The sequence below is a fragment of the Borostomias antarcticus genome (assembly GCF_949987555.1).
Source record: "Borostomias antarcticus genome assembly, chromosome: 10".
Lineage (NCBI taxonomy): Eukaryota > Metazoa > Chordata > Actinopteri > Stomiiformes > Stomiidae > Borostomias > Borostomias antarcticus.
Window position 1 is genome coordinate 3,489,621 of NC_140243.1, and position 257,500 is coordinate 3,747,120.

The 257,500-nt window shown below is 44.1% G+C and overlaps 5 protein-coding genes across 6 annotated transcripts in view; 2 read left to right on the plus strand and 3 right to left on the minus strand.

The window, feature by feature from the left end:
• The first annotated feature begins 17,549 nt into the window (after nt 1-17,549).
• dnajc19 (DnaJ (Hsp40) homolog, subfamily C, member 19) lies at nt 17,550-21,811 on the plus strand. Its single transcript, XM_084444295.1, has 6 exons — nt 17,550-17,655; nt 18,836-18,887; nt 19,179-19,252; nt 19,414-19,493; nt 19,582-19,652; nt 19,737-21,811. Exons 1-6 carry the CDS (start codon nt 17,653-17,655, stop codon nt 19,805-19,807), a joined length of 351 nt encoding a protein of 116 aa, XP_084300421.1. The 5' UTR covers nt 17,550-17,652; the 3' UTR covers nt 19,808-21,811.
• A 136-nt stretch (nt 21,812-21,947) lies between these two features.
• Nucleotides 21,948-34,969, minus strand: fxr1 (FMR1 autosomal homolog 1; the record flags this gene model as incomplete). Its single annotated transcript, XM_084445021.1, has 16 exons — nt 21,948-22,133; nt 22,482-22,567; nt 23,457-23,657; nt 23,760-23,984; nt 25,096-25,342; nt 25,763-25,855; nt 25,940-26,049; nt 26,169-26,247; nt 28,560-28,730; nt 29,977-30,093; nt 30,589-30,682; nt 31,463-31,611; nt 31,774-31,845; nt 32,095-32,188; nt 32,612-32,664; nt 34,901-34,969. 16 exons carry the CDS (start codon nt 34,967-34,969, stop codon nt 21,948-21,950), a joined length of 2,046 nt encoding a protein of 681 aa, XP_084301147.1.
• A 7,403-nt stretch (nt 34,970-42,372) lies between these two features.
• Nucleotides 42,373-57,263, minus strand: ttc14 (tetratricopeptide repeat domain 14). Its single transcript, XM_084444153.1, has 12 exons — nt 56,459-57,263; nt 56,128-56,252; nt 53,744-53,943; nt 53,142-53,226; nt 52,793-52,922; nt 49,088-49,243; nt 48,921-48,992; nt 46,482-46,601; nt 45,065-45,187; nt 44,667-44,784; nt 43,942-44,051; nt 42,373-43,767 (listed from the first exon to the last, which is right to left on the minus strand). The coding sequence occupies exons 1-12, from the start codon at nt 56,590-56,592 to the stop codon at nt 42,927-42,929; spliced, it is 2,214 nt and encodes a 737-aa protein (XP_084300279.1). The 5' UTR covers nt 56,593-57,263; the 3' UTR covers nt 42,373-42,926.
• Nucleotides 57,264-64,342: 7,079 nt separating this feature from the next.
• On the minus strand, nt 64,343-186,776 carry elavl4 (ELAV like neuron-specific RNA binding protein 4; the record flags this gene model as incomplete). 2 transcript variants are annotated; one of them, XM_084444949.1, is made up of 8 exons in its annotated part: nt 64,343-64,670; nt 69,972-70,010; nt 76,079-76,304; nt 86,591-86,744; nt 99,227-99,330; nt 116,906-117,146; nt 125,734-125,820; nt 186,729-186,776. In XM_084444949.1, 8 exons carry the CDS (start codon nt 186,774-186,776, stop codon nt 64,343-64,345), a joined length of 1,227 nt encoding a protein of 408 aa, XP_084301075.1. The 2 variants fall into 2 exon arrangements, with proteins under 2 accessions (XP_084301075.1, XP_084301074.1); XM_084444948.1 differs by having other exon boundaries at nt 86,552-86,744.
• A 10,823-nt stretch (nt 186,777-197,599) lies between these two features.
• Nucleotides 197,600-257,500, plus strand: part of agbl4 (AGBL carboxypeptidase 4) — a gene marked incomplete at its 3' end in the record, with an annotated part of 242,260 nt that continues 182,359 nt past the window's right edge. Inside the window, exons 1-3 of the mRNA XM_084443882.1 lie at nt 197,600-197,637; nt 198,747-198,865; nt 204,117-204,241. Of these exons, the coding sequence (XP_084300008.1) occupies nt 197,603-197,637; nt 198,747-198,865; nt 204,117-204,241 (279 nt within the window). The 5' untranslated portion in view covers nt 197,600-197,602. The remainder of the gene's footprint in view (nt 197,638-198,746; nt 198,866-204,116; nt 204,242-257,500) is intronic.

Here is a 257,500-nt window from a genome sequence, read left to right on the forward strand (position 1 = left end):
TGTGCGAGACATCTCTCCATCTTCACTCTCAAGACAGCACTCTGAGCTACTGCTACAGGTCTGGTTCATGATGTCATAGACTAAGGTAGGCTACATCCCATTTCCACCAATGAAATGCCTTGTTTTTAGTCCCGTAGTTTTAATCTGGTAGTGGAAGGAAGCAGACCAGTGTATTTGTTTTACAGACGAGATCTTCCTGTGCTTTGATGCTACTGCAGGGGGCACTGCCTCCTCACTAATGTGCATTAGACACACACACACAAACACACACGCACTCACTCACTCTCACTCACACACTCACACACACTCTCTCTCTCACACACACACACACACACACACACAAACACACACGCACTCACTCACACACAAACACACACTCACTCTCTCTCTCTCTCACACATACACACAAACACACACACACACACTCTCTCTCTCTCTCTCTCTCTCACACACACACACACAATCACACTCATTCACTCACTCACTCACTCACTCACTCACTCACTCACATACACACATACACACAGAACACAGTAGCATGCACACACACACAATCACACTCACTCACTCACTCACTCTCGCTCGCTCTCTCTCTCTCACACACACACACACACACACACACACACACACACACACACACACACACACACACACACACACACACACACACAGAGAGAGTAAAATGACAGGTTAGGCCATGTTTGCAAACTGTTCCTTTTACATCTCCATAAAGCACCATCTTCATAAACATTTCTCAAGGTTAAGCAGGTGTTACGTAAAATGCCCCCCCCAAAAAAGTATACGACACTATCAGCTCAAATACCTCAAAGAGAGAGGTCTGCCTTCACCTGATGAATGACATATTCCTCTGAGCGGAGTGGAGGGAGGTGTGTGTGTGTGTGTGTGTGTGTGTGTGTGTGTGTGTGTGTGTGTGTGTGTGTGAGAGAGAGAGAGCGAGAGAGAGTGAGAGTGAGTGAGTGAGTGAGTGAGTGAGTGAGTGAGTGAGTGTGATTGTGAGAGAGAGAGAGAGAGAGAGAGAGAGAGAGAGAGAGAGAGAGAGAGAGAGAGAGAGTGTGTGTGTGTGTGTGTGTGGTGAGGGAGGGGCAGCAGCTGCAGGAGTACCTCAAGGTTGGCACAGAGACTGTCAAACACACGGCAGAGAGCGTCCTTCCCCTCCAACGGCGGGGCTCACATGCTCGTCTGTTCGCTGGTAACCCGCCTGACCCTGTCAGCTTGGAGAGGGGGGCGAGGGACACAGGGACGCTCTGCACTTCAACACCATACTCAGTACACTGTAGGGCTGTCAACTGAGTTCACAATTGATTTTCAACTTTCTCTCTTAAATATTTTCTGAAAATCAAATATTCAATTATTGGTATGGTATTATATAAAAATAATGCATACAACGGAACCAGTTCTAACCACAAGAGGGCACTTGCCGCCTATTGTCAAGAACAAGCAACGAAACTATTATTTTGTGTCCATCTCTGTGTTGGTATTCTAGTAATACCCAGGCTACTTCAGAATCATATGGTTATACTTTTTACTACCAGTACGTACTACAGACTATGACTTAACATAATATTTGCCCATATCCGTCAGTCCATAAAGCAACATTCATCCACAGCTGTCGCAACTCGCACATTTGAAGTAATTTCCGCTGCGCACAGGATTGTGGGTCAGAATAGCCACAAAGGTCTGCTGGCTTGCATACTGCAAAATACAACTGGATATAGTAGGACATCCTTGTATTTTTGCCATACTGCATGTGGGATATTATGTATTGGGACATACAACATCCTTTTCTGGCATACCATATAGTATGTAAATACTATATACATACAACACTAGGCGTGTTGCGATATACCAATATATCATGATAATCATGATATTAAAATGAAAATACTAATATCATGTAAATAATCCAGTCATGAACTATATCATATTTAACAACAACAATGACATTTTAAGTTAAATTGTAATGTAAATCAAAAATGAATAATGAATAATTGTAATCAGTTGTTTTCAGTTTTTGAAGAGAAAACACTGGAGCAAAATAAAGTTAAAAATGCATTTTAAGTGATCACATTATTCTTTTTAATGATTAGATATCATGATAATATCGTTATTGTGATATTTTTTGCCATGATAAACGTGTTAATGTTGATGTCGTGACAGCCATACTAAGCACACCAAATCTCCATATGATATGCAAACCGTGTGTGTCTTATGCACATACTGTATGTGTCAAATCTACTGGCAATCGCAGGAGCAATGTTCAGAGTAGTAAGTTAATGTTATTTAATAAAGCACCTTTCACAGATCAAAGTTCACTAAGTGCTTCACAAAATCATCAGATAATTAAAGACATTGGGAATTGCCCTACAGCTGGGTCTATCTCTACAGCAAGATCTATCTCTACAGCTGGGTCTATCTCTACAGCTGGGTCTATCTCTACAGCTGGGTCTATCTCTACAGCAAGATCTATCTCTACAGCAAGATCTATCTCTACAGCTGGGTCTATCTCTACAGCTGGGTCTATCTCTACAGCTGGGTCTATCTCTACAGAAGGGTCTATCTCTACAGCTGGGTCTATCTCTACAGCTGGGTCTATCTCTACAGCTGGGTCTATCTCTACAGCAAGATCTATCTCTACAGCTGGGTCTATCTCTACAGCTGGGTCTATCTCTAAAGCAAGATATATCTCTACATCAGGGTCTATCTCTACAGCTGGGTCTATCTCTACAGAAGGGTCTATCTCTACAGCTGGGTCTATCTCTACATCAGGGTCTATCTCTACAGCTGGGTCTATCTCTACAGAAGGGTCTATCTCTACACCAGGGTCTATCTCTACAGCATGATCTATCTCTACAGCAAGATCTATCTCTACAGAAGGGTCTATCTCTACAGCTGGGTCCATCTCTACAGCTGGGTCTATCTCTACAGAAGGGTATATCTCTACAACAAGATCTATCTCTACAGAAGGGTCTATCTCTACAGCTGGGTCTATCTCTACAGCAAGATCTATCTCTACAGCTGGGTCTATCTCTACAGAAGGGTCTATCTCTACAGCTGGGTCTATCTCTACAGAAGGGTCTATCTCTACAGCAAGATCTATCTCTACAGCTGGGTCTAGCTGGGTCTATCTCTACAACAGGGTCTATCTCTACAGCAAGATCTATCTCTACGGCTTGGTCTATCTCTACAGAAGGGTCTATCTCTACAGAAGGGTCTATCTCTACAGCTGGGTCTCTCTCTACAGCTGGGTCTATCTCTACAGCAAGATCTATCTCTACAGCAAGATCTATCTCTACAGCTGGGTCTATCTCTACAGCAAGATCTATCTCTACATCAGGGTCTATCTCTACAGCAAGATCTATCTCTACAGCTGGGTCCATCTCTACAGCAAGATCTATCTCTACAGCTGGGTCCATCTCTACAGCTGGGTCTATCTCTACAACAAGATCTATCTCTACAGAAGGGTCTATCTCTACAGCTGGGTCTATCTCTACAGCAAGATCTATCTCTACAGCTTGGTCTATCTCTACAGAAGGGTCTATCTCTACAGCTGGGTCTATCTCTACAGCTGGGTCTATCTCTACAGCTGGGTCTCTATTCTCTCTACATCCTACAAATCCTACATCCTACAAATAGAGGCTAGTTTTCTGTAATGGGACTGAAAAGAGAGAGAGGCAGAGAGAGAGTGTATGTGTGTGTGTGTGTGTGTGTGTGTGTGTGTGTGTGCGTGTGTGTGTGTGTGTGTGTGCTGTGGGAGTGGGGAGACCTTGGGAGAGCCACAGACACACCAATCAACAGCAACTCTGCCGGTTCAATACCACACACACCCTCCCTTCCTTCAAGCACACTCAGCCCCCCTAAAGTCACCACAACCACGCAAGTACAGAACCAGCCCCCCTAAAGTCACCACAACCACGCAAGTACAGAACCAGCGCCCCTAAAGTCACCACAACCACGCAAGTACAGAACCAGCCCCCCTAAAGTCACCACAACCACGCAAGCACAGAACCAGCCCCCCTAAAGTCACCACAACCACGCAAGTACAGAACCAGCCCCCCTAAAGTCACCACAACCACGCAAGTACAGAACCAGCCCCCTAAAGTCACCACAACCACGCAAGTACAGAACCAGCCCCCCTAAAGTCACCACAACCACGCAAGTACAGAACCAGCCCCCCTAAAGTCACCACAACCACGCAAGAACAGAACCAGCTACGGAGGACTGTCAAGAGGAGAGTTAGATTCTTGAAGGAAAGTAGATTCTTCACAGAGAAACTATTTCAGCTGTGGTGTTTAGTGTTGTGAATCACTGTTGATGTTCTTGTCAGAACCCTGTGTGTTTAATAATCAACAAAATATTAGCCTCAACAAGAAAGTGACATGTAAGTGCAGTCAATCAACCCTATCTTAGGCTTTTCACCACCATTTAATGAGAGACAGGGGGTCGCTAAAAAATCAATTTGGGCCGTAAGTAACTTCACAAAGCATTGCCCGTCCCGAGCCCAGTGCTGAGGAGCGTCCTCCTGCCTCTCAAACAGACCGATATTCAGACACCAGCCATTTGGCTCCAACCACCATGTCAGAGCCACATTGTGCCGACTGTCACACGCGATCAAGATTTATGACCGACAATTACAGCGTCCGCTGTTAGCGGGACCTCATAATCAACACTATCATTTATGGATCGGGGGCAGTGGTAAATTGACTGCTACTGCACTTGATCCTCTGTCAGCCAGGCGTTGAGGAGCGGCCCAGCCCCCAGCCTGCCTGTCCGCACCCCCAGTGTGCCGTCTCTTAATGGTGAGGGACCACGGCCTCTCACGGGGGGAGGGATGGAGGGATGGAGAGAGAGGAGGAGAGGATAAAAGCCCAGAGTGGCCCAATTACTCCCTCTGAGTGATGCCTTCCCCCGTCCCCTCCTTGTGTGTGTGTGTGTGTGTGTGTGTGTGTGTGTGTGTGTGTGTGTGTGTGTGTGTGTGAACAGAGAACCCGCACCCCCTGCCCACTCACATTCACACACAAACATACAAATGAGATGTGTTTTAGAAATGTGTTTGTTGATGTTTTTCGTGTCAAAGCGGCCGGGTGTGGTGGAGGGATATTTAAGCCACGCCCTCTACTATAGAGAGGTGGAGGAATATGGACGCCAGGTCCATGGAGGATAATGGTCCCATCTCACACCAGGGGGTCTGCAGGACAGAGACTGCATGAGAGAGTACAACTCATCAAGTAGGGGGACACCTGCTGGCTTATTACCCCCCCCCCCTCTCTCTCTCTCTCTCTCTCACACACACACACACACACACACACACACACACACACAAACACTCATAAATAGACACACACAGGCCACACACTGTACTGTAACTATAAGGGAGGCCCAAACAACCGTATTCTTTGTACTAGGGCTGCGCGATTATGACAAAAGATAATAATTGCGATTATTTGCTTCAAAATGGTAATTGCGATTAATAATTGTGATTAATATTTAATATATAATATTAATATATAATAACCAAAATTCTCCCAAATCACGGACGTTGATCCCTTTCTTGCTACTAACTCGTTTTCGCTCATTTTTTCACTACTCACGGCTGCGGGTACTCTTGTGACACTTGTCTTGACCTACTGCTATCTGTCTTCTCTCAGTGAAATTGCTGCGCACAGCGCACTTAGCGGGAACGCATTTGATTGGTCAGACAGCATAAGCGCCTGTGATTCGTCCGTGTAGTCCTAGCACACTCAATTCAAAGCAAAATTATTAATCACATTAATTGCGGCCTTTTGCGATTAGTTAATCGCGGAGGTCATAATTGCGATTTTGACTAATTCACGATTAATTGTGCAGCCCTACTTTGTACTTTGTATGGGGGGGTCAGTTTGTCAGTCAGGGACAGACTGTGTATCAGCTCTGGAGGTTCTCCAGCTGGGCCTTGAGTCCCCCCCTCTTCCCCCCTGGACATATCCGTCCTCATGGCCCCTAAAGCCCCTCATCTCCAGTCATCCATCCATCCCAGGATTAAGACAAGGAGGACTTGGGAGAAGTATTTTACCCACTTTAATTGTAGCTTCCACAGGCGATAGATAGATAGATGGACTGTGTGACTCTTAAGTCAGGGCTTGGTCTCCTTCGCTGGGGTCTGTCCATAAACCGTTTTAATTTCCCCCTATCAGAGGCCCTGTAGAAGGGGCTTAGGGGAGTTACCTCCACACAGCTTTAAGACAAAGTGGCCCCAGGTTAAGCCCCGAACCTACAGGGGAATTAAACATATTAGGATATATTTAAATGAAGGACTACACCTTACTATTGTGACCCTGCCTCCCTGTACACACACACACACACGTGCACGCGCGCCCATGTACACTGTACACACACACGCGCGCACATGTGCACACACACACACACACACACACAAACCCGGTAAAGAGTTCACTGGTCTCCATTGTGTGTTAAAATGCAGAATACGTTCACCCAGAGTTCACATGTGATTAAGGGTACCCAGCAGCTTGTCCATGTGGAGGGTTAGGGTTAACCACAGACTGAGCCATGCTAATCGCCCGGGCTGCTGCCATAATGACGGGGTCGATGGCTACTGGTACGGCGGAGGGCTGCTGGCCTTCCTGACTGACAGGTGCTCTGCTAAATGCCTCCTAATTGGAGGCCCGTCAGAGATCCTCCAGGCCCGCCCACCACTTTACCACACCATTAAACGCTCTCACTGGAGGACCGCCGAGAGTGCCTCATCCAAGCAGTCTCATTGGCTTAACCTATACTTTCACCTTGAGGGACATTAGTCCATGCGCAATATTCATACACTGTAATTATGTAATTGTGAGCAAAGTTATAGACAATTAATGACAAAAAAGCAACAATGTTTTATGTGCCGAGTATGCGTCTGTGAAAAGCCTCAAAACCTTACAGTCATTCCTTATTGATACAGTACCTCTCACAGAACACTTTCAATCAATCAATCAATCAATCAATCAATCAATCAATCAAAGCTTTATTTGTATAGCGCATTTCATACCCAGAGGCAACACAATGCGCTTTACAGAGAACAAGGGAGGTGGGCATACGACCCACCCCTACATATTCCAGAGGGAAGCAAAAAAAATCACCCGGGGGCCAGATAAGTGAGCTGTAAAAATTCTTCCCTGACCCCTCTCAACAAGGCGATCGAGCAAGCTCCAGGAGTATGTTTGTCTACCGGCTAAGAACATTTATAAAGCAATAAATAACATTAAATTACATTTCAGAGTAAGAGAGGCTAAAAAAGCATCATAGGAGAGACATGGCAAATACTGGTGTGTGTTTGCTATGGCCCAGGCCTAAAGCCAGAAGTGGGCTGGTGTATGTCTGTGTGTACGTGTGTGTGTGTTAACTAAATGCTACGACATCCACAGCAGACTTTGTTACCAGAAAGTTGCAAAAGCCAGTTTTATCCTAGTGTACAGGCTGTGCAGACGGGGTTAATCTACAGGCCCGGGGGTGTGAATATGAACGCCGGATGATGTCGTACGTGGCTGATAGACAGAGAATAGAGAGTCTTGGCATCCCTGTTAAAAACCTACACTTGACTGATCCCAGCCTACTCACACTCACATGCATACACACACTTGTGCAAACACACGCACTCACGCACATACACATGGACGCCGCACGCACGCACACACACACACACACACACACACACACACACACACACACACACACACACACACACTGTGTACCGGCTGACTGACTCCAGCTCCCAGCGGAAGCCTGACTGCCTGCTTGTTATTGGGTGGCAGCAGAGAGTTGACTGATTAAATATTCTATTGAAATTGAATTTTGACCGCGGTATTTGTTCCAGTGCAAATTTTGACATTTCAATATGTCAAGTGAGAAATGAACTCATACAGTATAAGAATATACTGTAACTCATCTATTGTTAGCTGAAAAATGGGAGGAGAGAAAACTCCAAATGCTCAGAACTTTCTAGATAAAATGGCCTCCTGAAAGAGTCATCCAACTTTTTGGACATTAAACGCCTTCTGCATAATCACCACAAAATAATCGTAACAAATTAAGGATGAGGCTCGGGGTATCTGAAGAGAAAACGTCACAGGAAAATATGGGACCAGTGACTGATGCTAGAAAACTGACCAGTCCTAAAAGAAAATGATCTTACAATACCTCGAATCAGGTTTGACTCATATAGAACATTTGACCTGTTCCTTTCCGTCTTCCATTGCTTTTTACAGTGTCTCTGCTGGGTAATTAGCATAAGATATACATCCCAGAGCTCCATATGACTGACTTTAGAGAAGCTGTTCCAGTGAGGACCTACACTGCCATTAGCTGTTAGGTGTTAATTAGGCAGCAGTGCATTAGTGAGCTCTCTGTCTCAGACCAGACCCTGCTGACCTCAGCGTTTTCACTCCTGTCATTCATCCACCCAACCCCAGTCAATACGTCAACACCAGAAACACCTGCACCGCTGACCACAAGCAGCCTAAAGCCAAGTTATGAGCTCAGTGATTTACCTGCTGACTATACGATATCCTGCAGTGAGGATAGAGGCCCCCTAATATACACAGTCATCTGCCCGTCAATGTAAACACTGTTACAGGACGTAGGCATTCCCAGAGGACACAAGGAGACGGTCAGGACCACTCACCACTCAGCCTCCCAGATGAAGGCTATCGCGGCTCGTCCTCCGTCTCTTCGGGGGGAAAAACTCCATCCTCCTGTCCCTGGGCTCGGGTCCCTCTCCGGCTACGTCAACATCAGAACCTTGACGTTCCCTCCTGCGTTCTCCTCCCTGGCGGTTCCACCCTGGAACCAGCAGGTAAAGAGAACGGTGCTGGCGGTGAGCTGGTTCCGTACCTCCGGCTCCTCGTCTTCTCCTCCTCGCCCCCCGTGGAAGGTAAGCAGAGGACGGCAGCCCTGACACTCCTCACAAAACAAACACACGGGGGTTTTCACGCTGTAACCCTGAGCCGGGCCCTGCCTTTGAAATGCTTTCTAGCCCACAACACAAGACGCCTTTCATTATCTTCCCTGCCGCAGCGAGGCCTAGCTTTAAAAGCTACTGATTTCTTTCTTCCTTTAGCCTCCCGCACAAAGGAAGGGCATTTTGTAAATTACTTGCTCGTTTCAGACCAACAAAAGGTACTTTCATTGAACCCCCCACCCCCCCAACCTCCCCCATTTGATTTTGCTCAAATTTGATTACAAGGCCTGAAGAAGGAAGAGAAAAAGCCAGGATATAAAAAAAAAACAGATGGCGTCCTCATTCAGCAGTGAATGGCTTTATCTTTATCTGTGAGCCTTTATAAACTGTGGCAATCCATCGCCTTTCAGTTGGCTAAAAAAGAACTTGAGAAAATTATTGGTTTGTGGTTTCTTATACAACTGACAGGGGGAACTCAAAGAAAAGCCTTTTCTCTCCAACTCTGTCTCTCTCTCTCTCTCTCTCTCTCTCTCTCTGTCACCCACACACACAATCTCCTGCCTAGATCAAAATAAGGGAGATTAGGTGTTTCATTATAAATTATGGATATAGAGCAGGCTGTCATATTAATAGCAACCTGCCCTTGGCCTTCAGCGCTATTCACCTAGACAATGGAGGCCAATGGTGGTGGTGGGGTGGGGGGGGGGGGGGGGGGGGTAATCGAGCCTCTGGTACAAGCTGATCAGTTCTCCATCATTGAGACATGATGAGATATGCTGGAGAGAGGTTTAACAAAGATATACACACATGACTGGCCTACATACACAATAGCAAACAGTTGAAACTAGACAAACCATTTCACAACACAAAGGGGAAAAACACATTATTTCATCAGAGACAAGGCTGTATGTCTGTGGCCACAATGGGCAGTTCAGTCTCTACTTGTTTTTCATCAGCAGATAATTATAGGGCTGTATCCAGCACACACACACACACACACGCGCACGCACACACACACAGGCACTCACACACACACTCACTCACACACACACACACACACACACACACACACACACACACACGCGCACACACACACACACACACACACACACACACACACAAACAGACACTAATGCACACACAATTTGAGAGAAAGAGAGAAATAGAGATGAGGAATGGGAGCAGAATAACTGACATGTGATTGGTTGTGAGACACCTACGTATGGGAGGACTGCATGGTGCTCCAGGAGTTGAACCTGACACCACAGCAGATCTGCTCTGACAGATGGACACAGACTAATGTCTGGATCTCTGTATCAGCTCAGCTGAGTACTCTGGCTGGGTATAATACTGTAGCAGTAGAAGTAATGTATTGATCGTCGGGGGGGACGTTGCACTGTTACAGCATCAAAAGACTATGAAGTAAACAATCCACACTAGATATAACATTTACAACAGATACAAAATATAAAGAAATACAAATCAAACCGGGTCTCCTGCATCAATGTCTACAGTCCGGCTCAGACTTAACCTTAACCCCCTGACCTCCTCCTTACCTTAACCCCCTGACCTCCTCCTTACCTTAACCCCCTGACCTCCTCCTTACCTTAACCCCCTGACCTCCTCCTTACCTTAACCCCCTGACCTCCTCCTTGCCTACATGGAACATCATGGCACCCTCGGGTGCCTCCAACCCCTGGCTGATCACATCTCAATGCTAAACTTAGCAGTATATTATTAGCACGGTACAGTACATTTCATACCAGTGAGCCCTATGTAAGCCACCTTTCCTGTACCTTACTTCATTCGACCAGACAAAATGTCCATTAAAACTGCCTGTTATACACTGAAAGTGATTAGCTAACCCTAACCTAACCTCCTTGACCTTCCAGGACTCCAACCATCAGCTCGCAATACTCTAGGTATAGGTATAGGTACTGCATTTGTAATGCGCTCCCCATCCAGTTGTTACACTGGCCCGGAGCACAGCCCATCCAGTTGTTACACTGGCCCGGAGCACAGCCCATCCTGTTGTTACACTGGCCCGGAGCGCAGCCCGAGGGCAGAAAGAAAGGGAGAGGAAAGATTGCACAAAAAGGGAGGACAGTTCACAAGGACAGTCTAGCACTCAAGCACACAGTGTGGGGGTAAAAAAAATTCACACAAACAACTCTCACACAACACAACAGCAAGTGAACCTAGGAGTCCGTTATGGTGAACAAATGGGTTTTTAACAATCCTTTAAAAGTCCCTACGGTGGGAGCAGACTTGATGTGAATGGGGAGTTTGTTCCACAGTTTTTGAGCCAACACAGCAAAGGTGCGAACTCCCAGCCTTACTGTGTTGGACTGTGGAGGTCTCAGACACATGTGGTCGTCTGACCTGAGTCCACGCGAGCTGGAGGTTTTGACCAGTAAATCCATGATGTAGGCTGGGGCAGGGCAGTTCAGTGCTTTGTAGACAAAGAGGAGGATCTTAAAAGATACTCTTACTCTGAGGGACATGGACAACTGACTGTTCCAGATGTCCCATTTTAATTAGAGTTCTCACATATTCACTAGTATATCCACACCCAGCTTTATCATTTTATTCACTACTATAGACATTTCCTGTGATTACTTCAGGTGGAAAAAACTCTATGAACATACAGGCTTAGAGATGACAAGGACAAAGTATATAGTAAAATTAGTTGGGATCCCCCAAAATGGCCCTTGAAGGATTGCAAGATCAACCAATATAGTGCAGCCCTAAAATGTACAAAATGCTGACAATGAAAGAATTACATTTCAAGCAGATTACCATATTTCCTGAAAATATTTAAATGGTTGTCATTACTTGAAATTGAACATTACATATCCCACGATAGTCAACCAAGTATTACAAATTTCAGGAGACGCTAAGCAGTGAGCAACCCCCCTCCCCTTGCAGAGATGTCTATATGGGCTTGAGACCTGACTCAGCAATATGCATGTCAAAAAGAAGTCATTATTGTCTCGGAAGATAAAAAGGAGAGAGGACAATTTTGAAAAAAATAAAATAAACTAGAATGACCTTAAATGTATTTCTCTCCCTTTCCAATATATGACGACTTCATCGGAGGGTTTGATAAAGGGATTAGACAGGCCGCATTATGCAGCACTAGTCAAATCTGGATGTGGAATGGCCTACATTTGATAGAATAATTCGTGTTTCCTTTTTCGCTAGCCTGGCAGTCCTGTCGTTTGGAAACTCACATTCAGCATAATGGCAGATTTACAGTACAAACTGTCTAGTAGAGTAGTGGGCTCCTATACCCACAGACCCAGGGCCGGAGAGACTCCACAATAACACACGGCTGGTCTGATCAGAGCAGGAACCATTATACACATCACACACCCAAGGCAGAGCCTGGCCTAGCGTCTGGTATTTGATCCTGGGGTTCATTTGTATATCTGAGCAGCCTGACACTCAAACATAGTCATTACTACCTCAGAGATTCATTCAGAGGCTTCCTGTCCAATCTGATGACAGAACCTCTGGCAGTTACTGGAATAGAAGGTGATGGTGGTGAGGGGGATGAGGGGGAGTGTGTGTGTGTGTGTGTGTGTGTGTGTGTGTGTGTGTGTGTGTGTGTGTGTGTGGAGGGGGGGGGTCAGGGGGCAGGCATAGCTGTATGGTAGAGACGAGGATGGGGGGCCGGTTTGGGGGGGGCAGATATAGCTGTAGGGTAGGGATGAGGGTGGGAGGGCTGGTTTGGGGTGGGGGACAGGTATAGCTGTAGGGTAGGGATGAGGGTGGGGGGCTGGTTTGGGGTGGGGGACAGGTATAGCTGTAGGGTAGGGATGAGGGTGGGAGGGCTGGTTTGGGGTGGGGGACAGGTATAGCTGTAGGGTAGGGATGAGGGTGGGGGGGCTGGTTTGGGGGGGGGGGTATAGTTGTTGGGTAAGGATGAGGGTGGGGGGGGGGGGCAGGTATAGCCGTAGGGTAGAGATGAGGATGGGGGGGCAGGTTGGTGGCGGGGGGCAGGTATAGCTGAAGGGTAGGGATGAGGGTGGGGGGGCAGGTATGGAGGGACAGGTATAGCTGTAGGGTAGGGATGAGGGTGGGGGGACTGGTTTGGGGGGGGGGGTATAGTTGTAGGGTAAGGATGAGGGTGGGGGGGGCTGGCTTTGGGGGGCGCAGGTATAGCTGTAGGGTAGGGATGAGAGGGAGGGGGCAGGTTTGGGAGTAGTGCAATCACATTTCTAAATCATCATCTATGATGATGCAAATAACATATAGCATTATCTTTTCTAATGAACATGAATCTAAAGTGATTAGGAATATTGTCAACAGCTAAAGTGATATGATCACGAGAAAGCGTGAAACCAGCATCTTCTCAAAGAGGAAGCTTTAGCCACTAAACAAAACATGTTTATTATTCATGGGATCTCCATCCTTGCATTGTTTATACCATGTACTAAATATTGTGACTTGACAAAAGTAGGTAATATTAGTTGCTCATAATTTAGCTGTTGCTCCTCTGTACTGTTTAACTCTCTTGCCAGACAACCCCTGCCAAAGAGTTTTTAACTCAACAAAACAAAAACTACAAAATCATCAAATAAAGATGAGAAAAAACTCACCCTTCACCATGATTTCTACGCTATGTGGTACAAGGAATCTTTTGAAAAACATGCAGATAAAGCTTATTATTATTATTATTACTAATAATATTTTTTTTTTAAATAAAGCCTAGCAATAATAAAGCATCTTACACTTCAATCAAAAATAATCGACTCAAGAAAAGGACTTCAAGAAAATGTAGCAAAAAATCAAATTCAAAGCTCATACTTAATTCAAAGAGTCAATTCAAAGTATCCAAAATACTCTCCATGATTCTTCTCAGGAGATGCAACTAGTGAGCCCAGACTCCCCATCACCTTGGTCAACTACAGGTCCCTTAATCAAACACATCAGGCTCTCACACTTGCAAACACACTCTTGAATCCGTGACATTCACACTCTCAAAAACTCTTGATAAAAAAACAGTACAGTCCAACTAGATCTGAAAACACATCTAAAAGAAGCCAAGCAGGGAGTGAGTGCTTCTGAATATTTCCCCTCCCCAGGTCCCAAACATGTCAAGAGTTCACCCGCTATTCCTAGTGTCAAATAAATTCCCTGCTGTCCCTGAAGTGCCTTACTGTCACGCTCGTCTGTCTGCTTCATCAAGAATTCTGAACTTTTATTGTGTCTCTCTATTTATGCGTGTCCCTCAAGGTATTGCCTTTAGATTTCCCCTCCTAGAAAAGGGAAACAAATAATTATGAAAACAAAAAACCTGAAATACCTTTTGGATGCCCAGAGGAAGGCTGTAGGGACAGATGAGGTGATATTCCTCTCGTTCAGTCTCAGGCAGCTAGCTTCCTCTCTCTGCAGCTGAAAGTAAATGCTCGGAGCCTGTGGCATATCTAATTAGAAGCAAGCTGTTTGCACTATCAGACTATACGATCTACCTCTCCAATCTCTCCTGAGTCAATCTTCCCCATCTCTGATTTTCTTTTATATTTATGCTGGAATATTTAATTGTAGACAAAAGGTTACTCTGGCTGCATTCATCGCACAGAGGCAGAATAATCTGCTTTAAAAGGCTTGACATTTCAGGCTTTTCAAAAGGGCTGAAAAAATTATATCCCTGCTTTTGTTAATCAATGAAGTAGAACTCCCCTGAACAAAAGAATTAAATTGCTTGGTTGGTTTAATAAAACCAACAGAAATAGCTGCTTCCTCTGAGCTTTGTGTGTGCTGGCTCCCCACAAGCAGCCAGCGCTGTAATTCCATATGATTTTGGGGCAAAAACTCTAATTTCTCCACACAGTTGGCTTTTTAAATCCTATTGAAAGCCCAGCCAGTGTTCCTGCCTGGCTGCATAGAAGAGCACAGAGACACTCCACCATTAAACCTGACTTCCACAGAAGGTCCACTACAATTTACAATTTCTATACAGCCCTTGCCTTTGGAAAACATTGTAATTATGCAAATGATAGGGGCAATAATTAGGACCTTCCAAGTCCTATTGTGTTGCTACAGTGTGCTCCATTCCAATGGCTGGAAGACAGAAAGCATGTTCTGTTTTAAATTGCTCAGACACACAGGCTGCAGATGTTCAGCTCTCAAGTTCAGCTCGGCCCAAACACCATACTGCTATAGGCTACCATTGTGATTGGACATGATCCCATTCCCAGGTATAGCTCTCAGGTGTTGAGACTAGGTCTTTGTGAATTTGGTATAATGGCCATCTCCCTCCTGTATGGACATTTGCAGGCCTAGAAGTTAGAACTAAACTCACCATTATCCAACTGTGTGTAGCCTGCCTTATATTTCCAGTCATGGTGCTGCATGTAGTAATGCTTTGATATAACTGTAGGCCTATACTGGTTGAGTAAAGCTACCTCAGTGCAATTGAGCACATTCTCTGTTTGGTTCTTCAACAGCGAGATGCTGCATCGTGGACAGAAGCAATACAGCTACGACCTGTTAGAAGGATGGTAATGTCCAGTTCCCATAAACGCATAGGCCATTTAGGGTTGAGGTTAGGGTTGGGTTAGGCACCTGTCTCTGCATTTATGGGAACTTGCCTTGTACACAGGCCGTAGCTGTATGAGCTGTATCCATAGACATTATAAAGAACTAGACTGGCCATTGTGCTGTAGAATTCCAATGGACTCACGTCCGACGTGGCAGCCATCTTGTGCAGGGCATCCCGCTATGTGACGTCAATGATCCCACAGATTCACTGTGTATATAAATGGTAGATGTTAGATCATCTGGGAGAAAGTCCCTGTAATTGTGCATAAGTGGCATTTCCTATCACTGGGATTAGCTGGAATGCTTGTATATTTATATTGTGACAAAAAATGTTTTTTATTGTGACTTGCCAAGAGATTATAGATGCAGCCCCCCCCTCCCCTGCCAGTATACTGTTAAGGTCTACTCTGTATGTATTCTCCAGGGTTCCCACTCATTTTTACCAATAAAAATGACAACTTTTCCATGATTTTTCCATAACGTCTTGATGACCATGGGAACCCTGATTCTCACTAGCATCAGTATCAACTAGAAAAACCACGTAGCGGCTAAATACCTCCGCTCAACAATGCAAGTTGCAGTTAACATTCAGTTGGTCTTGAGAGAGGGCCCCTGTGTTGATGTGGATGGTGCTTGTGTACGCTAGCTTGCTGGTATTCTAGCTGTAATGCTAGCTAACACTAATGCTAGCTAGCATTACAGCTAGAATAGCTAACGCTAATGCTAACGCTAGCTAATGCTAATGCTAATGTGTTAGAACTAGCATTAGCTAGCTAGCATTAGAATTAGCTAGCTAGCGCTAGCTTTATTATTAGCGTAAGCTATCTAGTTAGCGTTCAAAAGTGCCATTTGTTTGACCTTGACCTTTGACATTTGAATACCAAAATCTAATCCAAATAATCTAATTAAATCCAACTGGACATTTAGGCCAAATATGTACAAATTGTGTAACCGTTCTTGAGATATCATGTTCAGCCAAAAACACCTTTTGTGATGTCAGTGACCCTTGACCCCCACAATGTAATCAGTTAATCCTTGAGTCCAACTCGACATTTTACCTAAATATGAACAAATTCCGTTAAGCCGCAAAATACAAGTTTGACAATTAGCTATATGAGGGACTATCTCTATACCACATAAAACAAGATACTACATTATATAAAACTGTGTTAATAGTCGATGTGAGTGGAATAAATTACGTTATCCGTGTAATGTTATCTTAGGGCAGCTAGACTAGTCTGTTATCCTAACTATGCAATTTAATTGTGAGATAAGTAAATAATTAACATTACAATACCCATATTAGGCTACCATTCTCTTCCCGCAAACGCCTGAGTATTCATAAAACCTTAAAAGGCTAGTCTAACTGTATTTAGGCTCTGTATTTAGGCTGACACTAAAATATAATAAGAGTCACTTACCGAACAAAACGACGGGCAGCTCTGAAGCCCAACAGTAACATGTTCCAAATGATGCCCTGCATAACATGTTCCTAATGATGCCCTGCATAACATGTTCCTAATGATGCCCTGCATAACATGTTCCTAATGATGCCCTGCATAACATGTTCCTAATGATGCCCTGCATAACATGTTCCTAATGATGCCCTGCATAACATGTTCCTAATGATGCCCTGCATAACATGTTCCTAATGATGCCCTGCATAACATGTTCCTAATGATGCCCTGCATAACATGTTCCTAATGATGCCCTGCATAACATGTTCCTAATGATGCCCTGCATAACATGTTCCAAATGATGCCCTGCATAACATGTTCCTAATGATGCCCTGCATAACATGTTCCTAATGATGCCCTGCATAACATGTTCCTAATGATGCCCTGCATAACATGTTCCTAATGATGCCCTGCATAACATGTTCCTAATGATGCCCTGCATAACATGTTCCTAATGATGCCCTGCATAACATGGCGGTCTCTCGGACGAGTCTAAAGGGGGCGTGGCCAGGCTGTATCCCTAGCACGGCCACAAACCTGCTGCATGAGATGCTGATGTTACGATACTTTACGACACTTATCTTCACTTTGCGACCGAACCATCTTGGACACAAGTGTGGGATCTAAACATGAGAGGTCAGGCGTGACATTGATCAGCGAAGACAAGTTCACCTGAAATTATGTTTTAGAAACATGGTACGTTTAAAAGGTTGTGTATTTTCAAAGTAAATCATGGGATGGATCTGCATGCCTAGCCTACCACTTAGCTAGCACTAGCTACTGAAATCGTTGTGTTGTCTCTAGCTATGTTGTATTTTCTATGAAATATATATATAATATACTGAACAAAGTGACCGTATTTAATGTCATCTAGCTAAACTGACTGATGTACACTGACTACAGCTAGGCTAGGGCTAATGAATGTCAGTTGTAGTCCCACTTTGGGACAGATAGTGCTAGCTACGGATAGCCTAAGGATAACCTAGCAGTTATACTTTATTCAGCTATCCGTCAGTTTATCTAATCGTGATGACAGTGGAAGGGTTAGGGTTTGAAAGGGTTAGGGTTTGAAAGGGTTAGGGTTTGAAAGGGTTAGGGTTTGAAAGGGTTAGGGTTTGAAAGGGTTAGGGTTTGAAAGGGTTGGGGTTTGAAAGGGTTAGGGTTTGAAAGGGTTAGGGTTTGATAGGGTTAGGGTTTGAAAGGGTTAGGGTTTGAAAGGGTTAGGGTTTGATAGGGTTAGGGTTTGAAAGGGTTGGGTTTTGAAAGGGTTAGGGTTTGAAAGGGTTAGGGTTTGATAGGGTTAGGGTTTGAAAGGGTTCGGGTTTGAAAGGGTCGGGTTTTGAAAGGGTTAGGGTTTGAAAGGGTTAGGTTTTGAAAGGGTTAGGGTTTGAAAGGGTTAGGTTTTGAAAGGGTTAGGGTTTGAAAGGGTTAGGTTTTGATAGGGTTAGGGTTTGAAAGGGTTAGGGTTTGAAAGGGTTAGGGTTTGAAAGGGTTAGGTTTTGATAGGGTTAGGGTTTGAAAGGGTTAGGTTTTGATAGGGTTAGGGTTTGATAGGGTTAGGGTTTGAAAGGGTTGGGTTTTGATAGGGTTAGGGTTTGAAAGGGTTAGGGTTTGAAAGGGTTGGGTTTTGATAGGGTTAGGGTTTGAAAGGGTTAGGTTTTGATAGGGTTAGGGTTTGAAAGGGTTAGGTTTTGATAGGGTTAGGGTTTGAAAGGGTTAGGTTTTGATAGGGTTAGGGTTTGAAAGGGTTAGGTTTTGATAGGGTTAGGGTTTGAAAGGGTTGGGTTTTGATAGGGTTCGTCTGCAGCCAGCAGTTAGATCGTTGCTTGATTCTTTACGTCATCGTCACTAATGGTGTGTTTGTTTGATACCACAGGCCAGCACCGCGGTGGCCGTGGGCCTGACTCTAGCAGCGGCTGGATTTGCAGGTTAGAACACTAGCTAGCTAGCTACACATACTGCATACACCTATGTTGACATTGCTAAATATTAGGCAAGTCAGTCACATGAACACTACACTGAGACTATTTGCCAGGTGCTTAGATTTCAGAACAGTTGACCTGATGGACATTTCCCCTATCCATTGTGCATTGAGGTGGGTTCATGTAGCGGCATGTGGGACTTGAGCTAACATCACACAAACATCTGAGATTCGAGGTATCTTACAAGCTTGAAATGTGTCACCCATTGTAACCAAGGTGATGTCACCCTCCCTCTAGGTCGCTATGTCATGCAGGCCATGAAGCACATGGAACCACAAGTGAAGCAAGTGTTGCAGAGTTTCCCCAAAACGGTGAGGTGTATGACCTACACAACACCATATAGTACTTCTACTGCACACAGCAAACAATATTTTCTTCACCTATCAGGATAACCAGCCTACTTCTATAAAACTACATGCTCCAGAAGGCAACTGTATGAAGTCTCGATGTTGTGACTACGGTCTCGTTGCAGGCCTTTGGAAGCGGATACTACAGGGGTGGATTTGAGCCAAAGATGAACAAGAGAGAGGCCTCTCTCGTGTTAGGAGTCAGGTAATGTGTGTGTGTGTGTGTGTGTGTCAGTCAGCAAGCATCATTGAAGTTCCTTTTGTTTAATAAAATCCTGTTTTTTTTCCTCTAGTCCCACAGCCAACAAGACGAAGATCAGGGAAGCTCACAGAAAACTGATGATCTTAAACCATCCGGACAGAGGTGTGTGTAGTGAACCTTTCCAGTGTGTGACACCTCTGTGATTGTGTGCCAGCCTCTGAAGGTGTACCGTGTGCTTTGTCCCAGGTGGATCACCCTACCTGGCGGCTAAGATCAACGAGGCCAAGGATCTACTGGATCTACAAGCAAAGAAATAGATCACATTTCACATTGTTGCCCTCGATGGGTCTGGTTTTGTGCGGGTCTTTTCTAATTCATTGTGACCAATTAAATGTATTATTATACAAAGACACAAATGGTAAATGGACTACACTTATATAGCGCTTTTCCACCTTAGCGGCACTCAAAGCGCTTTACAATGGCCTCTCATTCACCCATTCACACACATTCACACACCAATGGCGGTAGCTGCCATGCAAGGTGCTAACCTGCTCATTGGGAGTAATTTTGGGGTTAGGTGTCTTGCTCAAGGACACTTCGACATGTGGACAGTCGGAGCTGGGATTCGAACCACTGACCCTTCGATCATTGAACGACCCGCTCTACCAACTGAGCTACAGCCGCCCCATACACAAGTGTCTAGTCCACCTCTGTAGCTGCAGTTGAGGGATTTCAAAGGTTGCCCTCTACTTGGGATGTAACGACAACCAGTATAATGATAAACCGTGAAACTATTTGATTTAATTTCATGATTAAATTATTAAAACTGTGTTTAATTCCTGCTCTTTGAAAAACTCACTGTAAATACTGTCTAGCATCAATCAAAGTTAGCAACAATCTCCAATACATTATTTTAATGTTTATGCAAACAAAAAGTGCATAGTGCAGATAATTTTGTGTGGTTTTCAATATGAATCTTGGTGAAATGATTTCAGTGTCTGTATTGGTAGTTTTGTAAAACTTTCAGCACATTTTAACAGTACCGCGATAATACCGATAACCGTGATCATTTTGGTCACTATAATCGTGATGTGAAATTTTCATAATGTTACGTCTCTACCCTCTATCAGGATTCACTCTATAGCTTTCTGCTCATGATACTCATTATGTGCACTTGTGACACAAAATAATTTGCCAACAGTGCTGCTGTGCACTGATGGGTTTGGCCCAGCACAGTAACATTTTGACCTCCAGAACCATAGTTAATTTTAAATAATTTGGTTGTGGAAGTGACTTGCCTGTTAAATAAATGTAAAGAAATAACATTTCTCACAACAGCATTGTAACAGACACCGTAGACAGGTGATTTTAGATCCAGATGAAAGATCAGGTTTTATTTAAGAACTACCTGCATACAAAACATATTGCACATCAAACAACCAGAATGATCATTAAAAAAAAACAGAAAAACGTAGTTTGACCCAACAAAATCTGGAAATTGATCTCTCAGTAGTCCAAATTGTTACCTGCATGAAAATACATTTAGGCCAGTTTTAGTGTCAAGAAGATTTTTTTTTTAAATACTGTACATTTTGTGTGAAAAATAAATAAACCAAATTAAACTCCTACAGTAGGTGTCACACTGTAGGTGAAAGGGTGACCAACAGTCTTCAGTGGATCATGAGTAACTCAACCTCTTTTTCTGTCAGACTTTCTCTGAGGAGTGTGGAGTTCCGCATAGAAATTAACAACAATGCCAACAGACCAGTTTCCAGACTAACATTATTTTTTATGGAAAAGAAATGATTCAGTGCAAAACATTTGTGTTCCTCTTCCTTTTCCAAACTGCATTTCTATAGTAGTTCCTCATATGAAGAAGTGGTTGCATATTAAAACGTAACAAAAGCAGCTAACTCTCCATTACAGATGTTAGGATAACTGGATTCTTCCCGTCTCTGACTCAACACTCCCTACAGCCAGACAACTTCATGTTGAATTTACTCTCAAGGCACAACATTGATAATGTACTGTACGTGAAACATACTCTGGGTTTCGATCCAACCTATCGCGGTCATGACGCAGTCCAAACAAGTTCCCATTTCTTATTCATGAAACAAAGGTCATGTCCCCTGGGAAGAGATCCCACTAGTGTATGGCCCAAAAACACCTTTGTGATTTAATTAGAACAAAACAAAAACGAGCGACCGTGTCAACACCACGGTATACTGTTGGATCGAATCCCAGCCTGTTTTTTTGTTTTTGTTTGTTTGTTTTGTTTTCTGTTTCTGTACTTAACCCCCCTCCTTTCCACGTAGTCCCAAGGCCAGTGAAAAGTGCAGTAGAAGATCTGGAAGTCCATGTGTGTGTCTATCTTTGGCAAGCTCGTACGAGGACTATTGTATAAACGTAGTACAACTGATGAGTGAGAGTGGAGGAGGGGCGAGGGTGTCTGGAGGATTAGGAGTCCCCGTTGAGGACAGGTTGTGGATTTTCATCCCCCTGATGGGAGCCTTTGGCGGGCTTCTCTGTGGAAGACCTGGGCGCCCTGACAGACTGCTCTCCTCTGGCGCTGCCAGGGGTGTTGCTAGAGCCGTTGGTGGTCGCCGTGGACGGGCTGTGCTCGGCGATCAATTCCACCTGTCCCTGAAACACACAAGACAGCAGGAGGGTTAATGGTGCGTTCGTTTATAACTGGGAGGTGGCAAATTGCGACTTGCTACTAGGAATGATTAAATAAAACACCGCATGAACTCGCACTTCCTCGTCGCAAATTCGGATATGTTTCGCACTAGATATAACTAAGTAACTGTGATATAATGGTATATAGCTCGAATGCACACAGGTCGGAGGTAGGTATTTTGTCACTTGCGACTTGCCACCTCCGACCACAAACGAACGCACCATAACCAGGGGGCCCATCACTGGCCTTCATCAATAACAGATGTATGGTCAAACATAGACATGGCCTCATTACTGTGGTGTCCTACTCACCATTTCCTTCTTGTTCTTCTTCAGATCCTTGATGTTTCTCTGTCTACTCTGGGACTCAGCCCGGGATATGTAGTCTGCCACTGTAACTGCATGCACGCACAAAAACGTTAACCACGGGCTGCAGCGAACAACAGCAGGTGTTCAAGCCAATGGCGATGTCATGACAGCTGTTAAAACACCCACGCACACAGAGAGGTAGACATGTTGGAGCAGAAGTCATGGCAGTGTGCAGGTGAGGAGATGAGACATCCACACCAGTTGCAACACGGCAGACAAACAGACAGCACTTTAAGTTTTACATTCGTTTGTCTGTACCACTCACTGACATGCTAGGCAGACTTGACTATTTTGTTGTTTGGAGACATGTTAGTGAATATTAGGTAGGGGAGTGCAACTTGAGAGCACTGGAACGCGTCCACCTGCGTCGACACTACCATCGGGGCTAGGCTTCCCAACACTCGGGTCATGCAGCTGTTGATAAACACACGGCACGCCCACTAACCACCGGTTACCTGGCTGCCTCTCCTCTGGTGGGTGGCGGCGGCGGCTACGGTTACGCCGCTGAGGTTTAGCCTCGGGCTCATCTATGAGGGGGAGGAGGGGTCAGAGGTGGTGGAGCGAGAGGTTACCCCTCAGGAGTCTAGAGGGACTGGCCACCTATGACAACGTGGCCCGTTCCATTCCAAAAACATGTTCCCCTTCTATGCACCCTTGTTCACTCCCCTTCACAGATCTGAAGCGACTAGGCATAGCTGCCGGATTCCAAGTCGTCGTTTCTAAAGAGCTGTCGGCAACAACTGGAGGGAACCAGGGCAAAAGGGAAAGCTACTTCCTGGACCAGGAATAAATCTTATGATGACTTGCCTCAAGTCACTTCCTTCACGTGGCTCTTTTATACACTGGTTCATTTTTATTTTTTTGTCCCCGAAAACCAGCCAGCTTGTGTTGGGGGGTGGGACGGTGGACGGGGCTTACCGAGGCCATTCTCGCTGAGCGAGGCGTTGTCCGATTCGCTCATGCCGTCGATGAGCGTGGCGTCCTCGTCGGTGCGCCTGCGGCGAGAGCGGCGCCGGCGGTTGGTGTTGATCTGGGAGTCGCTGGCGTCCGTGTCGGCTGTCTGGTCTGTGTCGGCGTTGTCCAGAGCGCTGTAAGGATTGGCCTCCAGGTCCTTCACAGCTGGACAGGCAGGGAAACAGGAAAAACAGTTGTTACCAGGCCGGCTTAGAAGTGGGTGAGGTATCAGGTGTGTGTGTGTGTGTGTGTGTGTGTGTCCGGTACCAGTGCTGCTGGTGGCGTTGGAGGCCCCTCGTCCTGCCCCTCGGCCCCGCCCCCCTGGGCCTCCCCTGCCCCTCCCCCCCCCAGCCCCTGGCCTCTTCCGGCTGTCTCTTTGGGGTCGCTGACCCCTCTCCCTGTCCGGCTCCTCTCCTGCCAGGGACCAGTCGCTCAGCTCGTCCCTCCTCTCAGAGTCCGTCTCCGAGGCGTTAGACTGCTCCGAGTTGGTGCCTGATGGTCACACAGGGACAGACTGTTCAAACAAACATCAGGTGACTATGATGATTATTGATTACTTCTATAACAGATACACACGCAGTTCAATGGCCACGCCCACATGGGGGACAAGTGGGGTGTGAAAGGAAAGATAAAATATATATATAGAGCCAATAATAACAAAATTGTTGGTTGCTGTTGCTATCTAGCCTACACTTGAGGCTTGGTTGACAAACGTTACCTAATAAATTGCTTTGTGAGGGCAGGGGTTGTCTTGACGACCAATAGACCGACTGTTAGGCGACGCTGTTATTGTTAGTTTAGCTGGCTAAATTATATTTATATTTAAATTATATTGAAATATATTTAAATTAAATTATATTTAGCTGGCTACTATATATTTATATAGTATATAGAATATTTTCTTTACAAGGTGAGTGACTTGAGTATTATGCAGTTGGTTGATGGCGTTAACCGTTAATTATGCCAACAGGGACACAACAAACATGCGGAAAATTTATTCAATCACAAAAAAAGCAGAGGTATTGTAGGTGGCCAAAAGTACAGAAACTCCGTTCATTAAAATGCGTTGTCCCTCACGCGGGCGGGGTCATTAAATTGCCGTGTGTATCGGTCCTCGGTTCCAAATTAAATTATATATCGGGAATAAAGAGCCACAGGTTTGCTCCCCCACCCCCCCAGTTGGTGTTTTCCAGTGCGGTATCTCTCCACCTCACCGCCATCTTGTCTCCACCCGGTGCAACCACACTAACAACCACATTAGCGTCCACACTAGCGTCCACACTAGCGACCACGTTAACGACCACACTAGCGACCACGCTAACGACCGCACTAGCTACCACGCTAACGACCGCACTAGCGACCACCCTAACGACCGCACTAGCGACCACGCTAACGACCGCACTAGCGACCACCCTAACGACCGCACTAGCGACCACGCTAACGACCGCACTAGCGACCACCCTAACGACCGCACTAAAGACCACATTAGCGACCACACTAACAACCACACTAAAGACCACACTAACGACCACATTAGTGATCACACTAGCGACCACGCTAGCGACCACGTTAGCAAATACGGACAGTGCTCTGAGCTGCTCACCGTATCCTGAGGTGTGGTTGGGGCCCCGGCGGCCTCGCCCACGGCCGGTGTAGAAGCGACTGCCGTGCTGGGCGGTGGTGGAGGAGGCGGCGGCGGCGTTGTTGAGGCTGTCGTCGGTGGCGTATCCCCCCCGGTTGTCCCGGTCGCTCGCCGCGGGTCGGCCGGTCGCGGGCCTGTGGCCGGGCGCCCCGATCTGCCTCAGCTGCTCGTCAATCTGCAGGCGCTCCAGACGCAGCTGCTCCACCTCCTACGGAGAACGAGCGACCGGTAGACTCATTATACATCCACTCCTACAAAAAGCACCATTACACACTAACGTACACACTAACACACACGTAAATGGTAAATGGACTACACTTATATAGCACTTTTCCACCTTAGCGGCACTCAAAGCGCTTTTCAATGGCCTCTCATTCACCCATTCACACACACATTCACACACCAATGGCGGTAGCTGCCATGCAAGGTGCTAACCTGCTCATTGGGAGCAATTTTGGGGTTAGGTGTCTTGCTCAAGGACACTTCGACATGTGGACAGTCGGAGCTGGGATTCGAACCACTGACCCTTCGATCACTGAACGACCCACTCAACCAACTGAGCTACTGCCGCCCCTACGTACACACAAACACACATGCGTGCGCAACGCGGGGAAGACGGCGGCCATACGTTGAGGTAGGAGACGTGGTACTCTAGCAGGACTTGCACGTTGCCGATGCTCTCCTTCGTTCCGACGAAGGTAAACGGGACCATTCCCTCCGTCTGTACAGCAAATAAACCATGTTAGTATGCATGGATACCGGGTGTGAGCGGCGTCGCGCTGACCTGGGAGGGGTTGGGCCTTACTTCTTCGCGAGGCTGCTTGTTATCCTTGTCCCCCTCTATCCGGACCCTCACCACTCCGGACTTGTCCACGAGCTCCTGGATCACCTTGCCGTTCTTACCGATCACTTTGCCTGAGAGGGACAGAGAGAGACGCCCGTCAGCTACCTGGACACGCCGGTAGCCCCAACGTCATCCTCGTCCTCATCAACACACGTCTTCTGTAAATGTTAGGCTCCAACGGTGTACATACCAACCAAGTTCCTTGGGATCTGGACGGAATCCTCCAGAAACTCCAGAAAGTTCCTGGCCTTCTGAACAGCCTCAGTGCTCTACAGGTAAAAGCACAGACACACACAAACAAACGTGTTGGGTAAAAGCACAGACAAACACAAACAAACGTGTTGGGTAAAAGGCACAGACAAACACAAACAAACGTGTTGGGTAAAAGCACAGACAAACAAAAACAAACGTGTTGGGTAAAAGCACAGACACACACAAACAAACGTGTTGGGTAAAAGGCACAGACAAACAAACAAACGTGTTGGGTAAAAGGAACAGACAAACAAACAAACGTGTTGGGTAAAAGGCACAGACAAACAAAAACAAACGTGTTGGGTAAAAGGCACAGACAAACACAAACAAACGTGTTGGGTAAAAGGCACAGACAAACACAAACAAACGTGTTGGGTAAAAGGCACAGACAAACACAAACAAACGTGTTGGGTAAAAGCACAGACAAACAAAAACAAACGTGTTGGGTAAAAGGCACAGACAAACATAAACAAACGTGTTGGGTAAAAGCACAGACAAACACAAACAAACGTGTTGGGTAAAAGGCACAGATGGTTTGAATACCGACAGTGTTGTTGTGCATCCTAGTTCTCAGCTCTGTCCACTAAGCCGCAGCTGCCAGGTGGCAGATGGATGGACGGTTGAGTTGGGGTCGGCTGTAGCTCAGTTGGTAGAGCGGGTCGTTCAATGATCGAAGGGTCAGTGGTTCAAATCCCAGCTCCAACTGTCTACATGTCGAAGTGTCCTTGAGCAAGACACCTGACCCCAAATTGCTCCCAATGAGCAGGTTAGCGCCTCGTATGGCAGCTATCGCCATTGGTGTGTGAATGTGTGTGTGAATGGGTGAATGAGAGGCCATTGTAAAGTGTTTTGAGTGCCGCTAAGGTGGAAAAGCGCTATATAAGTGCAGTCCATTTACCATTTAAGTGTGTGCGTCTGGGTGTTTTTAAATATGCGCGAGCCTGCGTCTGTATGTTCGTGTGCGTGTGTGTATGCGTGTGCATGTTCCTTGCTTAGGCCACATTGGGGGACAAAGGTTGGACATGAAACCAGTTGATTGGGGACGGCATGTCAAATTGGGGAAAGAATTGGTGTCCCCAATTGGGTTGATAAAGATTCTGATCTTTATTCATCACATGTAAATGTACAGTGTACAATTACAGTGAAATGTTGCTGTCAGCTCTGTGATGTGCTCAATTACTGATTACACATACACACCCCAACACACGTGCAATGAACGACATACGGCAACACACACAAATGCATTTTGGGTCGCCGATGAAAAGTTCTCTGCACTTAGCCCATCCCTTCACCCTTCCCGCAGACAGTAGGCAGCGTGCAGGAGCCGCACCCGGGAACCAATCCAAGTGCTCGGACAGTGTTAGCAATCTGTATGTCTGCATGTTTTTCATATTGGGTTCTTTATGGAGGAAACCCTTGCGAACACAGGGAAAACATGCGGGAGATACCCCACCTGAGTACCTGACAACCCTGAGAGATACCCCACCTGAGTACCTGACCACCCTGGGAGATACCCCACCTGAGTACCTGACAACCCTGGAGAGATACCCCACCTGAGTACCTGACAACCCTGGAGATACCCCACCTGAGTACCTGACAACCCTGGAGATACCCCACCTGAGTACCTGACCACCCTGGGAGATACCCCACCTGAGTACCTGACAACCCTGGGAGATACCCCACCTGAGTACCTGACTACCCTGGGAGATACCCCACCTGAGTACCTGACCACCCTGGGAGATACCCCACCTGGGTACCTGACCACCCTGGAGAGATACCCCACCTGAGTACCTGACCACCCTGAGGAGATACCCCACCTGAGTACCTGACTACCCTGGGAGATACCCCACCTGAGTACCTGACAACCCTGGGGAGATACCCCACCTGAGTACCTGACAACCCTGGGAGATACCCCACCTGAGTACCTGACTACCCTGGGAGATACCCCACCTGAGTACCTGACAACCCTGGGGAGATACCCCACCTGAGTACCTGACTACCCTGGGAGATACCCCACCTGAGTACCTGACAACCCTGGAGAGATACCCCACCTGAGTACCTGTCAACCCTGAGGAGATACCCCACCTGAGTACCTGACCACCCTGAGGAGAACATCCCCAGTGTCGACATCGTCCCAAGCGGGAATCGAACCCAGGACCTTCTTGCTATGAGGTGACAGTGCTAAGTACTGTGCCACCGTGCCACCGGGGTTGGGGTTAGGCGTTGGGGTTAGAGTAAGGGGATATGCAATGTCCCCAAAAGTTGGCTTAGTCAAGTGTGTGTGTGTGTGCGGTGTGTATGTGTGTGCGGTGTGTGTGCGTGTGCCCACCTCTCCGTAGATCCTGAAGGTTCCAGTCTCCTCGTCCAGTTCGATGGCGGTGACGCCCGGCACCTTCCTGGCCTGCTGGATGTTGCTGCCATGGCTACCGATAGCCAATCCCATCAAGTCCACCCTGACGGTGAACTCCTCCTGGGAAGCAGACGCTAGCTGCTTGGTACTCTGGGAGACAAAGGAGAGAGTCATTGATTATTAATCCTACTAAAAACTATACGCTTGCAATTAAAAGTGTTTACACCTGGGGTAGTCTGAAAACAGTTGTGAAATACTGCTAAATGTCAGAGTGTGCTGGACGAACATAAATTTAAAAGTCCTATAAGCGCAAACTGGAAGGTAACCCAAATTAAAGGTCTATATATTTAAATCCCGTCCTGTTTTACTGGTTTACTGGTCTGGTCTTGGTGTATGGTGTGAGGGCCTGGTATTGGTGTATGGTGTGAGGGCCTGGTCTTGGTGTATGGTGTGAGGGCCTGGTCTTGGTGTATGGTGTGAGGGCCTGGTCTTGGTGTATGGTGTGAGGGCCTGGTCTTGGTGTATGGTGTGAGGGTCTGGTCTTGGTGTATGGTGTGAGGGTTCAATGGGTGTTCAGTCTGGTCTTGGTGTAATGTGTATGTATGGTTGGTGTGAGGGTTAAATGGGTGTTCAGTCTGGTCTTGGTGTAATGTGTATGTATGGTTGGTGTGAGGGTTAAATGGGTGTTCAGTCTGGTCCTGGTGTAATGTGTATGTATGGTTGGTGTGAGGGTTAAATGGGTGTTCAGTCTGGTCCTGGTGTAATGTGTATGTATGGTTGGTGTGAGGGTTAAATGGGTGTTCAGTCTGGTCTTGGTGTAATGTGTATGTATGGTTGGTGTGAGGGTTAAATGGGTGTTCAGTCTGGTCCTGGTGTAATGTGTATGTATGGTTGGTGTGAGGGTTAAATGGGTGTTCAGTCTGGTCCTGGTGTAATGTGTATGTATGGTTGGTGTGAGGGTTAAATGGGTGTTCAGTCTGGTCCTGGTGTAATGTGTATGTATGGTTGGTGTGAGGGTTAAATGGGTGTTCAGTCTGGTCTTGGTGTAATGTGTATGTATGGTTGGTGTGAGGGTTCAATGGAGGCCTCGGTGCAGGGACATTGAAAGGGAGCATCAGAGACATTCTATCCACAACTATGAGCCAAGTGAGGCTTAGCTAACATTCCATAGATGTGGCTCCTATGTGCTGTCTCGAGCCACACCTTTCTGGAACGTCCTGTATATGTTCCTTGGGCGGAGCCTGCCTGGGCCACCTCTAGGCCTTAGAGTTAGGGTCTGACCTCCAGGTGTTTTTGTGGGGGGGGGGGGGGGGGGGGGGGGGGGGGGTTAGAGTTAGGGTCTGACCTCCAGGTGTTTTTTTGGGGGGGGGGGGGGGGGTTAGAGTTAGGGTCTGACCTCCAGGTGCTTGGTGGCCTCCTCGTTGCGGGACATGAGCATCAGCTTGGTGCGGATGCTCCTCAGGTGCATGTCACTCAGGAGGGACACGCGTTTAACCGTGGCCTCGTTCATGGACTGGACAGAGAAGACGAGAAGGAGGCACAAATAAATATAATTATCTGGACTTAAATAAGATGATCGTTTTAAGGTTTTGTGTGTATTGCATAGATTATACGTTAACAGGGCTTTTCCTGCATAGAGGATTTTTTGTCCCCTAAAGAGATTTTAGCCAGAGCCAAAGGAAAATCACCAGTGCCAAAATGCTAAAAATTGAGAATAAAAATAGCAATTCAAATCCTCTCCAAATGTGTTTGATAGCTTGTTTCAAGTGCAGCCCATCCCTCTTTCTTGCATTTTCCCTGGTTTGGACCACTAGTAATCGAGATCAAAGAATATAGGCCTATATGCTGGTATACATTTTTTTTTAAAATATATGCGCATCACCCCCCAAAGACCCATTATGAGCCAGGAAAAACCCTGGGTAAGGATATGCCTCATACCTGTCTGGTGTCATGTTATACACCCGATAAAAAACCTGTTGAGTGGCTGGACAGAGAAAGGTTCTCTCACCAGTATGACCAAGTCACTGGTCTCTGGACAGTAGACGATACACGTGGCTCCCACAGCCTTCTTGAAGTCTTTATGGGCAAGTTCGCTCTGACACCTACAAGAAAGACAGAAAACAATGTATCACGACTCGGAACTCCACTGACACAATGTTCTGTATGTCTCTCAGCCCCACATCCACAGAAAGCTGTAAGATAATTAAAAGGGGCATAGTCAAGCTTGTTTATTTAGTTACTAGGACTGTGCCCTGTGCACTGTTACTTATGATCATATACAATGGTTCAGATCAAAAAGTTGACAAAACTAGCACTTTTGAGAAAATCTGATAATTGGTAGGGCAATTATCAGACTTTCTCAAAAGTGCTAGTTTTGTCAACATTTTGATCTGAACCATTGTATATGATCATAAGTAACCTTAAAACAGGGCTAAACATGATTTTCCCTTTACTACTCCTTTAATCTATGAATCTGAGTCTGTCTGAGGCTCTCTGGATGAACAGTAAAGACGGTGAGGGTAAGGGTAAGGTAAGGTGAGGGTAAGGGCGGGGCTAATCTGAGTACCCAGAAGCTCTCACCTCGGCGAGAACTTCTAGGAAAGAGCATTGCTATTCGTGGTAACCAATGACAAGACTCTTGGATTTTACGCGAAACGCATTGATTGGCCCGCACAGATGGTAACTATAGGGTCCCGATGACATTATGTTCAAATGCAGCTGGATTTGAAAGGGAGGGACTGGCTCGGCCCCTATGCCCATGTTTGGTTGCACTTTATTCCAGACTGAAGGGTGAGGTAGGGTTAGGGTGGAGTAGGGTTAGGGAAGGGTTAGGGTGAGGTAGGGTTAGGGTGGAGTAGGGTTAGGAGGGGTTAGGGACATACGCTGCTCTGAGATCCTCAGGGACTGTCACAGTGCACTTGTAGAAGGAGCTCTTGGTGACGGCCTTGTTGTCGTTCACAGGCCGGAGCCGTTCGAAGGTCACAATCTCGTTGTAGGTGGCGTCGCAGGCGGCGTACTCGATCACATAGAACTGAAACACATGAGACACACCAACATCACAACGTGGGTAGAGACCGAGAGGAAGAACTGAAACACATGAGACACACAAACATCACAACGCGGGTAGAGACCGAGGGGAAATGAGGCTCTCGCACGACGAGCGATCAGCGGTGCATCAAGGCCTCCTACTCACATCTCCTTTCATCATGCGTATCTTAGCCAGCCACCAGCCACATGGCTCCTGCTCATTGGCCCGTGAGAAAATCTGACAGAACAGAGAAAGACAATCAGTTCATGATAATGATGATGATAAAACAACTCTCAACCCTAGACAGGCACTGGGTGTTCAGGTCTCTTGTAACAGCGATGGAACCATTCCATCTGATTCAGCTGATCATGATCCAGATCAACAGAACAGGACCACAGCCTGCCTTGGCCTCGCGGCAGCCAGCTCCCCAGGCCCGGAGCTGGAGGACAGGTGATATTGGTACTGTTCCTGTGAAGATGCACTAACCTCAACCTCCTCTCCCTCCACAATGTCCTTCTTTCCATCAGCTGGAGGGGGCAACCTGACGTCATTGAAGGGGACTTGTCTTTCTGGCTGCCAACTTCAACAACAAACAATAACAACAACTTTCAGACTGCTCATTCTGCAGAGTAGGTGTAAGGCTGTTGTAAACATGGTTGCAATCCAAGTAATGTTTTACTATGAAGACAAACTTTCGTGACATGAAGTGCGAATGAGAAGCACAGCCCTATAGTAAATGGACTGCACTTAAATAGCCCTTTTATTCAAAGCGCTTTACAATGGCCTCTCATTCACCCATTCAAACACACATTCATACACCAATGGCGGCAGCTGCCATGCAAGGAGCTAGCCTGCTCATTGGACGCCATTTGGGGTTCAGTCTTGCCCAAGGACACTGACATGTGGACTTGAGCTGCCGACCCTACGATAATTGGACGACCCATTCCACCTCCTGAGCCACAGTATGTGGTTGCTCTAAGTGCAGCACTGAGAAAACACTCACTTGTTCTCAAAGGTGATGGTGAGTGAATCATCGTGGATATCTTTGACAAATCCCTAAAGACAAAAAGATGGTTCAGTAGGGTGTATTGTACTCCAGCAACATTTAAAGGATAGCAAGCCCACCCTAACCCTAAGAAGGGTACACAGTTTTTCTTCACCCCAATTATTGATTTCTGTTAGTCTTACCAGTAAAAGTCACTACTATACAACCACTAATCCCATAAATAAATAACAGAGTTTCAACACTGATCATTTTAAACTATGCTTTATGAACGTGAAAAGATTCAAGGTGACAACTAAAGGTTGGTGTGGTATCCATTTAGTGACTGCGTCCAGAAATAGCTCTAGTGTGAGTAGACACACAGCCTGGCGACAGCTGAAGACTGACAGAGAGCAGCTGTAGTGAGCAGAGACTCTCCAGCATACATGGCATAACTTCAGCATGATGCTAGCATCAAATAATACTACCCAGCTCCCTTCCTCATGAGATATCCAACCAAATAATACTACCCAGCTCCCTTCCTCATGAGATACCCAACCAAATAATACTACCCAGCTCCCTTCCTCATGAGATATCCAACCAAATAATACTACCCAGCTCCCTTCCTCATGAGATATCCAACCAAATAATACTACCCAGCTCCCTTCCTCATGAGATATCCAACCAAATAATACTACCCAGCTCCCTTCCTCATGAGATACCCAACCAAATAATACTACCCAGCTCCCTTCCTCATGAGATACCCAACCAAATAATACTACCCAGCTCCCTTCCTCATGAGATATCCAACCAAATAATACTACCCAGCTCCCTTCCTCATGAGATACCCAACCAAATAATACTACCCAGCTCCCTTCCTCATGAGATATCCAACCAAATAATACTACCCAGCTCCCTTCCTCATGAGATATCCAACCAAATAATACTACCCAGCTACCTTCCTCATGAGATATCCAACCAAATAATACTACCCAGCTCCCTTCCTCATGAGATATCCAACCAAATAATACTACCCAGCTCCCTTCCTCATGAGATATCCAACCAAATAATACTACCCAGCTCCCTTCCTCATGAGATATCCAACCAAATAATACCAACCAGCCACCTTCCTCATGAGATATCCAACCAAATAATACTACCCAGCTCCTTCCTCATGAGATATCCAACCAAATAATACTACCCAGCTCCTTCCTCATGAGATATCCAACCAAATAATACTACCCAGCTCCCTTCCTCATGAGATATCCAACCAAATAATACTACCAGCTCCCTTCCTCATGAGATATCCAACCAAATAATACTACCCAGCTCCTTCCTCATGAGATACCCAACCAAATAATACTACCCAGCTCCCTTCCTCATGAGATATCCAACCAAATAATACTACCCAGCTCCCTTCCTCATGATATCCAACCAAATAATACTACCCAGCTCCCTTCCTCATGAGATACCCAACCAAATAATACTACCCAGCTCCCTTCCTCATGAGATATCACACCAAATAATACTACCCAGCTCCCTTCCTCATGAGATACCCAACCAAATAATACTACCCAGCTCCCTTCCTCATGAGATATCCAACCAAATAATACTACCCAGCTCCCTTCCTCATGAGATATCCAACCAAATAATACTACCCAGCTCCCTTCCTCATGAGATATCCAACCAAATAATACTACCCAGCTCCCTTCCTCATGAGATATCCAACCTCTAAGCTCTAAGCTAGCTAGCTAACTTCAATTAGTTGTGCTTCCTAACGTTACATAAAAACTGTCTTGATATCAAGCTGCTATGTGACTTATCCAACACAGAGTATTAGCAGCTACGCTCACTTTGTTTTAGGACCCGTATGTAAACGCAGTTAGCTCCTAACTTCGTTAGCTCACTAGCTAGCACGCACTAACTACTCTGACAGCTGCCTCTGTTGAGCTGTGTTACTGAAGCTAACGGTACTTGCTGGAATGAGCAAGCTTATGCGTTACAAATTAGCACATTAAATATGCATCTACTCTATCTGGCATGCAACTAACGTTGGTATAGATCTCTAGCTCATCGATATCAAATCACAACCGGGTTTGTACACATCGGACAGTGGAATGTGTTAGCTCATGACATTAGCTAGCCAGCTAATTAACGTTAGCTAGCGAGCTATCCAGGCAGTTGAGACGTAAAATAGCTGTTAAAAGTAGCCAACATCAATTGGATTCGACTTGTCACATACATACTGTGTGTAGCTATCGTGCCCCGTTTAGATTAGTTGTGATCCGTGTGTGAGGAACTGGTATTTACCTTATAATAAGCTCCGTTGGAGCCACGGACCTCCACAGTCAGTTCCTCCATGTTGGACATGCAATGCATGCTGGGGACTTCTAGGGAGTTGTAGAAGTGGACCAAGATGAGACAAAGTTGTGTAAAAGCTTCCTTCAGATCTGTGCAGTAGCCTAATACTTTAACACGGTCTATTAAATTTAGTGTAAACCCAATTAGGACAGACTGGGAATGTGATATTTCACAGGTTGGATTCAGATGTTTATTCGTCACATGTAAATGTAGGGTAACAGTGTTCAATCACCCTGAAACGTGTCTGCCGGTCCTGCCCTGCGGCTGATGAAGTGTGAGGGACTTTTAAAAAATAAAATCTGACAGGGAAGACAGCAAATAGTATTTTCATTGAGGACTGAAGGACCTTAGAACAAGAGTTGGGTTTCATGTCGTTGATGAAAACATTTCAGGAGAAGTCTTTTGTGACATCTAGTGGTGGTGGATGGTTTATAGCAATTACTGTCTGGCAAAGGCAAAGCTAACACTGGTGTGATGTGCAATATGGCTGTATGTAGCTCCACTCCACTCCCAATCACATTAATATTTAATTATAAATTATCTTGTTTTATCCTTAACCTTGTAAAATTTTCAACCTTGTAAAAATTTTCAAATGATGTTTTTCATTTTATTTATTTGAACACGGACAGTAGCCTACACATTAATCAACCACAGGGGTAAATGTGAAAATTTGTATATTTGATTGATCTAGTAATTGTGAACCCTAGTCATTTTTCAAGGGTGTATAGCCTACAAATGATGTGAAAACCGTCACAGCATATACACGTTTCACAACACAGTTTTAAAGAGTATAATTATCACCCTGCAAACGAGGAAGAATATTAATGCATGAATGTCTGCCTCAGAGAAATGTAAATCAAAGCTATGGGACATAGGGCAGGCTAGCCTATGCTTGTGAAAATATTTCACTGTTGAGGTACAAGAACCATTACCATATAACCATTTAAGTTCCAGCAGATAGTCTGTCCTCACTTTCAGATTTAAACCAGTTTACCAATTCCATTATGCTAAGCCTCAACACTGGTAGAAATGATAAATGATTATGAAATACGTAATCTCCTATGCTACCGTCACTGCAATGTGACAGCCAAATTTCATTCATCCTATCCAATTTCTTCCTTATTTAAGAAAGAAAATGACTAACCTTAGTAATCAGATATAGTGCTGTCCACAGACTTAAGCCAACTTCTATTAGGCTTTCAACCTCTCTCACATTAAGTGTAATTCATGCACACAGAGACACATGTTCACTGTGTCTTGCTCTTCATAGTTCACATATTCTCTTTCCCCTGAAACACTTAGGTTTGGTTTCGGTATTTTGTAAACCTCACAAGTTGTGTAGGCTACTGAATGGTTTAAATACTGCAGCTCTTTTGCCCAAACCAAGGTTGTTGAAGCAGCTCGACCTTCCAATATTGCGAGGCTTTTCAACATTACATTTGAATAAGCCAGGAATAATAATTAAGTATTTTGGTAATTTGTAGATCAGTGACATATTCCCAGTTCATTATAAAAACATGATGAGACATACTTTCCCTTTCTCCCCAGTATCTCCATGGCCCATGCAGCCCTGCAATATATCAAACAGTCAGGTAGGACTGCAGTCTGAAGCACTACCCCATTCATCCATAAACACACACATTAATGGAGGGATTATTGGCTCTTAGGAAGCTCTCTTCTCTGTTCCATAACCAAATCTGGGAGGTGAGAGAGAGGGAGAGAGAGAGCTTAAAATCTATTACTGTTTTCTCTCACGCGTCCAATTTTCCCTCCGATCTGTGATGCATTATAGGTATAATTGAAAATTAGTAGTACATCTTTTTTTGGAGGGTAATTTATCATGTCTCATTGTTACTGGATGACACTTGTACCCTGGCTCTAACAAGGCGTCAGTAGCTATAGGGCTGAGCCCTGCCTGGAGAGCAGTTCTGCTATAGCCATGCATTTTCCCTGCTTTGTCGCTAATTGTAGCGTCCTCACCATTGAATGTTGAGTTGGGTAAAAGAGCTTGTTGGCTCGATGCAGTGAGGCTGGCTGGGCTCCTCTCGCTATTATCAAAGATACTCTTGATCTTTTCAAAAGCAGGAAATAGATTTTCTCCCCCCTGTTCAATTACAAAAAAGAGGTAATTTACAATGCGTCCATTAGTTCTTCATTAAAGCAAGATTAAATTGCACCTCAAATCACATCTGCCTTTCCAGGATTAAAGGGTGGCATTTTTGGACTCAAAACTGATTACTAACCCAAATGAATGAGAATGGGAAAAACAGTCATGTTTTTACATGAGACAGTGTGGTTTATAATTAGATTTAGACTAATTCTACTATGGCCCTTTCATTCACAAACTACAGAGCTTGTTTTTGTATGAGCACTCTCTGATCACACTGATGTCCCCATATTCTGAGGTGTCACTGACCGTTTTAGCTACCACCAGAGTGACATCACTACAATGTAGACAAAGGTGTAGATTCTGGATAATGCTGCTGTTTACTGTGTGTGATCATGATAATCCAGTAATAATCGGGGCCACAGCACTCAGAACCAATATACAAAAACCTGATCAAAAATAAAGAAGGGGCCGCACTCAACTATGTTTATGCTCTTTAATTCATAATGGTGGACAGACCTGACAGACGCGTTTGGGCTCTGCCTTCTTCAGTGTTTAGCCTCATGATAATCCGCAACCTGACATCTAGCACCAATTTTTTAACAAGTCCATGAAGTTCCTGTTACAGAGCCCCTCTCTGTCTCACGAATGACAGAATATCACCCTGTGGGGGAAGGATGGCCAGATTAGAGTCAAACCTGGGAGCAGAAACACAAACAGGATTAACCATGTTCAGGGGAGATGCCCCCCCTGCCCCTGATGCACTGAGGGAAAGTGATGAGACTTGTAAGCATAACATGCTTATGTCAGTTATGGCTGATTTGTCAAGTGACCCTAGAAGTGCAGCTACACAAGCTTGTCATGTATGCATTTGATAACGGTGCTCAAAGTTAAGGATGTTTGCTCTCATAATGAGTTAACAATGATCTCAGCATTAACCCCCCAGAGCTGTAATCTCTTAATGCACAGTTGGGAAGTTCTCAACTGATTAGCTCTCTGTAGGCGGTTTCCTCACCAAATTTTTACATGCAGTGCATTTTTCATAAGGACCAAACCTCCTCTCCTTGCAAAAAAAATATGCAGTAGCACTAATTTTTAAGCACAGGAATCGTTCTATTTCTGCTGAAATGAGATTTCCCTGCACAGACCATGGTCGTTCCAGAAATTCAAACCTCATAACATTTCAGCCAAAGCTTATACTAAGCTTGTTAGTATTTCTGATTCTGTAGCTGATATGGCTCTGCATTAAATCAGCAGAATTAACTCTGATCTTCCACAGTATGTTTAAAAACTGTCCTACAGAAGTTTGCAATGCTGCACAGAATATTATGATAACATGCAGTAATAAATGTTTATAATCTACTTACGACCTGGGGTTCAAACACATTTAATATTCAGTCTTTTTCCAGATTAGAAATATTCTCCCACAGTTATGGCCCATGCACATTAAACCAATAAGGGAACCATGCACTTTTAAGCAGGAATATGAGGATATGGTTTGGTTACATGATGTATGTATACTGTAGATATTCAGTGCCTATTCATCACATTATGAGGGCAGAGTCATATTGTGAATGTCGGGTATCAATGTTTAGAGTTATTTTGTAGCTGTACGCTTCCTTTACAAATACAGTACAGTGCACAGATTCGGTGTACATAAAGGCAGTTGTGTTTTGAAAAACATGAAACTACTGTCAGTCAGGACAACTTAATAGACAGGGGAGAATGAATAGGTGTTTAAATCGGGCTGTCATGAAGGACCAAGATTGCTCTTTGGTGCATTCCTGGCTTTTAAGGCTCCAGTGTTGACATATATACATATCACATAGTAGGATTAGCATTCCATTTGCTGTAACAAATGTTTCTTTGAAAACCTGGAATCTATACTGGAGGTGCCCAGCCAGAAAATAGCATACTTAGACAACAATGGCTTGGTAAGTACCTTAGCTGGGGATCAGTGCCGACAGTCAGAAACACATTACAAAACAATACCAGCCAGGCATCTCTATGTAGCTTTGCTGTTTGCTGGAGCACAAAGATGATAACACACATACACACTCACACACACACACACACACACACACACAAACACACACACACACACACACACAAACACACACACACACACACTCACACACACACACACACACACCATCATCATCACTCATCACCAGAATAGTGTGAGGTGTGTATAGCTGGCAGGTCACATCTTATGATCCCTTCCAACACCATCATAGCCCTTTAGAGTACAGACAGAATGACAGAACCACAGAGGAGTTGAGGTGAGATAAGACGACTCTGTGAAGAAGAGCAGTGCTGCAGGTCTATACCTTAACCCTAAGCCTAACCCTTAATGCACAAGAGTCATAAGGAATAATGTATAAATAAAACCATGTATTAAAAAACCCATAGAACAATTGAACTAATCTAGCCCAAGTGTAGGGGGTTAGAAGTAAAGAAAGGGGCACTCGTCTTTCTGCTGATTCCAGGCACACTGGTAATAATAATTATGATAAATATAAAACATAAAATGGCTTATTTTTAAGTATAATTTCCCCTTCCTAAATATCATTTTAATATCATGCATCAGACACATTCATGCCGTAGCATTGGTCAAATGAACAGAAATTGTTTAATGTCTGCTCTGGAAAGAGGGAGATTACAAAGTAGGGGGTGAAGGCCAGGACTAATGATTTAACAGAGCGCATCTCCGGAAATCTGAAGAGAAATCCTAATGTCACTTATGTCCCTCTTTAATGCAAACCAAATGACACTGTGCTGTAATAAGAAGCTTCCCAGAATTAGTTTCCATGTGTAGAAAATTGCACAAAAAGCTGGTACTTTTATCTATGAATTTCACTCCAGCATAAGCAAAAAAAAAAAAAACCTCATACATTATTTGGTTACGTTCCATCAGTAGCAGAAATAACATTGTGCAAATTCTATGCATGTTAATGATAAATAGAAATCCACCTGCTTTCAGATAAAATGAGTTTAATTTCCCCATGCCCGGTGCCTGGTTGGCCTTTCATAAATTACTTATGCACAGCTATTATTAAAATAGGGGGGAAGCAAATGAGAAAGTGCTGCTATCTCGGGGCTGGGAGTTGACACACGGGGGCTGAGGTTCCCAGTCAGCGTTTCTCTCTCACTCAGGCTCCCGGAGAGATCCTCTCCTCTCCTACACACACTGTCCGCCGCTCACCAGCCCCTGCCCTGTGTTTACTAAACTAACCCAGATCTTTTTGGGGGGCTTGTCAGGCGTAATGGAATTTGCAGAGTTCTTTTTCCCTTCAATGTGTGTATCAGAGGAGGAGGTTGTTTTGTCGGGGCCTGATTCAAACGCCCGTCGCCCCCCCTCCCCTCCCCTCCTCTCGGCCCCAAGCTTGTAGTGATTGAGTAAACACATGCAAAATGCTCTTTGGCTGAGAGATGTCATTCAGGACTGGGGGAATTTGAATGCTTACGTTCTTATGACTGACAAAAAACAAACAGTTGGGATGGACAGAAGAGAGGAAGGAAGGAAAGCAGGGCAGTATTCAGTGATTTTTTTTACATGCAGCCTATTGTATGGTACGAGAAGAGGAGCACATTCCTCTGAATCCCCGGTGGCCTTGTACAGTTCAACAGTACGCAGCCTTTGTATACAGGATGCCTACTGTACTCAGAATACCGTATTGTTGAAGGATGTTCTGCTAGCCTCAGCTAACCCGGACCGACTCTTGGAGTCCTTGAATCAATGGATGTAGCCTAAGAAATGAATATTGGAATTCAAAGGCATTTTGGCTATGCAGAAAAAGCGGCACAGTTGACAGAACAAAGTCCCTTCAGGTCAAGTGTGGCCCGAATGTCGAAACTGTTTTGGAAAATTCAGGAAAAGTTATTCCTGTGAAATATGAACTGTTCCAATTCACTAATACTAACCTAAAAAGCAAACACCCACAGTTCCACTCTATAACTAGTCAACAAAATGGTATTACCTATATGGAGCTACGTGCTGTTGAGGTTCATTTAGGATCTGTAGAGGTGCATGTTTGATTGAACACCACTCTGGGATAGCCTACCTTAAGATTCTAATTATCCAGGAACTGAAAGACTCCACTTTCATTGCCTTTTCATTTTCAAACTCACCATGTAGTCACGGTCTGAGAATTCAAGGTAGTGCTTTTATTGTAAAATGAAAAGGTCTTTTTTTTCCCCTAACCTATACTAATTCAAAATGTCTCACCTCGGGATGTTCAACTGTCTGACTGCCCCGATGGAGGAGGACCTCTTAACAACTGAAACCCTCTTTTGAAAAGGACTCCAGGTCTGAGAGAAGAGAAGAGAAAAGAGGAGGAAGTGATTCACAATTGGCAGAATCTGCAGCTTCATCAGAGAGCAGTCAAGCCCGTAAGTCCCATCCTCCTCGCTGCTGGGCAGAGACGGGCCTCAAGGACTGATGGTCCTTCATAACCTCCCGACAGCCGCATGTCACATTCACCGCTAAAACCACAGAGAAATGAGTGGTAGAATGTTTTACGTTTTTAGTACGACTTTAGGTCGTCCTCGGAACGGATATCATAAATATTCTAATTAATTATCTTAACATAAACCTCCTTACTGGCAACAAAGAATTCACACAAAAATTTGATTTGATACACATTTACATATCAACTTGATTATTCATATTGTTCAGAATGTTTAAGATGGATGTCAACCAACTGACGAGCAGCAGCACGTTACCACAACAATCCTCTCACGCCATCCTTCAGCACGGGTCATTCAATATAGAGCAGATAAAACCTCTTTGCAGTGGTACTGTACTCCCACCGTGTGGACAATATCTGTATTGCAAAGAGGCAGAATGGGCACGGTAGGGTAAATATCTGCCTTTAAATTAGTAACTAATCTCCAGTAACAGGATGAACTGCAGACATCAGTCTGTGACATGCAGAGTAATGACTGAGTTGGTGACACGGTGATGCTAAGCTTTTGGGCTCACTCTAAGGCCTGTATTGTCAAGTTATTAAATCATAAACACGACACGAAGTAGCTTACCCATAACACACTGGGGCTAAAGACGTCTGAGAGAAACCAGAGGAGATGCAATGTTGGACACTCTAGACAAGGCTACACGAGGGGATTCTCCATGATGACAGTTTCAAACACTTTCATACTCTTTATCTGAAGGAATGCAGGTTTCAGCTTCCTAATAACTCCCTCTGCCGTTGTGAGTTTGAGCAAGGCACTATTCTCCTTCTATGGTATAGTAATATTGATACCATAACTATGACTCAGAATCACCATAACCCATGACTCAGACAGCCTCAGAATCCTTGGTTGATTAGTTTATTGTCAGAGTTGCACATGTGAAATATGTTTGAATCAATGCATGTGATCTCAATCAATTAACGGTCCGGAAATAAAAGGCATGGCACATAATCATCATAGACCCAATTGGTCTATTTCATGTAAACGTTCAACTATTACAGTAGGCTATTAATTACACAACAGATGTAATTAAGACTTGCTACCATGTGCTAGTTTTATGATATTCCCCTTCCTCCTATCAGTATCAGTTCAATTCAGTTCATCTTAATATGTTGTCACATTTAACACTAACACTTGTCATATTTAAGGCAGTATTTCAAATTGATATTCATCATCTGTTGATTCAGCAACGCAAATTAAACGATCCAATCTAACAATATACATTTAAAGCTGAATCCTCATCTAACACAAAATTAACAGATAAATGCTTAACTGATATCGCCACAACTTGATAAACTGATACTTTTGCACATTTAGTTTATGCTTTTTTCTGCAATTGCCATGACGCAAGTCCCTTCGCTCGTTTAAGATGAATGATCACAGAAAAGTAAATATTCATTTTTTCTGCTCGACATCTTTCTCCTTCTCAAACTGGGCGATCTGGCTGAAGATGTCCAGGAGATTAGCAGGAAGGGCTTTCTTCTGGCTTCCTGCAGAGGCCCCCTGGCCATTCCGAGGGGCACCGTTACCTCCCTCGGACCTCCGAGCCGCCCTGATCTCCGCTTTTCCGTCCACCCTTCCCGCTCGCTCGTACCTTCCGCTATCCGACCTCCTGGAGGAGACGCTATCCCTCCTGCCGCAGTCTGACCTGGCAGGTAGTCTGGAGGAGGAGGAGGGCGGGGCCAGGGACGGGAGGTCGGATTTGCGGGAGTATTCTGAACCGGCCGAGGAGGCGGACAGCTTCCTGGGTCTTGGGCTCCTCCTCCCGCGTCCCCCAGAGGCCTCCCTCTCTCTCCCGTTCACCTCCCTCTCGCTGCTCCTCCCTCCTCCTGCCCTGCAGCTCTCCTCCGCCCAGTCCTCGGACGTACCTCCCCTGTGCTCTGCCAACTGGGGGGAGGAGCCTGGGGAGTGGAGGAGGGGGGAGGGACAGCGGCCCGTCCCGTCATAGGCCCCGCCCTCCAGACCTACCTTCCCGCTGAGGAAGGAGGCAGAGGTGTTGGCCGGGGCAGGGTACCACTCCACCTCCTCCTCCTCCTCCCTATTCTTCTCCTCCCTCCTCCTGTCGTCATGCGAGGAATACCTGTGGCGGCGTTTACTCCCACGGGACGAGCGTCTGCGCTTCCCCTTCCGTTTCTTTGACCTCTGATGACCAGAGGAGGAGGAGGAAGAGCTGCTCGAGGAGGAGGAGGAGGAGGAGGAGGAGGAGGAGCTTGATCTTTTTCGTTTTTTTTTCATCCTAGAGAGGGAGAAAATGAAATCCTAATCCTTTTCTTCCAAGAAACAGTAACAACTCTTTAATTAATGATAAACTGATACTGATTATTGGAGTGTAGTTCCTGTGTGTGTGTGTGTGTGTGCGTGTGTGATGTGGTTACCTTGTTTACCATGGCGTTTGGAATGGAGTGTTTACCTTTTATCCTCTTTCAAGATCTTACGCAATTTCTGTGCGCTGGTCTCTGCAGTCTTAGCTTTCTCCTGCTCCTTGGCTGCTGCTGCGGCTTCTTTCAGTTTGATTGATTTCTTTAACGCAGCCAATCAACAAAGTACAATAGCACCCCGCAGCCCAGATTCAAACACATGGAAAGCCACAGGTGCGACAACCCCAACAGGTTTCATCCATTCGTTTGGCAGATGAGAAAGCGTGAAGAGTGAAGATTGATGGTACATTCACACAAACAGGTTTTTTACCACAGCATGAGAACCACAAATCAAGTTTCATTACGTGAAATAGTTTTTAGAATTTACCGTGTGGAGACCAGGTTCAGGTTACCAACCGTCATCACAGTTTAGAATGTTTTTGTTGTTTGTTTGTTTGTTTCCCCAGGCAGACAGGCGACAAGCACAGCAGCCAGGTGGTCAAGGGGCGGGGTCCCAGGTCACGGACACACGAACAGAATGAAACACCTCATCAGTATTACACAATACATAAACAGTACTATCCAGTGCTACTACAGCCAGTACGCATGCTAGTAAGATCAGTGACTGGGACATACCATGCTACACTGAAAATGTATCTTTGGAAGATGGTGGGTCCTTTCTAGGGAGTTGGGGAGCATGTGGTGTTGTTGGCAGAAAGGTAGTGGGTAGGTGGGGTGTGTTGAACCGGCAGGTCTGTGTTCGTCGAGCCCAGCTCACCTGAATGAGCAGCTGGATCTTCCTCAGGGCCTCCTGGGCGTCAGGGAAGGACTCGTCCAACACCAGGGCTCTCCTGTACAGACCCTCCGCCGTCACCAGCTTCTCCTGCTCTTCCAGCCTGAGGCACGCACACACACACACACGCACGCACACACACACGCGCACACACGCACGCGCGCACGCACGCACGCACACACACACGCACACGCACAAATACACGGAAGCACGCGCACAAACAAGGTTGATACGGAAGCTGGCTTTCTTCGAACCCACCTTTCCTGAAAATCCTGCACATCTGGGTCATCAATGCATCATTCCAAGTCACAAGGATTAAGTCAACAGTATTAGCTCAACAAGTGCACGAATGACAGGCGAAGCAGGAAGTAGAAGGGACTTACTGGCCCCCTCGCTCCACGAGTGTTTGGCACAGGTACTTCTTAGCGTTCCTGTGGGTGGGGCAGCTTTCCAACGCCAGCTCAAAGTCGCTAATCGCCTTCACTAGACTGCCTTTGTTGGCATACCTGAGGAAGACACATATTCACCAAAATCGCTTATTCGAAAGCAATTCAATTCTTCAAGACTACAGAGAAGACAAACTGGATATCCCACTCCGGAGAAGCTAATGAAGGAAATGACCTCAAACAAGCGTGGATTCACAATAACTGTGAGCACATACGCGCGTGTGCTGCATGGGCAGCGTGCATGTGCAGTCAGACCAACTAACCAACCAACCGACTAACTGAGCAAGCTATGGAGCTGCTAGTCGCAGCTAAAAAGAACAGACGGAGAGATTAATTTATGGTCAAAATGGTCAAATTATTTTCTATTATATTTAAATTATATTTAAAGCAATACATCGCGATATTTGGACCTTTACAAAGTGTAAATCATTTGGCTAGGCTAAATGCTTAGGCCTATCCTGTTTGTTCATTATGAGCCAGACCTGTAGGCCTACGTGTGTTGGTGGTGCGGTTTTGTAGCCTATTCCTAATTAAACCCAGTGGTTTGTTCTAATTCCGTGTGATCATTGACTCCAAACATACCAATTCCTAAATATTGTTCAATAATTACAGATCCAATTACAGATCCAAATATTATTCCCGATTATACTGTACAACATAATTGAGCAATTAACTTTTGCAATTAGACAGACATCTGTTTGAAGGCCTGTTAACCTACAGTAAATCATACACATTAGAGGTGAGGAGAGTGGGGTTTAAAATAGTAGGCCTACATGTATCTCTTGGTGATATTATGTTAATCAAGAGTGACACCATGCAGGACACGGACAGACGTGAGCGTATTCGTGAACACATTCACACACCCTAATATTTATTCAATAGGACTGTCACAGCAGTCAAACTTCTCAAAACTAGAATCTGTCTCCGCTTCTGCGCCAGAACTGCTGACAAACACCACACGTCCCCTCATAGTGAAGTGGTCATATTCAGGGAGCTCTAGCCTATATTATTGTGAAGTAGGCCTATAAGGGAGAGGTAATGTCACTTATTTTACACAATGGTATAGGACCTATCAATTTCACAGCTTTTCGAGTCTCATCCTTCTGCCATCGGAGTCGCAGTTTGTCATTTCTCCAGAAATGTACTTACGCGTGGTTCAGAGTGTGTGGAAGCGTACATTTTCCGACGTTCTCGCTTCAAGTTTATTTTTAATAAATACCGAAGGTTGCTTATAAAGTGCCGTACGCATGCTTTTGTACTTACGCAGCGTTTACTGTATAAATGAGACCCCAGATCTCTGATCCAATACATATGATGGAATTGTTCAGGGTGTGATTTTAGGACAGGCACTCACAGGGCACCACGTGCGACCAGCGCCTCGGTGTTGTTGACATCCATCTCCAAAGCCTTGTTGTACTCATTCATCGCCTCAACGTGCCGGTTGTGCTTGAAATGGTCCACGCCAGACCTCACACTGAAACACAGGGACAGACACACTAAAGACTGGGACACAGCACAGCACAATGGTCCACGCCAGACCTCACACTGAAACACAGGGACAGACACACTAAAGACTGGGACACAGCACAGCACAACACACGTTACAAGGGTCTGTATATGATGGATGGATGGATCCTCGGGGGCATGTGGTCAGCGGTGTCCCAGTTCTATAGAGTGCCCAAGCAGAAGCAGGAAGAACTCTCCCATGGCTCCTTATTTCGGAAAAAATATGTACACTAGTCAACGGCGATAAACATATCATTTCTTATTTATGTTTTAAATTATTTAAAACATAATTTTGCATGTCGAGAAAGTCGCAGTTTGTCGTAAAACTGTAAAGCAGTTATTACAGAGAGTTTTAAATTATTAAAAGAGGTGAAAATCACTATTAGTCTGGCCATGATGAGTGCTGCAGGAAAGCGAAAGGAAAGTTAGATTGTTCTGTAAGAGCTGGCATTTGGGATTGGCTTTACAAGGTTTTGGTGAGTGTTCAATGAGTGTAATGTCAGCTAGCTAATATTAGCTATCTTGCGAGCTAACAGAGATGAGTAAAATGTATGTTTTAAATTGACAAACCTCATATGTTATGGTCATGGCACAATTCAAACGGGATCAAGATCTCTGGCCGTTCACTACCGTTAATATTTTTTTCCGATTTAAGGTCCCATAGGGGTTTTCTCTTCCTGCTTCCGCTTAGGCACCCTATCTCTATCTAACTATCTCTATCTTACTATCTCTATCTAACTATCTCTATCTAACTATCTCTATCTAACCATCTCTATCTAACCATCTCTATCTAACCATCTCTATCTAACTATCTCTATTTAACTATCTCTATTTAACTATCTCTATCTAACTATCTCTATTTAACTATCTCTATTTAACTATCTCTATCTAACTATCTCTATTTAACTATCTCTATCTAACTATCTCTATCTAACTATCTCTATTTTACTATCTCTATCTAACGATCTCTATTTAACTATCTCTATCTAACTATCTCTATCTAACTATCTCTGCTCAGTTCTATCTCTATCTAACTATCTCTATCTAACTATCTCTATTTAACTATCTCTATCTAACTATCTCTATCTAACTATCTCTATTTAACTATCTCTATCTAACTATCTCTATCTAACTATCTCTGCTCAGTTCTATCTCTATCTAACTATCTCTATCTAACTATCACTATCTAACTATCTCTATTTAAATATCTCTATCTAACTATCTCTATCTAACTATCTCTATTTAACTATCTCTATCTAACTATCTCTATCTAACTATCTCTATCTAACTATCTCTGCCCAGGTCTATCTCTATCTAACTATCTCTATCTAACTATCTCTGCTCAGTTCTATCTCTATCTAACCATCTCTATCTAACTATCTCTATCTAACTATCTCTATCTAACTATCTCTGCCCAGGTCTATCTCTATCTAACTATCTCTATCTAACTATCTCTATCTAACTATCTCTATCTAACTATCTCTATCTAACTATCTCTATCTAACTATCTCTGCTCAGTTCTATCTCTATCTAACTATCTATATCTAACTATCTCTATCCAACTATCTCTATTTAACTATCTCTATCTAACCATCTCTGCTCAGTTCTATCTCTAACTATCTCTGCCCAGGTCTATCTCTATCTAACTATCTCTATCTAACTATCTCTATCTATCTAACTATCTCTATCTAACCATTTCTGCTCAGTTCTCTCTATATCTAACCATCTCTATCTAACTATCTCTATCTAACCATCTCTGCTCAGTTCTATCTCTAACTATCTCTGCCCAGGTCTATCTCTATCTAACTATCTCTGCCCAGGTCTATCTCTATCTAACTATCTCTGCCCAGGTCTATCTCTATCTAACTATCTCTATCTAACTATCTATCTAACTATCTCTATGTAACTATCTCTATTTAACTATCTCTATCTAACTATCTCTGCTCAGTTCCATCTCCATCTAACCATCTCTAACTTACTATCTCTGCTCAGTTCTATCTCTATCTAACTATCTCTATCTAACCATCTCTATCTAACTATCTCTATCTAACCATCTCTGCCCAGGTCTATATCTATCTAACTATCTCTATCTAACTATCTCTGCCCAGGTCTCTCTCTATCTAACCATCTCTGCCCAGGTCTCTCTCTATCTAACCATCTCTAACTTACTATCTCTGCTCAGTTCTATCTCTATCTAACTATCTCTATCTAACTATCTCTATCTAACTATCTCTGCTCAGTTCTATCTCTATCTAACCATCTGAGGGTTGGTTTTGGTCTCTCATACCACTTCAGAGCCCAGGAGGCAGACTGTCTCTTCCTGATGGAGGTGGCAAAGTCTTCCTCCAGGAAATGTTTACTGAAAACAACAGATTAAGAAGTATAGTTAATGTGAAGCGTCATTGTTGTTATTTTAGACATTTTGTGCGTCTCTCTCTCTGCCCCCCCCCTTACCTCTGTAGGCCCCTCATGACTGAGGGTGGCTGGGCGTCATTGAGCCCCACCTTCCCCAGGAGGAACTCTACGATGGAGGGGTTGGAGTAACCCAGGGAGCTCCTCATCACCCTCTCGTAGGTCTCTGTGCTGTCATTGGCCACGCGCAGACTGCGGCTGGGAAGAGAGAGGACACACACACACACACACCACCGTTAGACGCGCACACACACCTGGATCACAGGAGACCAGCAAGGCAAACAGGTTTCAGCAGACTAACGCTGAAACTACACCCACTCCAGCACGTGACCGTGATGTCACCTAGCATGAGTTGCAGGCTAAACTTCTTAGTGATCTATGAGGAACGTTATGCGGCACATGCAAGCACCATGTTTGTGAAACGAGGCTCACAGAGACAGAAATAAGCACATAATATGAAATATACATTTGCAAATAATCTCAATAATCTTAAATAATGGGGAAAATTGAAGACATTTCCCTGCACACATTAAACTTTGAGTATTGCATTTACATGGTTAAACAGCCACTACTGTTTGGCCTGTAGCCACGACGTGTCCAGTAAGCACCCTGAAAAGCATGTCCATGGATTCAAGGATGAGTACAAGAGACAGATACCATGCAATGAAACACTTATCAATGGAGGTGTGATGGAACACTGGTAACAGCGTTGGTAACAGTGTCACTAACGGGTGTCAATGTCATTTCAGAGAAAGTCTATCAAAAGTGCGAATATGCATTTTTGTTTGTAGTTTCAATGTTTAGAGGACTACATTCTACCTCCTATTCAAACTTATGGTGCGTTCGTTTATAACTGGGAGGTGGCAAATTGCGACTTGCTACTAGGAATGATTAAATAAAACGCCGCATGAACTCGCACTTCCTCGTCGCAAATTCGGATATCTTTCTCAGCCCCCAGTTGCCGGCTGATGTCAATATCATATCATCTCATCATCATATCATTCGCTATAGCTTGAATGCACACAGGTCGGAGGTAGGTATTTTGCCACTTGCGACTTGCCACGTCCGACCACAAACGAACGCACCATTACACTTCTTATCCTGACAACTGGAAGCATCTTCCTAGCTGTGAGGAGAGTCAACCGATCTAGTATCTGGTAGTGTGATAGTATGTTTAGTGTTCTTACGTGTAGTGTGATAGTAGGTTTAGTGTTCTTACGTGTAGTGTGATAGTAGGTTGAGTGTTCTTACGTGTAGTGTGATAGTAGGTTGAGTGTTCTTACGTGTAGTGTGATAGTAGGTTGAGTGTTCTTACGTGTAGTGTGATAGTAGGTTGAGTGTTCTATCTGGTAGTGTGATAGTAGGTTGAGTGTTCTTACGTGTAGTGTGATAGTAGGTTGAGTGTTCTTACATGTAGTGTGATAGTAGGTTTAGTGTTCTTACGTGTAGTGTGATAGTAGGTTGAGTGTTCTTACGTGTAGTGTGATAGTAGGTTGAGTGTTCTTACGTGTAGTGTGATAGTAGGTTGAGTGTTCTTACGTGTAGTGTGATAGTAGGTTTAGTGTTCTTGCGTGTAGTGTGATAGTAGGTTGAGTGTTCTTACGTGTAGTGTGATAGTAGGTTGAGTGTTCTCACGTGTAGTGTGATAGTAGGTTGAGTGTTCTTACGTGTAGTGTGATAGTAGGTTGAGTGTTCTTACGTGTAGTGTGATAGTAGGTTGAGTGTTCTTACGTGTAGTGTGATAGTAGGTTGAGTGTTCTTACGTGTAGTGTGATAGTAGGTTTAGTGTTCTTACGTGTAGTGTGATAGTAGGTTTAGTGTTCTTACGTGTAGTGTGATAGTAGGTTGAGTGTTCTTACGTGTAGTGTGATAGTAGGTTGAGTGTTCTTACATGTAGTGTGATAGTAGGTTGAGTGTTCTTACGTGTAGTGTGATAGTAGGTTGAGTGTTCTTGCGTGTAGTGTGATAGTAGGTTTAGTGTTCTTACGTGTAGTGTGATAGTATGTTTAGTGTTCTTACGTGTAGTGTGATAGTAGGTTGAGTGTTCTTACGTGTAGTGTGATAGTAGGTTGAGTGTTCTTACGTGTAGTGTGATAGTAGGTTGAGTGATCTTGCGTGTAGTGTGATAGTAGGTTTAGTGTTCTTACGTGTAGTGTGATAGTATGTTTAGTGTTCTTACGTGTAGTGTGATAGTAGGTTGAGTGTTCTTACGTGTAGTGTGATAGTATGTTTAGTGTTCTTACGTGTAGTGTGATAGTAGGTTGAGTGTTCTTACGTGTAGTGTGATAGTAGGTTGAGTGTTCTTACGTGTAGTGTGATAGTAGGTTGAGTGTTCTTACGTGTAGTGTGATAGTAGGTTGAGTGTTCTTACGTGTAGTGTGATAGTAGGTTGAGTGTTCTTACGTGTAGTGTGATAGTAGGTTGAGTGTTCTATCTGGTAGTGTGATAGTAGGTTGAGTGTTCTTACGTGTAGTGTGATAGTAGGTTTAGTGTTCTTACGTGTAGTGTGATAGTAGGTTGAGTGTTCTTACGTGTAGTGTGATAGTAGGTTGAGTGTTCTTACGTGTAGTGTGATAGTAGGTTGAGTGTTCTTACGTGTAGTGTGATAGTAGGTTGAGTGTTCTATCTGGTAGTGTGATAGTAGGTTGAGTGTTCTTACGTGTAGTGTGATAGTAGGTTGAGTGTTCTTACGTGTAGTGTGATAGTAGGTTGAGTGTTCTTACGTGTAGTGTGATAGTAGGTTGAGTGTTCTTACGTGTAGTGTGATAGTAGGTTGAGTGTTCTTACGTGTAGTGTGATAGTAGGTTGAGTGTTCTTACGTGTAGTGTGATAGTAGGTTGAGTGTTCTATCTGGTAGTGTGATAGTAGGTTGAGTGTTCTTACGTGTAGTGTGATAGTAGGTTTAGTGTTCTTACGTGTAGTGTGATAGTAGGTTTAGTGTTCTTACGTGTAGTGTGATAGTAGGTTGAGTGTTCTTACGTGTAGTGTGATAGTAGGTTGAGTGTTCTTACGTGAAGTGTGATAGTAGGTTGAGTGTTCTTACGTGTAGTGTGATAGTAGGTTGAGTGTTCTTACGTGTAGTGTGATAGTAGGTTGAGTGTTCTTGCGTGTAGTGTGATAGTAGGTTGAGTGTTCTTACGTGTAGTGTGATAGTAGGTTTAGTGTTCTTACGTGTAGTGTGATAGTAGGTTGAGTGTTCTTACGTGTAGTGTGATAGTAGGTTGAGTGTTCTTACGTGTAGTGTGATAGTAGGTTGAGTGTTCTTACGTGTAGTGTGATAGTAGGTTTAGTGTTCTTACGTGTAGTGTGATAGTAGGTTGAGTGTTCTTACGTGTAGTGTGATAGTAGGTTGAGTGTTCTTACGTGTAGTGTGATAGTAGGTTGAGTGTTCTTACGTGTAGTGTGATAGTAGGTTTAGTGTTCTTACGTGTAGTGTGATAGTAGGTTGAGTGTTCTTACGTGTAGTGTGATAGTAGGTTGAGTGTTCTTACGTGTAGTGTGATAGTAGGTTGAGTGTTCTTACGTGTAGTGTGATAGTAGGTTGAGTGTTCTTACGTGTAGTGTGATAGTAGGTTGAGTGTTCTTACGTGTAGTGTGATAGTAGGTTGAGTGTTCTTACGTGTAGTGTGATAGTAGGTTGAGTGTTCTTACGTGTAGTGTGATAGTAGGTTGAGTGTTCTTACGTGTAGTGTGATAGTAGGTTGAGTGTTCTTACGTGTAGTGTGATAGTAGGTAGAGTGTTCTTACGTGTAGTGAAGAGGGAGGTCCTCCCTGCTGATGACTCCCAGCTTCAGGTGCCTCAGGCTGGAGGAGAGGGACGAGGGCTGGAGGGAAACACTGATCTTCTCATGGTAGCGGTCAATGTCCTTCACTCCAGCTAGGGGGCGCCAGAGGGCATAAAGGTCACTCTGATGAGCCTCTTATTTTAAACTCTGTGATATGAAGTGACCTCTTCACACATTTTCACACATTACAGACAATTAGTTTATAATACAGTGCAGCTGATTCAGCCTGATCCAAGCCAAGCCCAGGACGCTTCATCGGTGAGAAAGTCCAGCGATGTGACCAGGAAGCTGCTCGAGCCGTGAGCATTTACCTCTGATCAGATCCCCGATCTGGTAGTAGGACAGGGCATCGTCATGGCTACCGTTGGAGGGTACTTCTCGCGTGGGACACAGGGCCTGGGGATGGGGAGAGACCAGAGGTACAGGTTAGGGGATACCACAAGCACCACAAGCTGAGATCCATTCAACACGCCAGCAAAGTTTGCCAGAAAGTTTCCCAGGGCAGGACTCTCTTAGTATACAGTACTCCCAGGGCAGGAGTACTGTATACTAATAATAATAATAATAAAACTATTAACGATAATAAAAATGATAAGAATAATAAATGGTAAATGGACTGCACTTATATAGCGCTTTTCCACCTTAGCAGCTTACAATGGCCTCTCATTCACCCATTCACACACACACTCACACACCAATGGCGGTAGCTGCCATGCAAGGTGCTAACCTGCTCATTGGGAGCAATTTGGGGTTAGGTGTCTTGCTCAAGGACACTTCGACATGTGGACAGTCGGAGCTGGGATTCGAACCACTGACCCTTCAATCATTGAACGACCCGCTCTACCAACTGAGCTACAGCTGCACCATAAGAATAAGAATAAGAATCATATGCAGAATGTTGTGACAGTTGTACCGAGAGCTCCAGGTCTTCGATGTCCCTCTCCAGCCCTCCAGCCATGCAGATGAGGGTGAGGAAGAAGCCAAAGTCGCGGATGTTGTTGATCCGTCCAATCACAGCGTCTCCTCTCTCCACGTCTCTGTACAGCAGGTTCCGCCTCTCGTCATAGGAGACCTCCATGAACAGCTCGAGCGGAGGCATGATGGCATAGGGCTCTGTAAACACATGGGGTGTCATCAGGTGTCATACATACCCGCATGCCCTTGACCTGACACAAAGAAGCATATACTGAATTGACACACATCCCACACTCATTAAATTAGTCATTTTAGCAGATGCTTTTATCCAAAGCGACTTACAATAACTGCTTTTAACGTAGGTAGTCAGTGTACTACTACTCGCTAGAACTCACAAGTGCATCTCCTTTCAAAACAAGTGACTAAAAGTATAATCTAGAGCTAAAGCGAAAGTGCATGAATAGCAAAATAAATACAATAAGCACTTTTGAGAGGGAGCATTCTGGTAGTACTTCTTGAAGAGGTTTTGAGCCTGTGACGAAAGATGGGCAGCAACTCTGCAATTCATTTCACCACTGCAGGGCCAGGTTAGAAAATAGCCGTGAGCGTGTCGATCGACCACAGGGGCCTAAAAGTGACAGGGCAACCAGTCATCCTGAGGTAGACCTAGGCAAGAGAGCGTAGTTGTCGGGAGTGGGTGTAGGGCTTGGCCACGGCCTGAAGGTAGGAGGGAGCTGTTCCATTCATTGCCCTGTTGGCTAGCACCAGTTTTAAACTGGATGCGGCTGCTACAGCGAGCCCGTGTAGAAAACAGAATATAGAATACAGGTACATTGGAATTAGGGATGTCATAGTGTAGATTTTTTCCTACCAACTGGTATTGCCGGTAACACCATCTAGTCTATGAGAGCACTTACTTTAGTCTTTAGCATTAGACCTTTGCTTTATGTTGAACAGCACTGTTGTGTATTTGAATTTGGTGTTGTATGCCTCTCTACAGCTTGCCTGCAAATGTTCAGATTAAGGTAAGATAAACGTTACACTCTGTCCTGTGCTTCTTTATAATCAGAATTTGTTTATTGCTATGCAGTTTTCAACATAGCCTACAAGGAATATGCACCATGTCCGAAGCAAATTCCTATGTTGAAAAACTATATGGCAATAAACTAATTCTGATTCTGACTATAAAGAAGCACAGGACCGAGTATCTTAATCTTACCTTACTGTGTTCGCACATTTGCAGGCAAGCTATGGAGGCATACAACGCCAAATTACCTCTGCAAATCACATTGTCATCAACGGAACGCTGCTAGATTCGGCGAGAGACTAGGCTGCTAGAATTATGGCAACAGTCACTCCGGAGGCTAGGTTAGCTGAACATTAGCTAGGTTAGCTGAACATTAGCTAGGTTAGCTAGCCACAAGAGACTATAAGCCATAACACTCCCCTCCCTACTCTCTTCAAGTGAATTGAAACTGAAATCTGATTCCTCTAGACCATGGGTTCCCAAACTCCATCAATGTGGGCCTCCCCTCTGAAAACAATGACACTCGTTCAAGGGAGGATGAAGGCATGTTTTGATCCATTCATCTGAATTGTCTATTTTCACTGTCAACTTTTCTTTTGGCCACCTTTGAACATGCCAGCTACACAGGAAATAACTAGGAGGATAAAACTAATGTCAGGTTAACTACTAGCTAGCTAACTGCAGACGAACGTCACGACATTAGAACGAACTAACATTAGCTGCACTGTCAACTCATCTGTGCTGCCAATTCACATGACCCCAGTGTTGCCAGATCAGATTGACAATTTCCCAACTGCTCAATATCATCAAAAGTAGCCCGCATAGACGGAAAACCTCAAAATCTGGCAACACTGCCAACGCAAACCCCTTTAAGCAGAGGACATTGGAAGTGCTGCTTGCTTGCAGGGGAGAAAGTGGAGATTTTTGACTTGTTGCATTGCGGCGATGTCTCTGAAATAATACCACACTATGAAAAGTAGGCTTATATTTGCTCAGAGGATGGATGATATAGGCAGGGCAATTAAAAACAGTGAGAATGGAGAAGGGAGGTTGTGTGAGAGAACTTGGAGTGGTTGAACACCAGGCGAGCTGCAGCTTTCTGGACAAGCTCCAAAGGTTTAATGGCTCACACTGGCAAGGAGGAAGTTGCAGTAGTCCTGGCGGGAGATGACAAGAGCCTGGATGAGCACCTACGCGGTTTTGTCAGTAAGGAAAGGGCACCTGACATTGTTGACCAGGAATCTGCAGGAGCGTGTAACTGATGTGCCCACTCAATCTCCATCTCTCACCTCCGCCCCCCTCCAAACACACAGACTGTTACAAAAAATGACTACTGTAGGCCGAGTTTACACAACCTTCTGCCTCCTCATCCAGCTCCTGCTCCACTGGTACAGCGGACCTCCATGACGGTGAAAACAGGATGTCTGCTTTCCTTGCAATGAACTGCTCCACCATGCTATTTGCTACCCCTCCATCTTTCCTGTAAAAGACAAGCAAATACCGACTGAAGCTTAATAGCTCTTATACAGAGATGTTTTACACCTCAAACAATACATTTTACATCAGTGTATATATGTATTCTACAGGGTTTTATAACAAAGGATGTTAGAACAGAGGATGCCAAGCACATCGTCGTCGAGAGGAACATCATTAATACTGTTATCTTACCTTTCATAGTTGACTTACCTTTCATAGTTGACTTTAGACAGATCTGGGGCAATTACTTTGAAGTCTGGATTCTCACTTTGCTCACAAGCCAGATGGGAGTACAGGGACTGTCCGTGATAAGCCAAGGACTGCTTCAATAGTTCTCTATCCATGTTACTGCTCCCTACACGGGGCGTGGGGCCAGACTCAGGGCTCAGGACTCATTTGTTTGCTAGCTAGGACTAACTTTAGCTAGGACTAACTTTAGCTAGGACTAACTTTAGCTAGGACTAACTTCAGCTAGGACTAACTTTAGCTAGGACTAACTTTAGCTAGGACTAACTTTAGCTAGGACTAACTTTAGTTAGGACTAACTTTAGCTAGGACTAACTTTAGCACTAGACTAGTTACCCAGTTAGCTAGCGTTAGCGTCACACGTAGCTCATGCGCATGTATTGGTTAGCTAGACTATCTAAACGAAATGATGTATTTGAGAACTTCACAGCTAGCTAATGTTACGTTGCATTCTTTGTATTATTGTTGAAGATTACCGATTGCTACCTACGCGCTACACAACTGAACTACAAGCTAGCTAGCTAGCCTAGCCTAGCCACTTCCAGCTAGCACACTGGGATCTAGCTCACTAGCTAGCTAGCCTAGCCACTTCCGGCTAGCACACTGGGATCTAGCTCCTACTAATTTATTAACCGAGTTCTGGTATTTCGAATTCATGCAGTAGCTCACCCAAGTCTAAACCGAATAAGTCTGTTGAAAGGTATCTCACATTTGACATGGATGCATTAGATAAATATCTCTGCCTGAAAGGTCTTTAGCGCGTTAGCTGTCCAGCTATCTAACAGCATTGTGTGTGTTACTTCTTCTTCTTCTTTGGTTTATGGGCGGATCGCGGACCAGCGTACGGTGCATACCGCCACCTACCATACTGGAGTGTGCAACAACATGGCTGATATATCACGCAGTAGACTGAGACCAGACCTAGTAATAATAACAATATTAATGATAATAATAATAATATATAATAATGAGAATAATAATTGTGGTTTATGGGGGCCCCTGACAGTCCAGGGCCCTTGGAATCATCCTAACTCCCCACCCCCTTATGGCCCCCCTGAGTGCTTGTGTTACTTAGGCAACAATGTCAGCCTACACTGGCTCCCAGGAACTAAGTCCTCCGACCAACCCTTGTATCTGCTAGAAAATTAAACAGTGCCTTACAACATTCCCTCATGTTATTATCACCCATCCCCAGAATCCCGCACACATTCCACCCCCGTCCCATCTCACTGGGATAGTTGTGTCAATGGGAGGCACTACTACGGCATCCAAAGGTCGGTTGCGGTCACGCCTTTTTAGTGGGAGATGCAGGAGGGAGGAAGTAATGCTCACCAACAGTATAGCCCTCTCAACATTGTATCCATTACACTGCAGAAGCACAAACACAAGCACACACCTCACAGTCACCCGACTCGCACTTAGCTAAAAGGTGAAGGGTAGACCTAAGGCCAGTACGGTCGAACCGTAACCTGGTGAGAAGAATACGCTCAATCTGAGACGGTTCAGGTGTCAGCGAGTGGGGGCAGGGTCATGCACACAGCTCAGGTCCCTGGACTGGAGGTAGTTGGTCCACCCAGGGGTGGTGGCGGGTATTACACAAACGGTACAGCTTAGTATACCGTCTTAATAAACAATATTTTGTATGTGAATCGGCACAGGTCCATGTCTTTAATCAAAAAGCACTACACTGGTTACCAGTCAACTCTAGAATAGACTTTAAAATACTATTACTAGTCTATAAATCCCTCCACAGTCACTCACCAGAATATATTTCAGACATGCTTGTTAAGTACATGCCCAACAGACCACTCAGATCCTCAGGTACTGAACTCTTAACAGTTCCAAAAGCCAGGACCAAGAAAGCTTTTAGTTTCTATGCCCCCAACCTCAGGAACACCCTACTGGAGTGCCTAAGAAGGGCCGAAACAACAGAGGTCTTCAAGCGAGACCTCAAGACGTACCTTTTCGACCTAGCCTACAAGGATAAATACATTGGTATTTATCCTGCTATGCACTGTATGTATATCAAGTAGTGTACAGAAGCTGGTTACCCTGAAACAAGCTTGTTCTGTTCTGACAGCTGTGTTGCTTCAATGGCTCAGTGTGCTACTAACCGTTTTCTGCCTCCCCTAGTGCCTCTCTCTCTCCCTCCTATCCTCTAACCAGGTCCAGTGTCAGCTGTGGAGCTGTGGATGTCGTAGTATTTAGTACACACACACACACACACACACTAGGGTCCTAAACGCACCCAAACAGAGCCTCAAGGCCCTGAACTGAATCCGGTCAAGCCTGGCCAGAACACTCTTGGCAGCCGTTCCATAGACCACGCACCCATAATCAACGCAGGAGCGAATCAAGGCCCTATATGTCCAAGGGTGACTGCCTGTCCGCACCCAAGCCATAGCCACAGACAGACCGAAGCAGGTTCAGGACCTTCTTGCACCTGGTTTCCACCTGCCTGACATGAGAGCCCCATAAACACTTCTCATCAAACCATAAACCCAGGTACTTGAACTCCTTTACCCTCTCCAAAGTACGCCCATACAAGGTCAGTGCAGCACTGCACACAGCACACACATCTCCTCCCCTGCCCTGCCCTTTCCCCATCCAGAGTGCCCGAGTGATGACAGCTAACCAGCCAGGTAACACATAAACCAAACGAGTGTATTGTTTGCCCCCCTCAGTTGCCAAACTATAACTTGCATTTACAGTATCTGTCTCTGTTGTGAAGTAAGTCTCATACAGCGCCAAACAGCTGAGCCTAAATTAGCCGACTGCCCACCTGCTTAACAAGCTAGCTAGTCATAATCAATTAATGGATTTAACGTAATGATGACCACCACACGACCAATGTCGGTAGAATTTGTTGTTGCTACAGCATGTGAAGCTTAAAGTCGCACTGAAATGAAAAAAGCATTCTGTCCCATTTTGGTTCACATAATTGGTCATAGTGTTCACCTATTCAACGACGTATGCCAAAAGAATGACAAAATTCTACTTTTGTTGTAATCTTATATCAAAGTATATAATTTCTTACTTCCTGGAAAACGGTAGGTCACGTGCAATGACGACAACAGGTACCTTAGATTTTAGGCCAATAATCTCACGACATCCACCCGTCAATCAACGCTATCCTTCTATCGAATCTGTCTAAAGTTCTTAAAACCCGTCCACTTGTCAATGTTCCAATCAAATTCCTCTAAACATATGTCCCACCCTCATAGCTTGTTTGCGTCGGAAATACGTCAAACTACGGAAGTTAGATGATCTCAAACGTCCGTTTCAGTGCGACTTTAAGCTATCAGTATACTTAAGCTGAATATTTAGTATTATGTAGTAACCTTAGCCCCCCCTGGTCAACCACTCGCGCGACAATCAAACAAATACAAATGATCTATTATTATGTCCTTCATCCCAGCAGATCAGGCGCCCGTTTGCTGTCAGTGAGTATGGACCTGACTCTGATGTCCAGCAGGTTCTGATGTGGGGTGGGTCTGACCGTGTGTACCTCTCACATGGAGATATGGCCATTTCAATATTCTTTAATCTAGGACTGGGCTTAGCATACAGTATATGCAGGAAACAAACAGTGTATACTACATCATTTGAGTGTGGTGGTCATAGTGTAATGCGTCATGATGAGTAGTACCCCCAACAGACATGCAGGGGGTGCTGTGACCTCACTTTTGAGTGTCTCCACTTGGCACCCTTCCTGTAGTTTTACAGGACAGGCTAAACAAAGTGCTGTGCAGAACCATTGGTAACTGTGGAAGAACTCTGTACCTTTTTCAGGTACTAAGGTTCCAGATAGAATCCTGTTCAGGTTTATATCAGTTGCTATTTGGAACCCTAAATGGTAAAATTATTGTGTCCATCTTACAATAATGCAGTACAAAGTAATAGACAATAAAATTATATCTATTTTAAAGTAATACATTGTTTTACCCCTTTTATTCTATAGCAAATGTGAGGTTTGGAGTAAGTACAATTTATATAAGGATGAGGTTTTAGTAAAGCTAGATATGAAAAATGCATCAAACTTCACAAAGTTCTCGACACCTGATTTTATTGTCCCAACATTCAAAAGTACAAATAATTCAAACACAACAGTCTTATGAAAAAAAAAAAAAAAAAAACATTTACAGCAAGATTTTTATTTTATTACCATTTTCAGAAATGACCTAAACTAGCAAGGATAACATGAAGTCATTCATCGCAGTAATTTGATTAATTATAAGAATAAGAATACTACAGTAAGAATAATACCAATAATAATCATAATCAGTAATTCATAATTGATTAGCAATAAATTAATTAAGAGAGGCCAGTTAGGGCCTGTGAACATCTTTTTAATCTTTTTTGTCTTTAAAGATAAGTTAATAGATTTTTCAGATAGTAAACAAACAATACGTGTCAGAAGGAAGATGAGAACGGACAGAGAGCCTGCTTCCTGGGATCACCCTCCCTCCTCCACTACAGGCCTGGTAGATATCTCCTGGCAGGAACTATAAGGCGCTACAGGGGAAGGTGTGAGCCATAGGGGCCGGGCATAATGCGAGGTGATGCAGCCCCATGTTTCAAACACCCTTCCATGCACACACTCACACACTCACACATGCATGCACATACACACACACACACAAACGCACACACACACAGCTTTTCAATCACATGCACACTTACATTCGCAAACAGACACACAAGGTCTGGACGGAACACATCATTAAGAGTTTAAAAGACACTGGAAATGTGTTCAAACGTCAGAACGACATTCTTCCGGGTTAGCATTGTTGCATAATTCAAGCTCCTGTCGGCGAGGGAGCCTGAAGGGGTCTGGTGATGTTGCATGTCAGAGGTCAGGACTGTCGGTGGCTGGATTATTGTTGTAAGATTGTTGTAAAATGGTTGTGTGATGGTTTGATGGGGCGGAGGTGTGAGAGTGAAGGTACAGTCTGAGTGTTTAACGTTGTTCCCCAACACCCCCTCATATTTACTCATGTCTCCAGAAAAATCTAATTTAAATATACCCTATACCTTCAATATATACATATATATATATATATGTATTCTATAATAGTATATAAAATATAGAATGGGGTTAATCCATTAAATACCATTAAGGTTTGAAAACCTAAAAGCATTTTTAGGTTTGCATATCTAACTGCCATAAGTACAGTTGGTGTAATTGTATCTCTCAAGTAATGTTAGTGATGTTATTTGAAAACATGGGGAAATAAAATAGATTTGACTCTTTTGAGGTGATTTGGCTGACTAGTCCAGTGCAATGAATGACCCTCAAACACAATGGACATTTGCTTCTCAAACACATCTGCCCAAGCCACCACAAAACAGGATGTTATGACAACTGAAAACTATGCTTCAGACCCACATTTTTGCATAAAGTTTCGTCACAAAGCGGTAGTGAGTGGAGGGAGGGTGCTGAGTGGCTTTTATAACTACACAAACTTATCACAGGTTATATTAAACCAGAACGACTGTTAACATTCTATTAAGACTAAACTTTACTGAAAAAGATTTAAGGTTTTTTCTTTAACAAGACGAGAAAAGCAATAGCAAATTGAACTATCAACTAGGTTATGCATAGCGAGTAACTGTTTCTAGTAATACAGGAAGAGTGTCACCAACCCTCTGGATATTTTTTTTATTTTCGGCTTTTTGATTTTTTATGTTGTCATTTTGATATATTGGTACAAAGCACAAACATAAGAAACGTTCTCTCAGTGCATTGGACTAGCAGGAGAGCTCCTCCCATTTTAGTCACTTTGTTCCCTTTTTCTCAAATATGCCCCCAACTCCCTGTACCAGTATCACGAAAATACACAGACAACAGAACAAATAAATACATATATAAATAAATACATAAATTAATACACAGTATAAATCAATCAATAAATAAGTACATAAATATATAAATAAATAGTTGATTCAATGAAGCAATCAATTGATTCATAAATAAATATAATATATTATATGCTTTTGCTCGGTTTCTTTTGCCTTGGTAGTTGAAATTAAATTTAATTCAAATTTCTTTTTTCACAAGCGACATGACAACATATTAAACAGGATTCCTCACAAGTTTTCTAAGTAACTGTACCACCACTTCATCAAGTTGTCATATGAAAAAGACAAGCTCAAACAGAAAACAGTGACAACTCAGATATACAGTAGATATTATAAAACAAATGTAGACTATATATTATCTATTTGTACACAACAAATAAAGACACAATTGTATTAGATCCCTTTGGGAAACAAATTTCTAGACTAACAGAACTAGCTAATCATTATTGAATTCTGACAAATGTTTCACGCTCAGTAAGTAACCTAAAAGTCAGCTACCCAAGGAAAACTGGTTAAGTGATTCTTATAAGGCCCTAATTCAGCCATCTAGCGATTTCCTCAGAGAGTAGACTCTGGACCAGATGGGGGCCAACAATAAACAAAGAACATCAGCACAAGTCAATGCCAACATTGAAGTATTTTTTTTCTCTCTGAACAACACATAGAACAACAAACTTTGATATTTAAGATATGTGAATAATGTAATATAGCACCTACCTTTGACAGCTAAAACAAAATGAAATACTTTTCAAATGTAATTACAAAGAGAGCAAAGAAAATGATAGATAATGCACTCTAAATGGATAGATGTGTTTATATGAATTTACTGATATCCCATAGACTGACTAACAGAAGAGGTCTTCTTGCTTTGGGCTCTGGACTATGAGGATGGTGAAGCCGTGGAAACGCCTCTCTCCCTTCCCTTTTGGGTATCGCTGTTGAATAATATTACGCTCTATATGAAAACACCTGCCTTACTTTTGCAGTCCTTTGACAAATCCTTTCCATCTACAAAACCATAGCTGATCTAATTCTCCTGAACACAAACCTTTGATGCTAAAAAGTACCACAGCAGAACGAACACAAGGTGGTGACCCCCCCCCCCCCCTCGGCCCAGCTCCCCTAATTAGCCAGTCAAAATATTTTTCTAATTACTTTTTCAAATCCAGATTCATGTAAAAATTCATCAATAATTATAATTTTATCATTTATAAAAATATATTTTATTCTCTTTATTTTTTAGCTTTTTTTCTGAATGCATTTTTCAAGCAAAGAGATTTTCTCTTTGGCAACAGTTTATTTTTTTCTAAATCTTAAATCACTTAATGTGTGTCATTAGGAAAGCTATCCCATCCCCTCCCTCTCCCCTTCTCCCTAACCTTAGTGAGGAAAGGACATGTGTTTTGTTTGCAATACAAAACAAAATAATGTTAAAACTTATTTTTTCGGCATCAGAGTTACGAGGATGATGTCTTGGTTGATAGGGTAGATTAATATACACTGACATGAATGAAGGTTACCGATTTAAAAAATAGACCCCTCCCTTTTACTGACTTTCGGGAGGTTTACTTCTAATGACAGTGGATCCGGATTTAACAAAGAAAGATCTCCTGAATCAAGACCAAGAAACAGTTCAATCTAAAAAGGACATTCTCTTCTTAAACTTAAGGGGACAGGGTTTTGCTACGGTTTACATAGAAGAGAAAATCATTGAACAACCACAAGAAACAGAAAGGCTATACAACAGGGAACCTGCATTATCACAGGGCGGCCCAAACTCATGTTGGATATTTTCATCTTTGTACTTAGGCAACATTGGCTTATAGGTCCAAACTTATAATATAAGCCATATCTCTAGTCCTTGTTTTTGTTGGGTTGGTTTGTGTCCCTGTGTGAGTTGAGTTGCTATGTTGGTTGGCTGTAAGATGCTGCTAGTGGTCATGATGAGGAGGACTTGGAGCGTCACAGGGTGGAGAGCGGACCGGTTCAGGACTTGTGGGTTTTGTTGGTCTTGAAGGAGACTTGCAAGACGCGGTCACCCAACCGGTAGCCATTGAGACTGGCAATGGCCATGGCCGCTTCGTCGTAATTCGTCATAGTGACGAAGCCGAACCCCTTACATTTGTTGGTGTTGAAATCGCGGATGACCTTAACATTATTGACTGCTCCAAACGGCCCAAAGAGCTGCCAAAGGACGCTCTCATCGGAATCTGGAGACAGATTGTAGACAAAGATGCACCAACCAGTGCCCGTGTGACCAGGGATGTTCATGCCCACAAGGCTGGTCATGCTGTCGATGGTGATGGGAGAGAACCTGGAGAAGGTGGAAGAGAGAAAGAGAGATAGTGGAGTGGGGTAGAGAGGGAAAAAGAGAGAACCCAGTCAAGCTAATAGCCAGTTAAGCAACAGAAGACAACCAGTGTGTGTATGACCCTAAGGCCACATGTCCACTAGGCAGTGACGTGCGAACCCCCTTTTGCGTGCCCTCTGTCTCACCCACGATTTAATAGCTTGTGGGCGTTATCAGTCAACTCAAATGTGTCTGTAAGATTGTTAATATGACACTTTATTAAGTTTTCATGTCATTTCAGGCCAGTAAGTAAGGATGTAGATTATCAATACAGTGTGTGGTCAGTTTATCAAAATAAGCCCTGACTTCCACGTTTGTGGAGATTGCTAGCCAGGGCCTGTTTGCCTCTTTCACTTTTACCCTCTCCTGATTGGACATGCCACGCGAGATTCGCCTGGAATCTGCATAAAATAGAGATCCATCATATTTTATGCTAATTCAAAGCGTCTATGACCTCACACGTTGCGAGCGAGTACATCGCCACCGGAACTTGCAACATCCACTTTCCAATTTCGTGCCTACATTGGTTTTGAATGGGCTCGGGATTATCATTGCGTGTCAATTGTGCTAGTGGGCATGCGGCTTAAAGCCTAAAACCATCTAAAACATGTTAAATCAACAACAATACCCATCACCAAGTAAATGAATAAGGGCTTAACTATAGTTATGTGGGTGCATAACAAGCTCCAATCTGCTGTCACAACATATGGCCGTGTTATATAAACCACAAAAGATATTTCACAATGGCTGTGTGTGTGTGTGTGTGTGTGTGTGTGTGTGTGTGTGTGTGTGTGTGTGTGTGTGTGTGCATGTGTGTGTGCGCGCATGTGCCTTTTATCTCTCTCTGTTCTGCGTAAATGGCCTTCTATCTCTCCTGTGTCTGCAGGAGTGCATGCTGTGGTAGGGTTGGGCCCTTTCTCTTCTCCCTCTCTCGTTCTTCCTGAGTGCCTCTACTGGAAGATGAATTATAGGAAGTTGCTGAATTAAAACCTCTCTGAAAAGTCATCAGAGATTGAGTATCGAATGAACTAGATCTGCACTAATCTTTTCCCTTTTCTGTGATGCAGAGATTTGAATGCTCAGTTGACTTCGTTTAATTGCCTTTCCGCTTAAAGGGAAAATGTTCCAGCTTTAAATAAAAGCTAAATGGGATAAAAGGGTAATTTCCTATGCTTGCCTCTCCAGGAGCAACTCTAGGCATTATTAGCTGTGCTTTAATTGAGATTTCTGCTTTACTGCAGCTGTCTCTGAGAAGCCTGCCTTCTTAAGGAAGGGAGGAGGGCATATAAAGGGAGGAAGGAGGGGGAGGGCATGAAGAGCGGGAGAGAAAGAGGAGAGCAAAGTAAAGAGATAAAGGAGGGAAGGAAGGATGAATAAAGTAGGGAGGATGAACGATGAAGAACAGAGGGCAGAGAAAGGTCTCTAGGAGGCTAAATAGAAAATGGAAGCACTTTCCAGCCCATAGCATTAGGAACAGGCATTATATCACCCACTCCTGCAGACAATCTAGAAGACACTGTAGGTATTGCACTCTTGTACAGCTGAGAAGCATCTAGCTGCAGAAAACATGGCGGACCTCCACAAGAGGAGCTCAGCAGTTGACAAGAATCTCACCAGTGGAAGTTGGTCTTTGTGTCATTTTTGCGTGAACATCTATCTGCATTGCGCATGTGCCATATTCATTTAGCCTTGCCAGCCTTGTGCGCAGGAGAGGCTCTTTTCCAGTTGTTACTTTCCCTTGTCAATTCACCTTATTCACCTGGCAGCCATATTGGTCAGTCTGGGGTGCGGATGCGGAAGTGCCCGTTGACTTCAATGTTAAAAGTTCGCTGTAAAAACACCACTTCAAGAACCAAAATAGTCAAAATAACAGGCTGAATACACTATCGGGGTTACAAACTCATCATTACCAGACTGATTTTTTTCACTGCCGTTGTTTTCGCGTTTGGAAATACATGGAGGTGAATGAGCCATAGTTAGCCGTCAGCTGCATTCACTCCGATGTATTTCCAAACACAACGCATCTGCACCCCTAATTACGTCAGACTGACCAATATGGCAGCTGAGGTGAATAAGGCGAATAGTTAGGGAATGCGTCCCGGTCTTTTATTATTCAATTCTTTGAATTCTTTGAATTTCCTTATTCAATTATTCTTTTATTATTCAAACATACAATTTATGTTTCCGTCAGTCCAGCATCTAGTTCACCAAACTACTTTCAGACTGTTCGCTTATATTTGCAAACATTTGGGGTAAACACAAAGCTAATGTTAATTGAAAAAAGTTTTAAATAGTTTGCAAAGAACGTTAGCAAAGGAAATTGAAAGTAGGCTTAGGGCTGCTCTAAAGTTGGTTAGCCTACTCAAGACGTTGGCATTTCCAAGGCAAAAGCGTCAGCAATATTTCGTCTTTAAACCAAATGCTAATAGGGGCCAGATAACATTAATTAACATTAAAGTAACAGTAATGGTAGCTAATTACCAAGCAATAACTTACAGTAGCCTATTATTAGCCAGCGTATTTATGACTCAACTAAACTGTCTGCAATCAATATACATGAGGATAATATTAATGTTAATAACATTGACGTTACTTTGATACCATAACGTTACTTGAATACCATAACATTAATACATATTCAACACTTATGATGTCAACTTCTCGTGTTGAGATTAGGGGCAGCGCATGCACTTGGCATACAAGGCAATTGCCTAGGGCCCCCACCCCCACCTCCCCCGCCTGGTTGAGATCACATGATTTCCTTTAAACTGTGGAGGTGCATCTTGGAGAGGTCCGCCAGGTACTCTTGGTACAGCTTGAGCTTACAGACTTTGTTTTTTGTGTATTTTGTTTACATACTGGTTATACCGTTTCATTGTCCTTACAGCTCTAACACAACATGTATTAATAAATAAAGTATCCATCCATCCCATCCATCCACTCATGTATAGTTCCGATTAGTAGTCACACTTTTTTTCTGACTCTAGTCCATATCCAAGAATCACTAATATCTTGTCCATGTTAACTTTCTGTTTCACTTACAGTTCCAGCCCCATGTTAACCATTGGACATCATCGCTGTTCCTCCAGGGAATATTAGCTACCATTTGAAATTTCATAACAACATCATAGTTTTAGGAACTGCTTTTCTTGGAAGAGTTTACTAAAATTCACATAAAATATACTTAAATAGTTGTATACTCAAATAAATGTATTCATTCTATAATCTTTTCCAATGATGTAACCATTATATAAAAGCAGTAACACACTTGAAGCCGTGCAATATCCCAGCTGTGCTGGACTGAGCAGAATCTTAGAAAGAAAGAGTGATACATAAAATCACCACCTTCCTCACTTCCTTCCCTCCTTAGCCTCCACCTTCCTCACTTCCTTCCCTCCTTAGCCTCCACCTTCCTCACTTCCTTCCCTCCTTGGCCTCCACCTTCCTCACTTCCTTCCCTCCTTGGCCTTCACCTTCCTCACTTCCTTCCCTCCTTAGCCTCCACCTTCCTCACTTCCTTCCCTCCTTAGCCTCCACCTTCCTCACTTCCTTCCCTCCTTAGCCTCCACCTTCCTACACTTCCTTAGCCTCTACCTTCCTCACTTCCTTCCCTCCTTAGCCTCCACCTTCCTCACTTCCTTCTCTCCTTAGCCTCCACCTTCCTCACTTCCTTCCCTCCTTAGCCTCCACCTTCCTCACGTCCTTCCCTCCTTAGCCTCCACCTTCCTCACTTCCTTCCCTCTTTAGCCCCCACCTTCCTCACTTCCTTCCCTCATTAGCCCCCACCGTTCCTTCCATACTTATCCTCCACCCTTCCTTCCCTCCTTAGTCCCTCGCTTCCTTCCCCATCCTGACCTGGTGGTTCTGTCTTTCCCAGTACTCTGGGCACCTGCCCCTGCATTGTCTCTATTCCTTACTAGCCATGTTTCCATCCACACGTTTTATGCGAATTAAGTTATATCGAATTAAAAATGCCTTATGGAAACAGTAAAATCATTAAAAAAAAATCATGAAAATCGACAAAAAGTTTGTCCTGTCGATCTCATCGGATTTTCTCTTGTTCGATAAAAGTCTTTTGTGATAAATGCTTTATCTGATTTAAAGCTCTAGATGGAAACGCACGTTCACCGGCTTTATTCACATTCATATTTTTAGCGATCCTCACACAATTCGATTGACAAGTGGATGGAAACATGGCTACTGTCTCTATACCTCATTGTTTTCATCGTTGTCTTGGCCAGGTGATTTCTACTTGGCTTTCCATTGTTCTGCTGTGTTGGCAAGGTTTACTACCAACCACTGTAACAGAGTGCAACTATGAATGATGAACTATGACAAGATTTGCTCATTTCACTGAACAAGCTGCCCAGGCATTCCAAAGCAAATCAATCAATCAATCAATCAATCAAAGCTTTATTTGTATAGCGCATTTCATACCCAGAGGCAACACAATGCGCTTTACAGTGAACAAGGGAGGTGGGCATACGACCCACTCTCTACATATTCCAGAGGGAAGCAAAAAACACAGTAATCACCCGGGGGCCAGATAAGTGAGAACAGTTGATGTCATGCAACATCCATCAGCAGCAGAAAGCAAATTAAACATGAGCAAAACAGGGCTGAGAGGTGGGTGAGCAAAGATCCAGGTCTCTCAAGCCTCCTCACCCCCAGCTCTACTCCTACATAGGGGAACTACGGATTGTAATAATGGTATCCCACCATTTAGGCTGTAATAAATATGTGATATTTTATATTTATGTATGTCTGATTCACATGTGTACCAACTACACTAGTTATACAGTACACATATTAAATGTGAGGAATATATGTAAAGAAAATCTGTCCTGAATTGGAAGTTATATTACTTAGGATTCACAGCTTCAAAATGTATTATTTTTTAAGTGTGTTCCTAGTTCTACGTAGAGCTAGAGTCAGAAGATAGGCTAGAGTACCTGAATCCAATAGAAACAAATGCCTTAAAAACCAGAGCAACACACACCAGAACGAAAACGAACTAGACATAATATCCAACGTAACTGAAAGGACAACATGTATATCTAGATAACTAATTAAACCAAATTAAAACCTTATCTGACCAAACCAAACTGATTCTTTCGCAAATAAGTAACCCCCCCCCCCCAATTAAAAAAAACAAAATAAATCAAATAAACAACAACAACAACAACAACCAAAAAATGAAACCAAACAGGATAGAAATCATTTTGTCAACATGGACATCTGGCATTCGGTGAAGGATTTAATTACCTCTTTACGCCATAGGCCATATTAAGCAAATTGTCCAGCCTGTGAAGAGAAGGAGGGTTCTGGGGTTAATGGCAGGCAGATGGTCAACTTACTCAATTTAACTAATCCTATGTCCCTGCGTCCCCTCAGTCACACAGCTAGCCCATCAATATGCTGTACAGGCAATCACACTGAGGACCCTCACCAGGACACACTGGTACCACTACGAGCAGCTGGCTAAACTATCTGAAATGCTAGACTTTTGCTAAAGTGCTAGAATAACCCAGTTGAGTTGGATAACCTCACTCCACTAGTATAAATAATGTCTGGCTGCATCACCGAATAGCTAACTTTTCGATGGCATAGCTGGTTAGAACAGCAGTTGGGAGTCAGAGGAGTTTGAGACCCAATGTTGGTACAGTAGGGTGCCTTGAAAAAACACAACACACTGGTTACACTGGTACTGCGACCCAGATGCCCAGCTGAACTCAGCTCGACCAGCTGGGGTCACTATCGTATATTGAGTAAGTTTAGGCGTGTGAGTGTAACCCAGTTGAGTTGGATACACTCATTCAACTAATATAAATAACATCCAGCTGCATCACTGAACAGCCTGCTTTTCAGTGGTGTAGCTGGCTAGAACGATGGTTGGGAGTCAGATAGCTAGAATGCTAGGCTAGCCATAGTGCTTCAGTATGCTACTGTCCATAGCCACAACTCTAGGCATAGCGCTAGAAAAAATGCTGCGGATAGTATGTCATCATAATTCCAACTGCTTCCCTGAAAATGGACAAATTATATTACCTATTTCTACATACTGGTAGCATAATTCCTTTGATATGAGTAATGGGATGGCCTGTACCTCAACACAAAACTCTCGTGGCTGCAGTCTGCCTGACGACTCAACAAAGTTCATCTCTCTTACAGCTCTGCTCTGTTTCATGTCCTATTAGGCCCTACTGTCTAATGGACATTACAGGCTGACCAGCAGCAGACCACTTACTGTAACACATCTGGTCGCGAAGGTGCGTAATTATACAAGTACTTTGAAAACAAATGTCGACATAAGGTGTAGGTATTCTTGAAAGCATTGTGCTACTAAATATTAGCTAACATTATTAAATCAGATCATTATAATTTACAAATGTGTTACTAAACATGAACTAACATTATTAAATGCTTAACAAATGTAGACGTAATCTTGATAATGTGTAATAAATCATTGACAGATCATTTGTGTATTAATCTTTTATAAATGTATATAAATGATTTGTTCATTATTATTGAATACTTAAAATGGATCCTTATTATAAAGTGTTACCAAAGTTTGTGTCAAAAGAAAGAAACAAAAGCTACACTTTAGACATGCTTATGTCAAACACAGGCCCGGGGCACAGGGGTGCATTGCCTCCCCCAAATGAAAAATAATTTATTACAATATATATATATATTTAAGTTAAATTAGTTTGAAAACAAATTCACACGTTAAAAATACACAAAATAATAGCCAGACACTGGCATGATACGCCTAAACCCCCCCTCTTATTGCCCGACTGTCACTGGCAAATACATCATCTTCCACTTGGCGCGCACCTCGCAATTCTTCTGCAGTCGTTTAGAGCTCATAGTGGATGACGACTTAGCTAAACGGTCGGCATGGACATAAGGAAATGACTTAATGCCCGGAAGCACCAGGATGTACTAACCCGGAGCCGGGAGATAATACTGAAAAATTGGGAGAACTGAGTTTTTCTAGCATCACCCTCCCTGCCGTTAGCCTAGCTAGCAAGGGGGACGAGAGCCAGAGCGTGGTTAGCCTAGCTAGCGAGGAGGAGGAGAGCGTGGTTAACGTTAGCCTCCAGGACAAGAGCGTCAGAAACACACCAGCTTCCTCGGCCGGTAAGTTAAAACATGTCTAACGTTATGGAGTTTCATTTAGATTTCAAAAACAATTTATTTAAAAAACTGGACTGACAGAAAACCAGCCCGAGACCTGATAATGTTAACCATGTAACGTTACTTATACAGCAGAGTATGCTGCTTGCTATCAGATTAATATTAACCTATTAGTAATACGTGTCTATGACTATGGTCGCTGCTTTATCATGTTTCTTCTGGTGTAAATCTGGCTTGCCGCTTTCCTATGCGAGCCAGTACCCAGCCGTGGTGTTTGTGTGTAACGTTAACGTTAGCCTATGAGTAACCAAATATTGTATGCCTAACGTTATGTTTTGCATGAGTCTGTTTGATACTGCAGTGCGTGGTCGGTATGTGCATCTGGTTTAACGTTATTGGCTGTGTTGTGATTGGTGTGTATCGTATGTGTGATGGGAGTATGAGGCTTTGAGCGAACTAACTTAGCTACCGCACGGTAAGGTAGCCTATATTGGGTATGTGTGATGGGAGTACTGTAGGGGGGTATTGTAGTAGCCTATATTTGTAGCATGGATGAGTTGGGTTCCTGGTTCCATATGCGTTGCAAGCAAGAGAACTGTCATGGTAGCCTACTACATAAAAAAGGGTTCCAACCCGGGGAACCAGTCATCAAGATAATCCGACCTGAGTGTTGGCTATATTGTAGGCTGATTGTAGGCAAAATCCTAAAAATGTTTTGGCTCGCGTGCTAACTCACGCTTGCACCCCCCAAATCTCAAGGCCCCCCCATTCGTACTGTTCTGGCGCCGGGTCACCGAAAAATATTCGGATTGTGATACATTTCACAGGAGAACATGCTGAGATGGGTAAGATTACACCCTGTGCTTCCCATCTCGGAAAATCACATTTATCCCTCTTCTTTTCTTTTTCTGTAGTGTAACTTGCTCTATTGTAATATTGAGGAGCAATCATTTAATATGAAAAACATGCAGAATAACAGATGCTCTTCAGTCCTGTCCCTGACCAGGAACTGGACTGAGCACTTGGACTTGGTCTCCAGGTGCCACTCATGAGGCTGCCCACTGCTCCTAGCTGCTACTCCAAGACGGCTTGGATGAGAAAAATGCAGAGGACTAATTTAATCGGTGACCACTTCAGCGTGTGTGTGTTCTGTGTTGCCACCCTTTGCACGTGTGTTGTGTGTGTCACAAGCTGTATGACGAGAAATAAACAGCTTTGAAAAATCGCCATGCTTAACTTTAAATTCTGAGTAGTGTGTAATTTAAATATAGATGATAATTACATGTATTTTACCATACAGAATTTATTTTTCTTCAAAAAGCAGGTTCAATAAACTCTGAGTCTAACTCTGAAGTATGAGTTGATTTACACTGAGATTGGAAACTTTTTATGGTTCCAGAAAAGCAGATTCCGGCTGATCTAAGTTAGCTCAATCAACATTGCATAGGTACAGCTTGAGTTAAGTGCGTGCATGAGGACTATACAAAGCCATCATCAGTAGAGCTCTGATATCATGATTCATCATGGGCACCGAGGTGAAAAAAGCTTGTCTGTGTCAGTTACCATGATCTCGTCAAGCAAATGGCAAAAACTGACAAATGCACTATGCACCCACCAGTAAAGACCGTGTGTCTGTAGCTCACTCAGGGTTTTAGTTGTGGTGTCTGTGGCGTGGATAGTGGCGTGGTGATGAGACTCCGCCCCCTTGGGTCACAGCCGGTTGGGGACAGTACAGTGACCTCTGGGCAATCTCCATGTGCCCACCGGTGAAGACCATGTGTCTCTACCCATTCAAGGGCTGAGTTGTGTGGTCTGTGGCGTGGATAGTGGCGTGGTGGCGAGACTCTGACCCCTCGGGTCAGAGCCGGTCGAAGACAGTGTAGCGCTCTCCGGGCCACCCACCTGCACCCACTGGTGAAAACTGTGTCTCTAGCCAACTCAGGGGCTGAGATGTGGGGTCTGTGGCGTGATGGCGAGACTCCGTCCCCTCGGGTCAGAGCCAGTCGGGGGCAGGTCATGACTGCCAGGCCATCCCCATGCACCCCTCAGTGTAGACCGCGTGTCTATAGCCCACTCCGGGGCCGAGCAGTAGCTGTGGAGGTGTTGTATGGAAGTTGTGAGAAGCAGTAGCAGTGAGAAGCAGTAGGTGTTTGTTATAAGTACTGCTAGTACTACACTCAAAAATAGATTAGACCACTCTTCATAAAAAAGATTGTCATTCAGAATATTTTTTTTTATATTAGGAAGGAGGTTAGGAAGGAAGGAAGAAAGGAAGGAATATGAATGCTACCACAGTAGTCATAAAAGGGTGCCTGTACAGAGAGCCTGCTTGTGTCCCCAAATTCAAATCCCAACTGACACTCTGAGCAGCCCTTCATTCACTGTAAAGGCATGTAAAGGCATGCCAGATTCATACAGCTCTCTCTCAAAAAGTATAAATGTTACAGCTTAGATATCGACACCGTAGGAATCCTGGGAATTTGCTGAACATTTTCCTTTATAATATGTCTGTATAGCTTAAAAACTGTAGGCATGGTGGCAAGTTAGAAAAGGGGTATGAATTCAAAATTAGCAGCTCAAAAGTTAGAGTGGAGCTCCATTAGTTTGAATGGAGAGCATATGGTTGTTAAACAAATGGTTACACGTCGAAAACTATAAGTCACACAGCTTAGATACTTACATGGTACGAATCAACACAATCGTGTGAACGTTTAGATTTAAATACAATGTGTATGAGCTGTTAAAACTGTAGGAGCGACAGCAGTTCATAAAACGTGGATATTTTCAAAAAACTAGCTGCCATACTAGCTGCTAGAACATTCCACACATCCACTTCAATGTTAAAACAGGTACAAGTAAGGGATAATCAATGAGTAGGTGTGCGTTAAACGGTTTTATACAACGGTATAGATCCGGTCCATTGTCTCTATTGGTCAGTTTGCATTCCAGCCGTGGCGATAACCACGATATCCCCACGCTAAAATGGAATGTTCGCACATCTTTTAATATCAATCCACCTCTTATTAGTAGCCGCTCTACCCTTTAGATCCGGTTTTCTCGGAACTCCGCCCCCACAGGCTCTGCGAGTAAGTGCACTGTCATACTGTCGTAAAGTTATCAGATTGTCTTTTTATTTTTCTGGCTTCCTCCATGATGTTTCGCTTCAGTTTTCTCACCTCCGCCATGATATCATTGAGCTAAAAACGCATGATATCCATAGACGCCAGAATAGTTAGCTACTACTGTGTTGTTTAAGCACAACGTTGCGCATGCGCACTTCGACTGAATGCTGCGTCCCGGGGGCGCAAGTTTTAAAAGGTAATAAATGTCAATGTATTTGTAATGTGTAATGTATCTAGACTGTTTGGACGATTCAGCTTACTTTTAGTAAATCTAATTGGAGAATTAGTACCAGACATGTTTGTAAAGGTCCAAATATCGCGATGTATTGCTTTAAATTTCAGCCGAACTACGTGTACGTATACACGGTTTAAACGTCTGCTGGCCAATCAGAAAAGAGTATTAACCCAGTCCATGGTATAAATCAAACTTAAATTGCATAAAAGCTATAAAGAATTCTACAAATCTGTTGAATGCATGAAAAATCCAAAGGTCCTGAACATTTTAAACTTTGAAGTAGGTTTCTAGCACAAAAAAATGTCAGGAGATAGGTTTCAAAGTTGAAGAGCATTTAAAGTTCTGCCCATTGACTTCCATTGTATTTTTATTTATTTTTAAAAGCGAAATATTTTGAAAAGTATGAAAGATATAAAAAATCTGAGCTGAACATTTTGATAGTTGAATGGTTTCTGTAGCTCAAAGTATGAAGGAGTTGACTTTCATCGGAAAAAAAATTAAGAAAAAGCCGAATATTTAGTATAAAAGTTACTAAAAATCTGAAAGAAGTCCCATCATACCCTTAAAAAGCTAAACTTTTTGATACTTGAATGATTTAAGTAGCTTGTCTCTGCGAAAAACGTATGAAAGAAGAAAAATAAAGAACTGGATAACAATAGTGTGAATAATGACTCAGCATTCACACTAATGGTGAACCTGGTTAAATAAAGGTTAAATGATTAAATGGTCCCACCTTCTCTTAGTCACACACATGCACACACAGACCCCTCCACGTCCTCACACACACACACACACACACACACACACACACACACACACACACACACACACACAGAGAGTCCTCCCACCTCCTCACACACACAAACCCCTCCCACCTGAATCTCTGAGCCTGGTGATGCAGGGGTCCTGGATACCGCCGGTTGGGGGACTGGTACAGCTGGGACAGCAGAGCCTGGCTGGTCTTCTGGCTGGGGTTGTTGGCAAACTTAACCGTGATGGGTTCAGCGGCGCCGGACGGCTTCTGTCCATTCAGGCCCTTGATGGCCTCCTCTGCCTCTATCCTCTTATCAAAGCGGATGAAGCCCACGCCTCGGGAGCCACCTGTGGGGCCAGCACATCATAAACAGGAGGGCCAACCCGTCACTCCACATGGCTCTGGGTAGACAGGTGGTACACAACAACAACAACAACACACACACACACACACACACACACACCACACACACACACCACACACACACACACAGCCAGCCAGATATACTGTGCTGAACAAAACAAGAGAAAGTGCTGCCTGTTCAGCCATGAAGCTCTGCTCTCCTCCCCACTCTGTCCCATCTCCTCCTCCCTCCCCCCTCCCATATTCTAGTCCTTCCATCCTCCCTTCTCCTCCTCTCTTCATCTCCTCTGTATAGTCTCTTTCTACACTGCAGCCAGTAGTCTCGTCAGGTGCAAGGCAAAATTTAAATATTGCTGATTTAAATAATAACACTGCTGCAGCATCATCTTCCATCCGCCGGGCGGAAAAATTATGGTAGACAGGCTGTAGCGTAAGTAGATAGTAGGTAAATAGACACCAGCCTGTTGACTCGAGCATGGAACAGCCAGTTTTTGGCGTAGTGGCCAAGCTAGATATTGCAAGTGACGCCAAGAACCTGAAACCTATGAGGAAACTGAAATTTAAACACTGAAGTTACAGTTATATGGGTACTGTAGAGCCACCTATGAATGAATCATGGTCCAAATTTAATAGTGAGTTCCTTGGCCCATGCTGCACCCTTCCACCGAGTTGCATATCGGGCCGGTAGTTTTTGTTTAATCCTGTCCGCATGCAGACAGACACACACACACACAGACAGGGGGGAAAACATTACCTTCCGCCCTGCGGGGCTTTGCCCCTGGGGCAGAGATAATAAATGTACTGATAGGCGCTGCTTACCCCTTTGCTACGGTAACCCTACACTCCACGTGGGAGCAGGAGCCAGACGGCAGGACATAGGAAGCCCCAGCACATTAGCATTAGCTTAGCCAGGAGCAACAAGAGCATAATAACACTGATGGGAAAAGAGAAATGAGCGAGAACAAGGAAAATGCCGGTGGCGAGAATAAGGGGGATGTTGTGCTTGTATCAAGAAAAGGACCACATTCCAGCGGCGTATGGAACTATTTGGGGTTTAAACCCGACAACGAATTACAAAAAGATACAATTTGCAAGCTTTGTTTTGCTGTTGTTGCTGCAACGGAAGATAATACTACAAATCTCATGAACCACCTGAAACGTACCCACAAAATTTAACATGATTTAGTAAAGAAGGCACAACAACAACAACAAACCACATTGCAAAAGTCCAGTCGCCAGACGACACAGACATCAATAACCCTATACAGCGCATCACCATATCCACGAAACGACGACGGCAGAAGGAGATTACAGATGCAGTCACTTATTTCTTGGCTAAGGACATGGCACTGATTAACACCGTTAAAATTAGACTATTTCATAACGAAAAATAAACTCCTCGGGGTACCTTTAATCAAACTTTCTTTTTAAATGCTGACAGATATTACATAAGATATCAAATGTGGAATATTGAGACTAACTTTAAAAAAAAATAAACCAAAAAAACCCCATCTATTTTCAACTTCCTCCAGTGCCATGGACCCCCTGGTGGAAACAAGAGGAAAATCTTAGGCAGCTTTTTTAAAGCAGCAAAGGGCAATGAGGCAGCTGCAGCTGCACCTGTAGAGCTCGATGTTGACTTGGAGCTAAGCTCATATCTGCTCACAAGAAACATAGACGAGGAGGAAGACCCCTTAGAGTGGTGGAAGGAACACAAGGGACAATATCCAATATTGTCTGTGCTGGCCAGGAAATACATTTGTATTACAGCCACTAGTACCCCTTCAGAAAGGGCTTTCAGTACAGGGGGGAACATTGTAACGTGCCAGCGTTCCTCCCCGAAGCCTAAGAATGTTAACATGTTGGTGTTCTTAACCTTTAAGTACAGTAGATGGAACTTGGAATGTGGGCCAGCTGGCTAGGCTTTTTTTTTAAATTATTATTCTTAAACTGTAGCTTTACATTCAGATTTTTTATTTTACCCTCAACACTGCAGTTCATTCACAGCCTCACTTCATGGGGCTGGCGAAATTTGAGTTGTTTCCAAGGAGACGTTTTTGACTGCCACAGGAAAGTAACATTTCAAGAGAGAGAGGGGGAGAGAGAGAGAGGCGTGCTGCCTGGGAGGTCCTTTGTTGGTCTCTGTGAGGCAGGAGATACACACATAAGAACCCTCACACACATGCTGGAGCTCATTTTAAATGAGGCTGGCTCCCTGGCCCAATGGACTCTCTCTCACTGACAGCTCACCATGCTATTGAGAGGACTATTTGCATAATACTGCTTGTGTGTGTTTATGTGTGTGTGTGTGTGTGGGGGGGGGGGTGGGTGGGGGGATAGGAGTGTGTGCATTTAGAGAGAACAGAAAAGGCATCTCCATGTGCAGACAGCCTCATTGTAATTCCTCTCTCTCTCTTTCTCTCTCTCTCATTACACTGCGTTGCTGGAGAGATATCTTATTTATGTTTCTCAGTTTCTCTGTCTTCTCAAATCATAAGGGTTTGGACATGCATGTCCCCGAACTAATGTTTATACACCACCTCTCCAATACTCACAAACAAATTCCACTGAGTCCTACTGCATGCAGCACATTTTGGCTGCCGGACGGCCGCCGGAGTTGAATACATAAGAGTACAAAAAATATAGAAAAACAGTATGTATAAAATATAGAATATATACATACATACAATCTATAAAAACAAATATATATATAGTATATATATATAAATATAGAGATACATATTTATTAGTGCTGTCGATCCAAAAAAAAAAGTGATCGGACTTCATAATATGTAGCCTCTCTACTGTTTGGGGGCCTAGATTCTGTATTTCCCCGAGACACAGCACAGTACTAACCCATTTTCCGAGACTAGCCACTTGTGTCCCTCCACTTGAGACCAGTGTCGTCGGATGGGTCCTGGTAGCAGGTATGCCAGAGCCAGCGAAGCATGCATGCATCCACTGAGAAAAATTCACCAGAATGCAGGAAATTCAGTGTGACTTCATAATGTATTGGGGGAGGACCCCCAGACTGCCGCTTATTGAGTCCTCCCAATGTTCAAATCGAACCTGTACCACTGGTGGGGCCCAATGTCATATATTTTCATGCCAAGGACCGAATGCAATGGAGAAAACTCATTGAATCCTTATGTCCCATAGGGGATGTAGAGGGATAAGTAAGTGCTCTACAGTCTCTCTCTGGGTTCTCCAGGGATGACTAACTGAGGAGGGAGACTGGGGGAGGAGACAGGGGGAGGAGACAGGGGGGAGACTAACTGAGGAGGGAGACTGGGGGAGGAGACAGGGGGAGGAGACTGGGGGAGGAGACTAACTGAGGAGGGAGACTGGGGGAGGAGACAGGGGGAGGAGACAGGGGGGAGACTAACTGAGGAGGGAGACTGGGGGAGGAGACAGGGGGAGGAGACAGGGGGGAGACTAAGTGGGGAGACTGGCCTAGGTTGTTGAGAGGAGTCTGTTCTATAGAGGCTATATCTGTGTGATTTTCAGATGAAGCCACTGAATCTAAAATAATAATAATAATAATAATAATAATAATAATAAGTAAAATAATAATAATAATAATAATAATAATAATAAGTAAAAGATATACACATACTGAATTGACATGGAAACTGAGTCAATAGCATATACATTGTACATATCATATGTGTTATCTACTTCTATTCATCTCTTTTCAGTTTCAGGGCTTTTGTTGAGGTCAGTCGAGGTTAACAGTATGATGCTGAAATGTTTGAGTGTGTTTGTATGTCTGAATTTACAATTACAGGTGTTGTAATTGGCCATTATGAAACCAAACCCCCACCATGCCCTCGTGTATTCAATTTGCTTAATCCGACTTATTTTACATCTGCGCTGGGGTTGCGCCAGGGGTGCGCTAGCATCCTCAGTCACAAAATTGGCCATGCCTTAGAGCACCAGCGCCCTCACTTGTGTGGCTGTGTTAGTGTCGGCTTCACCAAAATAGGGCCCAGGGACTGCTATCAGATATGGAGATGTGACTGAGTGCATGTCATGTGCTATTCACATAGTCACGTTATTCCACAGTCACACATAGACACATTCTCACTGTTACACCTGACTCTGCTACGTCTGTGGACATCAACACTGAAGCTGTAGACAAATCCCACCAAAAGAATCAAAGAGTAATGCTGCGTTCACACCGGGCACGGCGAGAAAATTCGCGCCGCCCAGTTCGCCCAATCTCGCCGCGGGTGGGTCGCTGCACGAATCCGCCGCAAAAAGTTCAAAAAATTAAACTTGTATTGCAAATTGTATTGACTTTCTATGTAAACTCGCCGCGCGAAAAATTTGCGCCCGGTGTGAACACAGCATAACTGTAACTCTGGACATTACTATAGCCCTACTGTTGTCTCTTCCTCAGTCTTCACACACACACACACACACACACTTATGTAACTCTCTACCTTATCTCTGGCTAACACACTTCAGCCAGGGAGGATGTTGGCCAGGGACAGTGTCTGTTTTATTAACCAGAGAGGAGCGATAATGAAGCTACTGCTGCTGAGGAGCTCTGCTCACTGCTGGCTTGCCTCTCCTCTCCTCCTCCTCCTCTCCTTTGCAGTCCTTCCTCTCCTTGCCCATCCTCTCTCTACTCTTCATGTTCTCATCCCCTCCTGTCCTCATCTCTTCTTACCCATCTTCTCTTCTCCTCTTTCCTCCCCTCCTCTCCTCTCCCCACCTCTCCTCTTCTCAAACATTGAGGTGGTGAAAAACGCCGGAGGGATGTGAGAACCTGGTTCTCTGGCTGATGAAAGCCGCCTCTCTAAACCTACAATCTTTAAAGTCGCACAGAAACGGACGTTTGAGATTATCTAACTTCCGTAGTTTGACGTATTTCCGATGCAAACAAGCTATGAGGGTAGGACATAGGTTTAGAGGAATTTGATTGGAACATTGACAAGTGGACGGGTTTTAAGAACTTTGGACAGATTTGATAGAAGGATAGCGTTGATTGACGGGTGGATGTCGTGAGATTATTGGCCTAAAATCTAAGGTACCTGTTGTCGTCACTGCACGTGACCTACCGTTTTCCAGGAAGTAAGAAATTATATACTTTGATACAAGATTACAACAAAAGTAGAATTTTGTAATTCTTTTGGCATACATCGTTGAATAGGTGAACACTATGACCAATTATGTGAACCAAAATGGGACAGAATGCTTTTTTCATTTCAGTGCGACTTTAACATGTGCACACAGACCTATATGCACATACAAACAGACACACACACACATACACACACACACACCCATGCACATACACACTCCAAATACATTTCTCCTCTTTCCCCTTTCCCAGTTTCTCTGTCTTAAGTTCGGAGCATGCAAACATGCACATTAAACACATCAGACAAAACAGTGTGTGTGTTTGTGTGTGTGTGACAGGAAAATAGAAATGTCCTTCTCATGTAGGGCCAGTGTGTGTGTTTGTGTGTGTGTGACAGGGCCAGTGTGTGTGTTTGTGTGTGTGTGACAGGGCCAGTGTGTGTGTTTGTGTGTGTGTGTGACAGGGCCAGTGTGTGTGTGTGTGTGACAGGGCCAGTGTTTCTGGACACAGATGGTATTTGAAAAGGAAACAGAGGCCTTTGAAGAGCACTGGAGCTCTGTGCTAGGCTTTGTCAACGAAGACTTAAAACCATCTGCGTGCTTGGCTCAGGGTATGTGTACGTGTGTGTGTGTGTGTGTGGGACTGATCACACCGAGAAATGCGTTACCAGCAAAACCATTGTTTTCCTGTAGTACAGCGCACCTGGCGGTGTGTGCTGCTCTCTTGTGCTGCCAGACACTTTTTTTGTTGTTGTTTTTTTTAACTGTTTTTGTGCGTGGCTGGCTAGCCCCGCAGCTAGTATAGTGTTTGTGGGGTTATCACTCCCTCCCTCCCTTACTCCGTTACTCCCGACCATGTTGGCCTGTACCTCTCTGTTGGCACCACAAGAGGCAGTAGTCCCAGCACACCAAAATCAACCTTTACCCCTTGCCTTATAGGTCAGATCCTGTCCCAATTATTATTATCCCATTATTCTAACCCCAACCCACACTAGGGACTGGAAGAAGGACACCAAAACCAATCTGCCAATCTCCACTGCACAAGTAGAGTAGTGATCAGAGCATTGGACTCCCACCCGTGAGACCGAGGTTCAAGACCCGGTGGGGATGACTTTATGGGACTATACCCCAAACCTCCACATGTTCATCCTTTCACTCTAACCTTTTTATCCCTTACCTACATTCCACAAGTAGAGTAGTGGTCAGAGCATTGGACTCCCACACGGGACATTCTCAGAGATTACCGTCTATGCGGAGCGAAACTCCTCTAGTCTATATGTAGCTAAACAAACACTGTTGTTTACGTTTTGGAACTGATGTGTCCAGGCGACAAGATCTTAATTTATCAGCCATTAATGAAGTCCCCGACGCAACTTCAGGCGAGGCACGGACGTCAACTCCGGGCTCGTCGGCAGCGGCTAATCAGTCACACCCCGCAATGACGCAACCTACCAGCTGACTGTCAACTGTCAGAGCATTGGTCCAGCACGCTAGAGTGCATGTATTTAAGCTGTCAAAACATGTTATTGTTCGCTCTTGCAATTACTGCTGATCGCTTGCTATCTGTGTGCTCGCCCCACCTCCTCCCCTGCTCCGCCTGTGTTCTGTCGATGTCATCTCTGTTGTCATAATTGCTCTCTGTTCCGGGGGTATTGCTGCATTCTTCTGGTATTCCACTATGCGTCGGCTAGTGGAATAGTAGTGGCTCTCCATGGTGATCGTGGGCCGAAACATCTCCAAAGGGCCATCTTAGCGGTCCCTCCGGTCGCCATGGAGGCAGAGGCTTTAAGCTGTATCCCTTCGGAACTCCACAAAGCGTCGGCCCGTGGAGGTCAGGGACTATAATGTACAGCAGTCCCCCTGTGGCTCTCTTTGAAGGTCTTAGTGGGCTGAGTTACCTCCGAGCGACTTCCCAGGGGGCTAAATCGATGCCATTCCCTCTTCCGGCCCAGAGGGGGGGAACATCTAAATTATCGCTCCCCCCTACTATCGTGCTTTCCACTATGCAGTGGAAGGCAGGGGGCCCCCCGAACAGAGGACACCGGCAAAATTCCATATGCTGTATTTGCTGCATGCAAAATAAATGGGTCAATTTTGACTAAAGTGATCTCGACTGAATTTCATGTAATTCCAATTCACAGCTATTTCAGTGGCATGACTAGATTCCATCCTACCAGTCCTGAACAGAAACAAGCCAGTCGTGCACATAAGCCAGGCTGGACCTGGCCTGGTTTAGATGCGCGTTTAAAGTTAAAATATTCTCAACTTTTCAGCTGAAGACGCGGAGTCGCTCACTGGCCCAGGCAGCCAATCAAATCATTGCCTCTACGACTGTTAATATGTCACTTTATTAAGTTTTCAGGTGAGAAAGTAACCATGTAGGTTCCTATCCATGTATATTCCTATTATTCAAGATTCAAAGTCTGTTTATTCATTATCCATTTATATGGTTTACACATACTAGGAATTTGACTAGGGTAATTGCATACGCTGATGAAGACGACATAGGACAGGGTGCAGGACAGGACAGGAAAGTGCAAAAACCTTATGTGGTCAGCTTAAAATAACACCTGTTTGCCTTGTGTTATACAGTTTTGTTGTTATGTTATGTTACAATGTTACAGCACCTTCACCCGGTTGCTTCTGCCCCCTTATCTCCAACAGAGCAGGTGTAGGAGGAAGCTGACCTCTTCTTCGGATATGCACTTTTATCACTTTTTATTTATTTATTAAATCAAAAGTGTGTTTTGCTGGTATAACCTAAAGGGGCTAATATTCATTCACTTGGAATCAAACACATTGTACATGACTTTATGAATAAACATTGGAGAACGCAAATCTGATGCATTTGATTTGAGCATTTTGCATGAAATTTATGAAATCCTTATTTTTCTGGGATTTGGGGCATAAAGGGGTTAATATCTGAAAATGCTCAAGGGATGTCACTGGGCACCCTCCTGTATTTTGAAGAGGTACCCCCAAGCTACAAGAATCAGCAGAGAAAAAAACTTTACCTGACAAAAGCGGGTTCAGCACCATTGCTCCCGGACTAATAAACTTTTCGATCTAGTGCTAGGAGGCAAAGGCTAATCATATTTTTTAGCAGAATAACATTACTCAGACTCACAATGTGTTCAACTAAACTAGTTTCTTTTTAATAATTATACAATTACACAAGTTGACTATCAACATAAACAGTCAAGCAACTGAATTGAAGGAAATAGCCATAGTACACGTTTACATACAGAAGGAAACACTTTACTTACGCACACGTAGGAAAGACTACACACCCATATTAATGTCCAATTGGGTTGCTCTCTCTTTTGCTCTCTCTCTTTTGCTCCCCCCCCTCTTTATTTCTTGCCCTCTCATTTAAATTTTCTTTGCCCAACCGCTTGCACAACGTAGGCTATTCAACGTTTGTCGTTGGTTGATCTATTTGTTTGTCTTTGTTCTGTTTGTTTGTCTTTGTTCTGTAATGTGTTTACATTTGTAATTTATTTATTTATCTTTGATCTTCTTCCTTGTTTGATATCATGCACTTTTTATTTTGTGTCAGCATGACTGTATTATTAGGTTATAGCGATGAATGATGTGTATGAGAAGTTCCAGTCTGGTTTTAGAATTGCTCATAGCACTGAAACGGCTCTCTTAAGGATTTTTAATGATATTATTCTTACTGTCGACTCTGGGTGTGCTGCTATCCTGGTTACACTAGATCTGACCGCGGCCTTTGACACTGTGGACCACAAGACCCTTCTTACCGCGTTGAACAGTGTGCTGGCATTAAAGGTGCTGCTCTCATGTTCCTACAGTCTTACCTGACTGATAGGAGCTTCTCTGTCCATCTGGGTGAGTTCTCCTCTAGTGTGGCCCCCCTCACCTGCGGTGTCCCCCAAGGATCCATCTTAGGCCCTTTATTATTTTCTTTATATATGCTGCGCCTGGGTTCCATTCTACGGAAACACAATGTGTCTTTCCACTGCTATGCTGACGATGTCCAACTGTACCTCCCCCTGAAATTGAACTGTAAGGATTCCTTTAAGCCTGTAACATCTGCGCTAAATGACATCAAGACCTGGATGGACTTAAACTTCCTTAGTCTGAATGATGGGAAGACCGAGGTTATTTTGTTTAGTCATAAAGACAGTCATGTTAGCAATCTAGGGCCCCTCGCTGCCTAGAATCGCTCTTTTATTAAAAGTCTTGGTGTCACTTTTGATACTGGTTTTAATTTTGAGCGACAAATTGGCTCTGTGGTTAAAGGCTCTTTTTTCCAGCTGAGGCTCTTATCCAAACTGAAACCGTACCTCTCTCTTAAGGACCTGGAGACAGTCATCCATGCTTTTATTTCTTCAAGATTGGACTACTGTAATGCCTTGTATGTGGGCCTTGACCAGCGGTCACTGAGGCGCCTGCAATTGGTCCAGAATGCTGCTGCACGCCTCCTGACTGGAACCAAGAAGCGGGACCACATCACACCGGTGCTGGCCTCCCTCCACTGGCTTCCTGTTCGCTTCAAGATTGATTTTAAAATCTTAATGTTTATTTTTAAGGCTCTACATGGTTTGGCCCCCCACTATCTGGCTGAACTGATTCAAGTTCGGGCGACATCTAGAACCCTGAGGTCCTCCTCCGAGACTCTTTTAACAGTCCCTAGATCAAGACTTAAGACCAAGGGTGACCGAGCTTTTGCGGTGGCTGGCCCAAAGCTCTGGAACAGCCTCCCTCCACACATTAGACACGCACAGAACCTAGGGCTCTTTAAGTCTCAGCTTAAAACGCACTTGTTTTCACTGGCTTTTGAGGCCTGATAGCCTACATCCCTTGTCCTGTTTTGTGTCCTGTCCTTTTATTGTTCTGTGATTATGTGCACTTTATTCTGTTTTTTGTTTCAGTTTATTTTATATATTGTACAATTTGGTGCAACTTCGGTTGATTTTAAAAGTGCTTTATAAATAAAGTTGACCTTGACCTTGACCTTATATTTCTTAAAATGTGTCTAAATAATTCCGTAAGGGATGGGCTGTGTTGTGATGGCCGGACACGAAAATAAAATTATTAATTCATTCATTCATTCATACAGTGACGTTTACATGCAGTGTAGTGCAGGTATGCGATGAAGGTACTGTGTGTTAGTTACGCCCCATAGTGAGCGTGTGTGTGTGTGTGTGTGTAGTACCTGTGACCTGGTCCACCAGGATACGGGAGGTGATGATACGTCCATACTGGGAGAACAGCAGCTCCAGCTCCTTCTGGGTCATGGTCTTGGGCAGGCCGCTCACATATAGATTGGCATCACGGATGGAGGCAGAGCTAGGCCGTGCATAGGACACCTTGGTGGGCAGGAGAGAGGGAGGCGGAGTAGAGTGGGAGGGGGAGGAGAGAGGTTTGAATTTGTCAATTTATATATTTCTCACTTTGGTTTTTCTACGGTCTTTCTTTAGCTATGAACAGGAGCTGATGGCTATCTGATCCTCGGTTTCGGGATAGTGTTTTGCTTTTCTTATAAGCCTAGGCTACTAACTGTCTGTCATTCGGAGTGCTTCGAAAAGTACATGGTAAAATGCCACATTATGTCTGTAAAATCGTTACAATGCATCTGTTCAAAGTCCCAAACAGAAGCAATGGGTAGTCTTCATTCTCTGAGCTTGGATAACCGACATTAATCGCTTGGAATAAAATGGGATAATTTGCTTGCTTGCTGATTTCCCATTAAACCACGACACCTTTAGTAGGTATTCATTTGTAGCCTTCATTTTTTCCGAACATAACGTTAATACAATAGAAGCCCCAATAACTGAGCTAGATTAGCAAGATTGGTTACATCAGCCATGTTGCCTTTGTTCAGTGTGGTGTTTTGTTGATGCAATTTCATGATAAACTCAAACTATTGAAATGGTTGCTCATACCGTCAAACAGGTAAAGAATGATTGTGTACTACGTTTTCCCTCACATATACACATCCAAATCCAATGCCATTGTTTCTGTACAGTATATTTTATAACATGAATAGTGTTAGAGCAGCTTAGCTAATAGCTAGATAGCTAGCCTAGTTAGCTAGCTTTAATTGTATTAATTCAAAGCTATCTAGCCTACAGTTATTGCACGGTAACAGTTCATTTTCTAACCAAATATTTGTTTGTAGTTTGAATTTATTTTAAGTGCAATCTCAGTGATAACCTGAAACTCCTATGTTGATGTGTGTGTATCTCTCTTTCTTTCTCACACTCTCTCAGACCAGCCCAGACCCCCTAGCAGCGGAACAAGTGAAGCTACAGATGGAGATAAGAACATGGAGCTGGACACTGAGCACCGAGAGAGAGAAGCTGCAGGAAGAGATGAATGAAGCTGGCTGAGAAGGCCATCGTGTCCGACCCTTATCACTGTCCCACTCCGCAGACCATCAATAAGATGAATGAAGAGATCCAGGAGAATGCTTGTGAGACAGAGGTGAAGCCGAGTGAGATGCTGGACCTGGGAGAGAAATGGGTGGAGGCTGCGTAGGAGACTGTGGCCAACTACCAGCCAGCAGAAAGCCCTGGCTGATTAGCAGTCACCAGCAGAGATGTTCTGATACTACAGCCTGAGGATATTTGTGTGTGTGTGTGTGTGTGTGACCAGGTCATTGAGATAGAACTGAGGAAGATGGAGGTGAACCAGGCCACCAGATGGGTGTCTCTGCTGACCTCCTTCATGCCTGACTCCTTCCTACATCATGGAGGAGACGAGGGCCGTTTCTCAATTCCAAGTACGCCAAGTACTACTACTCACCAGAACTCAAAAGTGCATCTCCTTTCTAAACAAGGGACTAAGAGCATAATCTAGTGCTGAAAGCAAAGTGAAGACAAGCAAACTTAAAATACAATAGCTGTTTAAGAGGGAGGATCCTGGTAGTAGTTCTTGAAGAGGAGATTTTTGAGCCTGCGGTTAAAGATGGGCAGCGACTCTGCTGTCCTGACATAAGTGGGCAGTTCATTCCACCACTGCGGGGCCAGGACAGAAAAGAGCCGTGACCATGTCGATCAACCGCAGAGGCCCTGGAGCGACAGGGCAACTAGTCTCCCTGAGGTAGTAGAACGTAGTGGTTGGTAGGGCCTTGACCATGGCCTGGAGGTAGGAGGGTGCTCTGTAGGCTGTACCAGTTTTAAACTGGATGGGAGCTGCAACTGGGAGCAAATGTAGAGAAGGGAGAAGGGAAGTTGTGTGGGAGAATTTGGGGTGGTTGAACACCAGGCGAGCAGCAGCTTTCTGGACAAGTTCCAGGGGTGGGCTGACACTGGTGCCCCAGCAAGGAGGGAGTTGCAGGTTGCAATAGTCCAGGCGGAAGATGACAGAGACAGCTTGGCAGGGCAGCTTTGGGCGCTTTGCTGGAGATTCATCTGAATCATCGCCCACCGTGGTGTGAAGTGAGCTGAGGATTTGCCTCTTCTCCTCCACCGTGACCAGGTGGTCAAAGAGCACCAGAGCGACAAGCTCCTCCGGGAGTTACCACAGGTGCCCTTGCAGCTTGGTCAGAGCTGCCTTGCCCACGTCCCGGTTGACGTCCATGTAGGTCGTCAAATCCTTCCTCCAGCCAAGCCGCCTCTAGACTCCAACTGCAAGACATGGCATCAACCAACACATCCTGGTTGCTATGGAAATTGTATAACTCTAACCATGAATTATCAACTTTTCAAAGCTAATATGAGCAATAGATGTATTTTGTTATCAGAATTATGTTTTCTGTTGTAAGGCCGTTATAATGAACTCGGGGCGGGTCTTTGTGCTGTTTAAATGACCTTCGCAGAGGTAATTTGGTCATTTAAACAGCACAAAGACCCGCCCCTTGTTCATTATCCCTTATTTAATGCTTTTATCTGGTTAAATTAAAGGGAAAAAATATTTTTGAGACCCCCACAAAGCTCAGATTATAACTGGAACCCTGGTCCATTGTAGTAATAATATCTGGTATTGATTGATTGTATTGATTAAAGGACAATGCTCGTTTTTGACAACCTGGACCTTATTTACTTATTTATTCTGGGGCGGCTGTAGCTCAGTTGGTAGAGCGGGTCGTTCAGTGATCGAAGGGTCAGTGGTTCGAATCCCAGCTCCGACTGTCCACATGTCGAAGTGTCCTTGAGCAAGACACCTAACCCCAAATTGCTCCCAATGAGCAGGTTAGCACCTTGCATGGCAGCTACCGCCATTGGTGTGTGAATGGGTGAATGAGAGGCCATTGTAAAGCGCTTTGAGTGCCGCTAAGGTGGAAAAGCGCTATATAAGTGCAGTCCATTTACCATTTTACCATTTATTTACGACATATTATAAGACGTTTGGTCTACTTTGGTGTAGTTCGGAGGCATGTAGAAGAAATTTAAAATCCAGCGCGAGCCAGTATATCCATGTAATGGCGGTGGTTGGGGCACTTAGAATGCAGTTTCTAAAAATCTATTTTCTGCCGCGAAACGGTTGTTTTCATCAATCTGTCTTTATGAATCGCTAGCTCACTTGCTCCAGCATGCATGCGCACAGCGCGCAATCGTTGCTCCAGCACGCTGTGCGCATGCGTGCTGGAGCAAGTGAGGAAGCTATTTCGTGTCTAAAGACGTTTCTAAAGATCATATTACAGAGGCATGTGAAAAACCACAACAGGCCTATGATCTATGTAAGCACAACTAGCGATTCAGAAAGACAGATTGATGAAAACAACCGTTTTGCGGCAGAAAATAGATTTTTAGAAACTGCATTCTAAGTGCCCCGACCACCGCCATTACATGGATATACTGGCTCGCGCTGGATTTTAAATTTCTTCTACATGCCTCCGAACTACACCAAAGTGATCTCAGTGAGTCAAACGTCTTATTATATGTCGTAAATAAGGTCCAGGTTGTCAAAAACGAGCATTGTCCTTTAAGTCACATGGGTCACATGATGTAGAAGAAGCACTAAAATACAATAAAAAGAGTTGTCCTATTTGGTCAGTGTGGTAATACAATAAGAGTTGATTTGAGTCACGTGACATGGGAGCTACTGAAAAAAATATGAATTTTCCATTCATATATTCATACAGTATATAATAGAATAGTGATCCAGTGATTCCAAATCAATAATGAATTGTATTACTACACAGGACAAATACGACACACCTCTTTTTTTAAATTGGATTTCAGTGCTTCTTCTATTTTCTTTATGAATATAAAATAGAATTAACACTGAAATCCAATAGAATAGATGTGTTCTGCCTTATATTTGGCTAGTGTAGTACCAGTATTACAGTTCAGTACTCATTTAGAGTCACTGGGAGCTATTGAAAAAAAGGAAAAAATATATATATATATTTTCCATTAAAATATTCATATGAAATAGAATAGATAGTAATATCATTAGTGTGTTCTATTTGTCCAATCTAGTAATAATATATGGTATTGATTTGGAGTCACTGGGTCACAGTGGGAGCTTTAGATTATTATTTTTTTAAATAAATAGAAGCACTAAAATCCAATAAGAAGAGATGTGTTGTATTTTTCCAGTGTAGTAATACAATTCTGTATTGATTTGGATTCACTGCATCACATTACAAAAAAAAATCCTGAACATATTCATATAAAATTGAACAGGCACTAAAATCCAATAAAAAGAGGTGTGTCCTACTTGTCCAGTGAAGTAATCATATCTGGTATTGATTTGGAGTCACTGGGTCACATGACATGGGAGCTGTTGAAAACAAAAGATGAATCTTTCATTAAAATATTCGGTAATACTTTCCATGATGCCCATGTCTATAACGCATTATAAACATACTTGTAATGCATTATAATCTGCTTACAGAATTGTAATAATGTAATAATTAGGTATAAGCGCTCATGAATATTAATAAACGCTTAATAAAAAATATATCATTACACATTATAAAGCATTTTATAATGAACTAGAAAGGGTGCTCAGAGAGCACCGGCCTCCGCCCATGAATGCATTTTGTTGGTGTAACCGAGTTGAAATGGATAAACTCACTCCTCAGTAAAAATATCATTCACGTGCACCTTTTAAGAGTAACCTTTTTGGTGGCGTAAATGGTAGTGGTTTTTATGACAGGTGGTCATGTGTGAAGCAAATCTGAGGACCTGGGTATGATGACTGTGTGGGAAAGTTGCAGGAGGAAGGAAGCGATACTGACAACATCTGTTAGATCAGCATGTGCCGTTGTTAAATTATATTAATGACAGTGTAACATGTATCCAATCCCCAGCTAGTTATAATTTCTGAAAGCCCATATTATTGTTTAAATATTGTCTTATTTAAACAACCTTATCTCTTTATCACACAACCAATAAATAGTACATTAGGTGTCTTTATTCGGCCACACGTGACACACATTGCACACAGTGAGCGGCAACACGGCACATACACATGCAATTTTTTGGGTGTCGCTGGTGGAAATTGTTCCCTGCATTTCTCCCTTCCAAGCTGTCCTCCTCCAGGGGCAATTAGGAGCAGTGGGCAGCCATCGTTCATAGCCAATTCAAGTCCAAGTAATCAGTCCCAGTCTTGGTCAGGGACCGGACTGAAGAGCATCTATTCTTCTGCATGTTTTTCATATTGGGTTCTTTGGGTGGAGACCCTTGCCAACACAGAGAGAACATGCAAACGCCTGGAGACCTTTCTAGAAGGTGGCAGTATTGTATACTGCACCACCATGCCACACGTGAGTGATTTTGAGGTTCGGTGTCTTGTTCAAGGACACTTCGGCACAATGCGGAGTGACGGGGGCAACCAGTCGCCCCGAGGGAGCAGAGCGTAGCGGTCGGGAGGGGGTGTAGGGTTTGACCATGGCCTGGAGGTAGGAGGGGGCTCTTCCTGGAACTGGAACTATTTCTGTCATGATAGACACATAGACTAGGATGATGCTGGTCAAGTATCTTCTGAATGGCTTTGATAGAAGGGAAACTTGTTGGATTACATCTTGGGCAACTCTCTTAAAGATGTTATAGATGTTGTGCTCCAGCTGACACCTCAACTCCTATATGTGCTGTGTACTGCATCTGTGTACCACATGCTCTTTTCACCTGCAAGAATTGAGAATATATATAATTTTAAAATGTGTCCAGTCCACTTAACAATGTCAACATTTAAGAAAAGTACACTAATAAGAGAATCAGAATCAGATTTATTTTAGCCAAGCAGGTTTGCACCTATGAGGAATTTGCCTAGGTCTGTAAGGTGCATGACAATAATGCGCCTCATTCACCAACGAAGTTTCTTAGGAAGCATTTCTTCTGAAACTTCCACCGTTTCAAAGAAGATTCTGGCATTCATCAATGTTCTCACATGTGGGAACTAAGAACAGAATCTACGATACGATAACTTTTACACCCTCACTCTCTGAGTCGGTCTCTGATGTCATCCGACCAGGGTCTCCTGGCGGTGCCCCGGACCAGACTAAAAACTCAGGGTGACAGAGCATTTGAGGCGGTGGCGCCAAGACTCTGGAACGCTCTTCCCCAGGCCCTGAGAGAGCCATCCACTGAACTCATGTTCAAAAAACTTCTTAAGACACACATGTTCAGGCAGGCCTTCGGCCATCTATAACGCCTTGCTGCTCGCAATGTTGTTGTTTTATCTCTTCTGTGTCGTTTTAATCTTGTCTCGTGTTGTATTGCCATTTTTATTTATTACTGTAAAGCACTCTGTGCATCCGTGCTGTGAAGAGCGCTATATAAATAAAGCTTACTTACTTACTTACTACGAACACGGAACAGTAGTCTTACGTAGGCTACCGACTATTCGTGTTAAAGACATGTTCATTTAAAATTATTTGTGATTGCATTTACTTCAAATCTACAGTTGTATAACATTATAGGAATGCAATACTATAAAATTTGTATCATTTAACTTATAATAATGATTTTCATTATTTTACAAAGCGAGAGTGCTATCTGTCCAATAATATCCCAGATGCGCCGGGTCCAACTGTGTGCCCTTCGTTAACTGAACGAGTAGACTTATATTGTCCCATGCATTTTACTGACACTGCTAAAAATGACAGGTGTAGTCCGGTATTGGGCATGCCGTGTTGACAGCTGGATAGGCTATTTAATAGCCTACATTTTTTGTGTGAAGGGACAGCTGGAGAGGTTTGAGTTAACTAAACTAGGGAAGAAACCGAAGAATGCCATAAATTGGGCTCATTTTGGCTGCAAATAATTCTCTTGATAGAGCTGAAACTGCTCGCAACAAAAAGGAAGCTAGAAAGAACTCTGCCACTGCTAAAGCTGTTTTTGTTAAAAATGAATTCCTCCATCAGACAATGATGATCTGCTAGAAACATGTAGGCTGTATCCTGATCCGAACGCTGCAGCCCCGGTTCAAGGCCCCCATCCTCAGCCAGCCCCCGCTCCGGGCCCTATTCAGCAGGCCGCCGCTCATCCAGCTCCTGCTCTGCCCCCCCCTCCTACTCCAGCACCTCAGGTACAACCAGCTGCTGCCCTACCCCAACCCTCATGTTCCAGCCCACACCCCCTGCTCCTCAGGCATCACAATTCACATCTCCTCCTGCTGATTATGAATCTGTCACCTCTACGCCTGCCACCTCTCAGGTGCAAGCTCCCTTGCCTTTAACAGCTACTCCCTTTAGAGCCCCCTTCCCCTCAACCCCTTGGATTTCTCATACATCGCCCCCTCCTGGTTATTATTCTCATGACAATTCTCCCGCAGGGGCCTCTTTTATTGATGATAAAATTCAGTCTAATTTGGCTATTACTTTTCCTAAGACATCCCTTTCTGCTGGGGCTTCCCCTCCATTGACTGTCTCTGTGACCCCTGATGACACCTTAGCCAAGGTCTCACCTTCACTAACTCCCCCTGATCCTACTCCTGCTCCTACTCCTCAATCATTAGAGGACCGTCCACTTTATACTCTTAGATCTGCTGGTCCAGTTAACCAACAGCAGCTGTCTACTGTGTTAGGTAAGCTGCTTTTGCCAATGTATGAATCCTGTACCGCAACCACCTCAGGACCAAGCAGGTCACACTGAGTGGAGCCCTTTTGCCGATGTCTACAGACCTTTCCGTTGTGATGAGCTTCGGGAGCTTGCTTCCTAATTACCTGATCCAGCTAAGGACATTGATAGTTTTGAGAGGGATGTGAATGCTGCCATTCAGATGTACAGGCTTCATTCAGAGGAAATTGAGGCTGTTATGAGACTTGCACTCCGTCTCAAATGGGCTGACCTGAAGGGTAATTTTGATGACAAGTTGGCTTTTGACGATCGTGCATTCGCTGGTCAAGTGATGGCAATTAAGCTAGTTTCCCTCCGCAAACTAACTGGGACCTGATCTCCTCCTGTAAACAGAAACCAAATGAGCCTTTTGATTATTTTTATGAACGCCTTGAGAAAACCTTTTCTCTCCACTCTGGCATGAACAAAAATGCCAATGACTACAAAACTGTGTTGAAACAACAATTAATGAACAATTCTCTCCCTGCCCTCAGTGACCAAGTCCGGACTTCTTGTGTGAACTGGGAAACCCAACCCCTAGAGCAGGTGGTGGGTGTTTACAGATTTGCAGAACGTTTTAATCTAATCAAAGGACAACGGGAGGCTGTGGAGAAGAAGGAGTCTGACGCGAGGCTGTAGGCTGCACAGCTGAGGTACTTCAACAGCAACGGTCGCCCTGGGCAACAACAGAGAGGTGGACAGCGACAACAATCAAGGGGGAACAGAGGTAATCAGAGATATTCGCAACAAAACAGCAAGTTTGACATTTCTAATGAGCGTTGTCATCACTGCGGCCGCAAAGGGCATTTCCAGAGAACATATAGACAGTACTCTAAAATGCAGAACTCTTTCCTAATCAATGGGGATCTGCGCCCCCACATGGTGTCTCTGTCAGTTCTCCACAGGGAGATGGATCCTGACTAGATGGGGGAGAGATAGACAGTGCAGTAGGGCAATCTAGGGAGAGGGAGGGTATACGTGACGGGGGAAAAATCATTCATATTTGACAATATCTTAATCTGCATACAGCACCGTCTAACAACCCAATGGTATTTGTTTTGTGTATTTTGTTAAAGATTTCATGTTTATAGCTGATTTCAAGTGCACATTCATTGGTCCTGAGTTTTTACAGACAACTGTCGTTCCTGGACTGACGGAGGAATGCCGAACCTGTTTGAGCCGCAAGTATTCGAGTAATTTGAGAGGACTGCAAATTAAAGTTGTGTTAGATGATGTTGACCTCCCACACAAATTCACTGTTTCTAATTATTGTTCTTTTAACCTCATGGGCAGAGATCTGCTTTACAAACAGGGTTTCAGATGTGTTTTGACTCCAATGGTGGTACTATCATCCGGCCTCAAAAGGTAACACCACCACACAACATCATGTTTTACAGCCTAGTCGGACATATTCTTGGAATATTGAAAAAAAAGAAAGAATCAGACATCACTCCAACTTATCACGCTGTTCTTAATGATTTACTCCTGTTATGTATATGTACTGTACCTCTGGCACATGATTTCTGAGAAGACCGGGTTTTAACCACAAGGGTGATGAGTAACTGAAATCTATTATGTTGTATTTAAACTCAATCCTAAAGCTCTGTCTGTGCGTCTGACGGGCACACAGAGAAAGCTGTATGATAAAACATAAGTGGTTCCGCATATGAAGTTTGTTAAAAGAGAGGAGACAGGCACGGGACTGAAGGTGGAGATGGAGGCTGCTCCCAGAATTGGATATTCACACCAGGTGACTTTCCAACAACAGGGGTAACCTGCTTCACATATGGGTGACACCTGTGGTTCGTGGGATGCATGGCCAAACGCCTCAAATCCAAGTTGCCCGACTAACTGTGGGTAAGACATAGGTATGACCTAGACTAGATTTAAGGATATTAACCCAGCGGTTATCAAACCCAAGGGACCATCGCGTCCGAAGCGTGCCCAACACTCTCTGTCCTTAAACGCAGAAGAGGGGATTGCAAAGGTCCACGTCTTTTTATTAGAAAGAGATGTGGTTGTTGAAATTGAGACCTCGACCTGCAACACCCCTATTGTTCTCTTGAGAAAAGTTTTAGATAAATTATATTTGTTGAAGGGTTGAGAATTGTAACTGAAGCTATTTATTTTAGTGTTATTTGGTTTGAGTAAGGCATTTTTTCCCCATCTCTGTTTACCTTGACTTCAGGGAAATTTTCGCTTTCACCCTTTCGTTGTTTTACATAATGTGTTTAGGTCTCAAATGTATAGATGATCAACTTCTTGCTAGAAAGACAAGGAGTCATGTATTGATGAGACAAAAGTGTTGTTTTATTTCAGGAAATGGCCACAGAATTTCTAAGAGCAAAATCCAATTGGTGCGTGAGCAGGTCAATTACCTTGATCACGTAATAATAAAAGATGGTAAGACTGGGGACTGGGCGTGTTAAAGTAATTCTTACACTCGCCACAACCAAGACACATAGGATGTCACTGCTTGGGACTGTAGGCTACTGCAGAGCCTGGATCCCTGATTTTGCAGACATAACCCTCACTGTCTGATTGGGCGAATGGACAGAAGCTAGCTCCCCCTGACAAAATTACATGGACTGACGAGCCTGACTGGCTCTAACGACGCTTAAACAGAGACTGTCCAACGCACCCTGTTTAAGTATTCCTGACTATGACTAGCCTTTCCACCTGGTTGTGAACGAAAAAGAAAGGTTACACGTCAGCAGTTCTGGCACAGAAACATGGAGATAGGTATAGACCGGTAGCCTATTACTCCAAAAGACATGACTCTGTTGTTAAGAGGACTCGTGTCCTATTTGAGATCAGTGGCAGCTACCACTGGCGGCTATATTTAAGACCTAGTAGCACTGCGCACGCTGTTTGTCCATGTCCCACATGCTGTGTCTGTTCTTCTTTTACAGGAAGAGATATCGCACTTGCACCCAGCAAGGCTGCTGCATTATCAGAATGTACTGATGACCATGTCAAATGTTACATTTCAAAGATGCACTGTCCTTAACCCTGCAACCCTGCTTCCTACTCCAGAAGGCGGAGAGACACATGACTGTGTCGCCATAGTGGAGGAAGTCAGTAAGCCACGCTCAGACCTCATTGATATTCCTCTCTCACCCTGATTTTGAGTTTCTTATAGCTGGATCAGATCAAACACAAGCACAACCAATCGTTGCATGCACCATGCATCGCGACCACAGACGGAGGAGCTGGAACTCTCCCAGATGGCTTGGGCCGTACCAGGTCCAGATGCCATGCAGACGGCTGTCAGAGTAGCTGAGAGGACTTTGTGGGTCCATGCGAGCCATTGCCGGGCCGTCCCAGGCCAAGGAGAAGAAGACGATCCACCGAGGGACCACCAGGATGCTGAAGAAGATGCAACCAAACCAACCATCTCAAGGGCCAAAAGCAATGGGCCACCACACTGTCTTTTCCTCTGAGGAGAAGCTATTGGATGAGGACTGACCTTGCCTGTCACCTCCTTCTCATGGTCGTTGTTATGACAACGTGGACAAGCTCCACAGGCATGATCTCATAAAATACATCACACACACACTATGACACTGAAAAGTAACTCAATTCATTTTTCTCCTCAAACTGAAGTAATGGAACGAATGAAGAGACAGGATGACCAAACCACAGCAATATTTGTTTGTCCTGTTGAACGCTGCACTCCATTTGACTGTTGGGTCTAAGATCGATGGATGATACTACATTTTGTTTATATAAGATTTGAAAGCAACAATTAATTTCCAGGTTCTACTGTTGTAACTATGACTGAAGGTAGTTTAAATAATCTCCTTCTTGGTGTGTTTTCACTAGAGATGAAATGCAGGGATTGAAAACTTAGAATTATGGAGTTGACATTTGTAGATCTGTTCCAGACTCTCTGCAGATTAGTCTGGATTTCCAGCAATCTCAAATGATTTCTCTCAGATTATGTTTTGACCAGGCCACTCTGGGTCTATGTTCTGACTGCTGTTCTGCCACCCAGTAGAACGTAGATTGGTTCCCGTGGCAAGTCTCCCAAAGCAATGAGCAATAAAGTTAACATTAGTAGAATAAACACAACCGTAAGTGCAGTTATTACAGAAATAGACTCAATAGTTTTGTTAGAACTGGGTGGCCAGTACTCCCACCGACTGAAATAGTTCGAGATAGGGGGAAGGCCAGACTGATCTGCGGAGAGAAACTTAAAGTAAGCTAGCTAGATCAGGATGGTCTCACAAGGCTAGAGGTTTGGGGGGTGTATACAAATTATACTGTACCCATGGTGTACATATGGATGTATAAAGTCCCTGTTCCTCCTCTTTTTTATTCTTACTTGTTCTTACTACTCTGCATCTAGTGTTCTCTTTTCTTTTCCAACGTTGCTGTCATTTCCATTGCTGAAACACCAATTTCCGCTCTAGGGCGATCAATAAAGTATCTATATATCTAGTTACAGGGCCTCAAGGAAATTTAATCTACCACATGGCAAGTGCCATACACAGGTACACACGTGAGCAGCGACACAGCACACAACACACACACACATCCAACTTCAGGGGTCACCAGTGGAATTTTTCTAATGCATTTTCCCATCAAAGCTGTCTTCCTCCAGGGGCAGCCAGAAGCAGTGGGCAGCCTCGTCAATGGTGCCCGGGGAACAAGTCCAAGTGCTCAGTCCAAGTTCTGGTCAGGGACTGGACTGAAGAGCATCTATTGTTCTGCATGTTTTTTGTATTGGATTCTTGGGAGGAAACCCTTATGAACACGGGGAGAACATGCAAACTCCGCACAGAAAGGCCCAGGAGATACCCCACCTGAGTACCCGACAGAACTGTGAGTCTTACCTTGATGGTTTTGGTCTGGAGTCGAAGGCCATTTAACGTGTTGATGGCTTTCTCCGCATCTTTTGGGTCAATGTAGTTGACAAAGCCGTAGCCCAGACTCTGCCCTGGAAACAATGAGAAAGAAACATAAGAATTGAAGGGAAGAAAAATATGCAAGTATTAAACCCAGACACATTAATAATGTGTCTGCTGCAGATGTCGTAGCATATTAGTTAACACACACACACGCACACACAGACATACAACAGTCCACTTCCGGCCTTAGGCCTGGGCCCAGTACCCCCTTCCCCTCACCCTAACCCGGGTCCGTATCCTCTTCCTACCCCCACCCTACCCCTGACCCCTGCCTCTACCTGGACCCAGGCACACTCACACACACACTGACATACACCAGTCCTGGGCTCAGATCCCCTTCCCCTCACACTAACCCGGGTCCGTATCCTTTTCCTACCCCGATCCTACCCCTGACCCTGCCTCTATCTGGGCCCAGGCACATTTATGCACACACAGACATACACCAATGTTTGCCATGTCTCTCCTATGATGTTATTAGCCCCTCTTACTCTGAAAATGTAATTTAATGTTATTTATTGCTCTATAAATGTTCTTAGCCGGTAGACAAACATACTCCTGGAGCTTGCTCGATCGCCTCGTTGAGAGGGGTCAGGGAAGAATTTTTACAGCTCACTTATCTGGCCCCCGGGTGATTACTGTTTTTTTGCTTCCCTCTGGAATATGTAGGGGTGGGATGTCTGCCCACCTCCCTTGTTCTCTGTAAAGCGCATTGTGTTGCCTCTGGGTATGAAATGCGCTATATAAATAAAGCTTTGATTGATTGATTGATTGATTGATTGATTGATTGATTGAATAATAATCAAATGAGTCTGTATACATTCCACAGAGACCACTCTGACACTTGGGGCCTGTCTCAAAAAGCAGGTGTAACAAACTGAGCCTAAAGGCAGATTCATACTGCTATGCTAGCGCCAGCTACAGAAGCTATGTAAGGCTACACATGCTGTCAAAGTCAATTTTATTTATATAGCACATATTCATACAAGTAAATGTAGCACACAGCGCTTTACAGAATAAGAAAAGATACATAAAACATTGTTTATTAGTAAATGGTATAAAACGGCCAAAAGACGGATACAAACGGATAAAAGAGAAGCATAAGAACATCGAAACAGTACAAAATTAATAAATAAATAAAAATTGAGAAGATTTAATTATAACACAGGTAAAGCTACATAATCAATGCAAGATTAAAAAGGTATGTCTTAAGCTCCGTTTGATGCGTCTTTGCGTAGCAACGTCTGGCATGGAAATAATTGTAACTACACAAGTACTTGCATAGAGCCTGCGTTCACAGCCACATCAGCATAGCTTGCATAGAGTATGAATCTGGCTTAACCCTGAGTTGATTTACGCTGAGATGAGGTAGCCTTTCGAGACTATCCTGATCTCATGTGTTCATGTTTCTCTCCACAGATCAGGCTGGCCTTCCCCTTATCTCAACCGATTTTCCTCCAATTACGTTTTGACCGGGCCAATCAGGGATTGTGTTCTGACTGCTGTTTGTGGAGAGAAAGTGAAAGTAAGCTCACTAGATCAGGATGGTCTCACAAGACTAAAGATGGGAAACTCAGCTGATTGGAGTTCAATCAACTCTGAAGCTGTGTTCGGAATCGCTCCCTAACTCCCTATTCCCTATATAGGGTTCACCATGTAGTGAACTACCTAGGGAATGGAGAAAATGTAGGGTACATGCACTGTTCCCTGGAAATCAAGTTGAATTGTGGGTAATAAATAGTGGACTATATAGGGAACGAAAATTCTGTGGAGAATTCGGACACTACAAACAAAATGGCTGACGCCCTATATAGTGCACTATATAGTGAATAGGGAGCGATTCCGAACACAGCTTGAGTGTGTTCACTCTGAGTTAAGCGCATGGTAAGGACTATGAAAAGCCATCATCAATTGAGCTCTGATACTACGATTGACAACATGGCAACCGACGAGAAAATGTAGAACTGTAGAATTGAATGGCATCCTTGCATGTGATCAAGAAAATGGCAACAACTGACCAAGAAATTGTATACTTGGGGTGGCAGATTAGAAAGGCAGATCTTGAAACTAAATTACTGGAACGCCAGCTAGAGGGGGGTGCATGGTCACAGGTGAATATGATAATGGTTGGAACAATATACAAATATGAATTGTAAATATTATTTGTGTAGATAGATAGATAGATAGATAGATAGATAGATAGATAGATAGATAGATAGATAGATAGATAGATAGATAGATAGACAGACAGCAGTGGGAAAATAAAAACAGCAGAATAAAGACTAGAAATGGTGCTCCAAGAGCATAGACCTCCGCCTCTGAATGCATTTCGCGGCTCTGTGCACGCCAAAATTGATTCATCCATGCTACACCCCTCCACCGAGTTTAATGAAAAGCAGTCTGGTAGTTTGAATGGAGGTGAATGGCCATCCAGGCCATGTTTGGGCGGCTCGTGGACCCGCCCCGTGATTCACTGGGACGGAGGTAAAAATGACGCTCAATTTAAAGGGTTCAATTTAAAGGGTTTTAATTCAAAATTAAAAAAGGAGAGTTGCAATATAGCACACATCTACCCTACCTGCGCGAATTACATCATTAGTGTACAATAAACTTTATGAAAATTAATGATGAAAACAATGTTTTTGTCCATTCCCATCATTTCATGACATGAATCGGTCACGTTAGCTTGCCAGTCATCGGCAAAGCAAAATGCACAGCAGTAACAACTTTAATTAATAAATAAAAAAATCCTACCTTATCTCATAACCCAAACCCATTTCATCCACTTTATTTAGGATTAGTAGACACCCTTGGATTCCTATGCTGTTTTACAAGTTAAATTGTTAATCCAAATTGTGCCTGCAGCAGCCCGATGAAGTTATTCCGCCAAGTCCCGAGTAATGTACTCCACAGCAATGATTTTGAGTAGGCTATGTGCACTCAAACTTGGTTGTCCTCAAATAAACACAATCTAATGCCTTGTGTCTGATTCCTTAGTCCACCATCCCTCATAATTTTTCAACACATATTCTAGATCTCAGTTTTGAATTGTGATCGCCGCCAGTAGCTATAGATAATGTGATTGTGATTGACAGCCAGGTGAATGGCGGGACAATCATGATAAGTTTTGATTGGATAAGCTATCCCAAGGCAAGACAAGGCAAGTTTATTTGTATAGCACATTTCAGCAACAAGGCAATTCAAAGTGCTTTACATGAGACATTAAAAGCATCAAGACAAAGTGCAAGAAACACATAAAAGGTCATATAAAACAAAATGCAAAAAAGCAGGAATAAAATACAGGAATAAAAGTTACAGTGCAGTGTATGAATGAAAAAAAAAAAGCAGCGGCAAAAAGAAAAGTGTTTAATCTTGATTTAACAGAACAGAGTTGCAGCAGACCTGCAGTTTTCTGGAAGTTTGTTCCAGATATGTGGAGCACAAAAACTGAACGCTGCTTTTTCATGTTTTGTTAACTCTGGGGACAGAAAGCAGGCCTGTGCCAGACGACCTGAGAGGTCTGGATGGTTCATAACGTAGCAGCAGATCAGAAATATACAGTATTTTGGCCCAAAACAATTCAGTGCTTTTTAAACCAACAGCAGTATTTTAAAGTAAATTCTTTGACAGACAGGAAGCCAGTGTAAAGACCTCAGAACTGGACTGATGTGATCCACTTTTAGTCTTAGTGAGGACTCGAGCAGCAGCGTTCTGAATCAGCTGCAGCAGTCTGATCAATTTTTTAGAGAGGCCTGTAAACACACCGTTACAATGTAGTCGAGCCTACTGAAGATAAACGCATGGACAAGTTTTTCCAGGTCCTGCTGAGACATGAATCCTTTAATCCTTTTTTTTAGCTGGCCGCAATGTTAGTGACGAGCTAGTTAGACCGATGTCAACGAGGACTGTTTATTTTCATGAGGCCTGTAGGGGGTGACAGAGGACAACCAAAACACAGGAGAGTGAAGCGATATGGCAGGATACATCATGTATTAAGTCAAAAATAGTCTGAAACAAGTCACAAAAAACACTTTTTTAAGGGTATGCCAGGCTTACCCTGGCTTATAGGAGAAAATGCCACTGCAACACATTATGACTAGTCATCATCGTTAAGGAATTATGAATGCTGCATTTAGTAAATAATTACAAGCTACTACAGCAACTTTTAAGTGCACTGTTTGACAAACCCATTGTCCCATGTACTTAGCTGAATTGTTCACTTAGTTGCTGCAGTCTCTTCAATCTTCATTATTCTGGAAAGGCAATAGCGCAATAGAAAGCCAGAGGATCAAGCTGGCAAATTAGCTTAGTACAAACCAGACGAGTGTAAATGGAAAACAGCTAGTAGATAAGGGCTGTCAACTGACACAGTATTAAAAACAGAAGGTTTGTTTCAGTTAACATTAAATACTCAATAGGTCATCTATCTAACCATGCTGGCTGCCAGTAATGTAACATAAGCTGGGTAACTAGTCTGCTCTGGTCTGTGAAGATTAACCTTAGCTATCACCCAGCTCATTTCTCTGCTCAGGAAATAATTTTGTTGAAAGAGAAGAACAGTTGGTGGATGTTGAAATACGGCATTTTGAACCGTGTCATAATTTATTAGCTAGCAATAGTCAATTCACAGACCTTGCTGGCTCATCTGCATACATAGCCTGTTGTTTGTTCTTCTCAGTAGTGCTCCGTCAGTCAAAACCGTTAGAAGTGCAGCAGTTCTAGCAGAACAGATGGGTTGCGTGTGCCAGCGTCACATCACATCAAAGCCACTAGCAAGCTACAGTACATTGAATTCATTTAGGAATGACGCTTTTAAAGCAATTTCATATTTTGACAGTAGCAGAGTCACAAAGGCTACAGCCGCTGTGAAATCCCTGCCCTCGTATTCACAAATGATGTGTATGAGTGTGTATGTCTGTTACTCAAATCACAAAAGATGAGGGACAAGGGGCAGCAGAGCTTTGTGGAGGTAGTTAGGGAAGACAGCTGCAGTCCTGCAGCACTGGGAGGATCCAGGAGGGGATCCCACCCACCAGCTCCGCTCTGCTCAGCAGGGGAACACCGTCTGGCTGCAGCCCAGCATGCATGCAACACACAACCAACAAATACACACTCTCTCTCCCTCTCTCACAGCAGGGAACCACTGGCTGGCTGCAGCCTGGAAAGACGCAACGACAACACAAAGCAGAGAATACTTTTACTGACTCCTCCCCCCCCGCCGCACACACACACACACGTTCAGTGGAGTCTGTGGGTTGACATGGCAAGCTTCACTCTTGTTATAACAACAGCTCTCTGAGCCTCAACATGGCTCAGCAGGATCAATAAGCATGTTGCCTGTCTGGAATACACACACACACACACACACAGTCACACACACACACAGTCACACACACACACAGTCACACACACACACACACACACACACACACACACACACACACACACACACACACACACAAACACTGGCTTGGCCCAGCCCACCACACCACAAGTCTACTCTCCTTGGCTTGGTATAGTTCTGAGCACATTCTGAGGCCCAGGACAAGCCAGCATGGTGGCTGAAGCATAGTCAATCTTAGACTAAAAGTTTCCACTTCAACTAGTTGCCCCAACATCCTGTGTGATTAAAACCTAGGAGTTCTTATACAGTTACAATGTTAAAGTGTTAAGAGACAAAAATCTCAAACAGAGGACATCGTCAGAGGAAATGGAGGGAACCCATGAGCGAAAAACGATAGATAACTGTTAATGTTGCAGAACAGAATATCGGCTCCATGTCTATTAATTAGCATAATGGTAACTTACATACTTTAATTGTCAATTAAAACATGCAAACCTAAATGATGCACTGCTTGTTTTAATGAGCTTTTAATGAGGCTACTATCTTCATTCCTGTAACTTTCCAGCTCTTCCCCTGGGCAGCAAACTTCTGGAGGCGTTTTAACGACAGGAATAAAAACACCAGCTGATGTACGTCGAGTACAGTGGGTAAGCTGATGATGATCCAATGCATTATTGGTGAGACTGAAAACACGCACCAGATACAGTAGGTGATATTTATGTCATTGTATCGATCTATTCAAGAAGAGTTTGAAGAGTGTTATCTAGATCAGTCCGTTTCCGTTAGTTCCGTCACACATCAGAGACCACAAATAGGCGGTGCTAGTGCTTCATTTTCCCCATTGCCATTAATGGCAATGTACTGTAGCAGGCACACAAAAAAAACACTATGACAAAAGATCACCATTCACTCTCTTGTAAGGAAGGAAGACAGAGTTCAACTGAAGGGTTTGCTTTTACACTGTACTGTATTTTTTACTGATTACACATGCTGTACTATTATTTCTTTGAAACAGAAGACGTGTTCATTGTAAGCAACTGTTCTTTGCTGTGTTAACAGTGCACCATGATGATGATGATGATGTCAGCTCCAAGCACAGAACCATCAAGTCATGATATAGTTATACACTGCAACAGAAACCAAACCAGGCTTGGCTTGTGCTTGCTGTTAATATGACTAAATTACTGTACATGCACACACACACACACCCAGACCCACACAGCTTTCATTTCACCACCCACTCAGATGTCTTCTTCTTGGTTTGCCAAGACAGCAGCGAGCGTGACAGTCAGGAGTCCCGTCACCCCCCCCCCCCCCCCCCCCCCCCCCCAACTCGCCTCAGGCCAGTTGGACGGAAGCCTGAAGTGTGTGGGCTGACTATGACGCTGGCAGGCAGATGATGGTGTTTGTGTGTGTGTTGGACAGACCAAGGAGCCCCTGTGAATCTGGGAAACCCCAGCTACGTCAGCACTGTCCTTCAAGCAGAGTAGTAGGAGTAGGGCTGTATATCATCTTGGATTTCGCGATACAATACGCATCACGATACACAGGTCACGATACAATACGATACGATACGTATTGCGATACACACATCATTTACTGAAAGATTTGAAGTGTTCAAGACTGAAAACTGAATGGCTCAAATGCACTATATAGATAACTCAAACTCAATGACTGGACAGAGAGCTAGCTAATAAATATTTTACATTTGATATCCATGCTTTTTAAACTGTCAACATTGTAGTATTTATGGTTTTTCAAAATTATTTATATGTATGCTTTTTTAACTTAATATTGTAGAATATGCTTTTTAAACTGGATTTAAAAATTTAAATAAAAAAATAAAAATAAAAAAATAAAAAAATGTTTACAGCGCCCGGCTGTATCGATACTCCGGGCTGAAAGATCGATACAGTATCGCGAGACTACGTACCGCAATGCATCGTTGTATCGATACAATCCTACAGCCCTAAGTAGGAGCCCCCACCACAATAATAAAAATAAAAAAAACATTACAAAGCCCTTTTCATTGTGAGACAATCTCAAAGTTGCAAACTGTCCATCAGCCAGCCATAAGCCCCTCGGACAGCTTCAGGCCTGGGTACTACACAGGCAGCGCTCCCCTCCTCCAGCCCAGGTATGGAGCAGTCAGAGTGGGGGAGAGAGAGGCTGAGCCTGCCATCAGGGTGTGTTTGTCTCCCCATCCAAGGCGAGGTGCACTCAGAGCGGGGGGGTGAAGGCCTGGGTGGGGGGGATAGAGATGGAAGAGAGAGACGGGCGTTTTAGGGCTCAGAAGCCTGAAGCTGTAATGTCTCCTTCTATTGTGCTTCTTCTGCCTGATTCTCTAGGTGGTCTCGGGTCTGGACTCATCTCTTCACCTGTCAGGACCACTCAACATCTCCACAGCGTATCCCTCCACAAGCGCACTCAACATCTCCACAGCGTATCCCTCCACCAGCCCACAGTGATGGGAATTACAACTCTTTGAAGGGAGTCGGATCTCATGGCTCCGTTCCTTTCCGAGAGCCATTCAAAATAACAGTTTATTTCGTTCTTTTTTTTTAGGATGTGGGAGTTACTATTATTACATTACACTTATTCATTCATTCATTAAATAAAAGATCAATTTTGGGATTCATGAATCGATTCTGAATCATTTGATTCAGAATCGATGAATCGATTTTTTAAACCCAGCCCTAGTGAAAACCTGGTGGAAGCAGTGAATAAAGGATGATGATAAATGCTGTTGTGATATTGTTGTAGGCTTGAACAGGGCACGGTAGCCTATGGGTAATAATTGGTCTACAGTTCATAGAACACATAATGTCACCTCCAGTAAATAATGAAAATGTAATCGACCTGAAAGACTTGGATATGCATTGTATTGACTGAATAGTCACCAATATAAAGTGACTATTTAAATTTCAATATTTCAGTTATGTAAAAGCCAAATGACTCGGGACACATGAGAAAAAGGTAAATACGTTTATAGTAAAAACAGCAAACATACTGTACAAATGCTTACTTGCAACAACATAGGGGATATGATGATAAATTCCAATTTCCATTATTCCGATGTGCTACTTGAATTGCATTCCTTCGCGAGTGAAAGCGAGTGCGCCCTGGAGGTTGTGCGCATCCGGATATCAGTGCATCCTGGAGGTCATGCGCCCCCGTGACGCTCCGCCGCTGCTGAGGATTGCGCCCTACAAGCATGGAATCGTATGAGAGACATGGCGGTAGAATATCTAGTTATACAAGAACACTAAAGAGTGAGACAATAGCTATGTTTCCATAAAATGTCAAGCACATTTTAAGCAAACTTTTGAAAGTTTGCAATTTTTAATCGTATTTTTAATGTGAATCTGGTGCGTTTCCATTAACTGCTTTCAGCGAATGAACGAGGCTAAAGCGTGGTTTCATCAGACATGGCAATGTTACAGTACGCATGGCAGTAGAAGCAGCCAAAGATACATAAATTGTGCTTTGATGCAATACACGTCTTTGGTTCAAGTTCAACTTTATTGTCATGTGTATTAGGAGCATAAATAAATGCTTGTGCTTGATCAGTGCACTGGCACACACAGCTCAGATGAGCTAGCAGCTCAACAGTGATTCAGAGCGGTCAGCTAGTATTGACCATGTTTCATAGTGTCCAGAGACGACTAAAAAGAAATGCAATGATTCTAATGCAGCAAGGCGATATGGCAATGACAGCAGCAGAAACAGCTGATCAGTCATGTGCATTGAATTTTCGCTATGTCAGAACTTATTCGGCAAATTTGTTTCCATGTAGCATTTTGTGCATGAATTCAAAAAACACCTCAAGGGAGCAGACAAACTTTTTTGCGAATTAGAGGACGTTTTGTATGTAGCCGTTTCCATAAAATGTCGAATGTAATATACTTCAAAATGCGCATAAAATGCTTTAGGCCTATGGAAACACGGCTAATGACAGAGACAGGTACATACCGTCATCTAAAACCAGAGCATCAGACAGGGAACTGTCCTCTGAGCTGTGGAATAGAAGAACAATAACTGTGGTTAGAGTCATTGAAAACTCGTATATAAGTCTCTGTGTGTGATAATACATGTGAGAAAAGATAGTGTTTGACAACAGTAGAAATCATAGGCTATGCCAGCAAAAGTAACTAACTGGATTGTGTTACTTTGTTGACATTTGATGATGTAACAATTTGCATTTTCCCCTTGGAAATCAATAAAGTACCTACAGTACAGTACAGATGTAGGTCTTTGCCACTTCTACCACTTGCAACGTCAAGAGGCAGCAGAACACTAGCCTAGCTTCGCCAGATCCCAATTTCACAAAAATGTGAAGGCTCTGGAAATGCTCATTTCAATTTAGATTTTCAAGGGGCGTTATCAAAATGCCTCTGGACACAATTGCATAGATCTAGATAATCTTATCAAGTGGGTACAGTCATTGTATCAAACCCGCCCCATATAGATAAACGGTTGTCATTGGCCAGGTCGAGAACAGACCGGATGGAAATCTGTCTGAATGGTAGCGTTACCGTTCTCTGCAGAGAGAAACAGAATGTGAGCTTACGTGACCAGGTTAGTGATGCCAGGCTAGCAGAACACATACATTTCACCCAATTATTGAGTAGCATCGAGCTGCAGATGTGGAGAGCCCCTGGCGTGACAGAAGAGCCTCTGACCTGACAGAAGAGCCCCTGGCTTGATGGAAGAGCTACTGCAACCAGTGACATTACTTAAGCCCAGTTCACATACAAGATTTGCAACGAGACTGGTTGCAACTTGCAACCCCCTGCAACAGTAACCCAAAACTGCTTTGCAACATTCTAAAACTGAACATAACCATAGACTACGTATTTTACAACAAATCAAGTTATACAAACCCATAGGGTTGATACCCATATGTAAAAAAAATATATGCACTTTTAAAACCACAATGATTATAAAGCTACTTGTGCTTCTCCATCAACTCCATCAACCCAATGAGCAGGTCCATCTGAAAATATGAAAACATTTTTTCATGTAACATGAACCGTAGGGTTGGTTGCTCCTTCCATGCTTGTTTGTTTTCCATTGTTATGGGAACCCTGTGTTTGACATCACAATATGAACTGTTGGTCAGAGATTCGTTGTGCACTTAAAGCTGCACTCGTTGATTTTATTTTACCACTAGATGGCAGTAAGGGACTCGCGCAAACTTGTTTACAAACCAACGGCTGAACAGGCAGAAATGCTGTAATAACAACAGCCAGGCGACCAGTATGGGTGATTGATTGAAGTAGGACACTATTAGGGTACGGTCACATTACGGGTAATATTTGTCAGGACTTGTAAGGACCATCGCCTGCCTAGGTGAAATTTGTGTGTGGGCAGTGCTGGATGTGACGCACACAAACTCAAACTCCGTCTTTTTGGCCACTACTCATGAGTTGACACATATTTCGTCTTGTTGACACAAAGATGGGCTATGCATTAAATGTAACAACAATTGTTGTGGACACATTTTAAATCTAGCTCACTGTAAATTCAAGTATTTAGAATATTAACACAAATGCAAGGCTGTTCAGGAGTAATTATAGACCAAGACAATACAATGTTGTCTGCAGACAATCTTTATACTTATGTCTTCAAGCATTCTCAGAAATGGTTATGGCTAAAATCATTTATTTACAGTGTAGGTATTTTAAGCGTTATGAATACGGCACTGTTTACACGTCTCTCTGCTATTATCGGATAGGTTGACAGATAGACACCGTTATGGCCCATTTTGGAGGCAAGAGCCTCCAAAAGCTCCAGTACATCCAAAACAGTGCTGCCAGGATCCTGATGAGAGTGTAGAAATATACCCATATCACCCTTATCCTGGCATCTTCACACTGGCTCCCTGTCTCCTACAGGATTGAATTGAAATCCCTTCTAACTTTCAAATAAACCCTTGGTAATGCACATTCCTACCTTAAAGAGCTCCTCCCTCCACTAAACCCCTCCTGCAATCTTTGATCTGGAAACCGCCTGGTTCTTCATAGCCCCAGGACTAAGCTGTGTTCTATGGGAGACAATGCCTATTGCTCAGCTGCCCCCTGCCTTTGGAATGCCCTCCTTGACAATCTGAGGGCACTACAGACTCTGGGTTCATTTAAGACTGGTCTAAATACCTGCATATTCGAGATTCAAGATCTGTTATTTAGAGAAGCTTTTTGTATGTAATATGTATATATTTTAGATATTAATTTGTTTGTCTTCTCTTAATGAATGTGATTGTGTCAGCACTTTGATATTGTTTTCACAATGAAAAGAGCTGTACAAATAAAATGAATTATTTATTATTATGTCCAATACGCAGCAGTGGAAATATTCAGTTTGCGTGGAAGATATTCATGGTGGGCTAGCTAACATTGTAGACAAGGTCAGTTAAAAACTAAATGTGTAAAATGCAAGGATGCTAACATAGCTAGGTGTAGCTACTAGGCATGTTGCAAAGCATACTTCTACAAACCCACCAGGGACACCATTCTCCACAGAGCATATTATAGGTGTGTCCAGCAGCTCTATAGGTAGCTCTGCCGATTGGTCGGTCCTCAAAAATTATTACACGTCGACCCTCTCCCGATTGGACTCCTCCATACCAAATTCGTCTTGAATTTGCATAGAATAGCCTTTTGGTCTATTATATGCTAAATTAACTATGAATTTGCCTTGCCTTGCCAGAGGGTTAACACCATCAACGGAATATAGATCACTTTGCCTTCCTTAGTTTTGAATTGGAGGCGATATTTTGCAGTAGACACCAGTGCATAATGGACACTGGCCCTTACAGCAGTTTGCCTGGCATGCTCAACGATGCGTCCTGGTAGTTGGCATGCAACTACTAAAACGTTGTTTAAGCTTTCCCGCTTTCACTGCTGGTGCAAAGAATTATATGCGTGCCATCTATACTGTACTACTACTACTACTACTACTACTACTACTACTACTACTAAGTTACTACTAATTGCTGACCACAGCTCAGCTACTAGCTTAGTTTCTACCATCAACCCAGTACAGGTAGACTACACCATGGGGCTGTACTGAATCCTGGCATGCTGAGTGTTTCAAAGGGAAATTATTTAACTGGCTATCCACAGTGGCTAACGCTAGCTTGTGCTGTATCAACACAGAACAATAACACTAGCTAGCTAGTGAAAAAAAACAGTGATTTACAACTGTATTGATAAACAACTGTTAGGTTTGTGGCAATAATGAGGGGCCAACTACTTACAGCGAGTTGATTCCAAGTCTTCCCTTTCTCCTCTGGACACGAGCTGCATTGGTGTGTGCGACTGTTTGCTTGCTTGCTCCCCCATTTTCATGCAGCTAGCTAAAAGCATAAATATACTTTACATTAAGTACATGTAGACATACACAAGATGGCTGCTGCATGTATCCTGCATTCGTTTGGGGTGTCCTTTGTGCACATCTCCCAAGGCGATAACGATAATGGCCGAGTTTCCCGAACGAGTTAAGAAGCACTTAACTCCAAAGTACTTCTTAACTCCCATACAAAGGGTTGCTTAAGAAGGGTTCCTTAAAAAGGTTCTTTATCAAGAAATGCGGCCAATGACAGACGACCTCTGACGTTCTGTGAGTGGGAAACAGGAAACAGCGAAGAAGTAGAAGTACATAATGATGGTGAATTTTGAAGAGAAGTTATGTGAGCCAATCCACAATCCGCTGCACCATGACAAGTATGCATACCAGAAAAGTATTAAGAAATTGGCAATGTTTTAAACCTGAGAGAAAAAGAATGCAAAGAAATTTTACATGCTGACCTGCCTCCTTGTGGATAATAAAGCTTCCAAGAAGAAGCACATGATCGATGACAAAAAAGGCCTTGCTTTCCATAGAACTACGTGATCAGTTTGTTTTGAGATTCGAGTTGTAGATAAAAGGAAGCAAAACCTTCCTTACTTTGTGGGTTGTCATTGGTTGGTTGTTGCATTGAGTGCCAGGTTACTGCCGAACTGAACCCCATACAAATGTTGTCCCTCTTTATTTATATTAGCATGTTTTCCTGCATTTTCACTCAAACATTATTTTGTTAACATAGTCACTCAAACACACACATTTTGTTGTACTCTGTGATGGAATCAAAGGGTGTTTTCACACCTGAAAGTCAACACCAAGGTCCGAACCAAAGAGCAAGTTGCCACTTTTGTTGCATTTTTCATTAGGTCCGGTTATGTGTTAGGTGAACCAACATCTGTAAACAAATGACACGCGATCGTACAGGTCAATTATCTATTGGACAGAAAATGTCCGGGAAAAATCATTTTCTGTCACAAAGTCACTGTCACGGACAACAATGGAGCAACAGCAGCGTATTGCAATAATAACTTTTATTATTATATGTGGTGTTCCAACCAAATAAGAATAGTGGAAACACAGTATGAGCACATCACATGTGAACGATGGAGGCTTATTATTGCTTCACACAATCCAGGAGACATATGAGGGTAAAGGAGAAGGTCGGCCCTAGTTTCAAGTTTTATTGTCATGTAGGCTAAATGATAAAAATGCAGTCATCATTACCAGTAATAAAATTCCTTCTGCCTACTTATTACACATAAGACAAGTGAGGTAAGAGATGTCTTACAAATTCAGCACGTTTGTCCTCATTTGCTGCTAAGTATCGGCGTGGCTGTCTGTCTCTGACACAAGATAACAACATTAGCTACATTCACTAGTCAAATGAGTAGATTGGCAGACAGTGTAGCGCTACTGTCTTAGCCTTGTTATGGCTACTGGAGGTGGTTTAATCCAAAAATGTGCAATGTTTCCTGCAGTTTGGACGGATGGAGGTTGGATCACGTCTTCACCACAAACCAACCTTTTTTTCTGGCATTCCCATATCAGTACATACAGACACTTTGTGAGTCTAAAAGATTCAACGAGGAAATTGAACACATGAGAGAACAACACAGATAAACACTGGTGGGGGGGCGGCTGAAGGAGGGGTTTAAGGAGGGTTTATTAACACTGTGGTTCAGAATCATCAGTGAGACCCTGTACTTTAGAGATTAGAGGAACATTAGCCTGCAATCTGTTTTAACGCACTATCGCTATCCCTCTTTTTCCCTCTCTTTGTCTCTCTCCTGCCTCTTTCTACCTACTCTGTCTCTCTGTATATATCTATGTATTTCTCTCTCTGCCCTCCCCCTCTCTCTCTCTCCTCACTGCCAACTGTTAAAATGGCACTTAAGGGAAAAGAGAGAGGGAGATGAGAAGTGGGGAGTGTTGTTGTCAGGTGCTATTCCTATTTAAACATACAGCATTAGATCACTACAGCACGGTGACGCCAAGGTCCTGGGTTCGATTACCGCTTGGGACGATGTCGGCACTGGGGATGTACTCAGGTGGGGTATCTCCCGGGCTTTTCTGTGTGGAGTTTGCATTGACTCCCCATGTTCACAAGGGTTTCCTCCCAAGAACCCAATACAAAAAACAAACCGGCAAAAAATTTAATGGAATGGCCACAAGAGCACCCGCTAACGTTAGAAGCACCCCCCTCCCCCACAATCCATTAGCCCACTGAAGATTGGTGGGGCTAGGACACACGTCCATCCAGTTTATTTGAATATAAAATAATTTGTAGCAGGGGGAGGGATGTTGCAATAGTCTAGTCCAGGTTCGTTGCTGTCGAGTGCAAACACGTTTTGCCTAAAGGATATTTTAACTTTAATTTCCATTTAGCCAGCGCTTGAAACACAAATGGCTTTCACGTCACAGAACTATATGACAAATAAATACTGATTACTGCAAGATGACCCAATATTTCAGCTCAGCAAAGTGCGCAGATCAAAACACTGCGAGAGGCAGGTTACTCTACCAACAACAACAGAATATTACTGCGACATGGGGATTGTTGTCAATCTCAGAACAATACAGCACCTCTGCTGTAATGAGCTGTCCTGCCATGAAAACGAAATTATAACCTTGACTACATGTCATGTATCCTCATAACTAGGCATTTTCAAGCCCTAGTACAATGGTGGGTGATTAGTATTGTTTTATTCTTCACAGTACATTTTGTAAGTGGCTATGGACTGGTTTGGTTCAGTGCTCTTCTAGACCACCAAGAGAAAGTGTTCTATGAAAAGTGCAAATAAGGAAAATAATAATTTAGGATAATAAAATACAAGGATTACAGAAGAGATGCGGTGAGGCTAAGTAATTAGATAAACATGTATTAGCTTCTCACATTTTGCTGTGGTTAGGAAAATAATTCAATTGTGAGCCATTTAACAGATTATTTTATCCAAAGTGTGTCTGCAATTGTTTGTGGTATGTTTTTTATGTGGCAGCCTGTATGTCCAAAACTAATTTCCCTCGGAACAAATAAATGTAACCTTGAATCTTGAAAAGTGATTTACGTGTGTTCCTGGCCCAGTCTCAAACCAGCTATCTCCTGGTGACTCTCCGGATGCCGTAACCACTTGGCTACCCACCGTGTTTCACTCAGTTAATGAGTCAAAATATATCTCACGCTTGATTTGGCATAAACTCAGGCAATGCATTAAATTTAACAAACTGTCGTGGACACATTCTAAATCTAGCTCACTGTAAATCCAAGTGTTAATAAGATAATAAACACAACTCAACACAAGGCTTCATCATGATGCTATGATATTGTGATTATACTGTGATGTTGTATAGCCTACAGTGTAGCTTTCATATGATCACATGATCTGTACATTGTTTTTAAACTGCTTGTTTCTGATTGGTTCAGGCGCAGCTTGATCACCTATAAAGCGCACCTGTGGATACAATGTTTCATTCCCCTGATGAAGGCATTACGCCGACACGCGTTGGGCAACTAGCCACTTTAATAAAGGCTTTTTAAACCTTATGGAGACTTGAGTGCCTTGCCTTTGCTACAGAGTTTTTACTCTATCTTATTTTTGATCAAGTTCTGCCCACGGTATTGAGCACCTCTCCTTTTTAATACGTATATCAGTGGAGCCTAAGGAGCTTTCTTTTTTTCTCCATTCATTATCAACACAAGGCTTGTTCAGGAATAATTATAGACCTCCAAGACAATATGTTGTCTTCAACCATTCTTTGTCTGTACACTAGATGGGTCAAATAATTATAAAAATAGTTTCTATTTGATTTCCCTCACAAATAGGGACATTTTATGCAGTCTACATGTAATTGTTAAGAGTTAGGGCTAACTCCCAGTCCTACATTAGGTTATCAGTCGTGCGTTCACTGCACCAAGAAGCCTGCATGAACAATTAGGTGAAATTTAACACTTTAGGTTGCGAGTGGTGTCCCACCGGTCCCGTTGCCAATGGTGCCAAGCGCAAAGAATTACATGAGCAGCATCTGTATGTATCAAAAGCTTCTAACAACTTTTAGATTTTTGCATTTTAAGTACCTCCGCCTCACCGACAGCTGGGCGAGAGGTAATGTTTTCGGTGGTGTGTGTTCATCCGTTTATTGGTTAGTAGGATTGCGTAAAAAAAATACCAGATCAATTTTCATTCAACTCATGGAAGGGTGTAGCATGGGATAACTTAGAGCCCATTCAATGAGTCCATCTGAATCACATGGCGGGTCCACGAGCTGTCCAAACACAGCCAGCCATTCACCTTCATTCATTTTTTGAACTAGGATTATGCAAAAACTACCAGACCGATTTCCATGAAACTCTGTGGAGGCGTGTAGCAACTTTTTAAAATTAATTTTACATTTTGGAGTGGATCAGAATTACGGCGTGGGTCCATGAGCCGTTTCTTGGTTTGTTTGTTTGTAAGATGGATTAAACAAAAAAACAGACCGATTTTCATGAAACTTGGTGGAGGGGTATATCTTCTAAATTAGAAACCAATAAATTATGGAGTGGATACGAATCACGGGGTGGGTCCACGAGCCGCACAAACATGGCCAGCCATTCACGTGGGAAGATCACCAGAGACACAAGGTTTGGACTGGCATAAAGCTCTCAATCTAATGAATGCAGCAATACCAAACAAGTCCTGCTCACACGCACATGCACAGATCCACAAAATGCATTCATGGGCAGAGGTCTGTGTTCTCCGAGCACCATTTCTAGTTAAACTGACTGAGCTCAAAAGGAACCGAGCTCCACCCTGATACACACCTCTACCTGTGTGTGGCTCTGCCTGGCTCCCCCTGGCTTCACTCTGAAGGTGAGTGCACTGTCCTGGTCACCACCTAGACCTGTAACTGACTGGACTATCCTCAACATCAACATCTTGTACCTGTGATCTTGTCTCGGACCAGCTTGCAGGACTCGATCTCGCCAATGCTGCCAAAGAGACTGCGGAACTCCTCCTGGGTCATGTTCTGGGGCAGGTAGTTGACGATGAGGTTGGTCTTACTGTCATCAGTGACTCCCCCTGTCTGCATGGGGGAAGGGCAGCCACGGCTGTTGGACGACGGGCCATTGGTGGTGTTGGAACTGGGGCCGTTGGTCACCTGGGCCTCCATGTTACTAATGATCTGTAAGGGGGGAAGAGGGAGAGGAGCCAAGGGGACGGTTAAGCAAGGGAGAGAAAACAGTGATGGGGAGGAGTTTAACAGTGGGATAACCTTTATCCTCATTGTGATGTCTGGGGATGGTCGATAGTCAAGGAGTCTTGGGATGCACCCTAGATTGTTTCCCTCACAGTATGGAACCATACAGTGAACATGTGCAGAACAGTAAATGATACACACACTTAAAAGTACACTAAACATTTATAAAAGTACCATGAACACACAGAACAGAGCAGATGCAGGGTTGAAAACAATGGAGACCCTGATCAGCAGACAGAGAGAGCTAGCAGTGCTGAGTGTGTTAGAGTGTGTATGTCGGTGGCTGGTTTTGTAGTGCACTTCAGGAGCAAGTGTTTTAAAGGGGTACTCATACAAGATATAGGTGATGCTGATTCCTTTGACCGGACTCACTCCATGTAAACAACATAATGTTTGCAGATTCTGCACTTCCGATATTTGTTGCGTCGTAACAAGAGATGTAACGGTAACATTTAATATCACGATTATAGTGACCAAAATTATTAGTTATCAGTATTATCGTGGTATTGTTAAAATCTGAAAATGATCAAAAACTACTGATACTGTACAAAAATCATTTCACCAAGTCTTATATTGAAAACCACAAATAAAATTAGCAGCACTTTTTGTTTGCATAAAATAATGTGTCTTGGAATTGTTGCTAACTTGGACAGTATTTACAGAAAAACATGAGAGAAGCTGCAGAGAGAGCTTCTAAGTGGTTGTGGATCACGAGGGGGATCCATGGTGTAGCGTGCCGCTTGGACACAAGCTGGGGACAGATTCCTCTCAGTTGGGTTGCCCAGGTGATGCTGTCTGAAGACCCAAAACACCTGATGAACCTGGATTCATCACTGATGTGTCCAAGCTGCTCCATCTATGCGGATGATGTTTCTTCTAATTAGTTCAAGTCTGGCCTGGTCAGTGATTTACAGGAAAGGCTGGATGACGACTGCGAACAGTGTGGTGATGACTGGAGAAACAGTGGACAGTACAGAGGGACGGCAACCGGGGCAATGAGAGTCAGCACTCTGAATTGCAGTTCCCGTGAGGGAGCACCCACACCAAGCTACAGACAACCCTGTGGATGAGCACTCCAAATGGACGGATATCCTGGCATGGTAGGTTCATGACAAATGGATTATTGACGACAAGTGCAACCTGTTTATGCGGCAAGGTCTGTAAGAACCTGAGAGGACTGTGCGACAAGCTGCATTACTGAGTTAAACAGCCTTTTTTGTGATATTTACACTCTGAAACCTTGATTTTCCCGCCCCTACTAGATGGCAGACATGTATAAATTTGGTCTCGATTCAGTATGAAACCATCTTCCAATGCAATATATTTGAGAAAATATCATTACGAGCTCCCTCTTATATACACGGGGCGCGCCAGCGCTCCTAAATACCATATGTTCTTTAGGACGGCATAATTCTGAAATAGTTTGACCTAGAGACAAGCGTTTTTTTTAACCTGTAAATGTAGACAAATTGCGCTATCTGTCAAGCTTCAGTTTATCCATGCGTGTGGCCGACTTCCGTATTTACGTCCAACCAGAAAGTTGTAAACTATGTGGATAGGTTATTTGCTTTGCCTGGTGCAGTACTTCGTTTATCCCTGTGGATATACAACTAGGCCTACTTGATAGGGACAACCCATAGCTGAGAGTTTATTTTGATTATTGAGTTGGAAAAATGCCAAATCGCTGCCCGAAGGTTCAATTGTGAGCAGGTTTTGGCTATGATATTTGTAGATCTTGATTCTGAAATGGAAAATGTACCTTTAGCCTTTGATGATAATGATCAGTCGTCGACGACGACTAGTGATTACAGTCATGATGATAGCTCACATAGCAATGGCGCAGCTACCCAAAGATACCCTTTGCACAGCGTAGCTAGGGCTAGCATGGAGCATGCCTTGCAATGAGAGGTACTACACTCTGAAAAACTATAAAGTGTCACCTGGATAGATAGGTACACTGGATAGATAGGTACACAGGCCTCTGCGGCTAAGAGACGCCTTCTATTTACATGAGTGATGCTACTATGTGGCATAGTAATTAGTTTGTTTACTACTGTTGGCTTACCATTTACTGTTTTCCTGTTCATTTGATATTTGGATAACATAACAAATGGACAGAGGTGGGGAAATCTGTTGAAATAAGTTCAAATTGATTCAAAATATTCCATATTTCCTTAAAAAATGGCATAATGCAAGATGGCCGCCTCTGCGTCTAAATTTAGACCCAACATAAATGATTTACCCCTGTAGACATGACTCTGTTGTTAAGAGGACTCGTGTCATACTTGAGATCAGTGGCAGCTACCACTAGCGCAATATTTAAGACCTAGTAGCACTGCGCACGCTGTTTGTCCATGTCCTGCATGCTGTCTGCTCTTCTTTTACAGCGAGAGACATCACGCCTGCACCCAGGAAGGCTGCTGCATTATCAAAATGTACTGATGACCATGTCTAATGTTACATTTCAAAGATGCACTGTCCTTAACCCTGCTCCCTGCTCCAGAAGGCGGAGAGACATGACGGAGGAAGTCGATAAGCCTCGCTCAGACCTCATTGACATTTCTCTCTCTAACCCTGATGTTGAGTTTCTTGTAGATGGATCAGGCCAACGAGCCAATGTTGAAAGCTCTGATCCTGTCCCCATAGGCAACTCGACTCCTGACCTCACTGAAGAAGCTGCGGCTGTCTCTACTTCCTTCGGTGTTGTCTATGCTCTGTTTCATCCACAGACCCGGAGAGGACTCCTCCATTCTCTCTAACACATGGTAAATGGTAAATGGACTGCACTTATATAGCGCTTTTCCACCTTAGCGGCACTCAAAGTGCTTTACAATGGCCTATCATTCACCCATTCACGGTAGCTGCCATGCAAGGTGCTAACCTGCTCATTGGGAGCAATTTGGGGTTAGGTGTCTTGCTCAAGGACACTTCGACATGTGTACACTCGGAGCTGGGATTCGAACCACTGACCCTTCGATCATTGAACGACCCGCTCTACCAACTGAGCTACAGCCGCCCCACATATTCCTGACATAAGAACTGGAAGAGAGTGCTCATTTCATAATCAGCATAACTGATACTGCATCGTTCATGTTTTCCTTATGCTTTCAAATTAGCACACTGACCAGATCATGTTTCAAAAAACAGGGGTAGTGAAGGATGTTAACAGATATTGCTATGCACCAGGGTTCACTGCTTTATGCAGAACAGGGAGACCACACCAGACCAGAGGACTGACTCTACATGAGATCCTTACTGGAGGGACCTATGAAAATGATTAACACCATTTCCCCAAAGCAGGATCAGTCTCATACCATATGAAGATGATATGATAGAATATTGGCTTGCACTTAACGATGTTGTAAAGATATTTTCAACAGAGTGATGATAAGCATTCCCGAAATGAAAGACAGATTCCCTCATCTTAAGCCTGGGGATTGGATCCTGCTCCGCGACCACAGACGGAGGAGCTGGAACTCACCCAGATGGCTTGGGCCCGTACCAGATTCTACTTCTGATGGCTGTCAGAGTAGCTGAGAGGACTTTGTGGGTCCATGCGAGCCATTGCCGGGCCGTCCCAGGCCAAGGAGAAGAAGACGATCCACCGAGGGATCACCAGGATGCTGAAGAAGATGCAACCAAACCAACCATCTCAAGGGGCAAAAGCAATGGGCCACCACACCGTCTTTTCCTCTGAGGAGAAGCTATTGGAAGGAGTGACCTTGCCTGTCACCTCCTTCTAGTGGTCGTTGTTATGACAACATGGACAAGCTCCATGACCATGATCTCATAAAATACATCACACACACTATGACACTGAAAAGTAACTCAATTCATTTTTCTCCTGAAACTGAAGTACTGTAATGGAACCATGGAAAAGACAGGATGACCAAACCGTAGCAATATTTGTTTGTCCTGTTGAACGCTGCACTCCACTTGACTGTTGGGTCTATACGATGGACGAAAATGGATGGAGGATACTACATTTTGTTTATATAAGATTCAAACACAACAAACGATTTCCAGGTTCTACTGTGTAACTGTGACTAAAGTTGGTTTAGAGAATGAATCTCCTTATTGGTGTGTTTTAACTAGAGACGTTATGCGGGTATTGAAAACTTTTAATTATGGAATTGACATTTGTAGATCTGTTCCAGACTATCCTCAGGGTACCGTGTTTAACTGCTCTATGCACGTAACTACATCAGCTAAGTAAATTGGACATGAAAAGAGACATCCTAATGAAGCAATTAGTATAGTCAAAGATTTTGCATTTAAATTGAACTACTCTAACTGTTGGATTTGTCTAAAATATACCTCTTAGTACCTCCGCACCCATATTTTACCCAATTCCTTTAACCCAAGCAGAATGGTCACATTATGATTGGCAAGGTTTAGCTACTTAGATTTTCTCCACTCCTGGACAATCCTCTGCTTATCATTTTCATGTAAGATTAGATATTCTGAGTAACTCCTATACAGGGATAGAAGAGACTATTCTAAACCGGGATATCTACTACAGTTCCTTGGTGAAATTCTATTATAATTTCTGGATTAAAATGTCAAATTGTCGATTGCATCGTTAAAGCCTAACAAAATTGTAACCTCAGGAATCTGAACTTAAAAAGCGAGTTGGACAATTCAAAGTTACTTCAACGTGTTACAGCATGTATTGATATTTTCAGATACAACACACAGATTAGGGCACGGATTAATGATCTAGGAACTAGGTCCTGTGTTGCTCCTATTTACGAGATGTTATATCCAGGTTCAGAGAGAGTCCTTCCAAAAGGTTTGGTATTTTTGGTCTGGAGGGAAACAGCTTATTCAATTTTAAATAGCAACAGTGTAGATATCTTGCTCATTTAATTCCCATGATTCGGAAAATGTATCATGCTAAAATGCATGTAATTCATCAACAATCAAATTCTAGGCACCTTAGAGCTATCTCAAATTTTCAATTTGTTTTCGGTATTTAGAATGTGCATTTGCCCCTCCCCCCCCCCCCTTAGAAATGTGAAAACAGATTTTATTATTTATCCTTTATTTTTTTAAACCGCTAAAAGACGCAACAGTGAAACTGAAAGCTTTTCATCAATGGATAATCGCTGCATGCACTGTAATCTTCCATTGGTGAATCAGGCAAGTTACCTACTTTATACTACATTAAACAACATGTAACGCTAGTAGGCAACCACCATTTACAGCATTTCATTCTCTCCACTCGCAGGTGTTGTTGTGAGCGCCTGTGTGTGTTTGTGTGTGTGACAGGTGAGCGCCGGTGTGTGTTTGTGTGTGTGTCAAGTGAGCGCCTGTGTGTGTTTGTGTGTGTGACAGGTGAGCGTTTGTGTGTGTGACAGGTGAGCGCCTGTGTGTGTTTGTGTGTGTGACAGGTGAGCGCCGGTGTGTGTTTGTGACAGGTGAGCGCCTGTGTGTGTTTGTGTGTGTGACAGGTGAGCGCCGGTGTGTGTTTGTGTGTGTGACAGGTGAGCGCCTGTGTGTGTTTGTGTGTGTGACAGGCGAGCGCCGGGGTGTGTTTGTGTGTGTTACAGGTGAGCGCCTGTGTGTGTTTGTGTGTGTGACAGGTGAGCGCCTGTGTGTGTTTGTGTGTGTGTCAAGTGAGCGCCTGTGTGTGTTTGTGTGTGTGACAGGTGAGCGTTTGTGTGTGTGACAGGTGAGCGCCTGTGTGTGTTTGTGTGTGTGACAGGTGAGCGCCGGTGTGTGTTTGTGTGTGTGACAGGTGAGCGCCTGTGTGTGTTTGTGTGTGTGACAGGCGAGCGCCGGGGTGTGTTTGTGTGTGTTACAGGTGAGCGCCTGTGTGTGTTTGTGTGTGTGACAGGTGAGCGCCGGGGTGTGTTTGTGTGTGTTACAGGTGAGCGCCTGTGTGTGTTTGTGTGTGTGACAGGTGAGCGCCTGTGTGTGTTTGTGTGTGTGTCAAGTGAGCGCCTGTGTGTGTTTGTGTGTGTGACAGGTGAGCGTTTGTGTGTGTGACAGGTGAGCGCCTGTGTGTGTTTGTGTGTGTGACAGGTGAGCGCCGGTGTGTTTGTGTGTGTGACAGGTGAGCGCCTGTGTGTGTTTGTGTGTGTGACAGGTGAGCGCCGGTGTGTGTTTGTGTGTGTGACAGGCGAGCGCCGGGGTGTGTTTGTGTGTGTTACAGGTGAGCGCCTGTGTGTGTTTGTGTGTGTGACAGGTGAGCGCCGGTGTGTGTTTGTGTGTGTGACAGGTGAGCGCCTGTGTGTGTTTGTGTGTGACAGGTGAGTGCCTGTGTGTGTTTGTGTGTGTGACAGGTGAGCGCCTGTGTGTGTTTGTGTGTGTGACAGGTGAGCGCCGGTGTGTGTTTGTGTGTGTGACAGGTGAGCGCCGGGGTGTGTTTGTGTGTGTGACAGGTGAGCGCCTGTGTGTGTTTGTGTGTGTGACAGGTGAGCGCCTGTGTGTGTTTGTGTGTGTGACAGGTGAGCGCCTGGTGTGTTTGTGTGTGTGACAGGTGAGCACCGGTGTGTGTTTGTGTGTGTGACAGGTGAGCGCCTGTGTGTGTTTGTGTGTGTGACAGGTGAGCGCCTGTGTGTGTTTGTGTGTGTGACAGGTGAGCGCCTGTGTGTTTGTGTGTGTGACAGGTGAGCGCCTGTGTGTGTTTGTGTGTGTGACAGGCAGACGGAGCCGACAGGCAGACGGAGCTCTGCTGATAATTAGGAATAGTGAAAATGCTTCTTAGGCATCTTTTTACAAGTTAGAAACTGGATTGGAGAGATTAAAGGTGCAATATAATGTTTATATAGCCTAAATAAATAGAAAATCAATATTCAATACTGTATTGGATATATGAGACGGATCGGCCAGTCACCCGATCCTGATCTTAGTCGATCAGCTTAAAATCGGCCAATTCCAGTCACCTGCCAATCTATCCGTGTACCCCTAGTTATAACAGTTTTTCATTTGTTTCAGTCATTTACACATTTGGTTATTGGTTAAAAGTCATACCCTAATTCATCTCATTTCACGCACACACTTTCTCTACTAGATTCTCACCCGCCTGACTTACCTGCCCATCTGTCCAGTACAGTATACTGTATTGTTGAAATGAGTGGAACCCTAACCCTAACCCTAACTTTGTTTTAGACTAATATTACAGTCAATCCATCAATTGCACATTGCTCATGGTGGAATGGAGGTAATTCTTTAGGCTATTATTTTCAGTTTAGCCTACTACAAATTTTCAACCTGCAGCCAAATCCATCATGTTGGAGACTATGGGTTCTTGAGGCCCCATGAGGAATGACGTAAGTGTATCAGGTTTTCCATTCCTGCAATGGAGCACCCATGAATGTGTTGGAAAACTATGCACAGGGTGTAATCTTATCAGTCTTAGTATGCTCTCCTGTGAAATGTATCGCAATCCAAATATTTGTACATGTTTGGCATGGCTTGGACATAAGCAGTCGCCTGGCACTTATTTTCACTGCTCCTACGGAGGACTATGTGCAATTCATCCCAAACACCTAAAAATATTCGGATTGCGATACATTTAAGATTAAGATTACACCCTGTGCTTCCTGTATCAGAACAGCACATTTATAATTGTTTTCCAATGCTTTTACGGGTGACCCATTGACTACCATTGTAGCCCAGTGAGAGTCAGTAAAAAAACTGCAGCTAGCTCTATACTGAAACGATCAGTGAAATTATGGTCTGTATGTTTCAGGTTCATGGTAGACAGACCACAAATAGGGCTACATGTCCAAAATAGCACACTGCCCCTTTTTAAAGTTTTAAACTTTAGACGGTTGGTGTAGCGCCATCATCAGGACGATTGGCCCACAATGCCAGTTGAGGACTTATGGTATAGGACTGGAACACATGAAAATCTGAACATGTTGGTGTATGATATGTGAAGGTACTGTGAAAATTGTTTGAGTGCAGTATAAAATGTAATCACCTCTCACCACTCTAAAAAAAACAACAACAAAAAACACTTTGAACATTCCAACATTCATTTCAATAGGACAAAAACTATGAATGAACTACAAAACTATAAGTGATATCAAAATAAAAAGTAATAGCAGCATGAAGCATGTAAATCTGAACTGAATAAATTTAAATGGTGACAATAGCACAAACGGTGTGAAAGTGCTGTAGATAAGTGGCAGAAAAGTGGTTGGAGGAATAATAATAAGCAGGCAAGAGAACAATAGTGTGATTGCTTTCAGCAGGCACATAACATGCTGATGTATAATGTATATTTTTTTTATATGATATATATTATTCTGCTCCTGCAGCTGCAATGCTATCGCCCCATTCCCACAGGGATAGAAATAGGCCAGATACTTGTGGTGCACACCCAACACAATGGAACCAATGGAACAATCTCAAAAGTGCTAACTCAAACACACCTCCGATACAGCAGCTTCTTGTTTGTGATGTATTTGGCCCAGGTCTGGCCCAGGCCTGTACAGTGAAACTGGAGGAGAAAGGACCTTCTGGTACTGTAGTTTGGTTGGTTGCAGTGTGTCCTTACCATCTTTGGCTGGGTCAGCAGTCCCTTCTCTGCCCAACCCTGGAGCTGGGGAAGCTCTGCCTGACGCCACTGTGTCTCAGTCGATCCCTACAGATGCACAGGGACCACCGTCAACATCACACAGGCTGGGGTTGCATTCGGCAAGTTAGGTTTGTATCCCTGTACATACCGTTCGGTCAGTCACTAGTCACACCAAAACAGCACAGATGGCTTGTGTAAATTCTGCTTTATAATAGGGAGTTGTGTTTGTTTTGAAAACAGACTCATTGAGACTGGTAGAAGACATAATACTGTGATGTAAAATTGCCTACTAGAGAGTGGGATAGTGGTTAAGGAAAGAAGAGGAGGAAAGGAGAGGAGGAGATGAGAAGAAGGAGATAAGAGGAGGAGGGGAGGGATAATTAATGTACTCTGCTGCCTGACAGGCAGATGAAGAGACGGAGGGAGGATATGGGAGAAGACACAGTTGGGAACGGGTAATACTGACACACTTCACAGACAGAGGGAGAGAACAGGAGAAATGGAGGCTGGTGTTTCTGTTGTCCAAGCATCTTCTAAATGTTGGCAGGGCTGCATAATACAGCTCTAAACTGTCAGCTAGAAAGGAGGAGGGTGTGTGTGTGTATTTGCATGTGAGGGAAGATTAAATGAGAGAGAGGAAGAGCCATTTTAAACTGAATGAACCGTTTTTCCCTTTTCTAGAAGCCATCTTTGTTTTAGTTTTGGTGAAGACCGAAGGTTATGTACAGAGAAAACAAATCTTATTGGCTTAACATGTAAGTATGAACAAAAACATAGAATTCATATAATGTAGATTTAAGCTCAACAGTAGTTTACTACAGTTTTTTTTTCTTTTTTACAAGGCTTAATGTAAAATAGTCTGTACCCATGCAACAGAGAACACAGGTGTACTATGACACCATCCAATTTCTACCTATAAGAGGCCAGGCTGGACAGTGTCATGGCCAGATAGAGGACACCTCCACATGTCATGAAATTTACAAGGTGAGGTCACCAGACATGGGTGGGGGGGGTGTCAAACATTTTTTTTTAAATGGCACCATCTTCTTAATGCCATTGAGCTAGGAATGTCAGTTCATTAGGAAACCAAACCTGAGAAAGGAAGTGTTAGGCAGGGTTGAAACAAGTATAATGTTCACATTATCTTATCTTATGTTTAAAGTCTATAGATCATAGTCTATCTAACAATAACAATATAAATTGTGTACCAGAGCAAGCATAACATGTTAATAACAGTATCTTGATGAAGCATGTTGAGCAGGTTAAGTAGCAGGCAGATGCATAAGGAGTCTAGCACAACACTCTGTGTGTGTGTGTGTGTGTGTGTGTGTGTGTGTGTGTGTGTGTGTGTGTGTGTGTGTGTGTGTGTGCGCGTGTGTGTGTGTGTGTGTGTGTGTGTGTGTGTGTGTGTTAGGGATGTGCGCAGCGACTATTTTCACTGACGACTAGACGGTGGTTTTGTAACCGATTACACGACTAGTCTAAAAACAGGATTCCCAAGTTTCTACAACAAGTACTAGTTAGAAAAATTGAGAATGTTTTTCAAACTCTGCAAGCTAAGATGCACGACTATTCTTGATGTTTCCCAACCATCAATCTTGATGTTTCCATCACTTCTTGACCTTCACAAACCAAATGATTAGGCTACATTCATTAATATGAGCACACTTTAGTGGCAATGTGCCATGCATCCCTGAGCATTGATTAGCATAAGTTAAATTACTATAATATTAATTCATATCTCATTTAAGTCATATTTTATCTTGCTGAAAACACCTTTTTTTAAATGTTTGAAATAACAACATTAAAGGGCAGGTCCAGTATATTGAGCATTATACGCCATGTTATAAGGTTATTTCAGGGGCGTAGATTCACTTTTATTCCCATGGGTTTTTTTCACCTCAAAGGGGCCCCTAGCCTGTCTGTCAATCAAAAATGTTTCTAATAATATATCCATTTAAATATCCTATTGAATTTATCTTAATTTGTACCAGCTGAAACATATAGCTGTGATATACTGGAGCTATATAAACTTATTTACATAAGAACGAGGACCGGGGATAACAAAAGACGTGTTCTTTATTATAAGAGACCAGACTAAACATGACACAGCACTTCCAGACTAAACATGACACAGCACTTCCAGACTAAACATGACACAGCACTTCCAAGCATCAACTGCAGTTACGTAGTCACCAGTAAGCCTAGTCATGGATGTACTAATAGAACTGGACAGGATCACTCCATTCACTGACTGCTCGAAAGAGTGAAGCCCTATTGAACCGCGCCATCTTTGAAAAAAACCCATCACTGATACCTTTGACATGCGCAGTCAAAGGTATCAATGGCGCGTTCTTGTAGTCCACGAACAGATTGCGTTCATGGCTCTTCCCGCGCTGAGTTAGCGATGAAAAGCGGCTTGCTTATTAATCTACTTTCGTCAAATATATCAGTTGGAAAACATATTTTTTTATCCAGGCATCTTAGTTTTAACAGTATAATTGTGACTGAACATGTTTTGTTTGCTAGTAGGCTTTTTTTTAATGCCTCAAGATCTACCAGCATTGCCTTTGCGATCTACTGGTCGATCACAATCAACGTATTGGGCATCCCTTATGTACAGTATATGGTCCTTATTCCAGTGAAGTATAACATTATATGGTATATATTCCAGTGAAGATAATGAAGTATAACATTATATGGTATATATTCCAGTGAAGATAATGAAGTATAACATTATATGGTCTATATTCCAGTGAAGATAATGAAGTATAACATTATATGGTCTATATTGTTATGCCTCCCCGTCGGGCACGCCCCCGTCAGCCTCGTTCCGGCGCCTCATCCCTGCCGGATTGAGCGGGCCGGGTCTCTGCTCTGCTAGCTGCTCAGGTGTTGGCGATTATCATCAGCCCAGCTGCTTCCAATCACCATCAGGACAGCCACCTATATAACGCTGCTGCAGACAGAGACCCGACGCTTGAACGTAATAAGCTGTACGGTTAGTTCTGGCTCCCGTATTTTCTCCTCGTATACATCTCCTTGCATTCTCCTCGAGTTACCGTGTTTTTGTGTTCTTCCTGGCTGAGTTTTTCCCCGTCATTTTTGTGTCACCCTCAGGCTCCCTCCGATCCCCTGTGCCTCCTGGACCCGTTCCCTCTCCTGTGTCTCCTGGACCCGTTCCCTCTCCTGTGCCTCCTGGACCCGTTCCCTCTCCTGTGTCCCCTGGACCCGTTCCCTCTCCTGTGTCTCCTGGACCCGCTCCCTCCTGTGTCTCCTGAACCCGTTCCCACCCGGACCTCGTATTTTTTGCCCCCTTGTTTTTTTCCCTTCTTGGACTGATCTCCCTGGCTTGACCTCTGGACTACCCTCGATTACCCCCTTGGATCACGGACGTTGCTCTTTAGCTTAGGTAGTATCGCAGCACATAACCAACACCCAGACCTCATACACGCACACACACATAGTATAATTACACACTCCATAACATTTCGCCTAGACACTATACACTGTCTTCCCCACTAGTTAGATTAGGGTTATTGTCGTTGTGTATATAGCCTACTATTAATTATAGGCTACTTTATTATTAGATACCTTAACTATTAAATCCTTGTTATATCATCTCCTGGCCTCTGTCTCTGTTCTCTGGGTTCCACCACATTTGGCCTCTCCTATTAGGGGTGTGCGTAACATATATTCCAGTGAAGATAATGAAGTATAACATTATATGGTCTATATTCCAGTGAAGATAATGAAGTATAACATTATATGGTCTATATTCCAGTGAAGATAATGAAGTATAACATTATATGGTATATATTCCAGTGAAGATAATGAAGTATAACATTATATGGTATATATTCCAGTGAAGATAATGAAGTATAACATTATATGGTATATATTCCAGTGAAGATAATGAAGTATAACATTATATGGTCTATATTCCAGTGAAGCACATGCTCCCCACCCAGCACACACACAAACACAAGACAGATTCTAATAAAAATTCTCTCTCTCTCTCTCTCCCTCTCTCGCTTGCAGACACATACACTGTTCATTTTCTGATCAAATCTCAATAACATCACAATAAATGGGTGCCACAATTATGCTCCAAAAGCACAAAGATGAGAAATCACTCATGGATGCAATTTCAATTATTCAGGGAATACATACTCTGGCGGAGGTAGGTGGAGTCCTACGAGAGATGGAATGGACTCCTCTATAGTGGCCAAGGTGGTTTCTGGTTGGTCAGGCCTGTTATAACTGCCCACTGAGAAAGAGAGATATTTCATCTCTCCTTTCCCTTCTCCTTCCTGTTCTCTCCTTCCCTTGCTCTCTCTTCTCCTCTCCTCCATCTGTCCTCCTCTCTCCTATCTTTTTCTCCTCCCCTCTCTCCTCACCTCTGCTCCATTCTCCTCTCCTCTACAGTGTAACTCAGCCTGTGTGAATCTAGCCCTGCCCAGACCTCCTCTCTGCCAGACACAGCTTAGACAATCAATTTTCTGTGGCTTTGCCTGGCCGGCCGCTGGCTCAAGCCACAGTAGAGAGAGGGGGTTGGATCAGGGTGCTGCCGCAGCATCGTTAAGCTGAGCTGAAAGCACAGACGCCTGGCACAGAGTGGAGGTCAGGTGGATCGTTATATTGATGATTTGTGCAGCTTGCCAGGGCCATTAGCTAGCTTCTCCTTTTTTACTGAAACTGATCCAATGTCCATACAGTACACACTCTCTATCTCTCTCATACACACGCTAACAGAGAAAGACATACATAGAGACACAAACACACACATGCAGGTACACACACACACACACAGACATACCTAAGCTCTTCCAAAGTGCACGTTGCATGAGAGAGAATGAGTTGCCCGTGTCGGACTTTACTTAGGAGATTACTTCTCTATCTCTACCCTCAAGTTCCATCCAGCCTCTATTGATTTTTATTTTCGTGTCTTCCCTCTCTCCTTTTTCCTCAGACACTTCCTGGTTCTGCGATGCCATCCAGCCCAGACAGATATCTGGATCAATCAGCAAAGTAATATAGGATACCTCCCCCCACCCCTACCTTCTTTCCAGCCACATTGATCTGCATCTACTTTGCCAAATGGATTCTCGTCTCCTCTACTCCTCTCTTCTCTGTGTGACTCAGATTTCTCTAGTGCATATGAGCAGTATAACTGGTTGACTGTTTCTCTAGCCTAGTGCATATGAGCAGTATAACTGGTTGACTGTTTCTCTAGCCTAGTGCATATGAGCAGTATAACTGGTTGACTGTTTCTCTAGCCTAGTGCATATGAGCAGTATAACTGGTTGACTGTTTCTCTAGCCTAGTGCATATGAGCAGTATAAGTGGTTGACTGTTTCTCTAGCTTGTGCATATGATCAGTATAACTGTTTGACTGTTTCTCTAGCCTAGTGCATATGAGCAGTATAACTGGTTGACTGTTTCTCTAGCCTAGTGCATATGAGCAGTATAACTGTTTGACTGTTTCTGTAGCCTAGTGCATATGAGCAGTATAACTGGTTGACTGTTTCTCTAGTCTAGTGCATATGAGTAGTAAAGATTTCTCCAGTCCTGTCACTTCTTATGATGCTCCACTGTTTCTGGTTTCAGTGGAATCGATGGAACTACTGACCCCTGAATTAGCAATCAGCAGCAACTGAAGTCCTATGGGTAATTTACACACGCTTGAGGTCAACGGTTGGGAGATGACGGAGTGTCACAGGGAAGTTTTTAACCCCTCTACTAATCTGCACATGGAAAATGGCCATATGAGGCTCCCCCACCCTCTTAACGCCCATAAATGCCTATAAATGGCCAGTGAAACGCCTCCGATTCACAGAAATCAATACAGCCAAAATCCAACATGACGGCAAACATGGCAGCAAAAACGCGGAAGCGGCTCATGAGCCACTCGTCGTCATTGGCCAGTAGGTCTTGCCGGTCCCTGCGTCTCGCTCTCTCTATGAATTCCATCATCCACATCATCCAAAAGCAGTACATATAAAGCAGCCATTGTGTGTCATTACGCATTGGAATTGCATGCCTTTTTATACCCACCCACGGACATGATTATATGGAACAGGTGCGATTGTCATTGACCATATATGAACCACGCACGTGATTGTTTGATTTCATTTCTGGGTATAGGAGACGATGACATGTAGGCGAGGACACTTATTTCCAACAATGATGGATGTCATGAAAACAGAACAGCCGATGACACATAACATCCATAACATCTAAGACAATTAACAGCTCTTATCTGCCCGACTGAGGCATCGAACACGGGGTCAGTTTAGCCTATTTCATTTATCAAATAGGCATGGCGATTTATAAATAGCCTAAATAGCTTATAATAATGGCCACCCTTTGAATGTGGATTCCTGAGTCAAACAATGAGGCAATGAAACACCACCAACAAACACAGCCTATGTCAGTGTAACAGCTTACAGTGAATCATATTAGGCGATCCTTATAATATATTAGCCTACACATTGCTTGAGTAAATATGTAATGCACAACAGTGCACACTTAGAGATTTCTTGTTTCAGAAGGCTAGGCTCATTCTCCCCGCGGTGAGAGGGCCTTCTCTACGACTAGGGTGATTGTTGCTCTACCAAAATTGGGATTCACATAGCATATGAAGGCCGTTCACAAGTCATTCACAACAGTAGGCCTATTTGAATTATAGTGATTGCTTTGAGCGCACAGCCTATGCTGTCCACATGATTATTTATGAGAATAAATAAATACAATAATTATTTATGAGAATAAATACATGAATCAATTGTTAAGCGATGACAGATCCAGTTGATTATGAAGAAAGACAATATTTCTACAGTCAAGGACCAGACTAATTTGCGGCGGTGATACACTCGGTGGAGAGGGTGATCAGCTGTGCCCTGCCCTCCCTCCATTCTACGTCCTGTCCTGTTTTTGCACTGGTACATTGTTGTTTTGTTATTGGCTCCACAATGGCGTAAACAATTCCTGTGTATGTCAAGTACAAATTGCAATAAAAGGATTCTAGTCACAGAGGTCCTTGCATTGCTGACAGGATGGTAAATCACACGGACACCAGGCCATCTCACAGGGTTTCAATACAAGGCCCATTTTCTCAGTGTGTTTGTGTGTGTGAGTTGTGTGTGTGTGAGTTGTGTGTGTGTATGTATGTATGTATGTTTTACAGCTAATCTAGTTATTATTAACTAGTTCTGATACCCGTTGGAGCACTCTGGACACCAACTAAATACTGTACATCGGCTATCACTCCAGTTTAGCCCATCCAATCAAATGATCTGCTTGATACTCGTTGGCACAATCAGTAATTGGCCATTACTGATTGCATTACTTACATGTTGTGTAAGTGACGTCTCAATGATAGCTTGGTTTGGCTATTGTTTGCAAGCTAGCTAGCTACTAAATGACTGTAATGTAATGTACTACTATTGGGTGGACAATACAACACACTAATGTTGGGCAAAGCTGAGCAACGTCAAAATAATTCTGGAGTAGGCTGGCGTGAGGTAATAGTTCTGTGTTTGCATCAGGGCAGCCACACTAATTTTAGGCGAAGCTGCAGCTCCTTGTAGCTGATGAGCAGGCAAATTAATTCCAGAGTAGTCAGCTGGAAAGCTGGGGGTTGGGGTCTATTCGGAGCAGTATTTCTATTGTCTGGCAGCTTGGATCAGTACTGTATGTTAAAATTAGCCAAAACCGTAAATTAATTAAACCCGTGCCAAATATGAATGCTGTGAGGCCGACGGTGTCTGAGGACAGATCAGACAGAGGGACAGAGAATGGACAGACCAGCCGAGGGTAGCTCTCTAGATGCAGGCTCCTCAGTGCGGTGAAGATTGATAGCCTACTGTAGCATTATTTTGTTTCCTTTGTTTGTCTGTTTTAACTAATCAAACAACATTAAATAAGACGGATAAGTAGACAAACCAAAATGGTCTAAATAGTGTTTAGTTACCATGTATAGTCTATGTGTGTCCCGTTGCTGTACAGTGGCCATCTACGTGTTTTGCGATGATGTCTGAGATACTTTGAATTTGTGTGAGAAATGTATCATTGCTTGTAATCCCCGCAGTGAAGCATGCAGCCATGTTAATGTCTTTATTGTCAAGTGATGTAACGTGGTGTAATGGGTATCTCCTTCAGCCAATCAGCATTACAAAACCTTTTTCAAATCCAGTCGGAAGAACAGTGAAAATGTATTTTCCTCTGAGAAACTCAGATGAGCATACTCTTGTTCTTGTTAAATTGTTATTATTAAGTCGATTTCTGCAATACTGCACTTTATGGCTGTATTTACTGTACTAACTTTAACGTTACTGCTCATTGCTATGGAAGACCTTTTCCATGGGAACCGATCAGAGGCTAGTTTTCTACTGGGGGGCAGAACAGCAGTCAGAACACAGTCCCTGATTGGCCCGGTCAAAATGTAATCTGAGAATAATCATTTGAGACTGAAAGTGAGCTTGCGAGATCAGGATGGTCTCACACGGCTAGACACGCACACACGGCCAAACCCTAAATCCTGGCACCCAACACAGTAAAATACACCTTCCATAATAATAACGTACACAGTGCAGGAGAAAACACCCAATCAATACCCCTGCCTTATGAGCTACTCCATTGGCACTGTCTCATACCAACACATACCCCCACACATGCCTCTGTATGAAAAGGCTGATTGAGCAAATGCAGGGCTTCGTTTTGATACGCTGCAGTCGTTCCTAGGGTCAGACCTCTAGCTCGTAATGAGGCTGCACAAAGTTCTTTAAATCTGTAATTTTCTATTTTTCAAGTACATATTTGTCACAATGATGGTGTGGTGATTGTTTCCTATCCAGAGCCTTCAAAACCTGTTCATATATTAGAGATCTATTAGAGATCTAATTTGATTTAGGACAGTCTTGTTAGCCTGAGACCAGTGTGATATACTGTACAGTATTAATTAGTTTTTAAAAAGTCCAGACATGTTTTCAACATTTCCCCCCGTTTCAACGTGGTATTATAGTTTGTGCCGCTGTCACAAAGGAAATCCATACAACATTTACTGTAGTACAGTGAAATAAAACAAACAATATGCCTGCTTATCAACTCCTTGATCGTAACAGAATAGTTAGCAGCCCAATACTCTCACCACTGCTAATCTTAGAGGTACTGCAAGAAAAGTTTGTTCTGGCTGAACACTTGAAAAGCAAAGTTCACGTGAGGAGCGGACAGCTGAACTTGCAATAGGGACGGACGGAGCGAGAAAGAGTGTGTGTGTGTGTGTGTGTGTGTGTGTGTGTGTGTGTGTGTGTGTGTGTGTGTGTGTGTGTGTGTGTGTGTGTGTGTGTGTGTGTGAGCTGGACTAGTCAGAGCGGGGAGAGGGAGGGAGGAGCCCAGCACTCGACTATAGAAATTATACTTGTGTAATTTGTTAATTTGTAATTTGAGTATTGATGTTTATCTTTAATGGTCATAATCTTGGAGCCGGCAGCAATATTTCACTGTGACTGTACACCCTACATTACATGTGACAAATAAAAAAGCGTCTCCCTCGTTCCGATAGCTACCAGGATGGTGAGGAGAAAAAGAGCGGGAATGAGCCTGTTACAGTATGTTACCCAACATGCAGGAGAGTAGCCTACTGAGTTTGGCACAACACACAAATGAACGAATAAGCCTTGCTTTGAATAGGTCAGCCTCACAAGTTCTGTGTTCGCAAACTGCAGAGTGCTTTGCACACTTGTTTGTTGCCAACGTTATGCGCACGAGTATAGGTCAACATACTTCTTTAACATGCTTATTTTTTCCATGAAAACCTTGAGACGGCACATTTTTCTTAAAATACAAATAAAGATGTAGCTACAAACTACTATCACTCAATTGAAACTGAGCAAACAGTATCCATGGTATAGCAAAATCAATATTGTTGCACAACATAATACCGGTATTCATGTTCATCCCATTATACCAGGCAAAAAGAGAATATCCGCACACTGATATTCTCTTTTTTCCTATTCTATTTTTTCCTAACTGACCACTTTTTTATCCTGCACCTGAATAACGGGTGCATTCTTAGACCACCGGTATACGGGTATACCGCCCATCACTACCATAACACCACCAGTATACCGCCCATCACTACCATAAGACCACCGGTATACCGCCCATCACTACCATAAGACCACCGGTATACCGCCCATCACTACCATAAGACCACCGGTATACCGGTATACCGCCCATCACTACCATAAGACCACCGGTATACCGGTATACCGCCCATCACTACCATAAGACCACCGGTATACCAGTATACCGCCCATCACTACCATAAGACCACCGGTATACCGCCCATCACTACCATAAGACCACCGGTATACCGGTATACCGCCCATCACTACCATAAGACCACCGGTATACCGCCCATCACTACCATAAGACCACCGGTATACCGCCCATCACTACCATTAGACCACCGGTATACCGCCCATCACTACCATAAGACCACCGGTATACCGCCCATCACTACCATTAGACCACCGGTATACCGCCCATCACTACCATAAGACCACCGGTATACCGGTATACCGCCCATCACTACCATAAGACCACCGGTATACCGCCCATCACTACCATTAGACCACCGGTATACCGCCCATCACTACCATAAGACCACCGGTATACCGCCCATCACTACCATAAGACCACCGGTTTACCACCCATCACTACCATAAGACCACCGGTATACCGCCCATCACTACCATAAGACCCCCGGTATACTGCCCATCACTTCCATAAGACCACCGGTATACCCGTATACCGCCCATCACTACCATAAGACCATAGAAGAATGTTCATGGTGCTGACTGGATCTGACTGGGCGGCGGTATAGCTCAGTTGGTAGAGCGGGTCGTTCAGTGATCGTAGGGTCGGTGGTTCGAATCCCGGCTTCTCCTGACTACCTGTCGAAGTGTCCTTGGGCAAGACACTGAACCCCAAATTGCTCCCAACGAGCAGGCAAGCGCCTTGCATGGCAGCTGCCGCCACTGGTGTGTGAATGGCGCTCCGGGCCAGTGTAACAACTGGATGGGGAGCGCGTTACAAATGCAGTACCTATACCTATCTCAGCACATGTGCACGCTTTGAACCAGGCATGGCCACGCCTCCAAGTGCATCTGATACTTGACTGAACGCTAGCGGCGTCAAGTGCAAAAAAAAATGACATGGGCGACATCTGTAAACATTGAGTTCTGAGCAGCCTAGAGAAAGAGCTAGTCTGGACCACGAGGCAGGGAAAGGTACATCAATAGAATGAGGGAAACATCAATAGAATGAGGGAAACAAGGCCACGTTGTGGATATTAAAAGAAAAACATTTAGTTTACTACAGTTCAAGGGAAAAAGGGTGACATCAAATAAGATTTTTCCAGTTCCGGGGTTTCTTCACTTCTTTACCGGGGGACTCGCCCAACACAACGAAGAGAGACTCGCCCAACACAAAGAAGAGAGACTCGCCCAACACAAAGAAGAGAGACTCGCCCAACACAACGAAGAGAGACTCGCCCAACACAAACAAGAGAGACTCGCCCAACACAACGAAGAGAGACTCGCCCAACACAAAGAAGAGAGACTCACCCAACACAAAGAAGAGAGACTCACCCAACACAAAGAAGAGAGACTCGGCCAACACAAAGAAGAGAGACTCGCCCAACACAAAGAAGAGAGACTCGGCCAACACAACGAAGAGAGACTCGCCCAACACAAAGAAGAGAGACTCGCCCAACACAACGAAGAGAGACTCGCCCAACACAAAGAAGAGAGACTCGCCCCCAACACAAAGAAGAGAGACTCACCCAACACAACGAAGAGAGACTCGCCCAACACAACGAAGAGAGACTCGCCCAACACAAAGAAGAGAGACTCGCCCAACACAAAGAAGAGAGACTCGCCCAACACAAAGAAGAGAGACTCGCCCAACACAAACAAGAGAGACTCACCCAACACAAAGAAGAGAGACTCGCCCAACACAACGAAGAGAGACTCGCCCAACACAAAGAAGAGAGACTCGCCCAACACAACGAAGAGAGACTCGCCCAACACAAAGAAGAGAGACTCGCCCAACACAACGAAGAGAGACTCGCCCAACACAAAGAAGAGAGACTCGCCCAACACAAAGAAGAGAGACTCGCCCAACACAAAGAACAGAGACTCGCCCAACACAAAGAAGAGAGACTCGCCCAACACAAAGAAGAGAGAGAGCGGTGAGCACTGGGGAGACATCAGGTAGTCGGGGGTTTTCATTTCCACTATCTGTCGTTCGAGCACGACCTAGAGATCCAACTCCTTCTTTACGTCCAGATTAGGGCCTGGATCTACAGTACCTGAGGTCAGTTATGCAGGAGAGGTACTCGGTTGGCTTCTGTCTCCTTTCCCGGGAGCTGGTGAGGGCTTACAGTATAATGTGTTCTCCTCCTGAGTACTTAAGGGCTTACTGAGGTGTCCAGATCCAGGCCAATTGATTCCAGCACCTGGCCTTGATAGTATTGCCTTCCCCAGACCCTGCCCAGGGTCGCCAAAATATACTCTCAGTTCTGAGCAGCCTATAGGGGTAGACACTCTGGACGCACTGCCAGCTCTGAGTTCACCCCTCCAGCATACCAACTGAATCATTGAGTGTGCCACACATTCAAACCAGTAGATTCCTCTGCCACACGACAGTGTGCATGAATATTCCCACAGGAGAGGAGCTATACTGAGCTATGGCTGTTTTCCATGAAGACACATGGAAGGTGGTTTTAGTTCACCACCATGGGGACGCGTGGGAGTGGTGTGTATGAGAGATAAGAGACAGCACACACACACACACACACACACGTCTCTCTGGCTATCAAACTCCATCTTTCCCGATTCAGTCTTAAATTAGAAGTTAAATTCCTACTCTGTTATAGTCAAGAACTTGTTAGTCTATTTGAATGGGAATACGCATTTATTGAGTGAATTAATTGTCCTTATGGAACAAGTATTTTCAGTAGCTTAAAGGCATCTGTTAACGGCCACCTTGAGGAGCTTGCTGCAACGAGATTGAAGAAATGTACTTTTTTTTTTCTCTCCGCATCACCCACAGCCGAGCCTACATGAAACTGTAGCCTATACAACACAATTAGATATCTTACAGTCTGCGGGACTGTAAACGCACAGGTTTGGGCAAAATCAGATGACAAAGCCATTCCGTAATCTGTAGGCTACCTTTCATATGATATCAGAAAAAGCCCAAGAGGGGTTTGTCAGTCTGTAAAAGAACCTCTCACTATTGGAGATTCATTTTTAATTTGCACACTGAAGTTCCATATGGGACCTTACTGTCCAATTTCATTTTCTAAGTGAATTGATCCGTCAGTGAGCAGTGCTTCATACGTTTCTGGAACTTATCCTGCCCCGGAGCAGGTTAGCTCGGCAGCAAGTTACCGTGGCGATATAGCACGGTGAAAAGCGATCCACCTTCGTGATACAGATAAACCAGGCTTGAACCTGAAGTTAGCGCACTAACCCCGTAATCCTGTTCCGTAGTACACCCTCTGCATTTCTCCTACAGAGCAAACAGGGGTGCGTTTCCCAGAGGCATCGTAGCGCTACGTGCGTCGTAAGAACGTCGTTAGGTCCACCTCTAGGTGGCGATGAGTTTCCCAGAGGCATCGTAGCGCTACGTGCGTCGTAAGAACGTCGTTAGGTCCACCTCTAGGTGGCGATGAGTTTCCCAGAGGCTTCGTAGCGCTACGTGCATCGTAAGAACGTCGTTACGTCCACCTCTAGGTGGCGATGCGTTTCCCAGAGCCTTCTTAGGCCAAGGTACAGTATACCTTGGCTACGAAGGCTCTGAGATACAGCTCCCAGGTCTGTTTGTGGATTTCAGCTCTGCCTTCCAACACCATCCTCCCTCCCGCTCACACTGGAGTACGAGCTCTCCCAGCTGCACATGCCCGACTCCACCTGCAGGTAGACTTCCTGTCCGACAGGAAACAGTACGTGAAGCTGGGCAAAAACATCTCAGACTCCAGGTCCATCAGCCCCGGCTCCCCCCAGGGCTGTGTCCTTTCCCCCCTACTCTTCTCAGCTCCCCCCAGGGCTGTGTCCTTTCCCCCCTACTCTTCTCAGCTCCCCCCAGGGCTGTGTCCTTTCCCCCCTACTCTTCTCAGCTCCCCCCAGGGCTGTGCCCTTTCCCCCCTACTCTTCTCGGCTCCCCCCAGGGCTGTGTCCTTTCCCCCCTACTCTTCTCGGCTCCCCCCAGGGCTGTGTCCTTTCCCCCCTACTCTTCTCAGCTCCCCCCAGGGCTGTGTCCTTTCCCCCCTACTCTTCTCCCTGTACACAAACAGCTGCACCTCCAGCCATCAGTCTGTCAAGCTCCTGAAGTTTGCGGACGACACTCTGAGGGAGACAAGTCCACCTACAAGTGGGAGACCGACCAGCTTCTGTCCTGGTGCGGACAAAACAACCTGGAGCTCAACGCTCTCAAGGCGGTGAAGATAATTGTAGACTTTAGAAAGAAACCAGCCCCCCCAATCACACTCATTGACACCCCAGTGACCACTGTTGACTCCTTCCGCTTCCTGGGCACCACTATATCACCACTATCTCTTAAAATGAGAACTAAACGGGGTGCCCCGGTAGCTCACTGGGTAAGGCGCGCCCCATATGAATGCTAGTCCTTCGCGCGGCGGACCCGGGTTCAATTCCCGGCTCGGGTCCTGTGCCGAATGTCCTCCCCTCTCTGTCCCACGTTTCCTGTCTCTCATGTCCTGTCCCATTAAAGCTCAAAAGCCCTAAAAAATATCTTTAAAAAAAAAAGAGAACTAAATACCAGCTCCCTTGCAAAGAAGCACAACAGGATGTACTTCCTGAAGCAGCTGAAGAAATTCAGACTCCCAAAGAAAATGATGGTACTCTTCTACACCTCTATCATCGAGTCCATCCTCTAACCAGAGAAATCAAAAGGAATCACCTTGGCTGGAAGATTTTTTTTTTTTTAAAAGACAATGAATATATTAATTTGTTAATGATAGGCTACATCATAGATACAATATGGGTGAAAGCACCTGCTCTAGGAATATGAATGAGGCTGTTTGAGATGTTAGAATCCCAAGCAACCTGCCCAGTGGTGAGTGCATGTTATTTGAAGTACAATAAATGAACATACTGTAACTACAATACTGTAATACTGTAGCTGTGTGCTGGAACAACCTAATTAGTTCACCACTGGTTAAGGGTGTGGTGATCATTAGTATGATCGAAGTTATTACATACAATTCAAGCATTTCATTTTTAATATAGAATCACGTTAATCTCTCAGTATCCACAGCTGTAGGTTAACTGAAGGTACAGCTGAACGTTGGCAGTCTACAACAAAACAAGGTTGTCTTCAAATTCACTCCATACCAATTCTCAGGGATGTGCACAGATAGACACTAGGTGGTGCTAGAGCACCTGCCCTTTGCCCTCTGCACCAGGCAAATGCCTTTTTCTTTTTTCTTTTTTACAGTGTACTGTATGTGGCCCATGGTGACATCAATTCTCGTTTAAAAGCGTGTAATAATAATGCCTCAAAATGCATTGTAATTTTGCCAGACACCCCCCCCCCCCCCCCGTGTGCCCCTCCCTTCCCTCTCGTCCTTTGTCAACGTGAACGAGCAAAGCGGACACAGAGGCGCGCTGCAGCAACTGAGCAGCACTGCACACAGCACACACACACACCTCCTCCCTGCCCTGTCCCCATCCAGAGAGATGAGCAGCACACACACACACCTCCTCCCTGCCCCTTCCCCATCCAGAGAGATGAGCAGCACACACACACATCTCCTCCCCTGCCCTGTCCCCATCCAGAGATATGAGCAGCACACACACACACCTCCTCCCTGCCCTGTCCCCATCCAGAGAGATGAGCAGCACACACACACACCTCCTCCCTGCCCTGTCCCCATCCAGAGAGATGAGCAGCACACACATCTCCTCCCTGCCCTGTCCCCATCCAGAGAGATGAGCAGCACACACACACATCTCCTCCCTGCCCTACCCAATCCAGAGAGATGAGCAGCACACACACATCTCCTCCCTGCCCTACCCAATCCAGAGAGATGAGCAGCACACACACACATCTCCTCCCTGCCCTGTCCCCATCCAGAGAGATGAGCAGCACACACACATCTCCTCCCTGCCCTGTCCCCATCCAGAGAGATGAGCAGCACACACACACATCTCCTCCCTGCCCCTTCTCAATCCAGAGAGATGAGCAGCACACACACACATCTCCTCCCTGCCCTGTCCCCATCCAGAGAGATGAGCAGCACACACACACATCTCCTCCCTGCCCTGTCCCCATCCAGAGAGATGAGCAGCACACACACATCTCCTCCCTGCCCTGTCCCCATCCAGAGAGATGAGCATCTCACACACACACCTCCTCGCTGCCCTGTCCCCATCCAGAGAGATGAGCAGCACACACACACCTCCTCGCTGCCCTGTCCCCATCCAGAGTGCCCTGAGTGATGACAGCTAACCAGCCAGGTAACACATAAACAAACCAAGTGTATTGTTGGCCCCCTAAGCCTCAGTTGCCAAACTATAACTTGCATTTATTTGTCTCTGTTGTGAAGTAAGTCTCATACAGCGCCAAACAGCTGAGCATAAATTAGCCGACTGCCCACCTGCTTAACAAGCTAGACACTAGTCATTATCAATTAATGGATTTAACGTAATGATGACCACCACACAACCAATGTCGGTAGAATGTGTTGTTGGGACCGCATTTTAAGCTATCAGTGTACTTAAGCTGAATATTTAGTATTTTGTAGTAACCTTAGGTTTACATTAGGCTACATAAGTAACACTTATAGTAATCTATTGTACTTGCCAAATGACAAATAGAAGAAGTAGCTGGCTTGTTGTAATGTCACTAAGCAGTCTTATCCATACTGTTGGTCTATTTTTGGGAGATTAACCCTTAATTATCATGCATAGCAGAACATTGATTTAGTTCACACTACTATAATGAGTAAGTTAGTAAAACTTTATTTATATAGCACTTTTCACAGCACAGTCACAAAGTGCTTCACAGGTCAAAAAAAGACAGTCAGAGAACAATGACATTGCCAATGAATAATTATTATTCATAAGCTTTTGTCAAAAAAATAAAGTGGATTGACTAACAGTGAAATGTTTATTTAGTGGATTGACCAACAGTGAAATGTTTATTTACAACAGGAGAGACGGCTTCTCCAGGCAGGAGAGCTTCCTCTCCAGCCAGCAGCCTCAACCAGCAGCCTCTCCAGCCAGCAGCCTCAACCAGCAGCCTCAACCAGCAGCCAGCAGAGCCAGTGGCGGGAGAGGGACAGAGAGAGAGGGACTGACTCTGACTCTCAGGCAGGAGAGCTTCCTCTCCAGCCAGCAGTCTCTCAGAGAGGGACAGAGAGAGAGGGACTGACTCTGACTCTCAGGCAGGAGAGCCTCCTCTCCAGCCAGCAGCCTCTCAGAGAGGGACAGAGAGAGAGGGACTGGCTCTGACTCTCAGGCAGGAGAGCTTCCTCTCCAGCCAGCAGCCTCTCAGAGAGGGACAGAGAGAGAGATGGACTGACTCTTGACTATCAGGCAGGAGAGCCTCCTCTCCAGCCAGCAGCCTCTCAGAGGGACAGAGAGAGAGACTGACTCTGACTCTAAGGCAGGAGAGCTTCCTCTCCAGCCAGCAGCCTCTCAGAGAGGGACAGAGAGAGAGGGACTGACTCTGACTCTCAGATGGTAGGAGGGCAGGTAGAGGCAGCAGGGCAGGTAGCTCCCTCACTCATCATTCTCTCACTCTCTCTCTCTCTTTCTCTCTCTCTCTCACACACACACACACTCACACTCTGTTAGTGTCAGAGGCTCATTAGATGGTAGGAGGGAGGGAGAGAGGGTGGGAGATATGTTAGACCAGTGAGATGTCCAGGCCCTCTGCCCTGGCGTGTGGCAGGTGTTAGTGTCAGAGGGGAAGCCTCGTTCAGGCTGCATGATGGTCATCTCTGAGGGATCTCTATTAGATGATGGTCAGCTGGCTCTTTTGAGCAATTGCAGTCATTTCAGCTTCCACTGGCACATTTTCCTCCAGATTTTTCTTTTTCAGAACTGACATTTTTGAAGGGCTCATGTCCCACAGTATGTTGCATTAAATAGTCTTTTGTACAGTAGATGGAAATCTGGTCTTTGACACATTGAGTTGTTTGTCAGGGTGTCACCTGTATTTTCCTTTTTTTTTTTAAAGACTGGGCACGACACTGGATGTTATTTAATATAGATTTTTATTTATTAAAGTCCTGTCTTGTTTACCATGATTTGTGTATGACTACTTCTTTGCCATCCCCTTTTCATAACCAAATGTGGTCTGATGATTAAATTGTTATAGCTTCTTAATTTTGCTCTCAAAGTGCGCCAAACTGATGCATTTAATTAACTTTAAAAACGAGGTAATTGATACAATTGCATCCCCCCACAACAAATTAATTAATTTTAAACATTTTCTCCCGGGGGGGGGGGGGGGGGGGGGCATGCCCCGGACCCCCCTAGAGGCTCGGATGTCCACCCCCCATAGTTGCCCAAAATCCTGTGGGAAACACTGAAAACTACGCAAAAAAGACAGTAAAATACAAGAGAAAACACAACATAGGCAACAGTCACTAACGCCTGTCCAAAAGCTGCTAGAACAGGTGGGTCTTAAGCAGTCCCTTAAAAATGTCTACAGAGGGAGAGATTCTTAAGTCCTGGGGGAGCGCATTCCAGAGATTGGGGGCTACAGATTCAAAGTCTCTGTCCCCCTTGGTTTTCAGCCTGGTCCGGGGCACAACCAGTAGGCCCTGGTCAGAGGACAAACCAGTAGGCCCTGGTCAGAGGACAAACCAGTAGGCCCTGGTCAGAGGACAAACCAGTAGGCCCTGGTCAGAGGACAAACCAGTAGGCCCTGGTCAGAGGACAAACCAGTAGGCCCTGGTCAGAGGACAAACCAGTAGGCCCTGGTCCGGGGCACAACCAGTAGGCCCTGGTCCGGGGCACAACCAGTAGGCCCTGGTCAGAGGACAAACCAGTAGGCCCTGGTCAGAGGACAAACCAGTAGGCCCTGGTCAGAGGACAAACCAGTAGGCCCTGGTCAGAGGACAAACCAGTAGGCCCTGGCCAGAGGACAAACCAGTAGGCCCTGGTCAGAGGAACTCAGAGACCGGCTGCTGGCATAGTTGTGGAGAAGGTCACTTATATAACCAGGCGCTTGCCCATGAAGGGCTCTATAAGTGAGGACAAGGACCTTTAAATGTATCCTGAGTGATACAGGAAGCCAATGCAGGGAGGCCAGGATGGGTGTGATATAGCAGGACTTTCTTGACCTGGTTAACATCCTAGCAGCCATATTTTGGGCCAGTTGGAGACGGTCCAGAGATGACTTGCTGAGGCAGGTATACAGAGAATTACAGTAATCCAGCCATGATGATACAAAGCATGGACAGTCATTTCCAACTCTGCATGTGACACAATCAACCTTAATTACCTCCGCCCCAGGGGCAAAGCCCCACAGGACAGAAGGTAATGTTTTCGCCCCTGTCTGTCTGTCTGTCTGTCTGTCTGTGTGTCTGTCTGTCTGTATGTGTATGTGTGTGTGTGTGTGTGTGTCTGTAGGCGGACAGGATTAAACAAAAACTACCGGCCCGGTATGCATGAAACTGGGTGGAGGGGTGCAGCATGGGCCAATGAACTCACCATTAAATGTTGACCATGATTCATTCATAGGTGGCTCTACTGGGGGCTCTACTGGGGGCTCTATCTGGGGGATTTAGGTTTCAGTTTCCTCATAGGTTTCAGGTTCTTGGCGCCACTTGCAATACTGAGCTTGGCCACTGCGCCAAAAACGGGCTGTTCCTGGCTATAGCCATGGGGGCTTGCTTCATGCGCCACTGAGCAACTTTCATTGGATTGAATGGGCCGCCATCTTTGCATGCCTTATCCACTTCTTATAATACATCCATGACCCAGCCATGATCAGTTATGCTCGCGTCAACAGGCTGGTGTCTATTTACTATTTACAGACTGATGGAGGGCTAAAGAGGTGGTATGTACTTTAGTCAGATTTTCACATATGCACAGGAACTCTGAAGTTCTTAGTGACCATTATGTAGCCTACCTCTCCCAGATGGTGGAGCAGAAAAGTGCTATCCACCTGAAGTGGAGGGTCCTGTGTTGATGTCATCATCAGATCTAATATAAATGATATAACAGGCCCAGGATAGTGCTATAAACAATTCAGAAAAATACACTCACGTATGTATGCTCTCTCTCTCTCTCACACACACACACACACACACACATTGTTAGCCATACAACATGTTAATATGATTAAATATAATTACATGTCCTCACATGCTCTACACTCTTGTGTATTTTTCTGCTTTTTTATCCATAGCCAATCACATGATTGCTCTCTCTCTCTTTCTCTGTCTTTCTCTCTGAGACTGTCTCTGTCTTTCTCTCTTGAGACACTGAGTGAGTGTGTGTGTCTCTCTCTCTCTCTCTCTCTCGTGTGTGTTAACACACACTGTGTGTCTGTCGGTCTCTCTGTCCCTGTCCTTCTCTGTCTCTTAGGGGGGCTGTGGCTCAGGAGGTAGAGCGGGTCGTTCAATGATCGTAGGGTCAGCGGTTCGAATCCCAGCTCCGACTGTACACATGTCGAAGTGTCCTTGAGTAAGACACCTAACCCCAAATTGCTCCCAATGAGCAGGTTAGCACCTTGCATGGCAGCTACCGCCATTGGTGTGTGAATGTGTGTGTGAATGGGTGAATGAGAGGCCATTGTAAAGCGCTTTGAGTGCCGCTAAGGTGGAAAAGCGCTATATAAGTGCAGTCCATTTACCATCTCTCTGTCTCCCTGGCCTCTGTCTCGTCAGAGGGCCACTGTGCCTAATTGCAAACACATCAAACCCCGGCCGCCAGAGGGGCGCTGTGCCTAAACACTTTGATTGATGTGTATAGGCACAGCTTCCCTCTGATTGATGTGTATAGGCACAGCTTCCCTCTGATTGATGTGTATAGGCACAGCTTCCCTCTGATTGATGTGTATAGGCACAGCTTCCCTCTGATTGATGTGTATAGGCACAGCTTTCCTGTGGCAGCAAGGGCATTGAATCACTGTCGTCCAGCCATATGGATGGCCCTATGGTCAGTTTGCTCCATTGATTTTGATACGACCACTGTATAGGTACTGCATTTGTAATGCGCTCCCCATCCAGTTGTTACACTGGCCCGGAGCGCCATTCACACACCAATGGCGGCAGCTGCCATGCAAGGCGCTTGCCTGCTCATTGGGAGCAATTTGGGGTTCAGTGTCTCGCCCAAGGACACTTCAATAGGTAGTCAGGAGGAGCCGGGATTCGAACCACCGACCCTACGATCACTGAACGACCCGCTCTACCTCCTGAGCTATACCGCCGCCGCTGTATGTTGTGTGTGCTGTGCCGTCTCCCCACATTCACATGTGTTGGATGTGTCATGTGGCCAATAAAGACCCTCGATGTCCAGAATTATTCAGGGGTGCAAACAGGTTTGGGGAGTAACGGATTACATGTAATGCCGTTACGTAATCAGTTCACAAAAAACAGTAACTGTAATCTGTTACGGTACAATTTAAAATATGTAATCTAGATTACAGTTACATTTGCTTAGTAATGGGGATTACAGGTGCAATTACAATCATCACATGAAGTAGCAGGTCTTTTTTATCTCATAAGCACCATGAAAAACAGCTATTTACAACTTTTATTCATGAGCTTATCTGTGCCATGCTCAGTCGGAGGTGGTGTTTTTCATAGTGCTTATGAGATAAAAAGACCTGCTAGTCATAACCTGTGGACTACTACTAAAACACCCATTCGTAAGAGTCAGCATCTGTGGCTCTGAGGTGAGTGGTTTATATTTGAGAATGGTGCATGTATGAAGAAGTATGACTGTTTTTTGTGCAATGTTCGCCCGAAACGGGGGTCGCAAGCACGACTAGAGAGAGAATCTCTCTAGTCGTGCATTACGGCAAGCCAGCCTGGTCCATTTCTCCTGTAGCATGCTGACTGAACCTAGTCAAAAAGTGCTCACCAGCGTTTAGAAGTGAGCAAACCGTTAAGTGTGTTCTGTGACGCTGCCAGTGCCTGGTGTGATGACACTATTATGGGTATTTGATTTTTCCTCCAAATGCATCCTTGTCTTCACCCCATACCTGAATAAAGTCAACAACACGTTAACATCAAAAGCTCTTGGAAACTGTCGGATCCAAAATGATACTTACTTACTTACTTACTTACTTACTTACTTACTACAAATGCTTGATTTTACCCTTTATGTTTCTCAGAGGAAACATCCTCATCGACTTGAGCAGCTTGAACAGGCCAATGAAGACGACACCAGGCAGTCTGACAATGAACAGTCTGAGCCTCAGCCGAGTATGTCCCTCATTACATTACAGTCATTTAGCAGACGCTTTCATCCAAGCGACTAACAATAATTGCATTTAACGTTAGAAAAGCCAATGTACTACTACTTGCCAGAACTCACAAGTGCATCTCATTTCCAAAACAAGTGACTAAGAGCATAATCTAGTGCTGAAGGCAAAGTGCAAGAATAGCAATCTAAAATACAATAGGCGACCTGCCCTCACCAGTGAAGACTGTGTGTCTCTAGCCCACTCGTGCTGAGTTGTGGGGTCTGTGGTGTGGTAGTGAGACTCCGCCCCCTTGGGTCAGAGCCAGTTGGGGACATTGTACACCTTTCCGGGCCAACCACCTGCACCCACCGGTAAAGACCATGTGTCTCTAGCCCACTCGAGGGCTGAGTTGTGGGTTTGTGGCATGGATCGTGGCGTGGTGGTGAGACTCCGCCCCTTGGGGTTAGAACCATCCTCTCTATTCCACCCACCTGCCCCCAACGGTGAAGACTGTGTGTCTCTAGCCCACTCAGGGGCTGAGTTGTGGGTTCCGTGGCGTGGAAAGTGGTGTGGTGGCGAGACTCCGGGTCACAGCCAGTCAGGGACAGTGTACCCCTCTCTGGGTCACCCACCTGCTACCCACCTGCTACCCACCGACCTGCACCCATCGGTGAAGACCGTGTGTCTCTAGACCTCTCAGGAGCTGAGTGTGGGGTTCCGTGGCGTGGATAGTGGCATGGTGGAGAGACTAAAAAGAAAACATTTCACCAGCAATTCCCATGGTACAAAAACTACAGTTTATACTTAAATTACTAAAAAACTATCAAAAATCTGAATAGATCACCGAAATAATTGAATATAGTTTCTAGAACAAAGTATGAAGAAGTAGTTAAGGGCCAAAGAAATGAGGACAACTTAAACTAAAAATAATGAAGAAAGAAAGAAAGTGGGATTTTGAAAACTAGCCCACCTAATAAAGAAAGAAATAGTGGGAATATCACAAGTTGGGCAATCTTCTACGAGCTAGCCCACATAATTAATCTGACAACAGAAATATTAATGTGTAATGGTAAATGTAAATGACTGCACTTATATAGCGCTTTTCCTCCTTAGCGGCACTCAAAGCGCTTTACAATGGCCTCTCATTCACCCATTCACACACACACCAATGGCGGTAGCTGTCATGCAAGGTGCTAACCTGCTCATTGGGAGCAATTTGGGGTTAGGTGTCTTGCTCAAGGACACTTCAAAAGTGGACAGTCGGAGCTGGGATTCGAACCACTGACCCTTCGATCACTGAACGACCCACTCTACCAACTGAGCTACAGTCGCCCCATGTGTGTAATGCCCCTGAGGCACAAAAAGAAGACCCCCCCCTCGGAAGAGTAACCTTGAAACGTCCTTAAATATCACAGCACTGGGGCTGGTCTAGCCTAGCTGCCGACTCCAAACAACAAATAGGAACTGCTACTGACATGCACACACACAAACAAAGACACACACACACACACACATGCACAGAGCCAGTCTGACTGACACACACGCACGCACACATACTCGAACACAAACGGACACAGACATACACGCACGCACACACACACACACGCGCGCGCACACACACACACACACACAGGCACACACACACACAAACACACCAGTCTGGCTTCCTGCTGATGCCTCCGCTGCTCTGGCTCGGATTTTGTTCTGTTGTAAAAAGCGGATGAGAGGAGACAGTGTGTGTATGGTCTCTACACCATGGTCTCAGCCTGCCAGAATACCAACACACACACAGAGCACCATGATCTGTCTACCAGAATACCAACACACACACAACACCATGGTCTCAGCCTGCCAGAATACCAAAACACACACAACACCATGATCTGTCTACCAGAATACCAAAACGCACACAACACCATGATCTGTCTACAAGAATACCAAAACACACACAACACCATGATCTGTCTACCAGAATACCAAAACACACACAACACCATGATCTGTCTACAAGAATACCAAAACACACACAACACCATGATCTGTCTACCAGAATACCAAAACACACACAACACCATGATCTGTCTACCAGAATACCAACACACACAACACCATGATCTGTACCAGAATACCAACACACACACAACACCATGATCTGTCTACCAGAATACCAACACACACACAACACCATGGTCTGTACCAGAATACCAACACACACAACACCATGGTCTCAGTCTACCAGAATACCAACACACACACACAACACCATCGTCTCAGTCTACCAGAATACCAACACACACACAACACCATGGTCTGTACCAGAATACCAACACACACACAACACCATGGTCTGTACCAGAATACCAACACACACAACACCATGGTCTCAGTCTACCAGAATACCAACACACACACACAACACCATCGTCTCAGTCTACCAGAATACCAACACACACACAACACCATGATCTGTCTACCAGAATACCAAAACACACACAACACCATGATCTGTCTACCAGAATACCAACACACACAACACCATGATCTGTCTACCAGAATACCAACACACACACAACACCATGGTCTCAGTCTACCAGAATACCAACACACACACAACACCATGATCTCAGTCTACCAGAATACCAACACACACAACACCATGGTCTCAGTACCAGAATACCAACACACACACAACACCATGATCTGTACCAGAATACCAACACACACACAACACCATGGTCTGTCTACCAGAATACCAACACACACACAACACCATGGTCTCAGTCTGCCAGAATACCAACACACACACAACACCATGGTCTCAGTCTACCAGAATACCAACACACACACAACACCATGGTCTCAGTCTGCCAGAATACCAACACACACACAACACCATGGTCTGTACCAGAATACCAACACACACACAACACCATGGTCTCAGTCTGCCAGAATACCAACACACACACAACACCATGGTCTGTACCAGAATACCAACACACACACAACACCATGGTCTGTACCAGAATACCAACACACACACAACACCATGATCTGTCTACCAGAATACCAACACACACACAACACCATGATCTGTCTACCAGAATACCAAAACACACACAACACCATGATCTGTCTACCAGAATACCAAAACACACACAACACCATGATCTGTCTACCAGAATACCAACACACACACAACACCATGATCTGTCTACCAGAATACCAAAACACACAACACCATGATCTGTACCAGAATACCAACACACACACAACACCATGATCTGTCTACCAGAATACCAACACACACACAACACCATGATCTGTACCAGAATACCAAAACACGCAGAACACCATAATCAGCAGTGGTAATTTTGACAGCAAATTATGATTTTGTTTTAGTCATAGTCTTTTGACTAAAATGCCATTTAGTTTTAGTCATATTTTAGTCATCTGACTTGTTTTAGTTTAAGTCTAGTTTTAGTTGACTAAATATCATTACGATTTTAGTCGACAAAATCTACCATAAATTTAGACAACTCAAATTTAACAGGCTTAGTTCAATCAATCAATCAAGTTGGATTTATATAGCGGCCTTCATGAAACCCAGAGCGCTTTACAGAGTCCAGTATTCATTCAGACACAGTCATACCGGCGGTGGTCAGATACATCTGTAGCCACAGCTGCCCTGGGGCAGACTGACAGAAGCGTGGCTGCTTCTGTCAGACAGTTTCATAATGAAGCATTCCTCTCCCCCAGTCTGATGCTAACTGTGTTTGTGCCTCATATAGCAAGCTATAACATTATCATGTCAGCACTAGTTGGCTAGTCAGGCTAGCTAACATCAGGCACAGGCTAGCTAAAGTCACACCGGAGGAGAGGGGCTATGCCTCCATACCCAGACTAGCTAACGCTAGATACCCCCGCCAGCCGCCACAAGCATAGCCCCACTTGTTGCTAGCTAACCTGTGCCTAACATTAGCTAGCCACTAACGTTAGCGTTGCAATGATCAGACACTTCAGTTCTCCCCCCGCCACAAACCTACGTGAAACACTGGTTTCTTTTAGCTTGTATTGTATTTGAAGTATTTCAGAAACACACCAGCTTGGTTTTAGCTAATACAGTAACGTTAGCCGGGGGTGGGGGGGTGCTTACCTTCTTGTGAATTTCGGGATGACTGTTCTCCAAATGTCGCTTTAAGTTTGTTGTATTTTTTCACCCCACACAATTTACAAATGGTTTTGTTTTCCTTTGCATCAAATATGAAGTTTATTCAGATGTCTGCTCTCCTCTTTCTCCCGGTCTGTGAACGTTGACAAAGACATTTCTGAACTGTGGTAATTTACTGAACAGTTCAGGCGCAGCAGTCGTATGCTGTTAGTTGACTTCCCGCCGGCCGGTGAGCAACGGTACTATTCAAATGTAGGCTAAATACACACAGGCTACCTGTAGGTTATTATATTATATATAGGGCTAAACACACACAGGCTACCTGTAGGTTATTATATTATATATAGGGCTAAATACACACAGGCTACCTGTAGGTTATTATATTATATATAGGGCTAAACACACACAGGCTACCTGTAGGTTATTATATTATATATAGGGCTAAATACACACAGGCTACCTGTAGGTTATTATATTATATATAGGGCTAAATACACACAGGCTACCTGTAGGTTATTATATTATATATAGGGCTAAATACACACAGGCTACCTGTAGGTTATTATATTATATATAGGGCTAAACACACACAGGCTACCTGTAGGTTATTATATTATATATAGGGCTAAATACACACAGGCTACCTGTAGGTTATTATATTATATATAGGGCTAAATACACACAGGCTACCTGTAGGTTATTATATTATATATAGGGCTAAATACACACAGGCTACCTGTAGGTTATTATATTATATATAGGGCTAAATACACACAGGCTACCTGTAGGTTATTATATTATATATAGGGCTAAATACACACAGGCTACCTGTAGGTTATTATATTATATATAGGGCTAAATACACACAGGCTACCTGTAGGTTATTATATTATATATAGGGCTAAATACACACAGGCTACCTGTAGGTTATTATATTATATATAGGGCTAAATACACACAGGCTACCTGTAGGTTATTATATTATATATAGGGCTAAACACACACAGGCTACCTGTAGGTTATTATATTATATATAGGGCTAAATACACACAGGCTACCTGTAGGTTGCATCCAACTCGTTCTATTAATACATCCATGATCCAACTGCGCACATCCCGAACCTCCACATTCTGATTTGAACTTTTCCCATACGTCCCTCCATAACCATTTTAGTCTAGTTTTTATTTGTTGACGAAAATGTGAATAGATATAGTCATAGTTTTTGTCATCATACATTCATTTTTATTTAGTTATCGTCTCGTGACGATAACCCAACAAAAATGTCGTTGACGAATAGTTTTCGTCATAGTTCTCGTCAACGAAATTAACATAATCACTGATAATCAGTCTACCAGAATACCAAAACACACACAACACCATGATCTGTACCAGAATACCAACACACACACAACACCATGGTCTCAGTCTACCAGAATACCAACACACACACACAACACCATGATCAGTCTACCAGAAAACCAAAACACACACAACACCATGATCTGTCTACCAGAATACCAAAACACACAGAACACAGAGGAACAGGGTGGAGAAGACACCAGAGAGAAAGAACAGAACAATAAGGAGATCCACATTGAATGGTATGACAGGTATGAATTCCCTTCCACTGTGTTTTTTGTCAGGCTATTTATTCCGAGCAGCAGCGATAGCACAGCAAGGGCATGACCCTCTATTCATTAGCAGGTCTGTGGTGCTATCCTGAGAATCTCCCTTTGATTTGTCTGTCTGTTGTCTGTCTGAGCTTCCGCCAAAGGAATTAGGGCCTGTATCTGTGCAGCCAGATCCCCTCACAGCACAATGCCTAAATGTACCTCTTAGCTCTAAGAGACACACTTATTTTAAATGAATGAAGAAAATCGTTTGTAAACCTATTAAATGTGAAACATAACCGATTTGTTGACATTCATTTGCATTTAGGCCTCTCAAAATTAATGTAACAAAGGTTGAGAAGTTGTTTGTCCAAACATGCTTGAGCTCATTAAAGCCCTACGGCCTCATTTATAAAACTGTGAGGAGGATGTCTCTGTTCGTATCCTAAGTCATCTTAGTCCATTATCTGCAGTGAGAATAGTTGGCTTCATCTCTTGATGGTAAATTGACTGCACTTATAGCGCTTTTCCACCTTAGCGGCACTCAAAGTGCTTTACCATGGCCTCTCATTCATCCATTCACACCCATTCACACACCAATGGCGGTAGCTGCCATGCAAGGTGCTAACCTGCTCATTGGGAGCAATTTGGGGTTAGGTGTCTTGCTCAAGGACACTTCGACATGTGGACAGTCGGAGCTGGGATTCGAACCACTGACCCTTCGATCACTGAACGACCGGCTCTACTGTACCAACTGAGCTACAGCCGCCCCTACTTGATGAACTACTTAACATTAAAATCAACACAGTGACAACATGCAGGACATGGACAGAGAGTTGGCATACTCATAAAAACATTTGCACACCCTAATATTTGTTCACTAGCACAGCTCTCTGTGCTTCTGTGTCAGAATTGCTGACATAAACCTGGTGGTTTTCAGCTCTTTGATCAAATGTGTCTCAAAAAATAATAGTTTATTATAAGCTTAACATGAGTTAGCTTCCCCAACACTGGCAACAACACAGGCTAATTGGCTAGAGCGAGCCAATAAGAAATACATTTTTCACTCAGCCATTGTCAAATAAAGTTGAAAGGCCAAGCAGCAAAGGTTCTTAATTCAGCTAAAGTTAACTAGTCATTTTGATAAGTCGGTATTTGGAAGCATGTTCCACTGGCAGACTTTATATCCATAGCGGTAACTTAATGGGAAAAACATTGCTCGAGCAGTAGAAAGTAGTGTTGTCGGCTAGACATAAACTTAATGGTAGCGCCGAGGCTTCAAAAGTGTTAAGTTAATTAATATAAATTCATATAGAGTTGATTTCTTTTTAAATGTCCTGTCCTGCTACTCACAGAATCAGCTGTGGCCTCGTCTGACCTTGACACCCACCTCCAGCCCCCAGAAGATGCTTTAGATGGTGAGTGAGTGAGGTAGATACTGGTTGGCTAGTTAAACTTATTACTGAACTACAGTACTGAATAGCAACATGTAGATGTAATCCAGGTTAAGATAGCCTACATATGAAACAGTTACATTACATAAAAAAATGTATGGTTAATAAATACATAAATAGTGTTGTTAACTCATAGAAATTCATAGAGTTGATTTCAGTTTAAATGCCGATTTGTTCAGTTCATTTTTGTTATTTTAGAGGGTATTTGCTCTTGAAATAAGAGAGGCGTTTATTAGCCAATCAACAGCTGCCTAGCCAGCTTCCTGAAAACTCTACAGTGCTACATAGATTTATTCCCAAGTCTTAAGAAGACACTGTTCTGTTCTTACTGTCTACAGAGCCAGGTCCTAGCCAGTCAGAAACAGAGAGTGAAGGGAGTGAAGAGGCTCATAGTAGTTCCAGTCATGAAACTGCTACAGACAGAGACAGTCCAAGCACAGGAAATGTCTATGGAGGTTAATTGGAAAAAGAACATAGAGGAACAGAAAAATAAATTCAAAATTATATATAAAATAAAATTAAAAAAAGGGGTCGAAAAAAGTGGTGACGAAAAGTCGGAGGGGTAGGGGCCCACACCAATATTCTTTAAGGGGGCCCAAAATTCATAGCAACGGCCCTGGCTATAGGCATATCCATCTGTCTGTCCTATTGAACTGTCTGTTTCCCTATGTTCTGTTCAATCTCTCCTCATTTGTCAGTTGTTATATAGGCTTTGGATAATTGGACACGTGCCACTTACACTGGCCTGGGCAGAGGCCCCATGACGACTCAATCTATCCATCTATAAATACATTCAGCCATTCATCCATCCATCCACCCACCCATCTACATTATTTTTTACTTCCAAATAACAACATAAACATATTCTCCTCATTAATTATTCACACTATGACACATATCTACCTCTTCACCTCACTCCTCCACTCCTTTCCTCACATCAACTCCTCTCCACTATGCTTCTCTCCTCCCCTCTCCTTACCCTCTCTCCCCTACACCCCCTCCCCATCTCCTAACCTCTCCTCTCCATGCCACCCCCCTATTAATGGCAGCTGGTTCTAATTCCCCCAGAGATCCCAGACGTCAACATCCAGTGGATGTGTAACCTTGGAGCTGGAGTCAGGAACGAGACAAGAACTGGAGAGTCGGGAACGAGACCAGAGAGAAGACTAGAGTGGTGCTGCTCCTGTGTGTGTGTGTGTGTGTGTGTGTGTGTGTGTGTGTGTGTGTGTGTGTGTGTGTGTGTGTGTGTGTGTGTGTGTATTGACTGAGGACAGGACCCCCACTGCAATCCCAGCAGGTGACTGCCTACCATGGAATGAGACTCGGGTCTGTGCCATACACATTGGATCTCTCTCTACCTCTCCTCTCTCTCCCTCTCTCTCTACCCATCTATGCCTTTCTCTCTACCTTTCTCTCTTTCTACCTCTCTACCCCCCCTCCCCCTCTCTCCCAGCTGGACTGCATCGGCTGTTATCCCTCACTACCTTCCCTCCTCCTCCCTCTCTGAGCTTGAGTCTCTCCCCCTTTCTTTCTCTCCATACCCCTCTATGCCCCCTCTGCCTCTTTCTTTCTCTCCCTACCCCTCTATGCCCCCTCTCTATCTCTTTCTTTCTCTCCCTACCCCTCTATGCCCACTCTCTGTCTCTTTCTTTCTCTCCCCTCTATGCCCCCTCTCTGTCTCTTTCTTTCTTTCCCCTCTATGCCTCCTCTCTGTCTCTTTCTTTCTCTCCCTACCCCTGTATACCCCATCTCTGTCTCTTTCTTTCTCTCCCTACCCCTGTATGCCCCCTCTCTGTCTCTTTCTTTCTCTCCCTACCCCTCTATGCCCCCTCTCTGTCTCTTTCTTTCTCTCCCTACCCCTGTATGCCCCCTCTCTGTCTCTTTCTTTCCCTCCCTACCCCTGTATGCCCCCTCTCTGTCTCTTTCAGCGCAGAGTTGCCAGCCAATCACCACATTACAGCTAGCATTCAGGGACACTGCTATCAGTACTACCATTGTCACCATGGAAGGGAATTGCCTTCTTTTCAATTAGCATTTTGATTGCAAAATCCCACATATACAAACAATCAAACATTCAATTTGACAAATGAATAATCCCTCCCTCATTCCTGATGCAGATTTATTTTGTCACTGTGGTAACAAAAACTATAATTGAAAATAAATTTGACATTGCTTACATAATATATTAACAATATAGGTCAGCAGATGATATAATGAGTGCTCTGGGTCCTCTAGCCGATCAGGAGGCCCAGGGTTGGAGGATGAATGGAGAGTTAAAGTGATTCTCTAGTCAGCCTTCACTTCACATCAGTCAGAGAACAACCCCAGGAAGCGAGCAGGGACTCCGAGCCCCTAGTGAACAACACACACATGCACGCAGGTACACACACACACACACACTCTTGATCTCTCAGATACCGTACACATACATCTCATACACACATACAAGCACACTGCAACAGAAACGTATTTCTCACCTACTGTAACAGACACTTGGTAGACATGAATATCAAACACTAAAGTGTAACCATTCACACTGAATATGATAGGATACAGACAGAACACTGATTACAAGCTAAACACACTTCCATGTCCATATCTCTAACTTCCTATCTTACATGGAGGCACATTATTACACTGCAACCCCTGAGGTACATTCACACGCCCCCTCTTACTCTCACTAGACTTCTACATAAGCGTCCTGAACTCTCTTCCCCTCTCCTAGTCTCCTCTACTCTTCTCTCTACACACGCCCCTATATTCCTTCCCTAGCCCAGCAGTGTACCATCCTATGACTGAGCCCCGAGCTACACTACTACTGATGCTACTACTGCTGACTGGCTGGCTGACCGACTTGACTGGTAGGCTGACTGAGTGACTGGTTACTGACTGACTGACTGGTTACTGACTGACTGACTGACTGACCGACTTGACTGGTTGGCTGACTGAGTGACTGGTTACTGACTGACTGACTGGTTACTGACTGACTGACTGACTGACCGACTTGACTGGTTGGCTGACTGAGTGACTGGTTACTGACTGACTGACTGACTGGTTGGCTGACTGACTGACTGACTGACTGACTGACTGACTGACTGGTTGGCTGACTGAGTGACTGGTTACTGGCTGACTGACTGGCTACTGACTGACTGGTTGGCTGACTGACTGACTGACTGACTGACTGACTGACTGGTTACTGACTGACTGACTGACTGGCTACTGGCTGACTGACTGGCTACTGACTGACTGGCTACTGACTGACTGGCTACTGACTGACTGACTGACTGGTTACTGACTGACTGGCTACTGGCTGACTGACTGGCTACTGACTGACTGACTGGTTACTGACTGACTGGTTTAATCAACTCAACTTTATTTATAGAGCACTTTAAAAACAACCACAGCTGAAACAAAGTGCTGTACATAAGTAATGATACAATAAAAACAAATAAAACAAGAGAAAAATATCATACTGGGTTGAAAGCCAAGGAATAAAAATGGGTTTTAAAACTAGTTTTAAAAACAGACAATGAGGAGGCCTGTCTAATGTGTAAAGGTAGGTCGTTCCATCATTTGGGAGCAGCAGCCAAAAAGGCTCCATCTCTTCTGAGCTTCCATTTCGACCTCGGTACCTCCAGGAGCAGCTGATCAGCTGACCTGAGGCACCGAGCAGGAGCGTAGGGATGAAGCAGCTCAGAGGGGTAAGGCGGGGCGAGACCATTTAAAGATTTAAACAAATTAAATAATATTACAATTAACTCAAAAGTGCACAGGCAGCCAGTGGAGAGAGGCCAGAATCGACAGTATGCACTCCCTCTTTGTCTTAAAAGACAAGCAGCAGCATTCTGAACCAGCTGGAGACGTTCGAGGGAGGACTGGCTGATAAAGTGTGTTACAGTAATCCAGCCGAGACGTAATGAAGGCATGGATTACTGTTTCAAAGTGCTGACGTGCAAGAATGGGCTTCACGTTTGCCAACTGCCTTAGATGAAAAGGACTTAACGATTGCACAAATTTGTCGATCCAATTTAAAATCACTGTCCATGGTGCTGAATGTTTAGGCCGAAGTTGGGCGTAAGCTATTTGACTTACTTTTCATTTAATGTTTGGTCGTAGGCCTAATGATGTAGGCCTAGGCTATTTGTATTTTTGATAGCAAAGTATCTATATTTTTTATACTTTGTGATCAAAAATACAAATAGCCTAGGCCTACATCATTGGTCATCGTCGGATTCTTCATTTCCGTGCTCCTCAGGATGCAGACCCACATCCATGCGCAGACCGGCTCTCATGGCAACGTTGTGCAGGATGCAGCACAATGATCTGACTTTGGGAGGATTATATAGCATCGCCCCACCGCCACGATCCAGGCATCAAAGTCGGCTTTTTAAAGACAACCTTTGTGCTGTAATATTCATTGTGAATGGGTGGAGGAAAAGTATGTGCTTTGGTGTCACGTGTGGTGGTGGCTATTAACTCAAGCAATGGCTGATGACTCTCGTGCGCAATCCTACCAACGTTAGCGAGGCGGCGTACAACTGGGCTCACATCAGAACGCGAGGTGTCATCGAGCGCACATTTGGCATCTTAAACAACTTTCTTACCCGGTAACCAGGGGTTGTCATCCATGTCTTGCATTATTCCGTACAGACTGCTCTTCCTAAAAATGTAGGCTAGCTGTCGTGGGAATTTGGCAACCGCATTCGTTATTATATTACTGGCGTTGCACACTACCTGGGTGTTGATTGAATGCGTTTGCTTCCTATTTCTATAAACAAGTTTGTTTTCCCATGGTGGTAGGCCTACAATTGGTACGTGAATACAGTCAATAGCAACAGTAGCCTATTTGGGAAGCCGGCAACGTTAAATAACTGCTTTGTCTCCGCAATTTTCCATCTGTTTTGGGTAAATTTGATGTATCTTGCCACTCTGCTAATAATGGCTGGTACAACGTCGCATACAGCCCTGCTGATGGAGGGTTGTGATAGTCCAGAGGCACCTGCGATAGGTGTCTGGAAGGAGCCAGATGCAAGAACCTGGAGTGTTGACAGCAGTTTGACGATGCCAGGTATTGCATGGGATCTCTGGGTGGCAGGCTAAATATCATCCTTGATTTCATCAAGTAGAGCAACTGCCGTCGCCTCTCCTCAGCAGAACTTCAGCAAAATAACTCTGCTCATCAAGAGCAACCCCCCCCTCCCTCTGTCTCTCACTCTCTATCTCACTGCCTGTTTCTCTCCCTCTGTCTCCCTCTCTCCCTCTCTCTCCCTCTCTCTCCCTCTCCCTCTGTCTCCCTCTCTCTACCTCTCCCTCTCCCTCTCTCTCTCTCTCCCTCTCCCTCTCCCTCTCCCTCTCCCTCTCCCTCTCCCTCTCCCTCTCCCTCTCCCTCTCCCTCTCTCCAGACAGCAGTGGGCTGCTGATGAGGGCAGGCAGTCTTCCACACACACTGACAATACTGAGGCTTGGAGCTAGGGAGAGGAAGGCGGGGAGGAACAGGGGGCGAGACAAAAAGGAGTGAAACAGAAAGAAGAAGAAAGAGAGAGGGAGAGAGTGAGCTGCCCTCCTCCACCATCACTGACTCCTCCCTAGTCTCCTCCTAATCAGTGAGGTCAGAGCCACTGCACAGCCAGTCTGCGTTCCCATTGGCTCCTCAACCTGTCAGTCAGCCTGGCCCTCTCCAGACAGTTAACACGGTCATTCTCACTGGATGAGCCCTTAAAAAATGTCAGTTCTGAAAAAGAAAAATCAGGGGGGGAAATGTGCCAGTGGAAGCTGAAATGACTGCAGTTGCTAAAACCAGGCCAGGTCCAGCGTGGCTTATGTGCGTGGCTGGCTTGTTTATGTGCAGGACTGGTAGGACGGAAGCTAGTCATGCCACTGAAATAGCTGTGAATTGAAATGACATGAAATAATGTTTGATAAATAAAGATAGGTCTTGTCACCTGGACACATCAGTTCCAATGCTTCCAATGCTAATCCATCACAATGAGAGCGGGATAGCCAGTAAGCTCATGGGCTCACAACAACTAGCAGCAGCTTCCATAACATTAATGGTAGCGGACAGTGGCTAAAGCAGTTAAACTGATGATAACATAAAGTCATCCCCACGGGAACCCCGGTCTCCAGGGTGGGAGTCCAATGCTCTCACCACTACTCTACTTGTGCAGTGGAGATCGGCGTGGGTTTTGGTGTCCTTCCAGTCCCGAGTGTGGGTTGGGGTTAGAATAAGGGTTGGGGTTGGGACAGGATCTGATCTATAAGGCAAGGGGTAAAGGTTGGAGTGAAAGGATGAACATGTGGAGGTTTGGGGTATAGTCCCATAAAGTCATCCCCACCGGGTCTTCAACCCCAGTCTCCAGGGTGGGAGTCCAATGCTCTGACCACTACTCTACTTGTGCAGTGGAGATCGGCGGGTTGATTTTGGTGTCCTTCTTGATTTTGGTGTGCTGGGACTACTGCCTCTTGTGGTGCCAACAGAGAAATGCAGGCCAACATTGTCCGCAGTAACGGAGGGAGGGAGGGAGTGAACCGGACGCTATACTATACTAGGTGCGCTGGCTTACAGCCACGCACAAAAAAGCATCAATACGTTAAGCTCATCCCTCCATCACCACCTAAAGTAGACCTGGTGCATCACATCCCATACAAAAATTAATTACTATAGGATTTGAAGTGTCCTCCTCCTATTGTAATGAGGACTGTCTGTCTATAATGCAGTAGCATACTGTGTGGTCTTGCACAGGGTCTTCTCCGACATTGTTATTACTCCCAATGTAGCCCCCGCACACACACACGCAGATAGGGAGAGAAACTCCGCACGTAGGGGTCAGTGGCGTCTGGTGGGTCCTAGAACCGGGTAAGCCAGGACCAACGAAGCAGGCACGCGCAGCACGCACTATTTTTTGGGGGGTGCGCTTTCAAAGCATGCCCTGATGGGTTTCACAGCACCAGAAGGGCACTGAGCATTGACATTTATATGTAAAAACATACAGGAAAACTACAGTAGCCTAGGCTAATCATTTGCCTAGGCTAATCACAAAGGCCAATCATTTGACAGCGAGCGAATAAGAGGGCAATATTTATGCCGAAACAAGCAAGCTTTTAGGTACACACTAAATAAACTACAGAGCCATTATATGACAACAATGGACAAACACCACGAAGAGGAATGACAGAACGATAAAATACACCCGCTTAGGGAACAGCACTCATAGCCTACTCACCTACTTCACTAATCAGTGTTTAGACTACTACTAGGCTACTAAGCTTATTAGACCACCGCTCCAGGAAGCAAAGTTCACGCTCTCGAGTGCTGATTAAATCTAGGCAAAGCAAAACGCACAGCCATAACAACTGGTAATTAATCACAAAAGACCTACCTTATATCGTAACCCAAACGCGTTAAATCCACTTAATTTTGGAATCAACTTTCAACAAATACTCGAGATCTCCGTTTTCCATGTTCATTGATGCTGCCAGTAGCTAGATAGCTAAAGTGGGTAACGTGATTGACAGGTGATGTGAATGACGGGACAGTCATGACAAGTTTTGATTGGATAAACCCTCCCAATGTTAAAATGTCAATGGGAATTCCAATGTAAGCACTTCGAGAACTGGCCTACTCTACATCCACTTTTAAGCATTTTGACAAATTACAGATTAAGTTACATTTCGACTGATGACGACATTTTTCGCGGTTTTGTATGTGTGGGATAATTTGATTGGTTGATTTTTCATTTGTTCTTGATTTCCGTAAACCACAATCCTTTTACCTGGCCTACAATGTTAAGTGAATGACGAGCTAGTAAGACAGCTGCCAACGGACCGTAACGTGGACTGTATTTTCATGAGGACGGTAGGGGGCGACGGAGCACTAACAAAACGCTAAACACGGATGAAAATGAAGCGATATGGCAGAATACAAGACGCATTTAAGTCAAAAACAGTGTGAAAGTCGATTTTCGTGCCCTCTTTCACTGAAAGAAAGCAAAAATCAAGTTTTATTTGGATTTGTATGGGTAAGCCAGGCTTACCCTGGCTTATAGGAGCAATCGCCACTGTTGATATTCTAAATTTTGCAGCTATGGCGGGACAAATGCATCCATGGCGGGCCGCCAATAATGAATTAACGTATGGGAAACACTGTGACCACCAAACGGCTATTTACTTGTTAATTCACCGCCATTGTGTCCATTCAGCCCTGTGATAAGAACTGGGGGACAGATGGTTTGTAGCCAACTAGCTGGCTAGATCTAACCGGCAACTCATAGCTAGCTACTATGCTTCTAAAGAAGTAATAATTAAGAAAACAAGCAGTACAGTGGGAGTTTGGATAGTAAGATAATGTGACAGGGGAACTTCCATACATTATAGTTTGTCAAGTTATACAGTTTGTCAGGAGTATAACTTGAATACTCACGTGCACCACCACAATGGACATCTTCTCATAGCTAAAAGCAGCTAACGTGTAGTAGCTAGCTAGCTAACTTTACCATTCCTTGCTTGACCGCTAAAGTAAACAAGAATTACAAACCACTTATAGACATAATATATACATATGAGTCTAGATGCAATACAAGCTCCTGCTTACTAACCTGTAAACATGAAAATAAATGAGTGGACAGTTCACTCAGGCGCAGCTGTTTTCAGTTTCAAACGTCAAGTGTCCTGTGGTACAACAATGGCAACGGAGCCTCTGCTGCCCAGTGTCCTGTAGGCTAGTTGTAACTACATAGTAATAAAACAGCATTACAAAGCATGAAGAATAAATAGCCTAGCCTAAACATTTTTGTTATGTTTAGTTATAATTATGATGATTGCATCATTCTGGATGGTGGTATGTGATTGTCTAATGTCAAATAGCAATGAAAAAATGTTTTTGTGTGTTTTTTTGTTAAAATATCAGTTATATCTTGGGGGGGACATTTTGGGCATATCTGAACAATGTATATGGTGACTACGGTCCTGCACTAGTCTATATAACAGGTGTCACTGTGTTGCTTGGCAGTATTGCCTTTACGCTCACTTGCCCATGCTGGGTTTGATCTTGGCTCCTCTGACTTGCCAAGACAAGTGTTTATACTGAGGAGTGAGTTTAACTAATTCAATTCAGGTTTGATGTTGCTTCCTCTCAGTCGCCAACACATGTCACCACTTCTCATAAACATGGCTTCAGTCATCTATGCCACTGAAAAGGTTTGATGGTGTGGGTGGGCGGTATTTGTAATGAGTGCGTTGAATCAATTCAACTGGGTTACAGCTATAAAAAACACATTTGAAACCAACAGGTGTTCTTGAGTTATTTCTTTCAGTGTAGTCAAGAAGGCATGTAGTTGGCTGTGAATAGTCTGTGAAGATGGGAAAGAGTTACGTTTGTGTTTGAGAGTATATGAAGGCTCAGCCTGGTCTGCAGGGGGTGATTAGTTGTTCTGTGCGTCTGGAAAACATCTAGTCCAGTTAGCATGCCTAGTCAACAAGAAAGCATTCACTTTCTTGTATTGTTGCCTAAAAGCTATAGGCAACAATACAAGAAATGCAAATATAAGAAGAGTTTTATTGAAGTTCAAGATTTAGAAAAAAATATGTATATATAATGTATAGCGTCTCTTAAAGGATAAGGACACTGGATTTAATGTTTAGCCCTATTCCTGGCTTCCCTGGCATGTATCTGACTAGTACAGGTTAAATATTTCTGTTTTGTGCCGTACAGAGTTCTGTGTCAATAACGTTGGCGTGCGCACCCTGGCTCGTTGCTCGCTATGGGCACACTCGAAAAACTCGAAAAAGTATGATATACGTGGATTTCAAGTTACTGTTGTTTCGAAATGCAGAGGCGAAAGGACCTATGGTGTTTACAGGACGACTTCAGAGCTTGGTAAGCATAAACCATGGAATTCCTAAACTTGAAATCCACTGGCTGACCAATATATTCTTTGGTTGAAGACAGGCAGTCCTAAATAAATGCATTTGAAAAGTTTATTTAGGCATTATTTTCATCAGTTTCAGTTTTAGTTTCAGAACTGTTAGGGCATGCGCATGCCCTGTGTTGCGAATGGTCCTGTGATAAACATGTCCATGTGAACTCAATAGCTTCTGGAGACGCTGATAAGACGCTGGTGTAACCTGGAGGTAATTCTCATTCTCGTCTGGACATTGTGTAATCTGAATACCCAGAGGTTATTGCTTCTCGCTGCGGCGAAAACTTCTGGGAAAAAACCTTGCTATTCATGGACACCAATGGATTTCATGCACAAAGTATTGATTGGCCGGTGCAGATAGTGGGCTGTGCGGGGAGGCTGATTTGGCCTCTGATAGGTCACTGACCATAGCTTTCCACTTTTCTAAGCCCTGCATTCGAGTGAGCTGTTGACATTTTTGAAACATAATGTGCAATTTAGACTACTTAGACGTTCTTCCACGTTAACTCACTTCACTTTGCCTAGCTACAGTTTTCTAATTTTCTGGGCTGGAGCAGTTTTTCATTTAGTCCTGACTATGCACTCCCGGTGACATTATGTTCAAATGCATCGGGATTTCAAAGGTAGACGCTGGCTCCGCCTCTATGCCCACATTTTATGGCGTTTTATTCCAGACTGCACGTTGTGTAACCCAGGTCTCAGAGCAACGCCCCCCTGCCTCCAGCACATCTTTCACTGAGCGCTGCTGCTGTGCTCAGTCCCAGTGAGCAGACTGGGAATGACTGTGATGGTGACAGGCTGCCTGCACAGCACTATGTGTATTAAAAAATCTATTACTACCAACATGGTACCACTCTCAACACTGACACACACACACACACACACACACACACACACACACACTGTGTAGGCTACCTTCACACAAGGTAGGCTAATGGCTAACAACAGTAGGCTAATCAATAAGTTGGCATTACCCTACTGTTGTCCTTATAATTCCCTGGCTGGCATTAATCTACCGTTGTTTTAATGCTTGGGTTGGCATTAGGCTACTGTTTTAATATAATATTAACAAAGCTATAAGCTAGGCCTACTTTAAAATTGCATTATTCCTGCTGCTAATACAGTCTAGTGCAGTCAGGCTACTTTAAAACATGAGACTTATTAGGGACTTATTACACCCCCCTCCACACACACACACACACACACACACACACACTCCAATGCGCACGTGCACACCGGTTTTTCTAACCTGCAGCAGGACTAGACCGACAACAAAGCACATGCAATGTTGAGGAAAGAAATTGGAGAATTTAAGTGTAGCCCTCTCCCAAATGCAATAGTACAGGCGAGGTATAGGCCTATCATCTGCCTTCTGCGGTAAAGAGGTGCAGCCAGGTATATATATTATATACAGTCGGAGCCTAAATTGCAGAATTTAAACCGAATCTTTATGTATTAGGCTACGACAAGTGCTACTGGCATTTCTCGCATTACATAAATACAGTAGTTGGAAGACGACTCACCATGACCATTCTTATTTCGCAGTGATGAGGGTTAAGCGAAAGGGGAGGGAGAGCCGACGTGTTTTTCGTCTTCGTGTTCTTGACGAAAATCGGTTGGGCACGCGTGGCCCCAAGGATATTCGGGATAGAGGTGTGGTTCAGTGAGTCTGGATAGAGGCGTGGTGTCGGTGAGTCAGTGAGTCGGTGAATGAGCTGCTCAGCTGAGTCGGATGCTTGGAGCCGTGGGTGGAAATGGTACCAGTCCTCCTCGGGGGGAGAGTGTGGAACTTGCAGCGAGGAAACGCGTGGCCAAGAAGAATCAAAACTGAAAAGGCTCAAGCTACACCGTTAGAGCAAGAAACCTTTTTTTTTTCCGACAATGCATTAATGGCACCTCCAGACGGGTGTAGATTTTGATTGGCTGCCGTGAAGCCGGGAGGGGCGGTGCTCGTGGATGGGAGAAGGCTCGCTTGGGGCAATAGAGCGACCGTGCTGCGACTCACCCGGGTGCTGATGAGAGACAGCATGACCCGAGTGTTTCAATACCACCTCTGAATCCAAATTGATAAATAAACTAGATTTTGAAGAACATTTACACTAAAACCTCGTCTGCAAGCCAGCCTTGGCGAATTCAAAAACAAGAGTTGAACTAAGTCCTATACAGTCAATAAATAGCAGTCACACATTAAAAACATGAACTAATTATTAACTAATGAATTAATGATTGACTACAAATACAGTATATCATTCATATTAGGCCTACTAATAAGTGTTATTCTACTGTTCACAGTAGTGTGCCCCTTGTGAGATGAGGTGCTCAATCTCCTCAATCCACCTTGTCTTTTCAGAAAAACTTCAACCACGTGTGAGCTCTCTCTCCATGTCAGCCTTATTGCAACAGTTGCAGCAATTAATATGATGCCGCCTGCTCTGCTCCCACTTTAAAATAAAATAATATATATATATATATATATATATATATATATATATCACCTTTGTCCACAAATTGACTGCACTGCACTCAGACACACACACCTGCATACACACCCGCACTTTATAAACCTGTTTTTGAAAAGTGCTATACAAATAAATCTTATTATTAAATGCCCCAACAAATATCCCAATATCCCACTCCCAGACAGACAGAAAGAGGGAGCTCTTGTACCTCTGTATGTGCGCATGTATGTCTGGTAACTACAGTACAGCTGTTGTGCTTGTTATGTTACACACAAACCCCTTTCTCTCTCTCTCTCTCTCTCTCTCTCTCTCACACACACACACACACACACACTAAACATTCCCTCTACATTTTGCTTTAATGTTTCACAGTTCTATGGAGGCAGGATGACAGACAAGCAGGCAGATTGAAGGCAGAGAAGAAATTCATAGAGTTGATTTCAGTTTAAATGCTGATTTGTTGAGTTTATTTTTTATTTTATTTTAGAGAGGGTATTTGCTCTTTAAATAAGAGAGGCGTTTATTAGCCAATCAACAGCCGCCTAGCCAGCTTCCTGAAAACTCTATCCAGTACTACATAGATTTATTCCCAAGTCTTAAGAAGACACTGTTCTGTTCTTACTGTCTACAGAGCCAGGTCCTAGCCAGTTAGAAACAGAGAGTGAAGGGAGTGAAGAGGCTCTTAGTAGTTCCAGTCATGAAACTGCTACAGACAGAGACAGTCCAAGCACAGATAATACACAATGCATAATTTATGTATATAATTATACCCAGTATCTATGGAGACGTTAATTTGAAAAAGAACATAGAGAAACAGAAAAATAAATACAAAATGATACATAATAAAAATAAAAAAATAAAAAAGGGGTCGAAAAAAGTGGTGACGAAAAGTTGGAGGGGTAGGGGCCCACACCAATATTCTTTAAGGGGGCCCATAATTCCTAGCAACGGCCCTGGGTCCAGCACACACACAGCAACGTGGCTAGCCTGGCCAGATTATATATCGTCTGCCCCAGAACAATCTTTACAGAATACATAATAAAAATACAATTGGTGAACCATGTACCTGGAGAACAGCAGTGTCTAGTCATTAGCGACACTTGTGGCTACGGTCCAGCACACACACAGCAACGTGGCTAGCTACATGGGAGAACAGTACTATTAGCCTAGCTAATAACAGCAATACGCTAACTCGCTAAACATTTTCATAGACAAATTTACATGGCTGGAATCTTCTCAAAAGACAGGATATATATATAGTTTAAGTAAAACAGAACATTATATGCTGGACATGGATTGATCATCTTTCCTAATGTGAAATTATAATATTCTATCTAGCGCTTGTGCAACCTGCGACTCACCCTGGTCAGATCACATATCATCTGCACCAGAACAGGGGCACGCTCGCGCATGTAAGTGAGAAGAAGGGGCGGTCCTACTACTCAAACATGTTCATGGCAAGGGAATCATAATACATTTCGTTACTATAATGAATGAATGAATGAATAATCTATTCATTAGCACACGGAGGTAGCTCTCTTGATGCCTACCATACACACCCAAACACTGACAACGCTGTAACAAGCCTGAAACATATATTAAAGGGGCACAGTCATGCCTGTGTCAGCTGATATTATTTGGATTAAATACTTAATATGTGTGTAGGCCTTTTTAAAATCACTCTCATTGTAGCTGTTTCCCTACATGGAAGACGGAATCAAGGAAATAATGGAATCTCTACCTGGATATACTGCACAATATTGTATCAGCACCATACAACTAAGAATGTACCTCTATGGTCGTGTGTGTGTGTGTGTGTGTGTGTGTGTGTGTGTGTGTGTGTGTGTGTGTGTGTGTGTGTGTGTGTGTGTGTGTTGCTGCATTGTGAGTACAGGAACAATGGATTCACTCCACTTCCACAAATCCCACAGCTGATTCCACACCTGCATATGCTGACAGAAGAGAGGACAAGGGGAGGGAGAAAGTCTAGATGTGTGGAGGGCTTGGACCTGTAGCTTCACCCCTGACCCCAGTACACTCTGCCTACTGCTACCACTGAGCTTTACAGTGTGCTTGACATACTAATCAGACACACATACACACACACGCGAGCGCACACACACACGCACATACACACACACTTACACTACTGCTGCTGCCTGATGGCCACCATGTTGAAGCCACGAGACTGGTCTACAGAGTAGAATATATTTTTTATGTGAAGCACTCATAAAAAATATGTGCATGTAATTTCTTTGTTGTAAAGCACTTTGAGCTACATTTCTGTATATGAAAGGTGTTATACAAATACAGTTATTAAATGGTAAATGGTAAATGAACTGCACTTATATAGCGCTTTTCCACCTTAGCGGCACTCAAAGCGCTTTACAATGGCCTCTCATTCACCCATTCACACACACATTCACACACCAATGGCGGTAGCTGCCATGCAAGGTGCTAACTTGCTCATTGGGAGCAATTTGGGGTTAGGTGTCTTGCTCAAGGACACTTCGACTTGTGAACAGTCGGAGCTGGGATTCGAACCCCTGACCCTTCGATCACTGAACGACCCGCTCTACCAACTGAGCTACAGCCTCCCCATATTATTATATTATTATAATTATAATTATTTATTCATATTATTATTATTATTATCATTAGTATTATTAATAATCATAATCATAATAAAGTAGAATATAGTATAATTAATTTGGTGTCTACTGATAAGAGGATCTGTAGAAGGTATGATTATAGAATAGGAATAGAATAAAATGCTTTCTCACAGCACCTCAAAAGTCCTGTATGACCTGGCTCCATGTTCTCCTGCATGAGAGATAAGCAGGTCTGAACAGCAGGGGAGGTTCGCAGGTCTATTCTTCAGCATTGACCTGCCATTGCAGTCACTGCTGTCCTCACCATTGCATGTTTTTAATATTACTTTTAATTGTCCTGCACTGTAAACAACAACAATGAATACCACTTGTTTCTCTGTCAGATTTCAATCAGATTAAACTATATACATCTGAGATGCTGGAGAGATTTTCTCCCCCTGCCATAAAATATATATTACAAGTTAATCAAGTATTCTTCATACACTATACAACCATGCTGCATGTATGAGATCATGTGGTCTATCTTACAGTAGGTGACAACAATTATGTATTCCGTGTTACTTTTCACACAGCAAGACAACCAGGCACCACACACACAAACACACACTTCCAGCTGTAGCCTATGCAGCTAAAGCACCCCACTAGCCATCCTATATCGCTGCGCTGAAAGTCTGCTAATTCAGAGCTAAATCTGTCTAATTGTCATGAACTCTCTTTGCCTTCCCTCTCCACCTCAATTATCTCCACACACATTCACTAACACACTCAAATTGTTAGCACTGTTTTCATTCTGCAGATGCAAATTTCAAGGATTTAATGGACACGCAGACACATACCCAGACACTGATTTATGATCACCTACACTAAAATATGATGCCCTGTTAGCTTAATTAAATTTTTGGTGCTCTCTTGACATTACCCATTTTGATGGAGTTTGTTGTACTTTTTGTTCTTAAACATATTTCAATTCATTTTTTTTTTTTTTACAAATTAGTTAACTTAACAAATAAGTTCCTTTACTTAATTTTCCTAAGGCAACAGGTTTCCTCACTTTTTTAAGTAGTCATGCAGCACGTCTTACAGAGGATGATGATCCCTGAACACATCTACGCATCTAACTATCATATAGTCTTACTGATCAACTGGTGCTGGGAGAGACTGGGTCATGTGGTGCTGGGAGAGACTGGGTCATGTGGTGCTGGGACAGACTGGGTCATGTGGTGCTGGGACAGACTGGGTCATGTGGTGCTGGGAGAGACTGGGTCATGTGGTGCTGGGACAGACTGGGTCATGTGGTGCTGCCTGGGACAGGCTGGGTCATGTGGTACTGGGTCATGTGGTGCTGGGACAGACTGGGTCATGTGGTGCTGGGAGAGACTGGGTCATGTGGTGCTGGGACAGGCTGGGTCATGTGGGACAGACTGGGTCATGTGGTGCTGGGACAGACTGGGTCATGTGGTGCTGGGACAGACTGGGTCATGTGGGACAGACTGGGTCATGTGGTGCTGGGACAGACTGGGTCATGTGGTGCTGGGTCATGTGGTGCTGGGACAGACTGGGTCATGTGGGAGAGACTGGGTCATGTGGTGCTGGGACAGACTGGGTCATGTGGGACAGGCTGGGTCATGTGGGACAGGCTGGGTCATGGGGTGCTGGGACAGACTGGGTCATGTGGTACTGGGTCATGTGGTGCTGGGACAGACTGGGTCATGTGATGCTGGGAGAGACTGGGTCATGTGGTGCTGGGAGAGACTGGGTCATGTGGTGCTGGGACAGACTGGGTCATGTGGTGCTGGGAGAGACTGGGTCATGTGGTGCTGGGACAGGCTGGGTCATGTGGGACAGGCTGGGTCATGTGGTGCTGGGAGAGACTGGGTCATGTGGTGCTGGGACAGGCTGGGTCATGTGGGACAGGCTGGGTCATGTGGTGCTGGGACAGACTGGGTCATGTGGTGCTGGGACAGACTGGGTCATGTGGTGCTGGGACAGACTGGGTCATGTGGTGCTGGGACAGACTGGGTCATGTGGTGCTGGGACAGACTGGGTCATGTGATGCTGGGACAGACTGGGTCATGTGGTGCTGGGACAGACTGGGTCATGTGGTGCTGGGAGAGACTGGGTCATGTGGAAATGCAGCAGTGTGACAGTGCTAACTGTGTGAGGCCTAAGTCAGTAAGTGTTGTTAACTAGTAAGAAGTAAATTCAAGTCAATTGGTGCAACTTAGAAAATGCCTCTAATTTTCATCATCCCTTACATCAGTCCACATCCGGCTTAGGCCTGGACCTAATGCTCTTAGCCTTTCTTGCTCTGAAAATTTAATTTAATGTAATTTATTGCTCTATAAATGTTCTTAGCCATTAGACAAATATATTCCAGGAGCTTGCTCCAGGTTACCTGTTTTAAATATCTGTGTGGTTTGCATGGCTCTATGTGCTACTAACCTTGTTTGCTTCCCTCTGGAATATGTAGAGAGTGGGTCGTATGCCCACCTCCCTTGTTCTCTGTAAAGCGCATTGTGTTGCCTCTGGGTATGAAATGTGCTATACAAATAAAGCTTTGATTGATTGATTGATTGATATGAACTGGAAATACATCAAGGGTTTGTTACAGCAAAATGTAAACAGAAATTTTAATTCTTTGATGAGGACTGCCCTTGCCAGTACCATTCTCTTTTGAGGGTAGGATTATTAAGCAGCATGCTCTTACGAGGGTATGGTTAATTTCTGAGTTTAAAAACACAGTATATTTAAAGACACCCTGAGTTAAATTCTTGGCATTTTTTCTCCAATACAGTACTTGAGTCTGTGAGTGAGTCACACACTCAACAGGGCATCACAGCTCAAGTAAAGGAACAATGCCTGACAACAGCCAGGTTTGGCGCTGCTCTCAGTATTCAGGGGCTTACTCTGCTCTCTGGTTCGTCCTTCACGGACCCATTCCGCTCCGGTGTGGGGGCTTTGGACAGCACCTGGGCTGCGTTCAAATTCAGCTAACAGAGGCGAACGTTCGTCGCAAACATGTTTTCTCCAAACGGTCACATTTCAACGGCTTTTAAAAACGCAACAATCCCCATGGGAGAACATCTCCAGTAAGCCTGGGTCCATTGTGATCCTCGTTCCGTTACTGGCGAACTACCTCTCCAGACTGTTAGCTTCTGTTAGCAAACGTTTGCGGCGAACACAAAGCTAACGGAAAATAGTTCGCTAACGTTCGCTATGTTCGCTGAATTTGAACGCACCCCTGGCTGTGCCCGTCAGATGAATAATCACTTAGACGCATGCACACAAAAACACACACTCACACACTCTGGCCAGCCTTCACTCACTGCCTGTATCAATTAACAAATGAGTGTCGGGGTGACACCCTCATGTTCCTTTTCCCCCTGACACACTGTGGCATTCCCTATCCTGTCCCCACAACACACTGGCATTCCCTTTCACTCCAACACACCCTGGCGTTTGATCTGCTCTGCTGGTGTCGGCACCTCGACCAGCATTCCGACCCGACATGAACAGTTCAGTGATGTGGGGCCGAGGCGGCGCTGTCAGAGTGTCTCGTACAGCATCTCATATTAAGACGAGAAAGGAGGGACAAGCTGTGTCAGGAAAGAAGCATCACCTCTCTCTGGGACTAGTGGTGATGTGATGGCCAGAGTAAAAAGAAAACAGAATGTACTGTAGTTTACTTCTTCCAATGAATGTCTTTAATTTGGGACCATCAATAGGATGTGTGTTGAATCCTGATCCATGCTCTCATCCACCTGGAATTTTGGCTGAAGAGCTCCTGAACTTGAACGCAAGGCCACTATTACGTCCAGCTGCTTTTGTTAATGCTTATGCAGCAGTCTTCATCCGTCACAATATTCAACTTTTCCACCAAAGTATCACATATATACATTCCTGGTAGGATTCGCATGGTTAGCTCTCTGAACAAGTTGGACACCTTCGACAGTTTCCAACACTGTCAAATCCATCAACAGGCAATACCGGATAATGATGACAGTACGAGCAGAGGCAAGTTAGGGCTAGCAACTGAGAGAGTGTCAGGGTCAAAATGAAAGATACGTTTTGGGCCTGTAGGACCAGGAACAACATCAGGGCCCGTGTGACGGACTGTGTTGAGGTCTCCATAAGGAACATAATTTGGGTCACCATGAGGGACATCACTGGGGTCACCATGAGGGACATCGCTGCGCCCCGGGCTGATGTAACAGTTGGTTGGGGGGTGCATTATAAATAAAAATAACATAACATAACATCACTGGGGTCACCATGAGGGACATCACTGGGGTCACCATGAGGGACATCACTGGGGTCACCATGAGGGACATCACTGGGGTCACCATGAGAGACATCACTGGGGTCACCATCAGGGACATCACTGGGGTCACCATGAGGGACATCACTGGGGTCACCATCAGGGACATCACTGGGGTCACCATGAGGGACATCACAGGGGTCACCATCAGGGACATCACTGGGGTCACCATCAGGGACATCACTGGGGTCACCATGAGGGACATCACTGGGGTCACCATGAGGGACATCACAGGGGTCACCATCAGGGACATCACTGGGGTCTCCATGAGGGACATCACTGAGGGTCACCATGAGGGACATCACAGGGGTCACCATGAGGGACATCACTGGGGTCACCATGAGGGACATCACTGGGGTCACCATGAGGGACTTCACTGGGGTCACCATGAGGGACATCACTGGGGTCACCATGAGGGACATCACTGAGGGTCACCATGAGGGACATCACTGGGGTCACCATGAGGGACATCACTGGGGTCACCATGAGGGACTTCTTTGAATGAATGGTCTGATTGGTCCATCAAGGCTAGCATAATTCTCCCCATGACCTTCAACAAAATGCCATTCAGCAATGACAGACTTTCATCGTAGAGACCACATTATTTTGTTATTTTGCTGTTTTTAACAATAAAGTCTCTCTTTCAGCTTTGAACTTCTTCTAAAGATGATGCATGCTCTGTGCTGTATTCCCCCATCTTTGTCTTCTGATACCACCTCCACTCCCTCATGGTGCACTCATGGCTTCAGCACAGAGATAATTTGGGGTACTGCCATCTACAGCACCTTCATACATTTACATTTGGCAGCACGGTGGCTCAGTGATTAGCACTGTCGCCTCACAGCAAGAAGGTCCTGGGTTCGAATCCCGGTCGTTCCAGGTCCTTTCTGTGTGGAGTTTGCATGTTCTCCCCGTGCCTGCGTGGGTTCCCTCCGGGTACTCCGGCTTCCCCCACCATCATAAAGACATGCAACGTATGAATGTTGGTGGTGGTCAGAGGGGCCGTAGGCGCTTATTGGCAGCCACGCTTCTGTCAGTCTGCTCCAGGGCAGCTGTGGCTACAGATGTATCTGACCACCACCGGTATGACTGTGTCTGAATGAATACTGGACTCTGTAAAGCGCTCTGGGTATCATGAAGGGCGCTATATAAATCCAACTTGATTGATTGATTGATACATTTTGATCATGAGAGTCTGTCTGTTCCTGCACCTGCTTTCACGCACTTTTTACCCAGACACGCTTACCAGGTTATACAGTATAAAGCAGCTAATAGTGGCCTTGCGTTCAAAATCAGGCAGCTCTTCAGCAAAAATGCCCGGTGGATCACAGCATGGATTGTGATCCGACACAATTCCTTTGGATGGTTCCAAATTAAAGACATTTACTGGAGGAAGTAAACATTCCTTTTTTATTTTCTTTTTTTCTCTAAAAAAATCACATTCACTTGTTCAGCCCTGAAGCAATTGAACATTCACGGTCACTGGGACATGGAGCCCCCTGGATTTTAATTTTGTTGGCAACTATAATTAATGTTAATGTATTATTTATGCATATTGTTTAGTTACAATTAGTTATATTTTGTATGTGTTTGTGGTTGTACTTGGGTGTCCTGAGTGGCTGTTTTCATTTGAATAACTTTTATGTGCAGTGAAGAACTTTTATGTCCCCTGCATCCATTCTGTTCTAGACACACATGTTGTATATAGTATTTGTTCATATCTTGTGCTTCTGCTCACTTTTTGTTGTTGCATGGTTCTAAAATGCGCCTCTCATTTTTTCAAAATCTTCTCACACATTCCAAAATAAAGTTAATTGAGTAAATATGGTATGCTGCTTGTATCATGTATTTAACGTTAGTAGGAAAATATTTCAAGAGCAACATTTTGACTGGATGGTCTTCATCAGGTTGTATGGAAGGAGTGTTTTATTTATCTAAATAAAGGGTTAGGACTTCTTCATACTTTGTGCTAGAAACTTCATTAAAACTTTAAAATGTTCATGATGTTTAGCTGTTTCCCGGATCCATTCAGATTTTTGATATTTTTTATAGTTTTTTTTTATTAATTTAACTTTTAATAGTCATCTTTGTACCATTGAAATTGCTGGTGGAATGTTCAGCATGTTCATGTTTTTGTGTGTTGGCTGTAAGTCGACACACCATGAAGATGGAATCCCATTTGTCGCTCCCTTCCTCCTTGTCATTGTTGACCTGCAGTTCTATGTTCAATTCATGGCCCTGCACCCTCTGGCCCTTCCAGCTGACGTCAATTAAGTGCTCAGGCCTCAGGCCGCAAGTGCGAGGGGCCGCAAGGGTGGTTTGCGCACTCAGATTGGGATTCAGCTATAGAAAGATTTCTCAACGGTTCTGGTTTTTGTGTGTTGGCTGTAAGTCGACACACCATGAAGATGGAATCCCATTTGTCGCTCCCTTCCTCCTTGTCATTGTTGACCTGCAGTTCTATGTTCAATTCATGGCCCTGCACCCTCTGGCCCTTCCAGCTGACGTCAATTAAGTGCTCAGGCCTCAGGCCGCAAGTGCGAGGGGCCGCAAGGGTGGTTTGCGCACTCAGATTGGGATTCAGCTATAGAAAGATTTCTCAACGGTTCTGGTTACAGCCAGCTATGCTTTAGCTACGTGACAGGATTCAAATGGATATTGCCTCCCCCTGCCAATGCCAGGAAAAGATTGCGACAAGAAAGTAAGCGCAAAAAAAAGTTGTTTAGCCTGTTGCTGTGTTCTCCCATTTACACTAGGTAAGCTAGCTGTTGATGATACTGAATGACAGCTAGCTAGGTTACAGTCTTTCAGTATCAACAGTGGCTAGCAATCTTGCTAGCATCATGCATTTTGTAAACAAACAACAAGATTAACTGACTATAACCTTGCAAGCAAGTGAGGAGTAGGCTACTAGCTAGACTACAGGATTTAGTCTAGAGCAAATCACAACTGACACTGTGGTGAAACCCTTTTTGCTAGCAAGCTAGGTAGTTGATCACTGCTTGCTAGTAAGCTAACTTTCTAGATACACATTTTTGGTGTGTCAATTGTCCATACCTGCTGGCACAATTGGCCATTAGCTAGCTCGCTGATACTTAAGATACGGTGTACTAAAGCCCTATCTATTTTCTGTTTTAAACTTTGTTTTGCAGACAGTGGTGAGGCAGGCAGTGATGCTGAGGGAGGATGAGGAGAGAGAGGAGGAACAGAGAGAAGAGAAAAAAGAGGAGGAACAGAGAGGACAAGGAGAGGAGAGTCAGAGAGAGAGGACAAACAGAGAGGATGAATGAAGAGAGGACAAGGAGAGAGGAGGAACAGACAGAGGAGAGACAGGAGAGACAGCGAGAACAAGGAGAGAGATGAGATAGAGGTGCAGAGAGAGGAGAGAGAGCGGAGGAACAGAGAAAGGACAAGGAGAGAGGAGGAATAGAAAGGACAAGGAGAGAGAGGAGGAACAAAGAGAGGACAAACAGAGAGATGTCACCCATATATTTTTCTGATGATATATAGCTTTTATGGCGCCCTGTGCAACCGCCCCCGCCCACGCCAAACAACACCTTGATCACAGAATTCATACTTTACCCACTTCTTTTTTTTACCACTACACCCCTGCTTAGAGGGTGCACTGTGGAGAGAGAGAGGCTGGGGAAGTGTGTGTTATGGATGGCCACATGTCCCCCGTAGCCATACAAAGTGATTGTTGACAACTCTCCTCTGCCCTCCTCTCCTCTCACACCTGCTCCAGTCTACAGTGATGGGTCAGCTGCTGTCCAGGTCCCAACAGTACCATCTCTCCTGGCACACCTGACTCCCACGCTTCCCCCCCAACAGTACCATCTCTCCTGGCAGACCTGACCCCCACGCTCCCCCCCCAACAGTACCATCTCTCCTGGCAGACCTGACCCCCACGCTCCCCCCTCTCAGGCCCTCATGTCAGTATCCTACTGTCTCTGTTTTAGTGATCCACTACCAATCAATCACTATCCAAGATGAGTCCACACAAAAACACACACATCACAGGAGAGAGCAAGGAGGGAGGGGGGAGCAAGAAGAGGAGAAATCAGGGGAGAAGAGGAGAGATCCCTGCAGAAGTCTCTCTCTCCCCCTCTCTCTCTCTCTCTCTTAAAATATTTACATCTGGGAAAATACCTAAATTTGATAGTGGTTCAATTAGCAACATATCTGCATTTCTCACAGATGCATTTTTAGTTGTTAGGTCATCGTCATATTCAGAGGCGTCATGCCTATAGAACTTGAGGGGGCACGTGCCCCCTCAGATTTGGGTGTTTTTATTTTGTTTTTACATTTCTGTTATTGTTTGTTTACCATTACATTTTACAATGTGGAGGTATGATTATTTTCTCTACTGAGCTGAATGTATTATTTTAATTATGTCATAGACCACCTCGAAAAGCCGCGATAACCTCTTTCAAAAAGCCAAACACCCTCTTTCCCGGTGGATTTGGTTTCTTCCAAATTAATACTGGACCTGAAAGCCCCCCCCCTATTAATACATCCATGCCCCCCCCTCGCCTCGTCTCAGATAAACACGTTTTCATGGTCTGCTTGCATACATTTAGATTGAGGTTGTCCTTAACTGATGAACAAGTCCTCCAAATATTAGGCAATTCAGTATATCAGATTCAATATACTTCATACATAAGTATACAGTATATCATTCGGACCAATGCCAAGTGAGTAAAAAAAATATTTGTTTTCCCTTACTTTTATTTTGAAAGTCCATGAAAGAACGCTACCGGTAAGTTTAATTTCACACCGTTTGAGTGGCAACTGGTAATGTGCTGTGTCCTGATTTTAAACTGTAAAAATGCACACAAAAAACTTAAAAATTTCGCACGCGCTGCGCGGTAATAACGCCTCACTAACTCGCACGCTAATAACGCTTCACTATCTCGCACGCTAATAACGCCTCACTATCTCGTACGCTAATAATGCCTCACTATCTCGTACGCTAATAATGCCTCACTATCTCGCACGCTAATAACTCCTCACTATCTCGCGCTCTAATAACGCCTCACTATCTTGCACGCTAATAACGCCTCACTATCTCGCACGCTAATAACGCCTCACTATCTCGCACGCTAATAACGCCTCACTATCTCTCGCGCTAATAACGCCTCACTATCTCGTGCCCCATCGGATTTTTGGGTTGCATGACGCCTCTGGTCATATTATTCACATGGTTTTAGCCAAGTGTTGGTTTCTTTGGTGGAGGGCTGGATAATCAACAGCCATGATCTGAAGCTACACATGTTGTAGCAGATGATGACTCTCCTTCCTTCATATTGTACCTACTCCTCTCTCGCTCTCTGTCTCTCTCTCTGTATGTCTCTCCTTCTCCTACCGTCTCAGCAGGCACTGCCGGTGTGTCAGCCACAGCGAGGTCATGGAGTATAAATGAGCTAATTTCCTGGAGTAGAGAACAGGGATGGAGGAAGTGTGGTGTGGCAGATGGAGGGAGCTAGTCATTGTTGTGAAACAGAGATGACCCCTAACTATCTCTGGGGTGCCAATATACTGTCCGTCTGCCAACACCAACCACCCTACCACAGCCCCTCTCTCTTCTCTTCTCTTCTCCTCTTTCTTCCCATCCCTCCATCTCTGCCATCATCTCTCTCTCCCTGTCTTCTCTCCTCTCTCTCCATTCCTGCCATAGTCCCACTCTTTTACCCCCATCTCTCATTCTTTTCCATCCCTCTATATTATTCTCTCTCCATAGTGAAACACACACACACACACACACACACACACAGACACACACACACACACACACACACACACACACACACACACACACACACACACACACACACACACACACACACACAGTCTATCTTGAGTGAAGAGCAGCATACACTGCAGAGACAGGAGGGCTGAAACATTTTGTGAAATGCTATCATGGTTGTAATTAGGGTTGCTCAAAATTCCAAAACCGTTTTTTAAATCCCAGGAGTATAGAGCCCCCTCCTGGGAAATACCAAGATTCCCGTAGATACCAGAACTGCACAATATCTATCTAACAAGGGAAGCTAGGGTTGGAAAAAAATATGACAAGATATACCAGTATGAGAAGTAATAACACATGCAGCGGTAAACCTGTCAACCATTTACACACTTCAAAATGTTTTCTTCTTTACGACAATCATCTGATGCGACTGTTGTACCTTCTGAAAAAATGAATGTCCATAACATCCAATACTTTTAAGGAAATGTACTGACTCATTTTGGTGTGGCTGAATAATAAACATGCTACTTGCACATGGCTCTACTAGTACTCAACATCTCATCTGCCATAACTGCATTCTGCATGCTTCTGCCATACTGCCCTCAAAACTAATTACAGTGTAGGAACGCCCTCTACTGGACAGATTATTATCAAAAGATATGAGATCTACATCCATGATGCAGTACACAGCGACCATCAACTTTTAATACTGCGGTGTAATCGTTGACATGGCTATCTGCTTTGCTAGCTAGTTAGCTTGCTTTTGCATGTCGACTAGAACCTTATTAGTTGCTTAAACTAAACTAATGTTTGCTTGCTACTCATCTCATCTGCCTTTCCTTAACCAGAGCGTGGCTAACTAATGTTAGTTAGCTAGTTCTAACTTGGCTAGCTAATGATTAAATCTATTTCACGTAGCCTACTGTAAGGAGTAACTTGGGAGTGTCTTGAAGTTAAATAAATAAATAAATAAATAAAGTTAAGAAGAGTATAAATAAATACATAAAAACAGGACTTGTTGTTATAAATTGATATGTATTTTATTTTATTAAAACATTTATATGTATTTTGTCGTTGCATTGCTCATCATGCCAGTCCTTTGGATACCAAGACATGAGATACTGCCTACACCCTGACAACATCTGAAGTACATGCTGACTACACCGGAACTACACCCTGACAACACCTGAACTACACCCTGACTACACCCTGACAACACCTGAACTACACTCTCACAACACCTGAACTACACCCTGACAACACCTGAACTACACCCTGACTACATCCTGACAACACCTGAACTACACTCACAACACCTGAACTACACCCTGACTACACCTCAACTACCCCCTCACAACACCTAAACTACACCCTGACAACACCTGAACTACACTCTGACAACACCTGAACTACACCCTGACTACACCTCAACTATCCCCTCACAACACCTGAACTACAACCTGACAACACCTGAACTACACCCTCACAACACCTGAACTACACCCTGATTACACCTCAACTATCCCCTCACAACACCTGAACTACACCCTGACAACACCTGAACTACACCCTCACAACACCTGAACTACACCCTGACTACACCTGAACTACACCCTGACAACAACACTCTGACTACACCTGAACTACACCCTGACAACACCTGAACTACAGCCTCACAACACCTGAACTACACCCTCACTACACCCTGACAACACTCTGACTACACCTGAACTACACACAATGGACCTCATTCCTGAACATTTTCTTAAGTGTCTTCTTAAATGTCTTCTTACAAAGTTCGTAAGACCAACCCTAAGAAAGATCCCTGCCGGATTCATTAATGCGTGGAAATGTGTTCTTAAACCGCCAAAGTGTTCTCAGCTGTGCTCCCCTTCTTAAAGGAGTAGTTAAGGGAAAATGCATGTTTAGCCCTGTTTTAAGGTTACTTATGATCATATACAATGGTTCAGATCAAAACGTTGACAAGGCTAGCATTTTTGAGAAAGTTGATAATTGCTCTACCACCGTTTTGGTCATACAATGGATGTGGATGGGCATCTTGAAAAATCATTCAAAAACATGTTAAACTCTCGATTTCAAAGACAACATCCATTGTATGACCAAAACGGTGGTAGAGCAATTATCAATTTTCTCGAAAATGCTAGCTTTGTCAATGTTTTGATCTGAACCATTGTATATGATCATAAGTAACCTTAAAACAGGGCTAAACATGCATTTTCCGTTTACTACTCCTTGAAGTTGAATACACGTTCTCGTACACCTGAATTTGCATACATAAACGCCCCGCCAGCTCCTTACTACAGGACCGTGTGCACACAGAATCCCCAGACAGTGCAGAAAAGGTTGAGAGGTTCCCAATTGACATGATTGATGCTCAAGTTCACGTGCAAATTCAACGTTTTATTCCTCACATGCAACATACCAGTAAAATGAGGAGTGAGATGTTTCTCCACTGGCTCTTACAACGTGTACACTAAGCTTAAGCAAGGTGAAAAGAACCTATACAAAATAACAATAGAAAACAAGACGGTATATGGACTTTTAATACAAAATGCAAAATATATAGCCTACATGAAAGGGATGGGATGTGCCAAGAGAAGATGATTAAATTGTACAGTTCAGTAAAATGCATGAGTAGGCTACTTGTGGATCTTGATATGCCCCATCTATATTATGTAGGCCCATATGATATATTTTAGGTATGGATATTAACATGTTTATTTACAGAATGTAGATGTGTCCATTCTGACGACTATGAAATATAAGGTGCTGTTGTACCGAGTCTGAGTATAGCGACTGAGTTTACTGCTTATTTATTCATTCACTGCCATTTGCAGTGTTTGTGTAGTGCTTTTATTTTAATGCCTTCGATGCCTTGTAGAATCATGACTATAAATGTGAAATGTAATTGGAAATGATACAAATATTCTCGTATTTATTATTATTATTCCACGCCTAGGATGTCTGTAGAAAAATAAATAAATTCATAAATTCAACCCTTGCGAACATGGCCAACACTCCAATCTGGCCTACCTACGACTGCATTTCCGCATTCTTAAATCCTGTTCTTAGATAAGAACAAATCCCAGATAAGAAACCATTGAGCAATGCCAGAATTGTCCCGGGAACTTCGTAAATGGAGTTAAGAAGAAATTTCTCCTTAACTTTTTCTTAACTGCGTTCAGGAATGAGGACCAATGTTCTTTCCTAGCTCTGTCCATGCATCTACACACACAGTAACACAGCCATGTTGATCTACAGTACACTTGCACAGAATAACAGTCGTGTTCATCTACCCCCCGCCACACACACACACACACACACACACACAGAATAACACAACCGTGTTCATCTACACAAAGAATAACACAGCCATGTTCATCTACACACACACACACACACACACACACACACACACACACACACACACACACACACACACAGAGAATAACAGCCATGTTCATCTACACACACACACACAGGACACACACAAAATAACACAACAGAATAACAGTCGTGTTCATCTACCCCCCCACCAAACACACACACACACGGAATAACACAACCGTGCTCATCTACACGAAGAATAACAGCCATATTCATCTACACACACACACACACACACACACACACACACACACACACACACACACACACACACACACAGAATAACACAGCCATGTTCATCTACACACACACACACACACACACACACACAGAATAACACAGCCATGTTCATCTACACACACACACACACACACACACACACACACAGAATAACACAGCTGTGTTCATCTACACACACACACACACACACACACACACACACACACACACACACACACACACACACACACACACACACACACACACAGAATAACAGAGCTGTGTTCATCTACACACAAATGAATAACACAGCCATGTTCATCTACACACAGCACACACACAAAATAACACAGCAGTGTTCATCTACACACACACACACACACACACACAGAATAACACAGCAGTGTTCATCTAAACACACACACAGAATAACACAGCCATGTTCACCGACTAGAGCCACATCCTTCTTCTAGCACATTTATTAATGTATTCAAATTAGCTAACTGTTAATGAGGGGGCCATTAATCACTGTAACCATGATCTGTTTTACACGGCAACCACACACACACACACAGACACACACGCACAGACACACACAGACACACACACACACACACACACACACACACGTAGAGGCACACATGCAGACACATGTAAATACGCAGGACCGTATTCTTGAGAATCACATCGCTTCAAGGTGTCAATACATTTACTGATCACATTGTCCTACAGAAACTATTCCTTGTACCTCTTTCATGAATCTTATTCATTTTATTCATATTTACAAATGGGCTAGGCTAGGGTCCTGACACCCACACCACGTTGACTTATATTAAAGACAATAAAAATATTTATTTATCCTATCCTCAAGTCCTCACTGCTGCTTCTCCCGCGACACCAAGTCCTCTTCCTGTGCCAACATAGGGGCGCCGGCGTTCCGCTCTGCTCAACGTGACAGGGTTTTCTACGGCATTCCAGAGGGCTCCAGGGTGGGAATCTTCCAGTTTCATGGGAATTCCCAAGATAAACATAGGCTTAATTAGTTAACTTTAAGCCAAACCTAGCTTTCTTACGGTATCTCTCCTTCCTGGGACTGGGATTAGGGTTAGGCTAAACATGGGTTAGGGTTAGGGAGGGCTAGGTTAGGCATGGTTAGGGTTAGGATAGAGGGGTCCTTCTTCTTTCCCTGGAACTGAACCATACTCAAGTCTGGATTAGAAATAGTGTTGGACACATACATACACCTACACCAGCGCACACATATGCATACATATACACAAACGTGCATATGTGCACACACACACACACACACACACACACACACACACACACACACACACACACACACACACACACACACACACACACACACACACACCTAAACACATGCTTGGACACACATCTTAACGCGCGCCCACACAAACAGAAAATAATAGGCAGGAATGTCCAAATAGCAGACTCTGAAGATTAGAGATGATACTGGTAACTGGATGATACAGCATGCAAGTCTCTCACACCTACCAACACACACACAAACATACCGCCTCTCCAGCTCCCAAGATAACCGATTGACTGGCAGAGGGTTAAGGCAGAGTAGCTGGATCTAATTGAGCACGCATAAGCATGTAAATAGCTGCTAATACAATTCCTGGCGATACAGTCATCATCCTGCATTGTTTTTCCTGCCCTCTCTCTGCCTCCCCATCGTTCTCTCTCTCACTCTCTCTTCCTATTTCTCTCTATTTGTGTTGATCTAAGTGATGGAGGAGTTAGTGTCTGTCCATCCCCTTACCGGGAGCCCTGCGGGGGGCTGGTGGGAGCGGGGGGTGGCAGTGAGGGACGGAGCCCACGCCACTGGAGGCTAGTCCCCAGAGCTGCCCTGCAGCAGACTGCCATCATCTTCAGATGCTGCTTCCAGAACACCCACTCTCACACAGACACAGGGAGATAGAGGGGGAGAACAGAGGAACAGGAAACAGAGGGCAGGGAGGACAGACAGATTGGTAAAGGGCAAAGAAGGTAGGGAGCAGAGAGGAGAGGAGGAAGAGAGATTGAGGAGAGGGGGAATCATAGAATACTATGCCCTCACACAAACACTTGTCTGAATAGCCCACACACAATCTCTCACACATGCTCTCTCTCTCTCTCTCTCTCTCTCTCTCTCTCTCTCTCACACACACACACACACACACACACATTTGAGTAATTTCAGGAAGGAAGGAAGCTATGCGCTGAAAGGAAAGGGAATAGCAGTCACAGTGAAGCTGCGTGCCGGCTGGTCCTCACAGCAGCATGGTGATTCTTTCTCCTTCCTCCTCTAAAGCATCCATCCTCTCATTCTGCCTTCCTTCTGTCCACACATCCATCGTGCTGGGCTAACATGCTAAGCCATGGTCATTTATCAACCTTTCTTTCTTTTGACTGAAACCATGAGCGAGCGAGCGCACACACACACACACACACACACACACACACACACACACACTGACAATAACACACACACACACACACACACACACACACACACTGGCAATAACACAACATAGAACGGTTGGCAGCAGACACACAGATGAGGCTGAGGAAAACCCAGCATCTTTACCTCATTGCTTAACAAAGCAGCGTTGAGTGTTCGGCTTATTTCAAACATCTTCGAAGTCGGTGCCTTTTTTCTTGTCCTCTCTCTGATTTCCCCTTCAGTGCTTTTCTGCCTCTCTACTGCAAACAGTCCCCAGAAAAAAAAGAGAAGAAAAAAATGAATGGATGTAAAAAAAAAAAAAAAAGAAGAAAAAAAAAAAAAAAAGAGGGGAGGGAGGAAAATCCTGTAGAATGTAGCTGAGTTTAGTATCAGATATGTGTCTTCTACCCCCTGGTCTGGTGAAATCCTCTAGAATGTAGTTGGGTTTAGTACCAGATAGGTGTCTTCTACCTCCTGGTCTGGTCTGGAACACCTCTGTTGGAGGCTACAGCTGCCCAGGGTCTCGGCACACAGCTCAAGAGTCAATATGTTGTTGTTGTTTATCTCCCCAGAGTCAGCACATTAAAGCAGGCAAGCGGCTGAGCTGGTGTCTCCTTATCTGTCCCCCGCACGCTGGCTCACACAATATGCTCCGATCCTCACACCACGTTCCCACAGATTAGCCTGTCCCAAAACATAGCTCTTAGTTTAAACTACCTCCCTCCCTCGCTGTTTCACTCTCGCTCGCTCTACCCCTCTCTCCGTCGCTCTCTCTCCCTTATTCCATCCCTCTCTGTATCACTCTCTCTCTCTCTACCCACTCCCTCTCGCTCGCAAGCTAGGCAGGCAGCTACAGTTCTCTGTGTTGCCACAAGGTGACAGTTCTAGCAACAGCGACACCGTCACCATCACTGCCACATACCTTCCCTCTCTGCCTCTCCTCTTCTTCCCTCTGTGTCTGAAGGAGATACATACTAATGTATCCTAAACCTCCACCTGTGCAGAAAGGGACAGTTAACAAAAGACCAGTCCTTTTAGGAGAATGGTGCACACCTAGGTGTGGGTTATATGGGTTCACTCTATGCTGTATATCACCATGAAATACACTCCAAACATAATACTGCCCTAAGACAGCTTGGTGTGTGATTTTCATCATCTCCAGTGAAGTGCCATGTGTGTGTTGTGTTGCTACAGTACCTCCACATGGACAGAGCTCTGTCCCCTGTGGACTGACTGAGCTGTGTCCTGCTCTGGCCCGCGGAGCAGAGAGCTAATAGCAGCCTATTGACACTGGACCATCTGCTGGGGAGGACCAGGGCCAGCTGAGGAGAGGGGGAGGAGGGAGGGAGTGAACCAGTCCCAGCCTTCCTCTTGCCCAGCCTCAGCCTCTACCCCAGGCTTCCTCTTCTCTTCCCCCAGTCCGAGCCCCTGCCCCAGCCTTCCTCTTTCCCAGACTCCTCCTCAGCCCCTGTCCCTGGGGATGACCCTGCCGCTTGTGTCCTGGGATGAGCTGTCTGTTGAATCAGTCAGTCCCAATCCTGATCCCTCTGCCAGCCGCCTGTCGTGTCCTCCTCTCTGACTCGCTGGCTCCCCCGAGTCCCCCTGACTGTTGTCGCCATAGTGACTCTCACCAGTCTCTCATGTCTGTCTTCTGATTCTGCATTATTTACTTTCAAACATTAAAGTCGCACTGAAATGAAAAAAGCATTCTGTCCCATTTTCGTTCACATAATTGGTCATAGTGTTCACCTATTCAACTAGGTATGCCAAGAAAATTACCAAATTCTACTTTTGTTGTAATCTTATATCAAAGTATATTCCTACTTCCTGGAAAACGGTAGGTCACGTGCAATGACGACAACAGGTAGCTTAGATTTTAGGCCAATAATCTCACGACATCCACCCGTCAATCAACGCTATCCTTCTATAGAATCTGTCTAAAGTTCTTAAAACCCGTCCACTTGTCAATGTTCCAATCAAATTCCTCTAAACATATGTCCCACCCTCATAGCTTGTTTGCGTCAGAAAAACATCAAACTACGGAAGTTAGATGATCTCAAACGTCTGTTTCAGTGCGACTTTAACGGAGGTCTATACATGGTCAAAGTAATAGGATTTCCATGTACACACACACACACACACACACACACACACACACACACACACACACACACACACACAGTATATGTGTGCACTCACATAAGTGTGCACTCATATAATATGTGAGTGCACACTTATGTGAGTGCACACATATACTGTGTGTGTGTGTGTGTACATGGAAATCCTATTATTTTGACCATTATGCACTCACTCAGACACACACATGCACAGATACAGTTAGGTTTACATTATAGTCATTTAGCAGAATGATGCTGACTTCTTCTTCTAATTCTATAAAAACAAGTGACATCAGCAGCCCAGAGCTAAATCATACACATGTGAGGGTTAGGGGTTGGTCCAGTGGATATAAACCACATACAAACACATGCACGCATGCACACACACTCACATGCACGTACAGACACACACACACACACAAGCAGACCGATAATTTCCTGAAAGGATTTTAGATTTTAGTCATGGCACCAGCTTTCAATCATGCTAGAAAAAAAAACAAAAAAAAACAACAAGCAATGGGGAGTTTGAAAGAATATCTTCAGTACTAAAGCTCATCTTTCTCCAAGAGTTCTCTGCTCTGTTCTGCTCATAGAGGTATGTCCTCAAATCATTATCACAATGTATCATCACATTATCACAATGCACTCTAGGATTCTGCAGAGTATACAGTCTGTGTTAGCCTTGACAGTGACATGTGCTTGTGAGGAAGTCATGTGCAGAATTAAACAAGGGTCAGAAATGTTTTCATAAAGAAACAAACAACTGAATATCAAGAGAGGTAATTAAAATGTGAAAACCTGGGAATGAACTGTACTTTTCCTTTGTTCACAGTAATTGCTGTGTGTATTAAATCACATGTGCAGACTAGGGGCCAGGAGGCTACAGAGTACAGATGAGCATGTTGATTTATTGCCAAGAGAGGAGAGTAAGATTCTGTCTCATCAGCCAATACAATTGCTGCCATTACAGGTGTAACCCATACGTTTCAGAATGCCCAGGGTGGGATTCGAACCCGGGTCTCTTTACCGTTTTAACACACCGTTTTAACCGACCCGGGTGGGAGATATTTATGCTGAGGGAGCTGAGTGCTTTCACATTAAGTACGGTTGCTTCTGTACCGTGCTGAGTACGACTGCACCGCCTCAGCTCTCACATTACAATGTTGTTCTTTACCCGAGTGCACTTGCGTCATCAACAGGACAGTCGAATAGCTATAATGCCACATTCGCAAGCCAATCGTAACATTCCACTTCCATGTTTTGGCAGTGACGTCTGGTGGGGCCTGGAGCAGTTCACATTGGAGCAGTTCGGCTGCTGGACTAGGTTAGTATATTTAGTAGCAAACAACCCAAAACCTTTTGTAAGCCATTTTGAGTTTTTAATTGATTTTGGTAGTCTACTGTACTATCAGCCTCTAGTTTATTGTGGTACAAATATATCTTTATAAAACCGAATTGACGGTGGTTTTCAAGAGTTTCTAAAGTGATATGGTCCGTGTTGTTAGCCCTCTTCTTCTTCTTCTTCTTCTGTCATGTATCGTGTTCAGATGTCCAACTCAGTGCCACAGCCTCGTCTCTGGTCCCACTTGAAAGAGGCTGGCCTCCGAAGGTGGTCTGTACAGGGAACAGGTAGTAATTATGGGTGACATGGCGCCACTCCGAAATACCTGCATTTCGAAGGCTCGCCATTCCGAAAATTACAGAAGGTCCGCCATTCCGAAAAATTACGGAAGCTCCACCATTCTGAAATTATGATTTTCAAGGCCATATGTCAGATATGTGATACTTATGTCTACATGATTTGGGGCAGGACATTACACTCCATTTCCAGCTTTGTATTGCATGTGAGTGGGGTAATAGGCCTATTTGTGCATAGTAAACATTCTTCAGGAGCAGTCTGCAAAACAATGGCAGCGATATAGGTCCAAAGATGTTAGATAATGCATAATTCATCACAATATGTATATTCTAATTCTAATTGCGTAATAGGCCTAGACTGGGGTTGAGAGCCATCCTTTAGCTGTTCATAGGCTACCTGATGTGAGGAAATAAATATATCTGGGAAAGTAGCCTTACGTAGAAGATCCGTATTGTGGTGAATTATGCCATATAACATCTATGGACCACACTGTATCACTGCCATTGTTTTGCAGACTGCTCCTGATGAACGCTCACTGAATGAACAAATAGGCCTATTATCCCACTCACAACATGCAATACAAAGCTGGAAATAAAGTGTAATGTCCCGTCCCAAATTATGTAATTGTTATAATATTAGTAATAAAATAGGCCTACCAGAGGACCTCGGAGTTCGCTGGAAAAACAGTAATTTCAGCTGGAATTAGGCTATAGTGTCCCCGGTGAAAATCACTGACATAGGTACATGATAAATACATAGTTTTTAGGCTCGCCATATAGCCTACTGTCAGGTCTCTGGGACATAGGTGACTCAGTTATCTGAGTGGCAGACCTATTTAAATTTTCGTAATAGTGGACCCTTTCCAATAAAGAGAAAGGGCCGCCATTCCAATGAATGGAGGTCAATCATCGTAATGGGGAACCTTCGGAAAGGCGGTCGGTTCCTGTAATGATGTGGTCGGCAGTCTGCTCAGGCTCCCCACTTGCATGCTGCGCTGTTTGCCAGGGCCCACTTCTTCATGGATGATTTGAAGCAGCCGACCCCCGTACGTAGGCGGTTCAGCTTGGTCCATTGCCGATGAGATAGGTATTGTTAGCTGTAGAGATGTAACAGTAGGAACATTTCCCATCATGATTATAGTGATCCAAATTATCACGGTTATTAAAATTTAAAACTACTGATACACACATAGAAATAATTTCACCAAGTTCTATATTGAAAAACACAAATAAAATTAGCAGCACTATGCACTTTTTGTTATAAAAAATAATGCCTCTTGGAGACTTTTGCTAACTTTGGACAGTATTTAGTGAGTTTTTTAATGCGTGTAAATCAAACACGATTTTTATGATGATTTTATCGCGATAAATTTATTCACTTTATCATGGTTTATCATTATACCATCTATCGTCTTTGAAATCGAGAGTTTAACATGTTTTTGAATGATTTTTCACGGTGCCCATCCACATCGTATGACTAAAACGGCGGTAGAGCAATTATCAACTTTATCGAAAATGCTAGCTTTGTCACCGTTTTGATCTGAACCATTGTATATGATCATAAGTAACCTTAAAACAGGGCTAAACATGCATTTTCCCTTTACTACTTTAAGCAAGAATACTCGTCAAAATATCCTTATAGCCAAAAGGCAGATCGTATTATAAAATATATGCTTTTTCACTCACTACTGTCATGTCTTTGCACTGTCCTGACCAGTCCTGTATGGCGTCTCCATCAGAGTATGCCGTTACCATAGTCACATTTCTAGTATAAACTATATACATGGTGAATAAACTGAATGAAACCCAATTCTTGATTCTTGAATGAAAGATTCACATAGCAGATTTACATGTACAAAAGCTAGAGCATGGCATAGAAAAAAATATAATACAGTACAATAGAATGGAATATAATAGAGTATGATTGAACAGAATGTAATACAAAGCAACAATAGAATGTAATAGCACACTTTTCCAGAGGGAAGCCAACCCATAAATAGAAGGGCACTGAGCAAAGACAGCAGACACATGTATGATTGGTTATTCATTCTCCTCATGGCTGGTAATTGAATTGGACACATGGCTCTGGAAATAAATGTAGTGGCACCATGGAACTATTTAATTGACTGGTTTTGAGGAATGACATACCATGAAGGACAACTATTAAATTTTCAATTTTAAGGAAATATTGTGCAGTTCTTTTCTTCTCTGTCATCTAATAAGGGGACCCAGTCTGCTCAGCGGTCTGGTGCTTGCCATCAAATATGATCACACTGAGATAAAACATATCCCTCCCCCGGCCTTATTAATCTGCTCCTGTTATACACAGCTTATAACCTAGATACCAGCAGCAGAGACCCTGCATGCCTGTTGTTCCAGAGTTACATGGCTGTCCATTACAGCCAGTTACTCAGGGGCAGTGATAATAATGGACAGGGAATAGGGTCAGGGTTGATTGAGCTTGATGATATCAGCGCTCCAGTTGTCTGGTGAAACTATCCAGCTTTTATATATCTGGGAATAATTCAGTGCCTCTGCTGCCGGCAGGGAAAGCTGCAGCTGCATCTTGAGCAAGGCACAGTACCCCAACACTGCTGTACCTGCTTAAATCAGGAACAAAACAAAACGATAGCTGTTTAGCAACACTGAGTCAGGGCCCGGCATTTTGCGGAGGAAGAGGAAGAAGGAGGAGGAAAAGAAAAATGACAAATACTCTGCCTGGACCCTAATTATTTAAAGGATAAGGACACTGAATGTCATGTTTAGCCCTATTCCTGGCTTCCCTGGCATGTATCTGACTAGTACAGGTTAAAATATTTCTGTTTTGTGCAGTATAGAGTTCTGTGTCAATAACGTCAGCACGTGCACCCTGTCAGGTGCGTTCTGCGTGAGTCAATGACGTACAACTACTCTCAGTACAACCACGCCGGTCCTGCTGTACTTCTGGTACAACCTGCCCCACTGCTCTATGGTAATTGCGTCCTCTGTTATAATGGAAACCCTTAGATATTGCCAGAATGTCTTTTCTCAATGCAGGACAATGGTGTAGCTCACGGTGACGGACAAGGGGGCCTTACTTGCACCACTTGGAACGTGATGGGATTGAACAACCCAGTAAAGAGGGGTAAATTACTGTCTCGCCTGAAATCTTTGTCTTCAGATTTTATGTTTCTCCAAGAAACCCATCTAGAGAAAAACTCTCAAGCTAGATTGAAAAGTAGATGGATTGGGCAGTCGTTTCACTCATCTTTTTCCACTAATGCGAGGGGAGTCTCTATCCTGATTCGTAAGGGAGTCCCCTTTAGGCACCAGTCAACCATAACAGATACAGAAGGTCGCTATCTTATTGTTAAAGTCGCACTGAAATGAAAAAAGCATTCTGTCCCATTTTGGTTCACATAATTGGTCATAGTGTTCACCTATTCAACGATGTATGCCAAAAAAATTAAAAAATTCTACTTTTGTTGTAATCTTATATCAAAGTATATAATTTCTTACTTCCTGGAAAACGGTAGGTCACGTGCAGTGACGACAACAGGTACCTTAGATTTTAGGCCAATAATCTCACAACATCCACCCGTCAATCAACGCTATCCTTCTATCGAATTTGTCTAAAGTTCTTAAAACCCGTCCACTTGTCAATGTTCCAATCAAATTCCTCTAAACATATGTCCCACCCTCATAGCTTGTTTGCATCGGAAATACGTGAAATTATGGAAGTTAGATGATCTCAAACGTCCGTTTCAGTGTGACTTTAAGGGGGAAATCCATTCTATACCAGTAACCTTGGTTAATATCTATGGTCCTAATTTTGATCACCCGTCTTTCTTCGGGAAGGTGTTTTCTCTTATAACAGATGTATTGCGAACCAACCTTATTATCAGATCAGATTTCAATTGTGCTCTTGACCAGTATATGGACACTTCTTCCAATAAGCAGGCCTCACATTCCAATACCAGAGTGTTTTTAAATACATATATCAATAATTCCAACCTCTCAGAACGAGCCCATTCTTTCCACTCTCATGTGCATAATGTGTACACGTATAGACTATTTCCTGGTTGACTTGTTATCCCATATACACAGTCCTAGATATCGTGACATATTGATCTCTGATCATAGTCCCCTCACTTTCGTACTCAACTTAAGTGGCTTGCACTCCTCCCGACCGTGGAGAATGGATTCTCAGCTTATAAGTGACCCCAAATTCTGTGTAGGAGTGTATGACATGACGCCATGCTACTGACCATTTCTACTGACCACAAAACAGTTGATATTGTGAGGCCATCTCACTGGAAGGTTGGAATGCAGGGTCTTGATAAGAGAACCTCTCACACCCTGTTGCTCCCCATCCCCCGCGACAGGCCAGGCCAACAATACACATCCAGACACTCACAGTGAGACAAAGGAGTGAACCTATTTACCTGGTTTCTTTAATAAAGTGAAACTGCTCCATCTTCCCCCGTGATGCAAACACCATGTGAATAAGCCCGGTGAACCAAGTTATGGTGTGATGCACTGTATTTGTAATGCAACTGTATTGTGTGTTATAAATAACTGCTCCCATGCTGCTACGTCTACCATAGCCAAGTTTGGTATCCATCTTTGGCTAAAATCATGACTCAGGTGATTATGCATGTTGTGGAATTGACATATCATGTTGAAACCATAACCGGGATATTTGATTATTCCAGAGTGAGTACAGAATGTGAGCTCTGTTTTACGGTGGTAACAAGGGCCCACTGGGTTATTGATCCAAGTGACCAATCAGGTGCCTTTCTCCGCCCACCAGTCACACCTCACTCTCTGCTCCTTAAAAGTGATCAGACAAGGACTCTCGCTCTTTTGTGATTTCTCTTGTAACCCTCAACTGCCAGGGTCCGCGTTTCTCCAAGTATTGTGCGGGCTGAGGGGTGGAGGTTGGAGAGTGACTCAGCTAGTTCAATCATATTTTCAGCTCTGCCTCCAGGGAGACAGTAGGTAACAGCACCAGGTAGCTCAAGGGATATAACAATAGAGTCACCCATAATGAGGATTTCTGGTTGCCTGTCCTGGCAACCCCCATTGTAAACAGAGGCCCTTTCTGAATCCAGTCCCTCCCCACTCGCACTCAGTCACCGAGTGCACTCCGTTTTGTAGTCCCCTCACAGCTGAATGTAGTTCCCTTGATTAGGGTGTAGGGTCTAAAAACCTTAGGGACGCACGCCCTCACTCCAGCGGAAACAGGAAACACAAATCACAATGGTTACCATGGTTTCGTGTCAACAGTACTTTGCAGCGGTAGAGGCATCGTTCGTATCTTCCATGGATGGTATCTTCTTTGTTACAGCTTATGAGGATTGCCTATATCAGATAGGTCCTAAGTGGAAATATCCAAATGACAATATGGCCAAGGCATTAAATTATATTTATACATCATTTTAAGAACTCTTACCTATTCATTTCACCTTTACTCTAATTCATTATTATTAGGCTATTAGGCCTATTGTCAATAAGAAATTTCCACCATTCCTCCATTTTCTGCAAATAATGTCTAAACTTTGGGGAAGAGTAGTATATAGAAAGTGCACTTACTGAAAAACATCTATAAATAATAAACGATACATAGTAAACCAGGATTTTGCTGTGATCTCATCCTTTCCAGAGCTGTGTTCACCTGAGGTCTGAAGTATAGGCTAGTTTAGATTGCAGACCATACCACTAATATGACAAACAGAGATTGCACATATTTGTCTCCAGATTCTGTATAAATGATATATAGGGATTGCCACAATTCTTATTTATTGAAAACTTAAAATTGGGAATCACCGATCACAACTGAAAATTATTAACCCCCATAAATGGACCCCCGTCTTTTTTGGCAGGGGAGGGTGGTTCAAGTGAGGACGCCCTGGATGTGTCTGTATGTATATCAAGTAGTGTACAGAAGCTGGTTACCCTGAAACAGGCTTGTTCTGTTCTGACATCTGTGTTGCTTCAATGGCTCAGCGTGCAACTAACCGTTTTCTGCCTCCCCTAGTGCCTCTCTCTCTCTCTCTCCCTCCTATCTTCTAACCAGGTCCAGTGGATGCCCCACTGTTGCCCGCAGACCACCCTGAGTTCGATTGATACACCCGTGTCAACTGTGGATGTTGTAGTATTTAGTTAACACACACACACACACGTACACACAGACACACATCAGTCCACATCCGGCTTAGGCCTGGACCTGATGCTCTTAGCCTTTCTTGCCCTGAAAATGTAATTTAATGTTATTTATTGCTCTATAAATGTTCTTAGCCGTTAGACAAATATATTCCAGGAGCTTGCTCCAGGTTGCCTGTTTTGATATCCGTGTTGCTTTTATGGCCCTGTTCTGCCTTCCCTCTCCCTAGTGCCTCTCTCTCTCCCTCCTATCTTCTAACCAGGTCCAGTGGATGCCCCACTGTCACCAGCAGACCTCCCTGAGTCCGATAGATACCCCTGTGTCTGCTGTGGATGTCGTAGCATTTAGTTAACACACACACACATACACAGAGACATACACCAGCCCACTTCCGGCTTTAGGTCTGGGCCATAGCAAACACACACCAGTATTTGCCATGTCTCTCCTATGTTGATTTTAGCTTCTCTTACTCTGAAAATGTAATTTAATGTAATTTATTGCTTTATAAATGTTCTTAGCTGGTAGACAAACATACTCCAGGAGCTTGCTCGATCGCCTTGTTGAGAGGGGTCAGGGAAGAATTTTTACAGCTCACTTATCTGGCCCCTGGGTGATTACTGTTTTTTGCTTCCCTCTGGAATATGTAGGGGTGGGTCGTATACCCACCTCCCTTGTTCTCTGTAAAGCGCATTGTGTTGCCTCTGGGTATGAAATGCGCTATACAAATAAAGCTTTGATTGATTGATTGATTGATTGATTGATTGATTGATTGATTGATTGATTGATTGATTGATTGATTGATTGATTGATAGGCAGAATACATTGAGCGTCCGGTCTTTTTGCTATACGTCTTTGGTAACAGTACAGCACAGTTTGCGCAATCAACTTGACAGTCCAAAATGGCGGCGACCTGGCTAATGCCCCGGGCGTTTTGGTTCCACAGCAGAATGAATGGAGTGTCCCTTCTTGGTATTCCATATTCTTTGCATGCACCTGCTCTTGCCGCGTCTACGTCATGAGAGAACGTCTTCCCTCCTCCCCACTCCCTCACGCTGCGTTGCCGTGGCAACAGTCACACCGGCGTCTCGTTTTCTAGCAGGAGAGAAACGGAGAGGAAGATGGAGGAGAGAATAAGAGACGTCGACACTGGTGTGTAAACATGAGGGTTCGCTACCTCGATCCGCCTGCATTCAGTCAAGCACACGCGTACCTGCATGGAGTCTGATTGTGTCGGACACTGCATGAATTCGCAAGTTGATCGTAAACAAACTGCATGAATGAGACCCTCTGCTACAGTATAACGTTATAGTCTAGCTTGACTGCACGAACTGATGACACCAGAAGGAAAGCAGTACAGCCTACCTATGAAATTGAATAATTTATTATCTCGATGCTTTCTACTGTGTTGCAGCGCTGCCATCTAGCACGAACCACATATGGCGTTAAAGCGCTGCTTCTGTTGACAAACATGTCCCATGGGGGTTAGATAGCTGTCATTTCCTAACCTGCTGCTATAGCCTGTGTGCCTGCAGTGTCTTAAATAGTAAACGATATCCATTCAGTATCCCGACTTTCACATACTATGGGTAAATTGTTTCCAAATGTTTCGTTACATGCAAACTATTATCGTCCTGTCATATCCCCCACATCAAAATAAAAGTATTCAATTTATATTTTGCTTCTTAATATTATTTCTCTCTTCCATTCCATACTATATTGAGCTGTGTTGCTGGATACTACTGATACTATACTATAAAATAGGCCTACTCTACTCTATCCCTTCAAGTCTGCCCCAGAGAAATAACTTGCTTTCGATCATATGTGGTGGACTCACTGTTAACCCAGACCACTCACAGGCCTCACACCATGAGCTCAGATCATTCTACTGCCAAAATGTATTGATCTGTAGCCTACAGTGTTCGAATGTAACCTATCAAGATCTTACATGGTTATGTGTCATATAATAATAGGATCATAGAATAGGAATTTAGACATCTATGTTTTTCTTTTCTTTTTTACTCTACTTTCCCTGAAGAATAGTGTAGTGGAATGATGTAGTCTACACATGGTCCACTGTCCTAGTCCTCTCTTGAAGTCAGTTTCTTAAACACATATTAGCTTAAAGTTGAGCAATTTTGTAGCCCATAAATACTCTACTGTAAAGGCTTAGTTAATCTGTTTAGGACACTTGTATTATTGTGTTGACCAGGGTACTGGTCAATACCATTGACCAGTAGTGCTGTGTGGTTGTCCTGTAGGCAGTGAGGCTGGGGCAGAGGATGCCTTGGTGGGCAATGTGAATAAACTGACGGTCACCCCGCCTGGATACACAGGAGCTCAGAGGAAAGGCCATCTGGTCTTCGACGCCTGCTTCGAGAGTGGTAGGTACAGTACCACCTGTTATTGGGAGTGCGGAGTGAGGTGTCTGAGAATAAGTAAATATTATTGTAAGTCGCTTTGGATAAATTATGTGCTAAATGACTAAGATGTATACATACAGGCTAACCTGCTGTGTGATTACAGCCTCAGGTTTGGTCATATGGTTCTGATATTGTGACAACCAGCTTCTGGTCTCTGCTCTGTGTCACATCAAAACTATTCTCCTCTTAGATAAGTCTTCATGCTTGGGATTGCAGTTGCTTCAGATGATATGATAATGCCTTATAAAATATTGCCTTGATGTCTCTTCTCAGTGATTGGAATAATGCCGGATATTCTACCCTATTACACAGCATGAAATAGACCATCATCTCTTTGAACGTGTTCCATTTGAATGGCACATTATCCACTTTAAAATCGGCTAAAATCGATGCGTCTGGTGTGAATGGCTGGCCTGTTACCTTGTCCAGCCCGTTTGGTAAAGACTACAATTAAGCAAAGTTAATATGTTTAAGTGCTTTTTGACGGTGACAAGGTCAAGTGGGCAGTTTAGAGAATGCAAGCGATACAGAAAAACATGGCAGGAGAGACAGGGATACTGTAGAGGGAACAGAGACAGAGAGAGCTGTGGAGTGAGAAATAGAGATTGTGCTCCCCCAGAAAAGTTAAAGGGGTAGTGAGCTGTATTGGACATTTAGCTCTATTTCTGATATGTCTTACATCAGAAGCGTCATGCCTATAGAACTTGAGGGGGCACGTGCCCCCTCAGATTTGGGGGTGTTTTTTTGTGTGTTTTTTTTACATTTCTGTTATTGTTTGTTTACCATTACATTTTACAATGCGGAGCTATGATTATTTTCTCTACTGAGCTGAATGTATTATTTTAATTATGTCATAGACTACCTCGAAAAGCCACCATAGCCTCTTTCAAAAAGCCAAACACCCTCTTTCCCGGTGGATTTGGTTTCTTCCAAATTAACACTGGACCTGGAAGCCCCCCCCCTCGCCTCGTCTCAGATAAACACGTTTTCATGGTCTGCTTGCATACATTTAGATTAAGGTTGTCCTTAACTGATAAACAGGTCCTCCAAATATTAGGCAATTCAGTATATCAGATTCAATATACTTCATACTTCAGTATACAGTAGCCTATATCATTCGGACCAATGCCAAGTGAGTAAATAAAAGTAGATTTGTTTTCCCAAAAGTCAGAATTTCTGAGATTAAAGTCAGAATTTCTGAGAAAAAAGTCTGAAATAACTTCTGAGAAAAAAGTCAGAATTTCTGACTTTAAACTCAGAAGCTTAAAAAAAAAAAAACTCAGCTGTTGGCCCTAATGCTCTTCCGTAGGTAGGCTATGTTTCGTTATTTGTTTATCGTATATTTTAAGTTGCATTTTTCTGTGAATCGTTTGTGTATTTATTTTATTCTGTATTGTGTGTCTATAGTTCGATGGTGGATTTGAAGACAAAATAAATTAATCTGTATACAAGAGCCATGGTCAAGTGTATTTCCTGGAGGGAGTGATATTGGCATACTGGCCAGTTATTTATTAGTAATAAAGAGAAATTCTTATTCCATCCAGATTTGTCCTGAAATGCCCGCCCTTAAAATGACTGGTCCTGGATATGAGATGTGTAACCAACTGTGTGTGAGTGTTGTTAGTGTGCATGTGTGGGGACTGTTGTTAGTGTGCGTGTAGGCGAGGGCGTGAGCCCTGCGGTGATCAGGTCCAGAGAACTCAGGGAGAGACGCAGGAGCACAGGTGTGTTGATTACTAACGAGCCACCGGTGCGGCGCTATGCTCTCAGCACGCATGCCGAGGTGGAAGGACGCGCTGCGCGCACAGGCAAGCCCGGCGATGACGCTCCTAGACGGGGAAGCACCTCAGGGCAGCAGAACCACAACAAGATGCACATGAAAACCTGCTGCCTTGTAACAATAATAGCCTACTACAAATGTCTTTCCTTCGTAAAGACGTGGAATCCTTTCCATGTCCTTCCGACAGCAGGGACGCGGAATTGAACTCGCGACGCTTGAATTACAAATCTGTAACACTATCAATTGAGCCACTTGGGCAGTCATGATAGTGTGTGCTTTGAATCGAATAAGTGAATCGAATAAGTTTATCATGGGTTGGTAAATACGGGTTGAAATTAATTAGTCTTCGCTGGTTTAGCGCTATTTATTGATTGTAAATCGTAGTGTCGTTACTCTGACTGCATAGTTGAAAATAGGGGTTGAAAATGTGGGATTTCTGAGTTTCCGGGTTTGAATCTAAATAGCCTAATGAATGAAGTCCGATCAGTTGGTAGAATGATAGCCCTTTAAATAACCAATTTTATGTCTACTGTCTGTGCTGTAGCTAATCCAAAAGAGCAGTTCGCAATTTAGTCCGGTCAAACTGAGAAACGTAGCCTACATTAGTCTAAGCAACGGCAACCGTTTGTCAGACAAGCCTAGTAGCCTCACTGTAGTAGTGCTTTACTGCCCCTTGTGGTTGCGGGTTGTAATATGTTTTTTTACCGCTGCTGCCGCCAAAACTGTATGTCTGCAGGCGAATTGTGCGATGGCATAATCACGTTTATCTTTCGCGTTTCGGGGGGAATATAGGACCTGGGGAACATAGGACGCTTTATCGGGGGGAACATGGTACCCGGGGAACATAGAACCCTTTTTTCGGTAGGGAACATAGGACCCTTTTTCGGGGGGGAACATCGGACCCGGGGAACATAAAACCCTTTTTTGGGGGATCATAGGACCCAGGGAACATAGGACCCGGGGAATATAGGGATGACCCCCAACTGATTTGAAGGGCCTGATATCCCGAGAACAGTATTTGACGCACTCATCCAAGACTCCAGATTTCACTTTAGCTGGCACTTCTGCTTATGGAATGAAGGCTGTCAGTGGCAACTGTCTTGACTGGCTAGTCTCAAAACGTCAGCAGCCGCCACATTCAATGTCCCGCAGGAGAGAGGGCGTGACAGTCTTTTTGTTGTCATATTTGAAACCGGCATTACACTCCAAACACTTTACATTGCCAGTAGGCTCTTTAGTTCTACTTACAATCAGGTCAAAGTGCTTCCATAAACTAGACTTCCCAGTCTCATTTGGGATTTTTAAAAGCCCTCCCTTAGCTATTTTCCGCCTCAGTTCCTCCATGGGTGACACTGCAATGTCCTTCCTGCTCACTTTTCCTGCAGAACTGCGCGCAGCCCGGCCCAGCCCCAATTATTTATTTAAAAACAAATCCCTACTTGGCCCGTTGCCATTGTCTGAACTATCCCTTTAATATTTATTGCTCGGTTGCTTAATTTATCTTAAGTAAATGAAATCATGCTAGAGTACAGAGCAGGCCTGCCAGTCGTTTTACAAAACCACCTGATCCTGTGCCAAACATTTTGAATGACTTTCAGTCAGCCCCTTTCCTTCTATTTCATGTCCTCTGCCTCTAAAGCTGGCAGTGCATTGACAAGTAGCAGCACTTTGTGTAATTCTCCAGATTGAAAAGCTGTTTGACAATGAGAGATTTCTTCTCAGCAGCTCCTGGCTGTTGAAATACGATCCTGTGATTATAGCAGACAGCTCCTTCCTGACTAGCTACACTCAGATTCACTCTTCAGTTCTCATTTATCCTTAAATATGGACTCATCTGATCAACACGCAACTGGACAGGTCCAGCAAACACACAAAGAGGACATACTGGACAGCACAGATGTGTTGGGGGATTTCAGCCTGGGAGTTGAAGTTCATCTGGGATTCTTTTCTCTCACAGTTATCCTGCAGGTTAAGAGTCAGCAAGCAGTTCTAGTCTATGGACTTGAGAAATGTCTCCCCGAGTCTAGTCTAGTGTATTGACGATGAAGCATCTCAACAGTTTGAGATAAAATTCTGAGAAATATACCATGTCATGCACATTATTTTCATGAACATTGGAGATTTATTGAGTAAGTATTTGCAGTAGCTACATACAGTACTGTTTACAGTAAAACAGTTTGATGTGCTGTGGGCTCGATTTTTTATATTTCAAAAATCTGTGAAGATTGTTTGTTGAAGATGTAGTGTAGCAATCTGGGTGTCAATTTACCAAAAATGTGGGAGGAGTAGGGTTTGATATGTTTTACAGTGATGGACTTCATAATTCCTGCCAGCTGAAAGCATGTTTCTGCTCACTTGGCCTACATTTTGGTGGTGGGTGCGAAGTGATAGCACCTCCGGCAAATTTGTTATCAATTTTTTTAACTTTAGACGTTTGCTGTAGCATCACCATCATGGCTATTGGCCCACAATGCCGGTTGAGGACTTATGGCATAGGACCGGACCTATGTGCAAAGTTTGGTGATTTTTCATGCATGGGAAATCAGACTTCTTAGAAAGATTCATATTCAGAATATTGGGAAATAGGTACAAGAGTGACCAGCAGCTGAGGCTGCCCGGCCCCCAATGAGCACTAAAGCCTCTCTGCCAGAAATTCAGTTCATATTGCTACCAGAATGCACTAACCTTTCTTACAGAAAGAACTGACTTGCACTATCCTTTCTACTAGAAATACAGTTGAAATAGTAGCCTTTCTATCAGAAATACAGTATAATATCAATAACTGCAGCTAATACTTACCAATGAAGCAAGCTGCATAGTTGGTCGGAAGTGAGCAGGGAGGGCGGTGAAAGCATTGTGAATGAAATTCAAGTCTCACCAAAGTGTTTTGTTTTCCTACTTGACTGTTGTTCTAACTTTGTAGTTCGTTCTCATAGATCAGTCTGTTAAAACTACAAATTATTCCTGTGACATCACTTCCCTGTCCTCTTCATCCTGAAACAATGTCACTTCCTTTTTCACGTTATAACCTATCGACCTCTTCCCCATCTGACTCACTCGAGCCCGGATTCACTTCCTGTGCTCGAGTCCGAATTGCAAATCGTAACAGAATAAACTATTGTCTTTGTTTGAAACCAGCTTGACCGACCACTCAGCGTGTTCTTTGAAATATAATCTAAACCAAGTAAGATTTTTCCTTTACAGCATGTGAAAACGTCACATCATTGGCTGAAGCCTTGTTTGATTCTATTAGCTTCTGGAGGAAAGGGGTTGGATTTCAAGAAATGCTGCTTTCTAGCAGAAAGCCCTGAGGGCAAACTTGTCCCATGTGCATTGGCCAGCCATCCTGTTCTGTCCTGAACTAGCTTGTCGTAGTCCAACTATGGTCTATTCTGAAGCAGCTTGTCTCTGTGGTCTGTGCTGTGTCTGCAGGGAACCTGGGCCGTGTGGACTACATCAGTGAGTTTGAGTTTGACCTCTTCATCCGCCCAGACACCTGCAACCCTCGCTTCCGGGTCTGGTTCAACTTCACAGTGGAGAACGTCCGTGAGACTCAGGTCAGAGGTCAAACACAGTAAATGTTGTGGTGGTTGCCAAGGTGCCAAATAGTGCATCTCCAAGCCATGTTATGTCCCAGGTACCTCTCATGGATTTGAGAGTGTATGGTTTAGGTGAATGTGTCAGGTAGGAGAAATGAGGGACTGGGAATCTCATCAAAGCCGAGGAAGTAGGGTTTGCAAAATTCCGGGAATGATCCTGAGCCTATGCAGTGATTTCCGTTACAGAATCATGCCTGTTTTTAATGCAGTGCCACCTGAGGGCCTGAAGATCACGGGCATCCAATAGATTTTCGGCCTTGTCCCTTGTGCACAGAGATTTCTCCAGATTCTTCATTGGAATTGGGGTTGTAATTGGAAATAATGAGTGATCTTTACTCATGGCAACTATGTCAATTTTGTATGGATCCACACCTCCGATCAAACTTATTTTGTCTTTGTATCATGATGAAGCCATACTGCGCTCAGCTACACTAGCTGATGCCCGATCTTCAAATTTACTTCTGGGGTTGACAAATTTGTATCGGAGCTCGGGATTTGGTGCCCGGGACGATGTCACATCCTAGTTGAATGCGTTCCGGAAAAAAAAAGCGAAACCCCCACTTCGCATTATCTTTATAGTTCTAGGCAAGTTAGCTATTGTTAGCCATTGTTAGCAATATGTTATTTTGCGCATATGACTTAACAGACACCACGCCTTGACTCGACGTCAGTTACTGAGATAGATACTATAGATAGATATGTTCATAATAATTTAATTACATCCAGATGGAGAAAAATGTGTTTGAGAACAAGGTAATAACAATAAAACATTATTTGTATAGCACCTTTCATACAGATAAATTCAGCTTGTGAAATGTAATGATCTTAATTTGTAGACTATAGGAGAAATACACTGTGAGCCCAGCCTGCTAAATCTGCTCAAAGATGCCACCTGGCGGTGGTGCATCACTAAAATGAAAGAACACCTGTCTGAAATCCCACAAGATTTCCAACGGGATTTCCGTGTCAGATACAGCAATGGTGAAGTGCCGCAGGATGGATAATTTCTAACTGCTCCCAACTGTATGGTGCATGTCTCACTGGTATAAAAAATAATACAAATATATATATATATATATATATATATATATACACACACACACATATATAATAGATGAAATGTTGAAAATTCATGATGGGTCATCCATTTATCCAAACATTTTAAAAATACTTTTGGTTATAAGTGTACCAAATTCCATGCTTTTATCACAAAATGCACAATTATTATGGTTATCTGCCCCAGTATTGAGAAACTCAGCCACTAGGGGCTGAACTGACCATATTTCATTAATCGCAGGAATGGTTATTCCGCTCGCAAATGCACTTTTGTCTATTGTTGGAATATGGAATATTTTCTCATTGAAAAAAGAAACACTTTCATGTTAGTATGTGCACTATTTTTTGTTGTTGTGCCCCACCTGATGATGTGCTACTAAAATGGTGTTTTACCGATACTTAAAATGCCCAAAATATACTGGTTGCAGTATATGAGCAGCTGGAAAAGGCTAGGGCCCTATGATTTCCATTATGCAGATGGAATTGAGGAATTAGGTAATAAAAATACAATCAACAGCAGCATTTTGCGGAATTGTCCATTTTTTATTTAACCTTTATTTAACCAGGTAAAAGAAACTTGAGCTCATAATGTGCCCTACTGGCACGTATACGGTTACGACATGCATGCGCGACATGTTTGATATTGCTGCGTTTAATGCGGCGAGAGCTTTATGCTGGTCCAAACCCTGTGTCTCTGTGAATTTCCCATGTTGAGATATGGCCATTTCAATTCCCTCCATTGACAATGAACGGGGTAATTTTCCAAAGTCCAAAAATGAATGGACGCACCCGCCAGTCCAAACCCTGGGGGATACACAGGGAGTTGGCTTCACTCAAAGTTTTTCGTTTTAATTTGTGGAGTCGCCCAATGATTCTGATCCACTCCAAAATGTAATGGGCTCTATGTTGGCCCATGCTACACCCCTCCACAGAAATTCATGAAAATAGGTCTGGTAGTTTTGGCATAATCCTGCTAACAAATAAATAAACAAACAAATAACTGAATTACACTGCACCAAAACCAATACCTCCTGCCCTGCACTGTTGCTGGGGCGGAGGTAATAATGGAATGTGTAAGAAAACTGACCGAGTCCACGTGGAGACTGTGCTATAGAGATATCAGTGCATTCACAGGGAGCTGGGTTGCTGGAGCGTGTTATCCTGCTAAGCCTTGCCAACTCTCAGTCCAGCACGGGGGAGTGAGGAACAGTAAAAGCCCGTGATATTGGAACTGAGATGGTCATTTTGAAGGAATGTACGCTGGTGAAAGAGATTTGGTTGGCTTCAATCAGCTTAGCAGCTTTGTGGAAATTGGCTGCACCATAGCACCGACCCACTGCTCTGATGGATGGATGGAGAGATGGGAATGATGTTTCTTTTTCTCTCTCTTTCTTTCTTTCCCTTCCAAATCCACTCACCTCAAACCTCCATCTGTCTCTTGGTGTGGTGAGACAGATGCTGCTAATTATGTAGCACAGAATGGGCAGAGAGAAACAGCACATTGAGAGGACTGACTGGCTTTGCACTCTCATCACCAGAACGTTGTATTCACTACTGCAGAGCCGCGTGCTAAAAGCTAGTCTCCTTTAATGATACTAACCTTCAATGTGACATTACTATATAAGTGGTACTGATTAGGGATGTGAAAGTGTTGACGAAATGACAACTTTAGACAGGTTCTCCGTGTTGACAGTAAAAGTAATTGAAAATTGTTTTTTTGTTTTAGTTATGGCCTATTCAAAACGTTCTAGGGAAAATTAGCAAACTATACCGTGCCAATGATAATCTACAAAGAATTGTGAATTTTTGAAGTGACATACCACAGTTAAAGAGATAATTTAACCAGAATTGTATTCTTTATACACACCTTTTAGTTTATCAGAAGATATTTGATGGACTTTCATTGTTGCTGTTAGAGTTTACAGTCTGTGATTGGTAATCGGTAGCCTTTAGTCTCGTCACGTCACTTTTAATTTATAGCCTGTACCTTGTAGCCTGTAGACTATAACCTGTAGTTTGTATTATAGCTTATAGCGTGTAGTCTGTAGCCTGTAGCTAGTAGTTTATAACTTAAAGCTTGTAGTCGGGAGTTTGTAATCTGTACAGAAATATGTTTATAGCCTGTAGCTTGTAGTGTGTATCCTGTATCTTGTAGTTTATTGCTTGTAGTATGCAGCTTTACGGCACGTAGCTCGGGAGGTAGAGCGGCCGGTTGGGGATCAATCAATCAGTCAATCAAAGCTTTATTTGTATAGCGCATTTCATACCCAGAGGCAACACAATGCGCTTTACAGAGAACAAGGGAGGTGGGCATACGACCCACTCTCTACATATTCCAGAGGGAAGCAAAAAAACAGTAATCACCCGGGGGCCAGATAAGTGAGCTGTAAAAATTCTTCCCTGACCCCTCTCAACAAGGCGATCGAGCAAGCTCCAGGAGTATGTTTGTCTACCGGCTAAGAACATTTATAAAGTAATACATTACATTAAATTACATTTCAGAGTAAGAGAGGCTAAAAAGCATCATAGGAGAGAGAACATTCTACGGACATGCTACGACATCCACAGCAGACACGGGGGTATCTATCGGACTCCGGGAGGTCTGCTGGTGACAGTGGGGCATCCACTGGACCTGGTTAGAAGATAGGAGGGAGAGAGAGAGGCACTAGGGAGAGGGAAGGCAGAACAGGGTTAGTAGCACATAGAGCCATACAGACCACACAGATATTGAAACAGGCAACCTGGGGCAAGCTCCTGGAATATATTTGTCTAATGGCTAAGAACATTTAAAGACCAATACATTAAATTAAATTTTCAGAGCAGGAAAGTCTAAGAGTATCAGGTCCAGGCCTAAGCCGAATGTGGACTGATGTGTGTCTGTGTGTACGTGTGTGTGTATACTAAATACTACGATATCCACAGCTCCACAGCTGACACTGGACCTGGTTAGAGGATAGGAGGGAGAGAGAGAGGCACTAGGAGAGGCAGAAAACGGTTAGTAGCACACTGAGCCATTGAAGCAACACAGCTGTCAGAACAGAACAAGCCTGTTTCATGATAACCAGCTTCTGTACACTACTTGATATACATACATTGCATAGCAGGATAAATACCAATGTATACAGAGGATACACAGGTAGGTTTGAGGCTGCCTTTCTGTGTCTCAAGGTCCTAGCTAGTGATTGTAGGCTAGGTCGAAAAGGTACGTCTTGAGGTCTCGCTTGAAGACCTCCGTTGTTTCGGCCATTCTTAGGCACACCGGTAGGGTGTTCCAGAGGTTGGGGCATAGAAACTAAAAGCTGCCTCTCCGGGTTTCTTGGTCCTGGCTTTTGGAACTGTTAAAAGTTCAGTACCTGAGGATCTGAGTGGTCTGTTGGGCATGTACTTAACAAGCATGTCAGAAATATATTCTGGTGAGTGACTGTGGAGAGATTTATAGACTAGTAGTAGTATTTTAAAGTCTATTCTAGAGTTGACTGGTAACCAGTGTAGTGATTTTAAGGCTGGTGTGATGTGTGCCCTTCGTCTAGTCTTAGTGAGGAGATAAGTTTCATCGGTGGGCGCTCCTGTCATTGTAGTTTATATCTTAAATTAAATTAAAATCTTATAATTGGTGAATTATGATATAATTTTATGTGTTTCAGCGTTGCCGCCACCCACCATGTGATGTGTGTTCACTGTGTGATAAAGATGTTTGTTGTTTGTTTTTTGTTGTAGTCTATAGCCTGTAGCATATATCATGTTGCTTGTAGTTTAGCTTGTAGTTTGTTGCTTGTACTCTATAGCCTGTGTCTGAGTGGGGTGGCTGGGTGGTGGCAGGGAGTGTGAAGGACAAGGCTCTGAAGTATTATCAAAGAGGCCCTCAGAGAGCCTCAGCCAACCTCCCAGACTGTAAGGCCGGTGGTATTTGAAAGCTTTGCTTGTCTAGGAACAGATCAGCCATGATGGTGAAAGAGAGAGAAAGAGAATTTAGCCTGAATGGGTGATGGAATCCCTGAAGGACTACTCATCCTTTTTCATAACTTTCATAACTCTTTAAGACAGATTTATGGATGATGAGATTGAGATTTATGGTGAGAGATGCGCATCTAAATAACAAAATAAATAAAAAAATTGCGGTTCCACCACTTGGCAGCAGGACCAGCTGCACCACCACTCGCAACCTCAAGAGGCAGCAGAACACTATTAAATTTCACCAAGTTCATGCGGTCTTCTCAGTGCAGTGAACTCCAAATGCAGCCTTTATATTATTCTGTTGATATTTTAAAATGTGTTACGGTAATTAATTAGGGCCAGAGCACTGGCGGTGCGAGGCCCTATTGAAATGGTAAGGATTATTATTCTTCCTTTGTCCTTCTACCTTCTTCCTTCTACCTTCTTCTCCCCAAACAAATGTCTTTTTGGCGGCCTAAACATCGATGAAAACGCATGAAACTTTGCGGATACGTCAGTCCCGGTGAAAAAATTTATATTTCATGGGTGATGGAAATGGGTGTGGCAAAACGGCTCAAGAGCGCCCCCTGGAAAATTTGTTGTGGCTTGCAATTGCGGACTGCATTTTCCCCAGCCGTGCATCTACAGCTGAGAAAGCCGCCTTGAACTTTTCTGGTAGAGAAGTTTTGTGCTGCTCGAGCAAAGCAATTAAAGCAGCCATGTCGGGAGGATCCGCCTCGGGCCCAGTTTTCTTGCAAGAGAGCGTGGAGGTCATTTAAGTTCACCCAACAGTCACTAGCGCCAATTATAAACGTCAAACAGTGCTCAGTAAGAAGCACGCAAGTTTGTTGTTTGGTAGTAGCCTATGGCATACTTCAGTTACTTAATAACAATTCTCAAATTCCTTCTGCGGGAGCGTGGTACAAATGCGACTACTCAGTGTCATCTTTCCTCCCTCCGCCATCTTTCCTCCCCTCATGTTCACTGTTGGTTCAGGTAACTGCTGTTCTGGCGCTCCTTGACCTTACAGCTGCTTTCGATACTGTGGATGACAGGATTTTATTATCACGTCTAGAACACTGTAGGCATCTCAGGTACTGCTATTTTATGGTTCCAGTCTTACCTGATAGATCGGAGCTTCTCTGTCCACCTAGGATAGTTCTCCTCATCCACAGCTCCTCTCACCTCCGGGGTTCCACAAGGCTCCATTTTGGGCCCTATCCTTCTTTTGATTTAAATGCTGCCGCTAGGGTCGATTTTTAGGAAACATAACATTGCTTTGCAAATCATCCACTGCTTTGCGGATGATGTGCAGATTTATCCGCCCCTGAAATCAAAAGACAAGGACCGTACCACCATTGCTGGACTGTTTACGAGATGTTAAATCCTGGATGGACATGAACTTTTTAAATCTTAATGAAAATAAGACTGAGATCATTATGTTGGGTCCAGACCCCTCAGATTAGACGACTGGTTTGTTGGGCCCCTTCACCACAAACATTCGTTCCTCAGTCAAAAATATTGGGGTGACCTTTGACAGGTTAGCTCTTTCATAAGAGCCTATATAAGCCTGCAGCTTGTGCAGAATGCAGCAGCCCGTCTCCTTCCTGGCAAATGAAAGCATGACCACATCACCCCAATCTTGGCCTCGCTCCACTGGCTCCCAGTGCTTTTAAGAATTGATTTCAAGATTTTGTTGTTTGTTCTAAATGGACAGGCACCTCAGTATCTTGCTGAACTCCTGCACTTTCATGCCCCAGCTAGAGCGCTGAGATCCTCTAATCAGTTGCTGCTAGCTGTCCCAGACTCGGCTGAAGACATTTGGGGCGGCTGCTCTTAGGCTCTGGAACAGTCTGCCCTGGCACATTAGGTCTGCCCAGACCGTAGAGATTTTCAAGTCTTCTTTGAAGACTTACCTTTTCTCCCAGGCCTTCAACTCAGGTTGAGCTGCACACCCGATGGCCCCTGTATTGTACTGTATAGTGCTTATTGTGTATGGTGTATTGTAGTGTTCTGTTGCGTGCTGTGCTGTTTGTTGCTCCGGACCTGTACCTCACTTTGGACACCCTCGGTTGTTTTAAAAATGCTTTATAAATAATAGTTGAGTTGAGGCCTGTACCAATTCTCAAACTGCGAATACATGATTAATACATGTCTCTATGATTAATAGATGGTTTCTAAAGACCTGTATTAAAGGACAATGTTCGTTTTTGACAACCTGGACCTTATTTACGGCATATTATAAGACGTTTGACTCACCGAGATAACTTTGGTGTAATTCGGAGGCCTGTAGAAGAAATTTAAAATACAGCGCAAGCCAAGTATATCCATGTAATGGCGGCGGACGGGGCACTGAGAATGCAGCTTCTAAAAAATCTATTTTCTGCCGCGAAACGATTGTTTTCATCAATCTTTTTTTATGAATCGCTAGTTGTGCTTACATAGAGCGAGGGCTTGTTGTGGTTTTCACATGCTTCTGTAATATGATCTTTAGAAACATCTTTAGAAACAAAATATAGCTTCCCCACTTGCTCCAGCACGCATGCGCACAGCGCGCAGACTGGCTATTCTCCGTCTGTAGGCTACACTCGCGGCTCACATTCTCTACGCTACAATCGGCTTCCATCCTATTCTAAGTCATCTTCTATATCCTCAAAATCTGATAAATATTCAGCCATATTGCACACAATATTCCAGGCACCAACAAGCCGATCGTAGCGTGAAATGTAATCATGATTCAAGGTCTGACTGCACATGAGGGTGCCCCGCCATGTAGTGAAGGCTAATTGGGATGCCGGGAAATTTCAACGACACAGCGGAAGAAGACAAAAAAATGAAGCGAGCAAAGCGCAGTCCGGCGCAGGACGTTCTTATCAATTAATTGACTATCGTTTGTTAAGGTTAACAGTTATCGATTAATGAAATTCATTGAAATTTGCAACCCTAATGTCCACCTTGACATTTGGTTGATTCTACTCACCGCTAGATGACGGGAAGACAACCAAGTTCATGCAACAGCTGGTCATGATGACGCATGTATTTATCACCGCCATCATAGGGGAAACACTGTAATGTATATCCACCCATATATCCAACATATTGTGTTTGTCAGGTAATGACTGCAAACTCAGGGGTGATGAGGAATGTGGTAATGTATGAGGTTGATTCATACATTGGCCAGTTGTGGAGATAATCATGGCCAGCGACCTGTCTGGCGGCCCGATTCCAGGGAAGATTGGGTGCATTAGATCTGAATGCTTGAGCAGCAATTTTTTTGGCCAGTCATAGCCGTTCAACACGTGCCCGCAGCGCCCTCTGGCGGCTAGATACAGTCGACCCTATGGCCCGCCCTACCCGGCCCCTTTCTGTCTTTTACTAAAGATCGTCTTTCACAAGAAAAATCAAGCACAGATAAGTAACTTGGTGAACTAAGATGGTGAGCAAACAGCATAGGAGGGATATAAATGAACAAGCAGACGGGAGAAGAAAGCATGAGAGAGTAGAAGAAAAGAAAGGAGATGAGCAGGCAGAGAGATGGTGAAAGTGAGGGAGTGGAGATGAGCAGGGAGGGAGGGAGTATGGGGAGAGAGTGTGTGTTTTTGTGTGTCAGGGCCATGTGGATGCTGGGCGTAGACATGGATCATCCTGTTTCTCTCTGTGATTAATGCAGATTGTTATGCGGATAGAGAGATGCTCAACAATCTGCTGGACCAGAAATGAAACAACTGCCACTCTAATCAAACAGTATTTTCATGCCAGCACAGCCCTCAACTTGGGCCTCAGTTCCACATTGGGAGTTTGTGGGTAATGTTGTAATTAGGCTATTGTATAAGTGTGTGTATGGGTGTGTGATGTGGCAGCCTTCCATAAGGGACAACCAGTGGAACAATGATAAGAGTGGAATGTAAATCTATGTTTGATTCATTGGTACCAATAGCCTACTATCTATATTTGGTAGGGCTGTGCATCTTCACTAGTCTCACCAATGTTCTATATTACTGCACATGTCCATGTCATCAACGGCTCTCACTTGTCCCTGGCTAGCTATAGATGTGCAGTGTAACAAGAACGCTCGCCAGGCCCCCCCAAAAAAAGTTTTAATGCATATACTAGCAGAAATTAAGATTGCTAACGTGATTAGCATAGGTCAGTGGGGTTTAACAAAGAGTGAGAGATGAAATTAAAAATACTTTCGGTTCATTATGAGACTGCGGTGGGACATCATAGGAAATGCTGTAGCTGCATACATACTGTAACCAAACTCTTTTATTGTAACTATTTAGCTAGCTACCCCTTGCTAGCTTAAGTACCAGGAAGTAAAAAAAAAAATTGAATTGAAATTTAGAACTTTATTGTCCAGCTGAGGCCAGAAAATCAACAAGTAACGTGAGTTGGCAATAATTGATTATGGACTTTAAAGTGATACCAATACCAAATGAGTACTTCATTTGATACCTTTTTTTTTTAGCATTAGCAACCTAACGTTAGCTAGCATTAGCAACCTTAACTAGCTAGCTAGCTAACTAACGGTAGCACACAATCCAGCCTACTACTAGAGCCTTCCCAAAATGATTTTAGTTTCAATAAAAGTTAAACACACAAAAGATGAGTAATGTTAGTAGCTAACCATTTATCTCACCTGAAGTCATCGATCGCTGTGCTTGTGGTGTGTACTCTCGAGACGACAACGATGACGCAGCTTGGTTGAACGCAGTGCAGCTTTCCACCCGCATGTTCTCTCCGTGTTTGATAAGGTGTTTAATCATGTTACTTGTGTTGTCTGTTTTCCCCGAAATAATTGTTCCACATTTTATGCATTTGTTTTTGTCAGAAGCCACCAGTGTGTAGTAGAGCCATACTTTGGACCGTTTTGGAGGCATCTCAACACGACGCAACTCTCCGCGCTCGACTTGAAAATCATCACCACAGTAGGCTATGTTGTAGCTGAAGGAGGAGTTCGTTAAAGTACGAGGGATGGAAATGTCAAAAACGAGCAAAATGACAGACTTCCTGTTGGACTTAGGGTATGGCTCCAAGAGACTTTTTTGTGTGTGTGGATAAATTAGCTATGTCTATCAACTTTTGTTTGCCTACGAAAAACTGGAAGGTGGGGCTCGCCATTTTAAACTTTCCAGGGGGCGCTCTGGAGCCGTTTTGCCACGCCCATTTCCGGCACCCATGACATATCTTTTTTTTTTTACCGGGACTGACGTATCTGCCAAGTTTCATGCGTTTTCATGGATGTTTAGGCCGCCAAAAAGGCATTTGTGGTTTCACCAGTAGGTGGCGCTTTAAGTTTGACTCAATACCGATGCATAGATGTGTTCAGGATATGACCTTCAGGAAGCGTGAGCAATTAGGTGCAAATCGGATAATGTAGCTGAATCCCAATCTGAGTGCGCAAACCGCACTTGCGGCCCCTCGCACTTGTGGCCTGAGGCCTGAGCACTAAATTGACGTCAGCTGGAAGGGCCAGAGGGTGCAGGGCCGTGAATTAAATGGGACAGCACTTCCAGTTTCGCTCAATGCCCCTCCCACTTCGTTTTCACTGGCTGCCGCGTTCCTCCGACGCAGAGGCTGCTCTGACGCTCCCTTCAGCTCTGCAAATTGACCGATTGACGTCTGTTTTAATTTAATAATAATCAAAAAATTAGGTTGGGTGGGATATGTTTGCAGCATGTTGATTTCAAGATAAATGTTGTGTTATCTGCAAATGTCATCATTTATGTGTGATGCACTCGGATCATGACTCGGATGCACTCAAGCACTGTGTCACATGAGACGCGGTGGGCTGTGGGTATTTTCTGCTCCTAAGTCCGTGAAATTGCGTACTTTCGGTAAGTGCGGTTACAGTGCGCAAAATGGCGGTGTGGCGCACTTTTGGACCTAGCAATTCCGTTTTGGAACTACCCTGAGCCCTTGTGGACTTAGCGGGAACGCGTATGTAAGGCCACAAGGCCGCGAGTGCTCTGCACTTTCGCCTAAGTGCGCGATTTGGGATTCAGCTTATATGTAGGAGTTTAAGAGGACTTCCTGTTTTATGGCGGGGCACCACAGCAAGTGTGTTTGGTGAAAACTCAATTTTTTTGATGACTTTTGATCACAAAAGTCTTAAGTTGAAGCTGACCGAATATGAAGTTGATCGGATGAAATCTGTAGGAGGAGTTCGTTAAAGTATGAGGCATGGAAATGGTACAAACAATGACAAAATGGCACATTAAAGGAGTAGTAAAGGGAAAATGCATGTTTAGCCCTGTTTTAAGGTTACTTATGATCATATACAATGGTTCAGATCAAAACGTTGACAAATCTAGCACTTTTGAGAAAGGCTGATAATTGCTCTACCACCGTTTTGGTCATACAATGGATGTGGATGGGCACCGTTTCTACATCTGTGTACAAAAAGGATCGCTTACAGGTATCGTTTGAATGGAGCAGTTTCGATACTACTTGGTACTGGGTTATTTCGGTCGATACCTAAAAGGTGTTGAATACCGATATCCAGCCCTAGTCTGTGTTGCTGGCTAATGCTGTTAAGTAAAGACAATATGGTGGTTTTCTCTGTGTGTTGTCATAAACTTTCGGCAGGCGGCCCAATGACATGGGATTAGGGAGCATGTTGGGAGACACACAAATACACACACACATGCCCACAGAATTATTGTGGTTGCCAACTGGATTTTGTATGAGTTGTGACTAGGATGGTATCCTTTATAGCATGATATAGATGTTGGCCTTGGAGGTGAAGCATGAAGCGACTAGAGGTGTGTTTGTGTGTGTGTGTGTGTATATGTCTGTGTGTGTAGACGGTGTCAGTGATGGGTGTCGCCCCTTGCAGGATTCTATCTCCCAGCAGCACCTGGGGTTGGTGGCATCTGGACTCAGAAGCTTCATAAATCAGGACTGGGGCCTTGACAGCTATGTGTGTGAGTGTGTGTGTGTGTGTGTGTGTGTGTGTGTGTGTGTGAGAGAGAGAGAGAGAGAGAGCTGATGTGTGTGTGTCACTGTCTCTGAAGTCACTGCAAGTACAGAGATGCAGTATGTCAATAAAACAAAGCAGCAGTTTGTGTATGTGTCTTTGTGTGTGTGTGTGTGTGTGTGTGTGTGTGTGTGTGTGTGTGTGTGTGTGTGTGGAGACTGAGAACACCGTCTCGATATATGGGACTCATCCAACATGAAAGTTTCATCACTCTGCTATATGGGTGATACATGTGCACCCACACACACACACACACACACACACTCCATACCCACACACAAACACACACCACACACTCTCACTCACACACAGGCAGGCCGGCAGGTACATAGGGAGAACAGCAGACACACACTCATATTTACACATCCATGCACAGGAGCACAAACACCAGCACCATTCGGAATTACTGCTTTCATCCCACAATATAACACAGATTAACAATAGTACGAAACTGAAGAGCTGAAGAGTTTTGAAATACTTTGTCCATCTAAAATGTTGCAAAAGTTTAATCTATAGCTAAAAAAAATCATATTTTTAGAGAATGTATTGTCACAGCGCTCGCTAAACCTATAGTGCAACAAATAATTATATAACTGCGGACGGAACCACAGATATCTCAGGAAAAGAACAGTTCTCATGCAATATACAGTTTACCGCTGACAACCTGGAAGTTCAGAACTTCTTTCTGGGCTTTTACAACGCCCCAGACGAAACAGCCGAGGTATTATTTTTGTGCACCTCAATCTGCCCATGGAGAGGCTGAAAGTCTACTGTTTTGATGGAGCCAGCAATATGTCTGGGAGGTTCAAGGGGGTACAGGCTAGACTAAAGGAAACATGTCCCAACTCTGTCGATGCCCACTGCGCAAACCACTCATTAGATTTAGCATTGCAAGAAGTGGCAAGAGAAGTGCGCCTGGTTGCTGATACACTAAACATTGTGTGAGAGGTTACCGTTATTAGTAACAAATCGGCAAAGAGAAAGGCCTTGTACCAGTCTTTCTTTGGAGGGGGAGATGTCTTACCTGCTTGCACTGTGCCCAACTCAATGGTGCGTCAGAGCTGTGGCATTGTCGCGTCTGCTCGCCTGCTATGGGGAAATGTTACAGACCTCCAGGACCGTAGAGAGCGACAAGACTGCCAGGGGGGAGACACATGCCAAAGTAGCAGGACTATTCAATAGAGCCAACCCCATGCGCACAGTCTTCGGTTTGTATACCTGCGTTACTGTGTACACCCCATGCGAGGCAGTGGCACGGTCTCTGCAAGGCACCAAAGTCACAGCCCTGGGGTCAGTGGAATCCACCAAACTCCTTTGCCAACGACTCAGCACACTGCGACAGGATGCCACCAATGATGACCTTGTGGCCAAGACGAAGGAATATGCAAGTCGCTATAACTTAAAGACGCCACATCCACCGCGAATCACCAAGACCCTGGCGCGCTTTCGACATACAGAGGTGGTAGAAGTCCAGAGATGATAAAAATAGTTTTTGAGAAATCCGCTATGACGTGAGAGTATTTTTATCAGACGAGCAATCATGACGGAGGTGGGATAGCTGTCGGCCATGGAGGATATCGTGAACCCATAATCGAGTCCGACCAACTCTCTCCTCTTCAGCCTCTAAATAGGCTACAGCCAGAGCAATATTTATACTTTTTGACATGACAGTAAAAGACAAAAAGTTGCGAAGTGCAAGTACATAATGTAACGGCTGGTTACAAGATAAAATGTAAGGTACAATGTATCGAACTTGGGTAGAGTCAAGAATGTCTGGAAACGAAATACGCTTCGCGAAAGCCGCATCTTTTATTCAACACAAAATCCGCTCTGGGTAACTTATACGCTACATAAAAAATCTGCAGTGTGCACACAGCCTTATACTGTCTAGCTCTAGCTATTTATGAATGGACATAAAAACAATGGTTTAAATACAGAGGAGGATGAATGGACATAATTACAATGGTTTAAAGCTGCAATAAATTTAAAAAATACGTTTTCTTTTCACATTTTCTCAAAACTAATTAAAACCACCTGATATCAGATTGTTTCATTGAGGCATAGTGTCCTGATAGCGTCCAACTTCAATGACTCACCCCTACCTGTCGCTACGTCTTGTTATTCCAGCATTTCTGCCTGTGTTGTCAAATTACAGCTGGTAACTTTGCTCCGCCCCCGTGAATTAAATGTACACATTATACGTTTTAGGACTTTATCTTACTGCCATCTAGCGAAAGGATATCGCTTATTGCCACTTTAAATACAGAGGATGAATGCCTGCTCTAATGTTTGGGAAGCTCAAATTGAAATTAAAATTGCACATTCATTATTTCCTTATTATCTGTTTGATTAATTGCAGGAACCCATTTGGATTATGAAATAAATATTGCATTCATTAAAATCCATTTTGTCGACCATTACTTCCTAATTGTTCCAGCAGTTTGAGATATCAGAGAGATGATAAGAAGAGCTGGTAGTCTGAGAAATGAAATCAAACTTTATGTATAATATAGCACATTTCATACACAAAGGCAACACAATTTACAGAGAGAAGGGGGGGGGATATACTACCCCTAATTTTCCAGTTAGTTATAAGAACATTTTACAGAACACTATGAATAGAATACTATTATTATTATTATTATTATTATTGTTAGATAAATAGAGGAGTAGTTCCAATTAAGTTTCCTTAATTAGAAACAGCTGATGACACAACAACACTCTCTGGGACCTTGGTATAATACAAGAGGGAGAGACTCTACTGGGATCAGGGGGATATCAGATGGACATCTACTGTAACTGAGACAGTGTGGCCTGCAGGAAACAGAAGGACATCTACACAATCTGGTTATACAAGAGGGAGAGGCACTAGGGAGGAGAGGGGCAAACAGTGTTAGTAGCATGCAGTCACATTTAAACGGACGTTTGAGATTATCTAACTTCCGTAGTTTGACGTTTTTCCGACGCAAACAAGCTATGAGGGTGGGACATATGTTTAGAGGAATTTGATTGGAACATTGACGAGTGGACGGGTTTTAAGAACTTTAGACAGTTTCAATAGAAGGATAGTGTTGATTGACGGGTGGATGTCGTAAGATTATTGGCCTAAAATCTAAGGTACCTGTTGTCGTCATTGCATGTGACCTACCGTTTTCCAGGAAGTAAGAAATTATATACTTTGATATAAGATTACAACAAAAGTAGAATTTTGTAATTTTTTGGGCATACATCGTTGAATAGGTGAACACTATGACCATTTATGTGAACCAAAATGGGACAGAATGCTTTTTTTATTTCAGTGCGACTTTAACAACACACACCATAAAATACACACAGTGCACCATTATACATAATATTGTACAATGCACCAAACATTTTAACAGCTACGTAGATAAGATGTCTCCTGCTGTTGTGAGTCTGGTAATCTGATGGTATACAACGAGGACGATACAACCTTTCTATACCATAGCTGTATGACATACTCTGATACAGTAAATAACATGAAAAGAGTTCCCCCTCCACATGTTTCCTAATATAGAAGTGTGCTGACACATCTAGGCTGTCAACCCCCCTCCAGCTGGCAGCTTGGCAGTACGCTTCTCAGCTAAAACGTGAATTGTTGAGTGCCACAGAAACGAGGAGAGAAGGTAGATGAAAAGGTAGAGTGATGTTTGAGGATTTTAATGAGCAGTTGGAATGTAGCTGAATTAATCAATTGTGGTGATATAAATAGTAGTGTTAGGAATGGTTTTCATGTGGCAAAAGTTTAATTAGGACAGATTTGATACCCACCCATTCACAGAGAAGGGAAAGAGAGAGGGGGGCAATGTGGAGTAGAGGATGGAGAGAAGGGTGGAGGAGAGGACAGAACAGGAGAGGAGGAGGAGAGCATGATGGAGGAGAGGAGGAGGAGAGCATGATGGAGGAGAGGAGGAGGAAAGCAGGATGGAGGAGAGCAGAGAACGCTGAGCAAGGAGAGGACAGGAGGAGAGCAGGGCTGGGGACGGCAGACGAGGCACTAGCGGGACTGCCAGGTGGCATCATATGCTCTGACTAGACTGGCAGACAGACAAGGGCATCATGGGACATGGTGCTGGGACAGGTAGGCCTGGGTCTGGAGTGTGTCACTCTGCCCCCCTGCCTTTCAGTCTGCCCCCCCTGATTGTCAGTCTCCATACTATTTGTCAGTCTGACTCCGTGTCTTTCTCACTCTCCTGATTATGGTTGTGTGGGCATGTCCATAGGACCCCAACTCATAACCTCTTGCGGTTATATTTGTTGTTATTGTTGGCCCAGGGCTCACAGGCAGGTTTAATGACAGTTCTCCATAACAGCAATTAAGATGAAGAACAGTTACCAGCCAGTGGCGGTATGGATGAGATTCTTTTCCCGCTAACTTTTTCTAGCTAGCTCAACACTCTTTCTGCCTTCTGGAAAACTCTGATATAAAATAGAGACATATAGGAATAGAAATAGCACAATTGTTTGGATATCTTGGGTGGTACCAATTTGTAAATATATCAGTATTGGTCCCTGGACTATGGATTCTCTTTCTCAGACGACCAACTCTTCAGGGTTTTTCTCCCTGGCTCCTTCTAGCCTAGTGAATACCATCGCTCATGCACTGAGGTGTTGCAGGCACTATGTTGCTGACCGTGCTGCTGAAAGCCTCCTCCATTCTCTCAGCCAGTGTTCATTTCATGCTTCATATAACCCTCTCTGCATTTTGTCAGTTTGCCGTAGCACCACCCAGCCTGGTCACCCACCACCACTGATATCTTTAACCCCTTCCCTGATAAATGATAGCAACTCAAACACGTTTGACAAACAATGTCTTATCTTTCATAATCTGTAGATCCCATGTAGGGAGATAGTGAGTAGCATAGCTTAGACTAGAATCACATCAGCAACATTCAAAGCCACTCATGTAAGGAAGCTTGAAATAGCAATGAAACAAGAAACCGATCGGGAGACTTGAGCATATGAGCAACTGATAGCAAACTTTGAAGGTATTTTTCGCTAGCTTTTCTATAACATGGTTTAATGCCATTCAAATTCTTCGTAATTTGCTGTGTATTTAGAAAATAATAGAATAGAATATACTTTATTGTCCCCTCAGGGAAATTTGTCTTGGACTCGTTTGCTGCACAAATCAACTCTATACATAGAAACAGAGGAGGACAACACATCACATGTCTCACGTACATATACTACACACAACACATCACATGTCTCACATACATATACTACACACAACACATCACATGTCTCACGTACATATACTACACACAACACATTGTCCACAACATATTGCACATACAAAACACATTACACATATTACTCACAACACATTGCACATACACAACACACAACACAACACATTACACATACATAGACATTTGGTGTAGAGATACCATAGACCATCCATCCTCAAAGTCTGGTCTCAAGTCCGGACCCGGACCGAACTACAACTCGGACTTGATACTCCAGCCAATGATACTTTTCGTAGTATTATTAGTATTATTTCTGAGACATCGCCGCGACGCAATGAGTCAGAATTCTCCACTGCAAGCAACACTTTGAATGTCCTCTGGTTTTGCATTGGCAGTTTGTCAATCCAATCTGGCATCACTGGGATCATCTGAGTTCACAGCACAGCTAACGTTACTTTTGTCTGCAGTTAGCTAGTTTCAGCCTGAGTTATTTCTAGTGTAGCCGGCATGTTCAAAGGTGGCCAAGAGAAAAGTCAAAAGTGAAAATAGGCAATTCAGATGAATGGATCGATATGCCTTCATCCTCCCTCCAATGAGCACCAAAACCGATGTGCTTAATATGCCAAGAAACGGTAGCTCTTGTGAATATGCCACGAAACTGTAGCTCTGAAGTGGCAATTTGAAACACCACTATGAAACAAAACAGTCTTTTTGAAGTGACCTTTCCAGAAAAATAATGGGATGAAATCAGACAGGAGAGGATTCAGGAGGTGAGACGATAAGACAGGAGGTGAGGAAATAAGACAGGAGGTGAGGAAATAAGACAGGAGGTGAGGAGAGGAGACAGGAGGTGAGGAGACCAGAGGAGTTAAGACAGGAGGAGAGGAAATAAGACAGGAGAAGTTAAGACAGGAGGTGAGTAGACAGGAGGAGAAGAGAGGAGACAAGAGGAGAGGATACAGGAGATGAGGAGAAAAGACAGGCGAGGAGAGGAGTCAGGATTAGAGGAAGGAGACAAGAGGAGAGGAGATAATAGAGGGAACAAGACTTGAAATGGTTTGATTCACCTTTGTTCAAGAATGTATGTCTGCGGGTTGGAGCCCACGCCCACCTCGATGCTCAGCAGCTCGATGCTCAGCAGCTCGATCATGGTAAAGGAAGCCAGCTTTCTTCTTTCTTCGAGGTTTGCGTGTGGCCCGCTATATCTCATTCGATAACGGTGAAATAGATGTATAAATATAAACAGTATGGTTCAGGGCCGGACTGGGTGAATATTTCAGGCCGGGAAATGTAGTCCCAGTCAGGCCACGAGCCGAGCGGCGCGGTGAGATGGAACACCTTCAGTTTCGTTTTGTTTTCAGTTGGCGCGCCAGACCACCGGGAAAACTCCCGGTGCTCCCGATGGCCAGTCCGCCCCTGATATGGTTTGAAGGTACAGGAATGTTAAGTTAGCTGGTGTTAAGTTTGCTGCCTAGTGAAAATAAACATTTATGAAGTACAGAAACGGGTTTACATAGAGAGAGAAATATGATAGCTTAAAAAGAAAGAGGCTAATGGGAGTCTGACAAAACAACCTTTTTTATTTGTCCTTATTTCATTGTCAGCTTTGATGTTGTTACTTTAATATAATAATAATGGCTTTATTCACTTTCAGAGAAGTACTTTTCTTTTACTTCTTTTTTTTTTAGAAAACCACATACAGTCACATGTATCTTAGATCAAGTGAAGGCGGAGTAGAACATCAACACTACCGTCTTTTTAGAAACTCCTCCGACTGCAGGGATGTTTAGAGGTTCTCTACATGAACCCTCAGCCTTCCCTTGCTCTCCTCAGTCAGGCCCCTTTTCAACTGCTGTTGTAGCAGTTCCTGTTCAATGTCAAAAAAAGAAAAGTGAGACATTATCTATAAATCTTACATTTTCATAAATTCAAATGTATGACAAATGAACGTTGTTTAGCATTATTAACCCTCTTACCTCCAGTCATATTGTGGTCCATTCCATATGTTATTTGCCGCTTTCATGGACACACACTGCCGCTTCCATGGACACACACTTCAGCCCGGCGATGCCGTGTATTGTTGCCTGTGGAATGCAGTGATTTACAATCATGTGTTAACTAATACTGCCTCCCCCCCACCTATCATTTCTTAAACAGACCAAACCTTCAAAGGCAAGCTTTTAAATATACATTTACCTCTGGCAGAAGCACACAGAGTATAAAGTTGACTTCATCAGGCAGCTGTGTGGCTCCTGGCACCTTCAGCATCTTGGAGAGGAACTTAAAGTGTCCATGCTCCTCGAACCAGATGACCGGCTGTGTTGTCCTCCCCCCTCCCTCCACTTTGTTTTCTCTGTAGCAATTGCCTGCATAAATGGTGGTGGACGTCTGACTGCTTAGAAAGGCCTCCTGCAGGGAGGGCTGTCTGTCTGTCTGTCTGTCTGACTGCCTACAGAGGAGGACTTCTGAGGCTTCCTGCGGTGGGCAACATGTTGCAGGGTGCAGCTTTCCATCCGTCGTCAGGAGCATTTTTTTTTCTTTTTATTTTTGACTGGGATTTTCTGGGTGACCTGCTCTTCTGTGCAGGTGACATCTGCGGCCAACTGTTATTTACATCCTCCTTTGGATTTTTCTAAGAAGTAGCATCAGCTGAAGAATCGCCAGCAGGTGTAGCATTTGCTGCCTTGTCTTCTGATATTGCTGAAGGTGTTACTTCCATTTCTGCACCATCTTCCTCTGTTTTTCTCACCTCACTCCCTTGGCCATCCCCTTGGTTTGATGCTGGCACACTACAGACCTACAAATGCCTTATAAAAATCCAGCCGTCTAATGATGGTCTTCATGCAGACACGGCAGTGGAAGTGGCCACTGCTTCCACTCTGCAGGCATGGTGGCACCTCGTTATGAGAAAACCTATGAAGGGACAAAAGCATTGTGCTTACCCTATGAAATGAAGCAAGCTGGTGGAAATTCTAAAGCTTACAGCACTTTAGATATAAAGACCATTTTCCCAGCAGCCATTTTGACATGTCATTTCAGGATAAACACAGGTGTAATTAACATTCATTACAGCCCTGTTTCATTCAGAATGTAGGTGTACCATCTTACATCCTGTGAGCCAGACTGACACAGGCATAATTAATAACATTGATTGTGGCCCTGTTATAATGGAGCAGACCCATGATCAATGTTATTAATTGCACCTGTGTCAGTCTTGCTCACAGGATGTAAGATGACATACACTAATGTCAAAATGGCTGCTGTGCAACAGGCCTATTGTGCATGCTAGCTCACTGGAATGGCGAGACTATAGAACGGGACCTAATTCATTTGATCAATTACACCTGCATCTACCATGCTATGAAGTGTTGAAATGGCTGCTGGGAAAAGGGCCGATTCACAACGTTATACATAAACCACTGTCACAGTCAGACAAAGGACTCCACACAGGGTTCACACAGACATTGCAAAATAAAATTCAAGGACTTTCAAGTACTTTTTCAAGCATTATTTTACATTTTCAAGGATGGCACTCGAAGCAAAAATGGTGATGGTTTTGTGGTTACTGAAATATTACTAGTCTATTTAGTAGGGGAAGGTATGCTGCAGCTTTGCTCTTTTAAACGTGAAAGGAGCCTGACACGGTGGACTTCCTCCGGTAACTCCACACATCAGGTTTGTATTCTAGTGGCTCTGTGTGTGTGTGTGTGTGTGTGTGTGTGTGTGTGTGTGTGTGTGTGTGTGTGTGTGTGTGTGTGTGTGTGTGCGTGTGTGTGTGTGTGTGAGAGAGAGAGAGAGTGTGTGCCTCTGAGGAAGTGGAGGATGTTCTGACCTTCAAGGCAGTGCCATGACAGCCAAGCTAGCACAGAACAACAGGATAAGGACATGTTTTGGTCATCATCAACTCTCTCTCTCTCTCTCTCTCTCTCAAACACACACACTCTCCTTTTCCCTAGTGTCCTTGATTAAGAGGACCATCTCTCCACGGTCCAGATTATCCTTCATGCCAAGCTGGATCTGGCTCCTCAGCCTTGGAGCAATAACAGAATAATATTTACAAGATGATAATAATAATTTAAAAGAACAGTGAAATACAATAGGACAGCGCTATACAATACAATAAAAGTGAAGGTGTGGTGTGTGTGAAGTGAAAATGTGCATTGTTTGCATGTTAGTGTGTGTTTGTCTATGCACAATCTGAAGCTGTGTTCGGAATCGCTCCCTCATTCCCTCACTCCCTATTTCCTATATAGGGTTCACCATGTAGTGAACTACCAAGGGAACGGAGAAAATGTAGGGTACATGCACTGTTCCCTGGAAATCAAGGTGAATTGTGGGTAATAAATAGTGGACTATATACTGTAGGGAACGAAAATTCCGTGGAGAATTCAGACACTACAAACAAAATGGCTGACGCCCTATATAGTGCACTATATAGTGAATAGGGAGCGATTCCGAACACAGCATGAGTCTACGCATTCAGATGGCAGGAGCTGAAACAGGCCATGATTGGGGTGAATGGGGTCTTTGATGAACCTGCAGGCTTTACTGCCACTCTGACCGTTGTATAGCTCCTGGAAGGAGGGAATCTCACATTCACTGATACGTTGAGCTTTGTGGTGGAGGGCAGAGCAGTTCCCATACCACGCTGTCATGTCTTCAGCCAGGATGCTCTCAGTTGTGCCTCTGTAAAAGGCACATAGGATTTTAGGTCCCAAGTCAAACTTTTTCAGTCGTCTGAGGTGAAAGAGGCGTTTGTGCCCATGTCCCAGGTCAGGTCCTCAGTGATATGGACACTGAGGAACGTGTAGCTGCTGGATTCACTGATAGTAATGGAGGTCCAGCTTCTCTTCCCTCTTCCTGCGGTCCACGATCAGCTCCTTGGTCTTGATGACTTTCTCAACGTTGGTTATTCTCCTGGCACCACTGTGTCAGGCTTTTGACTTGTCTCTATGCAGTCTCATTGTTGTCGGAAATTAACTTTTTGGCTCACGGTGAGTCACCTGCCAAGGGGACTGTAGATAAAAAATCTACCGGCCAAGTATATCTTTTTTTCAGATAGCCTTCCCAAATCTAGTCGCCAATTGGAAATTTTACCTGCATTTGGTCGGTGGCAGGTGTTAATTTTCAGCCCTGGTCACAGATGTTGGGGCCCATCCAATACAGACCTAGGTACTACAGAGTGCAGGATTACACACAGGACAGAAATACTGGAAAGGATAGTTACTCTATTTATAAAACTGTGTTCAATTATCACAATGGAGAAGTCCATCACTGTAACTTCTTGGTATTAGAAAGTTGGGAGAAACTAAAGAAGAAAACACACAGCAAGGTAGTATTTGTTAAAATCTATTAAAGAAAATTGGGCAATTAATTTGCAAGGCTCTCTCAGCTCCCTGAAAAGCAGTTGCTATTGCATAGAAATGGAGACAGATCTGTCTGGGACTTCTAAGCACACACAGAGGCCCGTCCTCTAGTTGAGCTGTGAGAAAGGAAGTTCATTAAAGATGAAAAGCAGTTTGGGTTTGGGTGTTTCCTCCACCGCTCCAGAAGGAGTCTCGCTGGGGTGAAACGCACCCAGATGACCAGGCAGGTAGAGGGAGCATTCTCTGAAGTCTGCCATTCTCCAGATGGCACCATTAGCGATATAGCCAGTAAATGTTCCCTCTCATAATTGACTCCATAGGCTATTAGGCAGGTTGGCAGGAGGATGGGTCGGCACGGCAACGGACCGAGGGCTGCTCCAGATGTTCCTCTGCTCACATCAAGACCTGGCCCTGCTTGTTTTTAGTGTGTGTGTGTGTGTGTGTGTGTGTGTGTGTGTGTGTGTGTGTGTGTGTGTCTGTGTGTGTGTGTGTGTGTGTGAGTGACTGGTGGGTCCAAGACTGAGTGCAGATGGACAGTGGGATGGGCGGTGGAAGAAGTCAGACTCAATTATATCAGTGTCTCTATCAGCCCAGCTGAACCACCCATCTCTTTTCTCATCTCTGTCCTTTTCTATCTCTCCTTTTCCCCCTTTCTCTGTCTTCTCTCTCCATGTACTGGATGGACTGATTGCATTACAGTATCACACACCATCCGCTCAGTATGGGTGGAAAACTCTAGTATCCATGATGCCATTATTTAGGCTTCGGACTGAAGATCAACAGCAAGCTTTGCCTTAAAATGAATAAATACAAAAATAGCACATACTGTAATAGTTTGTAACCTCATAGACTCAAATATTTTCCAAATTGAGTTACCTATAAGGCAGACATTTCCAAAGTTGCCATCTCCTAACTTGGAGAAGAGAGCACATCACAATGAAGGAATTAGTTGGAACGAATTAGTGCCCTTCAAAGGTATTAAATAGCACACGCAAATACCATCACTGAAACTGCTTTCACTGAGCGTGTGATACAGTTATATATGTGCATTTTCTCCTCCCATATTTTGCACGCTAGGGAAGGCACGCCCCTTATTACATATTCATTTCGGCCAAAAGTACTAATTGGATAGAGAGTGCAAATTTGCGCACTTGAAGGACACAATCCTCTGTGCACAGCGTTCATCTCCTGGCACATTTATTTGCGGGTATTAAGGCCTTTGCACACGTGCAAAACTTTAGTAGATAAGGCCCTATCTGTGGGAAACACTGAACTGTATATGGTTGCATTTCCCCAGTAAAGTTATCTTCCCGCAAATGTATACAAATGTCCAGATGTATCCTTGACTAGCTCGACATATACTGTAAAAAATAATGTACAACAAATGTGTACTGTAGAACAAATATTATAGTACATACATAATACCACCACTGCCATGACCATAATCACCTTATCATCACCATATCATCACCATTATCAACATACCGTCATCACCGTACCACTATTCACATACGCCTATCACTGCTAGCCCACAGAATGAGCTGGCAGCCTTTTAACCAAGAACTCTCCAACTTGAAGAACACACACCCACACACGCAGCTTTTTTCAATGTCTGTTTTGTATTACTGATGGCCTGTCTGTAATCCTTTCATAGCTAAAAAAAAAGCCTTGAGATCTCATTAATTATTCAGCAGGGCCGACTGGCAGGAAACAGGATCTCTACTGCTTCCACTGGCTAGAAGTAAACAAATCAATGTGACTCCTCTAGCTGTGAGTCCAGAGTGATCCCGGACTCTTAGGAGCAGCTCATATTACTGGCCTGTATGACACCGGATACTCCCCAGAAACATCCACGAGTCCAGAGGAGCAGACGACATCGAGTGATGATACTGCAGTTATTATTAACACGTCACACAGAAGTGCTCCTGAAGCCCCCTAATTCAATTTTTCTGCCAAGTTACATTGTAACACAGTGGAGATTCTCCCTTTACACCTTGCATTAAAATTTCGTATTGTATGTACATGATTTAACCTGATTACATCTAGTATTAATATGTGTCTCCAGTGTCCACAAAATTAACACTTGCCAGTCGCCGAATGCGGTTAAATTGAGTCTTTTGCAAGTACATTTTGGAGACCATCCGCCACTCTGGCCGGTGAAAAAAAAAAAGAATATTCCTACACACGCTGGAGAAAGCTGCTGGTTCGCTGCCACATCTATCAGCCAGATATGCAGGAATTGGAAAGTGTCCATTATGTTTGCTCTCAACAATTTTACCAACCCCTTGCTTGTTTGCTGCGCAACATATCATATCTGACTGTTGTCAAAACAAAATGGCAACAAACGTGTTATGCTAGCCAGCTAATGTTCCCAATTAAGCTTGTATTTGACTGCTTGCAAAATGGTCAGCCAGCCAATAATCAATGATGGTCCCAGCGCTGTTAGTCAGTCTGTGTGTGTCGGTCACTATTCTATACTACTATCTGCTTGTCTGCCTGCCTGTCTCTCTTTACCCCTCCTATGTTGTTAAACTGTTCCAGGGTAAGTTATTGAGGGCTGGAGGCCTTGTTCTTCTCTGTGTGAACAGGTGCAGGTTGTGTTGTGTTGACCGTTCGACATTCCAGTATGGTGCACCCGTCTCTGAGCACTGATAAGAGCCTACGGGCTGCTCTGTTTATAGGAACCTGCATCTCCTGCCACGGCTTTATCTTCTACAGATAAGATTAAATAGACTGGCATAGTCCCCATCCTTAAGGCCTCTCCCCAGCCTCTCGTCTAGCCTCCCCTTCAGTGTCCCCTAGCCACTTTCTAGCCTCTAATGCACTGAACTACGAGGCCGATATCCACCCTCCCATTCATTAGTAGGATACTTGAAAAGATAGTTTCAGTACAAATGATAGCTGCTGTGCAGCACTGGGTCAGGAAGAGGAAGAAGAAGGGGACAAAATGACAAATACACGAGGGTCCCTGCCCGGAGCCTAATTATTTACAACTTCTTAAATTAAAAATATCTTTAAAGTCATGGGTCTGAAATCCAAACAGTGCAATGCCAGAACTCACAAGACACCAAGGGCCCATTTCTCATTTTTACCCCTACCACTTGCCCCTAGGGACAGAGTGTCAAGGGCTAGTGGGTTGAAATCTCCCCCTATGAAATGGGACACCCCTTCAAGACCGATACGTCATCAGTAGGTCCTCTAGTGTAATCTGCCTGTCTGCACGGAGCAGTAACAAGTGCAGCAACTTTGTTGATGGACTAGTTACATTTCGAATGTCACTCATATACTATCTATCAAAGGGGGGAAATGCGACATGGAAATGTGTCAAAATGCGTAACTATCATGCACAAATCAGCCTTAAAACAATGTTATTAGCTGAGACATATCAGCATGCCATAGCGATTTTTCGTTAGGCTATGCTTGTTATAAATAGCATGTCTATAATTGAAATTATATTAAAACTCCTTGGCCCTACCCCTTACCCCTAACACTTCATTTTGGGCGTTCACATTTAGGGGTAGGGCCATCCCAATCCTCAAGGGTGTCAAGTGTAGGGGTAAGGGTGAGGGCTACATAGCCCTCGGAACTGAGATTTTTCAGACCCACACTTCAAACCGAGGGCTATGAGCAAGCAACAAAAGGATGCCACACATTTCCGAAATACTACTGTTGTTGTGTCACGGAATATCATCTTAATATTTTTTTTAAGCGATAATGTACTTGTTTAACTTCAAATCTGTGTACAATGTATCAAGATAGAGCCAATTTGAAAATTTCCTTGGATGTTTTCGGAGCTAGCTAGCTAGCCATCAAGATGACTGGGCAGTCAGTGCTCATGGTACACCGCCGACACCAGCCTTATCTCGGCAAATGGTTTAGAAATCTGCCGCTGCCCTAATGTCTGTGTCCTGGTCTGTTTTGGGTAGGTAACATTAGGCGGACAATCAGTCTCAGAGCAAAAGAAAAGCATGAATGTGTTTCATACGATCGACTAATATCCTAATTGTCTTGAAAGGCTGGTTGGTCTTTGTGTGTTAAAGCTGGTTCAGAACATACATCAAAGAGAGAAAGTTCTATGTCAGGCTTGGAGATCATATGTCTGAGAAACATGACACCTGCTTTAGGGTTGCACAAGGGAGCTGCCTTGGTCCATTACTATTCTCACTATACATGCTGCCACTCTGGGATATTTGAGAGCACAATGTACATTTCCATAGTTATGCGGACGAAACACAATTGTACATCTGCTGAACCAAATGATGCTGCAGCTACAGTATAAACTCCATTACCAGCTGTCTTTTAGCAATATGCAAAATGGGCTAGCAAAATGGATGAGCAATAACCTTTTAAAGATAAATTAACACAAAATGGAAATCCTACTGATCAGCCCTAAAACAAAAAGAAATGCTGTTTAATAATCTGGGGAAACTGACATCCTGAATTAATCCTGAGGTTATACATCTTGATGTTATCCTAGATTCAGATCTAAGCTTCAAGTCCCATATCAACAAGGAGATGAAACATAATTTCCCACCTTTGAAACATACTGCAGCTAAAGTACAACCTTTTATAAGTAAAAAAAAGAAAAAAAAGAAGAAGAAGCTGGAAAAACTGTTTCATGCCTTTATTTCAAGCCGACTCGATTACTGTAATGCACTCTTCATTGGCCTCCCAGAAAAAAAAAAACAGAGAGAGGTGGTGTATTGTTACTCCACCATAGCCTTCCTCCTGATCACCTGAGAGAATGGAGAGAATATTCAATCACCTGTGTGTAGAGCACTGAATCCAGCATAAAGGTATTCTTATATCTCGTATTAGGATAGATTGGGGTCAGTATCACAACAGTATCATATTTTGAAATAGTATGTCCCTTGTTTGTACCTTTAGCGTAACACCAAATAATATCTCTGCAGTTAGCCTCTCCCTCTCTAATCTCCCCGATGCTCCCTCGGTCCCTCGGCTGCACAGCTTTGCTGACGTGATTTATCTGTGACAGTCACTGAAGTCCCAGTGCTGTCACTAACACACACACACACACACACACACACACACACACACACACACAGGTAAGGCTGCAGCTGTGATATATTTTAATTACCGCTTTAGTCAGAAGTAATTAATGTTTTAGCTCAGAAGGGAGAGCTCTATTCCCTCAACCTCCAACACCCCCAGGACTCACAGGAACCAGCACATACAGTACGGTTCTGCAGTGTGACGGGAGCTTTAGACTGAGCTAGGGAACAGTGTGTGTGTGTGAAAGAGAGAGAGAGAGAGAGAGTTGAGCGAGCTACATCTGAGGCTGGGTAGTGTCGAAGTGTGATTGAAGGACTGCTATACAGCTCAAGATGGAACAGGGCGTGTGTGGGTGGGTTTTTGTGCAGGGTAGGGTTTAGTTGTGCATGTGTGTGTTTGTACAAGTATGTATGTATGAATCTAGTGACAACAATGCTCAAAGAGGATGCAAGGGGTAAGGACATGTCAAAATCTAAAATTTATTTCTGAATGATGAGACAGGGGTTTGAGTGATACAATCTTGTGTTCTCTTAACCTTCTATGGCATGACTTTTTATTTGAGGGTGGAAAAAATATTTCACCCCACTTTTTGAGAGCTTGGAGGTCCCTGATAATATATCAATCATAAAATCCCCCCCCAACCAGATATTGGTTTGTTGCCCCGCAACAATGCACAACAAGGGTACTAAAACACCAAGGTTTTCAATAGTACATAATACAGTAGGACCCCACTTATCCGAACCCAACGGGACCGAAGGTCGTTCGTATCTCTGAAATGTCCGGATGACTGAAACATGTTAAAATGCACCAAATTCAATAAGTGGTATACTTGTTTCATATAGACTCATAATAGACCGATAAATACCCTTAATTACTTGTAAAAATGCATCAAAATTGCAATCAAATAGCCAACTAAACTCATATAACCTAGCCTATAATAGACCTACAGTACCCTATAATAAAATAACCGAATTTCCACTTGAGTGCGTGCTTTCAATCAATCAATCAATCAAAGCTTTATTTATATAGCGCATTTCATACCCAGAGGCAACACAATGCGCTTTACAGAGAACAAGGGAGGTGGGCAGACATCCCACCCCTACATATTCCAGAGGGAAGCAAAAAACAGTAATCACCCGGGGGCCAGATAAGTGAGCTGTAAAAATTCTTCCCTGACCCCTCTCAGCGAGGCGATCGAGCAGGTGCTGAGCATTTGCTTTGATCAAATACAGTACTTTATTCTCAAATGAGGCGTACGCTGCATCGATAGGCTACTGTATTCGCAGAACAACATGGTATAGCCTAAAAACAACCCAACATTAGAACAATTAGAGCAAATGATAATCAAAAAATAAATAAATAAATAAAAAAAAAAAAAAAAGAAAGTCTCTAAAACAACCGATGTAGGCTAACGTGGCCTAGGCTGTAGGCTATTATTTAACAAATACAGTAGGTCTAGTAGGCTAATCTACATGCCCACAACACGTCTGTGTTCCTGAAGTCCATTAACTGGGAACAAAAAATGACTCGATGCTCCTCTGCTTCAGGTTGCTGACGCGCTTTCTGGCTACCAAAGAATGCAGCTCTCGCGCAGCAGACTCGTTTGCGTTTTGCGCTTGACATTAGAGTAACAAAGAAATGAAACGTGACAGTAGGCTACAGCCTACAGGCAACATGAAGGTCTACATACAGTTCTGTTTTTATTCACAGTAGGGTACAGTACTGTAATGAAAATCCCACCAGTAACCAGATAGCAGGCTAAAAAACAAAAAAAAAGTTTTTTAAGCCTGTCCGGTAGACCGGGAGGTTTGATCTCTGAAGTTCGGATGAGTGGGGTCCTACTGTACTGATTGGAATGAGGAAAAACATGCAAGAGATACATTATAAACGGTTTTATTTCAAGAAATATCAACAACAAATGGATTTTCAATCAATGTTTAATTATGAGGACAAAAAAATACAATTGTGTATTCAATTTCATTTCATATCATTTCACGTCATATAATTTGTGTGTGTGTGTGTGTGTGTGTGTGTGTAGAGAAGGGTGGGGGGGGGTTATTTCTCTTTCTATTCGGTGTGGAACTGCAGGAAGCAGTTGCTGGTGGATGTGAAGCAGAGGTGGACACCACATTTACGGCACTTCACTTTTTGTGTACCTTTGCATCCTGGTACCTTGCATCTCCCTTTATTTTCCACCATCACCATCCAGTGGGCTGTGGCATCCAGGCGCACATCAGGGACTGGAATTGGTGTAGCGGTTCCTCTCCTACACTTCTCCTCATACTCCCTGGACAACTCGCTGGTTGTCCAACTGGGACGACCTCTCTTCCGCTCCAGGGTTTTTCCGGATTTGCAGAGGCTCTCTGCGACGTAGGACTTGAAGGTGTGCAGCTTCATCTCCTAATTTTTGGTCATCCCGTTGTCATGGCATGCTCGCCTGTAGAGCAGCCAGGCGGTCATCATCATGTCACCATCATCATGTCTACAAAGTAGACATGTCCATGTCCATGTCCACTTCTTGGACCTGATTTTGTTGCGGTACAGTGCAATGAGGGAGTCAAGCAGATCTACCCCACCCATATTTTTGTTATACTCCCTAACTACAGCAGGGCAGGGGACTTGGATCACTTCTTTTCTTTTGCCATCCCACCGGTCTACATTGGCGAGTGGATGTGCACCCATGTAGTTGCTCAGAAGGCTGACGGAGAGGTTGTCATGCCATTTTTAGAGGTCGCTAAAGTGCACAAAACTGGACCGCTACATAATGGGGCTTTAAAGCCCTAGAAAATAATATATCAGGGATCAAAAAAGCAAGTCATCTGTGTATCATTCAAGCAGCAGATCTACTTCACCGAGACTTGGCGAGAGAGAGACAGAGAGTGCACCGGTCACAGTGCTCGTCATTGTTGGCATCTGGTGGTAGCTAGCTAGCAAATTCATGGCAAGATGGAAGAAGCATTCTCAAAGAGAAAAGGGATGAAGGCAATGAGGCGCAGGCGAGGCTAGAGGAGGAAGAGTCTCATCTAACGTTACAAGATCAGTTGGAGGAGGGCTCTTTAGCTACCTCATCGAGCTCAGTGGTTCTCAAACATCCAAAGCACACCTGGCCAGCTCCCAAGCCACACCAGTGGGCGATGGCACGCCATTAGAGAACCACTGTTCCAGCTAGCCTGCACTCATTGTGATATTAATGTGGAACATGGGCCTAAGCATTGAAAGAGACATGGGCGCAGATCCTGGGGGTCACAAAAGAGAGAAGTACCAACGAGAGAGGGAGAGAGAGAACCTGAAAGAGCAACAAGTGTCAAGGGTAATCTCTGTGGGGGTAGGACCCAATTGCAGGACGATGAGGCAAGCGAACGGTCACTGAGGTACTTTAGTCCAAAACGTGTTAAATCCAGAGACACTGGAGAACACAGGAACACTGACAAACTTGAACTGACAGAGGCAAACTAAGGCCTGGACTACACATACACTATTTATTTCTAAACGCACATTCTTTTGTACAATTGGGCCTCTCAACCAAACGAACACGGCGATTTCACCCACTCAATCGGAGATTTCTTTAAATGGGTAAAAAAAAGTGAAGAAATAAAAAAAATATCCGATTGAGTGGATCCGTGTGGTTGTATTAAATGGAGCTGGTGTTGATGGAATGACATCAAGCGTCAAGGGTCAAGCCATTCGCACATGCGCATTGAAGAAAAACAACAATGGTGGAAATGTACCATATTATTCTTCAACATTATTTTTCTGATTATTTTGTACTTTTTTCTGTCTGTTTCAAAGAGTGCTCTGCTCACGTCTTGAGTCACTGCCGCCGTTTGAGTACAACTGGCTGTGCATGCTCATAATGTTCTTCTACGGTATTTGACATTTTGCTTATCGCTACCTACTGGCCTGGCATGGCATTGCAGGCTTTAGGGGCGATTGTGTTCGGTTTTGGCTGTTCGTATCGTCAGAGATATTTTTGTGGTGTGGGCAGAGTTCTTTTTTTAAACAAGGATGAAAAAGTCCACTTAAAAAAATATCCATGTACGTGTAGTCCAGGCCTTAATAGGAACACTAACAAGGGACATGAGGTGCAGGTGATAAAACATAACAAGACACAGGTGCAGACAATCACAGGAGACAGACATTGATGAACAAAACCAGAAAACAAACACAGACACAGGCAGACACACAAGGGCTGCAGGAACAAGCACAAGGACTGGAGCTGAGGAACTGAGGCTGGAGTAGGGGGGACATTAGAGGGGCAAGAGGGACTAGAGGACGGGACCTGGGGGACACTAGAGGGACAAGACGGGCTGGAGAGGGACTAGAGGACGGGACCTGTGGAACTGGGACCTGGGGGACACTAGAGGGACAAGACGGGCTGGAGGGGGACTAGAGGACTGGACCTGGGGAGAGGGACTAGAGTGGACTATAGAGACTACCTGAAGAATGGTAAACAAATGAAATAAAATATGTTTTCATGTTTTCAGCTGTACTTGCTTATCTGCACAAGTAGTTTTGGTTTGAATATTGTTACGTATGGTTATCAACCCTATGGGTTTGTATAGTCTGATTTATTTGAAAATATATCAACATAATGTGATGTCGCAATGTGCTGTCCCATTCCTTTTTATAGCCTACCATTTCGAGCCCATTATCAACCTATTGAAAGCAGAAGTCACTTGCTCACTGCACTGTAGATCCTTTTCAGTTTGCTTATAGGTGCAATAGAAGTAGAGATGATGTGGTGATAGCCATGGAACATTTCATATCTGAGCTTAGAAGCACTTAGAAGATCCTACCTCATACGCACAGCTTGTGTTTGTCGATTTTAGTTTGGCTTTTAACACGATACAGCCCAATCTGGTAATTGAGATGTTAAATGACCTGAATGTCCACCCTCATCACCAGATGGTGACCCAACAGTGGGTCTGTGTCAATGGTATCATCTCAGAACCTAGAACCTTGAACACAGGATCACCCCAGGGTTGTGTTAGCTCACCTGTCATTTTTAGCTTATACATTAATGAGTATAGAAGCCAATCGCATCATCAAATTCTCTGATGACACTGCAATCTTTGCTTTAATGAAAAAGGACAGCGATCCGATCTGACTACTATTCAGAGAGAGAGAGATAGAGAGGTTTATAAACTGGTGTGATGACAATCTCCTTATTCTGAATGTTAAAAAGATGGAGGAAATGGTGTTTGACCCTAGTGGAGTGACGAAACCAATACCAATGTCACATCATACAAATACCTTGGTGTTTTTATAGAGCTTTTACTATTTAGACAACAAGTTCTGCCCCCCCCCCCCCAGTTACTGTTGCTATGCCCCACAAGCTACTGTAAGTTAATAAAATGTCTACTGAACCGCACATACTTGATGATTCTCTCAAGGATTCCTGACAATATTGCTGTTTGTTATTTGCCAAATGCCACTACGTTGTCTATGAGAGTTCTACAGAAATGCCTGGACTATTTTACACAAGGATATATCCATAAGATTTGGATTTCAGACGGAGCAGGTGACAACATACGAGTTGATGCTATGTGCAGAAGGCACAGACGCCTCACAAACTCATTGAAACTCATCAGGACTAAATCATCTTACCGCACATGTACAGCAGGGTGAGTGAATAAGTGGCATCCATTCTTAGAAAATAAGCCTGTGAGAATGATCTGTTTACTACTAGCTACGGGCTTATTAGCTACTGTACATTAAGCACCTAACATTAGCTTCGTAGCTTTTTGTGTTGGCGCTGCTGTAAACTGATGTGTGGAAGGAGGTGTGGAGTATCGTACAGCTTGTTTTCTTAAAACATTATGGTACAGCAGCCTGCAGGTTTGCTGGTTTAATGTATGTTTTAAGAACCATTTTCTTCAAACGAATGTGATCTATGAACACGACGGGAGACAAGCTTTGTTTGTGGGACATCAGAGGCACGGTCTTAAGAAATCAAGCAGCCTTATTGGTTATTATTCTCTGCGTGATTGACAGGTTGGAAAGGTCTATTGACAACTCACTAACCTGAAACACCTTGTGTAGCAGACTACAACAGCAACAGCACTTTTTGCATCAACTTAGATTCCATGGTGTTGACCAAAAGTTTATGTTGTTTAAAGGTTATGTTTAAGTGTTTAACAGACAGTTGTAGGAAGATTATAGGAGTAGAGGAGCACTCATCCCTGCTGTCTGCTTACAAACAGGCGGCCCTACTGTATAAGATAGTAAAGTAAGTAAGTAGCCTTGAGAGCTGGTTCTCGAGCCTATTGGCCCATAGGGCAGGAGCCTATCTCCTGTTTCCTTAGCGTGAGGTAGCTTGATGTACAAGTGAACCCCCTGGACATGACGCTAGTATGTCACAGAGACTCATCCAACACTTGATGCTGAGTGCCAAGCAGGGAGGCATTGGGTACCATTTTTTTTGATAGTCTTTGGTATGACTCGGCCGGGGATCGAACTCACGACCTCCCAGTCTCAGGGCAGACACTCTAACCCAGTGGTTCTTAACCTGGGTTCGATCGAACCCCAGGGGTTCGGTGAGTCAGTCTCAGGGGTTCGGCGGAGGTCAAGACACACACCCGACTCATATGATTCGTGATGACACGCCCCGCTTGGCCATCATTGGCTGCAGGTGATCACGCTACATCGCTTGGCCTATCTGTGCTGCAGGGAATTTGGTGCGCTCAGTAGTCGACTTGTGACTGTCGTGATGGTACGTCGTGTGATTGTGAAAGGAACAGACTTTGTTGCGAAAATGACATGAGAGTGGCACTTGCCAAGGTGAAGCCGCGCATTTCTGAACTGGTCTCTGAAAGGCAACAGCAGAAGTCACACTGATTTGCAGTAAATATTCATTATTATGCTTTTGTTTTTGTGTGAAAATCATGTTTTGATGGTTTTGTTCTTTGAACACAGTGATGTTGATGCACGGTTCATTTTGTGCACCAGTAAAATATATACCTACAGTATGTTTTGAATTTGAAAAAATCATTTTATTTTTCCAATTAAGAAGGGTTCGGTGAATGCGCATATGGAACTGGTGGGGTTCAGTACCTCCAACAAGGTTTAGAACCACTGCTCTAACCACAAGGCCACTGAGCTGTGTAAGATAGGGCAAGCCAAAAAGATAGCTATTGATCCCTCCCACATTCTGCACTCTGAGTACCAGCTACTGCACTTTGGGAGGAAGTTCAAGGTTCCTCACTGCAGACTAAATATATATAAAAATTCATTTATCCCTGTGTCAGTTAAACTTTTAAAAAGCAAATTAGACGTAGTAACTCGACCAGGGACACAAGGATATTAATGTCCTTACAGTGGTATCTTGACATTGTAGGAGTATTGTATTTGAATTGTCGTATGTATGTATGGATGCACTAGGGCACCTTTCTGTCTAACACTTTGTATCTGTATACTGTCTGTGGATGCTTGCTTTTTTCCTTTGACGGCTGCAGCATGGGTGAAAGCCCACAGAGTTAGACACAGTTTGAGTTGGCCAATCATATACGACACAGTTAACACAGTTTGAGTTGATCTTCCATATAGACAGATACAACACAGAGTTAACACCGTTCAATGAGCCCTTGTCACACAGTAGAGGCAGAAACTATGAGATCAGGATTGGTCAGACGATACCAACATTTATCACATGAACAAATGGACTGCACATGACACTTTCAGCAAAGGTCTGCACATGTCACTTCACAATCCACTGCACTATACAGAAACACTATGTTTACAAACACTGATCTGGACACCACTATATTAGATTTTTTTCAAGATACACTGTCCTCCGTGCTGTGCTCCTTTGGACAAGAGTGCTGATGATGACATTTATTAAGGCATTGAATTACAACTCGATCGCCTCGTTGAGAGGGGTCAGGGAAGATTTTTTACAGCTCACTTATCTGGCCCCTGGGTGATTACTGTTTTGTTGCTTCCCTCTGGAATATGTAGGGGTGGGATGTCTGCCCACCTCCCTTGTTCTCTGTAAAGCGCATTGTGTTGCCTCTGGGTATGAAATGCGCTATACAAATAAAGCTTTGATTGATTGATTGAACTGTTACTGAATTATACATAAAATGTATCAGTAGTGTTAACACAATCACAAACATTATTTATATAATTATTGGAGAAGCCTCGTCTGGTGTGTGTGTGTGTGTGTGTGTGTGTGTGTGTGTGTGTGTGTGTTTGTGGGTGTTTAGATGGAAGGCCAAGGGGACCCGAGGGTGGGTGGCAATTATAGAGGCATCACATGACTAGGGCCATCCAATCCCTGTACACACCCAGAGCGAGAGCTGTGTCCATGTCCTCGGCAGTAAGTTGTCTTCCTTTCCGTTGGGGCTTGGCCTCCGCCAGGGCTGCGCTTTGTCACCAATCCTGTTTGTGATTTTCATGGACAGGATATCGAGGCGTAGCCGGGAGGAGGTGGGTTTGCAGTTCGGTGAGCTGGGGATCGCGTCGCTGCTGTTTGCAGATGATATGGTCCTGATGGCATCATCTGCCTGTGACCTCCAGCACTCTCTGGATAGGTTCGCAACTGAATGTGAAGCGGCTGGGATGAGAATCAGTACTTCTAAATCTGAGGCCATGGTTCTCAGCAGGAAACCGGCGGTCTGTCCGCTCCGAGTAGGAAATGAGTCCTTACCCCAAGTGAAGGAGTTCAAGTATCTGGGGGTCTTGTTCACGAGTGAGGGAACCATGGAGAGGGAGTTTGGCCGGAGAATTGGAGCAGCTGGTGTGGTTCTGCAGTCGCTTTACCGCACTGTTGTGATGAAGGCAAAGCTCTTGATCTACCGGTCTATCTTCGTCCCCACCCTCACCTATGGTCATGAAGGATGGATCATGACCGAAAGAACGAGATCACGGATACAAGCGGACGAAATTTGTTTTCTCCGGAGGGTGGCTGGGGTCTCCCTGAGAGATCGGGTGAGAAGTTCAGTCATCCGGGAGAGACTCGGAGTAGAGCCGCTGCTCCTTTGCGTCGAGGTGGTTCGGGCATTTAGTGAGGATGCCTCCTGGGCGCCTTCCTAGGGAGGTGTTCCAGGCGTGTCCGGCTGGGAGGAGGCCGCGGGGTAGACCCAGGACTAGGTGGCGGGACTACATCTCCGCACTGGCCTGGTGGCGGCTAAAGACCCGACCCCGGATAAGCGGATGAAGATGGATGGATGGATGGATGGATGGATAGATGGAAGGCCTTCTCAGGGATTACTACATGTCGGGGGAGAGAGGGAGGGAGGGGGAGAGAGAAAGGAGGAGGAGAGGGGAGGATAGAGGTGATAATTGCATTTTAATTACAGTGTTGATGGTTTTGTGCTCTGCCAGATGGAAGGTTCTTTACAGATATGCACCAGATACATCAGCAGTCCTCACACTGTAGGCTACTCCCTCTCCTCCCTCTCTCCCTCCCTCCCTGTATTTGACTGTCCTCTAGTTGTGGCTGTGCTAGAGCAGGGTTGTAGCAGGGTTGACACCTGCTTCTTCCCTCTGCTTGGCCTAGAGCAGGCCTGGCTCTCTTTCTCTCACTCCATCTCTCCCTTTCTTTCTCTCCTTCCTATCCCTCCTTTCCTCCTTCCTATCCACTCTTTCTCTCATTCCCACCTCCAGCTCTCCATCTCACCCCATCTCACTCTCCTTTCTATCATCCCTGTAGACTGGTCAAAATAACTGACCTCCGGAGTCAGGAGTTGAAATGTGAAGTTGCTTTTTATTTTTTTACCTGCCTGTGGGTGCCAGCCTTCCTGGGGGTGAATGATCCATGGCTGCATGCACCCCCCAGTAGACCCATAGTGTAGCGGAGGATCCATGTATTTAAATATTCTCTAATACAGTCTGTGTCACAGCCTACTTGAGGGCTAGGTGGGATGAGAGAGATGGAGGGGTGGAGGGGGGGAGGGGGGTCAGCAAGGGCCAGGGAGTGGGATTGCGAGACTGATCCATCAGTTGTCTTGACACCATGTTACTAGGTCTGACACCTCCTGGAGGAAGGCCGATTCAGATGAGTCAATGGGGGAGATCAGGGCTGAGTTTCCCAGAGGCATCGTAGCGCTACGTTCATCGTAGCGCTATGATGAACGCCATAGCTTACGATGAACGTAGCGCTACGATGCCTCTGGGAAACTCAGCCCAGGCCTATCACAGTGGTGCCGTCCGCAAACTTGACGATTCGATTGCTGCTGTGCTTGGCTGAACAGTCATGGGTGTTCAGTGAGAACAGCCTGGGGCCCAGGCAGCAGCCTTGCGGGACTCCCGTGCTGATGTTCAGTGTGGATGAGGTGTTGCTTCCTATTCTCACCACCTGTGGTCTGTCCATGAGGAAGTCCTGGGTCCAGTTGTATGAGGAGCTGCTCAGGCCTTTACTTCTCAGCTTCGGGACCAGGTTGATTGGGCGTACGGTGTTGAAGGCAGAACTGTAGTCAATGAATAGCATCCTGACGTAAGTGTTTTTCTTGTCCAGGGAGGAGGTGGGATGAGAGAGGAGGTGGGATGAGAGAGATGGACGGAGAAGGGGTGGAGAGGGAGGAGGTGTGTTGAGAGGATGGACAGAGAAGGGGTGGAGAGGGAGGAGGTGTGTTGAGAGGATGGAGGGAGGAGGAGTGGAGAGGGAGGAGGTGGGTGGACAGTAACTCCGGGAGAGAGTGTGGAGGAAGGACAGTAACTCCAGGTTCCATCATGGAGGCTATATTTTTCCTAGCAAAGAGAGGTCAATTCAATCTCAACTCGCAGCTTATCTGCCTTCTACAACCAATAACTTACATACAGTATTAAACCTGCAACAAATTTTCACCGTTTAATTAACGCTGCCAGGACTATAGGCGGGCTGTGGAGGCAAGGCTGGGTGGCGGTGTCTGGTAAAAGCAACTGGCTAATGGCGTTGGTATGTGGGTCATTTTTAATAAATTTAATAAATTCACCATGTTATACTGTAGCAGTATTCTTTTTTATCCAGCCTGTAGCCAAAGCATTACTATTGTGGGGGAGGTTCCAGCAGTGAGGGCCTGGCTGTGGAGATGGAGGAAGGTGGTTACCTGAGAAGTGAGCAGTGTACCAGGAATGCAGTTACCTGATTAGTGATCATTCACCATAGAGAATTAATGGAAACATTTATTTCGCTCCTGATACCGAGATTATCATTTACAACATCCTCTCAGACCTAACAAGAACATGTGAGGAAGGCACTTGCATGGAAGGCTCTGAACGGCATGGCCAGTGTGTGTAACTCCAGCCTCCCTGACAAATCAAACTCAGATTCTTCTATGCGACTGTAGAGTCTGTTCTCCTATATGGCTGTGAATGCTGGACCCTCAAGCCCACCCTGCAGAAGTCACTAGATGGGTGCTACACCAGAATGCTACATGCAGTACTAAACATCAACAAGAATTAGCATGTTACTGTACCAACAACCATCTGTATGGGGGGACATCAAGGGTGAGTTAGAAAATACAGTAGCAGCCAGTCACTGCCAGAGACACCAGGCGCTTCCAGCCAGCAAACTGGTTCTGTGGGAGCCAACGCACGGGAATTGATCACGAGGGCGGAGGGGGGAGGGGGGGGTTCACATCTTTTCCTTCTGTCCTCCCCAATGTTTTGAGTCAGCAGTCTCCACTGGTTGCTAGCGTGTGGTGCTAGCAGGAAGGGATGGTGTTTAGCTGGATTAGATCTCTCTTTTTGTTTGGCAACACAAAAACCAGTCTAATCTTCTTAGTATCGACAAGTCCCTCAATAATCCCTTCACAGAGGAGAGAGAGAACACTGGCTGCTATCGAGCCACAGCACTGTTTCAACTAACTTGTCCCTTGTCCTTCCACAGTAAAACAATTAAGGAATAATGCCTGAGATGCCATACAATATTGGAGAATATCATCGCAGGTACGGGTGCCTGTAAGGGAGTCTGGGGGGATTGTCCCCCAGAAGAAATTCTTTGTGAATTTAACATGTAAACAAGGCATTCTGGTGCACTCTGAGAAGCACGTAAAGGGAAAATAATTTACTGGTAGTTCAGGCAAAAAAACAACTATATTCAACTATACAGTATACAGTACAAAGACAAATGGGGTCAAATGGGCTCTTGTGTGTGTCTGACATCTTACCAGGAGTACAGGAGTTTTGCCCTTCTATGCTTCTGAGTGGAAAACCTCTCAATGACCCTGTTATTGACCTTTCAACTCTGACGTCACAGTGTAGTCCAAACTGTGCCCAAAATAAGGATTCAGATTATGGGGAAAATGAATGGGAAAATGAATGTAATTTTACATGATCTTTCCTATCAAGGTTTGTGGTTATCACAAGATGTATCCAGATGGACATTGTGCCCTACGTAAATTCCTCTTACAATTGTCACTTGATCTTTTGATTTATGAAGCTGTTAAGTAACCAAAGTAATAATTGTGCTACATGTAGGCGTAAGCTAACATGTAACTGATGTCAACACCTGCGCTCCGTGCTCATCAGGATAAGGCTTTCGCTGCTACTAGCTCAGGCAGACAGACAGTGAGGATGCTGTGTCTGTAGAAGATTGCTCATTAAGACTACAACATCTGGAGCTGCTCCCCTTACACACGTCAGTTTAAAGACTACTAAACACTCTTGTGTACGCGACAAGCCCCCCTATCACTCTTCTCTCTCTCACTCCCTCTATCCCACTCGCTCCATCTCTCCGTCTTTCTCATGTCTTACTAGCTCATCTTTCCTTTTCACTCTCTCTCTCTTTCTCTTTCTCTCTGTTCCTTCGCTACCCTAGTTTGAGATCTGCCAACGTGTTGATAATGAGATTCCTGCAAGATGGGGTATTCCATGGAGACGGACGGCGCACTTTAAACACCGATGTGACCAGCCAGAGTAGAGAAGAATGGTTGAGACATGAAACGCACACACACACACACACACACACACACACACACACACACACACACACACACACACACACATTCATATATACATACATACACCCTCATGCACACACACTCACTCATGCACACCCATACACACACACACTCTCAAACACATGCACGCATGCACAAAACACTCTCAGAGCAAATTCCGAAGCACTGTCAAAACCTCGGAAATGTACTGTGTCCTGTGGTTTTGTTGAATTCAAGTCAAGTCTCTCACTTCATTGCCACATCACTGTGCACCACTGGAGTGAAATTCTTAAGTGCAAAATATAATGGGTTCCCAGCTGCTACACCCCTCCACCAAGTTTCATGAAAATCAGTCTGGTATTTTTTGCATAACCCTAGTCCAAAAAATGTGCCTATTATGCAACCCTGAATAAGGAGATGGTCTGGAGTGGTCCGAACGCTCCTCCTCAACAGCTGCCGCTGTTGTTGCTGCTCTCCCCATGAGATGCGGCGAAGTATTGAAGTTGGGATGGCCCATACTACACACCTCGACAGTTTCATGAAAATCGGTCAAGTATTTTTTACGTAATCCTGCTAAAGAACGAATTAACTATTTGTGGCCTAAACATACCTGGGGTGAGGGGTGGGTGGATAAAAGTTAAAAATAATAATAATAATAATAATAATAATAATTAAACAAGGACTCTCTACAGACTTTGAAGTTGGGACAGAGCAAACTCTTTGAAGTGATTAATCCTTCTTTTGGATCTGCATTGTCTTTGTTTTCTGATTGGGATGCATCTGTATTGTTTTCATTTGCTGTTGCTGTTGTTCTTGTTTCCTGTCACTGATTGGAATGTGACTTGTTTGCAATAAAGAGATTTATAAAAATATAAAAGAACATATGAACCAACCAACCAACCAACACATGCCAACGAAAACATTATCTCTTGCCCAGCTAGTGCGGAGGTAATAAATATCAAACTAGTCCTTTAGGAGAAAGTAGACACTAGTTGATAACAGAGAAGAGCAATATAAATCCCACAGAGATAGAAAGAGAGAGAGAGTAGTAGTCCACTGCTGGTGTGACCATGGGTCACTGTCAATTTCTGAAGGAGCAGTTGTTGTGTATTGTGAGAGCAGCGATATGATGGACCCCTCTGCTTTCTATCATAAACCTCTGCTGGACCAACACACTGCTCATTTGATGAAGGACACACACTCACACACACACACACACACACACACACACACCCCCTGCAGAGTCCCTGCAGGCTGAGCGTTAAGAAGAGCTTCTATATAATACAGGTAAATGCCTTTAATCACAACCCCTGAAGTGCTGGAATCACAAGCACACAGCTTCACAGGGCAGACGTTTTAGACATTGTTTTAGCACTTTTCAAATACAATAGTTTTATTTAGAATGATGGATTGTGTGTGTGTGTGTGTGTGTGTGTGTGTGTATAGTTGTCTCAAGGAAGAGAGAAAGACAGTGGGTAGCAGGGATGAGGCAGTAATTGATGTGAGTGGAGCTGACATGTTAGCCTGGCTGGTGCAGGTTGCTCTCTGGCTGGGACAGAGAATCATCAGCACTTATTAAGATGCTCATGCCTGGATGTGCTCCCTCTCTCTCTCTTCACCCAGAAGGAGAGAGGATGGGAAGGAAGGGGAAAGAGGAGAGGAGGGAGGAATGGAGGGCTAAGATATCCCCTTCCTCCACCCCTGGGCTTGACTATCCGGCCCATGTTCCCCTATTAAGCCAGTTTAGCCCTATTTCTCTGATAGAACTCACTGACATTGTCTCCAAGATGCGCGCCTCCTCCAGCCCCCTGGATATTGTTCAAAGTTCTCTTTTTAAAGATGTTTTTACTCCTTAGGGACATTCTTGTTTGTCCTTTATCGATGTCTGTCGTTCTTTTTATCATTTGATAATCTGTATGCTGTTTTTAGTATGTTTACTGGATTTAATTCTGTAAAAGCACCTTGTAACTATGTTAAGAAAGGCGCTATACAAATTAAGTTATAATAATAATAATAATAATAATAATAATAATAATAATAATAATTAGTTGTGGGTCCCCAGCCTGCCTCGCCCACGCGGCCTCATCAGCCCTCTACCCCTGCACCTGTTCACCCCTCTACCCCTGCACCTGTTCAGCCCTCTACCCCTGCACCTGTTCAGCCCTCCACCTCTGCACCTGTTCACCCCTCTACCCCTGCACCTGTTCAGCCCTCTACCCCTGCACCTGTTCACCCCTCTATACCCCTGCACCTGTTCACCCCTCTACCCCTGCACCTGTTCAGCCCTCCACCTCTGCTCTCTGAGAGCGTTGGCTAGGCGACGACGCAGCCGGTCCCCATCAGCAATCAACGCACCTGATGCTGATTAGCTCCAGGCTATAAGACCCTGCCAGACCTGCTGCTCGTTGCCAGAACGTAGCCAACTGTACCCGTCTCCCACGGACCCTCTCCTGCGTCTCCACGTCCCCTCTCCTGCGTCTCCACGGCCCCCCCGGTCCTCTCCTGTCTCCCTGGATCCTACCAGTGCACCACACACTCTCCCACATACCCCTTTTCCCCCTGGAATCTGCATTGGCTACCTGTTGATTGTAGGATTGAATTTAAGATTATTTTAATCGCCTATAAAGCTCTGCACGGATTGGCCCCACTTTATATATCCGAGTTATTGTTTCCCTTGGCTACATTGAGAACTCTGGTTGACCGGGCATTTGCAGTAGTGGCCCCCACCCTTTGGAACAGTCTTCCCATAGACATGAGAAATGCAGAGTCAGTGGATGGTTTTAAGAAGCTGCTTAAAACCCACCTGTACCGCAATCATTTTTTATGTGATGTTGTGTTATTACCGCTATTCTTGTGTCTGCCTGTTTCAGTACCAGCAGGGGCGGCGCATGCATGGCATACAAGGCAATTGCACTACCGGCTCCGCTAGCACCCCCCCCCCCACTCAACACATCTCCCCACAATCGGAATCGTCCGCTACCCCCCCCCCCCCCCTCCGCTCAACAAATCTTCCGACAATGGGAAATGTCCATTTGCACCCCCCCCCCCCCCCCCCGCCCCGCCCCGCTCGACAAATCTTGCCTAGTCTTACCAGACTACCAGGCTGTACCAGACTGTACCAGGCTATACTGTACCACACTACCAGGCTGTAATACACTATATCAGACTGTACCAGACTGTACCAGGCTATACTGTACCAGACTACCAGGCTGTACTACACTATACCAGACTGTACCAGACTATACTGTACCAGACTACCAGGCTGTACTACACTATATCAGACTGTACCAGACTACCAGGCTGTACTACACTATATCAGACTGTACCAGGCTATACTGTACCAGACGACCAGGCTGTACTACACTATATCAGACTGTACCAGGCTGTGAAAGACTACCAGGCTGTACTACACTATATCAGACTGTACCAGGCTGTGATAGACTACCAGGCTGTACTGCTCTATAGCAGGTTATACCTGTCAGGAGTCGAGTGCCACATACTGTAACATGGGAGAAGGGTGGAGCCAGCGCATCAACCTACCTTTCGGATCCAGCGGCATTTAAACATTATTTCATCGGGAGGATAATCGACTCGGGACTAAATTAAAAAGTAATTTACGTAATACACCTTTACCATTTGTGTAATAAGAACCTCAAAATAATATTAACAACAACAACAACAACAACAACAACCTGTTCCAAAAAGTAATTGATGAATAAACACATCTGACAGTTTCACAGTTGGGTTTATTTAGAGACAGCAGTTCATATTTATTTCATGTTGCTCAAATATTTTGTATGAATAAATATCCGGGTGCGAAAAGGCCTTGACTGCCCCTCTCTCCCCCAGCAGCCTGGCTGAAAGAAGGGAAATGAGATTGACTGTGTCCACACTGCTCTTCTGGACCCAGCGGAGTGAGGGGAGAGGGAGAGAGAAAGAGGGGTAAAGAGAGAGAGAGAGAAAAGAGAAGGGGGTGGAGAGAAAGAGAGAATTGTGGGTAGAGAGAGAGGCAGAGAGACAGGCTGTGGCCTTGGTGCTGGTCCAGTTGCTGTCACCCAGAGACATGTCCTGCATGGTTGAGCGAAGTGGGACAGAGGAGCAGCTTCCAGGGTGATGGAGCCAGGGACTGTCAACAGCCATCACCACAGCAATATGTTCTCTCATTATACTGACTTTAACAGCTGTATGTGTGTGTGTGTGTGTGTGTGTGTGTGCGTGCATGCGTGCGTGCGTGCGTGTGTAACAGAGTGTTTGAGGCACAGGGGGGTCTCCATATTACAGGAGAGAACGCTCTGGTGGAGCTAGCAGACCGATATGTGGATGTTTATATTGAAGTTCTTATAATTGTGTATTATGTGGATGTTTATATTGAGGATATTGTGGTCACCAGGGGCACCGATATGGTTTACATGCTCTTATTGGATATTACACTGTCATGATTACTGAGATTTTCTTAATAACTTGAAAAATATCCCAAATATCCAAATCTCAAAGTATTTTTCTTTGTTTTCTTTGTTTCTGTATATGTTGGAGAGCCTATGTTGGGACATAGGCTTCTGAGTTGGAGTGATACTTGTAGATATTTCTGTAAAGAGGATCTGTCAGCTAGGTGCAGGGCTGCCCATACTGTAGAGAGAGAATACTAAACACGAGCCACGGCCTGGAGATGACAGACAGGACCAGACCTTGACACTCAGGAGACTAGGGACATGTCAGGGAACGTTATATTGCTGTCACTTTCCTCTCTCTGTCCCACTCTCTCTCTCTCTCTCTCTCTCTCTCTCTCTCTCTCGGCACACAAATCCTATGTATTCAACATTATAAGTGCAGACTGTCTTGTTTTCAAAGACAGTCCATACCTGTAGTTGTGGTGCTGTTTTGTTGCTGTTGTTCTTGTCCTAGTGTGTATCAACAGAGCCAACCCAGCGTTTGATTTTGATTAAAATTTAGTATCTGCCTCGCACAGGTTCCCCCCTAATTTCATCCCAGATTAACTATAAATAATCGGTGCTGGATGAGCACCCAGTTTGGTTTAAGAGCACATTCAAGTTAATTAGTTTTCTCTCTTCAAGTTTCTAAACCTCCAATATTGTTTCCTGGGTTCCAGCAGGAGAACTAGAGCTGGAAGATAAATGCTGTGTGTAATCACATGACTTCTCACTAACAGACCTGCTAATTAACACCAGCCAGAGCAGAGAGGGTGTGAACCTCAGACTGGGAATAGATGTGCTAGCTCTCTCTCTCTCTCACACACACACACACACACACACACACACACACACACACACACACAAGCACATACACACAAACACATATAGGCATACAGTATATGTACATGCATGCACACATACAGACACACTATCTTTCTCTCACACACACTGACACACACAAACACGCGCGCGCACACACTCTCTCCCCCTCTCTCTCTCTCTCTCTCTCTATCCCGCACACACAGTGGTTCCATAGACAGGGAATCAAACCAAATCAAACTTTATTTGTGTAGCGCATTTCATACAGCACAATACGTTTTACAGAGAGCAATGGGGGGATGGGCATAGGTCCTACCCATACATTTTCCAAAGGGAAGCAAAAAAAAAAAAAAACAGTTCACCCAAGGGCCAAAAAAGTGAACAGTAAAAAAAAATCTTCCCTGACCTCTCTCAACGAGACGGTCGATCACGCTCCTGGAAAATGTTTACGTCTATTGGTTGAGAACATTTACAGAGCACTAAACATGGAATAAATACTTCATGAGAGAGAGAGAGGTTGCCTACATGGTAGGCCATTACGTGTTAGCTATCCCTGTAGTCCATAATAGGATATTTAAGTGAATCATATAATAAAGTATACTGTAAATCATAGTAACAAGGAATAAATACTTCATATGAGAGACAGAGATGTTGCCTGCATAGTACATGCAGAATACATTATGTGTTAGCTATCCCTGTAGTCCATAATAGGATATTTAAGTAAATCATATAGCACAATAAGTACTTAGCAGACAGGCTCCAAATGAATGTAAAGTAAACTAGGTATAGCCGCTCAGCAGAAGTGGGGAGATAAAAAGCAGAGAGCCAAATCAATCAATATGCTGTACTATGTACAGTATATAGGTTTTGTGGTTAGGGTTTGTGTGAAGATGGATGCCGATGGATGTTGAGGAGTCAGAAGCAGTCACAGGTGTTTGTCCGCCTGTGTGTGAAGGTCATCTGTGAAATTAGAAAGTGCATTCTGGGAGCCAAACAGATGCAGAGTGGAGATAGCACAGTGTTTATCTAATCTTGTATCGGCCCGCTGTTATGAAGTACAAACACAAAATCCCCGGGAATCAGAAGAGAGCTTAGAAGCTTTTTACCCTGTCAAGGACTTGATGTATAACAGCACTCCAAGTTGATATTTTTAATGCCATCATGGCATTAAAAATATCAACTTGGAGTGCTGTTCTCAATCTTCATTCATAAACCATTTAGAAATTAGCACGCAGTTGTTTTCAGTATGAGTCAAATTGAGTTGAGTCTAAAGTACTTGATGTATCTCATCACTTCGGGTGGATTTGGAAAAACAAAACAAATCTTTTTGGCGCTAAAGAATGGCAGCTTCAGACCAGCATAGCAACACTACCCGGCTCCTCACCTGCTCTCCATATACGTTCCGTCTCTCTCTTTCCTTCTCTCCTTCCTACTCAATCTATCCTCAAGCCCACTCCTTCCTTCCATCCCTCAACCTCCCTCCTCCACTCACTGCCTCCCTACTCTGGCTAAGAACTCACTTTCAGCGCTCCATCCTAGTGGTTTGTAGGGGCGGCTGTAGCTCAGTTGGTAGAGCGGGTCGTTCAATGATCGAAGGGTCAGTGGTTCGAATCCCAGCTCCATCTGTCCACATGTCGAAGTGTCCTTGAGCATGACACCTGACCCCAAATTGCTCCCAATGAGCAGGTTAGCACCTTGCATGGCAGCTACCGCCATTGGTGTGTGGATGTGTGTGTGAATGGGTGAATGAGAGGCCATTGTAAAGCGCGTTGAGTGCCGCTAAGGTGGAAAAGCGCTATATAAGTGCAGTCCATTTACCATTTACCATTTGTAGCCAGTGGTTGGTAGCTGGTGACTGGTAGCTGGTGACTGGGTGCTGGTAGCTGGTAGCTGGTGACTGGTGACTGGGTGCTGGTAGCTGGTAGCTGGTAGCTGGTGACTGGGTGCTGGTAGCTGGTAGCTGGTGACTGGTGACTGGGGCCTGGTAGCTGGTAGCTGGTGACTGGGGCCTGGTAGCTGGTAGCTGGTGACTGGTGACTGGGGCCTGGTAGCTGGTAGCTGGTGACTGGGGCCTGGTAGCTGGTGACTGGTGACTGGGTGCTGGTAGCTGGTAGCTGGTGACTGGGGCCTGGTAGCTGGTAGCTGGTAGCTGGTGACTGGTGGCTGGTGGCTGGTGACTGGTGACTGGTGGCTGGTGACTGGTGGCTGGTGACTGGTGCCTGGTAGCTGGTGACTGCGTGCTGGGGCCTGGTAGCTGGTAGCTGGTGACTGGGTGCTGGTAGCTGGTAGCTGGTGACTGGGTGCTGGTAGCTGGTGACTGTGTGCTGGTAGCTGGTAGCTGGTGACTGTGTGCTGGTAGCTGGTAGCTGGTAGCTGGTAGCTGGTGACTGGGTGCTGGTAGCTGGTAGCTGGTGACTTGTGACTGGGTGCTGGTAGCTGGTAGCTGGTGACTGGTGACTGGGTGCTGGTGACTGGGTGCTGGGGCCTGGTAGCTGGTGACTGGGTGCTGGTAGCTGGTAGCTGGTGACTTGTGACTGGGTGCTGGGTCCTGGTAGCTGGTAGCTGGTGACTGGGTGCTGGGGCCTGGTAGCTGGTAGCTGGTGACTGGGTCCTGGTAGCTGGTAGCTGGTAGCTGGTGACTGGTGACTGGTAGCTGGTGACTGGTAGCTGGTGACTTGTGACTGGGTGCTGGGTCCTGGTAGCTGGTGACTGGGTGCTGGTGACTGGGTGCTGGTGACTGGTAGCTGGTGACTGGGTGCTGGTGACTGGGTGCTGGTGACTGGTGACTGGGTGTTGGGTCCTGACTCAGGTAACTCTCTCTCTTGCTTCAGTTGTTTGTTGTTTCTGGACAGTCCAGTACATCAGTGTTCAGCCTGTCAGATCTCAATCCATGGCTCATTGAGTGAGTGATGGAGGGACAAAGAGAGATGACCATAACTTCCTCCAGCTTGATTCAAATTCGGATATTCCCCCTCAAACTAATCAGCTGTATTGTCCTGCCGTGGACGAGATTTCACCGCCATCAATGTGATTAAGCTAATTAAAAGTCAACCAAAATGTGAGTCGCTGCCCATTGTTCCTTCCCCGGCATGGCCGTAGAAATGTGACTGGGATGATTAAGATAGATGATCTTTAAGTTAAAACTAGCCAACTTTCTTTCACCACTTTCCTGATTACATGAAATTACCAGTTAGAAGGGAAATATTTCTCAACACAGCATTTATCCGACAGAAATAGCAATTCATTTGATTAAAATGCATCACTTATACATATTGCCTAATCCTCTGTGCTCTGTGCAATAATAATGCATTTGAATGAAATACTGTATGAACAATTTCTTGTGTGCCTTCAAATATCTACTATCTCTGTATCAGGATGGATCTTACAAATGTTTATTTCACAGATGTTTCCTTGCGTATTCCTATCAAAACCCGCTTTTTGAATTTGAAAGGTGAATCAAATTTGAAATCCCAACTTTGTTTCAACGGCTTACTTTTCAACATGGGTAAATTAAAGGAGAATGCGAGTTTTTGACTTATTTACGGCATATTATAAGACGTTTCACTCACCGAGATCACTTTGGTGTAAATCGGAGGCCTGTAGAAGAAATTTAAAATCCAGCGCGAGCCAGTATATCCATGTAATGGTGGCGGACGGGGCACTGAGAATGCAGCTTCTAAAAAATATATTTTCTGCTGCGAAACGGTTGTTTTCATCAATCTGTCTTTCTGAATCGCTAGTTGTGCTTACATAGAGCGAGGGCTTGTTGTGGTTTTTTACATGCCTCTGTAATATGATCTTTAGAAACGTCTTTAGAAACGAAATAGCTTCCTCACTTGCTCCAGCACGCATGCGCACAGCGTGCTGGAGCAACGCTTCCTTTTTTTGCATTGCAGGGAGTAGAAGAATGTTACAGTAAATTTAACGTAGTTGTTCATCCAGACCTGGTGTGGGGTTAGGGTTAGCATCAATTAATTATTCCCCAACATTTAGTAAAATAATTATCCCGAATAAGCATGTGTCAACTCATGAGCGATGGGCAAAGAGACTAGGGCTGGCCCGAATGTCATTTTTTTAGGTTTGAACATTTTGTTGGTGTTTGCGAACGAAGCTCCAAACATTCGTTCTAAAAAATAACAAAAAAATGCAATTCATCCAGTGGGGGCGACATTGTATAGATAGTGAAACTCAACTCAATAGAATCAAACACAGTGAAGTTCGATCAGCTGGTAAAATTATAGCCCTTTAAATAACCAATTATATGTAGGCTACTGTCTCTGCTGTAGCTAATCCAAACAAATATTCCAGCCCGGTGCCGCTCCACCCAGCAGTGTGCGCCAGTATCCAGACTTTAGAGCATTAATGAGCAGTCATGCCGGGCAAGCACTCTGGCAAAATAGCCCACAACTAAGTCAAAAATGGGCTTTGCACAGGTTTAGCACCAGAAAAAGCAGGGCAATCCCTTTGTCAATTCGCCCATATGTGTTGTTTTTAACCAGCGGTATCAACGTCATTTGCCTTTTAGAACCACAGTTCATAACAGAGTTAGGGGTGTCTCATCTCTGCTCAGTGCTCCTGCTTTCTCTCTCTTCTGTCACTCAAGGCCAAGCCCCCTCAGAGGCAGGCAGCCTATCAGCTTCCAGGCTGCCCCAGGGAGGGAGGAGATATGAGATATGGGGCCTCAGGCTGCAGCTGGGACCTCCCCTCCTCCTCCTCCTCACCTTCCTCTTCTCCCTCCTCCTCAGATACAGAGACACTGGTGTCTAATGCTCCTCCCTCATCTACCCTTCCCTATCTATATTTACTATATCTCTCCTCTACCCCTACACCTCCCACCCCCATTCTCTCTCTCCCTCTCTCTCTCTGGGTGATAAATAGAGTCTGAGAGATAAATAGATATCTCTAGCTGTTCGGCTGACTGCTGGTGAACATTTCTTCATTCTCGGTCAGCTCTGGATGCAGCACTGTTATCTTACACTGAACTAACAAATGCCGGCAGTTCACACAAACAGTAACATTAAACACTTTAAAATAATCATATATGATATTTGTATAATCATGCTATGTGACCGAACGAACGAACAAAATAACACACACAACTGAAAATAACAATAAAACCAAGGTATACACTCAGCAAGTGGAGAACAAAAGACAAAGCTTTTAAGTTTACAGACTTACAAGGTGGCACAACGCCAGGGACAACGCACAGGTTTAGCAAATAATGAACGGACAAAGAACAAGAAGGGTGGAAACCAATCAAACAATCAGTGGCACAGATATCCCCTCAATCAGAGTCAATTTAGCCCGTTGTTGTCCTAGGATCTAGTCCTATTGGAGTGAGGTTGCCAACAACAACGTCTCTGATTGGTGGAGACATTGCTGTTGCACTATAGGATTGTGGGTAGTGTATTTTTTCATGTATAAAGAGCAGTAGTTTGAGGGGACAGACTTCATAATACTGTCAAAAGTACAGTTTTTGAGATAAAATTCACATTACATCTACCATGTCATGAATATGTAGTCTTTTTTTCATGAACATTGGAGATTTATTGAGCGAGTATTTGCTGTAGCTGCATACAGTACTGTTTACAGTAAAACATTTTCATGCGCTGTGGGCTCAATTTTATCTATAGATATCTATCTGCAAATGTTGGTGATTTTTCATGCATGGGAAGTCAGACTTCCTAGGAAGAAGAAGAAGAAGAAGAAGAAGAATATTGGCAAATAAAAGAGGGTTCCGGCAGCTGAGGCTGCCAGGCCCCTAATAAAAACATTGTGCACCCGTTCCTGGGTGTCACGAAGAGGACAGTATGGGTTGTCTATCCTTCAAAGAGAACTTGAGGTAACGGATATGTTAACATGTAGCCTAAAGAACACTGTCATCCTATTGGTCAATGTCAAGAGGAGGAGGAGATGTCAGACTAGACAAGAAAATACAACAAATTCTGACATGCTAGACTTTTCGTCGGGGCGTCGTAAGGCGTCAAAGACGCCAAATCGCTGATATTCGATTATGTCACACTACAAGCCTTTAGTCTTTCCCGCCGTTCATAATCGGGCATGACGCTGGACACTTTGTTGGCGATTTTTTTTTTTGCCCAAAATCGGGCTGAATTTGTGTAGTCTGTATCGGCAATCTGGGGTTTATTCATACTTTTGGAGACAAGGTTAGAAAAATACTCAGACTTAGCAGATTTAACAGCTCTTTGATACTTTAGTACACAGTCCCGTAAAATTCCAAATGAGACATGCAGCTTGTCATTTTTTCAGCTCCTCTCAGTTCAGATCTGCAAGGGTTTGTCAGTGAATTCATAATGTATCGCCTACTCTCTCATATTCTGTGTCATAAGGCTATATATACATCTAAGGCTAAGGCTCTAAGGTTAACCTGCCCCCCCAACCCTATCTATCTATCTATCCATCTATCTATCTATCTATCTATCTATCTATCTATCTATCTATCTATCTATCTATCTATCTATCTATCTATCTATCTATCTATCTATCTATCTATCTATCTATCTATCTATCTATCTATCTATCTATCTATCTATCTAACCCTACTGCCTTAAACCTGTCACCCCCTACTACCTTAAACCTGCTTCCCACCAACCCTACTACCCTAAACCTGCTTCCCACCAACCCTACTACCCTAAACCTGCTTCCCACCAACCCTACTACCCTAAACCTGCTTCCCCCAACCCTACTACCCTAAACCTGCTTCCCACCAACCCTACTCCCCTAAATCTGTCACCCCCAACCCTACTACCCTAAACCTGCTTCCCCCAACCCTACTACCCTAAACCTGCTTCCCCCAACCTTACTACCCTAAACCTGCTTCCCACCAACCCTACTACCCTTAACCTGCTTCCCCCAACCTCACTACCCTAAATCTGTCACCCCCAACCCTACTACCCTTGGGTTAGAAAGGGGCTATAATTATTACAGATATGGATCGATCTATTTATCTCCCCCTCTCCTCCTTCCCCATCCCTATCGAGTTACTGCACTGCAGTGCCTAAGTTAGTAATGGACATTCACTGCCTCTGCATTGGGAGAAATCCTATTTGGTGATGGCTGGATAATGTGATCATGAGCTTTTTAAGCTGCTGTGTTTGGTCCTCTGAAATTACATCTGGCCCTCCAAAGTCTCTCCATCCCTTCCTCCTCCTTCTCTCTCTCACTCTCTCCATCTCTCTCTCCCTTCCTTCCTCCTCTATATCATTCTGTCTCTCTCTCCCTCTCTTTCTCCTCCTCTATCTCTCTCTCTTTCCCCTCTTTCTCTCTGTCTCTCTCCTTCTGTCTCTCTCTGATGTGATCAGAGGAGTGAGCTGTTCTGGTGACCGTGCTCTCTGCCTTCCTGTATCAAACAGCGTAGATGCACGGATAACCTTGGCTTGGCTGCTGCCCGCCCCAACAAGCCAGCAAAGCATCCACATACTTTACCATCTGTTCGGTTGTGTTTGTGTTTGTGTCTGTGCTTGTTTGGGTGTGTGTGTGTGTGTGTGTGTGTGTGTTTGACCCTCACTCCTTTATCAAACTAACAGA

Excerpts from the sequence above, each read along its gene's own strand:
- dnajc19 (XM_084444295.1), top strand. Across the intron at positions 18,888-19,178 it reads AGCAGCGGCTGGATTTGCAG|GTCGCTATGTCATGCAGGCC; the intron begins GTTAGAACACTA and ends CCCTCCCTCTAG. Across the intron at positions 19,653-19,736 it reads CTTAAACCATCCGGACAGAG|GTGGATCACCCTACCTGGCG; the intron begins GTGTGTGTAGTG and ends GCTTTGTCCCAG.
- ttc14 (XM_084444153.1), bottom strand. The coding sequence starts at position 56,592 with ATGGATAGAGAACTATTGAAGCAGTCCTTGGCTTATCACGGACAGTCC. Across the intron at positions 56,253-56,458 it reads TCTAAAGTCAACTATGAAAG|GAAAGATGGAGGGGTAGCAA; the intron begins GTAAGTCAACTA and ends TGTCTTTTACAG. Across the intron at positions 46,602-48,920 it reads GCCTCCTGGGCTCTGAAGTG|TGTGAGGTCTGGCGTGGACC; the intron begins GTATGAGAGACC and ends CCTGTGTTTCAG.